The sequence below is a fragment of the Sphaeramia orbicularis genome, chromosome 14, assembly GCF_902148855.1.
Source record: "Sphaeramia orbicularis chromosome 14, fSphaOr1.1, whole genome shotgun sequence".
In the NCBI taxonomy this organism is placed as follows: domain Eukaryota; kingdom Metazoa; phylum Chordata; class Actinopteri; order Kurtiformes; family Apogonidae; genus Sphaeramia; species Sphaeramia orbicularis.
In genome coordinates, this window is record NC_043970.1 from 29,303,716 (window position 1) to 29,506,612 (window position 202,897).

At 37.5% G+C, this 202,897-nt stretch overlaps 13 protein-coding genes and 2 non-coding genes across 20 annotated transcripts; 8 read left to right on the forward strand and 7 right to left on the reverse strand.

Annotated features, from left to right (window-relative positions):
• The first annotated feature begins 5,292 nt into the window (after positions 1–5,292).
• Positions 5,293–32,677, forward strand: LOC115432802 (pecanex-like protein 3). Its single transcript, XM_030153801.1, is given in 36 exon segments — positions 5,293–6,355; positions 6,975–7,183; positions 7,293–7,342; positions 7,345–7,397; positions 7,595–7,634; positions 7,847–7,942; positions 8,217–9,968; positions 11,641–11,770; positions 12,058–12,227; positions 12,447–12,504; positions 12,593–12,734; positions 12,889–13,046; positions 13,265–13,418; positions 13,616–13,648; positions 13,808–13,979; positions 14,242–14,352; positions 14,502–14,593; positions 14,729–14,838; positions 14,945–15,050; positions 15,720–15,812; positions 15,936–16,086; positions 16,404–16,548; positions 19,153–19,330; positions 19,525–19,633; positions 20,399–20,528; positions 20,635–20,693; positions 20,782–20,997; positions 21,914–22,167; positions 23,303–23,533; positions 24,444–24,547; positions 24,637–24,784; positions 24,888–25,118; positions 25,519–25,793; positions 26,376–26,545; positions 27,295–27,698; positions 28,917–32,677. Coding segments are annotated over 36 exon segments (6,840 nt in total). The 5' UTR covers positions 5,293–6,202; the 3' UTR covers positions 29,070–32,677.
• A 710-nt stretch (positions 32,678–33,387) lies between these two features.
• On the reverse strand, positions 33,388–49,278 carry LOC115433571 (immunoglobulin superfamily member 11). The gene is made up of 7 exons (XM_030155050.1): positions 49,145–49,278; positions 45,430–45,584; positions 45,263–45,329; positions 41,384–41,515; positions 37,038–37,193; positions 33,829–33,951; positions 33,388–33,685 (listed from the first exon to the last, which is right to left on the reverse strand). The coding sequence occupies exons 1-7, from the start codon at positions 49,209–49,211 to the stop codon at positions 33,483–33,485; spliced, it is 903 nt and encodes a 300-aa protein (XP_030010910.1). The 5' UTR covers positions 49,212–49,278; the 3' UTR covers positions 33,388–33,482.
• Positions 49,279–57,019: 7,741 nt separating this feature from the next.
• dlat (dihydrolipoamide S-acetyltransferase (E2 component of pyruvate dehydrogenase complex)) lies at positions 57,020–68,209 on the reverse strand. The gene is made up of 14 exons (XM_030154306.1): positions 67,952–68,209; positions 66,354–66,455; positions 66,151–66,275; positions 65,759–65,918; positions 64,887–65,013; positions 63,940–64,121; positions 63,643–63,793; positions 63,448–63,515; positions 62,137–62,244; positions 61,719–61,826; positions 61,465–61,583; positions 59,794–59,956; positions 59,551–59,687; positions 57,020–58,489 (listed from the first exon to the last, which is right to left on the reverse strand). Exons 1-14 carry the CDS (start codon positions 68,207–68,209, stop codon positions 58,360–58,362), a joined length of 1,938 nt encoding a protein of 645 aa, XP_030010166.1. The 3' UTR covers positions 57,020–58,359.
• A 4,506-nt stretch (positions 68,210–72,715) lies between these two features.
• On the reverse strand, positions 72,716–83,293 carry LOC115433366 (dixin). 3 transcript variants are annotated; one of them, XM_030154741.1, is made up of 21 exons: positions 83,027–83,293; positions 81,956–82,085; positions 81,097–81,222; positions 80,571–80,802; positions 80,195–80,296; positions 78,023–78,117; positions 77,818–77,921; positions 77,112–77,195; positions 76,720–76,773; positions 76,533–76,583; positions 76,321–76,425; positions 76,134–76,187; positions 75,927–75,998; positions 75,777–75,848; positions 75,451–75,501; positions 74,945–75,094; positions 74,581–74,644; positions 74,403–74,499; positions 73,488–73,596; positions 73,294–73,373; positions 72,716–73,208 (listed from the first exon to the last, which is right to left on the reverse strand). In XM_030154741.1, exons 1-21 carry the CDS (start codon positions 83,087–83,089, stop codon positions 73,199–73,201), a joined length of 1,905 nt encoding a protein of 634 aa, XP_030010601.1. In that variant the 5' UTR covers positions 83,090–83,293; the 3' UTR covers positions 72,716–73,198. The 3 variants fall into 3 exon arrangements, with proteins under 3 accessions (XP_030010601.1, XP_030010600.1, XP_030010599.1); XM_030154740.1 differs by having other exon boundaries at positions 74,945–75,091; positions 75,927–76,013; XM_030154739.1 differs by having other exon boundaries at positions 75,927–76,013.
• Positions 83,294–84,194: 901 nt separating this feature from the next.
• cfap54 (cilia and flagella associated 54) lies at positions 84,195–116,060 on the reverse strand. The gene is made up of 57 exons (XM_030153483.1): positions 115,915–116,060; positions 115,090–115,195; positions 113,455–113,592; positions 113,065–113,230; positions 112,355–112,413; positions 111,737–111,880; positions 111,256–111,369; positions 110,709–110,804; positions 110,181–110,373; positions 109,911–110,009; positions 109,711–109,823; positions 109,431–109,539; positions 109,096–109,187; positions 108,793–108,930; positions 108,498–108,645; positions 108,275–108,330; positions 108,061–108,189; positions 107,617–107,857; positions 107,270–107,403; positions 106,853–107,056; positions 106,670–106,762; positions 106,370–106,558; positions 105,743–105,861; positions 105,516–105,663; positions 105,165–105,320; positions 104,921–105,040; positions 104,620–104,742; positions 104,409–104,508; positions 103,882–103,971; positions 103,656–103,782; positions 103,403–103,505; positions 102,360–102,442; positions 102,055–102,252; positions 101,281–101,459; positions 101,041–101,192; positions 100,428–100,637; positions 100,126–100,322; positions 98,285–98,420; positions 97,782–97,911; positions 97,467–97,628; positions 97,172–97,375; positions 96,855–96,942; positions 96,568–96,738; positions 96,383–96,449; positions 95,993–96,178; positions 89,269–89,355; positions 89,068–89,181; positions 88,933–88,980; positions 88,610–88,751; positions 88,090–88,253; positions 87,802–87,953; positions 87,609–87,732; positions 87,318–87,477; positions 86,780–86,937; positions 84,800–84,946; positions 84,571–84,691; positions 84,195–84,313 (listed from the first exon to the last, which is right to left on the reverse strand). Exons 1-57 carry the CDS (start codon positions 116,058–116,060, stop codon positions 84,234–84,236), a joined length of 7,653 nt encoding a protein of 2,550 aa, XP_030009343.1. The 3' UTR covers positions 84,195–84,233.
• trnah-gug (transfer RNA histidin (anticodon GUG)) lies at positions 85,873–85,944 on the forward strand. The gene has a single exon. It is a non-coding gene; the product is annotated as a tRNA-His (tRNA).
• On the forward strand, positions 86,499–86,571 carry trnac-aca (transfer RNA cysteine (anticodon ACA)). The gene has a single exon. It is a non-coding gene; the product is annotated as a tRNA-Cys (tRNA).
• A 2,132-nt stretch (positions 116,061–118,192) lies between the features above and the next one.
• On the forward strand, positions 118,193–120,456 carry LOC115433392 (alpha-crystallin B chain-like). The gene is made up of 3 exons (XM_030154772.1): positions 118,193–118,469; positions 119,110–119,232; positions 119,333–120,456. Exons 1-3 carry the CDS (start codon positions 118,290–118,292, stop codon positions 119,522–119,524), a joined length of 495 nt encoding a protein of 164 aa, XP_030010632.1. The 5' UTR covers positions 118,193–118,289; the 3' UTR covers positions 119,525–120,456.
• A 296-nt stretch (positions 120,457–120,752) lies between these two features.
• Positions 120,753–124,482, reverse strand: mia (MIA SH3 domain containing). The gene is made up of 4 exons (XM_030154773.1): positions 124,126–124,482; positions 122,660–122,793; positions 121,131–121,241; positions 120,753–121,056 (listed from the first exon to the last, which is right to left on the reverse strand). The coding sequence occupies exons 1-4, from the start codon at positions 124,241–124,243 to the stop codon at positions 121,033–121,035; spliced, it is 387 nt and encodes a 128-aa protein (XP_030010633.1). The 5' UTR covers positions 124,244–124,482; the 3' UTR covers positions 120,753–121,032.
• Positions 124,483–124,642: 160 nt separating this feature from the next.
• On the forward strand, positions 124,643–134,948 carry bicdl2 (BICD family like cargo adaptor 2). Of its 3 annotated transcripts, none has more exons than XM_030154770.1 (10): positions 124,643–124,837; positions 126,378–126,846; positions 128,544–128,759; positions 129,005–129,121; positions 129,807–129,953; positions 130,094–130,240; positions 130,533–130,607; positions 132,615–132,697; positions 134,132–134,246; positions 134,348–134,948. In XM_030154770.1, the coding sequence occupies exons 2-10, from the start codon at positions 126,601–126,603 to the stop codon at positions 134,516–134,518; spliced, it is 1,317 nt and encodes a 438-aa protein (XP_030010630.1). In that variant the 5' UTR covers positions 124,643–124,837; positions 126,378–126,600; the 3' UTR covers positions 134,519–134,948. The 3 variants fall into 3 exon arrangements, with proteins under 3 accessions (XP_030010630.1, XP_030010629.1, XP_030010631.1); XM_030154769.1 differs by lacking the exon at positions 124,643–124,837 and adding an exon at positions 124,850–124,996; XM_030154771.1 differs by lacking the exons at positions 124,643–124,837; positions 130,094–130,240 and adding an exon at positions 124,850–124,996.
• A 1,530-nt stretch (positions 134,949–136,478) lies between these two features.
• Positions 136,479–141,868, reverse strand: LOC115433456 (mitochondrial import receptor subunit TOM40B). 2 transcript variants are annotated; one of them, XM_030154878.1, is made up of 10 exons: positions 141,727–141,868; positions 141,137–141,336; positions 140,639–140,706; positions 140,458–140,550; positions 140,224–140,325; positions 139,965–140,070; positions 139,243–139,365; positions 139,057–139,133; positions 138,847–138,949; positions 136,479–138,767 (listed from the first exon to the last, which is right to left on the reverse strand). In XM_030154878.1, exons 2-10 carry the CDS (start codon positions 141,318–141,320, stop codon positions 138,628–138,630), a joined length of 996 nt encoding a protein of 331 aa, XP_030010738.1. In that variant the 5' UTR covers positions 141,321–141,336; positions 141,727–141,868; the 3' UTR covers positions 136,479–138,627. The 2 variants fall into 2 exon arrangements, with proteins under 2 accessions (XP_030010738.1, XP_030010739.1); XM_030154879.1 differs by having other exon boundaries at positions 141,723–141,868.
• A 237-nt stretch (positions 141,869–142,105) lies between these two features.
• Positions 142,106–148,958, forward strand: fdxacb1 (ferredoxin-fold anticodon binding domain containing 1). The gene is made up of 6 exons (XM_030154507.1): positions 142,106–142,132; positions 142,419–142,630; positions 143,679–143,835; positions 144,608–144,811; positions 146,318–146,476; positions 147,512–148,958. The coding sequence occupies exons 2-6, from the start codon at positions 142,453–142,455 to the stop codon at positions 148,755–148,757; spliced, it is 1,944 nt and encodes a 647-aa protein (XP_030010367.1). The 5' UTR covers positions 142,106–142,132; positions 142,419–142,452; the 3' UTR covers positions 148,758–148,958.
• A 5,265-nt stretch (positions 148,959–154,223) lies between these two features.
• Positions 154,224–175,297, forward strand: LOC115432460 (complement factor B-like). Its single transcript, XM_030153307.1, has 18 exons — positions 154,224–154,315; positions 155,935–156,138; positions 156,214–156,399; positions 157,991–158,167; positions 159,022–159,108; positions 160,500–160,639; positions 164,354–164,498; positions 164,587–164,718; positions 165,893–166,003; positions 166,159–166,299; positions 167,343–167,476; positions 167,634–167,772; positions 168,863–169,001; positions 170,254–170,330; positions 170,500–170,597; positions 170,690–170,819; positions 174,381–174,430; positions 174,618–175,297. Exons 1-18 carry the CDS (start codon positions 154,258–154,260, stop codon positions 174,795–174,797), a joined length of 2,328 nt encoding a protein of 775 aa, XP_030009167.1. The 5' UTR covers positions 154,224–154,257; the 3' UTR covers positions 174,798–175,297.
• A 5,381-nt stretch (positions 175,298–180,678) lies between these two features.
• layna (layilin a) lies at positions 180,679–191,141 on the forward strand. Its single transcript, XM_030153485.1, has 7 exons — positions 180,679–180,790; positions 185,035–185,055; positions 185,161–185,458; positions 186,921–187,078; positions 188,242–188,293; positions 188,390–188,641; positions 190,340–191,141. The coding sequence occupies exons 1-7, from the start codon at positions 180,715–180,717 to the stop codon at positions 191,040–191,042; spliced, it is 1,560 nt and encodes a 519-aa protein (XP_030009345.1). The 5' UTR covers positions 180,679–180,714; the 3' UTR covers positions 191,043–191,141.
• A 1,994-nt stretch (positions 191,142–193,135) lies between these two features.
• On the reverse strand, positions 193,136–202,598 carry alg9 (ALG9 alpha-1,2-mannosyltransferase). The gene is made up of 15 exons (XM_030154120.1): positions 202,423–202,598; positions 200,953–201,088; positions 200,679–200,813; positions 199,752–199,822; positions 199,531–199,619; positions 197,765–197,900; positions 197,582–197,669; positions 197,259–197,364; positions 197,013–197,135; positions 195,767–195,921; positions 195,177–195,306; positions 194,941–195,088; positions 194,521–194,650; positions 193,902–194,032; positions 193,136–193,800 (listed from the first exon to the last, which is right to left on the reverse strand). Exons 1-15 carry the CDS (start codon positions 202,560–202,562, stop codon positions 193,677–193,679), a joined length of 1,842 nt encoding a protein of 613 aa, XP_030009980.1. The 5' UTR covers positions 202,563–202,598; the 3' UTR covers positions 193,136–193,676.
• Between the last annotated feature and the right edge of the window lie 299 nt (positions 202,599–202,897).

The following is a 202,897-nucleotide window of genomic DNA, read 5'->3' on the forward strand; positions in this document are numbered from 1 at the left end:
CAAGTTAAATAACATGTTAAACGTGAAGAAACTGAATTTCACACAAATTGGAGGTCATGATATACTTTAAAAATATCTCTTACACTTGGGTTTCATCATCATCTACTCCCTCTCTCTCTTGCTCTATGTCAGGCGCTGCCTAGCTCTGGTGTGTTAGTAATGCCTGGATGTCCATTATTTATTATGAATTGAATGTTTCTACAGCTTCCACTACAGCTGCTGTCAGGTAATCAGAACTCCTTGAACTAAGTAAAGTAACTGAAAACTAATTGAATTTATTAATCCAGTTCAACTCTTTGGTTCAACCGGAGATTTACTAGTTGTTCACGGCATGTGGACCCTGTCACAGATTCAGGTCTAGCAGTTTTTTCACATGTGGCTTCACTGAAGTAACATAACTTGGGTTTGGGGAAAAAACCCACAAATTTCTATTACAGAAACACTGTCTCACACCAGGGTTGGAGTGGAGCCAACTTTGGCCCCCCTGTAGTAGCATACATGTGTAGTTTTTTCCACTTAAATATTATTTGACGAGACTTTATTCCTGTTACATAGGAATGTGAAAATTGTCAAATAGGTTTACAGTTAAACTTAGCATCACAGGGAGATAAAACACTTTGTGAGTGGAAGGGGGGTTTAATATACCAACTATGTAATATAAATATTAATTAAACATCCACATAAATGAACCCAGTTGTACAGTGTGACTATGTAATGGCACATTTTAGATATTTGTATTTTTACATGTAGTTCCATTTTATGCTACTTTATACCTCTGTTGCAAATAACATTTTTTACTCCAATATGCTTGTCTCACAGCATAAGTTAGATTTCAGATTACAGTTTTTCATACCATTCCTGTCTTGTGGATTCATATATCTCAAAATATAGTGATTTTGAAAAGGTCTAAGTGGTTGTTTATGCACTGAGAAAATTATCCTCTTCCCTATGCTAAATACATTAAAAAAAAAAAAGTATTGTGGATAAAACGAGCTGAAAATATCAAAGAGCTCAAATTAAGTTGGTTTTTCTGAGATGCATGGTTCTCACAGGACAGTAATGCCACAAACATATGATGATCTTATATGTATTGCTGTAGATTAAACTAACAAAATATTGTATAAAAAATAACAAAGGAGCTTAATCCTAAACATCTGCAGCAGTAGAATGCAAGATTGACATTATGCAGCAGTAATATACAAAAGCATATTTTATTGTAGTAAAAACATTGACAGAAACCATTTCACTGCAATACCCGGTTTTGCTCCTCTTAGTCAAACTAGTACTCTAATTTAGCTGATAATATACAGTATGTTTTTTAGGGCAGTGATACAACGTGGTAGAAAGGATCTAAATGCTATGTCATGCATCTCTTGGATCCAATCAATAATCTGTTGTCTGCTTGACAGTAAATGTGTTGTTTGACTACCCCCTGCTGAGATCATATGGAAGTGTAACATGTTGAAAAAGCTGAGCTCTATGACTGATCAAGACGGAGGAAGGACATGATATTACTTAGTTGCTCTCACTGAAGCAAACATCAGCTTTCCCTCGAGACCTGCTTGGGTTTACCTTAAAAGACAAGGCCTTTTATTTCAAGCCAGCAGGATAATCTGTCCCCTTGGCCTGTTTTTGGTGAGACATGATGGAGGATGATCCTGCAGGCGAGGTGAGGTGCAGTGTCAGTCTGTGTCTGATGTTTGGTGAAGTCTGATCTGTGCTGACACTGTGAATCAAGGAGAGTGGTTACGGGATATGAGAAGCCACAACTGAGCATTGCTGCGATGTCACATGCCTAATTTAACAAAACAGTTCTGACACAAGGCCTGAATGACAACTCTATGATATATCCACTCTGATTTACAGTGCTCCTGTAGCATCCAGTCCAGGTTTTCTGAATACTGTAAGTATTTGACCTATGTTTTAGTATTATGCAACAAACTTGTCATTCCAGAACCTAAAGCTATTTTTTAAATGCATTGTCAGTGTTATTTCAAGTCACATAGTAGCTGCAAAACTGAAAATGACAGTATTAAACTGTATGTTGTTCATTTGTCATGTTCATTTGCAGCCTATTATGGTATTAAAGCACTAGGTTAATGGGTTATTAACAATTTACATCCTAGTTTCTAAAGGGAGGACCATTAGGTTGGATGTAATATTTAACTCATAAAGACCCAGTGTGAGCCAGTGCTCCCAAATGAATATTTCTCTCTTTTTAACCTTTCCTAAATGATTTATCACCATTTATTAAAATATTATCCTCTGAATTTAGCATTTTTTTCCAGTGAAAATCATCTATTTTCCTATTTTTAATTGACTGATCATGAAAAATGTTCATAAAAGCTTGAAGTGTATTCAAAGGTTTTTGTATCAAAAGAGAAAAAATTTAAGAAAAGTTGACTTTTTCAGTCCAATCTGTCATTAATTGAACATTAACCCAGCGTGGCCATCCCTTGTCATTGATCCAATTCCATGGGTTTTACTGGTGAATCAATGTTGTGGAAGATGACAGTGTTTCCACGGTGACAACAGAGCCTCTGAATGTCCAAATGGGTCATATCTGATGACCATGAAAAGGTGAATAACTGTATTTTACACCAGTTATTTACATGTGTTGATAGGATTAGTGGATCAACAGTTTAGATCAGTAGATGCTTTTGGTCAATGGTAGACGTTTGGGTCTTTATGGGTTAATTTAGTTTGAAAATGTAAAGTTTCTTTGCATAGAATGGTCAATAATTGTTCATAATGACTAAAGGCTGAAATGACAAATTAACTCATAATACGAGTACAACACTGTGATGAAACGTTACCTACTAACACAAAGGCATCATGATACAGTGAGTATACATTAGGTTTATACGTTTCAGAGCACTTGATTCTGTGTACTTCCAAATGTCTGTGTGGACAAAGATAATCATGTTATTTCACTGCAGTCTAGTGACAATTTCATAGAATTTCACAAATGAGAGGATAAAGTACAAAAACAATGCTATTGACTTCAAAATGTGATGTAAAAGTGAAGGAACTTCACAAATACGTTCATGGACAGTCCATAAAAAATAGTAGTAATTTATGTATGTACAAACCTAAGAATTGTCAAAAATGCCATTGGTCTGTCTGAATCTGTGATTCTGGTCATGTGTTAAATCCTCATAAAGGGTTTAAACAAATATCAAATGTTGATGAAACTCTAAAAAGTAAGTTTTGGCTCCTCAGATTTATTTCATACTACTCTGGATTTTCTCCTCCTGTTAATAAAAAGGGGGGAAAAAGTAACTTAACCCATAAAGACTTAAACATCCACTGTTGATCAAAAGAATCTACTGATCTAAACTGTTGATCCACTAATTGTATCAATCCATGTAAATAATAGGTGTAAAATACAGATTGTCATCTTTTCATGGTCATCAGATATGACCCATTTGGACATTCAGATGCTCTGTAGTTACTGTGGAAACACTGTCATCTTCTACAACATTGATTTACCAGCAAAACCCATGGAGTTGGATCAATGACAGTGGATGGACACACTGAGTTTATGTGCAGTTAATGCTATATTTTAATGAAAAAGTCACCTTTTCTTCAGTTTTTTTTTTCTTTTTTCTTTTTTGGTATAATAACCTTTGACTTTACTCTGAGTTTATGAACATCTTCATGATCAGTAAATGAAAAATAGGAAAATACATGGTCTTCACTGGAAAAATGCTAAGTTCGGAGGATAATTTTATAATAAATTGTGATAAATCCCTTAGGAAAGGTTAAATAGAGAGAAAAATTCATTTGGAAACTGCCACAAAAGACACACTGGATCCTTATGGGTTAAATAAGAAGCCAGTGAAAGCCAGTGTGAAAGCAAACAATGAACTAAAGATTGATATTTTCTTGCTTCAATCATCTTTATTGTCAGTTAGGTTAAATGTTAGGAAATTTAAAAGTTATATTTCCATTACATAGTACATGTTTAACAAAGCAGATTGTAATCAGGTAGCCTTTTACAATCCAGCATTCCAAAAGGGACATTCATAAAAAGTAATTGATGAAAATATACAGAAATTCACAATTTGCTTTTGCTGATGGAAAATTGTAGCAAAATTCACATAAAATTTGCTATGCGTTTACATTAAGAACAAATTTTACTCTGTTTGAGTTCATGTATTCTCTTCAAAATGAAAATGTAGGACACTGTCTCAATATGTGGGATGTGGAACAAAAGCTGTGCAGTGCATTTCTAAGTATTTTTGATCTAGTCAGCCTGGAGTAAGCACTGTACACTCAGTACAGGATAAGGAAGCACAGCAGAATAAGAATAAGGATTTACAAAAGATACATTAATGAAACACGATTTTAGCAGGACATATATAAGCATCCTATAAAGACAGCTGTCCTAACATGTTCACAAATGGGAAGGGTAGTTGTGTATTTATGTGGGGCATGACTGAAATAATTGAAAAAAAAAATACCCTACCTTCCGCATGACGTCATGGCAAACAGCCAATCAGCACCATGGGAATCTCTCTCTCCTGCTTGATCGTTCCCTGTGCGTGCGTGCGTCGCGTGCGTGTGTGTCAACTAATTGTTAGCTAACGCTAGCTACCCAGTTAGCTAGCTTGTTGAAACATTTTAACGCACAGGCACCGTTTATGCCAAGAAACAACTGTCTTTCATTATGATGAAGGACCTTCGCAGCCGATCCGTGTCTGTAAAGCTTTCATGCCAAAGAGGGTGAGGGACTTTAAGAAAAACAATGATAAGTTAGCCAAGGGAACGGAAAGTGAAGCAAGCGCTACAGTTTTGGACAGGCGACTTCTCAGCATCCTGAGAAGGAAAGCGCTGAGATTTTGCAAGAACTGGATGCGGAAGGAGGATATGAGGCAAGCTGGACAGCTAATGCTAATAGTAAGCTAACTACGCTGGGATCCAAATATGGACACATTTCACTATGGGCATAGTTAATCTAATGGAATAAGCTAACGCGGAACAGTTCCAATTTACACCACCGATCAATGGTAAAGCAAAGCTGTTGTTGTAGTCTGTCGTTACATGTATTGAGCTAGCGACAGGGACATTACCAGGTTGAAATGCTGATATGTGCGGCCTAGCATTAGCCGGTCACTAGCACTTAGCAATGTAATGATGGCTAGCTTAGGATGTTAGTACTTGTCAGTCAGTATGTTGGCGTTAACTGCTATTGTCGAGTATATGTTTTGCATTCACAATGGTCATTGAGGGTACTGGTGGTTTAGCAGTGGGGATTTTTACCTTTTTAAGACATACATGGTAATATGTGTCAGCTAAGCTAAATTATCTGTTAGCTTGCTAATGTCAATCAGAAAACTTAATCTAGCTGGCACAGCACTGGCCTAGACGCATTAGGATAAAAACGAGGTGTTTTAACATAGATCATATAGGACGTAAAGGTACATCACCTTTTGTGTTGCTTATGTATTTCTAGTAGGTTTCCTATAGTGGCTAGAATTACCCTTAGTTCAACAAACCGATTACGTGCCAGTGTTTTTTATGTTGGTCTTAGCTGTGCAAGTGATAAGTTTCATTTTTATAGGACTAAAATGTGCTATAATTGAAACTAGTATGATAAGTATATCTGACCATTGATTTAAGGATAATACATGTCAGTTTTTAGAATCACAGTCTTGTCCCATTTTATTTAGTTTGTGGTCACTTTATAAAACCAAAGTAGAAACAAGTAAAGGTCTGATCTGAACAAATTGCATATCAATATGAATATATTTTGTGCATTTTTTTGCCCAAGATTGCATTTGTAAAACTAACTTGAGAATTTGTATGTGTGCTTTCAACTTAGGAAACAAACTAGCTTCATTTTATTTCCTTTCTTTTAACAGATGAATGTTTTTGTGTGCATTCAGTGGGTTACCAATGTGCCAAAAAGTTACCCCCCTCCATACCCAGCAAGGATCAGGTTAGAGTGTGGCAACATGCAGGGCAAGAGTACATAATGGCACAGGAATATGCAAGGACTTTTGAACACAACTAAAATATACATATCCAAGACCCTGAACTGTTGTGCTTGATGAAACAGTCTTGGCTACCCTGCCATACTCAATGGAAGTGCCATCATAGACGCAAGATACTGTGGCTCGAACTGCTGCACAGTTTTTTGAGCTGCAGCTTTGGGAGGAGTGTTTCAACTTTGGGTTGACCAGACCTAAAGGAGGAGATGGGTTCCCAAGCGCTTCAGATATTACGGCAGGGTGTGTGGGCTTCGCTCACTGGAGGCTGGTATGTGGACCCCCATCAGAGCACATTCTCCAACTGCTTCCACCTTTACCTTTGGATATTTCTCCTGGCCTTCCCTTTTCTGCTGTACATGGTAAGTGCATTTTCACAGAAGGCAAATCATCAAATAAAACACAACTTTAAATATGATCTTTTAATTTATCCAACCAACCAAGACAACTGTTTATACATGTAATGCAGAATTGGATCAAAATCTGTATCACATGTATAAGAAAAATCTATGATATATGTTCAGATTATGTTCTGTAACAATAAAAGATGCAAAGTGTTCTAATTCTGTTTTTGTGTTAAACCTTGACTAAATTTCAGTATTCAGCCATAAAATTTAAGGCTGGGATCTGAAGATGAGGAGGCACCAATAAATTTAACTTTACATGAAAGTCCAATAAGCAAATGACACTAGTTGACAGGAAAGTCAATGAGAATGTTAAAATGGCACAATGTCTGATTTAGTGAGGTAAAGTGAATGCTATAAAGTCTGAAAGATTTAATGTGTGAGCCTTCTTTATTAAAAGGAGCCCTAAGATGTGTACACATACCATGATTCATGTATGTTGTTATTTCTTTGGATTTACAGTTTTATAGCTGTTAAATTGATCAATTTTATCACTGTTACTCATTCTTTGTCTCATTTATTTTCTAATTTCTATATTCATTCTCAGTTGCTGTAATTTTCTTTTTCTTGTTGTTAGGCCCTTCCGCCTAGCCTGGTGGTTGCAGGTGTGTACTCTGCTGTGGTGGCTGTCTTTTTCACAGCCATCAAAGTAGTGAACTACCGGCTTCATGCCATGTTTGATCTTGGGGAGATTGTAGAGAAGAAGCAGGCCTCACTTACAGCTGAAGTCCCAAGGACAGAAGAAGGAGATGAAGGTTCAGGTGGCCATGATGGGAATCAACACAGGTAAGAGGATCAAAGTGTTTTTCAGCCACTTTTGAGTGAAATTGTATAAAACCACAATATTGTGGTAGACAGAGTCTTAACTGTTTTACTTTGTTTGACTGCTTCACAGGGATAGTCATGTTGGTGTAGAGATGACTGTGTTTAGGAAGGTCAACTCAACACCCCAGTGCGCTGTAGTTCTCAGCATTCTTTGTTTGGATTGAACCAAGTTTCGGTAAGGATTTCCTTACTTTATACTTCATCCCTTCATCTACAATTCCAATATAAATAAATCTCCTTTGTTTTTGTTTGTTTTTTTAAAGTGCAGATTTAAGTTTCTTTTCTCTTTCAGGAGTTAGCAGTTCTTTGGTACTGTAAAATTCCCCAGTCTTTTTAAAATTTAGTTTCAATTATTTTATCTGTATTCCTCAGGAGTTCTTGCCCCAGCTTGAGGACACAGGTGGGACAAAGGGTATGTATCTTAACACCACAATCAAGAAGATTTTTTTTTTTTTTAAGTTGTGGATATAAAATAAAATGTGACCTTAATTATTTTTGCTGACTGTGATTAACTTGTTCATTGAATAGATGTAAAATTCAAGTAAAACAGCGCAACTCTAATATCCACTATTGCTTTGTTTTTATTTAATTTTATTGTGAGTATATTCCTCTGTTTCATTTCAGATATCAAGGAACTAATGCGGGAACAGGGAAGCAATAATATGATTGTTACATCAGCTCACCGTGAGATCTTACGCCAGAGTTCACAGGATACCATGAGTAAGTCTGCTACCATTTAACCAATGGAAACATGCATCGGATGCAATAAATAGTGCTTTAAAAATAAAAATAAAAAAAAGGAGCTGACACCCACTGAACCTGAGCTATTGGTATATTAGTCCTGAATACACTTATGCATATATACACGGATTGTCATGTGTTTAAAATTCAATAAATCAGCAAATAATCTCTGAAGACAAAACAGATTCAGAAGAACTGCATTCCAATATTTTATGTATATTTTATTCTAACTGTGGTCTGTCTGACTGTATAGGGGGTCCTAATGTTGCCCAGTCCTGCTTTGCTGCTGCGCTGGGAGGTGAATTTCAAGGTCTCATGGGAGTGTCTGGAATGTCAGCAGGATTCGGTGAACCTGGAGACTGCTTGTCGATCCCCCCTTCCCCCTCTAGCCAGGAAGATGGAGGAGAGAAAGAACAGTTGCAGGATGTTGAGGAGTTACCAGAACAAGTGGGTCTACAAGTGACTCCTGAGGACACTGGGTTGGGGGCTTATTCTCCTCTCGCCCCATCTGCTGAATCTGAGAGCCTGGGGGACACACCACTTAGCCCTCTTATAAAGAGCAGCTTAAGTGAGGAGTTGAGTGAGAATCTTCTTGGTTTGGGCCTTGACCCTGTGGCGTTTGCACCTGGGGCTGAGCATCCAGGCAGCCGCAGTGGAGTAGCACTTGCTGCTGGATCCACAGACAGTTGTTTTAGTGCAGGTGGAGCCACCACAGACCGAGAGACACTGAGCACTGTTAGCAGCTACCGCAGTGAAAAAACTGATTCCACTCAGCTGGAAAGCCCTTCATTCAGCCAGCCAAGGCCTACAGATGGACAGGCATCTGCTTCAACACCAGCGCTAGGCTCAAACATCCCTGACCCCACAGAGGATCGAGCAGGACAGGGAGGCAGTGATACGGACAACCTTTCAGACAGTGTGCTACTTCGTTCCCCTTCCAAAGAATTCTCCCTCAGCCAGGGGCTAGACAGGACGCTTGTTGAAGGAGAGGATCTGCCCTCGATACCCTCTGAAATTGCACAGCCTCCTCCACTCCAAAACTCTTCCCCTTCAAGTAGTGGCCACTCAGAAGTTTGTGATTTAGACAGAAACATCCCGGTTCCTCCACTACCCCCTCCTCGGCAAGCTAATTCAGTGCCCACAGGGCTGGCCCTGGGTCTGGTATGTTCTGAGCCTGCTTTGCCCATTTCCTCGACCCCCTTCTTATTGTCAGACCAGCCAGCTCTACAAGCCCAGCAGGTTGTGCGCCCTAAAGACTTAAAGCTGCTGCGGGCCAGTGGCAGTAGTGTGGGGCATAGACCAGGCAGAAGGAAAGCCCCACGGAGGCGAGCTGGAGCAGGAAGCAGTAGTTTTGACTGTGGCTCTTACAGGCGTCATCACAATCACAGACAACACAGAGATTACATCCCGGTGCGTAACCGACTGGGTACAAAGGCTTACAGTGAAAGCCTTTTTGAGGATTCCAGTGACGAGGACGATGGCAGTGACATGAGTGCTGGCTCGAGTCTGGGCTCTCAGCGCAGATATAGCTCAGATGATGATGACGATGATGATGATGACTCAAGTTCCTCTACCTCCTGCTACTCCCCAGACCTCACTAACACTGGCATTACATCCCCACTTCCCCCTGCTGCTCAACTGCCCACTCCACGGGAAGGGGATTTACCTGAAACTGCTGGCCCCTCACATTCTCGTGCTGCTCAACGCTCTGCTAGTACAGCAAGTGCTAAGACTCATGCAAGAGTGCTAAGTATGGATGGGGCAGGTGGAAGCCAGAACAATTCAGCAGCTCTGCCTTCCACTCTGCTTGCAATGCCCTCCACTTCAACTCCTGCACCTCGCACACTCACCATCTCAAAGTCTGATCTGGAGGCTCGCACTATCCATACTGATGGCTTCCCTGGAGGTCATCACCATCGGCTGGATTCCCTTGGGGGATCCTGGACTGGAAACCAAATGGGGTGGAGGGCAGGGGAACTGGTTGAAGAGGGAGCTGTTGGAGGAGGTGAGTTCATCATACCAATACTCAAATTCTTCTGTAGTTTTTTGGTCTGTAAAGGAGTCTCTGCTCAATAATTTCTTGGAAATGTTACTTCACTTAGGCTTCTGTTTGTGATTCTGTTTTTTAGTAAATTGAAGGTGATGTTTACATGCTGTATTTCTTGATAATGGCCAAAGCAAATCTCTAAGACATTAAAAAACGTTTGTAAAAAAAGATTTCATATAAAAAATGAATACACATAATTGGCAAATATTAAAAATTCTGTTAAAGTAGTTTCCTTTAAGAGAACTAAAGACTCTGAATAATAATCATTCTCAATCATCACTTCCGGCCTTCTGTCACAGTACTGTGGTGTATTTATCTGCAGGGACCCTGCCTTCTACCTTTATTTTCTATTTTTCTCATTTTGGTGTGTTCAGGGCTTCAGCCTTCTGGCACTGAATTTTTACCTTCAGCCAATAACAGCATCCTTTGATATAAAAATGAAGCAGCTCTGGTTATTCTGGTGCCCTCCTCTTTCTGCTCCTCTCTCTTACTCCACTGTCTGTGTCTGTCTGAGACAAAACTTTTGGCAAAGCACACACACAGACCTTTCAGCCTATCACCTTTAACAGAGTTGTCAGCATCATAAACACCATCAAAGAGGAAGCTTGTGTTTCTGCTGTATTTTGCCTCCAGAATATTCTTGAGTTTTGCAACGGTGTGGGTGTTGTTTATTTGTGTTTTTAGACTAGCAACTGTGATAAGATCAGTAAATAATATTTTATTTTTCTATTTCACCCTCTCTCTCCATGTTTAAAATCTGTTAGTAAAAGCTTGACCAACAAGTTTAAACAGTTCTTTTTACAAATGTGAAAATGTATCATATTTTTAATCATTGACTGTTTATGACTGTATATGAAGAAAGTTTTCTGAACTGCTCCTTTGAATTCATTTTTGCAATTTGCTGGTTGTTAGCTTTTTGAAGTAGGAAGTGACCACACTTAGACAAAAATGGAATAAGGACAAAGCATGAGGGATCATGAGTACATTAATGCTAAACGCTAGCTTATTGACTGGATAAAACTGTAAACTTCAACAAGCTCTGCATAACATTTAATGGTCTTTTTGATGCAACCTATGAATCACACTTACAGTTAAGTTGTCTATCAAAGAAACTCAAACGCAGCAAGCTAAGAAACATTCATACTTACCTGTCAATCAAAGCTGACATCAGAGCTTTTCTTTGACCTTAGATTGTATTAACAGAGCAGTAATGTAAAGATGGACAACCAGATCACATATGAGTGGGTCCAAAAAAGGAACAAGACCAAAATAATCTTCAAAGAAACTTATTGACCTAATATTTTTTGATAGAAATTCTGTGTAATTGTTGGCAATTAAATGACAGTTTTCCTTTAATGTAAAGAAACGCATGCTTTGGGGGCAGTTTTTGTAGTAGGACAACACATACTCTTATTTTATCTTTAATTGTATTTAAATTGACTTTGGACTTTGCTTGGCAGTAGCCTTAGAAATAGAAATGCTCACTGTTTGCTTCAAATATGACATTTGCTACTTCAAAATAATAAATTTATTTTTGGTGCCCTTGTAGATTCAGAAAGTGGCTTGTATCATGTACTTTGACATTGTAATGTAACCCCTTGAACTAATGTAACTGATAACCCTTCTGTAGCCATGGCTCCAGATGACGGGGGCAAACATGACTCAGTCAGCAGTGTTAAGAGGACCCAGGCCATCCGCAGGAGACACAATGCTGGGAGCAATCCTACACCGCCCCCATCCACCATGGGATCGCCTCCCAGGTTAGTCGACTAAGCAAAAGTTGCTGAACGATGTAGCTGATGCCTTGTCTCAGCTGGCTCAGCTTCAGCTGTCCTCTGGCTGAGTGACTGACTATCAGTGACTTCTCTTTTTTTTTTGTTTTTTGAAATGCAGTAGTCAACACAGCACATAGAACAACTTTAGCTTAAGTTTCTTATAAGCTCTGTATGTTAATACTGAAATTATTTACAAATCATTTTAGTTTCTGTACAGTTGAAACTGTAGTATACAAGTACGCATTCTCTGTCTTGTTTTTTTGTCCCTGTAGCCTCCAGGACCTACAGCGGGCTCGGACCTCGTCACATTCACGGACCCGCACGCTTCCCTCAGCCTTACAGTTTGCCTCTTCGCTCCTGCTGCCCCGCAGTGGCATCCATGAGGCTTCCACCTTTGATGACACATCAGAGGGGGCAGTGCACTACTTCTATGATGAGAGTGGTGAGTTTATGGCAGATAATACTGATGTTTCTGAACAAAACCGCTTGACTGTACATGCGTTGCAATGGAGAGGTTATGTTTTTTCATAGATGCAGCAATTAGATTGTACAGTAATAACGAAGAGTATCCTTTCTTGTCGTTCTGTTGTCATGTCCTCTGATTATTTTGAGTTAAATGTATGAGCTGATATATTTCCATGCTCTTCCTGTTGTATTATAGGAGTAAAGAGGTCCTACACATTTGGACCTGCTGGTGGTGGATATGAAGACCCAGTCCAGTAAGTTGTCCTCTACAGCTTGAAGCTTGGTTGTCTTGGTTTTTCAAACTAATCTAACATTTTTATGCAATAAATTTCACACTTTCAGAGAAAGGGAAAGACAGTCCCAGTCCTCAAGCTTCACTTCGACTGAGGTACCAGAAGGTGCACCAGTCTTGTCCATGCTCCAACCCAGGCCTGTGGTCTTACAGGGCATGCAGGTTCGCAGGGTGCCACTGGAAATGCCTGAGGTTAGCATTCTTTGATGCTTCTGAGCCAAGTTGTTCTTGGTAGAATATATGTGAAGATGCCAGAACACTTTGTACCTAGAGGTACCTAGAGTGACAGATTGCTGTTGTCACTTTTCCTTCTGAATTCATGGCTCCTTTTTCATTTCAATTGTAGTTTGATCTGGACCATGAGTCTTTGCAAGAATCCCAGGAAAATACACTGATGATTGAGGAGAAAACCAAACCTAAACAATACTATCGCTTTTGGGTTCTGCCCGGGAAGTGGCTGAGAGTTCGATATGATCGACTGGCTCTTCTGGCCTTACTGGACAGGTAACGTTCATCTGTGAGGAGAGGAAATGATGGTCCATAATCCATCCGTTTCCCATAATATAAATGACTAATATGTACTGACACATGTGTTGAGGTTTTTACATTTTCCAGCACTATTGATCATATCTTTATCAAACTAAAAGCATCATTGTTTAGTTGTCCAAATATTTATGGAGTTAGATCAGCTCTGAAGTGATTCTTCCGCTCTGTTGTACCAGAAACCGCCGTGTGGGAGAGAACGTGTTTGCTGTGGTGCTGGCCAGTCTGGTGGCCTTCCTGGGGTTTCTGTTGCTTCTCCAGGGTTATTTCAGGGACATCTGGGTCTTCCAGTTCTGTTTGGTCATTGCAAGCTGCCAGTACTCTTTACTGAAGGTACCTCAACTGTAGAAGTTCCTTTGAAAAATGTATGATGTTATTTTTTAATCACTATTGACATTATTTTTGTATTAACTATGAAGGCTACATTGTCTTGTCATTTTTATAGTCATACCTCACCCATATCACTGTTGTTTTGTAGCTGTATTTTAATGCAAAATCTAAGGCTTATAATTTCTGATTTTGTGTTTCAGAGTGTACAACCAGATGCAGCATCACCAATGCATGTAAGTTTATAAAACATTTTCAGTGCACATAGATGATTACTATCTACTGTGTTCTGGTATAAAAACAAAATTTTAGTATTTTATGGATTCTCGTCCTGTTAGCATAGTTGAACTAATTACCTTAGGATTGGAATTGGTCTGACTTGTCTCTTTTGACAGGGCCATAACTGGATCATTGTATACAGTCGGCCAGTCTACTTCTGCTTGTGCTGTGTGATGATCTGGATTTTTGACCTGTCTGGGCGTTCTGGCAGTCTGCAACCTTTCTCCCTTTATGGAGTCACCTTCTTCTCTGCACACTTCCTACTCTGTGTCAGGGATATGCTCATCGGTTAGTCCTTTGTTTTTCTTTTATTTAATATTAAAATTTTGATTAAGCCATAAGCTGTCTATATTAAATGGATTACAGCTATGCATGAAACTGTAAAATTTGGTAAATAACTTTTTTTTTTATGTATTGTCAGTAGTCTGAGCAAATAAAAAAAGTGTGCTTCTCACTAAAGAAATTAATTTCCATCAAATTTTGTGTGTTCTTTATTTTGACCAGATGAATTGTTTTAAAAGCTTCTTCTACTTTTCCTTTTGTCCAACAGTGTTTTCCTTGTGTTTCCCGGTCATTTTCCTGTTTGGGTTGTTACCTCAGGTCAATACCTTTGTGATGTGTCTGCTGGAGCAGATCGACATGCATATTTTTGGTGGAACTGGTAAGAATAAGGATTCAACAGGGGATTGTTTAATGGCCTGTCAGGAAATTAGAGGAGTTAGATAGAATGTTAAAACTATGACTTTAGACACTGCACATTTCCTTTTGCTGAGGTCTTTCATGATTTTTTTTCTCTATTTCTTTTCTCAGCCACAACCAGCCCTCTATCATCTCTGTTCAGCCTCATACGCAGCGTATTGGTGGCTGCACTGCTGTATGGATTTTGCCTCGGTGCTATCAATGTAAGTAGAACAGAGATATTGACTCTATCTCTCTTGAGAAAGTACAGTTGTGGGCTGAGGTATTTCTGTGACTGAGTTTCTGACAAGTATAGGACCTTCAATCGACTGTTCTTAATTTAATGTTCTTTCCTGTAGGCACCGTGGGGGGACGCCCATGTGCCAGTACTGTTCTCTGTGTTTTGTGGCCTACTCCTGGCTTTATCCTACCACCTCAGCCGCCAAAGCAGCGATCCCACCATCCTGTGGTCTGTGTTTTCTGGTTCACATTGTGAACATTGCCTTCACAGTTCATTGAAAAAGTTTTGCTTTTTGTGTGCTTAGTTTTGGGGTTTCTCTCCTCGCTTCCATCAGGTCACTAGTCCGATCAAAATTATTCCCAGAACTTGAAAACCGAACACCAGAGGAACCCCCTGTGGAGATCAAGGACCCTCTCCCTGAAAAGCTGCGTAACTCTGTGGTAAGAATCCCTCTTTGGTTGCTTGCACAGTGTGCACTCCCATCTAAAAGGTATTCAAAACTTTACTTCAAAAAGTACTTACAATATAAAAGATTCATATTACTGTTTCATCAATGTGTGTTCTATTTCACTGCTGATGTTCAAGGTTGAACTAAGTTGAACTACTTTATAAACTGTTAGTTGTTAAATCTACAGCAATACATCATATCCTATAAGTGGATGTTTTGGTAGCATCAGTGTTCTGTATCTCTAAAAAGTAGACTTCATGAGCTAGAAAGACAGATAGAAAAACAACCACTATTTCAGCTTTCTGACTGGATTTTCCTGTTAATCCAAGAGGGTTATGTATATCTTATGAAGGCAAATTTTCTCAATTCACTTAATCCGTCAGTTTATTATAAACAAAATCAAACACACTGAGATATGTGGTTTTCACTGAACAGGAGGAGGATGAGAATTGAAAGACAAATGCAGTGGGTAAAAGGTTTGCTATTTTCCTCTGAGATGCAGTAGAATGTGGTATAAAGCTGCATAAAAAGGCTCAAGTGCATGACTGAGGTAATTGTACTTGAGCATTTGAGTACAAATATCTATGTTCCAGTACTGTTAATGGTTGAACGTTGACTTTCATTGTTTGATTAAGTTTAAAATGTGTCTGTCTTCTTGTAGAAAGAGATTCTTCATTCCGATCTTGTCATGTGTCCTCTCATGGCTGTGATTACCTTCGCCATTAGTGCCAGTACAGTTTTCATTGCTCTCCAGGTCAGTTGAAGACAGGTTCATGACTCTACTGGAATGGCACATTTTTCAGAGGGTTTCTGTCCCCCTAACCCCCCCCATTCTTTTACATACTCATTTTCTTCTCATTTTGCTCTTCTTCCTCAGCCTGCCCTCAGCTTTGTATTGTACATCCTGGCAGGAGTTGTAGGCTTCATTACACACTATCTCTTGCCTCAGCTTCGTAAACAGCTGCCATGGTTCTGCCTGGCTCATCCTGTGCTCCGATCCAGAGAGTACAGTCAGTTTGAGGTTCGAGGTAAGTGTCAGATTGTTTTTACAATATATATAATATGCATACAATATATACACAGCAGTATGAGAAAAACCTGCATGAACTAAATGAAAATTAGCCCTCACACTCCTAGCTACAGTCTTCATGAGCACCCCAGGGAGCTTTAAATAAACAGCATAAAACGAGTGCTTTTTGTCTCAGAGTGCTATAAAAGATTCAATGCTGTTCGGAAATCATAATGGCTATCAAAGTATAAATATTTAATTATTTCATTTTTGTTCAGCGATTACTACTGGCAGCCTCAACGAGTGTGAAAAATTGTTTTTCTTTGTGTTTTTCAGATGCTGCTCAGTTGATGTGGTTTGAGAAGCTGTATGCATGGCTTCAGTGTGTGGAGAAATATTTCATCTACCCAGCTGTAGTTCTGAATTCTCTAACAACAGAAGCACGGACTGTGGGCCAAAACCATAAGGAGTTGGACATCTAGTAAGCCTTTTCCATCCATACATTAACCTGTTTTCTATCTCTTCTCCATATACAGGAGACTTCTACTGTATAAATGTAGAATTTTAATACAGCATACTGTATAAGCTATATTTTTAAGTATTAGTATGGTCTACAGTGCATTTACAACCATACCCATCTAAAAAAGCTTTCTTTTTTTTTCCTTTTCAACTTACACACAAGACTCTATAATGGCAAATCAAGAACAGGATTTGTAATGTTTTATTAAAAATAAAACAATAACATATCCCTTTTACATAGTTAGACTCTTTATAATGACATTCGCAGTTGATCTAGTGAATCCTACTTCTATCAGTGGCCCTTGGGATGCTTCTACAGCTTGATTGGATTCCACTTACAAGTAATTGAACTCATTGGACATAATCAGGAAAGCCACACACTTGTCTATATGAGGGCTCACAGTTGATGGTGTATGTCAGAGTGAAAACCAAGCCATTAGGTTGAGAGAGTTGTCTGCACACCTGTGAGACAACATTGTGTCAAGGCACAAATGTAGGGAACGATGTATAAAAAAGCCTCTTTGTCTACAAACGGCAAAGCCATCATTCTCAAACAGACAAATTTTGGAAGCACAAGGAGTATTCCAAGATCTTGGCAGTCAAGTAGAAAACAAAGAAGCCAATTGTCACACTCAATAAGATCCAGAGGTCCTTGTGGGAGAAGTTCTAGAAGGAAAACCATCCACCCCTCAGGCCTTTTTATAGTAGAGAAGCCAGACAGAAGCCATTCCTTACTGAAAGTCACATAACAGCCTAGTCGATGTCTGACAAACAGCACCTGAATGACTCTCATGGGAAATAAAATCGTCTGGTCTGGTAAAACAAAGATTCAGCTATTTGGACAGAGTTCCCAGCAGCAGGTGTGCAGTAACCAGGTACTGAGAGTCACCTCATTAATACCATCCCTACAGTCTGCCATGGTCAGTACTTATAGAATCATGCTGAGAGGATGTTTGTCTGTGGTAGGGAATTGGAGAGTGGTCTGGATGTAGGGATGGGCAGAACCAGAGACACACAGATCACTTCTGAGTAAAAACCCTTTCCAGAGAGCTCATGATGTCAGGCTGGATTGAAGGCGTTTTCAGTAAAACAAAGACCTAAAGTGTACCGCCAAGAAAACACAGCAGTGGCTTCAGAAAAACTCAGTCCTTGAGCAGCTCAGCCATAGTTTGGACATGAACTCGATCGAGTATCTCTGGAGAGACCTGAAAATGGCTATATACCAACTCTCCCCATCCAGTCTGAGCTTTAATGATCCTGCCAAGGAGAATAGGAGAAACTTCCAAAAGAAAGGTGTGCCAAGCTGATGGGATCATTCCAAAGAAGACTGGAAGCTGCCATTGCAGCCAAATGGGGTTTAACCATGTATTAAGTGAAGGGTCTGAATACTTAAAGCAGCGTATGATTTTCATCACAATTTTTTTTTCAAATTTGTAAAACCCCAGTGATAGCCTAATTATTACTAATCCATTAATCTTTCCGTGTTTACACACCTGAATCACTTCCCTGATGATGAACAACTTCGAAGATGACTCCATCATAAACACAGCCTGCTTGTTTACATAACAAACTGGAACATCACTCGGGCCTTTTCATAAATTTTGACACGAAGTGCATTGTGGAAATGGCGACCAAGCGAAGCGGTTTCTCACAGATTTGGCAAGAAAAGGAGCCAGATCGCTACAACGTAAAATTATACAGTCCAACAGGGTTGTTTTAAAGAATGAGTATAGTCAGTGGATGGGGGTAAAGGTGACATTTGGATTCAGCACTCACAAAGAGACAGCAAAATTGCTGCTGCGTGGAATTCCCATTCCCACAACGCACTTCGCAACAAAATTTATGAAAATGCCCGAGTGATGTTTCGGTTTGTTATGTAAACAAGCGGACTGTGTTTATGATGGAGTAATCTTCGAAGTTGGTCACTGTGAGGGAAGTGATTCATTTGCTTAAGCATGGAAAGACTAATGGATTAGTGATAATTAGGCTATCACTGGGATTTTACAAATTTGAAAAAAAAAAAATTATGATGAAAGTCATGCACTGCATTAAGTAAATGGGATTTTCTTTTAATGTTTTATTTTCAAGAAATTAGCAAAACACTCAGAATTTTGCTGTGTTTGTCAGTGAGGAGTGTTGTGCATAGATTTGAGAAAAATGTATTGAATCAGTTTCTGAAAAATAACAATGTGTTAAAGTTGAAAGGGGACGAACACTTTTCACATTAACCATAGTGCATATACCTACAACTGCATAAATACCAGTTGCTTAACTCATGATCCTCTTGAGAGCTAAAACTGGCAGCTACGGCTAACGAACCATGGTGCCAACCCACAAGGATACAATAATGTCACTGTATGTGGTGTTGGTTGGAGGACATCCAATTCCACAAGGATTAAGAGTTTCCATAGGATAAATGATGCTTCTGGTTACAATTCAAGCACTGCACATGTACACAGTTGCTTAGTTTCTGGATTTAACAAGTTTTTTTTTCTCAAACTCTTGGGTTGTGTCCATCATATTTGTGTAACTAACATCCTCCTCTTTGACTCTTTGTGTCTTACAGCAGCCGAGCTCTCTTCATCTCAGTAGCTGGCATGAAACTGCTGCGTTCGTCCTTCTGTGCCCCATCGCAACAATACGTCACACTGTGTTTCACCACGCTGTTCTTCCACTTTGACTATCCACACTTCTCTGAGACCTTCTTAATTGACTACTACTTTATGTCCATTCTCTTCAGCAAGGTAAGAACATATGGTGTGCCTTATGACAGAACAATATGGCCATAAATATGAACTGATTCTTAAATTTATGCTACTTATTTTTCAAAGTATGCAAGTGTAAGTTTATTTCTACTCTATTAACAGTGTAGTATCATGAATGTAGTTTGTGAGGTGTTCTTTGATTGTCTTTTTTTAAATTTCCTTTGTGTCTTTAGATGTGGGACCTGCTGTACAAGCTGCGCTTTGTTTTGACATACATTGCTCCTTGGCAGATAACATGGGGCTCGGCCTTCCACGCCTTTGCTCAACCTTTTGCCGTGCCCCGTATCCTTCAGTTTGTTGGTTTATGTCAGAATAGTAAGATGGTCTGTTATGTTTTTATATTTCCCCAAACATGGTAGAAAGTTACAGACTTTTGGTTCTGATTATGTTTGAGTTGTGTATTTTAATAACAAGGGTTTGTTTTGAGCCACTGCCATTTATTTATTTTGTTTACCTTTTTTTAAGTAATTGCATAATTCTCTTCATGCAAACTTGACATGTATTACTTACTTGACACTATAACCAGGTCAGATTTAAAACTTCTAGTTTCACCTTTCAGAGCAACCTTCATTTCTAAATACAGCTTTGTTGTTAACTATTTATTCTGACTTGCAACATTTTTCATCACCTTTTGAAATTGTAAATCTTGTGGTGCTTGTGGGTTACCACAAATTATAAATAGTTGAGACATTTACACACATACACCCATGTAGAAAATGAAGCAATACCAGTTTAAATGAGTTATTCCAAACAGCGTTGAAAATAGCAGGACTGTATTTTATTGTATAATTTATTCATTTAAAGCAGCACAGATTTACACTGTTATCTGTCCTTCACAGGATAGGATAGGATAGGCTAGGATAGGATAGGATAGGATGCTTTTATTGTCATTATACATATGTACAACAAAATTAAAGGACAGACATGATATGACAGACATTTTTTTTCCAACTTGTATTTATGGTCCATGCACCCGGCCTTTTTAATATGAAGCTGAGTTTTTTGTTTACTTTCTGTCAATAAGATGTCCTTGACTCGTGTGTTCAGATTCTGCAGTGCTCTTTGTCCAGGCCATCTTTTCCGCCATTTTTTCCACCCCTCTCAATCCTGTCTTGGGCAGTGCTGTGTTCGTCACTTCATACACAAGACCTGTCAAATTCTGGGAGAGAGACTACAAGTATGTTTCAGCCACTTTCCTCAATGCTAGCATGTAACAATATGTCAAAGAGTTTTTTCTTGAAATAATTTTCATTCAGTATTAATCAAGTTTATCATGTTTGCAGCACTAAGCGAGTCGATCATTCTAACACCAGACTTGCCACCCAGTTAGACCGCAACCCAGGTACGATGTAACACTGACTCCTTGATTCACTTGTATGTACTTTTGGTCCATAGCTATGCTCATGTTGTTGTTGGTGTTTTTTTCTTAGGTGCAGATGACAACAATCTGAACTCTATTTTCTACGAGCACCTTACCCGCTCTCTGCAGCACAGCCTGTGTGGAGACCTGCTGCTCGGCCGCTGGGGCAACTACAGCACAGGCGACTGTTTCATCCTCGCCTCAGACTACCTCAATGCACTGGTGCACATCATCGAGATCGGCAACGGCCTGGTCACCTTCCAGCTGAGGGGGCTGGAGTTCAGAGGTCAGCACCAAGGAATGATGAAACAGGAAGAATAGTTTATGCATGTGTTGAGTATTCGTTGTTAAGCCTATGGTTTGACAATGTTGGAGGTTTCTGGCCATACATTTCAAATAACCAGCATTTACAACAACACTCCAACACTGTACCTTAACCCTTAACGATATGATCTATGATCACATGAACTTTTCAAATTTCCTTTCTCATTTGCACACATCTAATGAGTCTTGATTTGTAATATGAAGTCATTATTCACCCCCATTTATCTCACATTTCAGACATTTGGTGAAAATAGAATGACAGACAACATTTATGCTGAAAAAACTAAATTACAAAATTTCATTTTAGACATGTTTTCTACACTTGCCTATTATTTTATTCATATATTCCACCGCATTTGTGAAGCTAAGACTTTGGTAAACCTATTTCAAGCACCAAAACACTTAATCCACGAGTGAAGATGTGTTTTCACAACAGCTGAACATTTCCACAAATCTGACCTTCAGAAGTTCAGTATTTGAGCTGAATTGTCTCTTCCAACATTGCTCTAAGACAAAAATAGGTCTCAGTTTACATAAAGCTGAGATTGTCCAGAACATTTTGATATAAAACACTTGGGTATTGTTCTATTTGCAAGGACCTTTTAAAAAGGTGAAAGAAAGTGTGTAAAAATTAAGAAAAATACCCTTAGACCTTTGAGAGTTAAGAATAAAACACTAAATTGACAAATCTGTATAAACTAAATTTCTAAATATTTCTAGCATTTTATGCCACATGTCTTAGTATAAATAATATTGTCGTCCGCATTTGGTCCACATGGCCAAAATGAACATTATCTTAACATAACGCTGGTTCAAAGTAATATGACCATTATCTATTGGAGGTCTTTGCTGATCTTATTTGCTTGGTATGTGTCTAGGTACTTACTGTCAGCAGAGGGAGGTAGAGGCCATCACAGAGGGCGTCGAGGAGGATGAGGGCTGCTGCTGCTGTGAACCTGGACACCTGCCACACATGCTGTCATTCAATGCCGCCTTCGGGCAGCGCTGGCTTGCCTGGGAGGTGGCCGCCACCAAGTATGTACTAGAGGGCTACAGCATCAGCGACAACAACGCAGCTTCCATGTTACAAGTATTCGACCTTCGTAAGATTCTCATCACATACTATGTTAAGGTACGTCAATAGGATTAAATCTTTGGGTCTGTTATGTACATTTGTGTTGTGTATATATAGAGCTACACATTAATTGAATCACACAATCAGTCTGTAGCCCCTTTTACACAGCACTTCTATTCCGGGAATATTTCACCTTTATTCTGGAACCACGTCTGTGTAAATGAAATGGTGGGATCATTCGGTTCTACCTCTGTCACGGCTCTGTAACGCCTCTGGAGGTAGTAACAGAATCAGGATTCCGGAACACTATGTGAAAGGAACACCTCCCGTTCTGACGTTTTGATGACGTATTGCGTGAGCGACCTCCACACCGGGGGGATTTGAAAATACGTGCGGGCCGTGTACTATAAGCAAACATATCAATGTGACCAGAAAGATACCAAATTTGGGAGATGTCAGGATCTGCAAGCTGTTGTCACTTTGGGCGGAGGACTCTATCCATGCTAACATTTGTGTAACAATGAACGACGGGACAACTCTGGAGAGGTTAGCTAATAAGATGAAGAACCAACACTGCTATGCTAGGGGTATTTCCGACACAAAAGTTATACATCACACTATACACTGCACTGTGTCACCGCCCCTTTGATTCCGGAACGCTGGTCCGCTGTGTAAAAGTCCAGCCTGCCTCACCTCTGTTACTCCTTTGGCTTGGCTGTGTAAATTGGTCAATGGTGGCGAAAAGGTGGGATCACCGTCTCACCTTTTTTCCAGGATCTTGGTGTAAAAGTGGCTTATACTTGGTTTAGATTGACACTGAGCAGAGAGAAACCAGGGGAAAAAAATTAAACAAAAATGACTACAGGTGGATTAATTCAAAATTAACTAAAAGTAAATAAATACTGATAAAGTAAATTAACTTGCATTTTAACAAAGTTGTCTTAAGACCAGTCTACATACTGGCCAGTAAACACATAGATAATTGTCATGTGACCCAATGAGACTGTTGGTGTAGTAGGTTTCCGAACTGTCAAATCGCCCTCTGACGATGATTCCTCAGATTAGTCCTCAGATGTTTCACACTTTTTTTTTAAATTTTGGACTCTACATACTCACATCTGTCAGATCTACTGTGACTTCTAAATCTTTCCTTCTTTAACTTCAAACATCATGCATTTCTTCCGTTCAACAGAGCATCATCTATTATGTGAGTCGCTCTGCTAAGCTGGAGGAGTGGCTGACTAATGAGACGATTCAGGAGGCTCTGCGACCTTGTCTTGGTCCTAACTACGTTGACAGTGACCCCACCTTCAACCTGAACATCGATGAGGACTATGACCACAGAGCCTCAGGCATCACCCCTTCTTCCTTCTGCATGGTTTACCTGGACTGGATTCAGTATTGCAATAGCAGGCGTCAAACAGTAAGATTCTTCATTTATATTAGATTCATGCCCTTTTTTCCCTTTGAAACTTCTTTTTTTGTTTTTTTTGAGAAACTGTTCATATTATTTCAGGAACTTTCTTCTGTGTCTTTGTGCTTGTGAGGCTGAGTCACAATGAAACAACTACCCTCATTTGACAAGAAGTCAGTGAGAGAACATTTTGTGGTAAAAATTAAGCCATGTTCATGCCTAAGATTCACGATGAGCTCAGCTGAAACTTGGACCTACTTGCAGAACACAACTCTGCAATCTGCCATTTTACAACAGTGCAACAAGACTGTTTTGTTTCTACAGCAACAACTCTTCATACTAGCGCTCAAACTGCTGGCGTTTTTTGCTAGTTGGATATAATTTGTAGCATCTTAAAATATGGATAAGAACAGTGAGTTACTTGCTACAGCTACATCCCCAGTGTTAATGAAAGAGCGAAAATAAAACATCAAAAAAAGAGAATTGAGAACTTTTCTAATCTGTTCCTGGATAAGTTCCATTGTTGAGAAAAGTTAATGTTGTATAAACAGAGAAAATACTTTTGGCAGTGGATTTTACCAGAGGAAACGCAGATGATAATGCTGCACTTATGGACAACTGGTGATTGACAGCCTATAAATACTGAGAAAAACACATATTATAACTACATTCTAAATCCAGCCACTGGCGAGACGCTGAAACTTGGCTGCAGAGTCCTAAAAGATTAAGCTGTAAATCTATGCTCTGAAATTATCCAAAGCATTCAATGGGGGATCTGTTTACCTGTAGTACTTTCTTTTGGTCTTCAAAATATCTCAAACTACAAGTCACTTTGGTTATGTTCATAAATTTAGTGTAATGAAACTAAACCATCCTGAAATATCTTTTGGCTAAATTTCAGCATGTTACTATGTTTCAGCCGGTGACTGGTGAAAGAGAGTCTCCACTTGTAAACCTCTGTTTCGGGCTGTGCATCCTGGGAAGACGGGCTCTGGGCACGGCCTCCCACAGCATGTCCGCAAGGTAGGACACCCACTTGTCATCTCTGGTACCTGTGCTAGATTTAGGCAGTGGTTGATATAGTTTTTTTTTTTTTTTAATCCTTTTGACAGTTGGGAGCCGTTCCTTTATGGCCTCCATGCACTCTTCAAAGGAGATTTTCGCATCACGTCTCCTCGGGATGAGTGGGTGTTTGCAGACATGGACCTGTTGAATCGAGTGGTGGCCCCGGGAGTGCGGATGTCTCTCAAATTGCATCAGGTATCTCTGCTGTTTTATGATATGCTAATTATTGTGATAATAATCCTGAATAAACCTGGGATTAGATGTTTTTGTCACTGAACTGGACACTGTGATTCTGCAGGACCACTTCACTTCTCCTGATGAGTATGAGGATCCTATGATTCTGTATGACGCCATCACAGCCAATGAGGAAAAGATGTTGATATCACATGAGGGTGACCCAGTGTGGCGCAGCGCTATCCTGGCTAACATGCCCTCACTACTGGCACTGAGACACATCATGGATGATGGCAGTGACGAGTATAAGATCATCATGCTGAATAAGAGGTTCCTCAGCTTCCGAGTTATCAAGGTCATTACTTGTGCTCTTTCATCTTTAATCTTTGCTTTAAGATCCATCTGATCTTTCCTGGGTGGTCTTCATTTCTGCTTATTCATGTTTTAATTTATTTTCTAACAACTGTGGTTTTGAATCCAAACATGCAAATCCTAAAGAAAACATCAAATGCATTTCTGGTATTTCAGCTCAGGTCTTTAAAAAAGTGATTTCAAAGTTAACATTACTTTAAATTTTTTTTGTAACAAAACTACCAAACAAAATTAAGAAAGTAGTAACCATTAATGCAGCTCACTCAACTGTTAAATAACAAATTTAGTTCAAATAGTTTCTGTTAGTGTTACTTTCATCTGATGGGGTTTGTGCAAGTTGACTGATAAATGTCCATGTCTGCTGTTTGTGCTGCCCCCTGCAGGTGAATAGAGAATGTGTGCGTGGCTTGTGGGCGGGGCAACAGCAGGAGCTGGTCTTCCTGCGCAATAGAAATCCAGAGCGTGGCAGCATTCAAAATGCCAAACAGGCCCTGAGGAATATGATAAACTCATCGTGTGACCAGCCCATTGGATACCCCATCTATGTGTCCCCTCTCACCACCTCATACGCTGGAGGACACAGCCAGCTCCGGTCTGTGTGGGGAGGACCTGTCAGTCCACACAACATTTACACCTGGCTCATCAGCAGCTGGGACAGGTATATGTAGTATAAATCACATTTGATAGAAAGGGAAAAGACTAAAACAGTTAATTCAATATAATCATCCACACTGGTGAACAATTTGTAGTCAGCAACATCAAACACACTGCACTCCAGCTGTGTCAGATCCCCACCACGAATATTGATCAGCTGTCGTAGCACATTCAGTGGCTGCAGAGTGCAAACTTTAAATCTGCAAGTGTTTCTCACATTTTATGCACAAAGCTCATGTATAGGGGAGGTGATCCCCTTCCACTTGTATAAAAATGTCTCTGAATATTTCGGCCAATATAATTTACAACAGGGTCTGAAAAGTGATTCTCCTCACTGTGGTCACTGCCACATAATAACCAAATTGCTTGTTAATTAATATTTATCAACAGTAATAAGATAAGTGAGAGCTAAATGAGTCACAACAATGTTAACATTCACACAGTTTGAAAAGAGACACCCTGTAAATATACTGTATTCTGGTTGACTGTCAATCACAGGAGACACAGTAATATTGACCATATTCTTGGTGTAGCTGCCTGTGGGATAAACTGTGATGTTGAATGTCCTCCATGTACGTGTCTACAGGTTACAGAAGGGCTGTGGTGCCGGTTGTAACAGCGGAGGAAACATTGAGGACTCTGATTGCGGCGGCGGCTCCACCTCCATCTCCACCAACCCAGCCATCCATACTACTCAGAGTACACCAGCCTCCAGCCTGCCTCAGCCCCACATCACCACAGTCCAGCCCTCTATGGGTAAGTCCTGAGACTAGATCCTGAATCACAGACACTGTGGTAAAGCCTGTCCAACTATGTAACCAAATAATACTTACGTTTATCTCTGAAATCTGGCATCTGTAGCTCACGTCATTAAATGTTGCTGGCTTCTGGTTTGCGTTTGTAGTTACACATGGCAATGAGTGTTTTGCCTGTGCGTACATGAACTGTACAGGACTCCTGAGGTCATGTGGCTCACATACAGATAAATAATTTTTACAGTGCTGTCAGTGATCTGAGGTTGTGGTTGTTCATTTTCAGCTTGTTTTTAATTCTGTTCTGTAAAGGGTGAAAAATCCCATTTTCCATTGAGGAGTAGTGTTTTTAAACCTTTCCATGTTTTTTCTCATGCATTTGAGGATAAACTGGTAATACTTGGCTGATTTTTGGTGTTGAAGGTCAATGCCTTTTCTAGATGCTGCTCCACAACTGTATATCATTATGGTCATTATTTATTTTTAGTTCTTTTCGTAGTAAGTTGCGGGCCTGAATGACCCCATTTACTAATTAAATGAAGTTGACAAGACAAAGCTTTAAATATCTTGTTTTCATATCTTCTGCAATGAAAAACAAGTCAATGTAAATTTTGAAGTCACTGTCTTGTTTTTACATGGATTCTACATACCATCCTAATTTTTTCTGATTCTGAGTTGTTAAATGACAGCTTTGTAGTTGATCAGTACTTATCTAATGGTATGGTTAATGAAGAGCTTTGTTTATCATTTCAGGTACAGACAACCCTGTCGGTCCCCAGAATTGGCCTCACCACCCTCAGCCGCTCCCATTAGCACTGCTTAGCCAATCAGAGGGCAGAATGGAGGCGGGGCTGCTCACCTCCCTGCAGCGGACGTCATCCATCCAGGGGCTGCTTGGCCAGCAGCTGTCCAGCTCTCAGCTGTCTTTCAGCAGCTCTGTGGCCCCACCTTCTCTACCAGGGCCCGAGCGGTTCTGCCCTGGGAGCTTTTTGGAGAACTCTGGGCACAGAGCGGGCCAGCGGGCTGGCCTCGGACAGAGCAGCGGATTACATTATGAGAGCCACTTTGGCAAATGGAGTTTTTCAAGCAGGAAGGGCTTTAACGGACCAGCAGCAGTGGAGGCTGACACAGGAACGGTCCAAACCATACGCACACAGGTAAGGAAACTGATGGAGCTTCTGTGTGATGGGGCTTAGTTAGACCAGCTCAGAAAGGTTTGGCCTCTTTAAATTATATGTTTGTCACTAGTGATTGTAAACTTCTTCACTCAGGGAACAAGGAAGTGAGAGTGGTGGTCAAATAGGTAATAGATTGGAAAGACCAAGTGACTCAGTGAGAAAACAAGTGATGAAATAGAAAAATAAAGTGAGATGTCCTGATTCTGTCACAGTGGTTATATTCTAAAAACACATCCACATCTTCACAAATCTCAACTGAAGCTCGGGCCTCCTGAGTGTGACAAAGACAGGTCTGTTTCAGGGCGAGTGCACTGAGGGAGAAGACAATAAGAGAGTGGGCACTGCATCAGCAGAGTCGGTTCATTTTCTTCCATCCACACACACTGCAGGATGCTGCTGTTTGGCTTGAGATTCAAACTCACTGCTCAAAGGTTGACACCCAAAAACATCTTGAACACAGCAAAAACAAGAGGGAAAAAAATTATACACCCTTAGGATGTCTGCAGGTACATGTAACGCCTTACTCTAACGGAGGGTCAGAAATGATAACTGAGAAGGATAACTACTGTAAGAGTCCATATAGTATTTGAAGGCGCTCATGGACCAATTCCAGATCTTCATCAGCACTATGGTCAGGCCCATGGACAAGAGAATTAATGTACCTACATGTGTTTAACATGCACATAAAATTTATAAGTTAGTATGTATGTACATAAAATTTTAACAGCAGAGACGACGACGATGAAGAGAACAATAGTCAACAACTTTTTTGTTTCTCAGCTCAAACACATCCGTCAGTGATTAGCTCACCCGTAATTCCCCACCGCCTAATGTCTAAACTAGACATTATATAAACACATCAAGCAAAAAAATGGCTCCAACACCATTTGTAATCGATCCATATTTATACTGTGTCTCAGTCCATTATAAAGATTAGTGAACTGTGTACAGTTCCCTAAACCTTACTTTCAAACATTTTTACTTGTGATATTTTAATTATATCAATACTTTTTTTTAATCTTATTTGTATTTTCTTTCGTTGTAACTTTTTTGAGCTTGAAAGATTTAAAAAATAAATAAATAAATAAATAAAAAAGCTGAAAGCAAAACTAAAGGTTTGTTACTGGTGGGTAATGATCCTCAGTGGTATCTACTGGTCATACATGTTTTTTTAATACCTTGTACTGTTCTTCACAGCCTACTCCTCCTGCAACCCTCCAGGAGTCCAGTCTAACACAAGATCCTCTGGGAGCCACTCAGACGATGGACCCGACCTTGCTGAATGCAGGAGACCCCCCCTCACCCCGAGAGGAATCCACAGAGCTGCCTTTACTTGAGCATCTGCGCTGAGTCTGCACCAGGGCGTCCCCGGTGACATTCTCTGCAGTGAAAGCACATCGTGGTCGGCGCTGGATCGGGCCTGGCCCACCCTGACCGGACTCATTCCAGCCTTCAGGACTCATTCCATCAACCCCAGATTATTAACCCTTTCCCAGCCCAGTGCCGTTCTGGATCAGTTCTGACGTCTCTGTCACCTTCTCAGCCAAAGGAGTGAAATATCCGATTGCATGCTGAGCTGATGCACGTCACATCTGTTCATTGATTTACGCCAACCTGTTTATTCCAAAGTCTGCTCTCATCGTGACTCATAACACTTGATTTTAATTTTTATTTTCTTACAAAGTCGTTCAGTGTCTCTACGGACAACCTTTAGGTTGTAACAGTAGTGACAGGCCACTAAAGGCCAGTGCAATGAAAAGGGATATTTTGCTTGAGGATATTTTTCTATACTGGAGAATCATGGAGAATTGCCTCTGACTTTCTCTCACTTGATGTCTGCAGCAGTTTTTTTTTCCCCATAATTAAAAAAAGTTCCAGATGTTCTGTTGCTGTATGTGCAGGTGAAGGATACATGGATACCGTGATACGCCTTGATAGTTCTCCTTTCACAATCCTTGGGCCTACAGTGTAGTATTTATATTTATCAGCACATACTGACCAGTTTCAGCAGTGCCCCCCCCCCCAGCAGATTATTATATCTACATATTCAACAACTAAAAAGGCATCACAGTGTTTCATCCTCATCCTCTGGCCTGTGGCCTACAGAGGTGCCTGACATCATCAAAACCCGACAGATCTGTCTCGGAGCAAGTTTCAGGGGAAAAAAAACAAACTCGTTTCCATCTCAGCCAACACGTGGTGCTTCTACCGCTAGTTTACAGTCCATTTAGGCTTTGGTCCTGGATCAGACTAACAACACAGAGATGAAGGATGACTTCTGATGTGGATCAGGATCAAGCTGAGGAGGATTCGCATCTGTGAAATTGTGTTGATCACAAATGGACAAACTGGGAGAGGTGGAATCTTCAAGCCTTTTTGTTTTGGTGAGTGGGATGTCCATTTTGTTTTACTCGACTTGAAGAATCACGAGTTGCTCAGTGTGTACTATGCACTGAACTGTTTTCATTGGATGAGCGATCAATAACTCCCTCTGCCATCAGATCCAGTCAGTGACGACTTCTCTGTAGCAGGGTCCCAGGCTGCTCTGTGGAGCTCTGTTTTCTTTGCCTGCAGTTAGGCCCCTCTTGTTACTATACTACTGCTTCTGCATCTCCTGCAACTACTAATATACCCACTACTACTGCTGTTTCTACAACAGTTAAATCCAGCGTTTTAGTTGGAAAGAAACAAAGTTGAATAAATACTGAAAGCAAAGGTGGAATATTTATTTGAATAATATTGTCTTACAGATATCTTTAACGGGGTTTGTCTATATGGTGTGCTGATATATCGAATTGAAAATCTGCCTCCTGTCAACTGTACCCCACCTCAACCCCCCCACCCCCCACCCCTCGGTTTTGTTGTCATCACATTGGTATCATCTCACCAACGGCTGTCTTTTTAAAGTGTGTTTTGTAACTGGAAGTATTCCTGAGAAGTCACTTTAAGTTAGTGTCTTTCCCACTTTTGCACTCTATGTTTCACCACTGTGAAAAGATTAAAACGCAGAGTTTTAATGGGCTGAAGTAGATCATCAACAGAAGCTGGCCAAACTGTGCCCCTAAATGTTTCTCTAGGTCTAGATCTCCAGGTCCAGAGGACACACTAAAAAGGATGTTTTTCAAAATTAACCTTTTAGCCCCTCATCTGAACAGGTCACTAGACGCCTTCTGAAGTACAGGTTTATGTGACATTACACCCCAATTTGTTCATATTTACATGGTGTAATGAACTAAACTCAGTGGCAGATAACAGTAGTGGAAAAAAGTTTTTGGACACCCTAAATTTTTTTCACAATCTCAATATATTATGAAATTTGCGGAAAAATCGTTTTTGCATTTCTAAAGGTGTGGCTGCATCAGACAAACAAATGCAAATGATTTTTTTTTTTAAGAACTAAATTCTAGACAGTTTCAACATGTCATGGCCTGGATGCATTTCATTATTTTTATTGAAACATCCAGTTTTGACCCTGATGCAGCAGAGCACGTGCAGAAGGGAGAATGGAACAATGACTTTAACACTGATTCTTAATATAATACAAATACATGGGGTGTCCATAAACTTTTTTCCCCAACATTATATACAGGCTACCATATTTTCATTTGTTTTTCCATTCAGTCTAAGGCGCTGCTGTTCAATTTCAAACAAAACCTTTGTCTATTACATGAGATTAGAGTAAATCCTACCATTATGAATCCTTGTATTCGTTTTTGTAGTCTCATGTATATGGAAATGAAGATATTTTGCAAAATGAAGCCCATGTGGACAGTTTTCTTTTTTTTGTAAAGGAAGTGGAAAATATCCTCTTTAGTGTGGACCAGGCCTGAGGTCATGATATTCCCATGTTCTGATTCACCTGCAGTGGCTGAGCGACTCTGAAATAACTTGGTGCCATAGTATAAATCATTTTGCCACAAAGCGGCTTTGTGTTGCTAGTTTCCTCACCAAATAATCTGTCAGAAGCTCTGCTCCCCTGTAGGAATCTTGAAAGGAGGCCAGTGTTCTCAGGGTCTATAACGGGAAAGAAATTGACTTGTCGTCTTCTGCAGGAAGACTTTTTGTCCAAAGGGAGAAAACCGAAAGGGCGATGAGGAATCAGTATAGGTGAACAGGACGAGTACTCATGTTACAAACGACGTCTCCCTTTGCTGTGTTTGTTCTCTTTGGGTTGTGCACAACGCATGCTGGTAAAGCTACATCTTGTCCAGTCAGTCTTTACCACATTTTTTTTTTTTTTTTTCTTTAGCAACGTCTGAACAAAGGGACAAATACAGCCACATGTTTCCTTTTTCCCCTTGTTTGACTGTTTCAGCGGTGAAAAGTGCATCAGTATCCCTCTCAAAACTCCCTCAACTCAGGAAAAACAGAGACTTTCTGATCAGTGCTGTTTTCTGTTTTTCTTTCTTTTTTTCTCATTCATCTTGAATCCAAAGCAACAGGGAGTAATTTTTATTGTTTATTTTAACTTTTTTTCTTTGCTGGGAGTGAGGAAAGCACAAGTTAACAGACAGACCTGGGTGTCAATAAAAAGGGATTTCTTAATCTCCTAAATTATGTACAGCATGTTTCGTATATAAATATATATTTAAAAATATAAATCTATTTTATTATTGGATTCTGGGTTATTTTACATTCAAGACACTATGTTGAGGCTTTTTTGGCGAGGGAGGGGAGGGGGGGTTCTTGTGTTTACCCATCGGAGGGGAGCGCTGAGTGGAGAGGCACTCTTCACGTCGAAATGTGCAGTTCAGGAAGAATCAGTTAATACTTCTTTTGCACAAATGTATCATACACCATCCCACTTTGTTATCATTTCTTATTTTAGTTATATTGGGAGGGGGGGCTTTTATTTAAGAACTTTAAGTCGATGTTTAATGTTATGTACAGTTTTATATGTGATTTTTTTCCCCCTCCTATTTAAATTAAAGGTTTTTGTGTCTTTGTTTGCAAATTAATTGTTGTGAGTGGTTTTATTTTCCTTTTTTTGTCCCGTTTCATCGAGAGAATATGTCTTAATTGGAACTGTTAAAAAAAAAAAAAATCACAAACTGTCCTCCAGTAAATCTTTGATTTAGTCACTTGATAATTAATAGAGCAATTTTCAAGGAAAATTACTCAAGGTTTACATTCTTCACAAGTGAAGATGTGCTGAAAAATAGAAATCACCGCAGTAATTATCCAGTGGAGGGGTCTGAAATATTTGCTTGGTTAAATCCACATGGTTACTCCCCCCCCCCCCCCCCCCCCCCATTTCCTTTCAAAACTTAAAAACAACACTTTTAATAAGTGCAGATCTCTAACAAACGTGTGGTTTGCAAATAAAAAAACTGGATTAGGAAACTGTACTTATCACATACATGTTAGAATGAGTCACACGATGGCCTTTGTAGTCTATATTATTGTGTAATTCCATGTGTAAATCATCAGTACATTTTTTTTTTCTCAAACACTTTGAGGCACTGAGAATTATAAATAAGTGCATTCGTTCTGTTTTTTGTTTTTTGTTTTTTTTCATAACCACACCATTGCAGGGATTTATTTGCTTGTTTCATATTTATCTACTTAAAACCAGCAGATTCCAAATTCCCTACGGCCATTTAAGGTTTTAATTAACATTAAAGAAAAACACAATTAAAATATGCCTCCAGTAAATAGAAGACCAGCATTATCAGAACATGGGCTTTTATTGAAAACGTTGCCTGCCTTTACATTAATCTGTACATTATCAGTCTGCACCAGAGTACTGAAGTCTTCAGAAAGTCAGACAAACGAGCGTTTCATCAGCGACGGCGTGTACCTGATCTCATTGTAACACTCGTCCTCGTCGTCTTTGCCTCCTCGCCACCGGCCGTCCTGCCCCGTACGATGGAGCCATAGGATCAGAACCAGCAGCGCCAGCAGAACCAGACTCATGGACAGGGTCAGCAGCACACCCTGCAGGATCCCCGAGGAACTGTCTGGAGCTGCACGCGCACACACACACACAAACACACACACACACACACACACAAACACAATAGAACACACAAACAACTACCAGGGTCTGACAAATATAAAGGAAACCACTGAGGCAGAGAGGATTATGGGTCAACAAAGAGGCCCTTACTGCTGTAGATGGATAAGTTGACGTAGCAGTTCTCTGTTCCCAGGAAATTGTTGGCAGAGCAGCGATACAGGCCAGACGTCTGAGACGACACGTTGACAATCTGCACTGAGCCGGACAGATCCCCTGTGATGGGACCCAAGAGGAGACGCTTCAGTCAGAGGTCGGGGCCCCTCAGAGGCCCCTGACATGATGGAAATAATAAGAAAATTATATAAAAAGCGAATGCTGAGAAAATTCAACACATCAGCCCAGTTCTGCAACACTTCATCTGCCAGAACATTAACTGTGTGGCCTTCAGTGACATGGTCCCTGAACAGGTCACTGTGGAACGAAAAAGAAACTGTTCCAGCATTTTGTAGTAGTATCACTATCACATATACCATAAGCCTATTATTTCAAAATGAAACCCAAACCTGTCCCAGCACATCAGCCTCAGTCTGGCTCACTGCATGTTCTCTGTTGGGATAAAGGTGAACATTTCTCTCATGCAGTGACATGGTTGTCATGTTCCTTCTTTACTCTGCGTTTTATCATGTTCAAAGTTCTCCTTTCACCAAAGAAAGAACAACAACTATACCCCGAAAATGGCAGGTTTTGACTCAGACTCACATCTTTTTGTGCTGTTTTTTTTTTTTTTTTTTTAGGATTTAATCAGTATAATACCATCAAGGATGTCCCCATAGAATAGAGGAAGAAGGTTTTTGGACACCCCATGCATTTGTGAAATATCGATGGCCAGAATACAAATACATACTCCTATCTGAAAAAAATCACTTTTTTCAGGAAACAAAAAAAAAAAAAGCTTTAGATTTATTATAGTATGGTCTAGGAGGTTTTTGTCAGGTGACCTTCATGTTATAAGAAAGGACAAGATTATCTTGCAGATAGACTGAAAATGTGGAGTCATCTTTGTTCTCACCATTTAATGTGAAAACTCAAAATCTAAAAATTTGCAGACAGGAGGTTTTGTTTTTTGGCCATCGGTATAATATTATTAATATTATCTGCCATTCTCCAAACCTACATGCTCCCCTCTGCACATGCTCTGTTTTTCCGTCAAGGTCAAAACTGGATGTTTCAGTAAGAGAACGAAATACATCCAGGGCATGAAATGTTGACATGAAACTGTCAAGAATTAGTTTTGTTTTTGTTTTTGTTTTTTGTTAACAGACAAAAAAAAAATCATTCATATTTGTTTGTGTCCATCTGATGCAGTCACACGTCTTGAAACACAAACAATATTTTCCTGCAAATATTTTAGGATAATATTTGAGGTTGTGTAAAATTGTAAGGGTGTCCAAAAACCTTTCTCCACTGCGATAGAATAGAATAGAATAGAATAGAATAGAATAGAATAGAATAGAATAGAATAGAATAGAATATCCTTTATTGTCATTGTATACATCATATCACATGACTGCACAAGAAAATTAAAGGACAAACTCCCATGGGAACATTTAAAAATACTGAATGTAATAAATAAATAAAATAGCAGCCAAAAAAAATACAATGGAAAGTTGCAAGCAAAAGGAAATGTCAAAAGCACACACAGAAACAGTTCCATTATTATTAGACTGTCTGTGGGTCACTTTTGAGAGTTCCGCTGTTGCACCATCCTGCACTCAGCACCACCTAAAAACTACCCAGAAAACATCTGTTCCACAGTGATAGTGGACTGTGTCAGACCAGGTCTACAGCACTGACACAGTTCAGTCTGGCTGTTAGAGACCACTACTCCACCACTAGGGGCTGTTGGTGACCATCTGAAAAACTGCCTGAAACACATGAAACACCTGAAACGGTCCACAGTGACCATATTTGGAGTACATTATACTCTTATAAAAGCTGTTGGTAAATATTCTGTACTTGTATTAGTATTTTGTATTAGTGTTGCTTGTATTTTGCAGTTCTTGGCTATGAAGGGCAAATATCAAGAAACATTTATTAATGCCTTAAAATGATCCAAAACTCCTTAGAAACATGCACCAAAACCTGTCCAATATCACTATTTTCTACACTTACTGAAATATTCCTGAAATGTGTCCAGGAGCTCTTCTTAATACCTCAATGTTTATCTAAAACACATAGACATCACCCAAAAGACATTTCTTTAAGATTAGCCTCAAATGAGGAGTAAATCCTATACATTTCATTCATTTCATGTATGTTGACCAGATTAACTCATTTTAAAAGTATTTTGTTGGGTTTGTTAAAGCCTTCCTCCAGTGTCCTCATATTTACATCGGAATTTTTTGCATAAGGGTGCTTCTATGAAACTGGGTTCATTTTGGTACCTGGCACTTCGCCAGCTTTTTCAGACCCAATAATAAAAGAGAAATTTAGATACATTTCCCCCCAGGATGTACCTAATGATAACCTCAGATAAATGCAAAAAAAAATTATACTCTTGCTCTGAGCCATCCCAAAATTAATGAATTTTTAATAAAATATTGGGGCCAAAAATAGGACCAAAACTGGGAGATGAAAAGCTACCTAGGTGTCAGTGCATTTGATCTGGAAAACATGGCTTGAAATGGTCGTATATACTGCTATAAATAAAGACACTGTGTTAAATGTGATGATCCTAGTGGTTTTTCTAATCCAGACATGTGGGTTTTTCATGAATCGGCAGTCTCATTCCAGGTTTCACACACAACCCGTTGTGTCCACTCACGTTACATGCAGAACCTGCTCATTTAAACACATATAAATCATGAGTGATTTTGCAACAGTGGTCATTTTTGTCAAACACTCTGCCTTGCATAATTAGTTTGATTCCCAAAATGCACCTGTGACAGAATAAAAAGATATTTGAAAAAATAGCAACGTGTAATTTTCATGTCCTTTTTACCGTGTTACATGCTGATTTTTGTATAAAAATAGAAAAATGCGTTTTATCTGAAAAATACTTTTTCTTTTATCTCAGTAAATATTTATTGTTAAAATAGACCCAATGCTTCCAAACTTGCTTCATAACATTAGCCTACATCTGGTTTGAATTTTTAGCCTCTCCGTCGTGTTTTTAGGGACCAGTTTCATAGAAGCACCCGTATATTATTGTTGTAAATTTAAAAAGTGCAAGTGTACATGTCCCAAGCACCAACATCCTGGTTAAATGTGAATGTTTAAATAAGATTTCTATAGCAGAGTTAAGTCACAGTGATCACCAAATCAGAACACAATGTGGAAAACCCACTCATGTTACTGACCCTCCATGTTGATGGGAAGTGAGATTTCCTCTGGATTCAGTTTTTCCCAGTGGATCTCTGGAGTGGGGGTGCCCTCCTTCACCGTGCAGGACAGAGTGACGCTCCCACCCATGTCAACGTCTCCATCCCACTGACACACAGGCAACGAGGGGGGGGCTGAGAAGGAAAACACAATGAATACACAGCTTTATGGGTCAGGTTTGAGTGGGTTTCTTCCAAACATAGCTGTGACACAGCTTCTACTATATTTACATGCAGAATAATATGCACTTTATTCATCATGTTAAAGTAAAAGATGAACCTTTATTGATCCCACAACGTGTAAATGCACTGACTGAAGCAACAAGATAAAGTAGATTGATTACGTTCGTCATGTCTTCCATTCCAAATGTTAGAGATTTTCTTGTGATCAGACTAGTAGAATTGAGGAAAGATGTTTTTTTTTTCCTGCTGATGGGTCGGAAAATTTTATCTTGAAAAGTGTCCCGGCCCGATCAGCTGTTTTTAGACATGTCACACCAGGAAGCATTTGACAGCTCTGATGAAGGCTGAAGCTACAACCGAAACCGTCAGTAGGTTGAAAATTTTTTAATAAAATTTAATTAGAAATTTTTTTTTAAAAAAAGCATCTTTCATCAGTTATACCTGTCTGATCACAAGAAAATATTTAACTAACAAGATAAAGTGCAGGACAAAGAAAATGTGCATGCAACATAAAGTAAAGATACAGAAAAAAAACAAAAAAAAAAACCAAAAATAAAACTTGTTTATTGAATCACTGACAAAACACGCTTATCAAATGTAATTCTGACTCAGTGTAAAGACGGCTTCCATCTTTTTTTTCCCTAAAAGTGTCGTTATATTACATGAAAATTAAACCTGTTGTTCACAATGTCCTGCTAGTTTTATGATTTTTCAGTAAAACATCTATTAAACATGGAGCAAAGTCTGAAATTAAACTTACACTGGAATATTATGGTTATTAATGACAGAAAACGGTCTCTAATAACTATACAATTACAGAATTATTTATACTCGTAGAAAAACATCCACGTTTCACTCATTGTACAGAGAAGGGCCAAGACTATTTTTCTTGAAATGTAAATGGACCGACACTCAGAGGGTTCCCACACATTTCTGTGACTTTTCAAGTGCCGATAATATTATCTGTGTAAATTCCATGATCAGTCGCAACCTTAAGCACATGAAAAATGAATAAATTAATAATTCTATGTGTAATGGAAATATTACTTATATCCATATATATTCATATATATTCATGTTTTTCATATATCATATGGGTTTCTAACTTTATTTCAGATAGTGTGACTTGTTCTGTGTTGTGTCCAGAGTAGAAGGCCAGGCATTTCTACCTGAGTAGAATAGAGACAATTTCTCACAGGGGTATTTTCTCTAAGTTCCTGACACTAGCCAAAACACTTTCTATACATCATAATTTTCTCATGGGAGACAGAAGACTACAGAGTGATTTGTATTTTTGGGGGCAGACCGTCTCAGTCTTTAGTCTGAGTGATATCTCTTTCTATGGAGCTCCAAATAAAGTGATTTCTTTGACACTGAACATTTGATCTTATCCTTCTTTATTATAGACGAATTAGTAGAGTAATATTTTTCCATAACATATGAAAAGTAGAAACCTTTTTCATCCTCTAATTTAACCCTTTCATGCATAGTGGTCACAACAGTGGACAGGTATTCTCCAGCTGTTCTCTTGTATATTCATGGGTTTTGTTGTTTTAGTTTCATATCAACCAACACAGTGAACACTTATGCACCATCTCATACACTGCAATTCATACCATTACTGTAACTTTGCTGTTCTTCATAAACCCGATCTGCAGTAACACGTTTGAGTGTAAAGCTATTGCTAATTGTTATTAGATTTTTTTTTTTTTTTTATGACTTGATCTTTACTGAGTTTTTCTTCTATATATAAAAAAAAGAATAAAAAAAGGGCAAAATAATAGTAAAAAAAATAAATAAAAATTTTTTAGGCCATACATGCTATACATTTCCACACCTTATGCCAGTTATCAATGCCAGTATACTGAAGACATGTGGACAATCTCTGACCAGACGAAACATTAATAATAATAATAATAATAATAATAATAATAATAATAATAATAATAATAATAATAATAAGGACAATGCTCATAATACACATATACATGGTTACAACAGTCATTACTTATCACTATGTCCCGTTTACATTCTTGAGATGGAAACATCATTGACCTGTGTAGGAGAAGTAGCGGTACCATTTGTCATTGTAATCATCTACTCTATTTAACAATCTATAAGATAATTTTTCAAATGCTGCCAATTGACCAAGAAAGGTATACCACTGGGGGAAAGTTGGAGTCGATGGAGCCTTCCACTCCCTTACTAAGAGTTCTCTCCCCAGCATGATGGCAGTTTGTACCCATTGCGCAACAGAGAGCAAAAAAACTCAATTGTTATTAGATTATAATTAACTGTTTTCATAATCAAAAAGGGTTGTTTTTTTTTTTGTTTTTTTTTGCATATTATCTCCATGAAGTGAGTAATAACTAGCATTAGAGTATGTTAAAATGTGAGAAAACATCAGATTAGCTGCATTAAAAATGTTTTTATTTCACAGTTTTCACACAGTATAATACTTTCTGATGATGGGTTTTAAATATGTTTCTTTGCTTCAAAAAATAAATGCATTGTGTCCAGCTGAGTGGACATTTTTGTAACTCCATGAAAAATAGGTTCATACAAAAATTTTGCATTGTTTTTTTTTTTTCATGCCTAAAGACGAATAAAAACAGTCAGGAAAAAAAATCTTGACTGAGGTTCTCATAACTCACGCATGAAAGGGTTAAGTGGGATGGCTGTGGCTCAGGAGACAGTGGGTCGTTCAAGGTTGGCAGTTCGAATCCCACTCTGCCCTAGTCATGTGTTGTGGAGTCCACTGTGTCCTTGGGACCACACTTCACCCACACTGCCTCCAGTGTCAGCTGTGGCTACTCATGTAGTTTACCACCACCAGTATGTGAATGTGAGAGTGAAGGAATAATGGATCAAAAATGGAAAGAGCTCTGAGTGCCTTGAAAACCACTATAGAAATCCAATCCATTTATTAAACTATATTATTATTTTTATAATTGTTATTTCCAGATTCACTTAGAATATTCAGAAACTATATTAAACTAATAAACTGTTTCATAAGGATTATTTTCATATATATCTGAAATTATTCATAATGCATTGTTTTTAGTCAAATATATACAACTAAACCCCCACATCAGTACCTAAAGCCTCCATACGCATAAAGGACACATCTTTGACATTTTTATTATTCTTAGTCAAAATATGACTGGATGTTCTTGTTTATAAATTTCAATACAGATAAAACCAGGGAAACAAACTTAGACTCAATGGATGTAAAGAGTTTACATCGATTTTTTTATCCATAATTCAGTTTATTTTATAGAGCCCTATATCACAACAGGGTTGCCTCACATGGCTTTACAGAATTAGTTGGATATGAAAACGAACAATAGTCAAATAAACAGGTATTATGGATGATTCCATCATCCATAATACCTTACATAATGCTTTTACTTTTCCTGACTTTTAGGGAAGTGAGTTCATAAAATCTTACAATTTTTTTCCCTAATGACCCACTTTCTAATATTTCTGACCTCCATCCGTTTCATAAATCTATATACAGTATCATAAAAAGAAGTGAATTTGTGTTTATTAATGAATATTGCTGTCCACCTTAACTGAAGTTTCACATTATTATGAGGCTTATAATATGAATTTAAGCAGCTGAACTAGCAAATTGAAGAGACGTTTAGTTGATAAATCACAAGTTTTAGTTTGATGCATATGTTAAACACTTTAATGTATTCAATCAGAGGTAAAAGACACTCATTTTCTCCACTAATCAATGACACAAAAAGGTTCTAAGCAAAAATATCAGAACAATGTAAATATTCAGCACAATCAAAAAAATTATTCTTGTTGAAACTTTAATTGAATGGCTTGAAATGCAAATTTGTTTTGGAACAAAATACATTTTCTTGTGTCCCACCTGGTCCAGTGTTTGGGAACAGATGGTCTGTTGTATTTTATCTAACTGATTAATCTAAATGTTTTTCCACTATCCACTTTTACATGAGTGTAGGATTTTTAGATCATTAGATGCCTTGTTGAATGAAAATCCAATTAAACTGTTTTTTCTGTTCATTTAATGTGATTTAGGCTCATTGGTGTCTAGTGTCCCATTTCACAGTCTTCATTATATTTTCATTTGTACTTTTGTAGTTTGTAAATAAACTGAGACTTACCAAGAACAGTAAGTGCCAGCTCTCCAATTCCTGGATCTGCAGTCTCTGGTGGGTTGTTGACCATGCAGCGGTAAATACCAGCATCTGATACTTGTGTGTCATTCAGGACAATATCTGCACTCCATGGGATACCTGCAGGTATGGCACACCAATGAACCACATGTGAAAAAAACTTATATACACATACACATATTGATATGCTGTAGAAAACCAAGAGGAAATTATTATTATTATTATTATTATTTATTTTTTATTTTTTTACATTCATATTTATTTAATGTTCTCACTGGATAAAAAATGCTGAGGAAACAATAAATCTTTAAACAGACTCCATTCATTCAGGCTTCACTTTCAGTTTCCATACTAAAGTAGTCTGTTGTTTTACTGTCCATCAATTATTTATAAAACAGAAAAGGCAGAATCAGCCATGTTATAATGCTAGTGCCCAGTCCATTACTATAGATATGAGGGGGGACTGAAAAGTTCATAGCCTGACTAAGGAGTTATTCCACAGCAATGAAACTTGGCATACATTAAAGTCAACCTTTCCTGATACTAACTGCATGGTTTCCTTCCAGATAAACCCACACTGGATAAATAATTCAGGACTTTGAAAGTAGTACTACAGACATTTCATGAAAATGCTTGCTTTTCACCCCTCCCTCATTCTCCCTCCCCCCCTTGAATTCAGCTTCTCAGTTTTGCACAGTTGGTAAAGCTGGAGCATCATCCCCTATAGCAACCATGTCAGCATGAATGTCCTTGGGGGCTAACCCCTTTTTCTGCAGACATTGAAGACCACGGTGCCACGGATGGTTCACCAAATGTCTCTGGTACTACTTCTCAAAGTCCTAAATTATTTATCCAGTGTGGGTTTATCTGGAAGGAAACCATGCAGTTAGTATCAGGAGAGGTTGAATTTAATGTATGCCAAGTTTCATTGCTGTGGAATAACTCCTTCTTAGTCAGGCTATGAACTTTTCAGCCCCCCCTCGTATTCATAGTGTCGTGGAGGCGTAAACGACAAAAATTCGTGGAGAATGGATTGGTTGTCAGTCAGGCCTTCCTTTATTGTGCACAAGTGAGAAACTGACAAACGAAGCTTCGCCCTCTGTCAGAAGTCAGTTCTACCTAATACAGAAAATCAGTCTAACTTATAGAGGCTGTGCTAAGCTTACATGGGATTGGTTAATATAAAATTTGACGTATGATGCTTTTGCTAAGTAAAAGAAAGAATGTCAGATGGACACAGGACAGAATGTAAGACTTTGGAGTCATTCTGGGAAGTTAGGGAAAGTAGCTCTGTTGAATTCCAGAACTGAGAGAGCTCATGCTCTGCTATGGGCTAAAAGGTCAAACTGTAAGTTGTGCTATCTTTAGAGATAAAGTAGCATACAATATGCAGAATTGAGAAGCTGACTGAGAGAAACATTCATGTTTTGAAGGACACAGGTGTCTGACAAACTAACAGTTGTGAGGAGCCAGGAAAAGAAAACTTATGGTCATCATTAAGCATTAAAATCAGTATTAACATTAGTCTTTTAAGATGAGGAAAAACCCAATGACACTCTTTATTGACAATAAACTGGACTGAGCAAAGAACACACCATCACTTTACATGAAGGGCCAAAGGTGTCTCTACTTCCTGAGGTCATTCAGCATCTGCTGGACAATGCTCAGGACCTTCTATGAGTCTGTCATGTCCAGTGCTGTCCTCTATGCTGTTGCATGCTGGGACAGCAGGCTGAGGGTTGCCGATGCCAACAAACTCAACAAGCTGATCTGCAAGCCAGTAATGATGTGAGGATGGAGCTGGACTCTGATGGTGGTGTCAGAGGACAATAGTGGACACTTCCACTCACCCACTCCATGATGTGACCATCAGTGAGAGACTGATACCATCCAAAAGTACCACTGAACAGCACAGGACGTCAGACTGTTTATTCCACCTTCTAACCACATAATTCTAACTACACACAGCAATATTTAGCACACTTGTACTGATAAAGCTTGTCCAGGACATACTGTACAAATTGCTGTTCTGTGTAACGTATCAAGGAATAACATTAAATCTGTGATGTCAAAGCATGAATATTTATACATTGTTGCCCATAAAATTGCAATTAAATATTTTTACTTCATCTCATGAAATGATTGTGACAGTGTGATTTATTCTTGATCAAAAATTAAATGTTTAATTCTAATTCTCTACATAAATGCCACATTTCTCATTGTCTTTTATTTCATTCTCACTTGTGTTTTTGTTTTTTTCTCTAGTGTGTTGTATGTTGCTGCTGTCCACTGTGAAAAATCCTCATGGTTGGATCAATAAAGTCTTATCTTATCTAATGTAACTAGGACTCAGGTCAAAGATGATTACTGATGTCTGAAAGCAAAATTATTCCAACCTTACAGACAACAGTGTACAGCCCAATGAATGAATGAAAAATGTAAATTTATTATACAATGTCACTTCCTTTACCATAAAAGGACAAAAACTATTTGGTACAGCATTAAGTTAAAAAATTATGCTACTAAAATTATTTCAGCATATATCTCTAGTACAGTAACATTACATTGGTTGTTAGCAAGAGTAAATGTTCAGGTGTTTTTATTTTGAAGCAAAAACAAAAATCCATTTTATTTTTATTTGCTCAGCTTCAAATTTTCACCATAAAAATGCAGATTTAACAATGATTTGACACTCTTGAGTTGCATCAACTGCTCAGTAAAAACTCCAACATTATAATACATTGAAAATATATGTACGCTTGAAAATTCCACCAAAAAGAGTGCAGTAACTTTTTTGGCACCGTCTTCTTGTTGCCACATGGGAAATGTTGAACCATCATACCAGTAATTATTGGTTATCAAACAAGTTAAAAGCAGGATATGTGCACATAAATACAGAGTTGTTCTACAACAGTGTTTTTCAACCTTGGGGTCGGGACCCCACGTGGGGTCTAGCAATTGATAAAAGAAAAAAAAACCTTTACTAATAAAAAATATGTGGTGAGTTCAGAGAGACAATCACAATCCATAATAGACATGACAAACTGAAGCTGAAACTGAAGCACTGTGGGACTGTTTATCTTTCAAATGTTCATTGTGGTCAGTTTCAGATGCTGCAGCTCTTTCATAATTCATAGTTTGAGTTATTGTTTGTTCAGTATTAATTGTCAGCCTTGTAAATCCAAGCTGGACTGACTGTACATATCCTGACCAAGGGAAAAAAAAAAAAAAAAATTCTCACTTTGTGCAGTAATCTACACCTGGCTTTTCTGCCTACATCCATAATAATATACATTATATAGACTAAATGTCATCTAAAATTAACATTTATTTGCAACATAGTATAACAAACTATTACATGATCAAAAACAAATTAATTTTAGCAAAAAAAAAAAGTCTTTGTTTTGAATGTCTGGGGTTGCCAGAAATTTGTGATGTTAAAATGGGGTCACGAGCCAAAAAAGGTTGGAAACTACTGTTCTACAAGTTACTGTACTCAATGTGAAGTAGATACGCCTACTAAAGAATAAAACAGGACATTTTTTAAGGACATGTGATTGAGAGTCACATTCATCATCCAAACAAGTATAATTAGATGGAAAGATGTCATGTGACAAGAGATGACAGTTTACAGCTGCAGGATCTATATTGTACTGAATTTATTATGATGAGAAATGAATTAAATTGACATAATCTCAACTGAAATACTCAGCAACACAAGAGGCGTCATTGATTACAAAATGTAAAGGCAGATGATGCACAGATATGGTGGATATTTATAACATAACAGACTTAAACTGAATCATAGGAATGCAACACATTTGTCAATAATCGTGACTCAAAGTGTTCAATAGTTAAGACCGTTACCTGTGAAACCCACCCGGCCAATGAGGGAAGGGTCTTCAATCACTTGTCCATGGTCATACACAATCACCTGCAAAGACAGAATATACTGATCTAGAACCTGGAAACGCCAACGGGTTAATGATACTCAAGGTAGTTTTGTAAAGCTATAGAGGGCAGATGGTGCAGACCTGGATTGGGGATTCTGGGTTGGTGAAGGGAGCCAGAGTCCAGATCACATTGAGTCTGGAGAGGGGGCTGGAGGTGAAGAATGAGCAGGGAAGGATGGCAAAATCCCCTCGGACCACCTCCACACTGGATTCCCTCATGGTCACCCTGAGTGCAGCTGTGAACAGAGAAAAAAAAAAAAAAAAAAGGACCAGTCAAATACAGTGTATCTGGAAAGTAATCACAGCACTACACTTTTTATTTTTTTATATTTTCTTGTGTTAAAGCCTTATTCAAAAACAGACTAAATTCTTTTTTACCTCAAAGTTCTACCCACATTACCTCATAATGGCAAAGTGAAAACCGTTTGTGAAACTTTTGCAAGTTTATAAAAAAGCACAAATATAACACGTACATAAGTATTCACAGCATTTGCTCAATACTTTGTTGACACACCTTCGACAGTATGATTCTACAAGCTTGGTTCCCCTATTTTTGGGCAGGTTCTCCTGTTCTTCTTTGCAGAACCTCTCCAGCTCCATCAGGTTGGATGGTAAGTGTTGGTGCAGTCATTTTCAGACACTTCAGAGATGTTCAAAGGGGTTCAGGTCTGAGCTCAAGGACATTCACAGAGTTGTCCTGAAGCCTCTGCTTTGTTTTCTTGGCTGTGTTTAGGGTTGTTGTCCTGTTCATAGATGAATCTTCACCCTGGTCCAAGGTCTAGAGCAGGTAATCTTTGAGGATGTCTCTGTACATTTCTGTTTTCATCTTTTCCTCGTCCCTGACTCGTCTCCCAGTTCCTGCTGTTAGAAGCAGCCCAACAGCCTGATGCTGCCTCCACCATGCTTCAGTGATGAGAGGGTGTGTGGTTTTCTCCAGACATGACGTTTAGCATTCAGGCCAAAGAGTTTAATCTTTGTTTCATGAAACCAGGGAACCTCATTTTTCATGGTCTAAGAGTCCTTCAGGTGTCTTTTGTCAAACTGTAGGTGGTCTTCATGTGTCTTTTTACTGAGGAGGGGCTTCAGTCTGGACACTATCTTACAGGCCTGATTGGTGGAGTGTTGCAGACATGGTTGTCCTTCTGGAAGGTTCTCCTGTTGGAGCTCTGCCAAAGTCACCATCAGGTTTTTGGTCTCCTCCCTGACTAAGGCCCTTCTACTGCGATCCCTCAGATTGACCAGGCATCAGCTCTAGAAAGAGTCCCAGTGGTTCCAAACTTCTTCCATTTTCAGATGATGGAGGCCACTATGCTCATCAGGATCTTTGATGCTGCAGAGATTTTTCTGTATCCTTCCCCTGATACAATCCTGTCTCAGAGGTCTACAGACAACTCCTCAGATGTGATGATTTGGTTTGTGCTCTGACAAGCACAGTCAACTATCAGACCTTACATAGACAGGTGTGTGCCTTTCCAAATCATGTCCAATCAACTGAATTCACCACAGGTGGAAACACTGAAGCATGATGGGTAGAAACAGGATTCACCAGAGCTTGAATCTGAGTCTCATGGCAAACAGTGAATACTTATGTACATGTTTATATATATATATATATATATATATATATATATATATATATATATATATATATATATATATATATTTATACACTACATCAATTGTTTTGAAACCAAACATATATTGATGTCATAATCATACCTAACACTATTATCCATACCTTTTCAGAAACTTTTGCCCATATGAGTAATCAGGAAAGCAAATGTCAAAGAGTGTGTGATTTGCTGAATGCACTCGTCACACCAAAGGAGATTTCAAAAATAGTTGGAGTGTCCATAAAGACTGTTTATAATGTAAAGAAAAGAATGACTATGAGCAAAACTATTACGAGAAAGTCTGGAAGATACTATTAAAGAAGAATGGGAGAAGTTGTCACCCGAATATTTGAGGAACACTTGCGCAAGTTTCAGGAAGCGTGTGAAGGCAGTTATTGAGAAAGAAGGAGGACACATAGAATAAAACCATTTTCTATTATGTACATTTTCTTGTGGCAAATAAATTCTCATGACTTTCAATAAACTAATTGGTCATACACTGTCTTTCAATCCCTGCCTCAAAATATTGTAAATTTTGCTTCCCCACCCTGTAATTACAAGGAAGCACCCACCAGAATATCTAAAACATGCCCTCAAACATCCATCAACATTAATCACAAACCTGGACCATTAGCATTGGTTGTAAGGTCAAATGTATATATATGTATATGTATATATATATATACATATATATACATATATATATATATATATATATATATATATAGAGAGAGAGAGAGATGTTTGTTTTTTTTTTTTTTTTTTGTTGTTTTTTTTTTTTGTACCCTGCCCCTCAAAGGGGAAGCAAGGGGTATTGTTTTGTTTTGTTTTGTTTGATTGTTAAAACTCTAGCAGTAAAACTATTTTTTGAATTCATACTAAATTGGGTTTATAGACTGCCAGTGACCCAGAATAGATCTCATTACATTTTGGGAACAGTAGGTCAAACTTGAGATTTTTTATGATTTTTTTTTTAATCTTTTTTTTTTTTTTTTACCATTTACTTAAAATGGGTGAAATTTCACATGTCTGTAGCAGCAAAACTATTGGTTGAATTCATATCAAATTGACTTTATAGATTGCCAGCGACCCAGAATGCATCTCATTACATTTTGAGAACAGTAGGTCAAAGTTCAAATTTTCTATGAATTTTTAAAATCTTCCCATTTACCTATAATGGGCAAAATATATGCGAGGGGCGGGATTTGTTGTGCCTGGCAAGATTTGTTTGTAATATATTTGCAAAAGTTTCCAACAATTTTTGTTTTTACTTTGTCATTATGAGGTATTGTGTGCAGAATTTTTAGGTAAAAATTTATTTTGGAATAAGGCAGTAGCATAAAAAAAAGGGAAAAGAAAATAAATTGTAGCACTGTCAATACTTTTCCAGATACACTGTATATGCAAGCTTCTACTGATAGTGAATTCCTCTTACATTCATACATTTACTCCTTAGGTTTTTTTAATTGTTCAGAATGCACCAGTCCTCCATTTAATACTGAAATAATGAACCTCCTCCTCCTCCCTGTCAACCCCAGGCCTTTTGTATGTGTGTGGGAATTCAGCGGGCATATTAGTTGTTAATTACACTTGACAGCTCTGAGGTTGAGCCAAACCGATCACAGACAGAGGGGAACAACAGCCGTTTCACTGGGATGCATTCATGAAAACACACTGTCAAATCCTGACATTGTTCCTGTGTGGCTTCCACTTTCTAAACTGTCAAATTGAGACACTCATTATGACAAACATGAGTTTTTATGACTACAATTCGCGCATTAAAATGTCCTTTTCAGAGGCACTGAAGCAAAAATAATGGTTTAGAAGAAAGTAGTTTGACAGTTTTTAAATATTAGTGAGTCTATCTTGAAAATTTAAAGAAAATCAGAAAACAGACAAGAAAATATTCTGTTTGAATACTAATATTGACACCACCATGATCTTAATTCAACATTTATTCTTAGTATTGGTTGCGTGTAATGCCTCAGGTCAATGCTGTAAAGCTTCCATGGTCAGATTTTTTTTTTTTTTTTCACAGTACAGTAAAAGTATAACAACAAAAACTCAAACAAACAAAAAGCAGCAGTAGTTCTTTTCCCCCTAAAACTCTTGAAGTTACACAAAATCTATAATGCTGAAATCGACCAGGTCAGATGTTCAGACTTCACCCAGGCTGTACTCACTGTTCTCCAGAGCAGAGAGACAAACACACAGAGTCCAGAGCATCCATCTTCCAGAAGAAGAACCCATGGCTGAGAGGAAAAAATAAAGAGCGGCAGCCCCGTCTCTCCCCTGTGTGTGAACTGGTGGCCAAAAACTAGGCATGCATGATTAATTTATTGAGCAGTGCAACCAAACAGCAGCCCCTCCTTCTTGTGTTTCCCTCTCCAACTTTATCCTACGTCCCATCACTTCTGACTTCAGGAGGAAAACATCTGCTTGTTAGACTAAAATCATCCGTTAAGATTAATTCAGTCTGATGTAAATGCACCGGAGCTATAGGGGTCAGCTTGTAATCTAATTAACCAGTGTGACGTAAAAGAATGCAGCTGCTTCACAGATAACAGTAGCTATGAGGAAACATCCCATAGTACTGCAGAGCCACACTGCGAGCACTATATCTTTGGTTGCCATGGATACAGAGACTTATTGTCTGACTCAAGGTTTTCCATCCTCATATAATATAAATAAACATACAGTGTATAGCAGTTCCTGACATATCCTGGGAGAGTTTTCATGTCATTTTCAGGGTAAATTTTGTAAAAACCATCTACATAATCAGGTTATTTTGTTTACTTTTTTTTTTTTTTTCATTTATTCATTCGAGCAGAAGAAAAAACAAAATATTTTTACGTGTACAAGGAACTAATATCAAAAACAAATACACTGATGAATAAAGGTGATCAAGACAATATAGTAATTACCATGTACACTAGTAATAACAAAAAAAATTCAGTATGTATTGCTCAACAATAATGCCGCCACATCATCACTTTTGATCCATAGTTTGCACTGATTTGTCATTTTATCATATTGTATCCATCTCTAAATGTGTTTCATATTTTTACCTCATGTTTTTGGTTCCATGTTACTTACATTTCAGTCCACTAGTCTTTTTAGCCCTATCCATGGGCCGAAAAAATTACATTAATATTCATCTACTATAAAAATATAATAAATCAGGACAATGGATGTTTTTTTTTTCTTTTGCTCAAAGTTTAGACCCTAATGTTAATAAAAGTACATCAAAAGTGTATTTTAGTGCAAACTTTAATGTTCAAACATGATTTTTATTCTTTGTGGGGTGAAATATGCGCTATTAAAAATCTCAGACACGAACAATTAATTTATGCATATCATCGTCAATCCAGCCAAAAAAAAAAAACAGGCGAGGATAAAAAAATTCTAATTTCTCTTTTAGTTTGTTATAGTTTACTCAGGCATAGTAATAGATACAATATTTTGGACAATGGGAATAGATTCTGTGAGGTCTCTAAATGTCCATAGACACCAAGAACATCCATATGAACCTTATTATTGTGAAGTAATTCTTCATTTACTTTGGGTATGTCTTTTTAGGCGTTTTTCCTCTGAAAATATGGTCAGGATTAAACAGGTTAAAACACATGTATTTGTCCCTCCAGTAAAAATATTAATAGGAAAATAGCACAAGCTGTGGATTTTTTTCCCATCTCACTCCACTTGCCTGCTGAGTCTAACACACAGTAATTTAAGTATGAGGGGATGAGTCTGACATTATACACTGAATGCTGCCATGATGCATTTCTAAATATATGTCATATATAATGCCTGGGGGAAAAAAATGAAAAGTTGCTACCCTAGATTTAACTGAATAAGTAGGTAAAAGCCAGTGAGTAGCTTCTCATAAACAACCGTCAGTCTGATAGAGAACATATGACTGGACTGTGTTTCAATGGAACAAAGGTCACGTGTTCTGATGAGTCCACACTGACCCTGTTCCAGAGTGACGGGCACATCACGGTGACAAGAGAGGTGGATGAAGTGATTACCCATCATGCCTAGCACCCACAGTAAAAGCTTATGGGGGTAGTGTTATGATCAGGGGTTGATTCAGTTGGTCAGGTCTAGGTTTAGCAACTTTATGTGTCCATAAAAAGAGGTCAGCTGAGCCTGGATATGAGTGCTTCTATCAAACTGGTCCCTAAAAACAGGACATGGGGGCTAAAAATTCAAACAAGATATACAGGGTGGGGAAGCAAAATTCACAATATTTTGAGGCAGGGATTGAAAGACAGTGTAGGACCAATTAGTTTATTGAAAGTCATGAGAATTTATTTGCCACAAGAAAATTTACATAATAGAAAATGTTTTTATTCTATGTGTCCTCCTTCTTTCTCAATAACTGCCTTCACACGCTTCCTGAAACTTGTGCAAGTGTTCCTCAAATATTCGGGTGACAACTTCTCCCATTCTTCTTTAATAGTATCTTCCAGACTTTCTCGTAATAGTTTTGCTCATAGTCATTCTCTTCTTTACATTATAAACAGTCTTTATGGACACTCCAACTATTTTTGAAATCTCCTTTGGTGTGACGAGTGCATTCAGCAAATCACACACTCTTTGACATTTGCTTTCCTGATTACTCATATGGGCAAAAGTTTCTGAAAAGGTATGGATAATAGTGTTAGGTATGATTATGACATCAATATATGTTTGGTTTCAAAACAAACTAAACAAAAAACAACTAAATGTTCATTGTAAATTTTGCTTCCCCACCCTGTAGAGTAATGTTACGAAGCAAGTTTGGAAGGACTTTGGGTCTATTTTAAAAACAAATATTTACTGAGATAAAAGAGTAACTATTTTTCCAGATAAAAAAAAAAAACATTTTTATATTATTTTTACACAAAAATTTGCATGTAACATGGTAAAAAGGACAAACATTATGTGCTACTTTTTTTTTTTTTTTCGGATAGCTTTTTATTCTCTCACAGGTACAGTACATTTTGGGAGTCAAACTAATTATACAAGGCAAAGTGTTTAGCAAAAACGACCGCTGTTGCAAAATCACTGGCAATTTATGTGTGTATAAATGGGCAGGTTCTGCATGTAATGCAAGCGGACGCGATGGGTTACACACGAAACCTTGAATGAGACTGCCGATTCATGAAAAACCTGCATGTCTGGATTAGAAAAACCACTTGGATCATCACATTTAACACAGTGTCTTTATTTATAGTGGTATATAAGACCGTTTCAAGCCATGTTTTCCAGATCAAATGCACTGACACCTAGGTAGCTTTTCATGTCCCAATTTTGGTTCTATTTTCAGCCCCAATTTGTTATCAAAAATTCATTAATTTTGGGATGGCTCAGAGCAAGAGTGTAATCATTTTTTTCGCATTTATCTGAGGTTATCATTAGGTACATCCTGGGGGGAAATATGCCAAAATTTCTCTTTTACTATTGGGTCTAAAAAGCTGGCAAAGTACCAGGTACCAAAATAAATCCAGTTTCATAGGAGCACCCATATACTGAATGTCTGGAGATCAGTGGGTTTTTTCTTTGATGACATATTCCAGAAAGACAAAGTCAGGATTGTAAAAGTCTAACAGCTGAAAGTGGGTGATGTCACTGATGACCCCCTTTAGGAGTTAAGTCCGTCCCATAGACTCCCATTTTAAACCATTAAAAAGTAAAAAACTTAAAGTTGAGCTGAAACACTGGGCAATATTACTGTGGTTTATTTTCTTTGTATCTTAGGTAACATATCGCACAGTAATAAAACTAGTTATTCATTTTGATTTATCAGAAAACTAGATTTACACTATGTCACCAGCAGGGGGCAGCCATCTTGAAACTAGCTAACTGATGACGTCACTCAATGGGTTCATCTCTGCTGTTAGCTTGTTCATCAGTAAAGATGGGAACTTACTAAGATATGAACAATTCATGACAATAAATTCGTTTCCAATTCCAAATAAAGAATACAACTATGTATTCAAAGCAATCCCTAATGGTATTGTCTTACTTATGAAAAATCATCTTAATTATCTAACATCACAGACAAATAAACCTTGTTTATTGATTAATGGCATTAATATTTTTAGTTCAAGCTGTAATAACAGACATATACGCAATGCACTGAATGAAAAGAGGAAAATTTCCCCCAGAGATAAAGCAGTATGGAATTCAACTTTTTCTAAAATTGAGTGGTCAAAAGCATGGACATTACCGTATAAATACTGTATTACAAACAAAATTAGAGTTTTACACCTCAAAATTTTACATAACATATATCCCTCCAACGCTATTTTGTCTCGATTCTATGATGTGGAAGAAATATGTAATTTTTATCAGTCTGAATCTGAAACCACTCTACACTTATTCTTTTTATGTGAACATTCTTCAAATTTCTGGTCCAAAATTGAAAATTATATCATATCTAAAAGTAACAATAAAATAAATATAACATCCCAAAATGTCATTACATATTTTAAACATGATACTAACAACCTAGAATTTATTGTAAATTTGTTCATATTATTTGGAAAATTTCATATACATAAAAACAAATATACTAAAACACATCCAAATTTTAAAATCTTCCTATTAGAATTTGAAAATTATATTAAATCTTTAGAATTTATTTATAATAAAAAAAGCTTTAACACCTTGGCTATTTATAAACAATTCTTTAATAATGACTGAACTCTCTGTTGCATTTATTTATTATATTTGTCAGATTTGTTATTTTTATTTATTTATTTATTTACTTTTTTATACTATTATTTGTATATTATGCTTTGTATCTATAAATCTATGCATTATTTTCTTAAACTTAGATGTTCAAATGCTTTTTCCCTTTTGACATCTTGTTGTTTGTTTAAATTTTTTATTGTACATTCAAATGTTGTTAATAAAGTTATAAAAAAAAAAAATAGCTTGTTCATCAGTTGAACTCTCTGTTGTATTTATTTATTTACATTTGTTAGATCTGTTATTTTTATTTATTTATTTGCTTTTTTATACTATTATTTGTATATTGTTTTTTTTTTGTTTTTTTTTAAATCTTTCATTATTTTCTTAAACTTATATGTCCAAATGCTTTTTCCCTTTTGACATCTTGTAGTTTGTTCAAATTTTTGTACTGTATACTTAAATGTTTTCAATAAAGTTGGAAAAAAAAATAGCTTGTTCATCAGTAGGAGTTACTGAAGTAAACACATAATTATAGAGATAACTGTAAGACATAAGTTACATTAAATGTTTTCAGTTCAAATGGTGTTAATTCCTAACCAGTTAATACAGTTCCTCTTAAAACCTCTTGAGTTAAAGCTGAAAGTCCACAGTTCAGTCACATCTTGATTGTTTCATTTCACATCCACTGTGGTGGGGAACAGAGACTAAACTGTGATAAAAATTGCATTGCTGTCCAAATACATCTGGATCTGACTGTATGTTTGGAAAAGACTATTTGCCCTCTGCAGAATGAACCCTTCCCAGTCATGTACATCAGCACTAAAAATATGAATTCAGTGTGTTCTTCACCTTCAGTCATCCGTCTGCCTCATCACAGAGCCGCCCAGCTGCCACGACAACATCAAGCAGCTGTGAGTCACCGGACCCACTGATTCATGGCAGTCAGAGATCCAGGGCTGTCATTGTTCATGACCTGCGAGGAATAATTTCAAAGATCTATTTTTGACACTTGCAGAGAGTCATCTGGTGATAAGGGCACTATCCATTTACGACCTGCGGGCTAAACAAAATGCTGCCATCACGCTTTTTGAGGGATTTGCATAAAATATATTTACCATTCATGTCTCAGATATTGGTCTGCCTGCCAAGTTTAGGCTGAGAGCGGCTGTCTTCACTGGAGGACCAAAAACATCAAATACATGGCAAAGTCAAGCATCCATACTCAGCCAGGGCACATGTACTGAGATGCACCTCACAGGGGATTTAATTACCCCGCTCCCCAAAGGAGAGGCAAGGGGTATTGTTTTTGTTTGTTTGTTTATTTGTTAACACTCTAGCAGTAAAACTATTGATTGAATTCATGCCAAATTGGGTTTATAGATTGCTAGTGACCCGGAATACATCTGATTACATTTTGGGAACAGCAGGTCAAAGTAAAAATTTTTATGAATTTTTAAAATCTTTTTTCTCCCCCATTCACTTATAATGGCTGAAATTTTAAATATTGTTAGCAGCAAAACTCTTTGTTGAATTCATACCAAATTGGGTTTATAGATTGCCAGTGACCCGGAGTACATCTGATTACATTTTAGGAAAATTTTTATGAATTAAAAAAAAAAAAAAAAATTCCCCCATTCACTTATAATGGCTGAAATTTTAAATATCTATAGCAGCAAAACTACTGGTTGAATTCACACCAGACTGGGTTTATAGATTGTCAGTGACCCAGAAGACATGTCATTACATTTTGGGAAAAGTAGGTCAAAAATAAATTTTTTTTATGAATTTCTTAAATCTTTTTTTTCCCCATTTACTTATAATGGGCAAAATTTCACATGACTGTAGCAGCAAAACTATTGGTTGAATTCCTACCAAATTGGGTTTATAGATTGCCAGTGATCCAGAATACATCTGATTACATTTTGGGAACAGTAGGTCAACGTTAAAATTTTTAATGAATTTTTAAAATCTTTTTTCTTCTCTCATTTACTTACAATGGGCGAAATTTCACATCTACAAAAACATAAATTTTGGTTCAATTTACTTCAAACTCGGCACATATATAGAGCATTGATATGCTGACATCAGCTGGATCGATGCCAAAATAAACCACACTATGTGCAAGGGGCGGGGTTTGTTGTGCCTGGCATCACTTGTTATGGATTAAATTGATTTCTTGCTGAATTTGTTGCTTTTTGCTCCAAATCTAAACATTTAGATTACACAGTTATGCTGCAAATCCTGACCTTTGAAATCTCAAAGACACACAAGCTTAACTATAAAGACCCAAACAGCTACCGGCAACCAAAAGCATCTACTGATCTAAACTGTTTAATACCTGTTGATCCACTAATCCTATCAATACATGGAAATAATTAGTGTAAAATACAGTTTGTCAAATTTTCTTGGTCATCAGATATGACCCATTTGGACGTTCTTCTACGAGATTTATTCACCAGTAAAACCCACTGAGGTTGAATCAATGACAGTGGTTGTAGGCACTTTTTTATGGTCAAATATTGATATCTTCACTGAAAAAGACCCTTTCTCTTCAGTTTTCTCTGTTTGTGATATAATAACCCTCAACTTTAATCTGAGCTGTTATGAACATCTACATAATCAGTGAATTAAACATAGGAAAATACCTGATTTTCATAAAAAAAAAAAAAAAAAAACGCAAAATGCAGAGGATATTACAAGAAATGGTGATAAATCACTTAAGAAAAGTTAAATATAGAGAAAAAATATATACTGTAGAACTGCCACAAAAGTAGCACTAGGTCTTTATGGGTTAATCTTGTACTACAAATAAGTGCGAGCTTGTTTGGATGAACTGTATTTCTGCTGTTGAAACCTGATTAATTTCACATATAGTGAAGAATTGGAGCAGAAAAAATGTTAATTAGAATTAACTCATTTTAAGAGTGAAGAATACCTGCAATTTATGCCCAGCTGGACCAAAGCAGGTTTGGGTAGAACAGGGAGAAGTGTAACCTTTTCATCTTTTCAGAGCTGACCTTTTATTATGTCAGCTCTGAGGTCAGAGGCTTCATGTTCGCTGCTCCGATTCTCCTCCTGCAGTTTGTTTGGACTCCAACAACTCAACAACTGTCATTTTCCAGTTTTTCCAATTTACATAATGTTACTTAAAAAGACTGATATTAAATAAAACCCGTATATGTGACATTTTTAAAGGTAGAACACTGCAGAATAAACTCCATGGTAATAAATACAATATATAATAATAACAAAAAAAAAAAAAAGTATTGGAAATCCTGATTTTATGTGATGTTTTATAATGTGTGCAATATGTCTTTTAAAAGTGACAGATGAGTAAGATTTAGGAAAAGGAGGTACTTTCATAACAACTGGACTCCAGGTTCACATCTTTAATTCCTCTGCAAAGAATCAATACAACACAGAATCAGTACTTTTATCATTCTGAAGTTCTTTTTTCACTCACCTACTCTTTAGCTTCCATTTATTTGTCTTTAAGTTGTATTTGCATCTGTCATGGCTTTGTTTCAATGGACCCGTTGCTTTTGTCAGTTTCCTTTTGTTTATATACTGCATTATTATTCCAATACTGTTTGTTTGAACATAACTCCACTTCATTTTGATCCATTTGTTGTAAAGCTCTTCTGTTTCGGTAACATTTATTATCAGTTGAATACTGTTGACTTTCTGTTTCAAGCTAAATATTTATGCACAATTTTAACACTATTAAACATACTTGGTGTCATGTTTTTCATTCATTTTGGGCTTTTAGTGTAAGTTTTGTGACAAAAACCCAAACATTAGAGCCTTTGGCACTGAGTTAACTTCTCCCAATTTATTCAAATAACAAATAACATCCAGCACCAGCTTTGTGCGTTTCAGCTGCAAAGTACAGAGTATTTTAAAAGGACTTTAAAGTAGGAGACTAGAAAATAAATATCTCCACTGAAGAGAGAGAATTGGCAGAACTGTTGGGTTATTCTTTTAGAGCTTTCTTCCTTTTCAGACTGTACAGGTGTTACATCATACGTGGTGAGGCGGCAGCAGAACCGTTATTTCAGCACAGAGCTACAGCTGCCATATTTACAGCACTGCCTCTGGAATTTACATGCTGCGGCAACAACCCGCTGAAAACACACCATATTCATGTCTGCCAGTTGTGAATGTATGTGTGTGAGATGGATCAGGGACAGCTTTATGTGCCTGTGTAACATAGTAAAGGCGAACATACATTTAATCCATCAGACAAAAGTCACAATCTTTTGTTGAAATGACTGACACCCACAGGGCTGCACTTCCTGCCTTTATCACATTCACACATAATCAGATAAAGTGTATACGAGCTCTCACACACACATACACACAGAGGATTAATACGCTCACTGGTTGGACATGTAACTCTTCCCTTTGCAAAAACATGTTTTAGTGACTTATGGTCAGTCTCTACTCTAGATAAATTAGACCTAACTCTGGTCTCTCATGAGAGGGGGGCCTCAATAAATAGAATGAGTGAGAGAGGACAGAAAGACAGACAGAGACAGTGAAACAGTCAGGTAAGTGGAGTGACGTCTGCCTCTTCCCCTTCAGGGTAACTGGGAGTGACCTGGTGGTGGGCCGGCCAATCACAGGAGGAATAGGACTGATGTGGACCACCAATCAGATCTCTTCAGTGAGAGGACAGGCCTTCTTCTGCAGTTTTGATGGCAGTATAGTCCGATCACAACAGCATAGTGACGGGTTTCTCCAAGAATTTACGGAACTCTGCAAGCCACTGTGCGCCGACCGCGCCGTCCACAACACGGTGATCACAGCTCAGTGTCACCGACATTATATTCACTACATCAAACCTGAAACACAGAAGCAGTTAACAAAAATTAAGACAAAAACTAGCAGTTAAAAATGATTTCTCTAATTACTAAGGGTGTATAGCAACACTGAGAAATCCTACAGGAGTAAAGATTGTAATAGGAATTGGTGAATTACCCCGCGCCCCAAAGGGGAGGCAAGGGGTTTTGTTTTTGGTTTGGGTTGTTTGTTTCTTTGTTTGTTAACACTCTAGCAGCAAAACTGTTGGTTGAATTCATACCAAAGTTGGTTTATAGATTGCCAGTGACCCAGAATAGATGTCATTACATTTTGGGAAAGGTAAGTCAAAGTTACAATTTTTTATGAATTTTCAAAATCTTTTTTTTTTTCCTATTTACTTATAACGGGTGAAATTTCAAATGTTTGTAGCAGCAAAACTATTGATTGAATTTATACCACATTCACTTTATAGATTACCAGTGACCCAGAACAGATGTCATTTAAGTTTGGGAAAAGTAGGTCAAAGTTTACATTTTTTAGGAATTTTTAAAATCTTCCCATTTACTTATAATGGGCGAAATATGTGCGAGGTTTGTTGTGCCTGGCACCACTTGTTTAGAGTTGTGTTAAAGTCTGACTGCATGGCAGAACAACAAAGAAAATACCTTATTCAGATTTTATACATGTTGCTGTTCTTTGTTCTACGAAAGTTTCCCTAAAGTTAAAAAAAAATCCAACATAAAAAAACCCAAACCATATTGCTTCATGATGCGTATCATATCAACAGATTCTTGACGACATACAGATGTATTAACTAGATAAAAAAATAAACTAGATCAATTCTTTGTTTCATTTGTGTTGCTTCATTCACTGAATTGCAGGTAAGTCAGTTGAATTCAGTTTCAATGTTAATAATTTATGGTGAATGAATATAATATCACACATTATTTGATCCCATGTTTTTTACCTGCAATAATTTAAATCTTTATTCTTGAAAAAGTAATGACAAAATAAACAGAAAATCCATCTGTGGGTCATAAGCTGAAGATCTGAGTGGTGGTGGTGGGGTTACTCGTTATTGTACCTCGGATCAGACACTTACCCTTTTTCATTATCAGCAGGAATCAGCCGCTTCTCTGAGCCTCCGACAGCGAGGATACAGGCCTGAGGAGGGTTGATTATCGCTGAGAAGTTCTTGATACCAAACATTCCCAAATTAGAGATAGTGAACGTTCCTCCCTGATGAAAAAAAAAAGAAATACAATAAATGTATGATGTTTGCAGGTTCACTACTGTTAGGTGAAATCAACATCATGCCCACAGACTCCGATGTCATGTGTTCTACCTGGAATTCATGCGGCTGCAGTTTGTTTTCCCTTGCTTTGGCAGCCAGAGCCGACACATCAGAGCTGATGGAGGCCAGTCCTTTGGTGTGAGCGTTGAACACGATGGGTGTGATGAGACCGCTGGCTGTGCTCACTGCCACACTGACGTCTACCACATGATTCCTGGAAATAGTCGTCAATACAGATGTGAGCACAAATCTGAGTTTCACAGCAGAGGAATTATCATGTCTGTGCTTTGACTTCCCCCTGTTGGCTTTAAAGTGTAACTACACTATAAAAGTCTGTAATTTACTGCACCAGTAACCAGACCCATCTGTACCAAACACTAACCCTCTGCCAGAGACATGTCCACTATCATTAGAGAATAGGATGAAACTCTGGATTGTTGAGCTAATTTGTCTGTCTTTAAGTAAATCTAACTTGTTTTGGATGGTGCCAAGAACAGGATGCAGCGACAGGGCCTTTACACAATAGTTTCAAGAGGAGAATTTGTTTTGGTCGAACATTTACACAAGAGGAAGCCTCCTCTGATAAAATCCCTATAAAAGAAACCACCACATAAATATGGTTTTTCCTCAAATCTACTCCCATTTGCAGCTGCAGCTCAGATGTTGCTACTGTTCATGTAGTGAGGGCGACTTTTAAACAGGAACACACAGGTAGCAGAACAAAACAGAATACAGAATGACAAAGTTGCCCAAGAGCAGGATTAGGCATGGTAGAATACACCTGCATACCCAAAATAGAAATATTTATCCCTTTATTTTCTGGTGTTTTATTTTATTTCTTAAGGCTACATCCATAGCAATATGGATTTGTTTCACAACACATAACCTTTGTTTTTTTTTTTTTTTTTTTTTTTTTTTACATTTTTTGTTTAGACCTCACATCCACGCTGTTCTGTTTTATTTAGGATTCCTAAAATACAAACCTTAAAAGCTGCTGTTTTAGTTTCTTTCCAGTATGACTGTTTTATAGTCAGAACAGGCAAACATGGTGACTGTAAACAATGACGCACACACACATTTGCTCTCCAATATGATCTTGCCACTCATCCCTTATACTTCAGTGTTACATCAATTATTGGATGTATGCATGTACTTTTTGCCGGTAGACTCAAACTTCCTATTATTGTCTTCCACTCATGTTTGACTATGTCACATCTGTTTTCCATGATTTCTTTTTACATGGGTGCAGATGTAAAAGATTGAAATAAATCAGACTAACGGGTATACATGCATGAGGACATCTGAGTATTGAGGAGAAATACAAGGCTGTTATTCTGATTTCTAAAAAAACAGATAACCCTTCTTTCTTTGTTTTTCCTTTCTTTCATTGATTAAACCATGCAATAATTTTACACTTGTGCTCATGTACTTGTAAAACCTGCAAATACAGTCATGCGATCATTCGTTTGGAAGTTACTACAGACATTAGATATTAGTTTTATATCAAAGAGGTTTTACATCATAAAAAATGCAGAAAAGCACTAGTGAAGATAAGCTCCTGACATTAACCTGTCAAAGCTTGTACCGTTTCCTTTACTAGATTAGAAGGTTAGTTTGGTGATGACAGACAGCTGCTAAGTAAGAGTTTCTTTATGAATCATCATACCTGTAAGATGAGTTATTAAAGGAACAGCATTGATTGGCGTGTCTGTGTTTACTCACTGGCGAATTACTGTTTCCATCCAGGAGGAATTACACTCAGGAATCTTGAGGCAGGCCAGAGCGCTGGCTTTGATGATGAAGTCGTTCACGCTAAGTTTGATATTCTGAGCTTTCACCTCCTGCAGAGTGGAGCGTTTAAGAGATACAGCACATAAATAACTTTAACTTATCTTAGCCGTGCTATGACACCAGAGGAAAATGAATGTTTCCTGTCTGTGATGCTGCTACATGCAGAGATCCAAGAGAAAACTCACAGCATTGAGTTCTTTCCGAAGCTCCAACACTTGGTCCATGTTGACATCTACAGACAGATAATAGTGCGGGATGGTTTGCTTGGACTGCATCAACCTCTGAGCAATGACCTGCAGGGGGGATTCATTTATTCTGTTCAGCTTTGATCCATAATTTATCACAGAGAGGAATGAGGTGTTAGTCAGGCCTTTTGATAAATGATACGTCTGTATGAAGGGTAGAATGTGGAGGCACAGGTCAAAGATAACAGAGCTACACTTCTAAAAAATCCCTTCAGAAAGTTTGCCTCCCAGCAGTCGGTGCAACGACACTGAACTCTGTACAGAGAAAGCATGTAGCAAATTCAGCCCGACTGTTGTCAAAAGAGCACAACAGAGCACAACAGAGCATCAGATGTCAGGTGTGTGTGTTTGCTCTTACTTTGCGGATGTTGCTGATGGGGATGTCTGTGTAGGTCCCAGCAGGTGCAGCCGCTGCAGGTGCAGGAGCAGCTGGAGCAGCAGCTGGAGCAGGAGCAGCAGCCACAGCCTGACAAAAAATATTACTTTTTACATTGACATCCAAGATAATTACCCCAAATTGTTGTATGGAGTTACAGTAAAATAACAAAAACAGCCACTACCTTATTCTAAATACTTAATATTTCAGCAGACAGGTTTTTAGTCGAATTAGAAAAGAGCTTTAGCTTGCTTGCAGTAGTTTCTGCCTTTTTTCTTAAACATTTAGCATAACTGAAGATGGAAACACTTTTTCTGACTCACTTCTGACGTACTTAACTTAATTCACATGATGCTTCTATACTGCGAAACTGAAGAAGCACCTACTTCTGAAAACATGGCTGGTAGTTACAACAAAGGAGTCATTTTTTGGCAGCTGACAAACATCTAGTTGTATCTGAATCATGGCCTCAGTTGTTTAGGGTCACTAATATCTAGCCTACACATATATAGTGTATTTATTCCAATTAATTTAGCTTTTGCAACATTAAATTGCGTCAACTTTTCTTGACAGTTATATGGAAATACAACTACTACAACTTATTTTGATGATAAAATTTGCTGTAAACCTCACATAAAATATGTACAAAACAAACTATCCAGAAGCATCTCAGTCCTGGCCAGAGCAAAGGGGATATTAGCTCAGAAATCACTTCAGATTCTTTATAATTCATTGATCTTACCTTATTTAAGTTACTGTTTGGAGGTAAGGGGAAATACGTATACAAGTTCATAACAAAGACTTTTTATATTGCAAAAAAGAGCAGTAAGAATTGTTCACAATGTCGGTTTTCAGGAACACACAAATCCACTATTTCTACAATCCAAAACTTTAAAACTCATTGACCTTGTGGAGTTCAAAACTATTCAAATAATGTCTAATGCAAAGAATAACTTACTGCTGGGCAATATTCAAGAAATGTTTTGTGAAAGAGAGGGAGTCTATGATTTATGGGGAAAATGTAATTTAAAGATTCATAAAGTTTGCACTACGTTAAAAAAGTTTCTGTATCACCATCTGTGGGGTAAAATTATGGAACAAATGCAATATTCAGACTTGTATGTGCTTGAAGATAGATTCTGTCCATTTAAATGTTATTTTGTTTTTGTCTTAATTTGCTTTGTTTTGTTTTATTTTGTTTCTTTGCATGTTTGGAATAAATAAATGATAAAAATAAAATAAAAAAAATATTTTCTCATTAAGTTGTTCATGACTAAAACAAAATTCACTTACAGGAGCAGCTTTTGGTGGAACAAAGGTGTCGATATCTTTCCTGGTGATGCGTCCATCAGGACCAGAACCTAAAGCACAAACAGATCGACATAGAAAATATTTGATAGTTACTTTCTCCATTGTACATTTCCATCTTCAATAGTGTTTTTCACCCTCGTTAGGCCTCCGTGTTGAACCTACATCTGGGTTACTTACCGCTGACCTGCGCCAGGTCAATTCCTTTCTCAGCAGCAAGTTTCTTGGCGAGTGGGCTGGCAAACACGCGGCCTTTCCTGGGTCCTGCAGGTACAGCAGCTGCAGGGGCAGGAGTGGGAGTGGAAGCTGCTGCAGGAGTTGGCACTGCAGCCTACAACATAAAAACAAATATTTGTGAAAAACGTATGTGGTTGTAAAAGCAGCAACTGCACCAAATTAAAATAGAAATTCAGTAGCTAAGAGAAGACAATCGATGTCTCTGTCTTGGGTTTGGTCAAATCTTTGCGAGTGACTCACTGGTGCTGGAGCTGGGGGTGGTGTGGAAACCTCTGCCACTCCAGTCTCAACGTAATCCTTGAAGGCAGCGATGTCACTTTCTTTTTCTACGATGATGCAGAGTGGTGTCCCCAGGGGAACATCCCGAGTTCCTTCTGGAACCATAATTTTGGCCAAATAGCCCTCCTCCTGCACCTCAAAGCCTAAAACAAGTGAAATAATCACAAAAGGTTAGGATTCAAAATATCTACTGTGTCTTATAAAGCTATGTTATTTTAATTTATTTCACTTTATTCAGCAATACTTTTCTTCTTTTCGATAAAACCTTGCATTGTTGAGCACAACACAGATATGAAGGCAATACACACAAGCAAATGTGACAATCAGTAAAACAAAATAAGGAGCTTGCATCCAAACTAAGAGTTTCTTCTGTTACAAGGACATGATTTGGATAAAATAAAAAATCTGACACGTGCGAGTAAACTGTATTTAAATCACCACTACACTCTTTTACCATCTACATAATCTGTATTCATGTCTATTTACTGCTACAGTTCAAACATATTCACATTTTGGCCTTTATTTACATTTATTTCCAAATTGAAACTGAAAATGTTTGCTTTACTTTGCGTATTTTTTATTTGGAAAGTATATAATTGAAAATTTTACATGACCATTGTATAAAACCAATTCATTAATCCTTGAATTATGACAAAGTGTACCATAGTGTGACATGCATCATTATCTGGATATAAAAGGACCAATATCTAGATATAAGATTTTGGTCCTATCACACAGCTCTAACATACATGTAATTCAGGACAAGAGCCCATTGTATCTGTGCATATATGAGATGGTGAATGTTCATCATATACCAAATGAAATCTGTTGTTTATTGTTTTGTAGGCATGTGCACTAACTAAATGGACGACTGAGGCATTTGTGTGTTTTTCTTTTTTTTTTTTTACCAATGGTTGCTTTATCCGTCTCAATCTCAGCCAGCAGATCTCCCTCACTCAGCTTCTCCCCGACCTTCTTCTCCCAGCGCTGCACGGTGCCCATCGTCATTGTGGGTGAGAGGGCAGGAAGTGCGATCTGCGACACACAGGATTCACGCACACGTCACTGCAGTTTTTTTTTTTGCCAATAAAACATGTGACAGGTACTGTGACAGTTTTAATGAGCAAAATATCATTCAATCCTATAAAGCACACTGAAAGGTCTTTGTTGATATCATTTATCAGCCCAATTATCTCATGGCCCCATTTATTGGTCACTGGTCAACGCATTCAAGGAAAAACCAGCAGAGACTTAAGTGCACATCACAAAATGGTAAATTCACCTTATAGTGATCTATTGGAATGCAGAGGGTGGTTTGCAGTTTCTGTCACTATGGGTCTATCAGTCTAATCAATAAAACTAAATGTACATAGCAGTTATGTTCATAGTAGTTTCCAATGAAAATTTGACATGACTCAAGCAGAAAATCATTTTTAGACATTATGTTTAGTGACATATGGTGAGCTTAAGTCATTTCATTCTAATGAAAATAAGACAAGTAATGTTAAATGAAATATTAACAATGAGGATACAATACCATTAAAAACCAAACAAATGAAATAGACCATTACATTGAAACAAAGCTTTCTCTGAATTTTGTGCATCAATGGAAAATTTCATAAAATGCAAGCACACAAGTCATAGTATAAAACATTGGGCATCATGAAATGTTAGAGCTTTGAACAGTAGCTACAGGACAGTGCGACTGTAAACACAGTCTGCATTACTCTACTCTCTAACACACTTCCAGTGTACTTTGTTTTCATGAGGGCACAGCTACCTTCAAGTGTGTTGGATACGAGCTGCCTGGGGCTGCAGGAGGAGCTGCAGCAGCAGGTGGAGGAGGAGGAGGAGGAGCAGAGGCAGCGGCAGAAGGAGCTGCACCAGCTGCATTAATGGAGTCCAAAGTTACGTCCTTAAAGGCTGGGATGAGGTCGGGGCTGTGAAGGAAAGCAAACATTTCCAACATTTACTCAATCCACCACCATAAACAGAATATAGCCAGGCATTGTATGGTTATAAGGGTTTCTGTACAGTCCTTGTTCTGGATAGTTTTTCCATCATCATAAAAATACAGCTACGACAAAAAAGGACAGTCCAACTGTCTATAATGTAGAGGAGGGGAAGCTCATTGTGGATTTGAACCTTTATAAGAACAGGGAGATGATTTACTTGTCAACTGTGATGCAGATCACTGATCCAACACTGACGTCTCTCGTTCCTTCAGGTACAAGGATCTTGGCCAGATAACACTCCTCCAGCATCTCAAAGCCAACAGTGGCCTTGTCAGTCTCCACCTACAGGGAGAAACAGTTTACTTTAAAAAAGTATACATATTTATTTTTGCAGTCACATGAAAACATGATGCTTCTTACCTCAGCTATGAGGTCACCCTCTCCAATTTTCTCACCCTCCTTCTTCTCCCAGCGAGCGATTGTTCCTGTCTGCATAGTGGGTGACAAAGCAGGAAGCTCCACCTGTTGAACAGAGGAGGAGGTCAAGGTTTGACAAGTTAAAGAACTGAACCCTAATGCCAACCATAACCCTGAGCTGAAAACATTCTTGTCTTGCATTCACACAGAAAATGCCCTGATTAGTTTTGCACTTTTCCCCACATTAAACTTCTAAAACAATGGGGCATTTTTGCAGACCCTTTCTCTATAAATAAAGAGAGAAAAACTTAAAACAAACTGCTGCTGCTCCATAATCATCACCTCAACAATACATGGCCCACATTCAGCTCCATTTCACCCATCGCATCAAGTTTTACTGCAACGAACAAGGTCATACCACATCTGAGGGCAGTTATTCATAAGTGAGGTGAATATCTGGGTAAGGTTCCCAAAAAAAGTCTACATCAAACCATTTATACTCTGTTTGGGTTGATATGGTATAATTTCTCTATAATTTCTCTCCAGAGGAGTCTCTGCAGCATTCTTCAAGTCCTTCCAAATACATTTATCTGATAATTTAACAATATTTTTTCATAATTTGGAATGTGTTTTATGTGCTTTGATGCTGGACAGATTCAGGCAGGACACATGAGGGCAAACATGGAGGGTAAACATGACACTCCCATTCCTAAAACAAGTTCTACTTCTGTCACTTGATGTGGTTTGAGCATGAACAGCCTGAAAGTGTAATTAATGTGTTGCAAATTATGATGCAGATCAGTTCCTACAACAGACTCAAACAGTACAAAAAAGAATACATTAAAAATATAAATGTTATCCATTATTATCTCATATTTTAAGACTTGAAAATATGCAAATTTTCTAAACAGAGACAAATATTCAGTTTCAAGTGTCTGTGAATCAGAATCATCTTAATTCACAAAGTACATAAACACATCCAAGGAATTTTTTGCTGGTAGCCTAGTTGCTAACTCTAAATTATAAATACAAGATATATTAAAAGAAGGAACATAAAATAAGAAAAAAGAGAATATGTTTCTTTATCTTTTTAAATTTAGTTTTCTTGTTCTGGTTTTAATGTTATTGTTAAAATAAACAAATAAACAAATTATATAGACATGAAGACACTATCAATTTATACACAGTACAACTCAAATGTAGATAAGAACTAATCTTAACCATGTGGCCCCTTGGATAAAATATTGTGTTGAATGAGTTGATGATAGTGTGTAATAAACTACACAAACAAGAGTCAAAGCAAGACTGATGAAAGGGAATGTAATAATGGAAATACTCAATGGAAGTAGCTGTTAAAAGTTTGTTAAAATCCCTCATGAATGGGGCCAAACTTTTATGGGTGTTTCCGGATGACAACTACAGAAAGGTTTTGATTTTCTAACTTCCACAGGAGAGACTGGTTGTTTGTAGCTGTAGGTGAGCTTTGACAGCTTACACATGACGGGACATCATGCTACTACTTGATGCTAACTCGGGAGGTCATGCTAACTGCCCATGAGAGGGGTCGCTGCTATGGAAACCTAACGGACAGGAGCCGTTACCTTCTGGTGCGGTGGCAGACTGTAGAACCGTACGCCCTGACAGCGGCCCGTTTGTGGGGGACACCGCCACACGGCCGCTCTGTGGCTGAAGCCGGAACCCGCACTCACGGCCCGGGACGCTGCTCCACAGTGAAGCCGCCTCAGACAGCCGGTTCCGTGCGCGGAGCGAGAGCCGAGAGAAGCAGCAGGCCCGGCCGGGAGGGCACGGGGACAGGGGAGCCCGGCGGACGGCCTGAGCCGCAGGATGAGACGGAGCATTTCGCAGCGTTTAAACACTACACAGAGCTGACGAATAATAGATGAGACTCAAACCGGCATCGGAGATAACGACGGCACCGAGGGACTCTGCGCCCGTGGAACCAGCCTGGACTTACTGCTCACTTTCTAATGACCTCCTCCAGTCCAAAACACAACGATTTACGGCACTCTCCCTTGTCCTGCCGTCTCTCGTCAACAAGTGTCGTAAACTGCGAGCATTTCAAATAACTGTGTCTGTCTTAGATAAACACTTTGAAATAATTGCAAATGTAATCATTAAGAAAACAAAACTAATGACGGCTGTTTAACCCTTTCATGCATAGTGGTCACTCCAGTGGACAGTTCTTCTCCAGCTGTTCTCTTGTATATTCATGGGTTTTGTTGTTTTAGTTCCATGTCAGCCAACACAGTGACACTTATGCACCATCCCATAATAATACACTGACATTCAGACCATTACTGTAATTTTGCTGTTCTAGATAAACTTGATCTGCACTAACACGTTTGAGTGTAAATCAGTTGCTAATTGTTATTAGACTGTAATTAACTTTTTTTTTTGTGCATATTATCTGAGTGAGTAATAACTAGTATTATAGACTGTTAAAATGTGAGAAAACATCAGATTAGCAGCATTAAAAAGGTTTTTATTTCATAGTTTACACACAGTATATCACTTTCTTATGATGAGTTTTAAATACACGTTTCTTTGCTTCAAAAATAAACTCATGGTGTCCAGCTGAGTGGACATTTTTGGAACTTCATGAAAAATAGGTTCATAAAATTTCAATCACATAGTTTTTTTTTTTTTTTTTTTTTCATGCGTAAAGAGGAATAAAACACATAGGAAAAAAGCCTTAATTAAGGTTCTCATAATTCATGCATAAAAGGGTTAATCATTTAGCAATACTTTTGAAGAGGTAACTAAAAGTGACAAGGATATATTAAAGATGTGATTATACCATCAACCACAAGATGGCAACAAAACACCAGGCACAGGTGTAGCTGTAAGCAGTTTAGACTGAGGAGTGCACCACACCTGATTAAATGAATGAAACAGATCTATATAGACTAAATCTGACAGATCTGTTAAAACAGTCATCAATCATTGAAATTGTTAGGTGGGAAATAGGTTTTTAGAAACTTGAACTGGACAACTACTTTAATTTGACACAAACTATTTGTACTATATGTGCACAACTATTGTGTAAATAATGAGAAATTACTGGTTTTACAGCTCTGTCTTCCAAAAAGTGTTGTCAGAGCGATCAGTTTCCTCCTGTGCCTTGACAAATGCCATATGATGATGTTGCAGTTTAACTTCCAGAGACAGATTCAAAGATCCTCATAAACACAGTATTGGTCGGGTAGTGAATGACCTTCACATAGTATGAATATGATGATGATGAATATGTGGAAGAGCAGATTTGCACTGTATCCAAAGAGTCCTCAGATGTGACAGCCTTACTGGGGGATGATGTTAGAGAATCTGGCGTAGAGTGTTGAACCCAGTATTAGCTGTCAGCAGTATCCATACACACAATGACTACACACGTGAATGACAATAAGCCACACAGATGGTGAAATGAGCTGGTCAGACTGAAAGTACCATCATCTTCAGTTGGCATTTGCCTGATGTTATCTCCTGCAGGGGTCAGGTGTCTGTTAAAGCTCCAGACACTTCCTCACAGTACTCATCTTACAGCTCCTGTTTTAATCACATTAAGACCTGCTGCATCCTCCACTATTACGTAACAAGCTTGTCCAAGTGGACTCAGCCTATGTCCTGACAAAGATGACACAGTCGAACAGATTTTTTTTTTCACCTGGAGCCAAACTGGACACTTATCAGATGATAATAAAAGTTTTTAGTAAGTTTCTTTGAAAACACCTGACTTAACATTAGATCCTCAGGACTTATGTTGAAATCTGAAGTTTGCGTCAGGATCACTTCATTAAAAATACTATGTATGCACATTTTCTTTGATACTCTCAAAATCTACCCAAGTTTTGTCCTGCTGATAAATAAAAATACAGACTACTACTAATTTTACTACACAACTACATATACTTAGTAATTACAAAAAGGTAACTTGTGTTTCTGTAGCTCTTCCTGAGACCCAGGAAAGTAAATATTTTGGCTTTTTTGAGATAATTAAATAATTGTCTTGATTGGAAAAAGCATAATGTAATAACTTTTTAGATACATTTTTTTTATTTTTTTAAATAGAATGTCCTTTGCATTGAACAGGACTTTTTTTTTTCTAAGTAAAACTGTGAAACTCATCCCCTACAAAGGACAAAAATGCATTGCTGGGTCTCAGCAGGATATTCATTCTTGCTTAATCCTCACTGATATTTATGCAAACTCTTCCATAAACACAACTGGACACTGTGAAAAGCAACATTGTCAATTTTCTTCACTGGATTTGGGCTTTAATTTGCCCATGATATTACAGTGTCCCTCCTGTATGAGTGTTTACAGATCACATGCACTAAGATTTTGATTTTTGTCAATAATATACAGTACATATGAACTATGAACTAACTGTACAAAAAACCACAGTCTGAATAAAACAAGTTGACTTCAAAGACTTTCTTAAGCCATTTCTAATACAGTGAATATAAAATGCAAAGTTTGTCCTGTTTGGCATGCTATTGTGTATTCTCTAATAATATTAATAACACTACATGTTCATATCTTGTGTGTAGGATGTAATTGTGAATAAGCAGATTTGTCCACTATTAGGCTTTTTTTTTCTTTGCTTTTATCATTTCATTATATATTTTATTCTTTGTTTTTTTATTTTACATTTTTTGTTCTACGAGTACTTTGCTATTTTTTATTACTATCATCAAGTATGTCATGTAGGACCAGGGGGATGGGAGGGTGAGGGGATGTGAAGAATGGGACATGCTTAATGCCTCTGAAATTGAATATCCAAATGTTCAATGCAACTTAAATCTGCAACAAAAAATGATAAATATGTAAAAAAATAAAATAAAAAATAAAAATGCAAACCAGTCCTTTAAACTGTGGTTGAATTGTGGTTATGAAAAGGGTTTAAATAATGTGTGTGTATTGTAATATGCATTTTAAATCTTCCTAAAAGGCAGTAGTTTCTTCATTTAAGGAGTATTTTAACATGCAAATGAAAGCTAACTTTTATTTTTCCGAAACCGAAGATCTCTCCATTTTGTATTTCAGGTACTGTAAAAACAATGACAACAATAAGACCTTTTTAAAAACAAGACTTGAGTTTTATTTTACAGTATCTGTCTTGAAAACACTGAACAAAGGCCAGTTGTAATAATGTAACAGACATTAAATACATTTTGTTGAACTCAGTAAAAACAAAAACAGACAAATGCTAACAATCATCTTCACAATAAATTTTCATTTTACAGTACAGGCAGTTATGGCATTCAGATGAGTCTAATGCATATTTCTATTGGCTTGTTAATGAAGGCAAACACTTGGATTTCAAATGAGTTAAGACTACAAACTGAATGAAGGCAAACATGTAACAGCCCAAATCAGTTTCAATGATATTTCAATACAGACAGACTGAGAACTAAACTGTTTACTGCATCATATACAAACACTTCCTTGTTCTGCTGCCGTTTCAGTATTAGAAGTTTCTTTCTCACACATACACACACACGCTCACACAGACACACACTCACCTATTACACAACACAAGAGTTTGATCTCTAAAATCGCTCACCATATTCACAACATTTTAAACTGCGCCGGACACATTCTGACCTCACAATAATCTCTTTTTAAACAAAACGAAATTCACAAACTTCAAATACGTACAAAAAACACAATACTTTACACAAATGTAGAAAACTAACTCATATAGTAAACAAATTACAGGAGCTGTTCTGTCTGCATTTCTACACAAATATCAAAATTTCTGCATCTTTTATTTCCAGGTTTCCTCTGTCTTGCTGGTGCCATTTATACTGAATCTAAATCTGAGTCACATTACATTGAAACACATTCAGGTAGTTGCTTTACATGTCATTTACAGTCGCGGAAAAAATTATTAGACCATCAAAAGTCATCAAAAACACTGGTTATGCAATCAAGTACTAACTCCTGTGTGTATCATGTGACTAAAACAGACAGAAAAGAAAACACGGAATGCCTAAAAGCACTGTTTTTGTCAGTACAATGCCATAGCTATTGATGGAAGAATTTAAGGGATTTTAGTTATGAATAAAACATGGAAAATGTCTAGATATCAGTTCTTAAATTAAACTCTTATGAGATATGTTTGTTGTTATCATTATATTTGTCCAAACAAATGTACCTTTCCTTGTACCAGGCATTAAAATGACCAAGAAATTGAAGAAAACAAGGGTGGTCTAATAATTTTTTTCCGCGACTGTAAATGTAGAGCGGTAACTGGTATCTGCTTTGTGTCCGTGTCAGCAGTCTGCCACAACATGGAAACATTTAGTGCAGCACTGCAACATCTATAAATGGTGGTTTTTTTAAACCAGTAAACAGCTTTACTGTTTGTCACTGTGATGAATAACACTGTTCATTCTGTTTACATTCATGGTGAAGTCTGAAATGTTCTTGGGCTAAAGAACAACATATTTCTACATGTAATCTTGTGGTTTATTTAGAGACACTCCATGGACTTCTGTTAAAATACATTATACTCAACACCACTGATTACAATCTTTCTGCAACTTCATGTTTTCAGTTTTACTAATTCAGTTACAGCTTTAATATAAGTACATTTTGGAGTCATTTGTTTTAAAGGCACTGAGTTACTCACCACATCCTGGGTGAGTGGGATTCATTCATTGTAGGGTTTAGTACCAGCTCATCAACCCAAATCTATTGAGGACAAGTTTTACACTATATGGTTACAGTATTTTCTAAGAAGCTGCTGTCAGATTGTCCGACATATAGAACATGTTGTCTCCACGTGCCTCACAGTAACTAGTAGAAGAGTCCTCAGATTGAAACTACACTGGCCTGAAACAAAAACAAGACACTGTTGAACACACAGTCAGGCTAATAAAAGTTAGTGTTATTTATTCATGTAAGACTGTGTTGTTACCTTTCCTCACCGCGGTCCTCCTCAACCCAGGCCACTATCTTTCCTTCCCACCCAGGAACAACTGCTCCATCCAGGAACACCTACACACACACAAAAAAAAAAAAAACATATCACTGCTACAGTATAGAGTAGAGTTTCCATTCAGACTAATGTGAAGTGCACTTAGTATCACTGATTATCTGGCTTTCACTTACCTCTTCCTTCACTGTGCCAAACTCAGGGTCTAAAGCCTTAAAATGGTATCTGTAGTTTCCTCCTCGATCCACAGCTGCCTTAACATCTTTAAGAGTCACCTCACCCAATCTGTGCAAGAAAAAAATCAATAGTTTCTTTAGAACTGTCATCTCTTTTTTGTGTTTTAAATTTTCTGCTTTCTACTTTTCAGTATTAGAATCTTGAAGCCATTTCCTTTTACCTTTAATCTCATATCTTTCTGTTCTTGTTTTAGCTCATTCTTATATTTTGTTGTTATTCTTTTACTGAATTAGAACTAGAATTTAAGTTTTACTGTTTATTGAGATTCAGTTTTATTGTGTTTACCACTATTATTTGCTGTATAACGGTAAATTAAGCTTATACCTTTTTTTTAATTCAAATTAACTGAATACATAATGGTTATTTTTTGTATTACACTACCCTATAACCCACTGGCTTCAGGTATGGCTAAATTTACTTTTACTCTTCCTTTTAAAAGCACCTTGCAGATGAACTAAGTAAAAAAAAAAAAACACATTAACAACAAACTAGCATGCTGACCCGTGGGGATCCACAAGTTCTAGATGTGGTAGTTTTTATGCTGTTGTGTATTCATGCATGCTGTACCAAATTTGTCCGGCAGTCACTGCGAAAGTGTTCTGGCCATAGCAATGTGATTGTAAGGCTATTGTATTCCAAAATTATTAATATCTCCCAAAATGTTGGTCCTATCAACTTGCTGTTTTCGCTAGTCTCTTCCTTGACCAACAATACATAAGTATACCAAACTGAAGCAATCAGCTCTTTGCGGATTTTGTGTGAATCCCTGGACACACACACACACACATACACACACACACACACGGACACACAGAGAGGTCACTTGGCTTTTATAATATAGAAGATAAACCTACCTCTTGGGTATGTTGATCATAGAAGGTGTAGGGGATTTTCCAGTGAAATAAAGGAATTTAGTGGAAGCTGAAGAACTGCCATGGGGTTTACAAACTTCTGTAAATGAAAACAGAGAAATTTTTGTCAAAATAGGAAGAACAGGAAGGTAGATAGGAGGCACGGGGTGAAATAACTTACTGGTGCTGGGCCAGGAATCAGAGTCTGAGAGTGGACCTTTGCGTCGTGGTGATTTCCCCCTTCCCTGGAGAATAAGGATATGCTTTGAATTTAGACAATACTCTCCCCACAACAAGAAAGCATTTCTCTATAACCTGTAATGATTTTTATAGATTTTTGCATATTTCTTTTCAATAGTTATGAACATCTTTAACAGAGTAGTCTCTAGTGATTGATTATTCGACAGGACATAGGTGATCCACAAAGTGTTTCTAAACATTAAGAGTTTCTTCTTTTTTTCCCAGATGAGACCAAATATTCTCTTTTTTCTAACCACAATGAATGTTTTTTTCAACCCAAGGAATTTTCATGACTAAATATATACCCGGTATGAATGTACAACATGCAGTCTGTCTATGAGGGATGCTATTCCCTGCTCCAGAGTGTCCAGTGTGTGATGCTGTGGGTCATGGTCTCTGAAGTTGTTCCTTAAACTCCTAAGTGAGTCTCTGAGAAGCTGGACCTCATCTGCCTGCTAAGAGAGCACACACAGAAAAAATATGTCAGATACAAAAAGCTTATTTTATAGAAACAGCTAACTGTTTCTGAAAAACAATGAGGTGTTCTGAGATTTTTTCATGCAGCTTAGCAACGTAAAGAGGTACATTATTAACCAAAAGTGTATTAAGGTTGGATGGAAAATATCAAACATTTTTTCAGTTATTTTTCAGAAACAAGTTGATGACAAGCAAACAGAATGATGAGTAGAATGATTGACAGGTTGCTGTAACTCCACGGTTTATATGCAGGGAAGAAAAAATCTGTTGACAAATTAAAATAGAAACAATGACAGAAACAGCTGCACAAACAGAACTAATTCAGTCTACTTACAGAGGAGGTTGGACTTCCAGAGTAAGAATATCCATTGTTTTCTGTGGGAATCTGAAAGAGAAACAAAAACAAAGTCCAGTGCGGAACGGTGTAATGTAAATCCTCTGAATTCATGACTGCCTGAAGCACACCGATTATGAAACCTTAGTTTTTACATGACATAAAAAGAGCTACTGCTTAGTTGTGTGGTTAAGATTGCAGAGTTTTGTTAAATTTCACTTCCTTTATTCTCTCTCTGCACTTGTTTCCTGTTAAACTAACTATGGTATATAAAAAAAGGCTCTAAAAATAATGAACAAAAAATAAGAGATTTGAGAGGATTTTACCTGCTGCAGATCTCTATTCATCAGGTCCTGCAGCACTGTGTTTTTATGTTCCAGCTCTCTTTGCAATTCACTCTGCCGAAAAGACACATCAATCATTAGCCAAACAGCACAAAAACGTATCTGAAATGTTCTTTTAGAACTCTACCATACTTGCTGCTTTTGGCTTTCTTCAAGCTTCTGTTTGAGTTGCTGCAGTAGTCTGTCCTTCTGTGCAATGTCCTTCTGTATTAAGAGAAACTAGAAAGGTGGGATTGATTAATGAGTACATAATGTTAACAGACTCAAAATTGGTGTTTAAAATGTAGCTAGAAAAAATAAAGAAGTTTCAGTATAAAAATAGTGGCAGTATAACATTACCTTGCATTCGCCCCACTGTCTGTTACATTCTTCTAGCTTCCACTGCAGTTCTGCCTACAAGTAACAAAATACAGAATTATTTTTTAGATAATTTACATTCATTTGTATTAAATTTGAGGTTTGTTGAAATTTTTACTTTGACATGCTTCTCAGATAAGACATTATTAAGTATCAAGACAATTCATACATTCTGGTTGTTGAGTTCATCTTTCGTCATGCTGGCTCGAAGCAGTTCTTGCTTCATCTGAAGTATCGATGCCTCCTGAGTACACAGCCTTTGCTGCTGGGCCTCCTGCACATTCAGTAGAAACCACCCTTTCAATACCTGTATATACCAGTAATATTTCTACAGACTCGAGTCATTAGTAAGATAATTCGCAGCAGAGCTGCCTTTGTTACCTTCACTCCTTGTAGGTTTCTCATCTCCTGTTTACAGCGCAGCAGCTCTCGCTAAAGCAAACAGTAGACAGTACAGGCTCAATTAAATATTGATTGGATGTGCATTTCACAGGCAACATGACAACTTTATGTTTTATCTCAACAAGAAACTGAAAATATCAAAAGGAAATAAATGATAGTTATTTACCTTCAGTTCACGAGCCTCTTCCATACTTTGATCCAAACGACTGCGAATGACTACCTGAAAGGCAAACAAGGGAGAAGGAGGGTCAGACTGGGGGAAACTGATACTTGTGTCGCCACCTGACACACATGAGCTTGCACGCACACACACCTACACACACACACACACACACACACACACACACACACACACACACACACACACACACACACACACACACACACACACACAAAGCCATGCTTAAGAAACAGAAACATGATCTGCTCTCAACACAAAGAGCTGGTGAAACAGAGCAAAGCAGGAGAGTGGTGCAGGAGACAGAGAGAACACAGGACATAAAAGGAAAGGCACTCTATGATATCAAGAATAAAACTCAAAATAAATTCAGAGAGTACCACTTGTTGGTCAGCATTGCCTGGTTCCAAAGTCAACGACACATCCTGCTCATCCTCAGGCAATGAACCGTTCAGCAGCAGGGCCTTAAAATGGAAAAAGTAACATGTGACACCAGATTGTACTTTGGAGTAAAGCAGTAGTAGTAAGTGAAGCAGTACTTTAAACTTGTAAGTCACATGATACAAATAGTGTGCATGTGTACTGTAAATCATCAATGCACCATTCATGCATTTAAAAATCATGGGCCAAGACTATAATAATTAGATCTTTTGTAGAAGTCTTCTCAAAAAGTATTTTAAAAAAGTCCTCATATACTTATTTATCTTCATTGCATTGTTGTGTTGCTTTATGTTAACAATTGTAATGACAAGAAGCTTGTACTGCAATCTTGCACAAAATGTGCTATATAAATAAAATGTGGCTTAATTTTTTTACCAGATTTTCACAAGTCTATTATAATTGTTAAGGCCTATTAAAGTAAAAAACATTATTATCACAAATAAAACCGGTTCAAACGGTTATGTATTTTATTTATTAATTTATTTTTTGTATTTTCCTTATAGACTCCCACTTCTTGAAAAATTAGAAAACACATCTCTTCACAGAATATGACTTCTTCATAAGGATAAATGATCATACTAACTTGAATATTAACGTCAATAGAGGAATACATCAGAATTGAACTTATGATGAATATGCATGTACCTGTAAGGCAGACACCATTTTTCGTGTCTCTTCCACCTCCTTCTCTAAAATTTCACTGACTGAATCCTCCCATGTTGTCTCTGCTCGAACATGAGTTGACTCCCCTGCAGGCACATACACGTCCACATACAAGAAGCAGATGTAAACCTGTTGGATATTCAGTCTTAAGGTTACAGTTCTAATGTTTGCAGCTGGGAGTCCTCACCGGTGCTGTCATGGTTTTGGTGGTCATCCTGTTGTCTTTCTGAGTGGCTGCTGGGAGCAGGTCTTGGAGACGACAGTGGACTGACGGAGCTAAGGCTCAAAACATGCATGAATCAAATTATTCCAGAGACACAAGGATGCAAGAAATATATGTTCACATTAATACTTTAAGCAAAGACCCAAGCAGGACAAAGAAAATATACCGCCTGCTACTAAACACTACTAGCAAGGTTAAATTTATTTCAGGTGCCGTAACTTTAAACCTTAATTCAGAGCAATATAGTAAGTGTGTAGGATTCTTTTTAAGATTTAATTAATCTTACAATTATTTTTTCTAAACAACCTATAGTCTAAAATTGTTTTCTCAGTATTTTCAGCTCTTGAAGAGGAGAGGGTGGAGAATCATGCAGTAAAAAGCTACATAAATTCCACATAAGTACTTTACTCCTAACCTGCCATGTAATGCCTTCTCCCTGCAAGTCAAAGCCTGCATTCAGAACTCTAAAATCACTATGTTACCATTAAAAGATAGTAATAAACTTACATATACACACAGGAATCCACAAGTGCCCATACTTACCATTTAATCTGTGTCCCTCCCATAGTGGGCTAAAGGTGGTTTAAACTCTGCCTAATATTTCCAAGGAGTGTATGTTCTAATCAGTATCACCAACCTCATGATAGTTTATGATTTTTTGCAGACACTCCACCCCTTGCCTTTAGCTATAAAGTGTTTCCAAACTAAAGCAGCAAACTGCACAGCATCTCTCTAGTGTTTTCCATGAGTGACAGCAGCATACCGTTGTTACAGCTCTTTGTTACAATAAAACTACAACATATCTCTGCACAATGTCAGTGCATATGTTTCTGTTGTTTTGTGGCCAAAGAGACAAAAATACACATTTATGCTCACAATACAACACACACTTGATACTCAAGAACAACATGATATCAAAGCAGACATGTGATGTGAAGCAGATAAAGACTGATTATTTCTGTTCTATCATCTGCCTGTGTTTTGCTCTAATGTCTTTAACTACCTCCCACACACTCATGAGAGCGCGAAGTCCTTAGATATACAACTTAAGTCACATGTTCCCTCGGGCAGCGAGACACACAAACACACACCGACAAGCAGACCACAGAATGAGATTTACTGTTTCTCAGCCATGGAAAAGTAGGTGTTAAAGATGGAAGATAGCAGAACTTAACTGCTGGCAAAAGACTGTACCACAAGCAGGAATTATTCCACTGCATAGCTATCAACAAGTTGGGGTTTGTTTTCCCCCGAACACTGAGTTGCACAGTCTGGTGGGAAACTATTCCACAGAAAAAATAACTTTTATACCTTACAGTGCTTACATTGTAATTTTACTGTTTGTCTGTGCAGCAATCCCCCAGAGTTTCTTCGGTCATTATCTACTATATATGTTTATATCAGTTAATGTCAACAAGCTGCTAGTTTTTTAAGATTTGTTTTTGGGAATTTTAATTTTAGCTGATGGTTTAAGTGGAGAGAGAAAGGAAATGAAGGGGAGGAGACAGTAGGGGAATGATGAATGACAAATGACCTCAGGTCAGAATTAAACCTGGGTTGCTGTGATAAGGGTTTAGCTTGTGGGGTCCTCTCAACCAGGTGAACTACCAGGACACTCTCTCTTAAGTAAGATTTTCATTATTTTGATTGTTCGAACTAGTGGCACAGGCCTTGACTACTTAATGACAATAGTCATGTTTTTATTACAAATCTTGCATATAAAGGACAGTACGGAAGAGGATTAGGGCCACTGGAAAAAAAAAATTTAATGAAGGTCCAATATATGTTTTTTTATTACTATTATGAGAAAAAAGTCAGAATTCTGAAATTCAAGTCAGAATTCTGGAAAAAAAAAAAGTCAGAATTCTGAGGAAAAACACTCAGTATTCTGTGAAAAAAAAAAGTCAGAATTCTGAGGAAAAAAGTCAGAATAATAATAAAAAAAAATATTGGACCTTAATTTTTATTATTTTTTCCAGTGGCCCTAATCCTCTTCCGAAGAACAGAGATATATGAATAGACAGCATGCTTATATGTTAACTTTGATTAAATGACCAGTAAGTGATTTTCCCTCAGACCATTCTAAATCTCAATTAAACAGTCATACATTGACAAAGTTCATGAAATGCAGATTACCTGTTTGGCTGAACACTGTCCTGCTCTTCTGGAGCTCCCCTCTCATACTGCTCAACTAGTGCACGCACACATATGCTCTTCTCACCATCCAAATCCCAACCACTAAGAAGGGAAGGTAAAAGATGAAGTTGTTCATGTATCCTTTTTCGCATCAAAGAAAGACATCTCTTATTTGATTACTTATGACGTTGACCAGTTTGGTGATTTGAGATTTGTCCAGCAGAGGACAGCAAAGGCTCTGTGTTTATGTGATAAACTATTAATACATCAGAGAAAGCAATTTATCATATTAAAAAGAAATATTGAAGATCTTGGGGGTGGAAAGTTTTCTTCAAGTGTTATAATTATATTTACAAAACATAATGAACCAGCATACCTGTGAATACGTGTTGATCGTGCAGGCTGGGATGCATCATGGCGCGCTGATGCCAATGCAGCAGCTGCACCTTGTGCCAGGGCAACCGTTGACAGAGGGTTGTGGCTGGCAGCGCCTCTTGTTAAGCCCCTCCCACCTCTGGAAGCAGCTCTGTGATTGGCTGAAGGTTTGAAGTGAGCGGCCAGTGCCAGAATTATCCTCATTACTGATTTCAGATTACCATCAACGATGTCTGCAGAGAAAAAGGAACATATGGTTCTTAACAATAACCTCAATCTCAATGTGGAGCACACACTGTCATTACATGGCATCCATGGTTAAGAGTTTACAATGAAAATTTTAGATGAATTACAACAGAGACAATTACACATGGATTTGTTTTTACCTCTAAGAGTGAAATCTATCATTTGTATGTGTAGATTTTTTTAGCGTTTGAGTATATTTTCTAACCACATCATATAGTCAGGAAAAGCTGAAAACACAAAAGACAATTAAAATACATGGGTTCTGATTTACTGTACTGTACCTCTTGCAGATATGTGTGGCATGCGTATGTGTCTGGAGGAAATGAACTGCAACACTTGCTCAACATTTTTCCTGCTTTCCTCTTTGTTTTGGGGAGTCACATACACTCCCTCCAACACTTCCCCAGCTGTTGAAGAGAAGAAGAGTTTAAATCGAAAGCAAAGAAGAAAAAATAATGATGTAACTTCTGGTTTTGCATGTCTGTCAGTAGTACATGCGCAAACCTCCCCGTGCAGCTAAAGTACAATGGAAACTGCATTATATTTATACATTTCCTCTGAAACAATACTCTGTAATAGCTTGAGGCCTGAGAGTATGTGATATGTATAAATGTGTTCTGGGGGTATAACAACTAGGTATGACTGCATAATAAATATCAGAAACCTGAGAAATGTGAAGAAACAATTTACTCTACACCACATAGAAGCCCAGAGGGCCTTTTAAGTTAACCTTTAACTCATTAGTCAATTGCAAGACACAACCAATATTCCAGATAAATTTGACTGTAAAAGTCTCACAGTATGGTTAAAGTCACGGTGTAATTGACAATACTACTGTGTTACAATGTCCACAATGACAATGGTATCATGATACAGTAATTTTGCAATACTCGACAAACAATTATCTGATATCATGACATCTGTGTAACTGAGGAAGAAAAAAATTAACCCCAGAGATTTTAGAGTACCAGCCTGTTTAAACCATAAACATATCAGTTGTGACATATAAGGCCCCAAATAGAAAAATTATAAACACAGTTTGATCCCTTTGGCTCTGATGTTTACTTGTTTCATAATTCTTCAGTACAATATAGTTGAAAGCCTTTCCAAAATAATATCTGTATATCTGTGTGTATTTACCAACTATCTCTATGAGTTGTGTCAGCACCACCCCATCCTGCAGATCATGTCTGAGGTCAGTGATGGGCGTCAGTCCTGATTTCCTCTTGAGCTGAGCATTCACCCAGGAAACGTACGCTGCCAGCTGCTGCTGGAATTCGGTAATCACACATACACACATCCCACAAAGCACAAACAGAGACACATAAAACAGCTTAGTTTAGACTTATTCATGTGGACCCATATAAGGATGAGAGTAATAAAAGAGTTTCTTTGTTTAGATCAGGGAGGGGTCCAGGGCCTGTTGTTCAACTGCCCGTGAAATGTCACCATAATTTTGATGGTTAGTAACAGAATTTACTAGATATCCAGCTATACAGTAATGCATTAGACATATTTTCAGTATTTCATCACTGTCAATAATAATAATGATACCACTGTATTATTGTCTAACAGAAACCCTTTAGGATCTCTCATAAAAACAATAACGATACAATTTCACTACAGTTTCCGTTCACAGCTTTAATGAAACAAATGGCTTCCAAAGGGAGAATGGAAAATGCAATGAGGCTGAAATCTCTAATCGGGTCACAGATTGTAATGGGCCACAAAATTTTGTGCAGTACGGGTCTCATCCAGTCACGTGACAGCGCGTCGTCCGGGATACGCCACAAAGAAAGAAGCGAAAGAAGCACCTCATATTAAACAAATCACCAAAAACACACCCCGGCGTTCACTGTGGGTCAGGACGTTTAAGGAATAAACATTAACACACACTATATGAAATCCTTAATAAAATTTATTACACACGTGTGTCTTCAGTTGGAGAGCTTTAACGCCTACTTCCATCCATTTGCAAATCATTTAAGTTACTTATTTTTATAGTTACATTACATTAAAGTGAACAAACTGGGCTTAAAGAGGAAAAAGTCACCGCCGTTAGTCAAACAAAAGGTCGCTTTTAATTATTTTTCCTGTGCTGGTTAAAAGGGGCTGTTTGCTCGGTTGAGTTAGCGTACCGAGCTGTTTCCGCTTATTCAATTATGACCCAAAACGAACAGTCAAATATTAGTAATGCCAAGTAAATTTTACCTCATTAAATCCCCCATGAAGCACATCATCCAGCAAACTTCCTCTTGAAAGTGAGGCAATCATCTTTTGACTCGAAGACCCATTTAAGTTAGCTAATGCTAGCTGACTAGCCTCATTGACTCTCTCTCTGTTCCCCTGAAAGAACAGACATAGCCCGTTACTAACTACTGCTGTACTCCGGCAAACGTCAACAAACCGAGACAAATGAGTTATCGGGCGACCACTACCGTTACTCAGGACAGGAGACCGGCGTCAAGTCAACCAGCAACAGTCATAACCACGACTTCCGGTTGGTGTTTTATAATTAAACGTTTACGGCACAACCGGAAACGGCATCCGTTAACGGTAGCTCCGAAAATCACACACCTTTAAGATTCAGATTTTTTCCACTTTATTTTAATGATCAGTTCTTAGAAAGCAAAAATGTAATCATTAGCACAGAACAGAATAATGCTGAAGAAACTTTTAAGCTGCTAAACAGAAAAGAACAGCTAAACCTATTTTCATTGTTCCTATAACAGTGACTACAAAGATCTACTCTAATTCTAATACATTGCAAATATAAACCATTAAACTCATTTTAGTTCAGGGGCCACATACAGCCCAATTTGCTCTAAAGTGGACCAGACCAGTAAAAAAAAAAAAAAAAAAAAGTATTATAATAACTTAAAAATAATGACATATTGCATATCCCTTAACCCTTTTCAGAGTTGTTTGGGTTTCATGCTGCTGTTAGAATTTTGTTTTCCATGTTTTCTTTAACACTTCCATTACTTTGTTACTATTAGTTTGCAAAACCATTACTTACTTAGACTTTTATAGGCCTATGCACAAATGATTGTATCTCAGGCACTCCTATTTATTCTAAGGATTTATGTATCTTAAGTTGAATGGTGATTACTTCAAACTGTTACATTTATATATTTTTGAGAAAGTGTTCAAAGAAGCAAAAAGATTAATATTAACTGACAAGACAAAATTATGCTAAACATAGCTTTTAATTCCTTTGTGTTTAATGAACAGCTATTGAAACAGTAAACAGAACACAAATATGATACATAAATTGCAAATTAAAAGGTTCATTTCTTTAGGTGTCTTAGAACTTTTTTCTCTTAATAACAGAACTAGAACCAGGTCAGGAAGCTGCTGTGTCCATCACTATTCTTCATATACTATTCACTGCTTCCGTCTTCTACATGAAAATGCATTAATTCTGTTTGACATCTGACTCTGATGACTTGGCAGACAGTGGTATCTCTGTGGCGTCGCTGTGATCCAGGATTTGACCTGCAGAGGCAATAAAAGACAGACCTATTATTTTTAGTGACATTAAATGGTTTTAACTCTGCTAATGCTCAACCATTTTCCTGACAAAGTCTATATTAAATTCAGTGTATTTAATGTAAACAATATTTTCTTTCATAATGAAAACTGAAAAATAGCTACTTTGGAGTACAATTGGACGTGGATATGGAGTTACAATTCACATGCAAATAGTACTGTATGTTCTGCAAAATATGCAACAGAAGTGTATGAAAGTTTACCAATACGTAAAGCTGTCAGATTCAGCATGTGGAGATAAGGAGCACAGATATTGTTGGGTTCAGGGCCCGGAAAATTGAATCCTCCAGCAGCTACAGAAACACTTTGACCAAAGATAGACAGCTGCAAATGAAGTAAAAAGAGAAGAGACGTTAATGTAGGAACCCTGTTTAAATACTTACTGGTATGTGCAAGTATGTTGTAGATGTGTGTGTTGGTGTATGTGTGGACCTGATTTTTCAGTAAGGTCTGTGTGAGTTTCAAAAGTGTGGCACTCTCTGATCCTCTTAGTTCACTGAGTAACAAGGCAGCCCGAGCCACAGTGATACAAGACCACGGAGGCATGCAGGGGCGACCTGACACCAACCTCACAGCTTCCTAAAACCATACATGCAAAACAAAGAACAGAAACAGAAAAAAACAAAAATGAACAACAAAAGAAAAGATAATGCCTAATAATTTATTACAGTGGTTTAAAGGATTCTACATTAAGTTTCCACAAGAGGAAATCATTGAGAAATAATTGTCAAAACATACATGTGGAGTCTGGAACACCAAGATGAATGTTGGATTAATTTACCTTATTTGTACGACTGTTATTTACTTCATATGTAATGGGTAACTGACAGCACTGATGTTGTCACCCACTCTGACCTTGCCCCACAGAAATCTGTTATACACCTCTAAAAATCCTAAAAAGAGCATAAAACTATGGTATTTTAAAATAACATAACGCGCTGCGCACTTTTAATACCCCTCAGCCAGAATGGAAAGACAGACAGACAGACAGATAGACAGACAACAAAACAAGTACAATATCCCTCTGGCCAAAGTTGACTGAGGGGTAAAAACTGTACAAGATATCAAAAAGCTTAGTAAGTGAGTCCAAAGTCTGAATGAAGTTTCTAGCTAAATGTTTGTGGAAGTAGTTGAAGCTCAAAGTGGAGGGGCTTTGAAGGAGTTTCCCATTCATTTTAATAGGAAAAAATGTTTGCAAAAAGATTAATGTTTTAAAAAGTAGAAAAGGTAAAAATATGAAAAGTAACAGCGATCGTGTCCTAAATGCTTTGTCCTGCACGTTTTGGTGGTGGAATGGTTTAAAAAGCACAATGTATGCAAGAGTAGTAGAGAGCCAAAATATGTACAGAATTGGAAAAAATAATAGTCAGTACACTGAAAATGTGACACTGAGTTACATTGTCACAACAAAGTTGGCAACTTTTGTGGGGATGTTGTAGTATGGGTTGTGTTCTGAACCCAAGTCATTCTTTAAAAATACAGAGGGATCTCAAAGCCTTTGAATTGCTGTGATCGTATAGTGGTTAGTACTCTGCGTTGTGGCCGCAGCAACCCCGGTTCGAATCTGGGTCACGGCAGCAGTGAGCTTAAACTTTTAACTTAAAAAAAGGCTATCTCCATGGTGACTTTTACATTAATAGCACCTACTTTTCCACTTCAACCTGTCATTTGAAAAAATGTCCGCCTTCATATTCTGCTGTAAACAGAATAATGTTGATAACCAGTGCACTGTCAATTAGACTGCTTGTCACTGTACTAGAAAAGCTTGAGGTGCAATGGATAACATGGCTGACTATAGATCAGAAGACTATATTTGACTCCGAGCTAGTTCTAAACTTTGTTTAGCCTGATTTAGGAGAGTGATGTGATTATAATATGCACTGCATTTTGTCTGAATCAAATCTGGGTTGTGGCAGTTTTAAACTGAATGTTGTCAATCTTTATTGGAATGTCTGACCTTTTAAAAACTGTCCACCTCATGTTAATTTTCAAGTAAGGAGGATCTTCATTTTCCACTTTTATTTGTATTTGTCATGTGAGCAAATGTCCACCTCTGTATTCTACTATAACAAGAGTGCTGCTGTCACAAATCAGTGCATTGTGTGTCAGGTTACTCAGCTCCAAACACGCAGGGCTAGTAGTGCAATGGATAACGTGTCTGGCTACAGATCAGAAGATTCTAGGTTCAACTCCTAGCTAGCTCGGAAGGTCAACTTTAGATATTAATGACTGACACTTGTAAACCTGTCTCTCCTCCTACACTGTCAGTCAATCTAAATGTGGAATTTGTCAGAAAGCTGTCAAGATTTCTTCTGTACTGATTTACTTCTATCTAAAATATTACAGTGAATCAGAAAGTCTGAAATATTTAATGAAAATTTTAAAATATCTCTTAAATATCTGTGTAGGTACCTTCACAAGCATCAGACTGTCTTCACTCCTGCCTCTCTTTGAATCCAGTTCTGCGCCTTCAACCATCAAAAGGGCTTGAGTGTCCAGGTCTCCCCAGAGTTCACATTCATCAATGCCTTCCTTTATTCCCCTAGCTGCTTCCTCATTAATGTTCTTCCCTAAAAAAACACAACACAGTTCAGAGTCCAGCACACATTATGACATTTGATTCTATATTTTATGCGTGAAGACCACATTTTGTTACTCTGTCATTAATTTGTCAATTGTTTGTGCTGCATTTTTTAAAGCATTCCATGCATATAATTGAGAGGTGCAAAACGGAAAGAGACATGCAAAAAGTTCAGTTGCCTGGAATTTTAATCATGGCATTTTCATCTCTGTGGCATTTGCTATTAGCACTAAGCCAGTAGGACTCCCTGTGATGTGCATCTACCAGTTTTACGACTTTTGACATTAGTCAAACTACCTAAGCCTAAACAAAAAGCCTCAAAAACACACATAAATAATCTAGAAAGAGAGGGTTAACACATGTCCAGACCTGGTAAACAGACACCTGTGAGAGGTAAATATGTAGTCAGACCACGGACCAGAGCCAAACGGCAACGCAGCCACAGACTAAATCCAATTCTCTCTCTGGCTTCCACCGCTCCTTGACAATCTCCATGCACAGCATTTAACAGACTGCAATGATTGCTGTCCTGATGACCAGATAAACAACATACTGTCACATGTAACAATACAGCACACTGGCTGCAGACAACCAATTTTAGGTATTAGGATTTCATATATTTGACACTTTTGTTATAATTTATGAATACCAACACTCTACCTGTTCACATCTGGCTGTTGCATGTGGAAGCTGAAATCCTGACTTCTCAGAGCCAGCTTTGGATTCATTCACAATTACAGGAGACGACTGCAGCAACGCCAAGGATGAAACTGCCATCTCACAGCTAGAAAATGTAAAATTAGTGTGACTATACAAACATATATACGACAACACTTGCAGTGCACATAAATACCTGCGAGCAGCTTGTCCTTGCTGCAAATAGAGGTTAGCCTTTAGAAGATCGGACTGAAGAGCCAGTTCAAGGTCAACATGGCAACATGACGGAGATGTGAGATGATTTGTGACAGAGCTTAACAAGGAGGAGGATGCTTCTAGCAGAAGGAACTACAACAAAACAGATGTGACATCCAGGAAAGTTGAAACAAACTAACAAACAAAAATAGTTAAAAAATTTATTGTCAAGTAGCAAGACTGAAACTAGTGCTGGGTTCCCCCCCAAAAAATTGTCTAGCAGTCTTACCTTAATCCTTTCAAGAGTAAGCGTTTCCTTCTGAGAAGTAATTGCAAAAACTTTGGACTCTTCTGTCTTTGGACAAGAGGCCTCAGTGTCATGTCTGTCCTGTTCAGTATGGTCTGAGTTCACACAGTGATTGACATTGTAACAGGGTTCATCTTCAGAAGATTCTGGAATACAATTAAATGCTGCATGATACACTATCACTATACTTAAATTAAACAAACTGGATTTCAGATATGTTTGAAAAACAAATGTGGCCATGTTACAAGTTTAGTCAAACAAGCCTATGTATAAAACATACAGAGGTATACATACAATCAATTATCATCCTTAACCGACAGAGTAATTAACTAACTTGTTTAGTCTGATAAATAATGTTGTTTGAATATAGTATGCCACTGTCATTAGCATTAATAGTCTCAACCTACAAACTGAACCATAGGCAACACTAAGAAATGTCATGACATGAGGGCAATAATAAATCTTATAAATAAACTATAAAATGAGGCTGTTGTTTACAAACCTGGCTGAGGATGACCATATATGGTGCTGCTTATTGCTAAGACTAGTTGAATACGAGCCAGGTAAAAATGGAGGCATAGTGTGGATCCATAAAGTGTTCGAACCTCTGGAGTAAAGTCACAGTTCACCAGCTCCTCCAAAACCTAATAAACCAACAATGTACATATTTGTTCAGTAAATCTGTACATCTGTAAGTTGACTTAAATTTAGTGATAAAATATGGAAAATGTATGTGTATATGTAATTATGTATTGAACAAATATATGACAAAATTTTCCCATGATGACATGATTAAATACATAGTAAAGTACTGTAGTAAAGTACCTCAGTGTTGTCCAGGAGAGACTTGTTGCTGTAGAACATCCTTACATTCTGCATTTTAAGTACACTGTATTAGAAATACTTCTAACAGTGGTTCTGTAATGTCTCTTGAATACATTGAAGTTTGTGTTCACATACTTGGTGTTTGTTAATGTAGTGTCCAATAGGCAGACGGATCCCTGTTCCTGTCGTGAGCTGAACCACCTCCTTTACAGCTTCAGTGAACAAGCCTAATTCAGTAAGCGCACGAATCTGTAGAAAAAAAGCCAACGTGATTAACACTAAAACCACAAACAAAATCAAAAAAACTAAGAGGAAGGAAACAACACAAATGCCAACCTTAAGGATTTTGCCTTCAACAGTGCGTTGCACATCTCTGCACACTGTTCCAACAAAATGTAGATAAAGGGCCAACATGGGAAGAAGCTGAAATAACAGACAAACTATGATTAATGAATGAGAAATCATTTCAATATATCATGTTCAAAATTAAGGACATAAAATAAGCCACATGCAAGAACCACCATTCTATTACAATCATTTGAATATCATCCTAATAAGCCATTAGTCATTTCTCAAGTTTTTATAGACATATTTTGTCCCAGTAGGTCACACTTTTGAGTCATTTATCAGGAAATTGTCATATCAGTCCCTGGACTTTTTCTTGTTTTGTGTGTTTCCTGTTTTATTTTGTTAGTTTCCCTCATGTGTCTTGTCTGGTGTCTTTACTTCCTCTTTGTGTTCACCTTTGCCCTGATTACCTGCCTCCTCCCTGATTGTCTCCACCTGTGTCCAATTGTCTTCCCGCCCTCTTGTGTATTTAAACCCTGTGTTTCCCCCTGTTCGTTGCCAGTTCGTTTTCAACCCTCGGTGTGATAACTTACCAGCGTTTTTTGATCCTGCCTGCCTGTTGTGACCTGTTTTGCCCATCGACCTCCGACTCTGCCTGTTCCTCGTCTGCCTGCTTGTCTGTCTTCGACCTGGTTTGTCCATCACACCTGAGATTACGCCTGACCCCTGTCTGTTCCTCCGCCCTGGTGCCTTTTCCTGGTTTGACCCCTGCCTGGACTACTGGTACGTGAGCCTGCCTGCCCCTATGTACGTTTGCCTGTCTGATAGTCTGCCCGTGTATGACCTGGTCTGTCCACTGATTCTCCTGTGCTCTGTCCTAGTCGGGTTCCCCTCGTGTGCTCCCGACCTGGGCCGTAACGAGGTTCACTTTAGATCCGAAGCCGAGACGATTCCCCATCTCAGTCCAGCTGAAGATACATTCATTACCATTCTGTGTGAACCTGTTACTCTGATTATTTCTAATAAATCCACTTTAATTGTACTCCTGTCTGAGGGTCTTGCATCTGGGTCCAGTACTCGTACAATCTGTCCTAACAGTACGAACTGGCCAGATATGGACCCAGCAGACCTTGACCAGGTCCGGGAGGCTATCCGGTTACAGGGGCAGCGTTTAGGGGGGCACGAGCAGGTTTTACACAGTCTCCTCGACAAGATGAACCAGCTCTCCGCCCAGCTCGCCCAGTCCTCCCTAACACAGACCGCGGTACCGGTTCAGTCTGTTGAGTCTGTGCCTCCTGCTTCGTCTGCCCGAGCCCTGGACGAACCTAATATCCCTCCGCCGAACAAGTACTCAGGTAACCCAGAGACTTGTAGGAATTTTTTCTCTCAGATTCAGTTAATCATAGAGGCTCAGCCACGGCGTTTTTCCAATGACTCTGCTAAAATAGCATACGTGGCTAGTTTATTGGAGGGTCCTCCCCTGAGTTATTTCAATGCCTTGTTGGAAAAGGAATCCCCAGTGGCTCGTTCCTATTCCAGATTATGTGCTGAACTTAAACGTGTGTATGATCACCCCGTTCGAGGACCGCAGGCTGCCTTACAGCTTATGAGACTGAGGCAGGGGGAGCGGTCCATTAGACAGTACGTATGTGAGTTCCGTTCTCTGGCGGTGGAGTCTGAGTGGAACGAGAAAGCCTTAATAACTGCCTTTCAGTCAGGACTCACTCGATCCATCGGACGCGAGATGGCGCTCCGTCAGGAGCTAAGGACCCTGGATGAGGTCATCGAATCTGCCATCCAGACCTCCGACCAGATGACCTTCTGGAACGCGGAGCCTGCACGGTTCCGTCCGTCGTCCCAGGTGACTGAAGGCAATCCGACGGCAAGTCTACCATTCCCGGTCACGGAGGCAGGAGACGGTCCTAAGGAGGAGACTATGCAGCTGGGTCGCACCCGTCTCTCTGCGGAGGAACATCGGCGCCGTCTTGTGGCAGGGCTCTGCCTCTACTGTGGTCAAGAGGGTCATCGGGTCGCTAACTGCCCCAGTAAGAACAAGTCGACCACTGGTGAGGACAGATTAATTAGTCGAACTGTGTGTGTTTCAGATTCTTCCCGTTTGCAACCTATGATTCTTCTCAGTTCTACCTCCCTGTCATTACAGCACCCCGTGTTAATAGACTCCGGTTCAGACGCCAATCTTATGGACATCAGCCTCGCTCTGAAGCTGGGACTCGGTCTGACGCCCCTTGAAAGACCACTGGAGGCTAAAGCTCTAGATGACAGGCTAATTTGCCGTATCACCCAGCGCACCCAACCTGTTACTGTCCGGTTCCCTGACGGTCACTCTGAATCTCTGTCCTTCCATGTGTACCAGTCTGAGGCTCACCCCCTTATTTTAGGCTTCCCCTGGCTCCAGCGTCACAACCCCTGTATGGACTGGAGCACAGGGAAGGTCCGGGCATGGGGGGAGGGGTGCGCCTCTTGTCTAGTGGGAGGTATTCAGTCTGAGCCAGTAGCCCAGGTTCCCCACACCACGGTGGCCTCTGTCCAGTCCTTTAAGGTGGACGAGGCGGATTTCCCGGCCCTCAGTAAAGTTCCAGAACATTATCATGACTTGAAACTGGTGTTTAGTAAGACCCGGGCTACTTCCTTACCCCCACACAGACCCTACGACTGCGCCATAGACCTCCGGCCTGGAACCTGTCCCCCTAGAGGGAGGTTATATTCCCTGTCGGGTCCGGAAACCGCCGCAATGCAAAAGTATATTGATGAGTCACTGGCTGCAGGGTTAATCAGACCATCCTCGTCCCCTGCTGGGGCGGGTTTTTTCTTCGTGGATAAAAAGGATAAGACCCTTAGACCCTGTATTGATTACAGAGGACTTAACGAGATTACTATCCGTAACCGTTACCCATTACCTCTGATGTCATCTGCTTTTGAGCTCCTGCATGGAGCCCGGATCTTCACCAAGCTGGACCTCAGAAACGCATATCACCTGGTGAGAATAAGAGAGGGAGACGAGTGGAAGACTGCATTTAACACTCCCAGCGGACACTATGAATACCTGGTAATGCCTTTTGGTTTGACTAATGCTCCCGCTGTCTTTCAGGCCCTAGTGAATGACGTCCTCCGTGATATGCTTAACTTGTTCGTTTTTGTCTATCTGGATGACATTTTGATTTTCTCCCCCGATGAGAGGTCTCACGTCCAGCATGTCCGTCAAGTCCTGAAGAGGCTACTCGAGAACCAACTGTATGTTAAGGCCGAGAAGTGTGAATTCCACCGGTCCTCTGTCTCCTTTCTTGGGTTCATCATTGGTGAGGGGAGTGTCCAGATGGACCCAGAGAAGGTCAGCGCCGTCAGGGACTGGCCCACACCCACATCTCGTAAAGAGGTACAGAGGTTTCTGGGATTTGCTAACTTTTATCGTAAGTTCATTCGGGGATTTAGCAATGTGGCTGCCCCCTTGCACTGCCTCACCTCTCCGAAGACTGTTTTCAGTTGGAGCCCCGAAGCCGAGGAGGCGTTTGGTCGCCTTAAGGAGGCTTTCACATCAGCACCGATCCTGTCCGTCCCTGATCCGGCCCTGCAGTTTGTGGTGGAGGTGGATGCTTCTGATGTGGGGGTGGGAGCGGTCATCTCACAGAAATCCCAGAAGGACAATAAACTTCACCCCTGTGCCTTCCTGTCACGGAGGCTGTCTCAAGCAGAAAGGAACTACGACATCGGGAACCGAGAGCTGTTGGCTATCAAGGTGGCGCTAGAGGAATGGAGGCACTGGTTGGAGGGCACAGAGGTCCCGTTCCTGGTTTGGACTGACCATAAAAACCTGGAATACCTGCGTTCTGCTAAACGGCTCAACTCCAGGCAGGCCAGGTGGGCTCTTTTTTTCACCCGTTTTAATTTTTCCCTGTCCTATCGGCCGGGCTCTAAGAATGGCAAACCGGACGCCCTGTCCAGAATGTTTTCTGCCACTAACTCTGTCATGGAACCTGAGACTATTTTACCGGAGTCCTGTGTAGTGGGGGCTTTTCAGTGGGCCATTGAGAAGTCTGTTAATGAGGCCCTTAAAGACTGTGACGTCCCGGAGGGGGTACCGCCGGGGCGGCTGTTTGTCCCTGTTTGTCTCCGTCCGCAGGTGATCCAGTGGGCTCACACGTCCAGGATGGCATGCCACCCAGGTGTTAGATGCACGACGTTCATCATTAAACAGCGGTTCTGGTGGTCCGGGATGGATAAAGAGGTGGCGGAATATGTGGCCGCGTGTCCCACCTGTGCATCCTGTAAGCCATCCCACGCAGCTCCTGCTGGTCAGCTACATCCCCTACCAGTTCCTAAGAGGCCGTGGTCGGATATCTCCCTGGACTTCGTGACAGGTCTACCCCCCTCAGACGGTAACACCACTGTACTCACCATTGTGGATAGGTTTTCTAAGATGGTTCATTTTGTCGCCATGCCTAAACTCCCTTCTGCTAAGGAAACGGCTGAGGCCCTGTTATTCAATGTGTGTAGACTACATGGCTTCCCTAAGGATGTGGTGTCTGATAGGGGCCCACAGTTTGTGGCCCGCTTCTGGCAGGCTTTTTGTGCCCTCATAGGGGCATCTGTCAGTCTCTCCTCTGGATATCACCCACAGAGCAATGGTCAAACTGAGAGGGTCAACCAGATCTTGGAGACCGGTCTGCGTGTGCTGGCTTCTCATAACCCGGCCTCCTGGAGCCGTCAGCTGGTTTGGGTTGAGTTCGCACATAACTCGCTACCCTGTGCCTCATCTGGTTTGTCTCCGTTCCATATCGTGTATGGATATCAACCGCCCCTGTTTGCTTCTTCGGAGAGAGAGGTCAGTGTTCCCTCTGCCCAGGCCCTCATCAGACGTTGTAGGAGGACCTGGATGCGGGCCAGACAGGCTTTATTAAAGTCGGTCGGCTACTATAAGACCATGGCGGACCGTCGCAGGACCCCGGCGCCGGCCTATCAGCAAGACCAGCGGGTATGGCTATCCACACGTCATCTCCCATTAAGGGTGGAGAACCGCAAGCTGGCGCCCAGGTTTGTTGGCCCATTTCCCATATCTAAGGTTATTAATCCTGTTTCAGTCCGTTTAAGGCTGCCCCGAACCATGAAGATCCATCCCACGTTTCATGTAAGTCAAGTCAAGCCTGCGAGGGAGAGCCGGCTGGTACCCCCCACTCCACCCCCACCGCCGCCTCGGCTCATCGATGGTGACCCGGTGTACTCAGTACGACGTCTCCTAGCGGCCCGCCGCCGTGGAAGAGGATTCCAGTACCTGGTGGATTGGGAGGGGTACGGACCAGAAGAGCGGTCCTGGGTCCCTGCGTCCTTCATCCTGGACCCGGAGCTCATCAGGGATTTCCACCATCGCCACCCTGAGGTTCCTGGGCCGTCTGGAGCCGTCCCTTGAGGGGGGGGTTCTGTCATATCAGTCCCTGGACTTTTTCTTGTTTTGTGTGTTTCCTGTTTTATTTTGTTAGTTTCCCTCATGTGTCTTGTCTGGTGTCTTTACTTCCTCTTTGTGTTCACCTTTGCCCTGATTACCTGCCTCCTCCCTGATTGTCTCCACCTGTGTCCAATTGTCTTCCCGCCCTCTTGTGTATTTAAACCCTGTGTTTCCCCCTGTTCGTTGCCAGTTCGTTTTCAACCCTCGGTGTGATAACTTACCAGCGTTTTTTGATCCTGCCTGCCTGTTGTGACCTGTTTTGCCCATCGACCTCCGACTCTGCCTGTTCCTCGTCTGCCTGCTTGTCTGTCTTCGACCTGGTTTGTCCATCACACCTGAGATTACGCCTGACCCCTGTCTGTTCCTCCGCCCTGGTGCCTTTTCCTGGTTTGACCCCTGCCTGGACTACTGGTACGTGAGCCTGCCTGCCCCTATGTACGTTTGCCTGTCTGATAGTCTGCCCGTGTATGACCTGGTCTGTCCACTGATTCTCCTGTGCTCTCTCCTAGTCGGGTTCCCCTCGTGTGCTCCCGACCTGGGCCGTAACGAGGTTCACTTTAGATCCGAAGCCGAGACGATTCCCCATCTCAGTCCAGCTGAAGATACATTCATTACCATTCTGTGTGAACCTGTTACTCTGATTATTTCTAATAAATCCACTTTAATTCTACTCCTGTCTGAGGGTCTTGCATCTGGGTCCAGTACTCGTACAATCTGTCCTAACAGAAATGCTCTCAATCTGACAGCTTCCTCAGTGGACTGAAATGTCACTGTTCAGGATCATCTCATTAACTACTGTTAGCATCACATATTGTGAAATGTAATATTCTCATATGTCCATGACTGACTTATGCAATCATATTCCTTAATTTATCATGAAGGTGTTTTCTTTATATATTTTTAATCAATCCAGCACCAAAATCTGAACATTTCCTCTTCCATCACAGTGTTGCTCTAGTGACAAATCACTGGCTGCTGGAGATTATATTAACATTTTCCTGTTGTTTCGGGTAAACTAACACCAATATTGACACTGCTTGATTTGTTACTTTGTCATCTGCTAATTTCTAACCACAGGATTGAAAAGGATCTGCAGTGTAAACTGTTTCAGGAACTCTTTGGTAACATTATGTGAATGACAGAATGACAGTTCACCCACAAGTGTGAAAATGTTCACATTACGTAGATACCATTTTACGGTTTTCTTTAGTGAATCTGACATGAAGCTTGTACATGCATATTTTATGGAATGAAGTAAAAGAGATTTAAGATAAATATACGGAAATATGCTTGCATATTGGCCGTTGTGTGTACCATTATATGATAGCCTGTGGTAAAGAGCCAGTGGCAGATAAAGTTCAGGCCTGTCACAGTGGTGCCAAGGTGAATCCTGTGAAATTCAGAGAAAAGGTCGACTCCGGGCAGTAATTCATCTCCGATGATGTGGGAGGCGTACTGGAGGTCAGACTGAGGCTGAGCCAGAGAGCAACAAAGCACACACTGGGGAATAGTCAAATTCAAATAATCAGTATAATCAAAGTTGAAAAACACATACAAACACACAAACACACATACATACATACATACATACATACACAGTCCCACAAACAAGAGAGAAACAGTATAAAAGACTGAGTGTGAACTAATAAACAACAAGGGGAAAAAAGGAGGGAAAATGGTAACTAATGTCATTTTGACCATTACCTTAAAGAGGTGTGCAGAAAGAAGGCAACAGTGTGTCCGCTGATTGATGTTTGAGGTGAAAATGTACCTGTTGGAAAAACATATCTTGAAAGCACACAGTATTGATCCCACAGGAGTAAGTTTGTTTTCTAAGCATAATGGTCCCAACTTAGACAAAAAAATTCAATAAAACTTGTTAAACTTACTGTGAAATCTTGGCAGTGAGGCCAGCAGCTTGTAGACATCCCCATAAGCCAGCCAGCTTTAGAATTTGCTGCGGGGAACCACCCCCTAAAGACACACCATCCCATTTTTCTAAGACACCTGAGCTCTTTAAGGCACAGTCTACTGCTTTGCTCCAGTATGAGTGTGCTGCCCTGAGAATACAAAACACACAAGGTCAGAAATGATAACAATGTAACAAAATTTACAAAAAGGCGTCATCTCCACATATCCACATGCACAGATTCTAGATGTCAAGGAGATTTCTAACCGTGTGTTTCCATTGAAGAACTGCAGGTTTCCCATTTCATGTAAAGCCAGAACTTTTAGGGAATCATGACTGGTGGTGCGGAGATATTCTTAAGGAAAAAAGTTAGGTAGGGGTGAGAAGAAAAAGAATTATGGCAACTATCCACCATGGTACCTTCGCAAACACTTCATCCACACATACTTTTATTAACATGCAACTCCACAAATAATATATATTATAGTGTCACATGTACTGACTTCAATATTTGGATTTTTAAGACATTTTTATATTAAGAATGGTTATAAAATTGCACTATGTTAGGTAGTAACTGCCCTTACTAATAGATGAAGAGCATGCAGCCATTACAGTGTGCATGTGGTCAGGGCTGATTGGGAGGCTGTACAGAGCATCCAAACTACTGTAGTCTTCCTCTGTCAGGTCACGAGGTTGAATGTTTGGAGCGGACATTATCACAGGACTGAAATCGACCAGGCTTGCAGAATGACTGGGACCTCTGCTTGGAGCTTCCTGTGTCACATAGTCTAAGGAAAGACACACATTGTGAAAAGAGTACAAGTTTTAAACAGTTATCATGTGATAGCATTTGTCTGCTTTGATCAGCACTAAACTTACATGGCTGTGTATGTGCTATTAGGAGGAGCAGTAGTGTCTGGCTGTGCTGGAAGACACTGAGACAAGGCGGCCTTCTCTCAAGAGCTTGACGGTAACAGTTCAGTGTGTCTTCAACATCCAGAGGAACACACACAAGGGACATGGATCTTTGCAGCTCTACACCTTAGGGAGATACAGTATGCGATTTTTTTCTGTGATTTACACAAACCTATATCTTTGCTTAAACATTTAACTCTACATTATGTAATGTATGGCAACATTATAAACTGGATTTTTGGCTGAAATAAAACATTAATGATGTCTCATGATTCAAACCTTGAAGGTCAACTGGATCTTTAACAGTTTGATTGATGTGTGCTGATTTTTTTCGAATGGCAGATTTCTGTGCCACTTCTGGAGTCCACCCACTGAGTAAACGACAGCCTGCGTAGCTTCTGCAAGTGACCTAAAACAAAAAACGACATCACAAATATGAACATACTATCAATATAATTACATTTTCAGCAGCATTATAACATTGATTGGATTGCTCTTACTTTGCTGCAATTGCTGAACTTTTTTTTCACAGGATACATAGTCTGACTGCAGATGCCTACCATTAGCTGCGCATTAGTTCACAATTTGGATCATGCAATAAAGTAGGTCTGCTTGGTTTTATGGGATTTTAAGAAATAAAAACAAACCAGACAGTTTATTCCCTCCTATTCCAGAATTGGTTCAACCAGACCTTTTTAGAAAATGAATTCTGGAGATATGTACTGTATGTCTATGAGGGACTCTACATTGTACAAAAGTTTCTAAGGCGGGATATGTACTACCTCTTTTCCAGTGGTTTTCTGTGTCTTGACATGATGAGGTTGTGGAACATCTGGTCCTCCAAAAGACCTAATCCTTTCAAGTAGCTTCCTCTGAGCATGGACTAGTAGAGGTGTTACTGTCGAAGCATAACGCTCCCTAGGGTAGACATATACATGTAATAACACACACTCTTAGCTAGTTCTTGAGACATTTAATATAATAAATATATTGTGTGTAAAATTAAGTAAATAAATCAAGTCTTTAAATAGAAAATGTCAAATCAGCTTCCTTTTAATGATAGAATTATAGATGTTCATACAAAAATATGTACCCGTGCTAGACTGGTTCTCCTCTTACCTGACTGGCAGAAGCTTCACTGTGTCAATAAACAACTTCCAATCTGACTCAGCGGATCTACTGTGTGGTGTGCCCCAAGGCTCTGTCCTGGGACCAGTGCTATTCTTACTCTATGTCCTCCCACTTGGCCACATTATCCAACAGTATAGTGATGTCTCCTATCATCTATTCACGGATGACATCCAGATATACTGCTCCTTTAACTCCTCTGAGCCCCACAAACTGAGTTCCTTAATCAACTGCTTGTCAGAGCTGAAGCAGTGGCTAAATGATAACAGCCTCCAGCTGAACTCCAGCAAAACTTAGACCCTCATCATTGCCCCGGATAGTGCAATCCCAGGGATCAAACATCACCTTGGAGACCTGAGTTCCTCGGTAAAGACCAAACTGAGGAATCTGGGTGTCATCTTTGACCAGGACATGTCTTTAGAATTCTGCTCCAAACACCTAGTCAAAAACTGTTTCTTCCACCTACGCAACATCTCCAAACTCAGATCTATGGTGTCCACAAATGAGCTCGAGATGATCGTTCACGCTTTTGTGTCCTCTCGCTTAGACTACTGCAACAACCTGTTTACATGCTTAAACAAGAAGGAGCTGGCCTGTCTACAGTTTGTCCAGAACTCTGCTGCCAGGCTCCTGACCCGCACAAACAGGAGAACCCACATCACTCCCATCCTTAAATCCCTCCACTGGCTCCCTGTTCTATATCGTCTTCATTTCAAAATTCTTGTGCTAACTTTCCGGGCCCTACATGGCCAGGCCCCTGCATACATTGCTTCCCTGATCCAGCCCTACAGCTTGACTCGTAGCTTGAGGTCTTCAGGACAGCACCTGCTGATGGTTCCACGCACCTGTTTTAGCACACGCGGTGACAGGTCTTTTAAAGCTGTGGCACCACGTCTATGGAATGACCTGCCTCTACACCTACGGTCCATGGACTCTGTAGAGAGCTTTAAGAAACACCTCAAAACCCTCCTGTTCAAAAAGGCTTTTTAGTCTCCCACCTGACCCAGGGCCACCACAAACTGACTACACTCTATGTATTCATCATAACGTACTCCATGTGTCATCCCCCCCCTCCCCACCCCCCCCAGTCTCTCTATATCTCTATCGCTCTCTCTTTTCTCCTCCTTTACTCTCTCTCTCTCTCTAACCCCAACTGGTCAAGGCAGACAGCCATCCTTCAGGAGTCTGGGTCTGCTCGAGGTTTCTGCCCGTTAAAGGGAAGTTTTTCCTCGCCACTGTCACCAATCACAAGTGTTTGCTCCTGAAGGATTCTGTTGGGTCTCTGTAAACTTAATTTGATTCTGATTTGAATTGATAAAGCACTTTGTGACTCTGTCTGTGAAAAGTGCTCTATAAATAAAATTTACTTACTTACTTACTTACTTACTTACTTACTTATGTATTCCAATAGATGACATTTCTCTTGCACTTGCAGATTTATGGATGATGTTTGATATATTTTGTGTTGTAGTAAAAAAAAATACATCCTACTCACTGTGTGTATGTGTTGAAAAGTAGGGAAAAGTGGGCCAGGTTTTCCCATTTTTGGCTGTTGTGAAGCTGTTCGAGAGTGTGCAACACCAAGGTCCTGACCCAGCGCAGGTCCACTTTGGTGGTGTCATCCAAAAGAGCTGAGAAGTGGAGACTGGATTCTATCTCTTCAGTCAAATCATTATCATACAACCTCCACAACTAAAAAAAAAAACAAAACATGAGAGTTAGACAAACAGCACTGAGTGGCCTCTCGTAGGAATACTCATACTGAATGATTTTTGTGCAGCTGGAAGGAACACACACCCCTAGTCTGTTTAACATGTCCATGATGAGGTCAGCAGACAGCACCAGCAGTGGGGTGAAGATGTTTTTGAGTTGTTCTGTGGTGATGGAGGAAGGAGATTCAGCCTGCTCAGTTCTTTGCAATAAGATAGTCATTCTGCAGTTTTGGTCCCATGTAGTTTGACATATATGCTGCAGAGTTGTCCAGTGACTGCCACGGTGGGCCAAAACCTGAAGAAGTGGAAATACAAGCACAAAATAGAATACTTTAAGTGCAAATCAAGAAAGTAAAATCACTAGCATGTTCATAAGGTAATGTTTCGGGTGTTTGTTCTCTACAAACAGGAAGGCCTTAGCTTTTGCCATCCTTCAGCTAGAACACTAATATTGACCATTTGTAAATAATGTCTCTTTCATACATTCGTTGTATAAGAAACACCTGTTTTCTCAGATTGGATAAAAATAAGACTGTCATTTAAGAGCTCCTTTAATGAGTTTAGGAAAACATGAAGTCTGTTCTTCCTTAACAAACTGTAGAAATTTTGTCTAAAAGAAATAAAGGGGAGTAATGATCTGTCATTATGTCAGAATGTCTGTATATTCTGTATATGAGGATGTGTCATGTGTACAGCACCATGGCTCGACGAAGGTGTAAAGCAGCCTTGTTAAGTGAATCCAGCAGCAAGGCAGCAGTGTGTTTTTGTATCTCCAACTGCTGACCGACATTTTGAGAAGAGTCCTCATCATCCTCACCGCTATCCTCTGTAGCAGAGTCATCAACTTTGGCTGAGGGTAAAACATAATTAAAGTACTAAAATATTGTACAAACCAAGTTTTTCTTGCTAGTTTTCGAACACTTTGTCTCATCTCTCACCCTCCTCTTTGCTTCTGCCTTTGCGTGCGGCTATCACATGATCCTTGGTGCCAGAGGGCGATGCGTTTCTCTCGGAAACAACCTCAGATTTAGATGAGTGCTGCTGCTGTGAGTTCATCTGCCGCACCAGGACACCAGAGTATGCCATGGAGAAGCAAAGGGGGTTTAACTGGCTGTACCTAAGACAAAGGAATGCAGAGTACATATGAAAGATAAAAATAATATGTAGTCAAAATGTGAGACGCTAAATACACTGTCCTCAAAAAAGTGTGCATTATTGCTCACGGAGAAATCATTACCAACTTTGATTATGAGATATAAGAGAGTTTTAATATTCAATGCTGCCTGGGCTTTTGTGTGAAGTTTGTGTGTTTTGCCTGAAGATGGAGCTGATCGTTTATTAATGTTAATCCATTCCATTTCTACGTAAACGCTGGAATTGTTGCTGCTCTAGAGGCTTTTGGGAGCAAAGTACAGTACAGGAGTACAGGACTATTAATGCCGATGAAGGAAACCTCACACAGTTGGGGAGGGTGCTTATTTTTAAGACACATTACAATCTCAGAAAAGGGAAATCCATGTACATTTCTCCAAATCTCCAAATGTTGTATATTGCATTTTAAATATGCATATTTAAACATCATGACCGGACACATCTCTATAAAGGAGTTTTGAAGGAAAAATAAATGATTTAACAGTGAGGTAAATTAAAGTGTAAGCACTGAGTTACACACTACACTAATATTCAGTAAAGCTGTAATCTTGTTAGTGAACCTTTCGATCAGAGGTCCTCCATGCAGCTGGTTTAGGCCCTGGTAAAGCACTGCTAAATGCGCCATAGCTACGGTATAATTGAGGTGAGACTTCCACACTTGCTCCTCACTGCAAATTTTCCTCAGCTGCTTCTGCTTCTTAGAGCGCTGCACCATAGAGGACATCAAAGAAAGTAGGTTCTCCACAGCAATCATATCTCTGCGCAGATAAAGAAGGAAGACCAGTGTGTACATGTGCATATGAAAGCTGACATTGCAAACAAATACAAACGCAGACTTTTACTACACACAGAAACACACTCCTACCTGTTAGTTTTCACTCTCTGAAGCATGTTGGGATGCACTGTCTGCTTTGCTTTCTTTTTTGGGTCAGGAGATGTGTTTTTGTTCTATTAAAAAAGTACAATATCTTCAGATGCATATTTAACATAAAGACACAAACAATATATTACTATATTATTATTAATATTACTGTATTATTTCATATTAAACCAAGAGGAAAGTTAAAAAAATAAAAAATAGAAAAAAATATTACTGTATCATTACGATATTGTTTTGTTGACAAAATGTATCACAAGTCATTTAAATTAATCTTCAACAAGATGCTGCAGAGTATGTTGAGCTGCTGTAAAATTTCAGAAACTACACCACTTACAGCTATGTTGAATTTTTTTTGAAGAGAATATACAGTGATATGCAGTGTCTGTCAGCCCGATTCTCAAAAATACATGCCAATACATAAACAAGGACAATAACAAAAAAAGTGCAAATGCCGTCTTGGGCTACCTGGTAGATCATTATCTGCAACATTTAATAAAAACATTGTCAAGTATAGCAGAGATATTAAAACTATTGACTCTGTGAACACAAATATGCTATTTTATGATCATGACAATGGTAATATATACAAGTCAGATCAAGTCTAAAAATGTCCTGCTTCATTGCAACTCCATGTCCAGCCTCAGAAAAAAACACAACATCTGAGACAAAGATCCATACATTTAACATAACATTCTAATCACATAAATGTATTATACATACATTACTAATAAATATATTCAATTTTCAATGACTCTATACATTTTTGTCCTTAACATTAACATTAAACTTCACTCAGTACTCACTTGAAATGTGTTAAATTGGGGAACCCTTTAGCTCCAATTTGTTGGTGACACTTTGTATTTGTGCAGAGCATGTTTAGAGACAGGTACAATGTTGCTGGCTGGCCTTAAAATGTTATTATGGTAGAATAATTCATAGACCTTCACGACAATCTACAATGTTTGAGCAGATTTTCATTTCATGGATCATTTTGGAATTTGAGTATCTTTTTTGTTGTATACATTCACCTGGGGTGGTTCATTTCCTTTTTGAGTTAGGGCACCGCCTCTTCCTTTACTCTGGTTATTTCCATCCAAACGTTTTGTCGGCAGTCCCATAAGCTCATCACGCCTGATGAAGAAAGAATCAATTGCATCATGCCATTAATTCAACAACAATATCCGCTATGGTGTTTCACAACAGTGATAGTACTGTGGGTATGAAAAGACACACTGTGATTATTCTCTAACATCAGATAAGAAGTGTTAAATAAATGCCTACCTTGAAAGGCAATCAAAAATGTTTTGTCCCCACTTTATCACAAGGTCTGGCTGTTCTTCCTCCAAGGCTCTCTGGAGCAGTAGTGCTGCAAACTCAGTAAAATATGTCTTACATCTGAGCTTCATCACTAACAAGTGAATACACATAGACATAAAAAGACAGATGTGAATGAGACAAATGAGACAAATCATACAGTAAGAAAAGCATGTGAGATGATGCCACTTACCATCATGGTAGACATCCTTTAATGTGCTGGTAGAGATAAGATCATACATTGCAGCAAGGTCCTCACACTCAGTCAGCAGACGTGAAATCTCTATAAAAATGAAACATTTCATAGAGATCTTTGAAAAATTAATCTATGCTTTTTCTGAAAGCTAGTCACCTAACTGTACTGTTGCCCATAAAGTGGGAATAACATATTTTCACCTCTTCTCATGAGATGATTGTGACAATGTGATTTATGCTTGATAGATAAAGTGTACTATGACTCAGATCAAAGGTTATTACTGATGTGTATAAATAAGGATAAAAGACAAATGTGTCTGTAAACAAAATTATCCCTCTTTTATGGGTAACAGTGTAGTAACCGGAAGAACCAAATAAATAAAATAATTATGATATTATTATTATAGTTTAGGAATTTTAGATGATAAATCAAGTATTTATTACTACTGCAGCAGCATTAATAAGACTTGTATCTGTTATGTGTACATGCTATTTTTGTTACTATTTGTGTGTGCTTTTATATACCATTGTTGGGAGCTGCCTCAGATGTGATTCTTTTCTTGTTCTTTCCACGTAGCGCTTTTAGCTGAAGGCTCATTTTGGCTGAAGTATCTCCTTTCTTAGACTGTGCAAACAAACACACATTACACATTCCTTATCTTACATACTTATTCCGATCATAAATCAAAACACCTTCAAAAAATATACCACCATCTTTTGTCAAACTCCTACTTACGCCATCAGCTTCGTTGTTAACTCTACTGATCTGAAGCTGGGCATCATAAACCTCCTGGAGTAGTTTACGACCTCTGTCCATCACTGCAGCAGCTTTCTCATGCTCCTTGAAAACACGTAATGCCTGCCCAACAACAACAACAAAAATTAAATAACAACTAAAGTATGGTTTGCAAAGTAAAAAAAATAGTATATACTACAAATGGCAACAAAGTAATTTCTCGCAAGCACGCTGTTTTTTGTGAGCATACTTACTATACACACAAAAACAGTACATACTGTGGATATAAACATGCACACACCTTAGACAGATAGTAGGTGATGCAGGCTATCATGTGCATTAATGACTCTGAGGTGTTTCCGGTCCATTTTTGTTTGAGAGGTGAATTTTCCTCCAGAACTATCAAGCATTTTGTTAAAACCTGAACAACAGAACAAAGACCCAAACATTAAATATGTATTAAAGTTACAAGGGACATATATTTTGATGTATGGAATCCAATGAGATGGAACAATGAGAACTTTATAATAGAGGTGTGTCCATACCTGTATCACAGGATCACAAATGATCTGATGGAAGATTAGAGGAGCCAAAAGGCCGTAACAGTTTACAACTGCTTGCAGGGCAGCACTGGTGTCATTTAACCATAATGCCAAATCCACAGCTACCAGCATCCGTTCACATTGTGCCAATCTGGCATCCTGTAAACATGCATATATCACTGACTTTTACATAATTAACTGATGAGGTAAATTTAGGACACTTTGGTACAAAAAGAAAATGGAGATACATTCACTGTCCTTTTACTAACAGTAACTGACAATCTTCTAAATTGGCTTCATATTTTTGGCATATGCATGCTGTAAATGCACCCTTCTCTCAAATCCACTTGGTACCTGTTCCCAGATAAATGGTCCACTGTCACTGAATGAGTCACAGTAGAATGATCCCTGTCGATTGTCAATCTCTGTCTCAATAAAGATGGAAGTGAAGAGTAACTGGTGCAAGAGAGGAGAGGAGAGCTGCAGCGTCTGGACATGTAACCTTTGACATGGTGAGTGAGAATGGAGTTAGGGTTAGAAAATGCAAAAAAATGGGAGAATGTGTGCATCTTCTGTCTTACTTTGTGATGGCAGGTGTGTCCTTTGTAGTGATAGATCCAGGCAGAGAATAGGTATAGTGGCTCCACAATTCCTGGCAGGCTCTCTTTGCTATAACATACTGCTCTGTTTGAAATGCCACCTAAAAACAGGGAGGCAAAAACAGTAAAGAAGATAGACACATCTCTATATGCTTAAGCCACAGAGCCATATTCATGCATTTTCTAATCTGATGAGGTGATTTTTTTTTTTGCCATGTAAACCAGTGGTTCCTGACCTTTTTTATCTGGTATATCTGCAGTGCACATTCAGATAAAATCAAGTACCCCTTTATTAATTCAATAAAATCTGGTCATATGGATTATAAACTAAAAATACTAATAGTTCTATAAAAGTGTATCTTGTTGCAGTATTATTCCTACAAATCAGCTATTTTCATCATTTCAGTTGTTTATTATTTAGTCTTACTGACATACCAAATTATTGAAAGATTTAACCTCTTTGAAATTTACTTTACTTTCAGCTTGCTGAATAAAACACATTAATATGAGAAGAGGAAGAATATATCTATTTTTCCTCATTAAATCACTAATTTAAAGTACATAAGCCTGGCAAATGAACAAAAAACTTTGGTCCTAGTTAGTGTTAACCTGTGCCAAGTGAGCCCAGGTGGTGAGTAGTGGCAGTGGCAGGGATGCCAGCAGTGGGAATGTTGTCTCTCCTATGCTGTTGCCCAGTAGTTTGCCTTGGCTGTCGTAAGCCGCAACAGCAAAAACATATTTCTGGTTGGGTTCCAGTCCCTCCACCTTCAGCACACATTTGTCACAAACTGCAGGTACCTGCACACAGCAATTTAGACACCATACATATGACGCAAGCTAGATCACAGATGATGAGACGAATATGCCCAACAACACTTGCTGCTCTGTTCTGAAGGAGTCAAATTATACCAAATTCCCTGTTCCTGGCAAGCTGCAGTCTCCAAGTCTGACTTTCTGGTTATGGCCCTGAGCTGCTCGGCCACAAAGCTGGTACCAGTAGACCTGAAAAGAGGCAAAAGTAGCACAAAAATAAGAAAAACTTTTAAATCCTACTGTAAATTTTGCTAAATAGCTTCAAAAATCAAGTCTTACTTGTCCTTCCATGTAGTGAGGTGCAGGTACAAATGTTAAAGAGTGGTCAGAGCGGGAGAGTAAGAGGGGAGGAGGTGGAGGCTTTTCTTTTTCTCCATTCAACCCTCTGTTGTCATTTTCTGTAGTAGCCCTGTTTGTAGAGATGGTGGACATGTACAGCTTTTTCTCCTCCAGTTGTGCTTTCTCTATCAGACTACAGGCCTCCTGGTAAAAAACACATGGACATAATGGCTGAAAAAACCTGTGCCATTCACTAAAAACTAACATCTGGCTCCATCTGAGTCATTTCACTAATGAAACTAATAATAATATTCTCTGACTTGTCTCAAATATCTTAGATGCACATGTATATAAGGAGTATAAATTACATTACATGTATATTTGTGAGTGCATTTTCAAGAGTGAGTGACATGTAACCTCTAGTAGACTCTTTATTTTGCTGGTGATGTTTGGTTCCATGTTGTTGTATAGAAGAAAAGCTTTTTGCATCAAAAAAAGAGCTTTGGACACCTTGTTCTTCTTGATCCGGTCAAACAGTTCAGACTCTGAAACTAACCACAAACACAACCAGTTAGTTACACACATTTAACCTTAATTACTGTCCAGATAAACTTTGCCATCAATATGCACGTCTGGGCTTAGAATTTACATTACTGTCATCTCTGTTTCTTCAATGTATGCAGAATAATTCTCACAAACATGTGATTAAATGAGTAAACTGAAATGCTTCAGACTCGAGTGTATAGTGTTAAAATGTGTCTGACCTGCATTTAGCTGCAACAACTTCAGTGAAGCCCTGTGGTGAATAATGTCCAGCTCTAGGTGAAGATCTAAGGCCAGTAAGAACACACATGTTTCCTGAGTGTGTCTGGAGTGTTTAATATCCAATTTAGCTTCAGTTTCCTGTTCTTTTTCTTTTGAACTCATTTCATTTTCCTCCTTTTCCTCTTCTGTTGGCGTAGGTGAAAACAAGGAGGGTGATGATGATGGGGAAGGACAAAATTTCTATCAACAGGAAGACAAAAACAGGTGAGTACCACTTTATGCATTTCTTATGTTTTCTACACTATTTTCTTCACTTTTGTCTACATTTCAGTGTAGTGTTGAGATCATCATTCAATAGAAAATTTGGATGCATAAAGTAAGTATGCAACACTAAGCTTTGACCAAACTCCTCTACATTTGGGTTGGAAAAGTTGACTGCCTACCTGCATGAAGGCAGAGTCAGTGACTGCTGAACCATCCTGGGGAATTAGTGTTAAAATTCCCTTTGACAGAGCTCGAAGACCCGCCTCCACCACCTCACACACTTTCTGAAGCAACTGTGTACTTGAACCCTGCAAGAACACAAGACCACACACATATTGCACATGTAGTTGCCCAACAGTTCCTTAATGGAATAGTGTCCATCCATTTATTTACCTCAAGAACTGACAATGATTGTAGTTTCACACCCTCATGATATGTCTCATTGCGTCCTACACACAAGATGAAGTTACAATAATTATATTATCACAGCTATGGTAAATTCTCTATACGAATATTACACAGTGCTAAAAAAACATGACAAAATGGAAAACACAGTACAATTTAAGATGTCCTTCAGACAAGTACACCTGCTAGAGTTCTAAGTCTAATTTCTCACCTGGAAAGTGTTCTTGGTTATTTTGTTTAGCACAACTCTCAAGCAGTATGGCCAGTCTATGCGTCATCTCTGCTGTCAATATACAATCAACAGCTGCAAGGTCTATAGCAAAGGCCACCTCACACAGCATAGATAGACATTCAATCCACTGTAAACATGGACAAATATAATACATCAAACACATAAAAGACAGAATATATTCCATGAACCTGTGAGGGTATGTGGCCATCTGTCAAAATACCATTTTTTTAACCAATTCACTCTAAACACAATCTATACCTTACTTTAAACAAACCTTTTGGTTATTATCTGTCTTCTCAAGGACGTTTCTAGACTCTGGGTATTGCTGCTGAGCCTTATCCATCAGTAGCTTCACCTTATCCCACAAAAACAGCACAACATCGAGAACAAGATCTTTGTCTGGCTGCAGCTCCTGAACAAACACAAACACACACACACACACACACACACACACACGCGGCATACACACACACACACACGTACACACACATTGTAAATCCTTTTCTAAATTGTATTCTTTACTTTTAATTTAAGCTCCAGTAAAATCAAACTAAGGCACACAAAAATGGAAACTTACAGGAGCATTGCCACAAACAGACTTGTGCAGAGTGTCAGCCAGTCCAATGAGCTCATCACTTATACAGGACATAGCCTTTTGTTTTTCTGTTGGAAAGAGGCATCTACATAGTCACAATGTACAATAAAAATCTATGCTCAATACTGATCCATATATACAGCACCCTTTAAATAATACATTTATGAGTAACCATTTTATAAACAATAAAAAAACACTGCCAAAGTTTGTAAGTTAATACTTGTTAGGCATTAATCAGGTAAAGATACATTTGAACATAACTAGATAGCGCCAGTTTTTCTATTTGATGGGAGTCAATATATATGTCAAGTTCACTACCACTGAAAATCTCTCCTCTCTACCTTTCTGGGAAGATGGCAGACTGTTAAAACGGTAAAGTAATGCAAGCTCCAACTCTGCTTTCCGAAATGACTGGCCTTCCATACCCTGACACAGACAAATACAGAGATATTTGTAGTTAACATTCACACATGCAGTATAATATGTATGAAACAACAATTATACATACGTGACATGATAAAAACTGACAGCATTCTTTGTTTATATTTTCAATTACATCTAGATAAGTACAACATATATTGTTTGTGTGTGACTCACAGACAAAGCTTGCAGCATCTCATGTGAAAGTTCAGTGAAGGCATCTGACTGCTTGTAGTGAAACAACAGCTTAATGAACCTCACTGCAGACATATGGGATACTTTATTTTCTCCTGGAAACAAAATGCATTGCACTCATGTAAGATAAAATGGCTTCCAACCTGTCGTACATAACAAACACCTTAAAACTTGTGACTAACCCATAATGGCTAAATTAATTAGTGTGGATGATGGTGTCAGTGCACTCAAAGATCCACATGGCAACTGATCCTTCTTTTGTTCGCCACCGCGTTCAACTCCTAAACACAAGACAACACACAAGTCATAAAACGTGTTCAGATATGAACCATGAAAATACATCTACAATCACAGTACACTGAAGCTAAATTCAAACAAATAAGCATGATTTGTCAGGTGATACACTAATTTAAATCTTTTGTATAATGTGTATTTGTGTTTATTTTACTAACCAGATAATATACTAATGCCAGCAGAGAGGAGCTCCAGGACCACTTCCTGCTGCTCTGCTTCATCTGACACAACTGTCTGCAGTGGACGTCTGGTGCTGTCCCAAAGTGCTTCCAAAATGCCTAAAAACTGTGCTGCACTGCTGTCAAACAGGCTCATTAGTATGCGCTCTGTTGTGTTTGATGGCCATGGCGCCTACAGCATAAACAGGCAAGCATAGAAGTTTAAATGATGCTGAAAGAAGAATGAAAACGCTGCAGATCACTTTAAACATAAGCAAAAAGCCAGCTGCAGTGAATTTAAATAGATAATTAAATGAGAAATGTCTAGGACTGCAATGGGAGAAAAAAGCTAGAAAAGAGTCCCAATTACTACGTATGTCAAACTTAATCAGAGTTTATCATTTCCAAAATTAATAGGAATCTATTATAATATTAAGTCATTTCGTCAAAAGCAATTAGTAATAGAGTGAAAAGAAGGAGGTATCTATATTAAATCCTATTAGAGAATAGAGTAGAGTAGATAATTACATTTGGTATGTCCTTCAGGCTGCTTTTCATTTTAACTATGGTTTTGGGTCTCTTCCTTCCTTCAAACACAGCCCTCTTGAAGATCATTGCAGCCAGCTATATAGAAGAAAAAAAAAAAAAAAAGGACATCACTTCTACTTTCATAGCCCAAAACAGAGCATGTCAGCCAAATAAGCATGCAGCAAAAACAACGTCAATATAATTACAAATATCTAAGAGAATTCATGCTTGATTTCAAGAAGCAGTTGTATTTTTCTAGATTCATGTACACACATAGTAGCTAGTTAATACAATTGGGTCTGTAGCCTAAAGGTGTTGTGTCTATGAAAAATTCAGTCATTAAAAAACATGGAATTTCAAAAATAATGTGGCTTCTTGTGCTTATTCAGTGATGTTGGCTCAGCTGATAAGTTTTGTTGAATCCTTCAAATATTGTTCCAAGGCCGACAGTGTCAATCCTTACCACTCACATGTACAGCATTAATAGCCCGTACTTTATGTGGCCAGAGTAACAGAAGCACGACTAAGTATGTCAGAAGTCTCTTGCCTTGATAGAGGCTTCTTTGTAAGCCATTTGGTTCTCTCTGGTGGTAGAAAGTCCACTCTGCTCTTCCAGCTTTGCTAGTTCATTGATTTTTCCAAGGGCTCTCCTGGCAAATTTCTGTAACACACAAACACAGAGAAGGAGAAAGAGAGTTGTTTTAAAATCTGAGTTAGTAATAATAACATATAACTTTTAACAAACAAACAAATAAATAAATAAACAAGGGAGTAAGTAAATAAATAAACACATTTATGTTGTTGTTGTTTCTACATCTAAAGGTGATCATCCATGCTAAAGTAGCTTAATATCAAACTTACATTACATCAAACTTAATAACAAACCTGTCTGGCCAACAGAAAAGATGCAGTACATCTAAAAGTAGTGAACACTAGTATTTAGGATTCCATCCTAAAAGCCTGTGAACAGCACACAGGCTGCATTTACAGTATGTGTATGAATTTGGATGATTCAAGAAGTCTGTCACCTCTGCCTGGACTGCAGCATGGTTGTCATAGTAACATTGGCAGACAGCACAGTAGAGTGTGACGATCCATGGCACATATTTAGTTGTCATCAAAGGGATGGAAAACTCCAAACTGATGCACGCCCACAAGAGGTATTCCAGTGCCTGTACAGAATGATATACAAGACAAAAAATACCAACAAACAACCTGAAAACATTTTGAATTATCTAGCACTTGGTAATCCTAAAATAGAGTGCAACTGGACTTCTTTTTGGTTGACTGACAAGAAGTCCAGTTGTCTTATACTGGATTCTACTCTTTATAGAACTCAAAATGGCCTCGTACTGTTTCATCACAAGTAATACAAGTCATTGGACATGATTGTACAAATGTCTAAATGCTTGGGTCACTGTAGGTGTGAAATGTCTCCAGCTTGTTGTCTAGTCTAACTCACAACACGTGTCATATGTAATCACTCTCATCATAGTTTACCTGTCCCTCTAGTAATAAAGTATGTCAACCATCAAAAAAACAGACTTTGTAAATATTGAAAGAAACAGTTACAAGGCGGAATAGATTACATGTATCTTGAAAAATTTATTTTAGCTTTTCTGTGAGCATGCACAAAGTGTCAGCACCTGTGCACTTTGGTTCATTGTCATCAGGTAGCGGCAGATATTGTAGATGAGCAACGAACCTGCAAAAAATGACAAAGAAATGAAGTAGATGATTATTTAATATATTAAATCCAATCCATAATTTTCCAATTTTTGTCAATGGTTTACTAAAAGGTATAAATTCCAATGCAATTTTTAAGCAAAAGGCACTGTTGTACAGGTCAGTAGGCCATTATTACGCTGACTGAATGGAATCTTGCCTGTTTTCATAGAGTTAATCTACTGGACATGAATTCTGTCTCAGTGCTCAGTAGCACAGGGTCAAAGTCACACTATGGTCCATGTTTCAGTCTGAAACTCATGAATGGTCAGAATCAATACGAAGCAAGGAGACACTGCTGATAGTGGCTACAAGCTAACATTAGGCTTCTAAATTGGGAATACTGGGAATAATGCCTCTGAGAGAAGATAACAGTTCAACATCTGAAAATTGCTCCCACCTACATTTTTACTGTTAGTTTGATGTTCGGTGATTCAGACTAAGCAATTTATTATGTTACTCAGACATTTAGTTCAACAGTTATCAAGTTTCTAATGAAGTGAGACAGTCAATTCCAGACTTCTACAATGCATCAATCAGTGCCATAATTTGCTATTTTGTAGTCTTGTAATTTTCATCCTCTTTAAATTGGAAAAATCCAACAGAAATGAGATATAATATAGTGAAATACCATTATATATGTGCCAGCAGAGGTGTTCATGTTGCTGAAAAGCTTGCATCATGATCCTGATGAAGTTAAGCACACACAGCAGTTTACAGAGTCCCTTCTGTCTAAGGACACTGTGCCTTTTCTCCTGCTCAAATATACACAAGATGCAGCCTTGTAGTGCACGAACCTGTACACAAAAACACATAGAAGGCCTCAGGTACTGACATCTCACAATATAATGACCTCCATATAAAAATGTAAAATTATATAATGTAATATAAAATTATAATATAAAGTATCAGTGAAATACAGCAATTAATCATATTAAGCCTTCATTTTAGTCAGAGCATGACAGCCATATACATATTACACATAAAGACGCAATTCACACAAACTCACCTTCATGCCAACAGTGTCTTGGTCTTTGTCAAGACCCTCAGGGAAGAAGCAGGCCATCAAGTGATCTACATCCTTGATTTCAGTTATGTTTACTGGGGTATATTGCTGCAAGTGGAGGCCATAACCCTGCCACAGAGCCATATCATACAACTGCAGTATACATGAGAAAGAAATAAGAAGACATTACAGTTGGAAACTATGAATGTGTACTGTGACAATACTTTCAGTCAGCCCAGCTTAGTACTTTATTAAATGTGGTTCTGTAGAAGTAAAAACCAAATTGTGTACAGGGTGGGGAAGCAAAATTTACAATGAACATTTAGTTGTTTTTTCTCAGCAGGCACTACATCAGTTGTTTTGGAACCAAACATATATTGATGTCATAATCATACCTAACACTATTATCCATACCTTTTCAGAAACTTTTGCCCATATGAGTAATCAGGAAAGCAAACGTCAAAGAGTGTGTGATTTGCTGAATGCACTCGTCACACCAAAGGAGATTTCAAAAATAGTTGGAGTGTCCATAAAGACTGTTTATAATGTAAAGAAGAGAATGACTATGAGCAAAACTATTACGAGAACGTCTAGGAAGCAACAAAAAACATACCAAAGCTTTTATTAAAGCTCTCAAATCCAAAATCCTAAAGGATCCAACCAAATCCATGAGAAAAATGGCAATTGAACTTGAGGTAGACAACAAGACCGTTAGAAATGCAGTAAAATATGATTTGAAGTTAAAATCTTACACAAGAACACCAAAACACTTGTTGACAACAGCAACAAATCCAACTTGAGCAATTTTTGGGAATCATGTTTATGGCCGCCTTCTAGCCCAGATCTAAACCCTCTGGATTATGCTATTTGGGGCATTTTAGAACATGCTACCAATAGAACATCACACAGCAATGTCGACTTTCTTAAAGATACTATTAAAGAAGAATGGGAGAAGTTGTCACCCGAATATGTGAGAAACACTTGCGCAAGTTTCAGGAAGCGTGTGAAGGCAGTTATTGAGAAAGAAGGAGGACACAGAGAATAAAAACATTTTCTATTATGTAAATTTTCTTGTGGCAAACAAATTCTCATGACTTTCAATAAACTAACTGGTCATACACTGTCTTTCAATCCCTGCCTCAAAATATTGTAAATTTTGCTTCCCCACCCTGTAATTACGAGGAAGCACCCACCAGAATATCTAAAACATGCCCTCAAACATCCATCAACATTAATCACAAACCTGGACCATTAGCATTGGTTGTAAGGTCAAAGTATACAGCAGTTAACACTGAAAAAGTTTTGCATCCTCATTACACACTGTGTCCTTTAAAATTGAAATATATATATATATATATATATATATTTCTTCTCATAAAATGATTGTAACAATGTGATATATTCTTGATAGATAAAGTGAAACTAGGACTCAATATGTAATCATTACACCAGGTCGAAAGCGATTACTGATGTGTGCAAATATGAATGAAGAGAGGAAGATGTCTGAAAACAAAAATATTCTATCTTTATGGGTAACAGAGTAGTATGTTTACTGATTAAAAAGATAGAGTGAGCAATTAATTTCATGAAAGGGATTTGATGAGAAATTAACAACACATTTTGAATAAAATATCAGCTACTATTCATTACCTTTATTCCAAAGAGAAAATCTGCGATCTGTAACACATACTCTTGGTACAAGTTGGTAGGTATTCGATGTTTGTACTTTCTCCATATCTCAACCAGTGTTTTAGTCCTTCAAAATTTGTAAAAATAAAAAACAAAACAGTATCAGTAAGCACATTTCAATGAACAGCCTGACTATAAGGATTCAGAAAAGGTCATTAATGAGGCACTCAGTGCTGTAATAAAAATGTGTGTTTATTAAGTTAGCCTTAGTGTGTGTTAACCATCAGTTCAGAGAGCCAAGGAAAAGCTTTTTCTGATTGAATCAATCTTGAAAAACCCATATAGTCAATTAACATCAGCTACTTTTCTGTCAGTACAGGTGGAAAGAGATCCCCCCTTAGAGTACACCCAGTCATGAAGGAATCTGGAAGAACATGCAGGGTTGGATATTATAAACACATGAAACTGATAAATATTGTTATATTCAAGAAATCAGGGGTACCATAATGTTTTCCAAAAGCTCCCAGCTATTCCCCCTATATTGTTGCTAATGCTTATTTTGTGGCTCATACTTATTGATCTTAAAACGTATAGTAAATGTCATACAAGAAAAACACAGATGCAGACTCACTGGAACAGCTGAATAAAAGGAAATAAATGAAAAACAGACTTTTGTAACAGCTGTTTTTTTCGTTTCCTTGCTAATATACTAGGTGTTAATTTAGCTAGGCTACTTATTTGACAAGTGGCTTCTCTAGTAAGTGAAGATACATTTTAAATGTAAAAAGTTAATATAAAAGTGGATAATTGTAGCTAACTTCAGCTCATTGTGGTCCAGTGTCCTACCCTTTAGCACAGAGGCTGTTATCTTCCGTGGATGAAGAAGCGGCTCTTCTCATCACAGCAGAAAACGAATTAATATCTCGTTTAAATGCTGAAATAACCGGGTTTCTTTTGTCAAGGGGTCCGTAATATGACGCCGGCCAGTCCATATCTCTGGCCTTAGCGTCGTTTTTTAACCAAACTATAAAATGTCTTATGTCTCTGTCCAACACCAAAATGGTCAAAGCGTCTGGAGAAGGTGTGTCACCATGGTAACGACGCCCAGGAAGCAGGAAGTAAACTGGCTAAGCTAACTCACAACAATAACTCCACCTGATAGTTGAAGAAAGTTGAATTTCACTTATGATGTCCAAGCAGGATATTTTACATTTCACTTACTATGTAACTTAGAACATATTCAAAGGCATATTGTGGTCTTTGTAGAGATAACCTGAGTCTGATCTATCTGAATGTAGTCCTATGGGGAAAGTGGCACAGTTGAATGAATAAACAACTGTTTTGTGAAAAATGTCAATATCAGCAACAGTCAGATTATGTCTGTGATGATCTTCAACATCCTACCCATAGTCCAGCAAATAATGATGCCACCTGGTACCTTCTAAAATTTCCTAAATGATTGTTTTGTAGGGCAAGTGTAGTCTACTGTGTAACTGAACACACAAGCAGGATTGTCTTTTTTTTTTTTCCTTTACATCACCAAATCAACATCATAAATTATAAATAATTATATGGACCAAACATGTCACTAACCTTTGTCATCAAGGCAAATAAATCCACTTTGCTATGCCAGTGGACTTCTTGTTGTATATATTAGGAGAACATTTTAAGATGTCAGAGAACTGATACTTAGATTTACAGTGAAGCACATCACCAAAGCTCAGGTTAATTAGCAGCAAGGAAGCTGTTTCATTAGAATGCATTCTCAGTGTTTTCAAGGGTGAAATTGCTGATATCGGAGTCTTTTGTCTCCTTTTTTTTTTTTTGGCTTAGAATCTGTTATTCTTTATAGAATCTGGATGCTCTTGTTTACAGTACTGCCATTCATCTTTGTGGAATCTGGGACAATGCAGTTTAAAAATTTAAATTATTAAGAATCTTTATTTGTCAGAAGGGTTCACACACAGACATGCACATGCACCACACCAAAATTGATCTTCTGCATTTAACCCATCACTAGATCATGCATGCATGCATTCATCACACACTACAACTCTCCCTTTGGTCACAAAATGACTTCAGCATTCTAGGCCACAGCTGGATATTATACACATATTAAGATGATGAATATTGATAACTTCAAGAGATTAGGGGGACTACAATATTTTTTAGAGGCTCCCAGCTATTCTTACTACATTGACGCTAATGCATTAGTTTGTGGCTCAGAATTATTGATCCTAAAATTATAGTATATGCCATCTGACAACTTATCAAACGACTTTTGTCTCATCCGAAATTACTTGTACCTGTGGTGTGACAACTGTAACTTTATTACCATTACACCATGGCTTTTCTGCTTATAATCAAACTTATTTTTCCACACAATTTCTTTTGCAAAGTGTTTTTTCCTAATAAACATCTAATGGTAGATATTTTTATGTTGTTCTACTCTCTGGTCATACTAAGTGATGAAGACATGAAAGTATCATGTTTTTTATGTAATGACCTAGCTTCTTGACACACATTTAATGTCTGAAATTATTGTAACATGATGCAGAGGAAATGAAAAGACATAAATCTGAAAGGTGCAGGCTTACACAACTGGAGGGGAACTTCATATTTTTTGTCTGAGCTCACAGCAAAATGATACACGATTAGAGTGTCGCCTAATTCTGTCCCATACAAACTCATCAGTTCCCATTCAACCACACATCCACTGTGCACACAAATCTAAAGCTTCTGGCACTCACAGTATGGTAAGCTAATGCTCTGGCAGCTGTTCCTCAAACAGACACACACACTGTCACATACACACACCACACATCCAGGCTGGGACATTTCCTGGGGTATGAGCATGGGGGCATCAGCAGTATTCCTAGCCAGTATCACCTCATGACTGAGCAAAGAAAGTGCAAAAGAGAGACGGACAGAGAAAAGAAGAGAGAGACAGCCAGTCACAGTCAGACAGATGAAACAATGAGGGCAATGAAGGGATAAACAGTTGACATCATTGTTCCAGAAAGATCATCCTGTTGGCAGGGTCACTATGCAATTGTGCAATGGGGGGTTATAGAGGGGAGGGAGCGCCTGAACAGGGCCCAGATGTGATGGGAGGCAAAGGGCTATAAATTTGGTTCAGAAGAGCACATCAGTACCATCTCTGCAACCAAGAGTCAGCCTCCTTTACACCCAGTGTTGGTCCATCTCATCTGATTCTCATCATGGATATCCCCATCCAGTATCCCTGGTACCGCCGCACCTTCCTTCATCGATTCTCCGACCTCTCGTTGGGAGAGCCCCTCAATGATTGGCCACTCATGTGGCCTTTCTCCTGGTCCTTCCCCTGGATGAGGCCTTCCTTCATGCGCTGGTTCAACTGGTCTGAAAATGGACACGGTGAGGTAAAGACACATTCTCTTATAACTCTAAAATCAATAGCTATTGTGCAATATTCACCATAAGACTGCCATTGAGATAATTCTTCTAATAATGTGAATGTGAATAGAATGCTGAGCAGACCTTAAGGTTTGCATTTTGGCAATATTTGCAGAACATTCACCACCACATTAACACTACTTTTAACACTCACAAAATAATAACTTTATTTATGTTATTGATTTCAAAAGCACCGTTTTACAAAGTCACAGACAAGAACAAACAAACAGTATGAACACTTAATACACAATCATAGTCAGTGACTTAAAAGACAAAAGTAAGACACATAAGAGATTAAATAACTAAATGAAACAAAAGGCCAAACCGTAAAATTAAGTTTTGGGAGAGATGATGTAAACAAGAGCTGTGAATATTCTAGCATCATCCCCTCCAAAAGCTGGAACACTAAAGACTCTATACTTTACATGACAACAAAAATACAACACATAAGACACAACGGTAGCCAACACCAACTCAAAGCCTATCTTTCAAGGATGGATAGGTTTTTATATCTGTGTCATATCTTGAAAAGCATATAAAGTCTTGCTCTAAATGTGAACACATTTTGCTGTGTTTTAGTCTCTAACAATTGTACCATCTGTGTAGATGCGCACGGAGAAGGACCGCTTTGCCATTTATCTGGATGTGAAGCATTTCTCACCTGAGGAGCTGTCTGTCAGTGTCAGTGATGATTTTGTCACAGTACATGCCAAACATGAAGACAGACAGGTCAGAAGAAGCACAGTGTATTGAAGATACATTGAACCTTAAAGCTTGAAATAGTCCCTAGTTTGATGACACCTCACTGATTATAACTGTCTTCTTCCAGGATGACCACGGCTTTGTGTCAAGGGAGTTTGTGAGAAAGTACAAGCTTCCTGCTGGTGTGTTATGTTCAGAGGTCGCCTCCAGTCTGTCAGTTGATGGTGTGCTGACAATCACTGCACCTCGGTCGTCTCCTGGCCCTGAACGCAGCATTCCTATTACCTGTGATGAAACATCAGCAAAACAGAAAATGTAGAACACAGCCTGAAGGCCCACATGCTGTTTTAATACTAACTGAAAGTGCTGCTTGTTTTTTATATTTAACCTGTTATAGTTTTGTTGGCAGTTCAGTACACACATAGGCAAGCCTTTATGTCTAAACGTGTGTAGTCAGTGCAAGTGACTTTTAATAAACCAGTATCTAACTGCTTACACACTTTATTAAAACACTCAGAAACAAATTGTGCTGTAAACCACAGACCTACTTGTTTTTCAGAGACATAATGTGGTAAAGGGCAGAGCAATGACCTTTTGAGAATATCACAAGCCTGCAGAATCATTGTTTAAACAATATTTATCCTGCAAAATATTTTTGTGCCGCTAGATTTTCATTGCTTAACTATAAAAGAGAGCAGAATAAATATCACACCCTGCAGTCAAATGACATGTTTTTCAAGAAGAGCAATGAAAACCGCACAGAAGTGCGCAGCACTCATTTTAAAACAGAGGCTAGAATGTAAATTCAATGAAGGAAGGTGGAAACAGATTACCCCTTTTAAAATAATGACATCTACTGGCTGAGAAAGTATGATGAGATTCTTGTTTACTCTATGAGCATAGTGTTGGTTTCTGTATGTGTGAACGGAACAGAGTTCTATGGAGGCATTGACAGTCATTTTTTTTGTTTGTATACTGAAAAAGCCACCTGAGGACTTGGGACCAGATTTTTGTTAAGAGGAAGAACAAGGGTGATTTGAAGGGTGGATTCATGTCTTTACACCTTTAATCACTGGCCTCTGAGCTGCTAAGGTTCATGTATGTGTGTGAATATGTGAAAGGTGTAGTATCTGTGAGAGCATATGTGCTTGTAGGCGCAAAAAAAAAAAAAGTAAAAGCTCTGTCATTCCGATTGGTAACATCCCCTGGCATATTAACACATAAAAATAGAATAAAAGTTGGAACATAATATTTACAGGCCTGCTGTGTGATTTTATATATTTTTTTAAGTCTTTAAGTGGTGAAACAGATGGCCTTTTCCCTGATTGAATATAATAACCAGCATACATATTGTACTATTGTATTTTGTCAGGTGTAGGCTTAAGTTTTTGCCCAGTTAAAATTAAGTCTAAGTTTAAGCATTTTCATCTGTAAATGATTAAAAATGAAATGAGATAATCAGTGACAGTGCTGGTGATGTCCAACCCATAATTAAAACTTGCATGTATTAGTATAAATAATAGGAACCTGAAAAAAGATGTCTGCAATTTACATATTTCTTCTTTATTTACTGTTTATTATTTGAAAATGCCTGACTGATACGTATTAATCCCAAGAGATGGTGCATTATAATACAGAGAGTTAAGCAGGGAAATATGATGTTAGCTTATGGATGTGATTTGTAATTAGGCTCTAGAGCTATTTATTGTAATACAGAGATTCTATATTGTAGATTATCAGCAGCCTAAATGACCAAAGCAGCAATAAGCATCGTCGATCAGTCAGTGCTGGCAGAGTAAAGTATTGTCTTCATCATCAAAGGCCGCTTCAGTAACAGTAGAAGTCCCATTTCTGAAAATGAGAAGAAAGTCACATGAATAGAAAGCATCTTAGTAGGAACTGGACATGTGTGCGTAAAAACTTACAGTGGTCTGGACTTCAGTGGAGGCTGGCATGAGAGCATGTGTCTCCTCCACCACACTGCTGGGAAAGTGACCGACACGAGCCTCCTGCTGGCCATAGTAAGAGTCCTGGACCTGCAAACAGATGAGAAAAACAAATGATTAAGTTTAGGAAAGTGAATGGAAACGCTGCACATAATTATCAGGACTTGACAAGTTTAGATAATGTAACATAACTTAACTTAACTTCTTTATTTTGCTTTACTTTACTAGGATCTCTGTTAGTTGCAATACAGCACCTATTCTTCAGGTGCATCAGGAAAATGGGTGCCGTGCAAGAACTACTTTTAATAATGGAGATCTTTTTCTTTATTTCATTTAAGATGTTTTCCTAAGTGCTACATATGAGCATTCAAGATTTTTTTTTTCATTCAATATTTTTCGTGTTTTGGTGATTTTAAGTGTAGACCAGAACTGTTGTACAAATAATTTGTCATTACTTTTTCACTTAATAATAGTTAATGACATGAGTTTAAACAATTTTTAGTTTAAAAATTATTTAAACCTCAAATTTTGTTTGAAAAAACAAATATATGGCAAAAAAAATACATCAACTTGGACTGCTCATTTTAAACATTCAACATGTCATAAATGTGACTTATAAAACCAATCTGTTTTTTTTATGTACAAATGTGAGGCAATAATCTAGAAAAAGCAACATAAAATGGTGGCTTTACAAAGAAAGAAATGGTATATAATTGTATTTATTTAAATATATAGAGGTGAAGACCTCATTTGCAATAGAACAAACAATCAAAAACAAAATTAGTGATAATAAAAGTGATGAAAAATACAAGATAACTCAATAAAATAATAAAATCAGTTAAAATATAAATCATTTGATTTAGTTAAAATAAGTTAATAGTAAACTTTGGTAAAATTAAAAATGTGAATTGCCTTGGAGGTACAAATGATGCAATCTTTTTTTTCTATTTTAAAGTTTGATAAGTTTTTAAAAAATAAAACCTAGTGTTTATCACAACTTACTGAAGAGTACTGAATGATAAACCAAGCAAATAAAGTGTCCAGGGGCTTAAGAATTACCGCTGAAACATGCAGAATATCACCATAATCTAAAACCGATTTAAAAAATAAAGTCATCTTACAATACAGTGGAAAGCTCAGTTTATTTCTATGAAAGAAAGCAATTGTCCATCTCAATTTAATCACCTGTTCTGTCATATTTAATGAAAGAAATTCCCCCTGAGGTAAATAAAGATGATCTATATCTATAAAACCCAACTTTCTATATAAAGGAAAATGAAATAAGGTGCATTTGTACAGCAGGAAGAGCTAATGCAGGGTTGTTGGATTGAATTTCTACAACAAATCATGTTTGATAAAAATTTCCAAAACGGTACTTTTCCATGCAATAAACCTCATGTGATTGTAGTTCACATTTACACTCTTTCAATCACATTTACAGGAAAAAAAAAACACCAGAAAAGAAACATTTCACTAATACTGTGACTATAAAGCTGTTTTTTACTCACACTGCCAGCCCAGAAGAGGTTCCCTCTGTCTTTGAGCATTGCATAGACGTAGACGAGCTGACCCTGTCTAATGGGGATGAACCTGCAGTCTCCAGGGTAGTAGTCCTGCACTGCACGGGCTATCAAAATAGGGTCTGGGAAGAAAATGCACATTAGAGACTTTAACCCAAAAAGACCCAAACAACTGGCAGCAACTGAAACCACCTACTGATGTAAAATGTTTAATACCTATCGATCCGCTAATCCTATATGTGTGAATAATTGGTTTGTCATCTTTTCATGGTCATCAGATGTGACCCATTTGGACGTAGTGAACGTGGAAACTCAATCATCTTCTACAACATTGATTCACCAGTAAAACCCATGGAGTTGGATCAATGACAGTAGATGGAGACACTTAGTTTATGTTCAGTTATTTATATCTTCACTGAAAAAGTCACTTTTTCTGAGTTTTCTTATTTTTGATATAATAACCCTCAACTTTAATCTGACCTTTTATGAACACCTACATCACAGGTGTCAAACATGTGGCCCGGGGGCCAAAGCCAGCCCGCCAGAGATTACAATCCAGCCCGCGGGATGAATTTGCAAAGTGTAAGTTAGGGCATCAAACTCAAAAATAGTATCATAATAACCTAGAAATAATGACAACACCAATTTTTTCTCTTTGATTTAGTGCAAAAAAACATTAAATTATGAAAATATTTATATTAACAAACTATCCTTTAACAATAAAATGTGAATAACCTTAACAAATATGAGCAACCTGAAATGTCTAAAGAAAATAAAGTGCAATTTTAACAATATTCTGCCTGTTAATAAATGTTTTGTGCCTTTGTAGATCTGATCTGTAATGCACATGTAGAAATGATTAGTCGGAGCATAATATTGATAAATTTAGACTTGTATTTCTTCACAAATTTCATTTTTTTCAGGTTATTCACATCATTTTTGTTTGGATAGTTTGTAAACATAAAAACTGGCATAAATGAATGTCATTTTTTGCACTAAAACAATTTGGAGTTGTCATTATTTATTGGCTATCATGCTATTATTTTACTGATCCGGTCCACTTCCAGTTAAATTGGGCTGAATGTGGTCCCCGGAAGAAAATGAGTTAGACACCCTTGACCTACATGATCAGTAAATTAAATACTGGAAAATACCGGATTTTCAAAAAAACAAAAAAACAAAAAAAAACAACCCAACAAAAAACAGAGGATAATATTAAAATAAACTGTGATAAATCCCATAAGAAAAGTTAAACATAGAGAAAATATTTTGGAACTGCCACAAAAGTAACAGTGGGTCTTTATGGATTAAGGGGGAAAAAATGTAAGAAAAACATTGACAGCTCACATCTTTATTTTGAGCTATAATCTGCATGCATTATTACTTTAATATGCTGTCCAACATGATCAGAATGTGTTTAACATCCACTGCAGTAATAAGAGTTCAGTACTTACGGCTGCATTCGGAGTCAGCACAGAGTTTTTTGTCAGACAGCTTTGGCATCTGCCTCCCAGCCTCAGATGGCAGCAGCAGGAGCCAAAGTGAAAGAGCGAGTAGGAGTCTGTAGAACATGTCTGTTTACTGATCTGAAGGCCTTCTTTGACACTCAGTGATCTTCTTGTGGGTCTTTTGCTGCCCTTTTGTGTGTTTGTCTGCTCAGAGAAGAAGGTGTAATGATGGTAGCCCCTTTCTTTACTCTCCCTACCCCCTTCCTCTTACTTACACACACACACACAGAGCTTCTTTCAAGCCCTTCTAGCAGGTAAACAGGATTTCTGGAAGAGGAGGAGGTCCTCATTAGACAGACCTCTGCTTGTACCCTGACCTCTCCCTCCATGTTTTTACCCTGTGAGTGTTTCAGCAGAGCATTCCTCAGAGTTAATCAGTGCTCCTGTGATTTATTTTCATTATTCAGCCACTAGATGTCAGAGCACCTACACATCCCTGATAAGCATCTTCACTCCTCTGTCAGTCTTTCATTGCTGCCTCTGTTTGCTCTCCTTACCTATTTCTCTCAAGAGGAGGAGGAGGAGTCAGAGGGTGTATGTATGTTTTCACTGCCAAGGAAACCAGCTGAGCCTCTCTTGTGCAAACACTCCCACATGCACACAGTCACCAAACAGGAAGACAGTACTTGTTCTGAGTGAGTTGACCTGAAACCGGCAGGTAAGACAGGCTTCATTTTTGTTCCTTTGACGTCAGGTACAGGCTCCACAACCACAATGGAATAAAGTTAAAGTCCATGGATTTTCCTGTGAAAGTCTTTATGAAGGAGCACAGCTTGTGTTTTTTTTCAAGGATCATCACAGACAGAGTTGTAACCAGGTGAGATGATTACATTAAAGCTAAAGACAGAAAGGAGACATGAAGGCTGAGACTGAAGTGTTTGAGTTAAATTTAACAAAGTGGAATGTAACATAAGTATTTGTGGTTAAATGGTGTACTGAAGTTTACTTTTGTTTTTGGCCACTTTATACTGCTTATATCTCAGAGATAAATCCTTCCATATTTTTTTTTTTTTTTTGCTTCATTACATTTGCCTGACAGATTTTAATTTATTTATTTATTTATTTTCAAATTAGTTTTTACTCTTGTCAAAGTGTCATGTTTGTATAGTTTGTGATAAACTGGAGTGAATATTAGTTTAAGGATTGAGAAAATTCTTCTCTTTCCATTAAGTTTCATTGAAAATAATGGAAATTAACATACATATTCCTACTCATGTGCTGAACTGAAGTCTACTTTAATATTTCCATTTTCTGCTGCTATTCTACTGCATCTCAGAGAGAAATATTTCACTTTTTGCCCCATTATGTTTGCCTGACAGCTTTTCAGATTACAATTTTTCATTTGAATATTAATGATAAAACTGAATCATCGGGGATTAAATGTTAAGGAAATTCTCCTTATTAAAATCTTTAGAAACCCTCTTGGATTAACTGTAAAATACTGTCACAAACCTTTACATGGGGCTGTTTTTATGAGCTTAAGTTCACTTTTTACAAATATGTTTCTCACAGGACGTCAATGTTCCAAACATATTATATTCTTACAGAATATTATGCATTTTTGTGATTGAATAGTACAAAAATAGTTAAAATGAGCCCCACTTTAAACATATACAGCAGTAAAATACAAAATATACATGATTACTGAGGGAATACAGAGTTATGGTAGACTATTTTCACACTTTTACATTGGAGTTGAAGACTTCTTTCATGACTAAACTGGTGGAAATTTGAACCAGTAGTGACTAAGAACAGCCATTAGGAGCTGTATCCTTAATTATATGTTTTTATGACCTGATACATGTTCTAAAAGTTATGGTAGTGTTGAGGCTTTGATGATGGTGAGGGGAAACATACAAAGCTGTGGTGTTGCTCTTAACGATTTAGCCCAAAACAATGACTTTAGGGACATAATTAGAGGTTCTCAAGATTTTTCTGTATTTATAGTGAACAGTTGAGGACAATAGCTTCTGGAATTTAGGGAGGGGGTTGGAACAAAGCTAACAGTGGAGCTGGTATTTCGGTCAGAGCAACAAAAGCAGCTGTCACACAAAAGGCTTCCTCAGTGTCTATGTAAGATTATATTACTAGAAAACAACTACTCCAGCACTCAAACAATTCAGAAGACAGTATGTTCCCTAGATTTCATAGTTGGATTTCATAAATCTGTTGTTATGGTGTCTTTTTCTTACCCACAGGGTTTGTGTGAATGAAAGGGAGTGACAGCGATATCAGCAGTACAGTGAGAAACCAGTGGGGCACTGAAAATTAAGGTTGTCAGCCCATATTTAGGACCAACCAGCGAGAAGCAGAAGAAGACACAAGGAATCTACAACGAGATTGGATTATTATTAAAAAAAAGAAAAGAAAAACTGGAGAGATGAATTGTACTTTCTAACTGGCTCCTACAAACACACAAACATGTTCAGCCCCAGGAAAAACAGTCTTCCTTCCCCAAGTCTGGAGGACTCCTTCTTCCCTCTCTCCTCATCTTCTTCGGTCTCTCTTTCATTTGCGCTTCCCTCCTCCTCGTCGCCTTCCGGGAGCATTGACAGCAGTGGAGGCATAGAAACAGACCTGATCCTGGCTGCAGAGCTGGGCCAGGCTCTGCTGGAAAAGAACGAGGAGCTGGCAGCCTCTCTGGACCAGAGGGAGAGGGAGCTGGAGGTGAGCACCAACTCTGTGTCCATGACAGAGAAACACAGAACAGAAGAAATGTTCAAAACTAACTAATGACTTCTGCTGATCTACAATACCTTCAACTTTATGGGCTCTGGTCTGACTTATAACTTACCACAAACCATCACTAAGTCTTATTTTACCTGTTGTTCAAGTAGTAACCAGTTACATGCAAGGCCAATTAAAAATAATGTACTTGTAGTCAGTTTTGAGAAATCTGTATTATCAAAGCAGTGAAAAAGACTGACTCTTCACTTCATTTCCCTGTATTTTAACTCTTTAAGGAGTGGTTCTTGGAGTTTTTTTATGTAGTTATATGGATCCCATCCAAAGAAAACCTCAAATAAACTCACTTTGAGTTCAGCGAGCCCTCCTTCAAAAAAAGTTTAGATATGTTAAAGTTTATTTAACAGAGCAGGGGGTCATGTTGTTAGACAATAACACCTTTCATCAAATGAAATGTAATTTTCCTTCTAAAATCAGAAAAGGACTTTAATATTACTACACAGCATTAATTTCAATGTATGTTTTAAAGACTTTTCACCTATAGTGCCATATATTGGCAATTCTATTTTAACACTACACCATTAATAGGTAAATTTTACCCTCCACTGTTTTTTTAATACCACATTTGATTAATTTTTGAAATCCCCCTAGTTTTGACTTTCCCTGAAATTGTGTTCTCTTTCACTCCCTATTATGAAAAAATGCTGTCAAGAAATTTCTGCACTAAAAATGTGATCTATACTTATAATCCCCACCAGGTACATTTTTGCCAAGATAAAAATGCATTGACTTTCCACACCATTTATGTTACTTCTGGCAACAACATTTGTTAGCATGTGATCTGAATGATATGTCACAGTGATGACTAAACACCCATGTTATGACATGACAGAACTACTTTGTACGATGACATAAATAAGTAAGAGAATAGACATGGTACATGGGTAAGTTTGACTCATTTGGCAGTTTTAAGTTTATAGCAACTCTTGGTGGTTCTAGTCTTAAAACATTTCTCACAAAAATATAAAAAATTAATCATATGAAGTTACATTCAGCTCATAATGATCTCAGTTGGACTGGACCAGTGAAATAATAACAGTGAAAAATGTAAAATTACATTATCTACAAAGATATCTACAAAGTTTCCTGTCTCAAAAAAAATCTGTGCAATTTTAACAATATTGTGCCTCAGCTTCTCATTTGCACATGTTCGTTACAACTTACAGATCACAGTGGATCTACAAATACATAAAACATTTAGTAACAGCCAGAATATTGTTAAAATTGCACTTTTCGTTGTTATTTCTTTTTGTTCATATTCATTCAGGTTGTTCAGATTTTCTGTGTAAAGCTAGTTATAAATGTAAAAATTTCATGCAATTTAACTTTTGTACACTAAAACAAAGTGAAAATGTGTAGTTGTCATTTTTTATAGGTTATTATAATAGTATTTTAGTTGTCCGACCCACTACAGATCATATTGGGCTGTCTGTGGATCCTGAAGTAAAATGAGTTTGACACCACTGATTGTTCATATCTTCAGTGTAATTTTTACATTTCACAAATTCAAACCCTTTGATAGATGGGTGGATGGATGGATAGATAGACAGACTGATGGATAGATGGATAGATAATTTTGATGAGAATAAGTCCATTAACAGTTATGTGTTGTGTATCAGGTTTTGCAGCAGGAGAAGCATGTCCTACAGAGGAAACTGGACATGAATGAACTGACTTCAGGACAGAGAGAGGCAGAGCTGATGGCAGATATAGCCACCGTAAAGGCCGAGCTGGAGCGATATCACAACCACGGCCGTGACCGACGGAGAGATGAGAGCGAACAGCTGACTCAGTTGGCCAATCACAACCAACGGCTGGTGGAGCAGCTGGCAGAGGTTAGTTTACAGTATCAGTGACATCCGTCATATGAAGCCGATGAGAATGAAGAGATCATCATTATACTCTAATGCTGTTAAAATAAACATAACCTGAGTATGTGGGATTTGTCTGCGTGAATGTGTGGTGTTATGTCACATTGAAGCAGACATGAACAATGCAGACCAGCAGGTCCAGGGAGTCCTGTTTTAGGAAGTGACTCAACAATAGCTTTTCTCGATGTCTCCTTTTTCGTCTCATCCAGGCAGTGACACTTGAACACTCCTTGAGGACAGAACTTCGTTCCCTCAGAGAAGAAATGGACGAATCATCTTTCAGCAGAAATATAAGCTACACACAGCTGGAGAACATACAAGCAGAGGTATCAGATGAGATGCTTCATACTATTTTCATTAAAATGATTCAGATTTAGCTTTGTATAAATTAAACTAGGAGTCCTTGAGAATATAAATTAAACTCCAAGATATATCTAGCTGATCTAAGTTATATATTTTCATTAACTTTTATTTTTATGTAGTCTTTTAGTTAGTTTTTTTGTTTATTTCTTATTTATTTTTATTTATTTATTTGTTGTTGTTTTTTAGGTATTATGCGGAACAACTTTATTCATAGAAACTCAGTAAGGTTGGATGAAAGAATAAATGACATCAGATAATTTATTAATGAACATTTGGCTTAAAGAAAATTATTTTTGCCTGCAATTGCATTCCAGTTTAGTTTATAACACATTCTTTATTGTACTGTCTCTTTCATTTCTGTGCTTTTGAATACCAATTTTCACTATATATACCAGCTAAAAACATTTTTCCACTGCTTTTTTTTTAGTTTTTATCTTCTATTTCATCAACTGCATTACATCAGACAATCAGATTTAAAACAGATTCATTTGTATGGTTTGATAAATATGCAGTCTAGAAGTTAAATAGCGTCTTAAAGTTTCCAAAAAGCTATAATTGTAATAACGTCAATCACCTCTCTTATGTTAAAGCCTTCTAATACCATCATATATTATGTCCATGTACCTTTCTGTTGAATATCACGTACAGAACAGAGTTTTGTTGGAGCGTTTGACCCACATGGAGACACAACTAAAAGCATCGCAGGACGACACGGATCGACTTCGGATTGAGAGAGAAGGACTGAGGGAGAGAGTATCAGACTTACAGGTGAAACTGAAAGAGAAGGAAGCAGAGGTGAGGATCTGAGGTCTGAGGAAACCGACTGAAACTCACTAATCACTCACTAATCACTAACATTGCTCCCAGTTTTCAGTCTTGTGTTTATCTGCCATTACATCTGAGTGTGTGTGTGTTTGTGTGCCAATGTACTGTAGATAGAGCAGGAGCAGGGAGTGGTGTTTGAGTTGCGTACCGTGAATCGCTCTCTACAACAAAAAGCTCTGAGCCTGGGAGAAGAGAGCATCCTGGACAGCACACACATACAGCCTTTGTCTTTGCTTAGTGAGATACAACAATCACAGGTACACACACACACACACACACACACACACACACACACACACACACACACACACACACACACACACACACACACACCCTTAGCAGCTGCATCAAAACTTAACAGTCTAACTTCAGTGTTTGTGCACTAATCCTTTGTCTTTATTTACTGACATGTAAGCTTTACAAGCTCACAAGTTTTGCTGCTAAAGCTGTGCAAAAATGATGATGGCTTTGTTTTTTTATTATTATTTTTGCTATTACTTCATAAAGCAATGTGTTATGGTGCACTGATTATGTCCCCATGTTATCCAGGCTAAAGAGGCTCTCCTAGCTCACTCTGAGGTCCTGCAAGCAAGAGATGAAGAAATAAAAACACTTAAAGAGGAGGTCTGTTGAACAACACCAGCACAAAATGTCCCATTTTTATGATAATGCTTTAAAACATTAATGATTAACAAAATACCAAAATTTCTCGCCAATTCAAGATGCTAAAAATGTCTACATGTCAGCATAAATGACTCTTATTGCTGCACCAAGAAAAAGTCTGAAGTCAACTTTAGCTGTTGTTTTTCCAGGGTTGCAGTGAGCATATTGTACATATTTAATACTTAGTCTCTTGTCTTCAGATACAAGAAATTCAGGAGATATGCACAGTATTAAAACACAAAAAATAAAAAAGCTGTTTGTCTTCTACAGTTTAAGGTCAGTATTTAGAGTAGCCTGTGTTCACTTAAATAGCTCCCTTCTGTTTTTAATGCTGTTCATATTTCCTGTTTCTCCTGGCTGTATCTTAACATAGAAACTGAGAATTGCATATTTAAGGCCATTTTAACTTTGCTTAAACAACAAACCTGATGGTGACTTAAGACTTTTGTACAGTACTCTACAGTTAGCAGTTTCAAAGTTCAGGGTTCAAGGTTCAATCAATTCAGATCAAACATGTTAAAAACATGTTGGAATTGAAAGTTGTTACAAAGGTGCATTAGTGTGCATAATGAATAAGAAATGGCTAAAAACGCATCCTATTAATAAGATTATAAACAACTGAAATCACACAAACAGTCGTTAGGGTTTCTTGTTATTTGGCTTAAAAAAAAGTGTAATTTTGCTTAATTTAACATTATGATATTAGAATTAAGACAACAGCTCAAATAAATGCCCCACATTCTCCTCATTCATGAAATCAACACAGTTCTATTTGCAGGTAATAGATGACCTTGGTGATGAGCTTTATTAGTCCGATTAGGTTCATACTGTCTGCTGAACTTATAAAGATTTATTTTTCTTTTTTGTCAGACAGATGGGGAAAAAAGTAGATTTTTTTACATTGACATGTTTTGGCTACAACCTGTTACTCAGAAGGGTCACTTGATGTTACTGTGACATGTCAGCTGTTTTATGCAGGTTTGCCAGGCAACAAGGGAAGATTATGCCCCCTGCTGCCTGGCATCCCACGGAGGACAGCATCCTATGTGTGGGATAAGATGTAGGATCCCTCATCCCTGTTCATGGTCCTCGGGGCCCATTTTCTGATTTCTGTGGCCTCCTTAATCCAGTGGTAGTACTTGTTGGTTTCTGAATGGATTTCATGTTCCATGAAATTGGCTATAATGGATCACTGCAAGTGGGAAAATCATATTACGGACTGGGAAGAAGCCACGGTCATCCACTCAGAAACCAACAAGCACTACCGCTGGATTAGGGAGGCCATAGAAATCTGAAAACAGGTCCCGAGGACCATGAACAGGGATGAGGGATCCTACACCTTATCCCACACGTAGGATGCTGTCCTCCGTGGGATACCAGGCAGCAGGGGGCATAATCGTCCCCTGTTGCCTGGCAAACCTGGTTAAACAGCTGACAATGACACATCACAGTAATATCATGTGACCCTTCTGAGGAAGGCTACAGGTTGTAGCCGAAACATGTCAAGGTAAAAAAATCAACTTTTTTTTCCATCTGTCTGACAAAAAAGAAAAAGTAATCTTTGAGTTTTATTTCTTGAAATAAACCCTGTCTGGCCCAATGTGGTATCTTTTTTGCTGTAGTTACATCCGCCAAGGAGGTTATGTTTTTGCCAGGGTTTGTTTGTCTGTCTGTTTGTTTGTCTGTCCGTTAGTGTGCAACATAACTCAAAAAGTTATGGACAGATTTTGATGAAATTTTCAGGGTTTGTTGGAAATGGGATAAGGAAGAAATGATTAACTTTTGGGGGTGATCGGGGGTGGGGGGGGCCCACGGGGGGGCCCACTGGATCAGCCTTGGCGGAGGTCTGCGCTCTCCGAGTGCTTCTAGTTGCTTCTGTTTTTATTGTTATAAAGGCAGAGAAAAGCCAGATTAAGGACATTTGGGTTTTTGACTAATTATAATAATATATTATTTGACGTTTTGCAGCTACAATCCAAAGAAGAAGAGCTGGAGTCTCTGAGGGAGGAAATCAAACCATTTCGAAGTAGTCCTGATAAGCCCAACTACAGGTAATACTACATAACAAGTATTTAGTCATGATTGTGAAATGTAAATATTTACTTTCATGCAAGTTATTTACCCAAGTATAAATGTCAGGTACATGTTGTTACTTGATAATTTCCATTTAAGCAAACATCTACATCAGCTGTATCCCCTTCCTGTTCAGTGAAAGCCGCATTACTCCAAATGTGTGGATTTTGAGTATTTGTCATAGACTACAGTCACGAGACAAAGAAAGTACACCCTCCTTGAGTTCTATGGTTTTACATACCAGAACTTAATGAAAAATCATCCAGTCTCTATAAGGTTATAAATATTAGATTATTAGATTCCAATGTGTCAGTATTTATTCAATAAAATAAAGCCAATATGGAGAAGCAGTGTGTAAAAAATCAAATATACCCTCAGTGTTTCCATTTATTCAGAGGGTAAATAGTATTTGTTGCTGTGGAGGACTTGATTTCTCAACTATAAGCAAGTACACCAGCCAATCTACAACAGACTGTCTGAAAAACAAACTAATCAAGGTTTTCCAGCAGTCCACACCTTAACCTGGTAAAAAAGCTGTGGTTGGACCTTAAGAGAGCTGTAATCTTACTGATCTGAAGTAATGTTGGAAAGAAGAGTGGGCCAAAATTCCTTCACACTGATGTGAGACACTGATAAAATTATGCAGGAAATGATTATCACTACTTATTGTTGCCAAAGGTGTTTCCACATGCTACTGAACCATGTTTGTGCTTAGTTTGTCCCACAGTACTTTAACATTTTGGCTTCATTTCTGTTACATAAATAATGGCACAGTAGAATTTGTAGTGTGTTGTTTTACACTACTTAAACTGGTAAGGATCATATCATTATTATTATCTGATGGTATGTAAACCTAATTAAAATAGAAAGTACTTCCTTTTTCTCATGACTGTAAAAGATTAGATGAGATGAGAAAAGGCTGCTATTTCTTTAGCCATATTAACTCTTTAAAAACCACTTTTGACTATCTGATGAATGATTGTTCACAAAACTGAAAACAGACCTGCTGTTTCAAACTGATGAAGAGTTAACATTTTAGACACATGTAGTTCTAACAGGACCGCGATACTACAAATATATGATGATCTAATAGAATATGATGTGATATGAACAGTATAAAGAAGTTCAGATGAGTTCAACTTTAAACATCTACAGGAGTAAAATGCAACATATGTAAAAAAACTGCAGTAATATAAACCCATTAAATACAAACACATTAACTACAATAAAATGCTGCTGGAATATTTTAATAACTACTTTTACTTTTTATACTTCTAATAGTATTACATTGTACCAGAACTTTTACTTTTTTGTTGCACCTTCAGTAAGGGTGTAAATACGTCTTCCACCACAGTTCATTTGTTCTCATTTTGTTACATGTTATGTTTTTGTTTGTGCAAATGAATGTTCAGTTATTTAGAGAATGAGTTGGCCACAGTGCGGCAGGAGAAAGAATCACTCACCAACCAGCTTCTCAACACTATCAAACACAAGGTGGCGCTGTCCCAGGAGCTGGATGCCTGGCAGGTGAGTCTCACAGTTGCAGACATGAAGGGTGCAGTGTACAAACACACACACACACACACACACACACTTCTCTGACATGTCGGCTTCTTGTGTCATGACAGGAGGACATGAGGTTGGTGATCAATCAACAAGTGCAGCAAAGAGAGGAGGAGCGACAGAAGGAGCAGCAGCGGGAGAAGGACAAGACAACAGGGCTGCAGAGGAGTAAATCTTTGAAAGTGAAGGGAGAAGGAGGGAAAGGATTCTTCTCATCTTTATTTAGAGACAAATAACCCACAGAAACAGCAGCTGCCAGCCCTTGCCTTTGAACACTGTGAGCTCATACAGCCAGATAATGTCTGCAACAAGATTTATGAATGTTTACAGACCTCATATTTGAATAGAATTTAATATATTTGTATATATGGATGTACAGAGCTGTATATCAGTATTTTCAGGTTTAGAACTTTCTGTTAAAATGTTTATGTTTACTGCTGCTGAGTCTTCTGTAGCTGTTATTACCGATCATTTACCTCAAAATCCTTTTTGAAGTCAGTGACAATAAAATTCCTTATGGTGAAGTGTTTATGACTGTTAACACATTTGGAGAGAGCAACATCAGCATTCATGCAACGCTGTGGTTCTTCTTTCTCTGCTCATCTTGATTTTAATCTCCATCAATACCTAGATTTTGTAATGTAAATATAAATAAAATAATAGCTAGAAAAGATACCTACAAAAAGCACCTTAAGAGCTGAATTCTGTGGCATTTTTTTTAATGCTTCTGTTTATTTTGTCTGGATAGTATTGAAATTATTGGTACATGGAGCTTTGAACCATATTAAAAATGTTTATATGGTACAGTGAGTCCCACTTACTGTACATTTCATTTCTAAACTGCCTCATAGTGGATCACTTCATTTATACATATTAGTATGACCTGCGAGTGTCAGATAATATGACTGAAAACAATATACTACTGATGCAATTTTTGTGGTTATTAAATGGACTAAATATGGACACATTTGTCCTACTATAAAGATAAGTATATAATAATCCATAAAACCAAGAGTGACAAGATTTTGAGTCATAATTCAGTTGTGAGTCTGTCCCTTAACTGTCTTCAGGAACATTATTATTTTGCTCAATTCATCTCAAAAAGCAGAAATTTAAACATGACAACCAAAAAAGTTAAACATGACAAAAATTAACAATCATAATAGATTAAAGTTTTGGTAAAGCAGATTTCATCCTCATTTTAATATTATTAAATAAGTTACATTTTAATGTTAAACTATGATTTGCTAATATTTAAAAATTCATCCTTGTTTTCCCACACTTTAATTCAGTGGCCACATACAGCCCAAGGTGATAACCCGGGATGCTAGACCAGTAAAATATTAACATAAATAATGTCAACTCCAAACTTTTCTCTGTGTTGAATGAAAAAAGTTAAATCACATTATGAAAATGTTTACATCTACAAACTATCCTTTGCAAAATGTCAACATGAACAATAATGAACCTGAAATTTCTTTAGAAAAATAAGTGCAATTTTAACAATATTATGTCTTAGCTTTTCATTTATACATTACACATTTTTCCCCTAAATCATCAAATATTCAATTTCTATTTTTTTTTTTTTTTTATGTTTCCTGAAAAATCTGAGGAAAAACATGACTTGGGCAATTATTTTATGAGGGTGAAGATGTTGATAAAATTGCACTTGCTTCACTTGAGACATTTGAGGTTGTTCATATTTTTTCTGGTCATTCACATTTTTGTGAAAGGATAGTTTGGATATGTAAGAATTTTCAAATAATTTAACTTTTTTTTTTTTTTTACACTCAAACAAAGTTGTGATTATTTATAAGTTATTATGATAGTATTTTACCCATCTGGCCCACTTGAGATCAAATTGGGGTGTATGTGACCCCTGAGCTCACTTCAAATACTGAAGTAATGTTTTGCAAAACTCAAGTCAGTACAGACACACGAAACAATTTCAATGCACACAAACAAATTTGACTTTTTTTTTTGGAGTCACATCAGTGCCTAAAAGTCTCTTCTCTCTACAGACAACATGCTGATGTTGAGATTACTTTGTTAATTTAACGCTTTCATTAACGCTTACATATGACATAAAATACACAGACTTTTTATATTGTTTCGACATGATCAAGAATTGGAATCACACATTACACTAAACATCTACAACAAAAAAAAGAACACCTTCCACACAAAAACCTCAACTATTGGTAATTATATAATCAATAACATCTTTATTTAATTTAATCCAAAAATGGATGCCACAGCCTCCCACTTCTTTCTATCATTACATTACATGATGTACAGTATAAATGACACATACATTATGTAACATTTCATATGTTGAACTGGACTGGGAATGTCCATAAGCAGCGTGAGCAGTGCATGTTGCATACAGGTCAGAGTTTCCACATCTTCATCTATTCACATACAGTACAGTCCTAGGTCAGCAGCATCAGAGCATAACTACTCTCACATCCTTCAGCTGGAGGTTAATAAATATGGAAAAGCACCATTTCTGTGAGGGTCAGCGTGGTATTTATCAGTGTGAGTGACTCCGACATACTTACATACACTGGTAAAAGTAAGATGCATATGTAAGACAATTACTCAAACAGTTGAAGGGATCATACTGGTGTTTTCTAGCAGCTTCCATGGTTACCTTTTCCCATATTGCCATTCAAGTGGTTCTAGAGGACATGAGACTCCTGCACCCACTCATTCCCTGTGTTTCCAGGTTATAAAAACATGTACTCTACCCTGCAGATTTTGTCTAATCACAGGTGTTGTCAGACAGGTAGGGGAGTTGAACATGTGACTGACAGCTGTAACTGTCATTCGCCGATCAGGTTCCATCACACATGACCTGGACGTGCCTCTACTACTCTATACTGTATCTAAATGCAAAAACTTGGAAAAGTGTTTTCTCTATTCCATGATAGCATGTTTGTATTTAGTTTTCAGTCAATGCATTATTTTTAGTCTTATGATTTGAACTGAGACAAGAGAGCAGCAGAGGGAAGGTGTGCATTATCAAATTCTGTCAGTTTTCCGTGATTTCTGCTCAAGCAGCTTCAACAGAAAGTTTTAACATTTAAGTGGTTGACATTTTTAAACTTTTAATTGCTGAGTTTAATGCAAACTCAGCTAATCTAACTCAGACCAGCAATGTCAAAAGCTCATCTTTGTAGATTGCTCAGAAGGAACCATTGTAATCTCTATCTATGTCTGATAAAATGTTAATAAAAATTATTAACTTTTGTTGGTTGTAATTGGTCAATGATGGCTTTCTATGGTCGATTATATGTTTAATTGGCCATTGATACACTATATGCAGATATAACCACAGAATGAAACCAAGTATTTTATAGAGGATGCAATAAAATCATTAAATTAATGAAAAAAGTTAACTCTTTAGTAAGTAGACGGATGGTAAGATATTGTGATGCATAACAACAATATTCAATATTTCACTGACAGTATGACACATGATGAATAAAATAACCATGTAGTCGCTACCAAAGTGACATCAATTAATCTGACAGTGAGCTAGGGCTTCATCTGATTGGCCAAATGGCTGCATACTGACTGTGAATGTACAGTGGCATTAAATCAAATGATTTTTCTTATTCCATATGATTCACACAGTGTTTTAGAATGTTTTTATCGCATATATTCATACAATGATGGTGGTGAAAATGTGATTTACTGGTTGGGACTAGATGATTCAAGACCTCTCCACTTTGGGCCAGGGTCCTGCATCCCCCTGTCAGGGTTTACTGACCGGCTTGCTGTACATTATCCCTTACATAATCTATAACTGGATGACAAACTGGTAGATAGAAAATTATTCATTCATTTTAAAACCAACCCTTTGCATCAGAAAATGCTATGTGATGTTTATAAGTTATGGGTTAAAATTTTAAGAACATAAGTATTTCCCTTACATACAATCTATGTACACATTTCTTTAGTACTGCATACAGTATAAAACTCACTTTAATATACAGTACATTATGCTTCTTATCCTTTCTGAGAAAGAGCTGTGCAGTCTAGTTTTAGGTTATAAAATCAGAGGGGCAGTAAAATCTGACCAGTCACAGCTGTTGACCCCTTGAGATGTTCATCAGTTCATCCAGTTTAGTCCTCTTTTCAGAAAACATCACCTCCATTTTGAGAGGTAGGAAAAAAACATGAGATGAAACATTTGGGGATTTTATACCCAAAAAATCCATCAAATTCAGGTGGTTTAGTGAGACTGATAAACGTCAGTGGATCAGTTCATCACCTGAACAGGTTTCTGGATGGTTACTTGAACAGCAAGTTGTTTTACCAGCAGGGCTGAATGGATGGATTATCCCACTGTGACTCCAAGGCCCACTTGAAGTTTGTCCCCTTTGTGATTCACAAAGGCACCCATAATGAGCGTGGCAGGGAGTGGGGTCAGACGCTTCTCCAGGACACCTCCTATTATGCACCGACTGTTTACCATACCTACATAAACACAGAAAAACCTTCTCATTTATGTTTCAATTTAAGTTTTTGCTACAAAAGGCTGGAAGTTCCTCTTTACCTCGAAAGACCATGTTAGCTTCTGGTAGCTCCATCTGGTATCCAAATGAGGTTGTGGTTTCCTGAGTCCTCGTACTGGCTTCAAACTCCACTCCTACTTGAATCTAGTTAGCCAACACAAGCAAATCCCCATTTGTATTTTACAGAAGCAGTAAATTACATATGTGCAATAAAGTAAACGTGTGTCTGTGAGGTGATAGCTTTTCTGTACCTGTTTGTTTGCTCTGTGATAGTAGCTTGCATGGGCACCGCCTTTCCCAGCATTAAGTGTCGCCACCCAGTTCGGCCCTGACACAGAATAAGTCAAACAAACACATCATGTCTGATAAAACACTGACCAATTGAATCAGGTGGAAATCTGGTGAAAGCATGTTGTCGAACAGATTCATGATCCCACTTGAGTACTGTCCAGCCAAAGTAAGAATTCCTCCTTCTTCTGCTCGGCCTCGATGGTAGACCAGCTCCCCTCCTAACACCAGACCAGAGGAAACACTCTGCAAGAAGTGTGCCACAAGGATGACTGTCCAGGAGAAACAAACACATGTACAGAACACATTAGTTCAAGACAACTTGAAATATCAATCAATCAATCAATCTTTATTTATATAGCACTTTTCATACATTAAGAGTGTAGCACAAAGTGCTTTACATATAAGTTTAAAAATCAGTACCACCACCCCCCACCCACACACACACACACACACACCCACAAGCACAGACATACTTAAAAAGACTAACTGATGTATATCTACTCTGACCCCTCATACTTTAAGTACATTTTGTTGAAAATACTTTTTCTTAAGTAAAGGTTGTCATTAATACTCCCACAATTGTGAAAAACTAGGTGGTTCAAGAAAAAAATAAAACACTCTTGGTACATATATTACCATAAAATATTATTAGGTTAATTGTAAATAGAGAGAAACTGGCATAAAAACCATACTTCCATGACAACGATTGTACTAAAACTCAAAAAAGTGGCTGGTTATGATGTAGACTTTACTGATTTTAGAAAGTAACAGCATGCTTATTAGGAGCATTTTTATGACAAACACTGAAAACTATAAAACAGAGTGTTAAGCCCAGCAGACTCTGTCACTCACACCTGCCTTTTCTCACCTGACTCTCTGAGGATGTCTGGGTTGGCTACTGTCACAGCTGCAGTGAAGTCATTTCCTCTGTACTCAGTTTCAAATTGCCACGTTACAAACTGAGACTGCTGGGTCTACAACACAATTAACAACTAAATAATGACAAGAAACTACATAATGTGATTTCAAATCAAAGTAAGCAACTTTTAACAGTGCTGTCGTCTAAGAAGAAGATTTGATAGAGTTTTAAAGTATGCAAATAGCGGAGGCAAAGACTAGGATTGTACCTGGAAGACTGTTCTAGCTCGTACACGCTCAGTGAGATGCAGCAAAGCATGAGCGTTGAGACTCCCTGAAGAATCCATCTCACCAATCAATGCTGGTGCATCCTTCAATATAAGAAAAAATAAAGAACAGGAAACCTGTCTATTTAAAAAGGCAGAAGCTCATTGAGGTTACTTATACAGCTTATTGCACTAATGACAAAGCGAAGGTAAGGATTGATTGAGTTTGTGTTTGACCTTATCTTTGCTGTAATCATCCGACTGCAGATGTTCAACATGGAATCGATAGTAAGAAGGGCTAACGGCACTGAGGTGAAGAGTATGACTGACCTGGAAGTGCATACGGCAGCAGTTTTAGCAGTTAAGACATTTCCAATCTCCAACAAACATAATTTGCATAGAACTGAATGACAATCACCTTGAAGAAACTACTCAGAGTTTTGTTAATAATCATCTTGACTCCCTCAATCTGCTGAGGAAACACATCTAGATATGTGGAAACAAAGAGTCACATCAGAAACACATTCAAAACAAAATTTAGGCTTTAGATTCAGAGGTGATTAGAGTTTTTCTTAAGTCCACAGAGGTACATTCCTCTGTGGATAAAAGAAAACATTAAATATAACATAAGTTTATGTAAAATTATAAGTTAAAGTACATTGCTGGGTTACTAGTAAACAAGTAAACACAGAGAAATTGTGGCTAAAATACAATACACTTTATTTTATATATTAAGTTAAGTAAATACCAGAAATTGAAATTTGTTCTGTCATAGAATTAAGTTAATACAATAAATAGGTTTTCTTGGCATAACAGGGTTTAGGCCACTCTCTGGACCAAGTCACTCTTTAAAATGTATTTCAATCGCAGAGACTTTCACCTGTGTAAATAATGGACATACTAAGAACAGATGTACCTTTGCAGCTCCTATGCAGAGAGTGAAAACTCCCAGGGTTAGGTAGGCGGCCATCTCTTCTCTCCCAGCGTGGTGGACTGTCCCAGTGAGCAGGATGTGCGTCCCAGCGAGAAGGAGAGGGATCCGTGGAGAAAGGCCAGTGCTGATGGCCTGGATTGGAAGACAAAGCCAGAACGCTGCCCATGAGGGCACAACTGTTCCTGCAGCAGATAAAGAGGTAAAGGAGAGAATATGTGATTCTGTGACACATATTTCACTTATACTTTATTTTAACAGATAGACCTTGTACTACATTATTAATGCTGGAAAATATTAAATAAATCAAATATGTATATATAACATTGAGACCAAATAGGACGTTAGAAGAGGCAAATGAAGACAAAGGGACCAAAGATATAAAATAAAATCATCATAATTTTTATACTGTTGAATTTATTTGCTTGTTTTAAGATGGATTTAAGTTGAAATGATGGTCACCCTTGGGTTTATGATGCTTGCAGGAGGCTGCAGGTGCAGCTACTCCGTTAGCTAGCTTGACCTTAGCATCAGCAAAAACAGACGTGTATGAGCACTAGTGTTTTAATACCTACTTCCACTTTGAACAAAAGAGCTTAAAATCCAACACGGAATTAAGACCCGCACATGAGGAAAACTGTCATCTTGAATTTTTGTGCACTGAAAAGATAAACAACGAAATAAATGATGCTCGAATCAACTGATGCTGCAGTTAGCCCCCTCCTCCAGATGTAGTGTGTCACGGCCAATAGGTCCCCCGAAAACATGATGTTTTTTTTTTGAAAAGTCACGTTTATACACGTATACCAATAAAAATGTTCACAATTTACAGGATACTATAAAATAGTTAGTATTTCTTTTTGATACATATTGTACATATAACTTAAAGTGTGTTTTCCGGGAACGTAGGTGCACGAGTTCCTTGAGTCATGTTTCTAGTCGGACTACTGTATTTGTTACACAGCATTAACACAGCTACAGGTGAGATATTCGGCTTTAACCACAGACGCCCCGAGAAGGTCAAACTCTTCATTTCCACAAATAAGTTAATGTACTGTCGTTTATTCAGCTGAAAGAGCGAATAAAACTGGAGACGGCCGCTCTCTGGACGCCGACTGCTTAACTATGCAGTTACTATAGTGATATTAGACTGAAGAGGACACTGAGGTGGTCCTTTGTGCTCCCACGCTCCTCTTTCATTCTCAGTCGGGGCTAAAAAGGACAAAGACAGGAAGGATTTTATCTTGTCGCTCATTTCATTTTTCAGGTTTTCGAGTGGTGTTCTTTGTGCGGGACTGGACATGACACCTCCGCGGTCCATTTTGTTGGTAGGAGAGGGGAACTTCTCCTTTTCTGCATCATTGAGCCAACTGTACAGTGAATCTGACACCAGCATTACGGCCACTTGCCTGCAGCATCAGGACGAGGCACTGCGGCACGAAGGAGCATCCTCCAACATCCACACCATCAGGGACACGGGTGGGTCTGTCAGCAGCTCCTCATGTTTGTACAAGGCTCTGTTTTGTGAGAATGCAGATAAATAGCTCATTAATAACAGGAAAAACTTAATATTATCGGACTAATAATACAGAAATATACTGCTATGGTTTAATTATCTAATAGTTCATAAAAAAAGACTATGACATGCACAAAAGACATTATGAAACTGCGTAATCAAAGGGATAAATGTTTTTATGTTTCTACAGTACACCCATAGCCATAATGACTAATTAAACGGTCCTTTTTGGTTTAATTTACTTTAAAAGTGAATTTCATTTTCTTGTCAATGATCTTAAAGTCATCCTGCTGTAGATGTCAAATGAAACTCAGGGTTATTGTGAAGGACATGAAGAGTAAAACTGCCCCTGACAAAATTATTTAATTGATTGGTTTGGTTTAAATATACACCAGTTTCCAAAAGTGTGAAAACAAAATACAAACAATGAACAATGCATCTAATATTTGAAGTCAAAATACAGTTAAAGGTAAAATCAGAGTATTTTTTTTTTTTACCAAATGTTACAGTTTGCACAATTTGCAGCATTTGATAAACAATAGTTTTTGCAAACTATATTTGATGTTAGGCATTATTTGATATGCATTACACACACACACACACACACACACACACACTAATAGATAGATAGATAGATAGATAGATAGATAGATAGATAGATAGATAGATAGATAGATAGATAAACTGAACTAAATAAACAAAACACATAAGGAAAGATAATTTGACTACATTTATGCAAGTCATCATGATGTTTCACTTGAAATGCTCTCAGTTTCATGACTCACCCTCGTCCTCAGGTCAGCAGTAAAATTGTGTGTTAAATAAAGCAGAGTCTGATTTAATCACTGTTAGGAAGTTAGAAGCAGTTAAGCCTAATGTAAAAAATCTGTATAGAGTCAGGTCCCTTTTAGAATACTTAACAACCATCACAGTTTTTTTTTGTTTTTTTTTTATTTCTTTAACCATGTTACCCCAATAATTGATTGCAAAAATATTTCTGATGTTTTCCAGGTGGAACAGTGCTGTTTGAAGTGGACTGCACAAAGCTGGAGGAATGTACCTCTTTGAAGGGTCGTGTCTTTGACCGAGTGGTGTTTAACTTTCCTCACTGTGGGAGAAAGAGTGGCGTTAAAAAGAACAGGGAACTTCTCAAAAATTTCTTCCTCAGGTATAAATGCCTCATATTTTCAGATTTAAACCATTCACACCACTTTCTATTGTTACACTATTACATTTCCTAGCACCCAGCACTGACAACCTTGAAGATCTGAACTACATCTCAAGTTTCTAATCCTCATCACTTAATTAAAACTTAAAGTTCCAGATGGTTTAGTGAAGTTATACGTCTGTGTCCAGATCACATTTAACAATTTAATGCTTTCCATTTATCTCATTTAAGCAAAATGTACATAGTCATCTTCCTCTAATGAGGGTTCATAAAAGTACAATTATTCAAATTGTAATGTCAGTCTGGGTATCAGCTGCAAAAGACTGAACTTTATCTGTGTGTGATATTTCATATTTCATGACAGTGAGCAGAGGGGTATGCTGTACAAAATAATCTGAATGAATATTGCTAAAGTTGTTTTTTTTTTATTTCTTTGAATTTTTGTATTTTATACTAGTTCAAGTTTGCATATTTTAGTTGAAGCAATATACATTTCAGTATGACCAGTAATCAGTTCATTGTCCTTGATAAATGAGCAAACAAATGGAAATTGCAATATTGTCTACAGTAATTGCAATCACTGTGATTACTTCACCAAACTGTACATATCTAATAAAAAGTTACTCATATTAATTTATTAGTGCTTGTATTAACAGTTTAATTGTGTTCACACTTACTGAACTTGTTATAAACTTCAAGAAAATGTATTATCCTGATTTACAACTAAAACCCCTTTAATACAAATGGCTCCCGTCCTCTTGTTGTGACCCAGTTGTGTTCAGGTATTGGCTGAAGACGGGGAGGTTCATGTTTCCCTCTGTAATGGACAAGGCGGGACACTGGCGGACCAGCCAAAGAGAGAATGGCACAACAGCTGGCAGGTCGTTTCCATGGCTTCAGAGGCACACCTGATCCTCTGTGATGTCCAGCAATTTGAAAGTGAGAAATACCAGAGCTACAAGTGCACAGGATACAGGTAAGAAGTCAAGGTGAGTGTTTCAGTGTGCAAGTACAAACCGTACCTCGGCTCCGTTGACATGATAAATGATAGCATTCAATCCCATATTGTTCAGATTTGATTTTTATTATTGCTGCTGTTTGGCTGTTCAGATAGTGTTTTTCTTTTAAATGTAGCTGGCATTATATTGTAATGTGAATTTGTTATACTCCAAAACTAACCTGCACATCATAATCACACCTCTATGTCTCTCCACTAACTGTGCACACTGAGTGATTCCTGCCAACACAGATTGTGATGAATTTCAATCTTAAGTGATGTGAAAGTTGCAAGAATTTCTGATATGAATGTTCAAATCTGTATCTGATTTAGGACCATATATGAAAGTGGTGGCTTAAATAAGAACTGAAAAGATGAGTTTGCTTGGGATTTATGCTGTTCACACTTCCATGAAGAAAACACCTCTGAGTCACATATGAGACAGTTTTGCATGCAGTTAGAACACAGATGGTGTTCTGAATGATCTGATGACATTATAACAAGGATGATCTACATTTTTCAGGATAACTTTCATTTCAACTGGGCTGAGTATATGTAATTATAGCATTGGACGGAGAGCAATGCATTATGGGTGGCTTTTAGTAATGTTGCTGTTGAGTGTATTCAAGTAGTGATTCTTTAGAGTTAGTCAGCTCTATAAGTGTCCTGTTGGTCCACTTAATATATCTCATCCTATAATCAAATTCCCTCAAACTCTGAAATCCCTTTGTGTCTTTCTTTGAGGAGCATTGGTTTTAAACATCTTGCTGGTTTTCTCTGGGAATTGTGAACAAACTGGTGATCCTTGGCCTATCTGTACTCTGAAATCTGTTTTGTACCAAATCAAGATTATGTCAGATATTTAAATTCCCATTTATTTTATGTAATTGTAAGGACTAAATTGCCTTTGTTTCAGTTTTGGTGAATGCACTGCAACCAGACTGACAGGAATGGATGTAGATTTACAAATGAAATGAAATTGACTATAGAACACATGTAACATGTTTTTTATGGTCAAGTAAGACCTATCTACAATGAAATACAAGTTGAGTGTCAATTTTAATGTCACTGATTTCTTTTTAAATTTACATTCTTTATACCGTCCAAGCATTTTGTGATCTGGGCTAGTATTATGAAAGGTATAAAAATATTTTCAGTTCATTAAGAAACTGTAGAGTAGCCTGCTGCAGACTTGTTTAATTTAAATACATTTTCATTTAATTTACAAATATATTTAATTTATACATTTACACATATATATATATATATATATATATATATATATATATATATATATATATATATATATATATATATATATATATATATATACACTGTAGCTGTCACAGATGCAAAGAGCACAGTTTGGAAAATGTGAGCTTGCATTTAAAATTGTGATTGATATTGTGGCCTGGTCACCCAGTTCTGTTCTCTGTGTTTTTCACACAAGGGCTAATGTCTAATGTTGGTTTTGCTGTTGTGCAGGAGTCAGGATAAGGGCTTTCATGTGCAGAACGCCCTGCTCCATGTGTTCATCCGTAGCCTGCCCTTCACCTCCGCTCCGACACTGTTGATGGAGGAGGACGTCGAAAAGGAGAAAGTCCTCTACAAGATGCCAGCTGAGCTTAGCGATTACATTTCTAGGTACATTAACACTGACACTGTAACAGGCCGAGTCCACATAGCAGCATTATTTTTTTCCTGGCTGAAAGGCACTTGTGGGCTGGGTTGATTTTGTTTCTATGACAACATATGGTATAGTACTGTGGCTGCCATTGTGTGATAGAACGTCTTACAACATGTAAGGGAATAAAAGCACAACACCCACCTGCAACATTCAGTGGCTGATTGCCTCCCACAAATGGGCTTTACTGTCTCTGTCATTTTTATTTCTGGTTTGGACACCACATAGCAAGCTTTTCTATGTTCTTTGTTACTAGAGCGAGGAGTAATGCTCAGTCTAATTGTTTGCTAGAAAAAGAGCACCAGTGATGACATCTGCATATAAACTTGAATGAATGAATGAATGAATCAATTAATTAATTAATGAAGTGATGCTCATTTCTTTCAACTTAGCTCAGAAGGTATAAGACTGAATTTTAGTGTCTTGAGCTTTAACTCTACCGAAAACTTAAAGGCAAAATATGTACCATTTTAGACTCATACGGTAATAGTCCTTCTAAATCATCAATCAGCTTCTGTCCCACTAGAAGTATGTGATGTGTTTTTACTTACAGAGAACCTTCCCTCTCTGTATTTTGTTATTTTTCTGTGTTCAGGACGTTCTGGGTGTTGACCTTTTAGCAGTGAGTTTGCACTTCAAGTCAATTTCAACTTTGCGCAGTGTGAGCAGGCAGAACATTACAAAAATGCAGGAACTCCAGTTACACCTTCCTTCTGTTTCTGCTCTGTGTACTTAAGTGTGCTGCACGTCTGTCTGACAAACCTAACATTTTTTGGCTTCACAGCTTGCACTCACTCTCCTCATTCACTCTTTCACTTGCTTAACCACCACTCTCACTTGCTCACTGAGCATACAGCACCTCCTCATTAGGAACCACTGAAAAAAAGACAGTTTCACTCCTATGAGGACACAGGCTGCAAATGTGTTTGAGTTAGAAATCACCAAAATAATCACAGTTTAAGAAAACATGCTTAGTGTCCCTTCTCTTTCATCAGGGGGCTTCTCTCCTCAGACTCTGTCCATCCTGTGAAGCTGGTGCAAGACTTCCTTCTTGAGGGACTGGCTGAGAAGTGGTCTGTCTCCATGATGACAGAGACCTTCCCCCTCCTCCTCAGCTACAAACAACTACAGAGATGCTGCTGGGACATAGATCATACAAACTGGTACTGGATACACCTGCTCCAAAGAGACCTCACCTCCAACACTCAACCCTCTGCTGATGAAAAGAAAGACAAGCTAACGTCTGCAGACGATCAGAAACATATAAATGCAGCAGACACGTGTGTTAACGCAGACAAAGTTGAGAAAAGTAGAAGCAAAGGAGCTGACGTGTTGAGACCTGCATCTTCTCTTGATGGTGATCCTGAAGAGGAAAGAGGTCTTTACATGCTTCGACCATCGCTGCTTCCTCACATGGAAGATCTTCTAAGAGAAAAAGATGTGTTCACAAGCAGTACAGGGAGTGATGGGGAGATAGAGCAAAACAGTGTCAGTCCTGAAGAAAAGGTCAAAGAGCAGCCCTGTGTGAGCTCTAATGGTTTTCCTAGCTTGTTGTTTGGCGTTAGTGATGTGGTGTTCAGGAACACACCCATCAACGTCTGGGCCCTGCCTGCATTTCATGAGCTTCTCCTCAGAGGTGTTTTTCCTTCAGAGAGTGAGCCAATCAAAATGTTGGGAGGAAAACTGGAAAAGCTGCTCGCACCTTTTGGGGTTGCTATGGTTACAGAGCAGGAGGATATGTGTCTGACAGCTCAGCCAATGGGTGTAGTCGGTAAAGTGTTCACTAATAAAAAAAGTGACGACACTAGTGATGTTAATGTGACTGTCTCCCTGAATCTAGACCTACTCGCTGTGCTTTTGTACTCACTTCCCGACTGGCGACTCCTGTGGTCACATGACCCTCGCTTCTTAAAACAGTTTGCAAGCCACCCTCCGCCTGGAAAGCCGTTCTGCCCTTTCTCCATGTTCCCCGAGCAGTTTAAGTTTGACATCAGCTTCTGGACCGGTCCAACCTGGGACGAGAAGAAGTTCCACGCCGTGGTGAGAGAGGCCAGCTGTGGGACTGTTGAACAAGTAAAACTAATTGATACGTTCTCACACCCAGACCTCAGCCAGACCAGCTACTGCTACAGGCTCTTCTATCACACACACACTCATGCACTGTCGCACACACAAGCACTTCAGTTTCACAAACAACTGGAAGCCATGCTCTCCTCCTGCTTACAAGTCACCATCAGGTAGCCAGCATAAACACCAATGAGGATTAAAAGGGATTCAACATATTTATCTTTGAGGAATTACAGTTTACCTGTTCGTAAATACTGAGTATATTTATTAATATAATCTAGAAAAAACGTTGTCGTGTCTCTGTGAATTTTCAATTTGTCAGAATGTGTCCTGCAAAGTATAACAAATACTTTGTAATAAAAACTGTGAAATCAGTGGTCTCAGTCATACTTGTATCTGTGAGTATGGTATGTTTGTTTCTCTCAGGTTTTACATTTTACAAATATTAATGTGATTTGAGAGCAGTTTCTGTCTGTGATTGTGTGTGACTGTAACTTTATTCTCATATCTTAAATTTTGCCCCAAAAAGTTTCAATCCAGCAGCTATATGATGTTTGATTTAATTCTACTTATATGACACAGCTATACAAGTTAAATCATGATGCAATGATTGGTAAGAGATGTTTACTTTTCAAAGATTTGATTGAAATTTAAATGGATAATATGGCCTTTGCATTCAAGAGTGTTTTCCTGGTGGTAATGTGATTCTGTTGTTGCTGAGCTTTCCTAGAAGGGGATTTGAAAGATGGTTTTAGTATGAGTCATATTGAATGCACAATATGATTGAATCAAGACAACATGACAAGATAATACAAAGATAAAGCACTTTCAGAATTAGATCATCTGGAGTGTTATAGCACATCTGTGAAGCTACGATGTTTAATGTTTTAACTTGTGCTTTCTGTCTTGTACTGTCTGTGCACAGATATAACACAAACCTGATTGGCTCATATGAAGGTAATAAACAGTGTTTGCAACATTCACAGCAAATCCAAAAGAAATTTTCTAGAATTGAACTGATGAGTTGATTTGGGTGTTGTTTTGTTGTTTTTTTACACTTCTGTAGTGAAGAGGCCTGTGGGCAGAGCTAATTCCACAGTCTTTTAACACAGTCTCATTGTTTGAAGGGATGGGGTCTTTCTCAAGGGGGCGTGTCATGGAGGATGTCAGGTTGTAGCAGAAAATTGTTAGGTCAGTGAAGTTGTAACAACACTCTGTGCTGCATTTTTTCCAAAATCTTTGTATAATAAGCCATAATAATGAATAAGATGAACAATAGTATGGACACAGTAATAAAGGACTCTGCAGAATGGATGACAATCCCTGTGTCACAATATGACAATATATATTTAGATTATATGTATATTAACGTGGGGTGATGCTCAATAAACAGTGTTGCCCTTCCCTACAGTAACTTGGCTCTGAGTTATAGGTAGTAAACTTAGCTCTCTCTTTATTAAAGGTTAAGTTCTGTATAAGAGGTATGACCTTTTGTGGCTTAGGGAAGTGTTACAGTGAAAGTGTTTTTCTCACCCATTCTTTGCTGACACAAGGATCATCAGTGGTGTCATGGCTTTGCTTCTGGGCCACACCCATTCAGTTTAACAGTAGTAATGCTAATAGCCTCTGATGCAATTCTCTGTGTACAATTTTACGTTATTAAAGACTTAAATACTGTAACATTTCGTTAGTGGTTCCCATGTAAACAGCAGGTGAGTGTTGATTTTAATTCTCAGGGTTTTAAAATTGCAGTGAATTCACATGACATTAACATAACTAAATAAAAGGGTGACAAACAATTTATTACCAATAACATCCTGAAAAACATGAAACAGGTCACATAATTACATTTGAGGAACAGACTCAGATGAGACCCTCACATAAAGGAGGCCGTAGCTGAAAAAGAGGCAGAGGTCAAAGGTCGTTATCAGAGGGAGGACAGACTTGTCCATGGTTTACTCCAGTGGCACCTGCTTTTATTTGTCTTACATCTAATCTGAACAAGTGTTCAGAGAACACAAACCTCCGCCAAGCACCCCGAACGGTGTGCATGTGTGGATCGACTATTTCTTTTTAAATTAAACAGTTTCAAGGTTGTTCCATACAGCAGAAAAAGTTGAAGCGTGGTACCAGTCATGTGTGTGTCAAATTATATTAAATTCCAATCAATATTTGTTGAGTTAGAATGAAAAATGTGTCGTAAATGGGATTTTCAATCGAAATGTCCTCAGAGTCCACATTCCACAGTGGATGTGGACAATTTTGTGCCAGATACAAGATATTGTATTGGGGTGTATCAAATTGGAGGCTAATCGGAGTCGTTTTGAATTTTTTATGAATTTTTGAAAATTGCTCAATGATGAGAGATAGGAAAATTTCAGATTTTGTGACCTTGCTGTGACCTTGAACTTTGGCCTACTTGGCCCAAAATTTAATGGGTTGGTCCCAGGGCCTAGGCCTATCTGTGGGTAAAATTTGGTAAAGATGGTTGGAATAGTTTTCCCGTAAAGTTACTGACAAACAAACAAACTAGAAGCACTTGGAGAGCGCAGACCTCTACCAAGGCAGATCAGTGCCCCCCCCACCCCCCATCGCCACCAAAATTTAATCATATGTTTCTTGTGCCAGTATCAACATTTCCTGAAATTTCATCCAAATCTGCCCATAACTTTTTGAGTTATCTTGCACACAGACAAACAGACAGACAGACAAACCAACGCTGACAATAACATAACCTCCTTGGCGGAGGTAACAAACACGCAAACAAACACACAAAGCAAAGTGTTCAGAATATCTCCTGGCGGAGGTAATAATGAGGTGAAGAGGAGCAGAGTTTCTCAGCTTTATCAATGGACACTTATTGAACCACAAGAGGGCACTAGTCTTATACGGAAATGCAAAACGGGCTCTGGATCTGCACTGTGCACCTGACTCTTATCATCCTCAGGCTGGACGTTAAATTCATTGTGAAAGGACGTTATTAATGTCTGGACAAATCTTAGGTGGACTCTGAGTGTATCAGAGAGGATGTGCACAATATTTTTAATGAACTGAAACTGACACAAACAGCAGATTTCAACATAAGGCTTTATTTTTAATTTAATGTCCAGTTGGGTTTTTTTTTTTTTTTTTTTTTTTTTTTTTAGAAATTCACTGAAATAAGGAGTGTCCAGTCTTACCAAATACTGCTGACTCCATGTGTCTAAACTTTCTGACTACTTGAACAAACTTGTTATGCTGTGGTGGTGGATGCACTCGCTGCTTGTAGGTCTGAACATGGCTGGAACAGGAACTAGAGAAAGCTGACCCCTGTGAGAACGGATCTGAGGCTTTTACAGATACTGAAGAAGCTGTTCACTGAAATATTGACTTAGTAGATGTTAATGTTAAGTTAATCTTATATGTAGGCCTTAAAATCCTAATTTCACAATGTTTAGGGAAGCTTAGTATTGCAGGTAAAATTTCATAACACTGTTTTTTTTGTTTGTTTGTTTGTTTTGTTTTGTTTTGTGTTTTTTTGGAAAGTAGTGCAGGTATTTTCAGTCTGTCAGTACTTTATTTTACTGTTATCACTTACCTATATCAAAATGAGTGCATTGCTCCTCTGCTGTTTGACCACTTTACTTTCTCAATGCAGTAGCATAATTGTTTGGACTTGATAGAAGAAAAATAATCTTTATTATTTGTCAGTGTGTATTGTAGACGTGGACATGCAACAAACACCAAAACTGACCGTCTGCTTTTAATCCATCACTTGCTGAAAATACAGGAACAAATGGGGGGTTAGGTGTCTTGCTCAAGGGCACATGAGCCGACAATTTCTCTACTTTTTTCATAAGTCATATCTCCAACTTTCTCAGCTACAGTATAAAGTTTGGTACAGTTACCAAATATTATTGTTCTCACACTGGGAGTCGAACCTTGGTGAAAACCAGGAATCCTAACCACTAGACCATATATGACGCTAAGAAAGAAAAGCTACACATAGATACAGATAAAAACTGACAAGAATATTTCCATATTATAATAATTTTTCAGTTCACCAGGAATAGAGAGCCACATAATGGTTCAAGTCCAGTGTGAAGTTTCCTCAGTCAGGGGTGATTTGGAGTGTCATGTTCTGTCCTTTAGTTCACTGTGTTTCAAATACCTGGAAATTTCAGAGAACTTTGTGCTTCAAGTTGCTGACAAGCATTATAGAAATACTGATTTCCTTCTCCAACCTACAGAGGCCGAACTACTCAGAACTGGTTTTGCTGACCACGGTGTTACTATGTTTGATTGGCCAGTGAACTCAGTTGACCTGAACCCCATAGAGAGCCTACAGTCACGGAAAAAATTATTAGACCATCAAAAGTCATCAAAAACAATGGTTATGCAATCAAGTACTAACTCCTGTGTGTATCATGTGACTAAAACAGACAGAAAAGATAGAATGCCTAAAAGCACTGTTTTTGGCAGTACAATGCCATAGCTACTGATGTAAGAACTGAAGTGATTTTGGTTATTATCAAGAAAACATGAAAAATGGATAGATATCAGCTCTGAAATTAAACTCTTATGAGCTATTTTTGTTGTTATCATTATATTTGTCCAAACAAATGTACCTTTAGTTGTGCCAGGCATTAAAATGAACAAGAAATTGAAGAAAACAAGGGTGGTCTAATAATTTTTTTCTGCAACTGTATGTGGTATTGTTAAGAGGAGGACGAGAGACATCAGACAGAACAGTGCAGATGAGTCGAAGGTTGATATCAAAACAAACAGGGCTCCATATTGATGCCGTAATTAGTGCAAAAGGAGCCCAAACAAGGTACTTTAAGATACCACATATCTCATTTTTATCAGCTGCAAGCATCAACAAAGACTTGAAACTTTACATGTAATGAGTCTAAATTATTTGATAGTTTCACTCTTTGAATTAAATTGCAGGAAACAAAAAAACTTTTCCACAATATTCCGGTATTCTTCAGGTGCACATGTAATATCCTCACAATTATTTAAAAGTGAGTTATCAATATGTTTAAAGATTATCATATATGACTCTACCATCTGTTGTAAGTAGTACTAATTGTAAGTAAACATGTCCATGAAGCTCAGATTTTGGGAAGTGATGGAGTGGGGGACTGTACTTTGACTTAGTTTCACAACAGCTGTGTTTTTTCAAACTGACATGTGACCATATGTACACATATTGGTAAATGCTGGAATGAAACCTGTATATTTTATACACACATAATTTAAAATAATGATGATAATAATAGTAATAATTAATATATAATGTTTTCTACTAATGTGCCAAACTATCAAATTCAGGAAAAGAGCCAGTGTAAGCTGTAAATACGGACATAAATAACAATAAAAAAAATAGTCATTAATTCAAAGTGTTATGCTTATTTGCCCATTAGAAACACTGCATGTGATGGATTTAAATTTTTCTGACATAACATTCCTAGACAAATTGTCCAGTTCAGATGATGTACTAGAAATTGATGACTGTTTTCTGTGACACTCATCATTGATTTCCCTTTATTTGTAATGCAGTTAATAAGTACCAGAGTGAGCGGCCACTCCCACTTTCTGAACATCACAACTCACTTTGAGATATAAGAACAGCTCTACCAAGTCCTCTCATTTTTATTTTTTACAATTCATCTTTGGTTTGAGAGTCAACATGGGATTTTCTGTTTTCTGGGGTTTGTTTCTTGGACTTTTATGTTTCTTCAACATGGGTGAGCAGCTTTTAACTTAAAATATTAAGCCATTTTTATAGTGTTCAGATACATTTTACACATAATTTAGCTGAATGTGTCCCATGTTTTTATTACTTTTTCCACTCGGCAATAGTTATAAAAGCTTCTTCAAAAATGATTGCAGTGATTTTTGCCGGACAGATTTTTATTAATTATATTCTGGAATGCTTAAAAATAGATGTCTGAGGATTTTAAAAATGATCATACAGACTTCTTTGACATTTTATTTGATTTTCCATGTGCTGCAACACTTATGATACAATAATCTGAATTTTAAGGTCTTAAAAACCTTTAGAAATATAGCTAATGTTACTTTTATAAATTCAGTAATAAAATATGTTTTAAGGAAAACTTTTGTATTGATCATGCTGTATTTGTTATTTATTCAGCTGTGATGTGGTGTGTGGGTAAACCTGGCATCTCCTCTCATGAACAAACAAAACACAGCTACTTCTAATCAGTGTGAATAAATGAAAATACATGTGAATAAATTTATTTACTTTGCAACTAATTCTAAGACTCTGATTTCCTTACATATCGTTACCCTGTCCCCTGAAGGGGAGGCAAGGGGTATTGTTTTTGGTTCATTTGTTTCTTGGTTTTCTTTGTTTGGTAACACTTTAGCAGAAAACTATTGGTTGAATTCATACCAAATTGGGTTTATTGATTGCCATTGACCCAGAATAGATCTCATTACATTTTGGGAAAAGTAGGTCAAAGTTAAAATCTTTTATGAATTTTTAAAATCTTTTTTTCCCCATTTACTTATAATGGGCAAAATTTCACATACAAAAACATCAATTTTGTTTCAATTTACTTTAAAGTTGGCACATATATAGAGGAATATCCCAATAGAGGATATGCTGACATCAGCTGGATGCATGCCAAAATAAGCTACAATACGTGCGAGGGTTGGGCTTTGCTGTGCCTGACACCATTTGTTTTTATTTTTTTGCCGGTGCATATGAAAAACAGTCCTTAAATTGTTTTACTTACAGAAAAACAGACAGACAGACAAAATTAAGGTTAAAAGAGGAGAAACAGGTGTAGCAATATAAAATATTTGACATAAATAACAAAAAAAATGTAAAAAAAAAAAAAAAAAAAAGTAACATACAGAATATACATAATTGACATTATATGCAACCTCAAGTCTTCAGGAATGTGCAAAATGATAGATAGATAGATAGATAGATAGATAGATAGATAGATAGATAGATAGATAGATAGATAGATAGATAGATAGATAGATAGATAGATAGATAGATAGATAGATAGATAGATAGATAGATAGATAGATAGATAGATAGATAGATAGATAGATAGATAGATAGATAGATAGATAGATAGATAGATAGATAGATAGATAGATAGATCAACAATAGAATACAAGAGCAAACACACCATTCATAATCAATTAAAAGTATAAAAAACAGAAGTGGTAGAAAAACAATAAGGTGCAACAATAGTCATGCTCACAATACTGAAACCCGCAGAAGCAGTTACAGTGTTACGAACTCCTGTAAAAGTAACATGTAGGTTTTATGTGATTCTGAAGGGTGAGTCAGATGAAACCATGCAAACTGTTTATCTTTCAGGAGGAGGAGTTTGGTGTGACTGCAATGTGAGAAATCTAGAAATTGAGGGAGGTAATTACACACTGACCAAGCAGCTGCAGAGTGGCAGCACGGTTGTTTACCACTGTCCTGAGGGTTACTACCCATACCCTGCAATACGCCGCTGCCAGCTTAACAACAGGTGGAACCCATCACCCAGCAGATGGTCCCCTGCGAGATGCAAGAGTAAGTAAAGTAATGATGATGATGCTCCACTGTCTGCCTCAGTGCCTCCTCTGAGTGTTGTGTATTGTTTTGCAGTGGTTGAGTGTCCAGATCCAAATACCCTGGAGAATGGGAACATTTTACCTCCTCAGGTGCAGTACTTTGTAAACAATGAGACCACAGTTGAGTGCTACTCAGGATTCAAACTGTATGGCTCACCCCAACGCTACTGCCTACCAAATGGAAAGTGGAGTGGCCGTACTCCTATCTGTCGTCGTGACTGTAAGTATTTAACCCTTACATGTTTATTCTCTGCACTTTCACTCTGTAATGGTCCAGGCAATTTGGATCTGCACCAAGGAGTCCATCTGAACCACAGATCTACTGTATTTAGGAAGTATAAGTGGCCTCTCTGACATTGATAAATGGCTGATTGTGTCAGAAAGCGGGGTAGAATGAAAATAACAAAATTAAATAACACAGATACGTCATAGTACTGGGGGGAATAGGGTAGTATTTGTAGTGTTAGGAAATTATGTTGTTGATCAAACTGTCATATTAGGGTCTGGAAAATGTGGCTGTGCAGATAAACAGAAGAATCAGTTGTGGATGAACCACAGGAAAAAAAAAACAGGCTTTGAAAATAAGAACTTTAATTTGAATAGATTTTTATCAGTCATTTTTTGAGTCTTTCCAATTGAGAAATATGGTTTTGTTGGCTATGGTTAATGCTATTAAGGTGAAGGTTTGGAGATGTTTAATAGTTGGTTAATGAAAAAAGATCACTGAAACAAGGTCTGGATGCCGGCTGAGGTTGAGGATCCAGAACATCTCCAAGACCATGAGTGTATTTTTCACTTATTAAACCACTTGTTAATGGAGAAAGAAATACATACAATAACACATTTATCTCTCCTTAACTCCTATGTGTGCTATGTGCTAATGGTAACTGCTAATGCTGGGTCCTGTGTGTATTGACATGTGTAAAATACATAGACCCAATTTCCCCACAAGGATAATAAAGTGAGCTAACCTTTAACCCTTTCCTTTTAGTTTTAGGAGCAGTCACTGGTTAACATCTCTAAATATGTGATTGACATAATGTTTCTCTTTACATCATTAAAAAAGCTATAGGTTAAAGATCTCCCTCAAACAGGACATATATTCTCATGGGACTTTGTCGTTAAATAACTGTTAATTAGTGTTAAATTGCGCAATGTAAATAAAGTTGTACATACAGTAGCTGCTCAGTTTTATAGTTTCAGGATTCCATTTAACCATTTTTTCCCCTGATCGGATTATGTAGTCTAATCAACAGAAGTGTTAGTCACACCAGTATAAAAGTGTACAGTTTTTCTTACAGTGTCTTCATTTTTACACATTTTGGCTCAGTTTAGGATAATTCGTGTCAAAATGGACTCTTGCAAAAAAGAAAAAAAAATCCTTATGTTCAAAAAGTGCAGCCAGAAAGTACCAGGCACGCTATTTTATAAAATAAAAATCCTTCATTGCCCAGAAATACACAGTTGCCAAAATATTGTATTTTTATTTTATTTTTTGAACAGTCATTTTTGGAACTGGCAACTTGTCCCGGATGTACCCGCCTAGGCCCATTGGTAGCTGGGATAGGCTCCAGTACCCCTGGGACCCTAAGGAAATGAATGAATGAACTGTCATTTTGTGAATTTGTTTTTCATGCATTCCACCCTTTTTTGATAAACACCTTGTTCCTTTATGCACGCCATGTTTAGGGTGTTTTTACTCCTGTCAAATGTCAAATTGGTCAAATTCAACCCAAAGAGTATATAAGTACTTAACTGGACTCATGTGTAACTGTTTAGTGACTGGTGTCTTTTGTCATTTTTCACTACAGCGGGGAGTCATTGTCCTGATCCTGGTGTCCCACCTGGTGCATCAAGGACAGGGAACCACTTTGGTATTAGCGATAAAGTGACATACATCTGCAACAACAACCTGATTTTGGTGGGCTCAACTGAACGTGTGTGTCAAGAGAACGGCCAGTGGACTGGCATCGAGCCGGCGTGTTACTGTAAGATGCTCAAATTCCTCATATTCTGTTATTCACCCAATGTTTAGAATAAAAATGTTTAAAGCAGAGTTATTGAATTTAGTTTGTCAATGTGTTTTTTGTCTGTTTTGAAGTATATTTAAATAGTTTATTTTTTTCTATTTTGAGGAAGTGACAGTGTTTTTTTTGTTTTTATCTGTTTTAGTTTTTGTATGTAAGGTGTTATGAGAGCAGCTTTCATTTATGGTAGCTGAACACAATAAAAATAGCAAATGCATGACATCAAATATACTGTGAACCACTTACAAAACTGATTTTACAGTCAGTTCTATTTCTATTTGAAAAGTCCTTTTTAGTTTTTTTTTTTCTTTCTATTGATGTAACTGGTTTTTACAGCTAATTGTATGTTTTAGTCTGTGATAACTATAGCACTGGTTTACCTGACCTCTAAAACAGCCACTTACAACCAAATATTATCTCCAAATATATTCAGATGTCTGTACACACAATACTGCACTGTGTCTGTTGTGTTCCGATTCCTCATCTGTGGCTCTCTCCGATGTCTCTACCATTTTTATTTCCACGTTAAACCTTTTCTTTGCAGGGTGTAGTTTTTCCTCACTTGAACCAAGTGAGTTGCAATATTGGGCTGTGTAAATAAAACTGAAGTCAGTCTATTTAGTTTCTCTATCCTGTAAGTTGTCACTGCCACTAAAACCATTTTAGATGAAAGTCAATATTTCTTTAATAATTTCAGGGTGTGTCAGTTTTTTTAGCAAGAACCCTCCAGAGAGATGATTTTGTTTCGTGCATGTATAGTACATTTTCAATAACACAACACTAAACTCTGTTTATGTGACGTTTGCGTCTTGCAGACAGACACACATACGACACGCCACAGGAGATTTCAGAGGAGTTTGGCAGTGCGATCAGAAGCAGCCTCACCACGTTGGAGTCCCATGGTATGTACAAATACTCTGACTAATATTCATTATTTAATGATAACAAGTATGTTGACCTGTGGGGATCTACGGGTTCTAAATAAGGTGATTTTTTTATGCTGTTGTGTATACGTGCATGCTGTACCACTTTTGTCTAGCAGTCACCGCCAAAGTGTTTTGGGTATAGCAAAGTGATTGTAAGGCTATTGTATTCCAAAATTACCATTTTAAACTACTATCTCCCATAATATTGATCCTATCAACTTGCCGTTTTAACTAGTCCGTTCCTTGACCAAAAATACATACGTATGCCAAACTGCAGCAGTCAGCTCTCTCCAGAGTTGATGTGAATCCCCAGACACACATACACGTACACACGCACACACATGCACACGCGCGCGCACACACACACACCTACACACACACACACACACACACACACACACACACCTACACACACACACACACACACACAGAGGCCACTTGGCTTGTATAATATAGATGCATATAATTCCAGTAAAACTAACACTCAACACTAAAGTTAAGAGAAAACCTGGAGGGATGAATGTTTGTATGTAACTGCAACTTCAGAAGACACAAGAGGGTTAACCAACCAGTCTGAGCTTTGAGCATTCAAGTGAAAAAGAAGTGTGTTTCACTGAATTATAAATATACTGGGAATTTTAATTGTAATTTTAGAACACAGTCATGTTTTTATGTGCTTACTTGAAGTTTGCTCAGCATTCTTTTGCTAATATCATTATATTAGCTATTGGAAACATATTAATAATTAATAAAAACCTATTAAGAAGGTATTTTAAATTGGACAGTGATGGTTTTTAAAGCTGTTTTAGTACATGTTCATGCATTAAAGTTGTTCCATTTTAACAAAACAAAGTATAGTGAATTGTATAATTGTATGCAATTATCTTAAGTAAGAACACTTCACGTAAAGTTGTATGCACTTACAGTACAGTGAAAGTAAAATAAAGAATAATAAACTGGTACACCAAATAAAGATTATTAAAGCAAAAAGTATTCATTTTTTGACCAATGTTAAACGCCTAAGCACCATCTAAGAATAAATGTGGAGAGCATCAAAATACATAAATCACTTTTAACAGATCTAATGGTTGCAGATGATTCTTCATAGACTTCTTCAGAAAGTTTTGCTTTTTGAATGTTTTTTTTTTTTCATTATCTCCCTTTTACTCTGTGCTATGGTAATATTCCAAAATTATGTAAAAGTATGTTGTTGTTTTTTTTTAATTAATTTTTTTTCTTTTTTTTTTTCCCACAGATAATCTCCAAATCCCCACTTAGAGTCTGCAGACAGTATCTCAGCCCTCTGATAAGCACTAGGGTTTTGTTGTGAATGCTACTGTAACATTGGATGTCGTTTATTTTTTCAGATGACACACAGGAGGGGAGAAGAATCCGAATTCCTAAAAGTGGTATACTTAACATCTACATCGGGATGGATATTTCTGAGAGCATTAATGAAACTTATATCGATAATTCCAAAAAAGCCATCATGAAACTTATTGACAAGGTAAGAATATAAAATAAAATAAGAACAGCTTTCCTCTTGATTAAAAATAAGTAATAATAGTGGAAAGAAATTACAAAAAGAAATACACGTGTAAAGCTTTATAAGCACTGCAGAATTGCTTTACTGTAGTGTAATATGCTGAATCTGCAGGCCGTCAGCAGGTTTGAGCTGGATGTAAAACTGGGATTGGATCTGTTTAAAAGATGAACTCAGGGTGAAACTACATATCGCTGTTGATAGATGCTGGCAATAAATTTGCTGAGTTGTGAAAACATGGTTAAGACTATAGCAGTTAGTGCGACTTGTCCGGACATTTAATCAATCATGTCATAAGTAATAAAGTGACATGTTACAGCTTGTATTGAGCTTGGCAGATCACACCAGAGGAAGACAGCTTTATTTATTGGTCATTTCTTATTTATAGCACTAATTACAAATAAAAACTCTAAAATCAAAACTGCTGTAATAAAATAAAAACTGACCCGCTGTAAAATTTTATAAAATAAAAAAAAAGAGCAGATGAAATAGCATTTCATAATAATCAACTTGACAGATTTTACGCATTTTAAAATGCCTCCTTATGAAGTCGACGTGATATTATTAGTGTGTCAATGGAGAAATGATCTGACTGAACCCTAGTTTGGCTTTCAGTTACAGTGTCACACTTATGAGATCATTCCCAATTATTTTGCATAATCATCTCCATTCTCCTTCATGAAAGCAGCCTGATGACACTGAAAAAGCCAAGTTTCATCTCTAGTTCCACATCATTTTGCAATTGGTTGCCGTAATTCTTTTGGGTATGTAAGCTTGCTGGAGGATGGAGGAAAATAAAGGGACTTCTGCAGCAACTACCTGTTTAATAGCAATGAGGATTATTTTTATAGCTTGCTTATTTTGTTTTTGTATAGAGCACAGGTGTCAAACATGCGGCCCAGGGGCCAAATCCGGCCCGCCAAAGGGTCCAATCTGCCCCACGGGATGAATTTGTGAAAAGCAAAAAATTACACTGAAGATATTAACAATCAATGGTGTCAAAATGATTTTAATTCAGGTTCTACATACAGTCACATACAGTCCAATTAGATTTCAAGTGGGTCAGACCAGTAAAATATTATCATTATAACCTATAAATAATGACAACCCCGAATTCTCTCTGTTTTTTGGTGTAAAAAGGTAAAATTACATGAAAATGTTTATATTACCAAACTATACTTTTACAAAAAACTTGAATAACCTGAATAAATATGAACAAACAGAAATGTCTTAAGAAAAGTAAATGCAGTTTTACCAATACTCTGCCTGTTACAAAATGTTTTGTGTGACTGTAATGCATATGTGTAAATGATAAACTGATAAACCGACGCAGAATATTGTGAAAATTGCACTTGTTTTTCTTAGGACAATTCAAGTTGTTCATGTTATTCAGATTTTTAAGGAAACTTTGTAGATGTAAACCTGATCATAATATAATTTTACTTTTTTCACTGTTATTATTTTACTGGTCCAGCCCACTTGAGATCAAATTGGGGCGAATGTGGCCCCTGAACTAAGATGAGTTTGACACCCCTAGTATACAGCATTATTTTGGTACTGACAGACTTTAGAAAACTTGTTACTATCAGACATTTCTTTATATTTTTCAGTAATAGACTCTCTAAATTTAATAGTGTTGTAGTACTTGAGATTGGTCGATATTTTAGAAGGTCCAAATATTCTGTGTGCTGTCTCATCTATTCATTCCCTTCTTGACTTGGATGTGAACAAATATTTATTTTAGGTGTAAAACATTTTTCCTACTCTTGATTCACCTTTCACATTAGAAACTTGAAAGAAAAATACAAATAAATCCCCTTTGGAAGTTTGATCGCCTCAAAAATGACTGTTATTTAGCTGGTGGTTTTATTTTGACTCTTAGTCATGATTTTTTTTAATGTGTTTATATGGTCTCAACTACAACAGTAATATTTGTTCAGGGATGTCAAACTCATTTTAGTACCACATTCAGCTCAATTTGATGTCAGGTGGATTGGATCGATAAAATAATAGCATAATAACGCAATAAGTAACTAAATAAATAATGACAACTCCATTTTTTTCTCCTTGTTTTAGTAAAAAAAAAAAAGTAAAATTAACCTGAACCTGAAATTTATTCAGAAAAATAGGTGGAATTTTTCATGCAAAGCCTCATCTTTAGATGGTACATTTAATTATTGGAGGACATTGGGGATTCACAATGTGAGAGATTTTTATATTAATGAAGCCTTCGTTTCTTTTAAGGAGCTGCAGGAAAAATATAATTTAGATCATTCAAATTTCTTTCGGTATCTCCAGGTCAGAGGTTACATTAAAACACATCTGGAACAATTTAATACAGCATGTCATGATAAACTGGATGCTTGTCTGACGAAAAAAGCAAATTCAGAAAAGCTGATAACCAATATTTATAATTCCATTCATAAATTCAAAGTTCCTACAGCTCTAGTATACAAGCGAGCATGGGAAGAAGATTTAGGAATACAAATTTCAGAGGAAAATTGGAATAAAAGCCTTTGGGCCACTCACCTAGTCTCCACAAATACTAGACACTGCCTAATTAATTTCAAGATTCTACACAGACTAAACTCCAATTCTAAACTGCATAAGATCTTTCCTAGCATGGTGGTTTAGAATATTTGGGATCTAATCTATTTAAGTGCCCTTTAGATTGTTTTTTTTGTTTTTGTTTTTTTTCCTCCTGTTGTTGTTTGGGCATTGTCACTAAGAAAGAGGAGACAAAACAAAGAGAAGAAAGGAAAGAAATGTCTAGAAGACTGACTATAGCAAATGTAGTCTGTGCTCTTAATGAAAAATATTTTAAATAAGTGCAATTTTAACAATATTATTCCTCAACTTATCATCTATGTGCATCACAGGTCAGAGTGGATCTACAAAAGGTTCAGTAACAGGCATAATATTAAAATTTTGGAGTTTGGAATGTGGAGTTGTCCTTATATGTAGGTTATTATGCTATTATTTTATTGGTCTAACCCACTTGAGATCACATTGGGCTGTATGTGGACCCTCAGTGTAATTTTTTTCATTTAACAAATTCACCCTTTGGGCCAGATTGGAACTTTTAGGGGACCGGTTTTGATCCGTATATTTGACACCCTTAATTTAGTTATTTATATCAAATCCGCTCTGGCAAACAGAAATTTTATATTTGTTCAATGCTAATTAATGCCTCTTCTATAATTACAGTATTGTTTGGTTATACTATATGATCAAGCAATTTATTAGAACTATTAATATAACTTGGCTCTTAGTAATCATTTTTTTTTTTGTTTTAATGTGTGTCAGCGAAAATGTGGAGCATTTAACTTCGTGACACACTTTAAGACTCACATTTGGCTCAGTGACAACATAACATGTACGAGCAGAGTTTCATCCCATTTAGCTGCCAAGACGGCAGCCATTAGAAGTTCATTTCATTATGAATTAAACTTCATAATGTTGACTGATGTGCGTTGGCTCGGGTCCCTTGGCTTGTTGTCAGTGCTCACTATGGGATACTCTTTCTGCTGATAAATGGATCAATTACTCAACAAATAACAACCATAAGCAGTCTGATACATAAAGAGGCATTGCATTAACAAAATGTTTTACAGCAGCCCTCAAGTTTACATACATATCTAGAATTGTACATTTAACTTATGCTCTTTGTGTCCACAGATTTCAGCTTTCTCTGTGACTCCAAACTACCAAATTGACTTCTTCGCCTCTCAGATTTATAAAATTGTGGACATAATTGATTTTTCTAGTGGTAATGTAGATCTACCCTCTGTCATGAGAAACCTGCGAGACTTTAGAGTTACAAGTGAGTCAAATTGGAAACATTACAGGAAATTATATGTATTAATTGGTTTGATCTCACACTAATATTTGTCTGTTTGTGTGACTTAAAGCGAGAGACACTTCTGGAACAGATCTGAGCTTAGTCTTCAAGAAGTTTTATCATCAAATGTCTCTTCTAAAGACAAGAGTGGGAGAAGAAGTTTTTAAGGAACATCGGCATGTCATCATTGTTTTTACAGACGGTAATGATATTGATGATAAATTGATGATATATTTTGATATAAGTTATATAAGACAATGCAGAAAAGCCAGGGGTTTTCCTTTAACTCACTGGTTCCAAAATATTTTCATCTCAAGATCCAAAAATGAACAATATTTCAATCTGTCTCAGGAGAAAAATGTGCAAAAATTACAATATAATACCAGACACTATACATTTTATACATTGTGACATTTCCATCATCAAATCAGTGTGGAATTAAATGCACTTTATAAAGTTAGATAGAAAGATAATGTCAATAATCAACCTCTAACTCTGACACATTCATATGAAACAACAGAAATGCCAAAACACATACAACTCCTTTACTTCACTATAAAACACTGTCTGAAAGTCTCTTTTTTTGATATGTTGCTTTTTTTAAAATGTCATTTTCATTATTGTTTTTGTTTCCAAACTCTTTTTATTTTAATTATGTAAAGGAATTCACACATCATGCAATTTTATTGTCAACATTAGATTTTATTCAACACAATGGACAGTTGACAACCCAATAAACAAAACGTGCTGCCCACTTTTAATACCCCTTGGCCAAATATAGTGTAAGATTCTGTTGAATGTTACTGCCCTATAATTTAGATTAGATTGTCTTTTTGTAAAATTTATTACATACATATTTAGATGTGAAAGTACTCACATATTATAACTGCACAAGGCCATTTGACCTTGAAAAAGTAGGTCAAGGTCACCTATTTTCAATAGGCTTCTGCTCCATGCCAAGATGCATCCACAGTATAAATTTGGTACAGATATGTCAGTGTGTTCTTCAGATAATGTGATTATGTCGCTGAATGGACAGATGGACAAACGGACAAATGGACAGACGACAAAATGATTACAATACTCCTCAGCCGAGGGGTAAAAACCACAACATATTTTAAATCTTCATCCTAGGGCAGCCCTGTTTTTCTGTTTTCTGCTTTTATCTTACTATCACCACTCACTTTCCCATTCAGTCTATTGCTCGTTTGACCACTGCTGTTTCTGCCTCATTAGTTCAACAGTTTATCCAGGAAGTAAAAGTGAGAAATGTTTCATAATTTACCTGTAAAGTGAGAGTTGTGTTTATGAGTAGGTGTCCAACAGTTTTTACTGGATTAGTGAATGATATTACCTTTGGATTCGGTCCTTTGCAGGTGGTTTTAACATGGGTGGTTCACCAGAACCCACTGTGATAAAAATAAAGAACATGGTCTACATGAACCATACGGATGATGGAAAAATTAATCCGAGAGATGAATACCTGGGTAAGATGAAATTTTGTACAGATTTCAGTCATTTAACCTTTTTTTCCCCCTTTGATTCTTCTTCTATGTGCATGTGTGTAAACATATGAATATTCTCCTGGTTGCACAAAGACTACTGTGGTGGTTTAACTTTGTTATGCTTCCTTCTTTTACAGATATTTATATTTTTGCCGTTGGATCTGAGATTTATGATAACAACCTGATGCATCTCACCACAGTTCGGCCCAATGAGAAACATTACTTCAGATTGGACAAAATTAGCAAAGAATTAGAACAGACATTTGATGACATAATTGGTAAGTAATCTGAGCTGAAGGCAGAATTCTAAAAAAAACTCAGGTAACATACACAATAAAAAGGTTCATTTCTACCAGTCAAAAGAAAGAACAAAAACTTACCAAAAGTCTAATCATTTTAAGAAAGAACCCATAATTGTAACTCCTACTATGACTACTTAGGGCCTGTGTAATAATAGTTTTTCTTGTCATCTGCTTTCCTTTTACTGGTGATATTTGATTCTAAAATATTCAGTTTCATTATTAAAAAAAAAAGAAAAGAAAAGAATAATCTGAATTTAGCTCAATACCTGCACCTCAGTGTTCATCATTGCCCTCTAATGGATGTGTCCAAGGGCCAGAATTAATCTGAGACTCTGTGTGAGCCAGACTTTAAAAGGAAGAAAGAATGAAAGGAATTAGCCTGTTATCTGTGCCCTAAATGAATAAGTGTATCTTTTTATTTATAGTGGATACATTTTTAGCATTTCATTATTATGTAGTAAAACAACTTTAAAATTATTTGAAAAATGCAGAATGAATGAAATATTGTTTTGATTTTAGCGTCTAATTATTAAAAACTATGGAATGGCAGATACAGAACTATGGACTTAATTAAAGGAAAATTAAAAAAAAAAAAAAAATCGTTTTACACAACTTTCATGGATATTTCAGTAAAGGTTTCTGAATTTAAATGATGGATGGATGGATTTGCTTATCTATTCATTTATGTTAATTTAAGCATGTAAAATTAGACAAGGCCATCTTTACTCATCTGATGTTCAATTCTTCAACTTTTATTGCAGTATACATCTAGTGACATTCTAATTTTTTGTTACGGTTAACAAATCACATTTAAAACAATAATCCCTCAAATCCTTTTTATAATCAGATTAAAACAGCTCAGGATAAAATAAAATATCCAAATTATGTCTGCAATATTCATAATACAAATTCCTTTAGAATCAGCCTGATTGCATTCTTAAATTGAATCAAATTTTTTTATTAATTTTGTTGTTTTTAACTAATGTTTGTTTGTTTTTTTTCTTCTTCTTCTTTTGCAGATGAAAGAGAAGTTGTTGGTTTATGTGGTCTTCACAGGGACTATACACCTAGTGTTAATAATTACAATCGTAACCCACTTGGTGACGTCGATAGTAGGAAAATGTTTCCATGGGTGGTGTCCATCATTGTTACGGTAAACATTTTAGTACTTCATCTAATTGTGGAAATATATCATAATCCCAACATGATTAAATATAAAGATGCTTCAGTCCATATTATTAAAACATCAGGTACAAGCATTTTTACTTATTGTGTTTAAACTAATATTTGTTACATTTTTGTGCTTTAAGGTGGAAACTGGAGTAACTAAAAAATGCCTTGGCTCTCTGGTGACCCCCCAGTTTATCTTGACAGCTGCTCACTGCTTCACAACCAGTGATATAATCACAAAAATTGAAGTTGAGGTGGAAGAATATAACAAAATCAGAGGTAATAACATACATGTGGGTGTACAAGCACCATTTACTTAAGCTTGAGTTTCATGTTCATACATTAGACAGTTATCTTCAAAAGCAGTTCCTAATGTGCTAGATGCTAATGCTAAAGCTGGGCACTGTGTATTAGAATGGGTAAAATGCAGAAACTGAGTTTCTCTACAGGGATGAAGAGTTTACTTTAACCCTTAACCTTTAATTATGTTTTAACACTAGAACCACAAATTGGTCAAATTTAACCAGAGCTGTTAATTTAATTTCATTACTTCTCTCTGTTTTAATAAAATGCTGAAGCCCCCCATTTATAGACTTACCCAAAAATTTTGTTGTGATACATTCTTTAGTGTAACATATAGTCATTATTAATTCAGATTAAAAATATGGACATTTTATACCTATTACAGACATCAGGTCAAATGTATCCCTTAAGAATGAATTGATTTTTGCATAATTTATGTTTAAATTTTCTAGGTTATTAGGAAACAGCATTTGTTAGTGTGTGATCTGAAGGATATGTCAAATCATTTATGACAATAGAAAAGAGGAGTTTATAAACCAAACTAATTTGTGGATGTTTTCTTCTAATACCCTTTAGGCTGATTTGTACTGATGTCTGTGTAAAGTGTATATTGAACTGTGTTCTTAAAGATACTCTAATTGTAAAAACTAAATCAAAACACAGGAGGTGATTAATCACATTTATGTTATGATTTGAGATGTTCCTTGGTGAAGAGAATGACGAAATACAATGACGGGACATTTTTGTAGACTTGAAATGATGTATTTATGTTTTACATCAATAATAACCAGTGATTCTATGTTAATAATATATTCTCACCATATACCATGAAACACTGTCACATTTTATCGACAACAGTTACCACATCAAAACACAATAAGCTTGTTTTTCAGGTTAACATCATATGTATTTGGTAAGATTAAAATATCTTGTTGTAATGGAAAAATATTTACTTACAACAAGAAACTTTCCACATTATAATCTGATGTTGATTCATTTTTTTTCTGACATGGCAGGAATGTAGTTCTGTAGATACTGACACCTGTTTTGTTTTCTTTCCCCACAGTGAAAGAAGTAAAAAGACGTATTATACACCCAAACTACAATATTAATGCTAAAAAGCATATGAACATAGGAGAGTTTTATGACTATGATGTGGCTCTCCTTCAGCTTCAGAAACCTGTTGACATCACCATCTCTCTGAGGTAAGAACCTGTGTCCGTTTTAACATGGCTATTCCTGCAGAGATGCTATGCAAGAAACATGTAAACAGCTGCATTAGATATATTAGCACAAATTTTCCTTAATGTTCTAGAAATCAACATTCAGAAAAGAACAGACACTTTATGTAAGAGTCATTTGTATACGACTTTTGCTGCCTCATGAGCCACCTCTTGTTGTTTTTGCAGGGTTGAAATGCGCATACGTATTTATTTCTAAATCTCTTCACTTCACATAAAGCAAGGAAATACGGGAAATATGTGCACAGCCTTCAAAGACACACAAAAAACTGAACTAAATGGGTTCTAAAGGTTAATGTCACTATTTCATGTGACCTCTGACCCCATGACACAAAGCAGCACAAACAGAAACATCTGACATGTTGAATGAAACCTGGTGTAAAACTTCAGGAAATTAATGCAATAAATCTCATATTGTCTGAACAAAAGGGTCAAACACATGTCAAGTGCAAAGGGAGGTCACACTAAATATTACCACTTTTGTTTATATGAGATGTTGTTGTTTTCCCCTGAACCTTTTGTTTGTACTGCTGTATATACTTCCCATATATTCAGATTGGATCTTAATACAGAGACTGAAAAATACATACAGTGGTGGAAAAAATGATTAGACCATCAAAAGTCATTGAAAACAATGGTTATGCAATCAAGTATTAACTCCAGTGTGTATCATGTGACTAAAACAGACAGAAAAGAAAACATGGAATGCCTAAAAGCACTGTTTTTGTCAGTACAATGCCATAGCTATTGATGTAAAAACTGAAGTGATTTTGGTTATTATCAAGAAAACATGGAAAATGGTTAGATATCAGCTCTCTTATGAGCTATTTTTGTTGTTATCATTATATTTGTCCAAACAAATGTACCTTTAGTTGTACCAGGCATTAAAATGAACAAGAAACTGAAGAAAACAAGGGTGGTCCAATAATTTTTTTTTCGCTACTGTATGTGTGGTCATTAGAACTTAACAAAACCAGCAAACCTAATGTTTGCCTTGGACATTTGTGCATTACATTATATTTCCTAGACCACCTCTGAATGGCTCCAGAAATACGTCCACATCTGATCAGACTATGGCCTTAGTTATTCCTCCTTTTCTTTCTGCCTTTGTGTCTTGTGCACTTTCAGCTATAAAGATACAACATGCCAAAGTTTGCAGTAACTCATTTTCCATTACAAATCAGCCAGTCTTAATAAATCTCTCCGTCTTATTCAGACCTATCTGCATACCATGCACCCAGGAGACCAGTGATGCTTTAAAACTGGTCGGTAAAAAAACCTGCACACAGCATGGTGAGTAACTTCACCAACACATTCAATCAAACAATGAAGGCCAATTGTACTGTCTATTCTTCGTTAATACTAGAATAATACCTGTAATGTAAAAAAAAAACAAAACAACACAATAACATTCTTTTAGATATATCTGAATTGACCATATTTTTGTGCTCTTTAAATATAGAGGAGATCCTGCTAAAGAACGGAGACCAACTGAATTTCCTGACAAAGACGAATGATTTCTATGGTAAAAAAAGTGCCATTGTGAAGCTCGGCAGCAATGTGAGTTTTTCTTATTCTTATTTATGTTACTCCTGTTTTAGCATTTTTAAACCTAAACTCAAGCTTTGGTCCTTCTTAATTCTCACGTGTAGAGAGAAGCCTGCATCAAAGAAGCTCTAAAGGCTCCAGGAATCAACACAACTAATGCAGAAGAGGTGGTGACTGGTAATTTCCTGTGTACTGGTGGTCGTTTTCCACAAAGAGATCATATAGCGTGTCAGGGTAAGTTGTGTTCTTGTCATCCTCACTGTCATTATCATTGTTCTTATCATGTTTGAATATATTTTTTAGCTGTTTTTGAAGGATTAAAGGTGGAATGGTGTTTGCTTATCTAACTCATAGGTGCACAGTGGAGATTAAAAAAATGGAGAAAGTGTTTGACTGAAGAAAAAACATTAAATTGTCACCTTGTAACTCAAAACATACAGCAACTTTTGACGTGGAAATTTTACATGAACTATGTCTCTTCTATATCATGACTCTTCTCAAAGACTGACAGATTGAAATATAGAATTTTTGAATTTTTATCACATTTACTCTGAAAACATGTGTCCACTGTCCAGTTATGTTCACAAAGAGCTTGATCTTTGGCCACCAAAAACAATTATTTCCATGCAATCCTAAGATATTGTGTTTATAAGAACTTGTGACCTTGTCCTTTGGACCATAAAATTGTTTCAGTTCATCATTGCACCCAAGAGAATATTTATGTCAACTTTTGATAAGATAAGTAAAGTAAGGTAAGGTAAGTTAAGGTAAGGTAAGGCAAGGCAAGGCAAGGCAAGGCAAGGCAAGGCAAGGCAAGATAAGATAAGATAAGATAAGATAAGATAAGATAAGATAAGATAAGATAAGATAAGATAAGATAAGATAAGATAAGATAAGACTTTTTTTTTTATCCCACCGTGGGGACATTTCACAGTTAGCAGCAGCAAAAATACAAGTAATTGCAGAGAAAAAGACAGGTAGAAAAAAACACAAATGAGTGAAAAAATGAAAATATATAGAGAAAAAATAAGAAATTTTGTATTTATATGAACATTTATATAAATAATGAATTAGAATTAAAAATGAAATATTATTTATGTCATGACGGAGTAAAAGACTGAACTCAAATACACAACGTTGAAGGGAGTGAAGGTGTTTAATAAAACAGAAAATAAATGTGACAGGGAAATAAACAGAAAACCTGAGGGGAGAAAACATCAGAGTCTACATGGGGAAGAGATCATGGTGGTAAAAGTCCAGGTTATGGCTATGGATGGCTGGGGTGAGCAGAATCAGCAGCAGAATATTCCAGCACCACCCTGGAGCAGAGGAGCCCCTTATATTCTGTTTTATCTACGCAAAGGTTTTATAGTTATATTTAATATATATATCTTAAGATTCTTTTAACCAGTGCTTCTGTTTTATCATTTTAATGTTTAATATTTTTATTATTTTCATATATGTCTTAAATTTAGCTTCTTTAAATCAGTTCTTTTATATCTTTTTAATGTTTCTTATTCTCCGGTGTTTCATCAGAGGGAGCCCTCCATGCCGGGGGGCGGCTGTGGACTCCGGGGGCTGTGGCGCCTTCTCTCACTGGGGTCCGCTCCTTTCTGGTGGGTGGGGGTCCCAGTTGGCCCTCTCCCGCTAGTTGGGATGCGGGGCTGTGTTGCTGGTGCCTGGTCGCCGGGGTCGGCGGCTGCCTCCTGGTGCGGATGGCTCCCTGAGACAGCGCCTCTTAAATTGATCTTTTACCTTTACTTGTACATTTTTGTTCTGGTCTACCCGTGCTCAGTCAGTCTTCTTAAGTATGTGTGAGCTTGTGGGTTTGCATGTATATGTGTGTGTGTGTGTGTGTGTGTGTGTGTGTGTGTGTGTGTGTGTGTGTGTGTGTGTGTGTGCGGGTGAGTGGGTGGGTGTGGGTGGGGGGCGGTACTGATTTTTAAACTGATATGTAAAGCACTTTGTGCTACAGTTTTTAATGTATGAAAAGTGCTATATAAATAAAGATTATTATTATTATTTTTATATTATTATTATATGGGGATTGAGATCTGGTCCAGGTTCGGTGCTGGCAGGTGATTCTCATTATTTTGAGGGAGGGGTCTGAGGCAGCACGGGATTGCACCATGACAGTTTACATATTTACATCATCATGGCTGCACATGTACATGGTGTCATATGGTTATATGTTTCTGAGACATTAGATTCATCATATAAGGATGAACCAAGGACACACACAGAATATAACAATACCTCTCACTATGATCCATTTCTTAATGATATGAAGGATGATCCAGAAGTTTGAGCATGTTTCCATTTTTAATCCATTTTAATGTAACAGGAATGGACCAGTCTTAAGGCTCCTACAGACTGTGAGATTTCATCAGTCTTATACTGTGGGCTTTGACAGAGTAAAGTTGGGCATAATATGTTTGCAGACTTTACTGTAATACTACCGACTGAACCTCAGGCTATGACACAAGTCACAGTACAAGACTCCATTTGTTAAGATGTGATGTCATTTCCTGTGTCGGGGTCGACTTGTGTTCACTCCTCCATATTCATCCATATTATCTGCTGCAGTCCTGTGTCCCTGAGTCAATAAAACACATTCAGTTGTCATTCGACCACTTTCCATGTGATGATGAAAAGCAGTGGAAGTGGATTGAGTCAATAAGCTACACTTCTAAAACGACTGAGAAAAAAAAATTAAGTTTGGCAAAAGCTAACATTAGCGCATTAGCTAACTCATATTACTTCCCAATGCATCTGCCAATTCCCATCCCTGATTCCCCTGATGTAGAATGAGGCTCTTACGAGGTGATGCACATCATTACGCTTTTGTGTTTTCAGTCTTTTATCTGTGCTGTCTCCTCCTCAGAGGAAGGTGAACAAAGCAACAATATATGTCAACACACAACTGAGAAATAAGCGCCACTATAAAAGGACCAAGAGCTTAACGCAAGACCCAGCTGTACTTTTGTGTCAGTTCTCAAATGAATTTTCTCTATATTTAACCTTTTTTAAGTGATGTATTACCATTTATTGTAATATTACCCTATTTATTTTCAGTTTTCTTTTCTAATTTAAACTTTGTATTTTTCTATATTTAATTTACTGATCGTGTAGATGTTCATAAAAGCTGTAGAGTGAATTCAAAGATTATATCAAAACAGAGAAAACTGAAGAAAAAGTGACTTTTTTTAGCAAAATATATCATTAACTGAATGTCAAAAAGTGTCTCCATCCACTGTCATTGATTCAATTCCATGGGTTTTACAGGTGAATCAATGTTGTAGAAAATGACAGTGTTTCCATGTTTACTCTGGAGCCTCTGACCGTCCAAATGGGTCATATCTGATGACCATGAAAAGATGACAAACTGTATTTTACACCAATTATTTACATGGATTGACAGGATTAGTGGATCAACAGGTACTAAACAGTTTACATCAGTCGATGGTTTCGGTCGATGGTGGCTGTTTGGGTCTTTATGGGTTAAACAGTACTTTAAAAGACACTTGAAATCGACTGCAGGTAAAACACTATGGATTGCTGTATGTGACTTAAATAAATGAATTTAGCCCCTTCCAAATCTTACCTGGTGTCTCACTAAAGAAAGAAGTCACTGTAAACGAGCATCATCCTTAAACTGATCTAATGTCACAATTAAATACACAGTAAGTAAAGATCAAAATGCATGTAGAAAACAAAGGAATTCATGTATTGGTTTGATGAGGATTATTACTTTGCAGATTATTTATGTTTCATTGTGTGTATTTTCTGCATCAGGGGACTCCGGAGGTGCTGTGTATAAGAACTATGAGCGCCGTTCAATACAGGTAAGCAGAACAGACTTCACTGAAAAATGAGTAGTTAGTACAATAAGGGCACCTCCTACCAGATCAACATTATCTGCACTTTCCTCTTTGATACTTAAACAATATACAGCTAAGTGTCATAATAGTGCAAATATTTTCAATAAAATATTAAATGAATGCTTTAACTAACTAATCGTTTCTTGAGCAGGTTGCTTTGGTCAGCTGGGGAACCAAGGATCTGTGCAAAACACGTGGTAGCTTCGCTGAGTCGGATGAAACGTCCCGAGATTTTCACATTAATCTCTTCAGAGTCATACCTTTTCTGAAGTCTCACCTTGGAAATGACACCCAGGATGAATACGAAGTGCTTACATTTTTAGACATGTAAATGCATCGGTGCTGATGTGGTTTTGTATGATTTACATTTACGTGCACCTTAATGATTTTGGAGGAAACTGGTATAGAAATGGTTAATACACTGTGGATGGCTGTTTGGCAGTAAACTGTGAAATTACATAAATGTCTGTGTTGTAACATAATGTTTTGCATAATTTTAACATTTCTTGCTGCTAGACTACTCTGTGCAAAGTTGAACAATATTGATTTCTTTTTTTGGATCAACTACAAATTGACTTTTATGTAGATTTTTTTTATAGTCCACACAATTCTTCATTATTTTTCATGACTTTTTTCCCTCTGCTTGGATTTATAACTGTTTGCTTGCAGCTTTTATTAATTTGATGTGTTTATAATAAAGTTTACTAAACTTTATTACATTGCATTTACTTAAATTACAGCAGTGATGGTTAACCCATAAAGACCCAATACTACTTTTTTGTCAGTTCCCAAAGAATTTTTCTCTATATTTAACCTTTCTGAAGTGATTTACTACCATTTACTATAATATTATCCTCTATATGTTCCATTTCTTCAGTGAAAATCAGGTATTTTCCTATATTTAATGTACTGATCATGTTGATGTTCATAAAAGCTCAGATTAAAGTTGATGGTTATTATATCAGAAACAGAGAAAACTGAAGAAAAAGCAACATTTTCAGCAAATATATGAATAAATGAACTGAAACCTAGTGTCTATAACCACTGTTATTGATCCAACTCCATCGGTTTTACTGGTGAATCAATATTGTAGAAGATAACAGTGTTTCCACGTTCATTACGGAGCCTCTGAATGTCCAAATGGGTCATATCTGATGAGTATGAAAAGATAACAAACTGTATTTTACACCAATTATTTACATGGATTGATAGGATTAGTGGATCAACAAGTATTAAACCATTTAGATCAGTAGATGGTTTTGGTTGACAGTGGATGTTTTGGTCTTTATGGGTTAAACATTAAACCTGACTGCTGTTTGACTGAAATTTAACCTCATCTTATCAAATGCACATTACAGACAGACTAGCTGAATGAACAAATCAGACATTAGTTGAAGTCGAAGACAATAACTAATAGCGTAACTGCAAAGATGAGCCAAAAACTCTTGACTTCTAAACTTATAAATGCTCACTTGTCCTGAAAAGTTATTACACTGTGTCCCCACACTCGAGTCAGGAAATACTTCAAGACTAAGTATTTAATTAAGCAAAGGAAGGAAAATATTTCTGCACAATTCTAGAAGTAACAAATCACAGTGCAGCTGTCAGAATGAGGTTAAAATGCACTGATATTAAGTGATGCTTTTACTATCCACAATAACAGCACACTAAGGTATTTCCTCCTCTCTGGGCTTTGTCTCAGCAAACTACATAAACAAAGAATGAGTAAAAAAAATGCTACAGCACATAAAAGGTTTCACCGAAAAGTCTTTTATGGGTGCTCGTCTCTGCTGATGAAGCCATCCAGCTCCTCCTCAGGTCAGTGACTCAGGGCCCATTTCCAGTTTTCTGTGCAGGCCTACGCAATGCGGACACTCAGTCTGGCAGGAGGCCAACTCAGACCATGCAAATTGAATTTAGTGGAAAGTTAAGTTCTTTTTTTAGTGCATAATTAAGTTTTTTTTCCTATTCTATGTGGCTTGGAGAAGGAAATTAACTGAGTTTATCATTCATTGCCTTGTTTTTACGACCACAAACAAACAGGGCCACCGCATTACAAATGATTTGTTGTGGTCAGAGCCAGTTTTACGGCTCCAGATCATGTTATTTTACTGATCTGTTGACTATTATGCTGTCATCCTTGAACTCAAGTGAAATTATGTATTTAGCAATTCTCCCAAGTGACACATATTGGCAAAATGTCCGACAATAAAGATCACTGTTGAATTTTCAGCATCAGTGTGAGTTTTCTGTGACATTGTGAACCGCCTACCTTGTGTGTGTGTCTGTGAGTGTTCCCGTGGGAGTATTCATCTGGGTTCCCTTTAACTAATTGTGAAGAATGGAGGAGGTCAGCGAGATGGGAAGAGGCTAAGGAGGAGGAGGAGGAGGAGGCAGAGACAGAGGAAGACAGACAGTGTGAGAGGAGGGACAAATGGGAGAGGCTTAATTGAATGAAACCCTCTGCTGCTCTCAGATGCTGTAAACAAGGAGGAAATCTAAAACGAGCATTATTCCTTATTGAATCCCTCTGGAGGACTCGGTTTCGTCTCTGTTATCTGTTATTGTTCGGAGCATCACCTGCTAACCCCAATCTCCTGGCTGCACTTTCAAACCAATTTAAACAATGCAAAGCTAAAACCCTTTGACTGAAATCAATCTGTTGCACCTAAACTGATTAGCTGGGCAGAGAGGCATGCATGCAGACTGTACATCCAAAGCGGCCATACCCAACACCACCACCCACATCCCCACCCCCACCCCGCTCCCCATTCAGCCCAGCACACGCAGCATATTCCTGATGAAGCATCCTGCTGTTTAAACTCTGGCTGATCTGTCTCTCCACGAGCCCTAAATCAACCTTATAGGCCATTTTAGAAATTACTACCATTAAGAACTGCATACATACACTTTTCCCCATTTGTGCTTAGAAAAGCACACGCACATGCATCCATGGCTTCTGCTGATCTGGACATTTGATTATGAAATTATCTGGGTAACAGCGGAATAAATGACATTGTCACCATTTATTCAACCGACAAAAATGAGCAGCTCCTCAAATTAAACTCAGCTTGACATTCTCATTGGTCTATTTCCATTTATGTTTGATACTAATTTAATTTATTGTATTTAGATTGGTAATTAAGGTGAACTACTGCTCTGTGTTACACAATTAAGAATACAATTATCTTATGCACCATAAAAATTCACCTCAACTTGTGTCAGTGGTTCTGCTTATGATTCTTTATGCAAATGCATTATATGTGCATATACTGAATTTTTAAATGAATATGTACACATGAAAAATAGTATGTATAGCACTATGAAGTGAAGACATGTATGTAAATATGTACAATTTATTGTATATTATAGCATGGAGCTTATTAGAAATTGGAGGTAAAGTACTGTGCAAAAGTTCAAGCTTTTAGTTAAGTTGGTTTAGTTCAGTTCTAATGACCACACATTCGATGGCCAAAATACAAAACCTCCTATCTGAAAAAATCACCTTTTTTGGGAAACAAAAAAAACGTGGATCCTGGAGGATTCTGTTGGGTTTCTGTAAATTGGCTTAGAGTCTGGTTTTGACCAACTCTATATGTAAAATGTCATGAGATAACTTTTGTTAGGATTTGGCGCAATATAAATAAAATTTGATTGATTGATTGATGGTTTAGTTTTATTATAGCATGGTCTTTGTTGTTGTTGTCAGGTGACCTTCATGTCATAAGAAAGGGCAGGACTATCTTGCAGATAGACTGAAAATGTGGGGTCATCCTTGTTCTCACCATTTAATGTGAAAACTCAAAATCTAAAAATTTGCAGACGGGAGGTTTTGTATTTCTAAGATCCAATCTGGATATTTGGGATGTATGATGCAAAGCAGCCAAAACAAAAGTTTCAGGGAAAAGACCGTTTCTATAAACCACTGTGGGAGTATTTAATGTGACCTCTTTGCACTTAACATGTCTTTAACCCTTTTGTTCAGATAATATGAGATTTATTGATTTAATTTTCTGGCTTCATTCAACACATGTCAGATGTTTCTAACGGTTTGTTCTGCTTCTTGCCATGGGGTCAGAGGTCACACTAAACAGTCACTTTAACCTTTAAAGCCCATTTAATTCAGTTTTCTGAGTCTTTTAAGGTGGCACATATATTTTCTGTATTTTCTTGTTGTTTCTGAAGAAAAGAGAATGAGAAAATAAATATGTATGTTGAAATCATCCCTGCAAAACAACAAAGGTAAAGGTGGCCTAAGACTTTTGCACAGTACAGTATGTTTATCCCATAAATTACATGCATTGAATTAAATCCACAAAGAGACATTTTAGCATGGTTAGATCTTATATGTTATCTTATTAGGTTATATTTTCATATATCTAATGGGAACTCTGGGTAAAAATAAATAAATAAAAGCAGTATTTACTCAATAAAATAGGTTAAAGGGATCTTAGCAGATATTAAGTTGGATCCAACATTTAAATCTTGTTTCTAGTAATTAGATTTTAAACAAATGTCAAGCCATACAATAATAAGGGAAAATGTACAAGTAAGAAAGTTTTACTCATTTTAAAGTGATTAATTTCAATGATTTAGATTTTTCACCTCATTCTGCATTTTTCATGCATTTTCATGGCAACACTTGACTGTTTAGTTTAATGATACTGTGGTTTGATCACTAAAAATGATTTTGGGGATTTCATTTTTCAAAATTTACTTGAAAAGTTAAGTAAAGTTAAATTTAAGTAAATCATCAAAATTTTCCCTTGGTTTAGTAAAAGAAATATCTATGGAGTTGGTAAATCGAAATAGTTTTTGTGGGATATTTGATAAATACAACTAAATCTAACAACATGAAAGCATATTTGATTAACTTTTTCTTTTTTGTATGTGTTTGTGTTTAATAATGTCACTTTCTAGCTATTGTTTTTTGAGAACTTTCTTTTATTGTGTTATTGTTTTTTTTTTGCACATAGTCATATACACACATATACACATACACATATATACTTACACAAAGCAAAATAAATAACAGTACAAGAAGGCAGGATGACTCACTGTATCACTGCTGGTACTGTCGTTAGATGTGAGTCATGAGTTGGACTCAAATTAATGAACATATATATCTACATTTTGGCATAGGTTTTTCTAACCAGTGATCACATTTTCATGGTATGAGAGCATAAATGTCATTTAAACGTCAAATGTTTCATTTTTGTAAATATAGTTTTTATGCTAATTTAATGATTAATAAGGAATTACAACATGCTTTGTACATTTAAAGACCCTTAATGTATATTGTCTCACTTTCACTACATATTTTATCAAATGAACTGCAATTTTTCTTACTTTACAACAGATTTTCTGTTTTGTGGGTACAGCTCAGTGGTAAAAGGTGATGTCATGCAGGCCTATTTCCACACACCAACAAGATTTAACGGCACTTGAATCAAAACATATTGACAGTTATAGGATTGTTTGCCTCTCCTGCCTGGCTGCTGTCAGTCAAATCGGATCAAACCCTCCTCACACGAACCCGATGAAGCAGATTAGCCGGGAGTTAACCTCTTTATGATAAAGGATGTTTATTTCCAAACTTCCATTTTGATCATTGCTGATTTAGCCATAAATGTTTTACACTGCTTTCAGGATTTTTAACAATAGAGAAAAGAAAAATGTGTGTGAATCAGCTGTGTTGTAGCTGTCTCCTCCAGTTAATTGTATTTAAAGAACAATACATCTGGGTAGCTCTAAAGGAAATATTATAAGATAGCCCTGATCAGGTTAGAGGAGATCATTTTCATGTAATACTTTTGTAATGATAATACCCTGAAGCTTAAGTAATAAAGGCAGGAGTGAAATCTGCCTCTTGTCAGCGTTTACGATGAGAAGCACTTGCAGGATTAGATGTCTTACGATCAATGCAGCCTTCTCCCCCAATCATTAAGACTGCTCTTAACAGATTACAGCCCCCTCCCAAACACGCACCGTTTTCTCTCCACCTCTTTATGCTCCTCCTTCTGTCTCACATACTCTCTCTGTCTGCACAGATCCAAGACAGCCTCTTCGCCCTATTTCTCCACATTTATCTGTAAAAGTTTGGAGTCTGAAGATACGTTTTATTTACCCGTTGAGTTTCCTGGTAAAATGAGTCTGGTTTTATTTGAGCTCCATGTGAACAGACAGCGTGATGAAACAGACTAAACTCAAATTCAACAGGCTCTGAACAGATTGAAACTATAACAGACATGGACCTGCTGATCATTTTCTGTCACATCCTGCTTTTATGTTTCGATCCATCGGCAGCAACAAGCCTCATCACAGGTAAGAGCAAAAATAACACAAAAAACTGATATATAATTAAGTATATTTACTCAAGTAATGCAAGTACTACACTAATCCTATGAGTCTTTCTGTTTTATGTAGATTTAGACTTATTTCTTACTACTCTAGATTTATCTGACACTTAACATCATTTATTTTATGTCTGATTCATCTACATCATAAAAAAGCTGTGACCCTAAATGTATAGAACTACAACACTGAATCAATTCAATTCTGATTCATGCAGCCTCAGTTCAAGTCGATTCCCGATTCACTTCAATTCATTATCGATTCCTTGGGGAATATTTCAGTTTTACTTGGATATGACAGACATTTTAAGGAAATACTATAGTTTACCAAAGGAACACTCTCAGCTGAAACACTATCAAAAATATAAATTGTTACATTAAGAATTGACTTTAAAGTAGTGACATTAATGTGCTTTTTCTTTTACATAAACCAACCAAGCCCTAATAGGTGTCTTATTTAGTGCAGCAACTGTTGCACATTCACAACAAAAGGTACATTCATATTATTAAAATGAAGATCAATTTGAATCAGAAAATCAGTTTTATGAACCCTGGTTATTTGCATTTATCAGTGATAATTTACACAGCCCAGCCAAAAAAACAAAACAAAACAAAACAAAACAAAAAAAAAAACAAACAGCGCCTACATTTAAATAAGCAAATAGATAAATGGATTCCATTGGATAATTACTGCAGTGATACATTTGTTTCAGTTGCAACATGTTATTTAACTGTAACTGATGCAGTGAGGAGCTTCTCATTTCATTTCAATGGAAAAAGGTCATGTGGTCTCATGAGTCCAGACTGACCCTGTTTCAAAATAATGGGTACATCAGGGTGGATGAAGTCATTACCCATCATGCCCAGTTCCAACAGTACAAGCCTGTGGGGGCAGTGTTATGATTTGGGGTTGTTTCAGTCGGTCAGATCTAGGATCAGTAACATTATGTTTCCATAAAATGATGGAAATAACAATGCCACAGCAAATGCATGTTGCAAATAAAGCTAGGTCAAATAAATATTAAAGTGTGGAGGTCTTTTTTTGGCCAGGTTATGAATAAAAATAATATAACAGTTTGCGAGGAGACACTTATGTACAATGAGCACTTGATATGATTTTCCACCTTGGGAACAATAAATTTTATCTGCATCTGTAAAAGCCATCTTTTAGTTGAATTCAGGACTTTTACTTTCAATGGAGAAAAATCAATAACCAATTTTTTTTTTTATAATTTTCTTTTTTTTTTCTTTTCTTTTTTTTTTTTTTTTTTTACCTTTTTTTAACCAGAGAGAATCCCATTGAGATCGAGATCTCTTTTACAAGGGTGACCTGGCCAAGAGGTCAGCAGCACACACCATGAAAGAAAACAGACAGGTAGTAACAATAATTTAAAACAAACAGTAATAATATTGTAATAACAGAAAAGTTAGACAGTTTTTAAAGTACAGTTAATAAAGTGTAAAAAATTTAGTTGAGGTCACAACAATTTAAAAACACAGGCACTGTCTGATTGACTCTCAATGTCTTGTTTATAAGATGGAGCAAAAAGCTTTAAATGACATGAGTTCTGGCATTTTCAGCTCCATTTGAAGTGTGTTCCAGGCAGAGGACGTGGCAAAGCTGAAAGCTCGCTTCCCCAGTTCAGTTCTAACTTTGGCTATATTCAAATAATATAGATTACAAGACCATAAAGAATATTGGCTGGTTGATCTTTGGAGACGAGAGGATAGGTATGATGGTACCATACCTAGAAGAGCTGTGTAGGTTCAGGTTAACCAGTGGGTCAACCTTTGCAAATTCAGACGGCCACTCAGCTTTAGCAGATAGTTCACAATGATAGTGAGGCAATTACAACCAGTAAAAAAGCATAGTGTAGATAGATAGATAGATAGATAGATAGATAGATAGATAGATAGATAGATAGATAGATAGATAGATAGATAGATAGATAGATAGATAGATAGATAGATAGATAGATAGATAGATAGATAGATAGATAGATAGATAGATAGATAGATAGATAGATAGATAGATAGATAGATAGATAGATTACAAGTACAGAATTTTCTGAAGATGTATGGCAATCTATTCACAACATTCATTCATCCTCAATCTGTTTAAGACACAGAGTAATTCAATTCAAAGTGGTTCACAGACCGCATTGGTCGAAAGTGAAGTTGACAAAAATTAAATCGGACTTGAATCCAACTTGTGATCATTGTGAAGCTGAACCGGCCACACTGTCTCATATGTTCTGGTTTTGTTCAAAACTGAAAAACTTTTGGCAGTCTATATTTAAATTTCTTTCTGATGTAACAGGGTCTCATATTGAACCTGATTCAACAATTGCAATATTTGACATTACATCACATTGTTTTCATTTTAACCAAAATCTAAAAATCTAATTGCCTTCACAACTCTTCTAGCTCGTAGACCAATACTACTAGAATGGAAAGATAAACAACCTCCAACATTCAAATCGTGGTTTCTAGATCTTTTACATCATTTAACATTGGAAAAAATCAGATATTTATATAAGAGGATGTGCCAATAAGCTTTTCAGTACCTGACAACCTGTTCTAAATCACATAAAAAAGGTAGATATCTCACTTATTCCACAATAGTCTTATTAATACAAGTCTGTGACTAATATCTGTATTCCTTATTTATTTATTATTCTTTTTGTCAATTATCTTTTTTTTCTTTCTTTCTTTCTTTTTTTTTTGGTGCAACAAGGTGGGAATGTTCATAGGTTTGGGTTTAAAAACAAAAAAATAGAACAATGACTATTATATTTTTCTGTGACTTGATATATAATAAAAAACGCTTTGAACAAAAAGATTACAAGAAGTAAAAAAGCGTAGTGTACGATGGTAAACAGTGTTTAAGGACTGTAAACATTTGGTTGAGGCATTCATATACAAAACATCACCATAATCTAACATTGGTAGAAAAGTAGCCATTACCAGGTATTTAAGAGCTCTGAGTGAGAGGCAGGATTTATTTCGATAGTAGAAACCTAGCTTCATCCTCAGTTTACGAACCAGGTTTCTGATGTGGATTTGAAAGGGAAATCAAGAACTTACTACACTGCCTGGTCAAAAAAAAGCACAGTATTTAGTTTGGATTGACTGTATTCGCTGTGGCATCACTTCTGCCACATAATGCAATGTGACAGTAAATATCGCAAGATTTATTTCTGTACAGAGTTACACTGATTTTTCAGATCTTATATTGATGATGGGAGAGTCAGACCCCTGTGTACAGTCTTCTCCATCACATCCCAAAGATTCTCATTGGGCTCAGGTCTGGACTCTGGTGTCTAATCCATGTGTGAAAATGATGATGTCTCATCTTGGTAGTTCTTCTCAGTTCAACTGGACTGGTTTAGCTCTCTTGAAAAAGTTTCATCTCTCATCCAAGAGACTTCTTCAGTTCTAATAACTGGTGGGGGAAACTGGACTCATAAGTAAGTAAGTAAGGAACTTGGACTTTCAGTTATTAAAACTGAAGAAGTCTCTTGGATGAAAAACGAAACAATTTCAAAAAAGCTAAACCAGTCCAGTTGATATGAGAAAAACTACCAAGAAGAACAATGACCTGAGCAAATGAGAATCTGCACAGACACGATGATGTCTCATGCTCCCTGAACCAGTCTTTAACCATGTGATCCTGATGAACCCTGGCATCATCATCTTGGAATAGGCCTGTGTCAGCAGGGTAAGGAAAAAATCCCCTAGTGTTCAGTCCTGGTCATCCAGTATAGTCAGGTTCAGCTGACCTCATTTTATGGATGCATAACGTTACTGAACCTAGACCCGACAATTTGAACCAACCCTAGGCATGGTGGGTAATCACTTCATCTGTTTCTCCTCTCATCCTGATGCTCTCATCACTTTAGAACAGGGTCAATCTGGACTCATTACACCACATGACCTTTTTCCATTGAAACACAGTTCAATCTTTGTGCTCTCTATAAAACTGATGGTTGTTTAAGAAATGAGAAGCTACTGAAACACATAAATCACTGCAGTAAGTATCCAGTAGAAGGATCTGAACTATTTGCTTGGTGGTGTCTTCTTTTGGCTGGGTGGTGTATTTCTTTTTTCGTCTCAAGACTATCATGCAGTAAAAATATAAGCACTTGGTCCTCTTGTGACTCTGGTTTTCTCCTCTTGTTTCTTGACTCTACCCTGAATATGTGACCCTTTAAGCTGATATATTTGAAGCCAGAGGTAAGAACACACATTTTAATGTCAAAAATTCACATCTTATCTGAGCCAGTCTTGGATTCAGTGCTTATTGATCGTGTTTAATGAGGTGAATGTGTGTGTGTGCAGGTCAGCGTGTGTGTAAAGCAGGAAAAGGGAAGCCCTGTTACAAACTGGCCTACTTCTCTGAACTCCGGCGGAAGCTGAACTTCGTGGAGGCAGAGCTCGCCTGCAAACGGGACGGAGGCCAGCTGCTGAGTGTGGAGTCTCTGGCAGAGCAGAAGGTCATAGAGCAGCTCATCACCGAGCTTCGCCCCACCGACGGAGACTTCTGGATTGGACTCCGCCGTAACCATGGCGATGGTGACAGCATCACCGACTGCTCTTCACAGTACTACTGGGTGGACGGCAGCAAGTCCACGTACAGGTGGGTACGGGAGAGGTCGAACTAGGTAGATGAGGTACATGTAAATTCACTTTCACCATTTCAAGGTAGCTTTTGTGTTTGTGTAAAATGTGGCATCGTGGGTCCATCTGATTACATTTTACTGGGATGTTTTTGGTTCTAAATAAATTTTTTTTAAAAGTACAAACTAACCCATAATGAAGGCCCAGATACTAAATATGAATTAGTTAACTGAAGGTTATTGCACAGCTTATTGCACTTAATTCACATTTTACAGAGTTAATGCACATTTTTGGCAGTAATTGCATGAGAATATATGGAGGAAAGTTGTTTAAATTAGTTGCTTATTTTAAGAACACGCCTAACTATTTTAATTAATGTTGGTTGTAAAATATGATCATGTGCTTCATATTGACTGAATAAAGAGCCAGTCTGCTACAAATAAGCAGTTAATGATTAATATATAGACCTTAATGTAACATGTTATAGGTTATATATTTATATAACTGTAAAATATATTTGATTATATTTATAGAGGCGATTCTATTTATCATTTCTCAAAGAGAAAACTAAATTCCACCCTTCCAAGGACAATAAAGCGTAAACAAATTTTTTGATTAAGTTTGATGACCTATTTGGAGTTTAATTAAAAGTAAAGCAAGATTAAAGAATAAATAAAAAATAAATAATAAAATAAATAATAATAATAATAGTAATAATAATAATAATTATAATAATTATAGTAATAATAATAATAAAGAAGAAGGAAAAGAAGAGGAGGAGGAGGAGAAATCCTTGATTCTTGATCTTGTCTGAAAATTAAACAAACAGATTAGTGGATTAACTACTTTTTCTTCTTCTTTATAAACATTGTAGAAATCTACTTTCTTTCAACATCTGATTATGCAGGAGAAAATCTGATTAAAGCAACAAAACACTGAAACACTTTTTTTTTATTTAATAATGTAAACATGATAAACCATAAAGTGAATTGAGATGTAATTATTTAATAATCTAAAAGCTATAGAACAAAAAAAAAAAAATTATACAGTTTTCTGGCTCTGCCTCGTGTGCAGATAATGGCCCTTACAGTAAAGTGCTTTCTGATAAATGATGTCCTGAGAAAAATGACTTTTTTTATTACTTAAATCATTCAAGATTTATTTGCTCTCTTTTTTAAAAACCCATCAGCCTAGATATATTTCTGCTGTCTCATTTAGGATGATTTATCTGTCTGCAGATGGAGTTGTCTAAACACAACAACATTCACAATAACTATGTGTAAATGCACAGAATGAGGCAAATGAGTGCCTTACTTGGGATGTAAGGTATATGCAGTATATAAATAATAGATTTAACTTTATGTGTAAATAAAATGTGATGAAAATATTTGATTTATAATGAATAAATGTCTGACTTGACTATTAATACTGCCATTAATAAAAACGCTTGAATTCATTTCGACTGATGTGCGTGTTTGTAGAAACTGGCACTGGGATGAGCCGTCATGTGGATACGAGGTGTGTGTGGTCATGTACCACCAACCGTCTGCTCCCCCCGGTCTGGGGGGGCTCTATATGTTCCAGTGGAACGACGACAACTGTGAAACCAAGAACAACTTCATCTGCAAATACACTGCAGGTATTAGAGCACACGGTTGGATTGTTCTTTTCATTACCTCCATGCAGGAGGTTATGTGACCCCTCCTGTCAGTCTTTCTGCTTAATTTCATAAAATACTGCACTGACTCTCATGGACCTTGGTGGTGGGAGGATTAGGGCATAAACCAATAACCAACCTCTTACACTTTGGAGCAGATCCATAAAAAGGGAGGAGGCTGGAAGTGGTTTTCATTTGTGATTTTTTTAGGGGTTTTTTAGTTCTCCATAAAGTAAAATGCACAGTGTATTCAGTCATTTTATGCAGAAAATCAAACTATAGGTGATAAAAACATTCAGCTCAAAGCTAACTGATGAGTAGCTTTCACTCTTTCTCAGTATATATTGTTTTACAGTAGCAAAAAGTATAGACAAAAAGGAAAAAAGATGAGTGTGTTGTTTGTGGTAGCAAAATTGCAAAGAAGCTGGACCGTTGTACTGTAATGAAACAATGACACTGACAAGAAGGATGAAAACATAGATCATAATTTGTCTTGATGGAATGAAAAGAAAACAGACTTGACTTTAGCAGAGGTCTGTGCTCTCTGTCTACTTTCTTAAGTGTTGAATTCTTTTAAATAGTGACTCCCGCACTTTTTCAGCCTGAGACCCAAATGAGAGCGTTTGGTGCCTTACAAAAACACATCATGACTTTCCATAGATCTACATGTTACAGACACTGTCATTTTTGTCTTTGTGTCTTTTATGTTGTTTTAATTTCATTGCCTTTTTACAAAAGTTTTGTCCTGTTATTGTCTTTTAGTCTCTAATACATTGCATATCGTTAGCTTCATAGCATAAAAGTCTAATTTTTGGCCAAAGTGTGATATCTGCGTAACTTAACTCTCCTTATTTTATGCAGATATCACAGTTTGGCCAAAAATATGACTTAGACAATTATGCTATGAGGGCGACGATATATATCTAGTCATGTTCTTTACTACTGAGGTTAAACTCTGGGGTGCATATGGCTTTGTTGTTTTCCAGAATGCACTTTTCTTCTGCTTTATTAGGGAAAATGAATGTTATTACTACATATTTTACTTCTTTATCTTATTGGAGGCCCAATAATAATACCTCTCTTACCCATAAGTTTGGGAAACACAGCTTTAAAATATCATGTAACAGATGTTTTTTCTTTCACAGAGAAAACATTGGATACCTCCCCTCCACCAAACTCCACACAGACAGGTAGAGTGTACTAATAACTGTAAACATGGGGATAGTTAATGGATGCACAGTGTCTGAACAGCGTGGATTCCTTTTTTCCTTTTTTTTTTTTTTTTTTTTACAGATATCCCTTCATCTGTGCAACCCTCGAACACGAACAACTACCAGGACGGAAGTATATGTTCACTTACTTCAAAACTGGATTTATAAATGTGTACATCCACATGTTTACATTAGACATCACTAAACTTATGTTGATATGTTGTGTTTCTGTTTCAGCCTTGAATTTGGTTTACATCATTATTCCCACCATTCCTCTGATACTGCTGTTCCTAACTGTGACAGGAGTCTGCTGTTATAAACTTCTGACTGGACGGTGAGGACCTGAGCAAACACTACAAACAGGAAAAAGGTTTACTAAGTTCATGAAAACCCTCATACATTGAATCCCAGTAGTAACCTACTAGATCAGTCACATCACAAGAAATAGTATCAATACTCTGCTTTGAATGGTAATTTTAGTTTATTGTTGTAACACATGGTTTGTCCATAAAAAAATTGTTTGCCTTGAAAAATTGCTTTGTTTGAATACTATAGAATGGGTGTCTCTGCATTTATTAATGTCTACATTTATCTGCTGGACACTAGTTCTTTCCTGCTTCCATTAAAGTCAACCTTAAATCTTTTATGCACTGATGGATTCAGAATGCAGAACTTTACCTTTACCTAATATTTACATATCTGATGAGAATATAGAAAAAGTGAACATGAAAGAGCAAAGCAGGTGAAATAACACTGAAAAATACAAGTTTTTATTAATAATAAAGAATAAGAAATTATCAGATCATTTCAAATACTTTTTCTTACTCTTAATATTTCCAGTAAATTGTACACAACATTATATAAGCATTTGGTGGATTATATTTGTATCAATTTGGTAGATCTTGAAATTTTTAATTGCAAAATACATCGATTTACCACATTAAACATTTACCACCTGGTTCTATGACATAAGCATATATAGATTTTTTTCCTTTTGAAGTTACTTAATTAAGTAGTTCTTTCAAGGTGTAACTGACATGAAAATTTCAGGGCTTGAATGTGATACTTATAGATGCCTTAATATGAAAATTGAATACAGAAAAATATGTATCTATTAGATTTACTAATTGTAATGTTGGTGATCACAAAGGGATTCTATCCAATCACAAAAATCTAGTTATTTGTGATGTGATTAATGCTATTTCACTTACCTTTATGAACTTTTACTGAAGGTTTGTCAGTAATCAGTGTTAATGTGAGGTTTAAACTCCTTGCTTCAAATTGATCTTTTCCAGCTTTGTTCAGTTTAAAACATTTGTTATAAAAGTGATTAACCCATAAAAACCCAAACGTCCACCATCTACCAAAACCATCCACTGATATAAACTGTTTGATCCCTGTTGATCCACTAATCCATGTAAATAAGTGGTGTAAAATACAGTTTGTCATCTTTTCATGGTCATCAGATATGACCCATTTGGACGTTCAGAGGCTCTGTAGTGAATGTGGAAACACCGTCATCTTCTACAACATTAATTCACCAGTAAATCCCATGGAGTTGGATCAATGATAGTGAATGGACACACTTGGTTTATGTTTAGTTAATGATAGATTTTGCTCTAAAAAGTCACTTTTTCTTCAGTTTTCTCTATTTCTGACATAACAATCCTCAACTTTACTCTAAGCTTTTATGAATATCTACGTGATCAGGGAATTAAATGTTGGAAAATACCTGATTTTAATAAAAAACAAAAAACAAAACACAAAATACAGAAGATAATATTAAAATAAATGGCAATAAACCACTTAAAGATGGTTAAATATAGAGGAAAAATTCATTTGGAATTACCACAAATGTCACACTAGGTCCTTAAGTTAGTTTAGTTTTAAACATGATCTCTAAAATATTATATTTCAAAGATAACCTTCCAACACTGAATAGAAAGACTCTGTAATCTCAATGTTTTTATCTTGTTTTAAGCAGTTTATTAATGTTTTAGATGTGACTTTGCTTATATTTTTTGTGACACAGACAGAGGAGACAGCAGAAATCAGAAGTCTGTCAAACAGAACCAGGACTCTGCCCGAGTCCCAAACCCACCGACGTGTACAACGTGATCCGCTCCCAGAAGGACGACGACCTGGTTTCTGCTCGTCCACACACCAAGAACACCTCTTTCCTGTGTTCCTCTCCTGACACGCCAACAGGTGACTACGACAACCTCGGCGGTCGGGACACAGAGAGCGGCTTTGTCACACTTGCGAGCACAGAGAGCTGCTTCCTGAACTTTGACCTCACTGAGCTGAGCCTCGGGCGTCGTGGCACCCGTGACTTCTACGACACCAGTTTAGGTCGATCCGGGAAGAGGGACTTGAACGACAGCAGCCTGGGTCGCACTGGACACAGAGAGTTTTATGACAGGAGTTTGGGCCGCCGAACAACCAAGAGCGAGCACTACGGCAGCGGCGTGTACGGAGACCATGAGTTGTACGACAGCAGTGTGAGAGCAGGAAGTGAGCTCTATGAGCCCAAACTGAGGCCGGCACCCACAGTCAAGGCCGATCTCTATCAGACATACATCAACAACGGCAAGGAGGACACTTACCAAACCACTCTGGGGACCTGGGGGCCACGCAAGTCCTACCAAGCCAACCTGGACTGCTACAGAAACGGGCTGACTCTGGACAGGAGATACTTCAATGAACAAGACTGGATCAACAGAGAAAACTACTGACCCTCAAAACCTTCCATTTCCAGTGTACTGCAGTGTGTGTGATTAGGACTGAGCGCTGGAAAATATGCATGTACACGAAATGACTGTATCTGTGTGGTGTCTCACGGAAGCCTTTAAGGGATGAAAATCAGACAAAGAGATTAACTATTGATATTCAGCCTCATCATGTGGCCTGTTATTGATCCTGTGTTCAAGGTGTATCTGTTAGCTTTCAATAATAGTGGGTGATTTAACCGAAATTTTCTCTCACAATACAAGTAATTTTATATCATGTATGATAATATAGATCACACTACAGTATCATTATTGGAAATTCCTTTAAGAAATAACCATATTTTACTTAATCACATTTATTTACTCTCTTTTTTTATTTGCTTCCATACAATAAGTTCCTTCAGAATTATGTTCGATCATATTCTCTCCCATTTTTGTTTGAAAATGTCCACCTTTGCCTCCATGTTGAAGAAATTTATGTGACCAAATGACAAAAAGTATTGTTATAAAGAATGTAATGTGCGACAACAAGATATGAACAATAGAGCATAATATGAAAAAAATATACATTTATCTATGATCACATAATATAGGTGCATCATCATATTGCACATCCCTGGTTTTAGGTTAATTAAAACCAAATTTGTAAAGAAATATTAACATTAAATTAGTTGAGACAAAGCATAAATAGTCCACCCTATCATAATAGAAGGCAAAAAATAAGACTTAAAAATTTTAATTAAAACAGACCTTTCAACTAGAGATCAACCTAATAGTCAGATCTGGTATTCAGCATTTATTGACTAATATTATTTTTTTATTCGATAAAATGAATAAATATTTAAAAAAGATCAAAGTTACCATCATGCGGTCTAGCGTACAGTCTGACTTTAAGCTCCATCTGATCAGTTACATGTTGTAACAATACTAGAATTTAAAAAAAAGAACAATCATTTATATAACAGTAACTGTTTCTAATGTTTCTTATTGTTCAATTGTATGTTTTTTTATTTAAGGTAAGGTGTCTAGACTAATTTTTTTTGTTGAAATCTTCTCAAATTTGACACCGGGGTTTTTACTGCAATGTAAATCAGTTCCAAATTGGTTGCTGATCTTTTTGGTTATTACTAATCAGCTCTAATAAGAACAATACTGGTCAAGCCCAAAACTCGACACCCTTACATCTTTCTGAAAATGTTTGTCCAATGATCTTTTCATCATCCAGCCCCAAAAACTTTCCCTACTGAGCACAACAAACCCAGTTCATTTCACTCTAACCACATTTATGCTGCATTTACAAACATGTTAAGTCTTGACTGAGTAAAAACAAAACCCCTGCAAGGTTCGACAGATGAGTGGGAACATGCAGATTAGATAACACCTGTAGTCATTTGTGTATACAAGACGTCCTCACAAAGTTCCTTTAAACTGCAGTATTATCAAACTTTACAGAGGCAGTAAAGTCCTAACTCCCTCTAGTAACGCCCCAGATTTGACCGGAGTGACTCTGAGTGACTTTGATAGTGAGTGTGTGTGATTTGCAGCCTGTTTGCATGGCCTTGTTATGCTGCCCCTGCTTGGTGGGATGTTTCATGCCTGAAAATGGTTGGTTTTCTATTCAAACCTGAGTTTACCAGATTTTAATAGGCTACCTCGAACAGATCATGACACAACATACACTGCGTGAGGGAGCAAAGGCAACACAAAAAATGTTAAATGTCCATGTACTGAATGTGTGTTTTGTTTCTGCCTTAAATTGAATGTGTCAGGAAGTGTCACCATTTGAATTTAAGGCCTTCAGCCTCTCTGACCAAATCATATAACCTAAAGATGAATGCTAGTGGAAAGGAGCGACATGCAATAGATGAGCTTGAGTGCCTGCAGCCTGACCACAGCATCAGCATGAAACTGATGAGACAATAAAACATACTTATTATTTACTCAGAATGTTTAAATGCCTTGATGTCTCTCCTGTAAGTGAGAGCGGTTTGTATGTTTGTTACATAAAGAAATCTACAAATAAAATCCCAATTAAACCCAATTCTAAATCTGTATGGTGGTGATTTTAATAAAAAAAATTTAAAAAAAGAGAAGGTTGAGTTTGCAGTCAATCAGATTTTATTAACATTCCAAATTAAATTAATCATGCACTCACACACTCATTCATCTTTACAACCCACACCTGACAAAGCAGATACTGTTGAAGTGCTGTGTGAGAACAAAACAAGATTTCTCAAAGTAATTATCAGCAATTTCACATTTCAGGTCCACATATTCAAGTTCAGTACAAAAAGAAATTTTGCGTCAGCCCATGGATAAATAAAATGTTGTAATGCGCATCCACCGTAAGATATTCATTTACAAACACGCACAGAGAAACTGAGATAAAACCGTTGACAAACAGGTCCAGCTGATATCTGTCAAGCACACCTGCATACATACAAAATGTTTTACTCGTTCACACACATGTAAGCCCAAAAGCAGACTTAAATGTCTTTAAAGGGTCAGGTATCCTCAAACATTTTAAGAGACAATACTTCAGAACATGTATATGCACTCACGCACAAATACCAGCCGATTTGAGGGGAAGTGACTGATTCCATTTGTCCGGACTCTCTGAACACTGGGCTGGTTCAAAGGTTAGCCATGGCTCCGCTTACGGGCCTGCTTTTGCCGCCGCGGTTTCAAGATGACGTAGCGTCTGTAGGTGGTATGATGTTCTGATATAAATGGGATGTAGAATGCTCGGAAAATGGGAGATGACCTGACAGAGACAGAAGTTTCACCAATAAATTCAGTTTTTATAAACTGTGAAAGCACTTAAAAATCTGTGGACGTTCATGTTGGTTTACATGAAAACAATACCTTGATGCCTGAAGGAATGGCTTATAAGCAATGATATTCCACTCTTCTTTGTTGGAGGAATAACGTGGCTCATGTGGCGTCTCTTCATCTGTGTCTAAGTCGACCAAGTAGTGGCACTGTCGTAAATCCACCTGCACATGGGGAAAAGTTTGGACGCTTGTAAAACTACAGTTATTTCGGTTATTGGTCTAGCAGAGGGGTCTCATTAAACCCTGGGCCATTTATTTCCAATGCAGCATTTCCACTGGTATAGGTTTCAAGCATAAATGTGGTTACAATCCTTGCCACCACACCATACATTTGATACAAAAAGTCATCATCATCGCATTACACTTAATACATAATATATAATAGCCCTTGAGGCTGGTTGTAGGGGGGCAATGCCCCCATAAACAAACATTCATTTTGCGTGTACCCATTGTGAGGTACACACAGCACGGACTGCCCCGCCCAATATACCCCCCCCCATTGAATAAGTACAACGAAAACCGGCTGACCCACTGTACGTACATAGATGTTTTTAGATCCTCTGATGCAGAATTACACATTACACCATTCAAATGAAACTGCGACATGCCAAATATAAATATATCTAAACACACCCAAATGAGTGACTTACATATCTTGATGGTTCTTCCAGGTTCTGGTCATTCATGTTGGCTGGGATAATCTGTGTGGCCAGGGGACCAGATGAGTATGGCTGAGGAAGCTGACCTTTGAACTCAGACTGAATGAAGTGCAACTGCCAGCTGAAATTTAGACAAAACAGTCACATTAACTACAGTAAAAACTTTAATATGTAATATATGTTAAAAAAAAACAAACAAACATGGAGGCCTCTTTTAAAAAATTACTTTAAATTGAAAATGCAAAATCTAAGATAAAAGGCAAGAATTTACAGATTCCTAAAAATTCAGACATAATTCCCTTAAAATGACTCTAACTAAAACTGTCAAAGTAACCTCTAGCTATAAATGACAAAATGAATCTTCCACATTTCTCTGAAAAATATGATCTCTGTAGCACTGTAGGCACTAACTTGCGTGGTATGAGGAAGCTGCTGGGGAAGCGGTACCACTCTTTTCCCACACATATGCTAACAGGCCTGCCTTCAGGGACCGAATGAAGCGTTGGATCCTTAGCGATGCGGTAGAACTCTGGGTAAAGGTCCAGAGGGGCGTGGTAACCTGTCGACAAGAATTTGTTTAAAAATCTCACGGCATCCATCTGGATCTGTTACAAGTACTATAATGACACAGATGTATTTAAACCCACCTCTAAAGAGCGCAACAGAGCGAGACAGTGACAGCACCGTGAAGACCACGACTGCACTTAAAGCCAACCAGTTAGAGGAGACGGTGTAATGCTCCAATCGATAACGCTGAAACAGGAAGTGGTAGCATTTCTGCAAGGAAAAAAACGTACATGCAGAAAGTCAGGTTTTTTTCAGGATTAATGGAAGTTTAAACAAGAAGGACTATTTAAGACCTCTGAAAGATCATTAAAATAATTTAATACTTATATCACATCCAAATGCACTGGGGCCAATAGAAAACAGAATTAAATTGCATGATGGGAGGTTTGCTGAGGGCTACATGTTTTTGCTGATTTTAATGCCTTTAATGCTAATATGACGGTTTTGCAGCAGGCTTTATTATTTTTAGCAGCCATCAATTACTGAATCAAATAGATTCTAAGGCAAAATTCAAAAGTCAAAATTGTATGATAATCTTAAGGTCTAAAACTCATATTGATGAATATCAGACTTATTAAGGGCCTGCAAAAACCCTATTTACTAAACAAATCTAACCAAGCAACACAGAAGTACATTTAGCTTTCAAGTCATATATGCAGCATGGCAGAACCTGCAGAGAGGAGAGGGCCACTGCCCCGCTGAGGCAGATGAGGGGGTAGATAGGAAAGAGAAACCGTTCTTCTTTATGAGGTCGGGTGAAGAAAACCAGCATCCACAGATACATCGGAGACAGAGTCAGCCAATATGGACGGCCCAGGTTCTGAACTGTAGGTGAAGACACATGAAGAAGGGCATGATACATGCTTGGAAAATTACCATTATTCTGAACTTACTGATCAGACCAAATGAAATGAGAATGATTAGATAAGTGTAATGTTCTTGTTTAAAGCCTTTGATATTAGATACATCTATGGAAAAAAATAAGTCACTACTGTTATACTCTTTATAGGTACATGTTTGAGTAAAATGAACATTCATGTTAATTGCAGACCAATTCTGACTAAGAACAGTTACCCAAAATTCTGAAGGAAACCATTGTCATTTAGAGCATTTATTAGCAACATTAGCAGAGTTAAGAAATCGGTATTCGGTGGAACAGCCTTGACATTTGTGCATATGGGCAAGAATTCCAACAGGCTTTCACAATATTATACAAAAATTAAGTATCTCAGCTTTGCTCAATAGACTATAATCATTCAACATCAGGTCTAGAAATTTTGTGATGGTCTGTTAATTTTTTCTAGAGTTGGATTTACAGTTGCGCAAAAAATTATTAGGCCATCAAAAGTCATCAAAAACAATGGTTATGCAATCAAGTACTAACTCCTGTATGTATCATATGACTAAAACAGACAGAAAAAAAAACATGGAATGCCTAAAAGCACTGTTTTTGTTTTTGTCAGTACAATGCCATAGCTATTGATGTCAGAACTTAAGTGATTTTGGTTTTTAATCAAGAAAACCATGGAAAATGGCTAGATATCAGCTCTTAAATTAAACTCTTATGAGCTATTTTTGTTGTTATCATTAAATTTCTCCAAACAAATGTACCTTTAGTTGTACTGGGCATTAAAATGAACAAGAAATTGAAGAAAACAAGGGTGGTCTAATAATGTTTTCTGCAACTGTATATATACTGAAGGGCAGTTCAGTTCAAGATAGTGGACATGGCTGGGTCAGGTCATGTAATCTTTCACCAGCAACAGCCACACAAAAGCTGTGGAAATTCACCAGCACAGCTTGTTTCAGAGTAACTTGTTGCACTTGTGTTGCTAAAATTTAATGAAGACAGTGAGGCAAAAACATCAACATAAAAAGGGACACTAACGGCAGTGAAGGAAACAGACACCGCCTACCATTAAATCTGTGTAACAGTGTCTCCATGAGGGCAGTGAGGGGCAGAGCAAACAGCGCCAGTGCAAACACGAGGTTAAAGTTCAGGAATCCATTTAGAAAGTAGAAATGCCAGGGCTCTGTACCTGAAAATTAAGGAACATAAACACCAAATAAAAACACTTACTGAGTGTCATAATTCTGCTATTGACAAATCTAAATCATAGCAGCAGATAGAATGATAAATGGGGAGTATCCTTGTGGATTACCATACAGATCAGGCCCATGTGGTGTGAACACATTGTACAGCAATATATTGAGAGGAGCAATGACCAGTTTGCCATAAAAGAAAGAGTCCACAGCCACCAAAGGTACCTATAAAGAAAAGAAACAAAGGAAGGAACAGATGTAAGAAAAAAAAAAAAACATATACACATTGCATGCAGTGGATTTAAACTTAATAATATTTATATTTAATGCTGTGACAATATACACACATTTTATCTCTGCATATACTGACAAAGTGACATTATGAAAACTACATGCAGCTCTGTCCAGTAAAATACTAAGTTTAAATTCTGAGTTTACTCACCAGTAGTAGCAGTAACGCAACAGCACACCAGGTGATAAAACTTTTCCACTGCCTCTTCAACACCAGCAGGTCGAAGGCAATGGGAACCCTGTCATATAAAAGAAAAGTAAATCAACCAGACTGGATGAGACTGTCTGGCAGGAGTACTGTGAATAAAAATACCACCTCTGTTTATGTCCCTACCCAATCAGAACAGAGAACGGCCATCCTACTATGGCGCCGGCAGCCACACCTGTAACGGCTAACGGAGTCGAGTCCTGAAACCATCCCGTCATAGCAACTAACGTCGTATACATACAGAAGGTGGACGGCAGGAATGCTGTGAAAAGGAGGGGGGGGGGGATGCATTATAAGAATAAGGAGCACATGGATGTCTCACACAAACATGCAATAATCTCAACCTGTCAACTTGGCTGTGTTAAAAGTGGCAGATTGTCTAATGCAGGCATGTTGTATTTAGTACATAATATCAAACAAACCTGGAAATCTGCAGTGACCCACAGATAGATGGATGTACACTAAACCTGTCACAATTATTACATAATCACCTCATCACAATTATCTAAGCTGACATCTAAGCCTTCTATTGGCAGTAAAATCTTATTCATTAAAAATGTAAAGCTGAACCGACCAGAGCACTTCTTAGAGTGTCTGAATTAAACAAATGAGACCAGAATGACACCTGGGAAATAATTACAAAGGTCAGTTTAAGTGATTGGGAATTAGCATTTCATATCCAGTGGTATTACACTTTAGATAGATCCACACTGGCTTCATCTTGGAGCCTTGTGCTGTAATTGCAGCCAGCTACTCTGTCTGAGTATAGGTCAAAGGTCACTTATATGCATTAAATGTGGATATAGAGCTCAGGAGATTTAGACAAAAATTAGTATATGGTCTGCAGGAGATAAAAGGAACTGAAAAATAGAACATAAAATTGCCATTGTACAATTTGCGATGATATATTTTCAAAATAATTATTATTTGTGGCTATGGTAATACATTGAATTTGCTTGATTAACTGAGCTTTTCTCACTGAAAACTTGCAAAACTGTAATCCTCTAGCAACCATTGTTGCGCAAAATTCTAAACATAACCTGTTTGCTTCTTGTAATATATTAATTTTGTTTAGTTTACTTGTCTCAAACTTTGAAGTAAAAAAACAAACAAACAATAAAAGCAAGAACTCAATTACATATGCACCCATCAATGGTCATTAATAACAGAAAAGTAATGAAATATAATAAATTTAACATAAATGTAATTGTGAACATGTTTCTCCAGTCATACATGACATGTGGCTTTAGTAAGGAAAGAGTATTTAATGTCTTGTCTTCAGTTCTTACAGCCAGTATATATATATATATATATATATATATATATATATATGCAATTACAAACGCAGATCATCCATAACATTACATTAACCTTGGGCCATATCAGTGATGTCTATTTATGATAAAAATAGCATGCTCACAAAGTTTGAAACACTGCAATGAGCTAATAAGCAAGCTAACACTCGGAAACAAACAACACTGATAATGGACATGAATAATCTTATTGATTTCACAAAAAATATTGGACAAAAACATAACATAATTGTATGTAAGGCCATGTAGTACAAGTATGCTGTCTGTACACTGTTACAGAAAGTAGCATGTAGTATGCAGTAAATATGTATTCAGTATGCAACTCTGAACTGTTTTTGGAGGAATAACTGCTGCATCAGTTGAATGCTCAGAATGGCAAGGTAAAACTCTTACAAGTGACTGGAGGAAAAAAAGGGTGATATGTGGCAAAGAAACCTCAGAAAGAAGCAATTAAAAATAATAAAGACAATACACACTCATTTATTTAAATAATGCATAGTATGTTGATTAAAACTGAGAATGCTTGCATAATTAAAAGAATGAGATAATAATGAATAAATGTGACTAAATCTGACTAACCTGCAGATGAGCAGAACATGCCAGTGCTCAGGACAAGGAAAGCCAACATCAGACGGCCCACATGCAAACCAAACTTCTTACAAACTGCCCTGTGTCACAAACAAACAAACCAAAATTCTTTGCTTTCATATTATACTCGAAGTCCAAATATCAGGCCATATTTTGCAAACACAGGTTCTTTGGAAGTCCACTATTTGCATTGAAAAGGAAGGCAAACTCACTTGTAGAAATAGAGTTCACAGACACAGCAGGAGAATGCTAAGACACATCGTACAAAGTAGAACACCAACACCTGAAACACAATCATAACACAAGACTAAAACCTTCTGCAGATGTTCACTACAACCTGATGTATATGTCTGAGTGAATCTACTGCATGTTGGATGGTATCATGTCGGGAGAATTTAATTCAAATCTTTATTAGTTATATTATTTGAGCCAAACACAACTACTTGGTATCATTAGGGATGCACCAATACATCAGCCGAATATCACCATTGGTCAATACTGGCCTTGTTGACTGTGATCTAATGTCAGCAAGTGGATGTAACCGATGTTTATCTCTTGTGTTATCTTAAAGGAAGTTTCATAAATGGGCTATTAAAATGCTTCAGTTATTTCTTCATTTCTTTGGCAAGGGAGGGGAATAAAGAACAAAAAATAAAACAAAACATCAGTCACCATTTGGCAAACCAGCCCAGTATTTTGCAAACAGTGCACCCCAAAGAATCATCCTCTGGTATAAAAACAAGGATGAAACTAAAGGAAATTACATATTAAACAACACTATTTCTAGATTGTTTTCCACCACTGCAGATGTGATTGGTGCTCTTAATAACATCATCGAGGTCCTTAATTTCTGTTGATACGTGCCATTATTTCAGTTTGTATGTTAGAGAGTTTTTATTTCTGTGTTCAACATTAATAATTGGCTCCATTTCCTCTTCATTAGGTATACTGCATGTGCATAAATAAATTACTCTTAGTTGGGTAAAAGCATAATTAAATCATGAAATGCAATTATTTGTATAAAAATTAACAATTACTAGACCTACTGGTAACACAATAAAGGCAAATAAGCAGCTACAGGTCAGTTAATATTCAAGTACATATCACAACAAGCAGTGAAAATACTTTGGAAGAGTTACCTTGTTTGTCTGGAGTACATGAGCATGCAAACAAGCAGGAAGAGCATGTAACCACAAATAAGCGTAGGACCTGATGGCGTACAATGGAGAATATTCCCATGTTTGCATCCCTGTACCATAAAGCAGGTAGTGCATCTGCAGAAAAAAATCAAAACAACTATTACCGACTAGAACAGTTAAAGAACAAGCAGTAACATAAAGAAATGCACAATTCCTGAGAAATAAGCCCTACAACGTGATTAACAGATCGCCTCTTTTAGTATCAGGTACTCACAGGCTCCCAGTAGTTGAAAGTCTCATCGCAGTCTGAGATGTTGCTGAGCAAAGCTGCACAGAAACGTGCTGAGAGCAGGCATTTAAAGGCAGTGGAGCCTTCCGGAGCCCAAACCTGACCTCCACGACTTACTGACCTGAAAGACAATGACACAAAACATATTCAGACATTGAACGTCAGCGTACTTAGAGAGTGTATGATACCTGCTGTAGACATATTATCAAGGAAAGGACCAACATTTGAGCCATTAATGGAACTTGAAGTGGAAAGGAGTGTACCTACATACTAAGCCTCTCAAATGAGGGGTGTGTATGTATTCATTGCACAGAAATGTATATACCTCATTCATACATATCAGGTATATGAGAGACTATGTTGCAGTGAAGATAAGTGCAACTAAACTTTTACATTCTGAGTTTTTACAGTAGATACAATAATTTCCAGGTCACTTAATTTGCTAATTGAAGTGTAGAGAGGTAGGAGAAGTACCAAATATTTGGGTAGTTTCAGCAATGCAATGCATCACATTTTACAGGATTATGATGTTGCTGTCTTATGTGAATTATACATCTCATCTTTTCGTGAGTCTTGTTTTCAGCTTTATGATATGCAATTTCCTGCTAATCCAGGAGGTTACTTCCAAACATGCAAAAATCAAAATGTCTAGACATAAAACACAAGCGGGGGTTGAAAAGCTGTAACAGAGACACTAAAGCTGCAAATAGTACATGATTCACCTCTGAGTCAGAAGTATACAGTGGCATAATATGAAAATCCACAAGTACAGGTCTTGCACTGAATACCTGAGAATGTCCCATCAGTACATTAATGGTATGTATTATAAGTGTCAGTTACAACAGTGTGCTTCCTCAGAGTGAGTACGCAGTGTTTCATGAGTACAGTTGTGCGACCCCTCTGCTCCTTATGCCTTATGTGTGCTATGTTTCTCTGTGCACATCCATCATCAGATTAGTTAGATTAGTCGGCTCAGCTGCAGCTCAGCATTGATCCTCACCTTACGTTTTGTTATGACACGTCACCAGACAAACTATTTAATGCTGTCTTTCAACAAACGTACGAAACACAAAATAAAAGCAAGTGATTTAATAATATAAATCCCTTGACAGAATCTGAGAGTGAACTGGTTGATTCTTCACAGATAAACTGTTGTATGTTTTCATAAATCTGACAATAGATAACCGGGGGGAATGAATGAAGTCGACCTAGTAATTCCAACTGCGTATCCTTGCTCTATTTAATATGAACAGCCAGGATACATTTTGCTAAAGACAACACATATCGTTAATATTTCGCAGTGCTGTAAACACGTGGTTCTTTACATTACGTTGTTATCGTGCTGTCATCCCAAAACTTGCCTAACGTATAAAAGTAGCTAGCTAGCTAGCATCGCCCTGTCAAACACGGAGGGATGAACGGACCCGAACGTCTCTTTTCCAGGCTTATACTCACTCTTGTCGGGTCTCTGTGATTTTACTGTCCTCGGCCCCTTTCTCCTCCTTCGGTGGCCGGGTGTCGGGGGGGAGGTTGACGTTGTTTGCATCTTGTCTGCTGCCTCGCCTGGTTCGCTGCCGAAGCCCCTTGGCCGCCATGTTTATCGACGCAGCTCCGGTTATTGACAGATACTCGGCCTGTGTGAACGGCGCGTGCCTCCACTCCGTCCCGCGTGCAAATACCACTGGGTCCGCCACCTTAAGGATGTCTGCTTTTGACTTTTACTTATTTTCAGTAAAAGTGAATTCATGACTATGTTTTTTCTTTTTTGTTTCTTATCGCTTTGTAACTCTTGCGGATTATTCAATCAATTGTAATCAATATAATAATACTAATAATAATAATAATAATAATAATAATAATAATAATGATAATAACAATAACTTATCTTTTTTTCTTAATGAATATATGGCGTTGCATTTTAGAATGTGCT

Excerpts from the sequence above, each read along its gene's own strand:
- LOC115433392 (XM_030154772.1), top strand. The coding sequence starts at position 118,290 with ATGGATATCCCCATCCAGTATCCCTGGTACCGCCGCACCTTCCTTCAT. Across the intron at positions 118,470-119,109 it reads CTGAAAATGGACACGGTGAG|ATGCGCACGGAGAAGGACCG; the intron begins GTAAAGACACAT and ends CCATCTGTGTAG. Across the intron at positions 119,233-119,332 it reads CCAAACATGAAGACAGACAG|GATGACCACGGCTTTGTGTC; the intron begins GTCAGAAGAAGC and ends GTCTTCTTCCAG.
- alg9 (XM_030154120.1), bottom strand. The coding sequence starts at position 202,562 with ATGGCGGCCAAGGGGCTTCGGCAGCGAACCAGGCGAGGCAGCAGACAA. Across the intron at positions 195,922-197,012 it reads ACTGTTACACAGATTTAATG|TTCAGAACCTGGGCCGTCCA; the intron begins GTAGGCGGTGTC and ends CTTCACCTACAG. Across the intron at positions 193,801-193,901 it reads CCATTCCTTCAGGCATCAAG|GTCATCTCCCATTTTCCGAG; the intron begins GTATTGTTTTCA and ends TGTCTCTGTCAG.
- LOC115433571 (XM_030155050.1), bottom strand. The coding sequence starts at position 49,211 with ATGGGTTCTTCTTCTGGAAGATGGATGCTCTGGACTCTGTGTGTTTGT. Across the intron at positions 45,585-49,144 it reads TCTCTCTGCTCTGGAGAACA|CTGCACTCAGGGTGACCATG; the intron begins GTGAGTACAGCC and ends CTCTGTTCACAG. Across the intron at positions 45,330-45,429 it reads ACCCAGAATCCCCAATCCAG|GTGATTGTGTATGACCATGG; the intron begins GTCTGCACCATC and ends CTGTCTTTGCAG.
- LOC115433456 (XM_030154878.1), bottom strand. The coding sequence starts at position 141,320 with ATGGGCAGCGTTCTGGCTTTGTCTTCCAATCCAGGCCATCAGCACTGG. Across the intron at positions 140,707-141,136 it reads TCTGCATAGGAGCTGCAAAG|ATGTGTTTCCTCAGCAGATT; the intron begins GTACATCTGTTC and ends CCACATATCTAG. Across the intron at positions 140,071-140,223 it reads GAGCTAGAACAGTCTTCCAG|ACCCAGCAGTCTCAGTTTGT; the intron begins GTACAATCCTAG and ends ATTGTGTTGTAG.
- cfap54 (XM_030153483.1), bottom strand. The coding sequence starts at position 116,060 with ATGGACTGGCCGGCGTCATATTACGGACCCCTTGACAAAAGAAACCCG. Across the intron at positions 113,593-115,089 it reads ATTTTCTCTTTGGAATAAAG|TTGTATGATATGGCTCTGTG; the intron begins GTAATGAATAGT and ends TGTATACTGCAG. Across the intron at positions 96,179-96,382 it reads TTTCTGCACACCTCTTTAAG|TGTGTGCTTTGTTGCTCTCT; the intron begins GTAATGGTCAAA and ends ACTATTCCCCAG.
- layna (XM_030153485.1), top strand. The coding sequence starts at position 180,715 with ATGGACCTGCTGATCATTTTCTGTCACATCCTGCTTTTATGTTTCGAT. Across the intron at positions 180,791-185,034 it reads AGCAACAAGCCTCATCACAG|CTGATATATTTGAAGCCAGA; the intron begins GTAAGAGCAAAA and ends TGACCCTTTAAG. Across the intron at positions 185,056-185,160 it reads TGATATATTTGAAGCCAGAG|GTCAGCGTGTGTGTAAAGCA; the intron begins GTAAGAACACAC and ends GTGTGTGTGCAG.
- mia (XM_030154773.1), bottom strand. The coding sequence starts at position 124,243 with ATGTTCTACAGACTCCTACTCGCTCTTTCACTTTGGCTCCTGCTGCTG. Across the intron at positions 122,794-124,125 it reads TGCTGACTCCGAATGCAGCC|ACCCTATTTTGATAGCCCGT; the intron begins GTAAGTACTGAA and ends TTTTCTTCCCAG. Across the intron at positions 121,057-121,130 it reads CCACTGAAGTCCAGACCACT|AAATGGGACTTCTACTGTTA; the intron begins GTAAGTTTTTAC and ends TCTCATTTTCAG.
- LOC115433366 (XM_030154739.1), bottom strand. The coding sequence starts at position 83,089 with ATGATTGCCTCACTTTCAAGAGGAAGTTTGCTGGATGATGTGCTTCAT. Across the intron at positions 80,803-81,096 it reads GCCACACATATCTGCAAGAG|ACATCGTTGATGGTAATCTG; the intron begins GTACAGTACAGT and ends TTTTCTCTGCAG. Across the intron at positions 76,774-77,111 it reads GCAATGCTGACCAACAAGTG|GTAGTCATTCGCAGTCGTTT; the intron begins GTACTCTCTGAA and ends TTTGCCTTTCAG.
- LOC115432460 (XM_030153307.1), top strand. The coding sequence starts at position 154,258 with ATGGGATTTTCTGTTTTCTGGGGTTTGTTTCTTGGACTTTTATGTTTC. Across the intron at positions 159,109-160,499 it reads CACCACGTTGGAGTCCCATG|ATGACACACAGGAGGGGAGA; the intron begins GTATGTACAAAT and ends TTATTTTTTCAG. Across the intron at positions 170,331-170,499 it reads AAAAACCTGCACACAGCATG|AGGAGATCCTGCTAAAGAAC; the intron begins GTGAGTAACTTC and ends CTTTAAATATAG.
- fdxacb1 (XM_030154507.1), top strand. The coding sequence starts at position 142,453 with ATGACACCTCCGCGGTCCATTTTGTTGGTAGGAGAGGGGAACTTCTCC. Across the intron at positions 142,631-143,678 it reads CCACACCATCAGGGACACGG|GTGGAACAGTGCTGTTTGAA; the intron begins GTGGGTCTGTCA and ends GATGTTTTCCAG. Across the intron at positions 144,812-146,317 it reads TACAAGTGCACAGGATACAG|GAGTCAGGATAAGGGCTTTC; the intron begins GTAAGAAGTCAA and ends GCTGTTGTGCAG.
- bicdl2 (XM_030154770.1), top strand. The coding sequence starts at position 126,601 with ATGTTCAGCCCCAGGAAAAACAGTCTTCCTTCCCCAAGTCTGGAGGAC. Across the intron at positions 129,954-130,093 it reads TGAAAGAGAAGGAAGCAGAG|ATAGAGCAGGAGCAGGGAGT; the intron begins GTGAGGATCTGA and ends AATGTACTGTAG. Across the intron at positions 134,247-134,347 it reads AGGAGCTGGATGCCTGGCAG|GAGGACATGAGGTTGGTGAT; the intron begins GTGAGTCTCACA and ends GTGTCATGACAG.
- dlat (XM_030154306.1), bottom strand. The coding sequence starts at position 68,209 with ATGCTCCGTCTCATCCTGCGGCTCAGGCCGTCCGCCGGGCTCCCCTGT. Across the intron at positions 63,794-63,939 it reads CACCCCCAGCTCCAGCACCA|GCTGCAGTGCCAACTCCTGC; the intron begins GTGAGTCACTCG and ends TTTATGTTGTAG. Across the intron at positions 62,245-63,447 it reads TTCCACCAAAAGCTGCTCCT|GCTGTGGCTGCTGCTCCTGC; the intron begins GTAAGTGAATTT and ends ATTTTTTGTCAG.